This window comes from Rhinoderma darwinii, chromosome 4 (genome assembly GCF_050947455.1).
Source record: "Rhinoderma darwinii isolate aRhiDar2 chromosome 4, aRhiDar2.hap1, whole genome shotgun sequence".
Taxonomy (NCBI): Eukaryota; Metazoa; Chordata; class Amphibia; order Anura; family Rhinodermatidae; genus Rhinoderma; species Rhinoderma darwinii.
The window spans coordinates 123,959,678-124,203,263 of record NC_134690.1 but is presented as its reverse complement, the minus strand read 5'-3'; the positions used below and the strand labels follow the sequence as shown (position 1 = coordinate 124,203,263).

At 43.7% G+C, this 243,586-nt stretch overlaps 1 protein-coding gene across 1 annotated transcript; it reads right to left on the bottom strand.

Moving 5' to 3' along the window:
- Window positions 1-6,852: 6,852 nt before the first annotated feature.
- Window positions 6,853-167,762, bottom strand: LEKR1 (leucine, glutamate and lysine rich 1). Its single transcript, XM_075863652.1, has 9 exons — window positions 167,659-167,762; window positions 155,962-156,010; window positions 154,777-154,857; window positions 141,395-141,609; window positions 105,771-105,890; window positions 88,651-88,826; window positions 79,624-79,809; window positions 65,604-65,685; window positions 6,853-6,934 (listed from the first exon to the last, which is right to left on the bottom strand). Exons 1-9 carry the CDS (start codon window positions 167,760-167,762, stop codon window positions 6,853-6,855), a joined length of 1,095 nt encoding a protein of 364 aa, XP_075719767.1.
- Window positions 167,763-243,586: the final 75,824 nt, after the last annotated feature.

Sequence of the window (243,586 nt, the reverse complement as noted above, 5' to 3'; positions counted from 1 at the left end):
ACATGACCATCCAGCCTGGACGTCATGTGTATTGAGAATCCTGACACTTCTGAATCTTTTCTCTGAGATTTCCAGCAAGAGATTACGAGTGGCTTGCTGCAATCTCACAGAAAAGATTCAGAAGTGTCAGGATTCTGAGTACACATGACGTCCAGGCTGGATTTCATGTGTATTCATTATCAGGACACTTGTGCAGGGGCATAGCTAGGGGGGGCAGGTGGGGCATGTGCCCCGGGCGCAGTTCAGAGGGGGGCGCCAGCGCCCCCTCCTCCTGCACTATAATTGTACCTGTGTCGCAAGGACACAGGTACAATTAGAAGCAATAAATGACCGGGCACGTTCCGTGCCCGGCCATTCAGCGCCTTTCCACGAATGAAGCGACAGGTACCTTTTGTACCAGTGACGCTTCCGTCGATGAAAGGCGCTGACTGACTGACAGGGAAAGTCATCCTGCCCAGCCAATCAGCACCTTTCATAGACGCTGTGTTCAACCCCCTGGAGACCTGTGCAGAAGAGAGCAGGTCTCCATGGCTGCCGGACGGCGTGGGAGCGGGATTAAGGTGAGTTTGAATATTTTTATTTTTTTATTTTTTTAATTGTAATAAAAGTGTGGCTGTATCTGCGGGGGGGACGACTTTGTCTACGGGGGGGGGGTGTCTATCTACAGGGGGGACTATATCTACAGGGGGACTATATCTACAGGGGGACCATATCTACAGGGGGTGGGCTATATACAGGGGGACTATATCTACAGGGGGACCATATCTACAGGGGGGCTATCTCTACAGGGGGGCTATCTCTACAGGGGGGCTATCTCTACATGGGGACTATATCTACAGGGGGACCATATCTACAGGGGGTGGGCTATATACAGGGGGACTATATCTACAGTGAGACCATATCTACTGGGGGACCATATCTACAGGGGTGGGCTATATACAGGGGGACTATATCTACAGGGGGCTATATCTACAGGGGGGCTAATATCTACAGGGGGACTATATCTACAGGGGGACTATATCTACAGGGGGACCATATCTACAGGGGTGGGCTATATACAGGGCTGGGCTATATACAGGGGGACTATATCTACAGGGGGTGGGCTATATACAGGGGGACTATATCTACAGGGGGACCATATCTACTGGGGGACCATATCTACTGGGGGACCATATCTACAGGGGTGGGCTATATACAGGGGGGCTATATCTACTGGGGGCTATATCTACAGGGGGGCTAATATCTACAGTGGGACTATATCTACAGGGGGACCATATCTACAGGGGTGGGCTATATACAGGGCTGGGCTATATACAGGGGGACTATATCTACAGGGGTGGGCTATATACAGGGGGACTATATCTACAGGGGGACCATATCTACAGGGGTGGGCTATATACAGGGGGACTATATCTACAGGGGGACCATATCTACAGGGGTGGGCTATATACAGGGCTGGGCTATATACAGGGCTGGGCTATATACAGGGGGACTATATCTACAGGGGGTGGGCTATATACAGGGGGACTATATACAGGGGGGCTATATCTACAGGGGGGGCTATATACTGGGGTGGGCTATCTATGGAGCACCATATACAGGGGTTCGCTATAGCTACAGGGGGGGGCTATATAGTATATAGCCCTCTGTAGATATAGCCCACCCCTGTATATGGTGCTCCATAGATAGCCCCCCTGTAGATATAGCCCCCTGTAGATATAGCCCCCCTGTATATAGCCCCCCTGTATATAGCCCCCCTGTATATAGCCCAGCCCTGTAGATATAGCCCACCCCTGTAGATATAGCCCACCCCTGTAGATATAGCCCAGCCCTGTATAAAGCCCAGCCCTGTATATAGCCCAGCCCTGTATATAGCCCAGCCTTGTAGATATAGCCCACCCCTGTAGATATGCCCCCCCTGTAGATATGGTCCCCCTGTAGATATAGCCCACCCCTGTATATAGTATCCCACAAATAGCTCCCCCTATAGTGCTCCGCAGATAGCCCACCCCTGTATATAGTGTTTCACAGATAGCCCACCCCTGTATATAGCCCCCTTGTACATAGTGTTTCACAGATAGCCCACCCCTGTATATAGCCCCCTTGTACATATAGTCCACCCCTGTATATAGTGCTCCACAGATAGCCCACCCCTGTATAATCTAGTGGAGCACTATATACAGGGGTGGACTATATGTACAAGGGGGCTATATACAGGGGTGGGCTATCTGTGAAACACTATATACAGGGGTGGACTATATGTGGAACACTATATACAGGGGTAGGCTATATCTACAGGGGGGCTATATACAGGGGTGGGCTATCTGTAGAGCACTATATACAGGGGTAGGCTATATCTACAGGGGGGCTATATACAAGGGTGGACTATATGTACAAGGGGCTATATACAGGGGTGGGCTATCTGTGAAACACTATATGCAGGGGTGGACTATATGTGGAGCACTATATACAGGGGTAGGCTATATCTACAGGGGGGCTATATACATGGTTGGGCTATACGTGGAGCACTATATACAGGGGTGGGCTATCTGTAGAGCACTATATACAGGGCTGGGCTATATCTACAGGGGGCTATATACAGAGGTGGGCTATCTGTAGAGCACTATAGGGGGAGTTATTTGTGGGGCACTATCTACAGGGGGCTCTATGGCAGGCACTATCTACAGGGGGCACAGTGTGTGTGTGTGTGTGTGTGTGTGTGTGGGACACGGTTGTATGGTGCTATTATAATTAGAGGTGCAGTGTATGGCGCTATTATATTTAGGGGTGTAGTGTGTGGTATAATGATAACTTTATATTTATTTATAGGTGCAGAAATGTTGGAAAAGTGAGAAGCTGAAGACATGTGAGCGGCAAACTGCAGAAATGGGCTGTGACCGGGAGAATTCATTATAGAGGTCTGGACCGGATGGAGAAAAATAACTAGAATCTGAGACGTCACCGGTGAGTCACTCAATGTAAATGTTTACTCTGCCTCTAATCAGTAATGTAGTCACTGTACGAACTGCAGTGAGATGATGGGTGGTGTTATTATAATATGATTTCTTTTTTGTGAAACAGCAACTCCCAGCATATCCTTATCATTGTTCGGGCCATGCTTGGAGCTGTAGTTTTACGCCGTACACACCTATACGGCAGGGGTTGCACTAAATTGAGCTGTATTTGTTCTGGGGCTGTATATATGTACCGAGCTTGGTTCTGGTGTTGTGTATAGAACCATATTGCTTGTAAAATGTAGAAATGTTTTTATGCTCGCGTTACATAAAAAGAAATGACACGTCGATTGGTAGAGAAAACAAACATGGCGAGGGGGAAGGAGATGTCGGGAAAGAGATTGGGGGGGCGCCATACTGAATCTTTGCCCCGGGTGCTGGAGAACCTAGTTACGCCTCTGCACTTGTGTATCTGGCTGCACATCGTTCTAGTAAGAACGCTGTGCTGCTTGTAAATGAATGGAGATGAGTGTATGATGCGGACTGGTCACTGATTGGTCAGCGTCATACACATAAACAAGCCCAGTTAAAAACACAATACACGCCCAGTTGGACATAACGAAATAAAAACGCCCAGTTGTCCATTTCAAAGCTCATTTGCATATATATATATAAAATAGCTCATAACTTGGCCAAAAATGAACGTTTTAAAAAAAAACTAAACGTTACTGTTATCTACATTGCAGCGCCGATCACATGCAATAGGAGATAGGGGTTAGAGAATCTGGTGACAGAGCCTCTTTAAATGTCACAAAATTTGTTTTTAAGATTTTAATATATATATTTTTTATATATATCTATATATATATATATATATATATATATACATATACATATACATACATACATACACACTGTATTGAAAAAACTAAAGTTGGATACAAAATGGCCAACTTAAAAATGGCCGCCATGGTCAACACCCAGCTTGAAAAGTGTCCCCCCTCCCATATACTAATGTGCCACAAACAGGAAGTTAATATCACCAACCATTCCCATTTTATTTAGGTGTATCCATATAAATGGCCCACCCTGTACATAATTGCTCATGGATATGGGCGTATTTTGGCCTCCTGCTGGGTGGTGTCCCGGGGAGTGGTTTGACATACTTGGCAAGCCTACTGCGGAGTAGAAAGGTGCCTCTGAGCCTTTAGGGAGACGGCTGGGGGTAAGTAGCAATACAGGGGGCAGTTAGGCGCCAAAGTTTTGGAGCTCCAAGGACTTCCCTTTCCTAGTAATGTTATTTATAAAGTTATGTTTTATGTTCATGTAAATTTGTTAATAAAATGGCTGCTGTGGCCGAAATTTTCCAACCCACTGTCTCGTGTGTCTCACTAGGGATGGGAGAGTGGCATGAAAGGGGGGGAAGGGCCATGAAGCAGAAAAGGGGGTGGACAGTATTGAAGGGGAGGTTAAGCAATAGGGTTCAAAAGGGGGTGAGCTCTGTAATCCCATGGTCAAGACATTCTTTGCTGTTGACTAGAATTATTTCTAGTTTCATATATTCTTTCTTCTTAGGGTATGCAATAATTCAAAGTGAGAATACCTCTGTAAAATGGCATACGACGCAGCATACAAAAAAAATTTCAGTCAGATTTTATATCAGGAAGCCCGTACACGTAGCAGATATGTGGTTGTAGTGTGCTGCAGGGCCAACCATGAAACAATGTTAAACTGTACAAGCCGATGGAACAATAACCGCGGCAATTTGTGTTAAAAAAACGTGTGTGATTGTAGCGCCGGTGATTATAGCGCTCAACTGTGCTCGCCGGCGCCTGCCTCCTCCGGGACGCTGGCAAGCTTTCAGTCATGCGATCAGGACAGGCCGGTAGAGTTTCCCCAGCCTATACCTGCACTTTCAGGACTATAATAGGAAGTCTGCCCAGTGTTCCAGTGCACAAGCAATGTTGTACTTCCAAGTATATCCTGCAAAGGTCCAGTATCCCGAGTCTAGTACCCAACGGACCAAATCTAGCTATCTGAGAGAACCTGCTTCCAGCTATCCCACACAGCCTGCTTCCGGCTATCCCACACAGCCTGCTTCTGGCTATCCCACACAACTAGTAATCCAGCACAGTCTGCTTCCACCTATCTCACACAGCCTGCTTCCGGCTATCTCACACAGCCTGCTTCCAGCTATCCCACACAGCCTGCTTCCGGCTATCCCACACAGCCTGCTTCCTGCTATCCCACACAGCCTGCTTCCAGCTATCCCACACAGCCTGCTTCTGGGTATCCTACATAGCCAGTAATTTGGCACAGTCTGCTTCCAGTAATCCGGCACAGCCTGCTTCCAATAATCCAGCACAGTCGGCTTCCAGTAATTCGGCACAGTCTGCTTCCAGTAATCCGGCACAATCTGCTTCCAGTAATCCGGCACAGTCTGCTTCCGGCTATCCGGCACAGCCTGCTTCCGGCTATCCGGCACAGCCTGCTTCCGGCTATCCGGCACAGCCTGCTTCCGGCTATCCGGCACAGCCTGCTTCCGGCTATCCCACACAGCCTGCTTCCGGCTATCCCACACAGCCTGCTTCCGGCTATCCCACACAACCAGTAATCCGGCACAGTCTGCTTCCACCTATCTCACACAGCCTGCTTCCGGCTATCTCACACAGCCTGCTTCCAGCTATCCCACACAGCCTGCTTCCGGCTATCCCAAACAGCCTGCTTCCTGCTATCCCACACAGCCTGTTTCCAGCTATCCCACACAGCCTGCTTCTGGGTATCCTACATAGCCAGTAATCCGACACAGTCTGCTTCCAGTAATCCAGCACAGCTGGCTTCCAGTAATCCGGCACAGTCGGCTTCCAGTAATCCATCACAGTCTGCTTCCAGTAATCCGGCACAGTCTGTTTCCGGCTATCCGGCACAGACTGCTTCCGGCTATCCGGCACAGCCTGCTTCCGGCTATCCGGCACAGCCTGCTTCCGGCTATCCAACACAGCCTGCTTCAGGCTATCCGGCACAGCCTGCTTCAGGCTATCCGGCACAGCCTGCTTCCGGCTATCCCACACAGCCTGCTTCCGACTCTCCCACACAGCCTGCTTCCGGCTCTCCCACACAGCCTGCTTCCGGCTCTCCCACACAGCCTGCTTCCGGCTCTCCCACACAGCCTGCTTCCGGTTATCCCACACAGCCTGCTTCCGGTTATCCCACACAGCCTGCTTTCGTCTATCCCACACAGTCTGCTTCCGGCTATCTCACACAGCCTGCTTCCGGCTATCCCACACAGCCTGCTTCCGGCTATCCCACGCTTCCAGCTCTCCCACACAGCCTGCTTCCGGCTATCCCACATAACCAGTAATACGGCACAGTCTGCTTCCAGCTATCTGACACTGCCTGCTTTCAGCTATCCATCACAGCCTGCTTCCAATAATCTGGCACAGTCTGCTTCCAGTAATCCGGCACAGTCTGCTTCCAGTAAAGTTCCAAGGTACCATCTGTCAGTGACTGTTAAGCTTCTGTTTGGCCAGCAGCTACTATGCCAATCTGGCGGAGTAGCCTAGAGGGTTCGCTCAACCCCCTGCTCGTGACAGCGATTTTGCAGCACGGCGCACTGCCTGCTGTGTGTATAGGCACCCTTTATTTGATAGAAAAGAACCTCAGTATGAATTAGTATTAAATTAGAGGTACAGTATGGGTCCATAGACTTCCATTGCCATACTATAAGTCTGTACAATTTAGAGCTTATACAGAGCCATAATACAGCCAGGTGCATGAGGCTTTAGTCTGTTGGTTTTAATTGAATATTTATGTATATGACTGTTAATATTGAGATGACTTGTATTCAGGTTTTGAGCTCCGTTTTTTTCTAACATAAAATACATACATAGATCTATGATTACCTCATTATTATTGCTTCTTTATCAATTTCCATTCTCTGAAGTTTATTTTGGAGGTCATTTGCTTCTTTGGTTTTAATTCTATAATAAAAAGATAAGTGTAATGAATATCAATAAATCATATAGAGCTGTGGTTTTGCTTCAGCAGCCGATCCATTCAGATATTGCGGTCGAGGTGCGGTTAAAACTGCATTAAAAAAACTGCACCCGAACACTGCATCTGTTTTTATCGTGATTTGGTGCGTTTTTCAATCTGGCTGGGCTAAAGAAAATGCAACTGCATAGAAAAATTCACCAAATTGCGGTACAAACGCATGCGGTTTTTCGATGCGGTGAAAGTCATGTGGTTTTTCGTGGTGGTTTTAACAGCCCCTGAACTCCAACATCTGAACACATATATATGTAGTATATCCTACTAGAAAGAGAGTCAGCACTACCAAATAAATGAAACAGTGATCCTGTTTAATTCCACATGCAACGTTTCAGCTCAGTGTGAGCCTTCCTCAAGCATAACAGTCTAAGGCCTAATTCACACGACCGTGTTTAGTCCGTGATATATGGTTCACATGTCGGCCGCATTTCCCGGACTGAACACAGTTCAGGAAGCCGGGCTCCTAGCATCATAGTTATGTATGATGCTGTGAGTCACTGACTCTCCGTGGGACTACTGTCCTGTACTGAAAACATGTTTCAGTACAGGACAGTATTCCCGCGGGGAGACAGGGACACCTAGCGTCATACATAACTATGATGCTAGGAGCCCGGCTCCCTGAACTGTGTTTGATCTGGGAAATGTGGCCGACATGCGGACTGTATATCACGGACAAAACACGTTTGTGTGAATTGGGCCTAACAATGTGATCAAATATATACTAGTCCTTTTCAATTAATTAGAATATCATCAAAAAGTTAATTTCAGTAATTCAATTCAAAAAGTGAAACTCATATTACATAGATTTATTACACAGAGAGTGATCTATTTCCAGCAATTTTTTGTTTTAATGTTGATGATTAAGGCTAAAAGTTCATGAAAAGCCAAAATTGAGTGTCCAAAATTAGAATATTATATAAGCCCAATTTCAAAAATGATTTTTAAAACCGAAATGTTGGCCTACTGAAAAGTATGTACAGTATATGCACTCAATACTTGGTCGGGGCTCCTTTTGCATGAATTCCTGCATCAATGCGGTGTGGCATGGAGGCGATCAGCCTGTGGCACTGCTGAGGTGTTATGGAAGGCCAGGTTGCTTTGATAGAGGGCTTCAACTCGTCTGCAATGTTGGGTCTGGTGTCTCTCATCTTCCTCTTTACAATACCCTATAGATTCTCTATGGAGTTTAGGTCAGGCGAGTTTGCTGGCCAATCAAGCATGGTGATACTGTGGTTATTAAACCAGGTATTGGTACTTTTGGCAGTGTAGGCAGGTGCCAAGTCCTGCTGGAAAATTAAATCACTGTCTCCATAAAGCTTCTCAGCAGAGGGAAGCATGAAGTGCTCTAAAATTTCCTGCTAGACGGCTGCGTTGACTCTGGACTTGATATAACACAGTGGACCAACACAAGCAGATGACATGACTCCCCAAACCATCACTGACTGTGGAAACCTCACACTGGACCGCTTGCAACTTGGATTGACGCCTCTCCACTCTTCCTCCAGACTCTGGGACCTTGATTTCCAAATGAAATGCAAAATTTACTTTCATATGAAAACAGGACTTTGGACCACTGAGCAACAGACCAGTGCTTTTTCTCCTTAGCCCAGGTAAGACGCTTCGGACGTTGTCTCGAGGAATACGACAGTTGTAGCCCATGTCCTGGATATGTCTGTGTGTGGTGGCTCTTGAAGCGCTGACTTCAGCCACAGTCCACTTCTTGTGAATTTCTCCCAGATCCTTGAATGGCCTTTTCTTGACAAACCTTTCAAGGCTCCAGTTATCCCTGTTGCTTGTGCACCTTTGTACCACACTTTTTCCTCCCTCCCAACTTTCCATTAATATGCTTGGATACAGCACTCTGTGAATAGCCAGCTTCTTTAGCAATGTCCTTTTGTGGCTTACCTTCCTTGTTGAGGGTGTCGATGACTGTCTTCTGGACAACTGTCAAATCAGCAGTCTTCCCCATGACTGTGTAGCCTACTGAACCAGACTGTTGGACCATTTAAAGGCTTAGGAAACCTTTGCAGGTGTTTTGTGTTGATTGGCTGATGAGAGTGCGACACCATGAGTCTACAATCTCCAACTTTTACCCAATATTCTAACTTTCTGAGACTAAATTTGGGGTTTTCATTAACTGTTAGCCATAATCTTCAATATTAAAAGAAAAAAAAATGCTGGAAATAGATCACTCTGTGTGTAATTAATCTATATAATATATGAGTTTCACTTTTTGAATTGAATTACTGAAATAAATTCACTTTTTGATGATATTCTAATTCATTGAGAAGGACCTGTAAATAGGGCAATCAATAAGATTGTCAACATACATGAACAAATGTGAATATTATATCAACAGGGGTATACAACATACACAAATTAAAATAAATTTACTTCACCATCACTGAGAGGCTGTCAGCGTCCTATACTACCTATTGCGCATGTCCACTTATCCTAATATGCTTAATCTCGCGCTGCTGAATATATCAGGCACCATTTTTGAAAAGAGCACAATCTCTGCCATATCTCAGATAGGGTATACAAACCCATCACAGATAGGCAAATTCCGACCAATGGGTCGTATCCCAAAGAGGTCGGCAGCCATGTTAGGACACCTCAGCCATAATATAAACAACATACTCCATCTTGGTGCACCCCAAATTATAGTGGGGATATACATCAAGACGGGACATATATTCAACTTGTCAATAATGTCTAAGATACTACAACCATCAGGGGATGAATCCCAATGTAATTTGGTTTATTTAAAGCATATATTTAATAAATCAAACGGGCATGTAATGTGGTCATATTATATGATCCACAGCACAAATATATGGAATATACCAAACTCCCCTCACCATCGTATACCGTAAATTACAGCTTTAAGATGGGATATGCAGTGCATTACCAAAGTGAAGTCCCAATACAATCAGGCACTATCAAAGGAATGACATTTGATTACATCTAGGGGGATATATATCGCATGAAATAAATGCTCATACATTATATTTAGTATATACATGATCTCCAGAACAAATAAATGCCAAAAATTTACAGAATATGACTAATCAACATTTGGCTGGATATTTAAGGTCCCAACTGTACAGTGCTGAAAAAGAAGACTTTTTTTTCAGGAAATGAATATATGGACATCCAAGGTACTATATAGGTACCTCCAGCCGATCCCAGAGAAGAAACTCGAGGACATAATTATGTAAAGAGAGAAGAAAGGCATTTTTAGAAATAATGGTAAAATTAGCTATAGATTTATGAGGCTCTGTCACCAGATTCTCTAACCCCTATCTCCTATTGCATGTGATCGGCGCTGCAATGTAGATAACAGTAACGTTTTTTGTTTTTTTTTAAACGTTCATTTTTGGCCAAGTTATGAGCTATTTTATATTTATGCAAATGTACTTTGAAATGGACAACTGGGCGTTTTTATTTCGTTATGTCCAACTGGGCGTGTATTGTGTTTTTAACTGGGCATGTTTATGTGTATGACGCTGACCAATCCGTGACCAGTCAGCATCATACACTCATCTCCATTCATTTACAAGCAGCACAGCGTTCTTACTAGAACGATGTGCAGCCACATACACAAGTGTCCTGATAATGAATACACATGAAATCCAGCCTGGACGTCATGTGTACTCAGAATCCTGACACTTCTGAATCTTTTCTGTGAGATTGCAGCAAGAGAAACGAAATCTCGCGAGATTACGGAGCTAAACGAGATTTTGTTTCTCTTGCGAGTCAGAAGTGTCAGGATTCTCAGTACACATGACGTCCAGGCTGGATGGTCATGTGTATTCATTATCAGGACACTAGATTAACGTTAATCAAGTGTCCTGATAATGAATACACATGACCATCCAGCCTGGACGTCATGTGTATTGAGAATCCTGACACTTCTGAATCTTTTCTCTGAGATTTCCAGCAAGAGATTACGAGTGGCTTGCTGCAATCTCACAGAAAAGATTCAGAAGTGTCAGGATTCTGAGTACACATGACGTCCAGGCTGGATTTCATGTGTATTCATTATCAGGACACTTGTGCAGGGGCATAGCTAGGGGGGGCAGGTGGGGCATGTGCCCCGGGCGCAGTTCAGAGGGGGGCGCCAGCGCCCCCTCCTCCTGCACTATAATTGTACCTGTGTCGCAAGGACACAGGTACAATTAGAAGCAATAAATGACCGGGCACGTTCCGTGCCCGGCCATTCAGCGCCTTTCCACGAATGAAGCGACAGGTACCTTTTGTACCAGTGACGCTTCCGTCGATGAAAGGCGCTGACTGACTGACAGGGAAAGTCATCCTGCCCAGCCAATCAGCACCTTTCATAGACGCTGTGTTCAACCCCCTGGAGACCTGTGCAGAAGAGAGCAGGTCTCCATGGCTGCCGGACGGCGTGGGAGCGGGATTAAGGTGAGTTTGAATATTTTTATTTTTTTATTTTTTTAATTGTAATAAAAGTGTGGCTGTATCTGCGGGGGGGACGACTTTGTCTACGGGGGGGGGGGTGTCTATCTACAGGGGGGACTATATCTACAGGGGGACTATATCTACAGGGGGACCATATCTACAGGGGGTGGGCTATATACAGGGGGACTATATCTACAGGGGGACCATATCTACAGGGGGGCTATCTCTACAGGGGGGCTATCTCTACAGGGGGGCTATCTCTACATGGGGACTATATCTACAGGGGGACCATATCTACAGGGGGTGGGCTATATACAGGGGGACTATATCTACAGTGAGACCATATCTACTGGGGGACCATATCTACAGGGGTGGGCTATATACAGGGGGACTATATCTACAGGGGGCTATATCTACAGGGGGGCTAATATCTACAGGGGGACTATATCTACAGGGGGACTATATCTACAGGGGGACCATATCTACAGGGGTGGGCTATATACAGGGCTGGGCTATATACAGGGGGACTATATCTACAGGGGGTGGGCTATATACAGGGGGACTATATCTACAGGGGGACCATATCTACTGGGGGACCATATCTACTGGGGGACCATATCTACAGGGGTGGGCTATATACAGGGGGGCTATATCTACTGGGGGCTATATCTACAGGGGGGCTAATATCTACAGTGGGACTATATCTACAGGGGGACCATATCTACAGGGGTGGGCTATATACAGGGCTGGGCTATATACAGGGGGACTATATCTACAGGGGTGGGCTATATACAGGGGGACTATATCTACAGGGGGACCATATCTACAGGGGTGGGCTATATACAGGGGGACTATATCTACAGGGGGACCATATCTACAGGGGTGGGCTATATACAGGGCTGGGCTATATACAGGGCTGGGCTATATACAGGGGGACTATATCTACAGGGGGTGGGCTATATACAGGGGGACTATATACAGGGGGGCTATATCTACAGGGGGGGCTATATACTGGGGTGGGCTATCTATGGAGCACCATATACAGGGGTTCGCTATAGCTACAGGGGGGGGCTATATAGTATATAGCCCTCTGTAGATATAGCCCACCCCTGTATATGGTGCTCCATAGATAGCCCCCCTGTAGATATAGCCCCCTGTAGATATAGCCCCCCTGTATATAGCCCCCCTGTATATAGCCCCCCTGTATATAGCCCAGCCCTGTAGATATAGCCCACCCCTGTAGATATAGCCCACCCCTGTAGATATAGCCCAGCCCTGTATAAAGCCCAGCCCTGTATATAGCCCAGCCCTGTATATAGCCCAGCCTTGTAGATATAGCCCACCCCTGTAGATATGCCCCCCCTGTAGATATGGTCCCCCTGTAGATATAGCCCACCCCTGTATATAGTATCCCACAAATAGCTCCCCCTATAGTGCTCCGCAGATAGCCCACCCCTGTATATAGTGTTTCACAGATAGCCCACCCCTGTATATAGCCCCCTTGTACATAGTGTTTCACAGATAGCCCACCCCTGTATATAGCCCCCTTGTACATATAGTCCACCCCTGTATATAGTGCTCCACAGATAGCCCACCCCTGTATAATCTAGTGGAGCACTATATACAGGGGTGGACTATATGTACAAGGGGGCTATATACAGGGGTGGGCTATCTGTGAAACACTATATACAGGGGTGGACTATATGTGGAACACTATATACAGGGGTAGGCTATATCTACAGGGGGGCTATATACAGGGGTGGGCTATCTGTAGAGCACTATATACAGGGGTAGGCTATATCTACAGGGGGGCTATATACAAGGGTGGACTATATGTACAAGGGGCTATATACAGGGGTGGGCTATCTGTGAAACACTATATGCAGGGGTGGACTATATGTGGAGCACTATATACAGGGGTAGGCTATATCTACAGGGGGGCTATATACATGGTTGGGCTATACGTGGAGCACTATATACAGGGGTGGGCTATCTGTAGAGCACTATATACAGGGCTGGGCTATATCTACAGGGGGCTATATACAGAGGTGGGCTATCTGTAGAGCACTATAGGGGGAGTTATTTGTGGGGCACTATCTACAGGGGGCTCTATGGCAGGCACTATCTACAGGGGGCACAGTGTGTGTGTGTGTGTGTGTGTGTGTGTGGGACACGGTTGTATGGTGCTATTATAATTAGAGGTGCAGTGTATGGCGCTATTATATTTAGGGGTGTAGTGTGTGGTATAATGATAACTTTATATTTATTTATAGGTGCAGAAATGTTGGAAAAGTGAGAAGCTGAAGACATGTGAGCGGCAAACTGCAGAAATGGGCTGTGACCGGGAGAATTCATTATAGAGGTCTGGACCGGATGGAGAAAAATAACTAGAATCTGAGACGTCACCGGTGAGTCACTCAATGTAAATGTTTACTCTGCCTCTAATCAGTAATGTAGTCACTGTACGAACTGCAGTGAGATGATGGGTGGTGTTATTATAATATGATTTCTTTTTTGTGAAACAGCAACTCCCAGCATATCCTTATCATTGTTCGGGCCATGCTTGGAGCTGTAGTTTTACGCCGTACACACCTATACGGCAGGGGTTGCACTAAATTGAGCTGTATTTGTTCTGGGGCTGTATATATGTACCGAGCTTGGTTCTGGTGTTGTGTATAGAACCATATTGCTTGTAAAATGTAGAAATGTTTTTATGCTCGCGTTACATAAAAAGAAATGACACGTCGATTGGTAGAGAAAACAAACATGGCGAGGGGGAAGGAGATGTCGGGAAAGAGATTGGGGGGGCGCCATACTGAATCTTTGCCCCGGGTGCTGGAGAACCTAGTTACGCCTCTGCACTTGTGTATCTGGCTGCACATCGTTCTAGTAAGAACGCTGTGCTGCTTGTAAATGAATGGAGATGAGTGTATGATGCGGACTGGTCACTGATTGGTCAGCGTCATACACATAAACAAGCCCAGTTAAAAACACAATACACGCCCAGTTGGACATAACGAAATAAAAACGCCCAGTTGTCCATTTCAAAGCTCATTTGCATATATATATATAAAATAGCTCATAACTTGGCCAAAAATGAACGTTTTAAAAAAAAAACTAAACGTTACTGTTATCTACATTGCAGCGCCGATCACATGCAATAGGAGATAGGGGTTAGAGAATCTGGTGACAGAGCCTCTTTAAATGTCACAAAATTTGTTTTTAAGATTTTAATATATATATTTTTTATATATATCTATATATATATATATATATATATATATATACATATACATATACATACATACATACACACTGTTAGGCCCCATGCACACAACCGTGACCGTAATCATGGTCTGTGATTACGAGCACGGCCGGCCGCGGACAGTCATCTGCATTTGCGGACCATGCTTCCTTTATAAAGTATGGGACATGGTCCGTAAAATAGAAAAGAAGGACATTTCCTATTTTTTTACAGAAGGTCTCTACGGCGCGAACACTTTCCCGTAAATATACGGGAAGGTGTCCGTCGGCCATAGAAATGAATGGGTCTGTAATTACGGACCTAATCTACCGTCATGTGCATGCTGCATTACTGTTTTCAAACCCAGAGGGGGTCACATAAGCAAAATCCAGAAGGGAAAGGGCAAGTAGTCACATCAAAAGACACAGTGTAACTCACCTTGAGAAACTAGGTGAAATTTCAAAATCCACATTTAGACCTCAGGGAGATCTAACTTGAAGATCCATTCTAATTCCACACGTTTTAAATTTTGGGATTCTATCACCTCCATGTCTATGACACGGTACATGATCAACAATGACAATTTTGAAATCATTTTCCCCATGACCAATCTCTACAAAATGTTTAGATAATAGCACATCAATTTTCTTTCTGTGCATTTTAGACTTAGGCTGAGTTCACATGCGGCAAATATGCTGTGTAAAAGCATGCATCGTATCCGCCCTGTGCGCTGCAGGACATTCCGGGCGAAAAACCGCACCAGACTGTGGTGCAGTTTTCACCAGGAATGTCCACTGCAGAAAACTGCAGCATTCAGCCCGCTAGTAGGCCGGCCTACTGGGATGATATGTCATCCAGGAGGCCGGCCCTCTAACGTCATCCAGGCCGCCCTCCTGGTATGACATTTCATCCCATGTGACGGCCGCTACAGCCCGTTATTGGCTGCAGCGGTCACATGGGATGAAACATTATCCATGGAGGAAGAAACACTGACTTCTGGGTAAGTATAAGATTTTTTTGTGTGTTGCATTTTTTTGTGGCGGTATTGCTGTGAACCCGCCACAAAAAAAATGCAACAACTGCTACTTGTTGCGGGTTTTACCTCCCCATTGAATTAAATGGGCAAAACCCGGAACAAATAAGCAAAGTTTACGCAAATACAATTGACATGCTGTGGAATAAAATTCCGCACCGCATGTAAATTTCTGAGCAGTATTTCCGCTCAGTATTTATGCTTTGTGTCGATGATATTTGTTCGATCTCATCCACTTTGCTGCTACTGTATTATGCTGCAGATTTTCCGCAACTAATTCCGTTGCGGAAAATCCGCATTATTTACGTAACGTGTGAACTGACCATTATGGTTATTGATATGTGATCTACACTCCAAAAAGGTTTCACCCACATATAGTAGCTTACATGGTCACTGTATAATATAAATTATGTGGTCAGATACACAGGTCAAATAGTGTTTCATTTTATGCACCGTACCATTAGTCTGGTGAATAAGTACTTCACCCCTAACCATTTTTCTGCGATTTCTGCACCCCAAACATGGGTAACAACCTTGTTTTCTGGGGGCGAGATAGGTCTGATGGGTTTTAATTGAAGGACCAACATCAGCATGAACCAAACGGTCCCTAAGATTTTGGGGCCATGCATATTGGTATAGAGAATTCTGGAATATCATGTACTCCTCAAGAACCCCCATTCTTTCCTAATTATTTATGCAATCTCATTACTCATGTGGGAATAGGTTGAGACCAATGCCAATCTATGTGATATGGTATACGTCTTCTTTTTCCCTAGGAAACTCTTCAACTTTCAATCCTTTTTGATCTAACAACCTTTTAGGATAACCACGCTGTTTAATTTTGTTTGCCATATCATTTAATCTTTTGCCAAGTATTGAAGGGTCTTGCACAATTCTTTTTACCCTCAACATTTGGCTGAGAGGAAGGCATGCAATCATGGAGCTGGGGTGACAACTTTCAAACCGCAATAAAATATTGCGGTCCGTTGGTTTGTTGTACAAATCAGTACATAATTTCTTATAGTCACATCATATGTCATCACATGATTTGTCAAATGCTGAAATATCAGCTTTGAATAAAGGCCTATCCTTTAGTCCTACCACTAGCATGGACTGGTTCCAATTTGAATTGGACTTATATGATTTCTTTCAGATTCAAAGTTTTTTTTGCTGATAAAATGTGGAGTCTAATTATGAAAAAAGTAGTTAACTCTTAAAGAGATCATGTTAAATGCTGTTTTCCATTAGTCACCCTTGCGTATACGGATCAGGTTATAGGCCCCGCATAGATCTAGCTTAGTTAAAACCTTGGCTCCACGAATCCTATCAAAGAGCTCAGAGATAAGTGGGAAGAGGTACTTTTTGACCGTGAGTTGGCTTAACCCACGGTAATCAATGGACGGTCGGAGTGACCCTTTTTTCTCCACGAAGAAGAATCCGGATCCGGCTGGTGAAGTAGACTTCCTGAAGAACCAACTCTCCAGGTTCTCCTTGACATATTCCGATGTGGCCTGGGTTACAGGCAAGGAGAGCTGGTAGAACCGTCCCTGAGGGAGAGAGGCTTCAGGGAGCAACCCGATAGGACAGTCATATGGGCGATGGGGAGGAAGGACCTCTGCCTCCTTCTTGCTGAAGACATCCACGTAGCTGGCATACTGTGGAGGCAGTCCAGAGAGTGACTGAGGCAGTGGAGAAAAAACGAGACGAACCTGAGGCAGGCAGCAGTGCAGACATCCGGGTACCCATTAGAGGACCTCTCCGAAATTCCAATCAAGGATTGGAGCGTGTTGGCGAAGCCATGGCAATCCCAGCAGGATTGCTTTGCTCAGGACATAGAAAGCTATCAGCTCTGAATGAAGGACTCCTATCTTTAGTCTCAGTGGTTTGGTGATAGACAGGATAGGGTCAGGCCGAGATTGTCTATTGACTGAAGCGACCGCCAGAGGTTTCCCTAGGGGACCTGTGGCCAAGTGGAGACAACCAACTAAATTCTGCTGCATATAATTCGCAGCCCCTCCGGAATCCAGATAAGTAGGGACAGAGTGTGAAGCTTCACCGGAGAAGATGGTCACAGGGATAGAAAGTCTGGAAAAGAAATTAGAAGTCAACGTCGATTTTCCCCATAGGGTTGTCTCTCCTATCAACCCTAGGAGCTAGAGTTTTCGCAACTTCTGTAGGCATTGATGCACGAAATGAACGTCTGCGCTGCCGCTCCAGGTTGGACAGTCTGAGTCTGTCCACTTGCATAGGCTTCTCTGGGGTACAAGAGCAGAAGGAAGAAGGGGTCTTTAAAATATAGGTGCCAGTCGAAAAGACCTCCTCTCCCGGCAAATTGCCTGGGTGCGTTCTTGGATCCGCAAATTGATACGGGCTGCCAGGAGTGTCAAGTCATCCAAGGTGGATGGGAGCTCACGAGCCGCCAGCTCATCTTTTATGAGAGGCTAGTCCCTGCCAGAAAGTTGCCACCAAGGCCTCGTTAGTTCAAGCCAGTTCCACTGCCAATGTACGGAAATGGAAGCCATACTAACCTGCCATTGATTCCCCTTGGGAGACGGTCAGCAATAAGGCAGCTGCAGACGACGTTCGGCCCGGTTCCTCAAAAACTGTACAGAAAGTCTCCAAGAACAGGTGCAAATTAGAAGACTCTGGACCTTCTCGTTCCGAGATAGGGTTCGCCCATGCCAGGGCCTTGCAGAGAGGAAAGAAACAATAAAGGTGACCTTGGCCTCATCAGAGGAGAAGAGATGGGCATGTAATTTAAAGTGAATCTTGCACTGATTAATAAGGCCTCTGCAGGTCTTAGCATCCCTGTCGTAACGAGGAGGTAGGTGCCATGAAATTATGGACCCAGAACAGGCAGTTGGGTCGAGATGAGGTGGAGTAGGAGAAGCAGCCATGGGTGGAAGATACAAATAGTCAACAATGGAGTTGGCAGCCTGTAGGAACTGATCCTGCCATGCACGGAGATCACGCATGTCAGCTTGATTTAACTGGGCCGCCGATTTGGGTTGACCAGCGGGGTCCATGGCCTGAGCGTGCTGTCACAGCTATGAGGTATGTGGACCCACTAGGCCGCAACTAGTCAATGAGAGTCTTTAGAACAAGAGTACCTGGATAGAAGCTTAGGCAGCCACTTGACGTGGCAGACACTTGGCATGGCAGACACTTGGCACAGATGATGAACTTGATTCCGATACAAGACTTTGCACTGGAAGAAACACAGTTACGGGATACGAGATACAGAATATGGGAACACAGAATACAACTAAGGGACAATTTTCAATAACGAACATGGGCAGAAACAACAATGCTCAGGCAAGGAGGGAGAGGTCAGAGTCCTATTTAAAGTTCAGGGTACATAGGGCTTGGTTTGGGAAAATTATACTGGCCCTTTAAGGCTGGGAACGAGCCCGCGCGTGCACCCTACAGAAATCAGTTCGGAGATCCAGCCGCATGTCCCGGCGTCTCCGGGGAGGGAGATGCCGGCAAGAAGAGAGAGTCCAGAGGTCGCGGCTGCCGGTGAGTAGAACGTGCACGACAAGTACTTACCACGATATTACAGAATTCTCTATACCACCACGTCTATCGTACGCCCCAAAATCTAAGGGACCGTTTGGTTCATGCTGATAACCCATCAGACCTATCTCGCCGCTGGAAAAAAAGGTTGTTACCTATGTTTGGGGTGCAGAAATTGAAGAAATATGGTTAGGAGTGAAGTATTTACTCACCCGACTAATGGTACAGTGCATAAAATTAAACACTATTTGACATGTGTATCTGACCACATTATTTATATTATACTGTGCCCATGTAAGCTACTATATGTTGGTGAAACATCTTTAGAGTGTAGATCACATATTAATAATCATAAGTCCATAATACACACAGAGAAAATTGATTTGCCCTTACCTAATGTTGTGCCCGCGGGCGCTGACCACCGACATGTCCTACTTACTGGCAGCCGCGACCGCAGGACACTTTCTTCATGCCGACGTCTCCCTCCCCAGAGACGCCGGGACACACGGCTGCAGCTCCCCTCTGTATCCTGTAGGGCCTCCAAAGTTCACCAGCCAATCCCTTTGCACCCTGGACTTTAAAAAGGGCTCTGCCCTTCCTCTGCGTTATCTAGTGTCGGAGTGGATAGTGTCTAAGGTGCCAAGTGTCATCTGTGCCAAAGTGTTTACTACGCCACATGTCTGTTACATCCACTGTGTGCCACGCTGAGCATTTGCCAAATCATCTATCCAGCTACTCTTGTCCTAGAGACTTTTATTGACTTTTGTTTGGCCACCACGGCGGAGAGACCTAGTGGGTCCACATACCCCGTAGCCATGACACCTACACATTTTGTAGAGATTGGTCATGGGGAAAATAATGTCAAACTTTTCATTGCTGATCATGTACCGCGTCCTAGACAAGGAGGTGATAGAATCCCAAAATGTAAAAAAAACTTCAAGTTAGATCTCCTTGAGGTCTAAATGTGGATTTAAGAATTTCCCCTTAGTTTTTCAAGATGAGTCACACTGTGGCTTTGATGTGACTACTTGCTCTTTCCCTGCTGGATTTTGCTTATGGGACCTCCTCTGGGTTTGAAAACAGTAAGGCCTAATTCACACGGTCCGCATGTCGGCCACATTTCCCAGACTGAAGACAGTGCAGGGAACCGGGCTCCGAGCATCATAGTTACCTATGATGCTAGGTGTTCCTGCTTCCCCGCGGAACTACTGTCCCGTGCTGAAAACATGATTACAGTACAGGACAGCTTTCCCGCAGCGAGGCAAGGACTCCTGGCATCATACATAACTATAATGCTAGTAGCATTCCTCCCTGCACTGTGTTCGGTCCGGGAAATACTGCTGAAATGCGGACCGTATATCACGAACCCAACACAGCTGTGTGAAATTTAATCTATAGCGAATTTTACCATTATTTCTAAAAATGTCTTTCTACTCTCCTTAGAGAATTATGACCAAGTTTCTTCTCTGGGATCGGCTGGAGGTACCTATATACTGCCTTGGATGTTCATATATTAATTTCCTGAAAAAAGTCTTCTTTTTCAGCACTGTACAGTTGGGACGTTAAATATCCAGCCATATGTTGATTATTCATATTCTGTCAATTTTCTGCATTATTTGTTCTGGAGATCATGTATATACTAAATGTAATGTATAAGCATTTCTTTAATGCAATATATATCCCCCTAGATGTATTCAAATTTAATTCCTTTGATAGTACCTGATTATATTGTGACTTCACTTTGGTAATGCACTGCATATCCCATCTTAAAGCTGTGATTTACGGTATACGATGGTGAGGGGAGTTTGGTATATTCCATATATTTGTGTTGTGGATCATATAATATGACCACATTACGTGCCCGTTTGATTTATTATATATATGAATTAACTAAACTAAATTACATTGGGATTCATCCCCTGATGGTTTTAGTATCTTAGACATTATTGACTAGTTGAAGATATGTCCCGTCTTGATGTATATCCCCACTATAATTTGGGGTGCACCAAGATGGAGTATGTTGTTTATATTATGGTTGAGCTGTCCTAACATGGCTGCCGACCTCTTTGGGATCCGTCAAATTGGTCGAGATTTGCCTATCTGGGATGGGTTTGTATACCCTATCTGAGATATGGCAGAGATTTTGCTCTTTTCTAAAATGGCACCTGATATATTCAGCAGCGCAACTGCGCATGCGGGACATTAAGCAAATTATGATAAGTGGAGATGCGCAATAGGTAGTAATTTGTGGATTTGTAATTGTGAAACATATATATTTGATCACATTGTTACACTGTTATTCTTGAGAAAGGCTCACGCTGAGCTGAAACGTTGCATGTGGAATTAAACAGAATCACTATTTCACTTATTTGTTAGGCTGGGTTCACACGACCTATTTTCAGACGTAAACCAGGCGTTTTATGCCTCGATTTACATCTGAAAATACGGCTCCAATACGTCGGCAAACATCTGCCCATTCATTTGAATGGGTCTTACGACGTACTGCGCCGACGACCTGTCATTTACGCGTCGCTGTCAAACGACGACGCGTAAAAAAGACGGCTCGTCAAAAGAAGTGCAGGACACTTCTTGAGATGTAATTTTAGCCGTTTTTCATTGATTCCAATGAAGAACAGCTCCAAATTACGGCCGTAATTGACGCCTCGCAAAACACGAGTACATGCAATTACGTCTGAAATTATCGAGCTGTTTTCTCCTGAAAACAGCTCTGTAATTTCAGACGTAAATGCAGTTATCGTGTGCACATACCCTTAGTGCTGCCTCAATCTCTCTTTCTATTTACATTGAAGGGTCATTGGACAGCGACCCAAGAGGCGTGCACCCACCTAATTTGCCTGTCTGGTACTGCTGATCTTCGTCTATATATTGTAGTATATCCTAAATGCTTCCATGGTATCTTTGGCCTTAAATGGGTTAACCGAGATTTAAAAATTGATGGCGTATCCTTAGGATAAGCCATCTAAATTAGATCGGTGGGTGTCCGACTTTTGGGAACCCCCAACGATGAGCTGTTTGAAGGGGCCACAGCCTCTTCATTATTTACATCGGTTTAATTTCTGTTCATACTTGCACACACCATTACTTTCATAGTGGCTGGGCAAGGTATTGCAGCATTGTCCCATTCAATAGCAAACGTGGAATTTGATATGCAAGGTTTCTGTTTCATGAGCCTCTGTCAAGTAAAACATTTTTACTGCAGTCCTGACCTAGTTTGGAGGTACAATTATCATGATTGATGGAGCTTGTCCCTGTGACAGAATGAGGGGAATTTAAACAACTTTTCGACGCCAGTTTTAATAAATTCCCCCCATTTTTTTTTATATCCATATGCAGTAAGCTCCTTCTAGCAGTGGCCTTGGGCTGCTGTAATTTTTCTGTTTATGTGTACAGCAGGAGAGAGCCAGACACACATCAGAACACACACCACTAATGAAATATTAAAGGGCTTTACAAAATCGCCAACAAGCAGATACGCCCTGAAGTGCCTCCGCTCCAGCCCTGAGATCCCGTTCTCCGCTGCTCTGGTCCCAGAAGCTCCTGCATCAGTCACGAGCCATTCATTGGTCAAGTGCCAATGCAGTTAATCGCTGGCCTCGGCAGTCACATACCGTTTATGACAGCATCGTCGCTGAGGCCAGAGGTGAACAGCACGTGACCACTGCAGGAACTTTCACAATTGGAGGGGTGGACAATGGGAGACGGGGCACTTTAGGGGATGAGTGTGTCTGCTGTTTTTTTTATTTTATGCTATCCCCTGCCTGGCTGCCAATTTTAAAAAGTACTGGATACTGAATAATTACCACTGTATATCACCCTTGCCTATCATCCAGCGGAAAATAACTTTGGGGAATTGCGCTCTGTTAATCACCTGATCTCCGCCAATCAGCATCACAGGTTTGTTTCTTTTTGTAATGCCCTTTGGCAGTTGTCAGAGTTTTTTTTCACAATGCTCCTCCCAAATGTACATATCAGCTAGATGCCCAGGATAGTATACAGCCTCCCCCAACCCTGGACAGATGAGCTATAATATGGGAGATCAATAATTTAGACACATTAATTTAACCCTTTGTGTCTCATGACAAAGGTGCTTTAAGTGGTAAGATTAATGATTTTTCTTAATACTACATATTTTCCATTAGTAAATAATGCTGCATATGCAACTGACATCTATTGGACCTTATGGAATACCTTATTCATGTTCTAACACTAGTCTACATATTTGTAATATGGAGAATGATAAAACGTAATGGAAGCGGATATTGCTCTTGTATAAAAAGAAGCATATTTATATCACTCTCACGATCAAGGTAAGTAGAACATTTCACACAGTTGAACACAGCTGCAAAATGACCCAGATATGCTGATGCCGTTACAATGAATAAGGACATTACCAAGGAAGATTTATAAAGGCTATTGCACATGATCATATTATTAGAAACATAAATAATTTCTTCTTATTGGGCCAGGTGGGGAAATGTGGAAGGGGATTTTCAATATTCAAGTCCTTTGACATGTGCTTTCTTATGTTGGGAACACTTAGATGATTGTGGAACAGCTGTCGTCTTAGGCTGGATTCACATGAGGTCATTACGTCCGTAATTGACAGACGTATTTCGGCCGCAAGTCCTGGACCGAACACACTGCAGGGAGCCGGGCTCCTAGCATCATAGTTATGTACGATGCTAGGAGTCCCTGCCTCTCTGCAGGACAACTGTCCCGTACTGTAATCATGTTTTCAGTACGGGATAGTTGTCCGGCAGCGAGGCAGGGACTCCTAGCATTGTACATAAGTATGATGCTAGGAGCCCGGCTCCCTGCAGTGTCAATTACGGACGTAATGACCTCGTGTGAATCCAGCCTTACTGTTTTATCTACTCCCATAGTGGCTATAGTGGGCATGGGTATTATCCATTGTCTACTCTTGTATACCGCTATTATCAGTTGGTAGCAATATACCTTGTGTGGACTTTAGAAATGAAGAAAAAACACATGGCGCCACATAGTGCAATTATCCGGAGGTCAAAAAACAGACAATAGATGCTAAGGTGATTTGCACTCACCTAGTTGGGTTATGCTGACCAGGCATAACACTGTTGGAGGGTGTGGAACGATCTCCAGGGAGCACACTGCTATGGAGATCCGAAGTCAGGAGACACACCCAAGGTGTGTCCAGCCAAGTGCGATCTGTAGCTGCTGCCAAGGTCCAAGGGCCGGTGAACGTGAATTCACCGTCAGATTTGAAAGTAAAGGATAGAAAAAAAGGGGACCGATGCAAGGCGCTGCTAATATCAATAAGGATGTTTAATAACGATGGGAAAGTGGTAGGCTACGCGTTTTGACGCAGGAATTGTGTCTTCATCAGGCCATGAACATACACAAAAGAACATCTCATATATATATATACACATGTCAGTAATCAAAAACCGACCAATCACCAGGAGGAAATAGGGAGGGGACACAGGGAGTTTGCTACAAGGAATAGAACAAAAAGCCGATATAAGAACAAACACGTATGATTGAAGAAATATGCGTCAATTAGACAAAAGAGCAATATGATAGTTAAATTTAACATATAGGAAAAAGTAACAGAACATAATAATATAATCCCAATTTATAAGATATATAAAATGTTTGATATACAAGCCGTATTGATGACAACAAAAAGCCGGCAATTAGGATTAGCGGTGAGTTAAAATACTATATAATTCTCAAAAGGGCAGAAAAATTTCTAAGTCTATAAAAAACGAAAATAACATTTAATAATTAAATCTAACGATACTGAATAAAAATTGCGATAATATAACTATGCATAAATTCATAGGAGACCAGAATACTAATCACCGCAAAGAAGGAAAGATCAGTGGCGTCTTCGTAGTCATAACAACACCACTATTATGCTGATACATCGGTACGCGAGTACCATGTTAGATGAGTAAAACGATTTATATAAAATACAAATTAAGCAAAGTATCAATATGCCTACATAAAAAAATGTTTTCGAAAGAACGTCACGAATTATTGACTCGAAAATCGTAAAAGGCGATCAAGCATTTAAAACTAGAATAAAATCTATATTCAATGGAACATCAGAACCAATAAAAAAATATGTATGTATAAAACTATAATTCATAATAAAAAATTCCAAGCCAGTCTAATAAAAACAATTACTATAATACTCTCGTAAACCAAAGGAAGGATGACATCTAAGATGATCTGATGCCATAATTACACATTAATTATATGTTGTATTAATATTAATAATATGTTATATCAATAACAATAATACCATTAATAACACAAATTTTCAACCCAAAATATGAAGCAATATATATATTACAGGGAATATGGACGATATCACTGCAATGACAAAAGGAACAATTATATAACAGAACATCTGTTTATGAGAAATACGCCTGATGTTAGAATAAAATATAATATAATAAACCTATATTGGATATGTGACTTTTTTTGTAAGTTTTTTTGTATCTACGAGGGCAATTACTGGTTATATGTATATACGGGAGACAAAACTATTTACGAATCAGAGCTAATCTAAAGAGGACTCACTAATATCATTCAAACCTTCAGGGTGAAGTGTACACAATTTGTAGATCCAATAATTCTCACGCTGTTTTAAACATAAGAATCTATTAGTATAGTCTGCAGGTATTTGCTCAATGGGAGTAATGCTTATACAGTCGAAATTGCAATTATGTCTATATAGGCAATGTCGGGATACACTATGTTTAGAAAAACCTCTGCTAACATTAGACCTATGATTATTGATCCTTTTACGTAGGGTTTGGGTAGTACGTCCTATATACTGTAATTTACAAGTGCATTGTAGCAGATAAACTACATATTCACTGCCACAATTTAGTAAACTTTTTATGCCAAATGATTCTGATGTTGCTATAGACGTAAAATTGGTGACCTTATGTGTAATGTTGGAACAGCACATACACCTGGGCAAACCACAACGAAATGAGCCTAATATTGATGGCTGTAGCCTTGAGATGCATAGATTTCCTTGGTTTTGCAATTTACTTGGGGCCAATAAATTTTTAAGAGTCTTGGACCTTCTAAAAGTGACCTTAGGTAAAGGGGGGAGTAACCCCTTAAGTACCGGATCGTTACAAAGGATATGCCAATGTTTACACAGAATTGACCTAATCGATTTACTCCCAGCATTAAAGGTTGTAATAAAATTATATTTATAATCAAAATGATCAACTTTCTTATCCACTACTTTTACACATTCTTCTTGAGTCATTTCTGTTGCTCTGGATTGTGCTCCTTCAATAAGACTAATCGGGAAATGTTTCTCCCTAAATCTTTTCCTTAAAATCAAACATTCATTTTTAAAAAAACGCGTAGCCTACCACTTTCCCATCGTTATTAAACATCCTTATTGATATTAGCAGCGCCTTGCATCGGTCCCCTTTTTTTCTATCCTTTACTTGTGTGGACTTTGCTACCTATATTTATAGGTGTATAATTCTGCTATATGCACTATTGGAGCGTGGTCTGGTCAAATTTTTGGATGATTGACTCTGCTGTCATGGTCTATTCCATCTGACCCTGCTGTTTGTATTTCTGTGTATGACATATCCCATTCTCTTTTCATTATATGCTATTTTCGATTATATCCAATAAAGTATTTTGTTTGCATCTTTGTATATTATTTTAGTATACTATTTTTCTTAGGGCTATGTCCCTTTATGGTTCATTTTTAGGTTGTTTACTGTTTTATCTACTCCAACAGATGCACTCAACATTAAGTAGACATCGGGGCTATTTTGCAAATGCAAGGGTTGCCATTTACTCATGATTCTCTTAAAGGGGTTGTCCCAGAATGGACAATTATCACCTATCCACAGGATAGGTGATAATTTTCTGATCACAGGGTCCCCACCAGTAGAACCCCAACTATTGTTAGAACGGGGGTCCCAAACCCTCAGATCATCATTATCACTGTATCCACTGCAGTGAAGAGCTTGAATGGGGGTGGTGGTTGAGCATGTGTCCGTTGCTCCATTCGATGTCGATGGGACTTACAGAAACAGATGAGTGCTGTACTTGCCTTTTTCTGTTATGCCCATAGATTTTGAATGAAGCGGTACCTATCCCCTGGGGATAGGTGATAATTATTGATTCTGGGAATACCCCATTAAATACTACGGGGAAGGCATGTTTACACTGGAATTATACTTCTTATATTATATTACTGAAAATGTGCAAGCACAGACTTGGGTTAAGGTAAGGTTGAAAGAACAAATCTTCATAAGCTATTTTTTTTATTTTTATTATTGTTCCAATACATCTAAAATGAAAAGTAGAACACCTTTGCAAATAGTCTTTATTCATTAAACCTGTGTCTCCATGGTTACAGACCACACATAAACCCGGTGCAGCTTGATCATATTTCCTTTCAGCCTCTTCCAAATTTATGTTAGTAAGAAGTAGGTGAGAGATGGTAGTAAATAGGACTTCAGAATCAGACTGCACAGGGTTTTTTGTTGTCTGTTACCATCGGGACACATAAGTCTGCATAGGACATGTAGACACAAAAAGATAGTAGAATTTTCATTAGAACTATTTGCAAAGGTGCTTGATTTGTTTTATTAGATGAATTGGAACAATAAAAAAACATTTTTAGGTAGGATGTGGTAATAGATTCAGTAAAGGAATAAAACAAATGGGCAATGTCCAAGAAGCAGAAGGCAGATGTCTGGAAGAAACAAACATCAGAGTTTTCTTGGGATCACGCAGTTGGTTTAAAGTGAATCGGTCATCAGAAAATGGCCTATTGTTTAAATCAAGTTTTTATGTTAAACCTTTTTTTTAAGATGTTTTTATTTTTTATGTCATTATCTATATAAAAGACGAATCCTAAAATCTTGCAATTTTCACTCTGGCCACTGAGCCTCACAATAGGCTGACACTTCCTGTTCTGTAGAGATCACTTCCTAGCATCTCATTATAATCCCAGGTAGGATTACAATGAAAGTTAACACCTCTATGTAGATAACACAGGATCCACCATAGGCGATAGGTGATGGACACAGCTTCCCTCCTTTCCCTTCCTGCACAATGACCTCTGCACAGGTCACAGAGCATGCCTAGAAAAAAATCTCCAATAGAAGTCAATTGGTCCCCATCTGTTCACAGGTTCCTGTGGTCCATGTGGCTGCTGTAAAGTATATCTATAAATGCTGCTAACCGCAGCTCGGGCAAGATGGCTGCCCCCATAATCATGTACACAAAATAGAATAAAACAATCTACAATCAAAAAATAAAAACAGATTAGAAAAAAATATTATATATTTCACTATCTGGTTTTAATTCGGCACAAAAAAAATTCTATATAGGTGATACATTTCCTTAAAAGCATACTAACCAAATAATGACATGTTCATAGATTGTTACAGTTATTAGATTAACAAAGCGTAAAATTAACCCCTTTCATGACTGCCATATGGCTATATATGTTCCAACTGCAGATGCCCCGTGCAGTTGTCATGTATATAAATGTTGGCAGCCTGGAACAGGGTTTAATGAGTGCAGTACTGCTTTATTGTAAGCAGCACTGCACTCATGTCTGCCGGGGCTTTGAGAGCCCCCGAATACACCCCCCTGTAGATAGCGCAAAACCTCCTGTATATAGCGCCACCTAAGCTCCCTCTAGGAGCGGAATCCCCTCCTAGAGGGTGCCCACGATGTCTCTACATCCCCCCATTGATAGTGCCACCCCCCTGCATAAAGTGTCACCCCTCCTGTAGATAGCACCCCCCCCTGCGGATAGCGTCATGCCCCTGAAGATATCACCCCCCCTGTATATAGCATCACCCCCCTGTAGATAGTGCCACTTAAGCTCCACCTAGGAGCGGAATCCCCAGTCAGATCGCTGGACAGTGACGTCAGGGGCTCCCTCTAGGAGCGGAATCCCCGGCCAGAAACAATCTGGCTGGGGATTCCGTTCCTAGGGGGACCCCCTGACGTCTCTGTCCATATATGGACAGAGACATCAGGGGCTCCATCTAGGAGCGTAATCCCCGGCCAGAGCGCTCAGACCGGGGATCCCTCTCCTGGTGGGAACTTAGGTGGCGCTATCCACAGGGATGGGGGGTCTGGTGCTATCTGCCGGAAAATGTGGTACTATTTCCAGGGGGAGGTGCTATGTGCAGGGGGAGGAGCTGACTACAGGGGAATGGAGTTAACTACATGGGGTGGCGCTATCTACAGGGGCTGGTGCTATCTACATGGGGTGCTATATACAGGGGGTGTGGAACTATCTACATGGGCACTGTGGCACAATATGGACACTACCTACAGGGGACAATGCTGTCCTTTCTCCATGGGCACTTTGTGTGGCACTGTGAGCACTATCTACAGTGGGAACTGTGGCACTATGTGGGCACTTTCTACAGTGGGAACTGTAGCACTATGTGGGCACTGGCACTTCCTACAGTGGGCTATGTGGAACTATCTACAGGGATATTGCGGCGCTACCTACATGGGCACTGTGGTGTTTTCAGGTGGCTGGCTCAAAAAAAAACCCTAACTAATAAAATTCATCCATTTTTTTAATGAGCATGAAAAACGGATGGCAAATGGCGTTTTAAAAACGGTCATACGGCCAGGAAACGGATTCAAATTTTGAAAAACTGACAGTTGATCCGTTGTTAACTGTTTTTTTTTTCAAGTCATGTGAATATAGCCTTTTAGCCACACACAACGGAATTGCTGCAGAAAATTTCTGCAGCAATTCTGTTGAAAGTCAAAGGCTTTGCGATGCGGCAAAAACGTACCATTTCCTGCATTTTTTTGTGGCAGAAAATAGTTCTTAAATTGCTGCGTTTTTCCAAATGTTAGGAGATGGAGACATCTCCTATGAAAAACGCAGCAATTCTGCACACTTTCTGTAGCAGGAATTGACAAGCTGCGGTCCGAAAAATACACACCGCAGGTAAATTTCGGCTCGTAAATTTTACGCGGCGTGTGGATGAGATTTGTTAAATCTCATTCACTATGCTGCTACTGTATTCTGCTGTGTTTTATCCGGGCGGAAAAACCGCAGCATTTCCATTATGTGTGGACGAGCCTAATTGTTACAGAGCTGCAACAGTATATATATATATATATATATATATATATATATATATATATATATATATGAAAAATTTGACCTGGACACATGGGCATCAATGACGCTTGGTCATGAAAGGGTTAATGTCTGAGCATATTGGGCTTCAGCAATGTCTGATTAAAATGTAAAACGTCTCATCTCTACAAAGGTATTTGTATAAGGTCTCTTTCACACTGCAGTATTTTGGTCAGTATTTTGCATGTGTAATTGGAAGCCAAAAACAGGAGTGGGCCCAAAACACGGAAGAAGTACAAATCTTTTCATTATACTTCTTCTCTGTGTCAGTTCCACTTATGGTTTTGGCTTCCAAATACTGATGCAAAATACTGATTAAATACTGCCGTGTATTTTGCATTATTAGAGAAACTGCTACATCTGAATAGAACTTGCACAAATTCATCAGATATATGAAACTGAAAAATTATTTTCTGTCACTGAAATTTCTGCAACAAAATCTGGCGCGTGTGAATCCACCCTATTTGTTGTCAGCCCATGTCTTCATATTCTGATACAAGAAAATCTATGAATGTCTTTGCCTTGATCTCAGCTGAGAAGTGGATACAATTGTAAGCAGACAATGCTCTGTGAGTAAGGGCCTGTTCACATCAGCGTCGACCTTCCGTTCTTGGGTTTCGTTAGACTTTTCCGTCGGAGGAACCCATGAACAGAAAGGCAAATGGAAACCATTTGCAACAGAACCATTACCAAAATAAATTGTAATGCAAACAGAAGCTATGGTTTCGTTTTCCTTTCCGTTCATGGGTTCCTTTAACGGAAAGGTCTAACAGAACCCATGAACGGAAGGGTGATGGTGATGTGAACACAACAGCCATTGCAGCGAATCAGATAGATTTGGGCCTCCTTCACACACTTTTGTTCTGAATTTTAAAACGTATGTAAAAACGCCATGAATTTCAGGCGTTTTTTACATGCGTTTTTAGTGGTGTTTTTTATTTCGTGTAATTTTGTACAGGTCCTTTTCCTGCCATTTTTTATGTTCTATAAAGAAGCCTATGGAGAAAACTCCAGAAAAAAACACTATACTTGCTGCGTTTTTATAAAAACAAAACGCAACAATAACGACAAAAAGCAAAATGCTATGTAACTAGGCTCTTACATCATATTTCAGTATAGACGAACTATCTGGCCGCAGCACTTTTAAAAGAAAAAGTTCAAAATTACATAAAAAATGCCACTGAAAACATGTGAAAACGACTTGCACAGATTATGTTTAGCTCACAGAGCATTGCCTAGACTGAATACAATTATATCTACTTCTTTTTTTTAAACTCGTTTTATTGAAAATAAACTGTCAGAGTCAAACCATCACATACATCAGGATAACATTATACAATCATTAGTACATACATCAGAAGAATCGATACATACAGATAAGAATACTCGCAGGTACACATGGCGTTAGACCGTGGTACGCAGACCACGTATGCATAGTACAAATCGAACAAAACATTCTAATAAAACTTTTAATCCAGTACTGTAATGACGGGGGTAGGGAAACGGACAAGTGAGCCCTAATCTACTCGCCACTCTGTCCCTGCCTACTTGCAACGACCCGCCCTAGGCGACGGGGTACAACTGGGCGGCGGTCCCTACGCTCAGTAAGTGCACGAGACAAACAGACAAGGGAACACAAAGCAAAGGGAAAGGGGCAGTTGCCCATGGCAACACCGTGAGCAACAAGAGTGGTGAACGAGCCGAGTCAAACCAGGAGTGCACGAGGTACCAAACGCAGAGCAGGAGAGTAGTCAGTAAGCCAGGGTCAGTATGGAGCAGGATCAAATAGTTAGAAGCTGAGCTGGGCCAGGAAACCACACGAGAAGAATCACAAGCAAAGGAGGAACAGGAAAGGCAGATATAAATAGACAGAGGGCGGGAGCTAGCTCTGTCTGTCCAGGCTGCGATAGGCTCTCCCACTCCTAAGCCTGCCATCCTGAGTGGTGGAAGATGGAGTCAGTCTCAGAGACATAGACTCAGGTGCAGACTGATTACCTATGGGAGTATACACAGAAGTTGTGCCTGGCAGATCCTTTACAGTACCCCCCTTTTATGGACCTGGTTTATTGGGGAAACGAAGGTGGAACTTCCTGACCAATACCCCAGCGTGAACATCCCGGGCGGGTACCCAAGTCCTCTCCTCAGGCCCGTATCCTCTCCAATGGACCAGGTACTGGAGGGAGCCTTGGACCATCTTGCTGTCCACAATCTTGGCCACCTCGAATTCCACCCCCTCAGGGGTGAGAACGGGAACAGGAGGTTTCCTCGAGGGAGCCAAGGACAGGGAGCAGCGTTTAAAGAGGGAGGCATGAAACACGTCGTGTATTCGAAAAGATGGGGGCAACTCCAGTCAGAAGGAGACAGGATTGAGGACTTCAATGACCTTATACGGCCCAATAAACCGGGGAGCAAACTTCTTGGATGGGACCTTAAAGCGCAAGTTCCTAGACGATAACCACACCAGATCCCCGACCATAAACAAGGGGTTAGCAGAACGTCTTCTATCAGCCTGAGTTTTTTGTACGCTCTGGGACGCCTCTAGGTTCTTCTGAACCTGGGCCCAGACTGTGCACAGTTCCCGATGAACGACCTCTACCTTGGGATTGTTGGAACTACCAGGTGAAACGGAGGAGAACCGTGGATTAAACCCAAAATTACAGAAAAAGGGGGAGACCCCTGACGAGTTACTGACCCGGTTATTAAGGGAAAATTCGGCGAGGGGAATGAATGAGACCCAATCATATTGACAGTCAGAGATAAAACACCTTAAATATTGTTCTAGAGATTGATTAGTCCTCTCAGTTTGGCCATTAATTTCAGGATGGAAGGCAGAGGAGAAGGACAGATCAATCTCCAACTTTTTACAGAAGGCTCTCCAAAACAATGAAACAAATTGTACCCCTCTGTCCGAAACAATATTGACAGGGACCCCATGGAGACGCAGGATGTGTTTGACAAACAAGGTAGCTAACGTCTTGGCGTTGGGTAGTTTCTTGAGGGGCACAAAGTGGCACATCTTACTGAAGCGGTCTACTACCACCCACACCACCGACTTGCCTTGAGATGGAGGCAAATCGGTGATAAAATCCATGGAGATATGGGTCCAAGGTCTCTGGGGAATGGGCAAAGAACGTAGTAAGCCCGCTGGTCGGGACCTGGGAGTCTTGGACCTAGCACAAACCTCACAAGCGGCGACGTAGGCCTTAACGTCTTTAGGCAACCCAGGCCACCAATAGTTTCTTGCAATGAGGTGTTTGGTACCCAGGATGCCTGGGTGACCTGATAGTGCGGAGTCATGATTTTCCCTAAATACCCTTAGCCGGTATTGCAGGGGAACAAACAGCTTGTCCTCAGGAAGGTTCCCGGGAGCTGAACCTTGATCAGCCGCAATTTCAGAGACTAAATCAGAATCAATAGAAGAAATGATTATACCAGGAGGCAAAATACAAGCAAGATCTTCCTCCGAAGGAGGGCTGGCCATGAAGCTACGCGACAGTGCATCGACCTTAATATTTTTAGACCCAGCCCTATAGGTAACCAAAAAGTTTAATCTGGTAAAAAATAGCGCCCATCGAGCTTGTCTCGGGTTTAGCCTCCGGGCAGATTCTAGGAAAACCAGATTCTTGTGGTCGGTAAGGACCGTTACCTGGTGCCTAGCCCCCTCCAGGAAGTGGCGCCGCTCTTCAAATGCCCATTTAATGGCTAAGAGTTCGCGGTTGCCAATATCATAGTTACTCTCGGTGGGCGAAAACTTCCTGGAGAAGTAGGCACAGGGACGGAGATGGGTGAGGGACCTGGTACCCTGGGACAAGACAGCCCCCACTCCCACCTCGGATGCGTCAACTTCCACGATAAAGGGCTCTATTTGGTTGGGCTGAACCATCACCGGGGCCGAGATAATGCACTTCTTAAGGACCTCAAAAGCCTGGACAGCCTCAGGAGGCCAGTGGAGGAGATCAGCACCTTTGCGAGTGAGGTCCGTAAGAGGCTTAGCGATGACCGAGAAGTTAGCAATAAATCTCCTGTAATAATTAGCGAACCCCAAAAAACACTGTAACGCCTTCAGGGAGGCAGGTTGGACCCATTCCGCCACAGCCTGGACCTTGGCGGGGTCCATGCGGAATTCATGAAGAGTGAGGATTTGACTCAAAAATGGTATCTCCTGTACCCCAAACACACATTTTTCGGTTTTCGCAAACAGTTTGTTTTCCCGAAGGACCTGGAGCACCTTCCTGACATGCTCAATGTGGGAGGACCAGTCCTTGGAAAACACCAGTATGTCATCAAGGTACACTACAAGAAATACCCCCAGGTAATCTCTCAAAATCTCATTTATGAAATTCTGGAAGACCGCAGGAGCATTACACAACCCAAAGGGCATGACGAGGTATTCGAAATGACCTTCGGGCGTGTTAAACGCAGTCTTCCACTCATCCCCCTCTTTGATGCGGATAAGGTTATACGCCCCCCGTAGATAAAACTTAGAGAACCATTGGGCCCCCTGAACCTGATTAAAGAGATCAGGAATCAAAGGAAGGGGATACTGGTTCCTTACAGTGACCTTATTCAAGTTACGGTAGTCAATGCATGGCCTAAGACCACCATCCTTCTTTCTTACGAAGAAGAAGCCAGCACCTACCGGAGAAGTAGAGGGGCGAATGTAACCCTTGGCCAGGCATTCCTGGATATACTCTCTCATAGCTTCACGTTCGGGACAAGAAAGATTAAATATCCTACCCTTAGGAAGCTTAGCTCCTGGTACCAATTCGATAGCGCAATCGTATTATCTATGAGGAGGTAACACTTCGGAGGCTTCCTTAGAGAAAACATCAGCAAAGTCCTGAACAAACTCAGGTAGCATGTTCACCTCCTCAGGGGGAGAAATAGAATTAACAGAAAAACATGACGTCAAGCATTCATTACCCCATTTGGTAAGCTCCCCAGTATTCCAGTCAAACGTGGGGTTATGCAACTGCAACCAGGGAAGGCCTACAACCAAATCGGACGATAATCCCTGCATCAACAGTACAGAGCACTGCTCCAAATGCATGGAGCCAAAAAGGAGTTCGAAAACAGGGGTATGCTGTGTAAAATAACCATTAGCAAGAGGAGTGGAGTCGATACCCACTACCGGGACAGGTTTAGGCAAATCAATCAAAGGCATAGCTAGAGACATAGCAAATTCCACAGACATGATATTAGCAGAAGACCCTGAATCCACGAAGGCACTGCCGGTAGCAGACCTACCACCAAAAGAGACCTGAAAGGGAAGCAAGATTTTATTACGTTTCATATTTACGGGAAATACCTGTGCGCCCAAGTGACCTCCCCGATGATCACTTAGGCGCGGAAGTTTTCCGGCTGCTTATTCTTACGCCTAGGACAGGTGTTCACTTGATGCTTGTCATCCCCACAATAGAAGCAGAGACCATTCTTCCTGCGGAACTCTCTACGTTGTCGGGGGGACACGGAGGCCCCGAGTTGCATAGGTACCTCCGAGTCTTCCGTGGAAGAGCGAAGCAACGGGACCTCGGGAGGCATCATGGGGGAGTCAGAGGGGAAAACACAAAAACATTCAAGCTGTCGTTCCCTGAGACGTCGGTCAAGTCGTACCGCTAAAGCCATAACCTGGTCTAGGGAGTCAGAAGAGGGATAGCTAACTAGCAGGTCTTTCAGGGCGTTCGACAGACCCAACCTAAACTGGCACCTTAAGGCAGGGTCATTCCACCGAGAAGCTACACACCACTTCCTAAAGTCAGAACAATACTCCTCAACAGGTCTCTTACCCTGACGTAAGGTCATCAGCTGACTCTCGGCAAAGGCAGTCCTGTCAGTCTCGTCATAAATGAGTCCGAGAGCAGAAAAGAAACGATCAACGGAGGAAAGTTCAGGGGCGTCAGGAGCCAAGGAGAAGGCCCACTCTTGGGGCCCTTCCTGGAGCCGGGAGATAATTATACCCACCCGCTGGCTCTCAGAACCTGAGGAATGAGGCTTTAAGCGAAAGTAGAGCCTACAACTCTCCCGAAAGGAGAGAAAAATCCTCCGGTCCCCTGAGAACCGGTCAGGCAACTTGAGGTGGGGTTCAAGAGGTGAGGTGAGGGGCACTACCATGGTAGCGTCAGGCTGGTTGACCCTCTGAGCCAGGGCCTGGACCTGTAGGGAGAGACCCTGCATTTGCTGGGCCAGGGTCTCAAGGGGGTCCATAGTAGTGTCAGGGAGCAGGGTAGACTAGGTATATGGGCTTGTGATTATGTAATGACGGGGGTAGGGAAACGGACAAGTGAGCCCTAATCTACCCACCACTCTCTCCCTGCCTACTTGCAACGACCCGCCCTAGGCGACGGGGTACAACAGGGCGGCGGTCCCTACGCTCAGTAAGTGCACGAGACAAACAGACAAGGGAACACAAAGCAAAGGGAAAGGGGCAGTTGCCCATGGCAACACCGTGAGCAACAAGAGTGGTGAACGAGCCGAGTCAAACGAGGAGTGCACGAGGTAACAAACGCAGAGCAGGAGAGTAGTCAGTAAGCCAGGGTCAGTATGGAGCAGGATCAAATAGTTAGAAGCTGAGCTGGGCCAGGAAACCACACGAGAAGAATCACAAGCAAAGGAGGAACAAGAAAGGCAGGTATAAATAGACAGAGGGCGGGAGCTAGCTCCGTCTGGCCAGGCTGCGATAGGCTCTCCCACTCCTAAGCCTGCCATCCTGAGTGGTGGAAGATGGAGTCAGTCTCAGAGAACGACTCAGGTGCAGACTGATTACCTATGGGAGTATACACAGAAGTTGTGCCTGTCAGATCCTTTACAAGTACAGCACGAAAACAGTAATAACGTGCCCACATTTCAATATTCTGCAATAACGCACCAACCATCTCGTACAGCAAAGAAAAGAGCACATGGATGTTCCATCCACCCGAGTCCCTTACCCACTTCCACCCCCAGCTTGAATCAGAGCAGCAGATAACCCTTGGACTGTACAGTGAGTGAGATTCGATGAGCACCAGCCACCCCAGATCAGATCGAATTTAGCCGGCTTCCCCCGGTGTTTATACACTATTTTTTCAAATGGAAGTATGTCATTGACCAATTTACGCCATTGCGCTACTGTCGGTGCCCTATCCGCCATCCATCTCATGGCCACCGCCTTCCTTGCCATAAATAGTGATTCTCTGAGGAAAGTCCTCTCATATATTGACCACTGCTCCTCAGAAAGCAGTCCCAGCAAACACACCTCCGGCCTGCAAGGTATCGTCTTTCCGAGCACTGCCGTCAATAATGCAACCACCTCCTTCCAAAAGCTAAGGGTCCAGTGGCAACCCCACATCAAGTTAATAAAATCAGCCCGTTCCTCTCCACACCTATGACATTGTGAGGATGCCATCCTTCCCATACGATGTAACCTTACGGGCGTTAAATAACATTGGTGGATGATGAACAGTTGCACTAGTTTATTGCTTGCAGCTGGTGAAAGCAGCAAGTGGGATCCCTGAGCCTCCCTCCAGTCCTCCGCCGTAAGTTGTGGAATAAGTGCTCGCCACCTATCCTCAGCCACAAGGGGCTCCGTTTGCAATTTAGCATCCAGTAGAAAGGAATACATTTGAAACACGACTCCACGCGTGAACGGAGTGCTCAACCTCACCACCAGGTCATAACTAGAGTACGTCGCGGAGTTCAGTGGGAATTGTGCTAATAGAGCATGATGAAGCTGTATGTGTAATGATGGGGGTAGGGAAACAGACAAGTGAGCCCTAATCTACCCGCCACTTAGTCCCTGCCTACTTGCAACGACCCGCCATAGGCGACGGGGTACAACTGGGCGACGGTCCCTACGCTCAGTATGTGCACGACAGACAAACAGACAAGGGTACACAAAGCTAAGGGAAATGGGGCAGTTGCCCACGGCAACACCGTGAGCAACAAGAGTGGTGTACGAGGTACCAAACGCAGAGCAGGAGAGTAGTGAACAAGCCGAGTCAAACCAGGAGTGTACGAGGTACCAAACGCAGAGCAGGAGAGTAGTGAACAAGCCGAGTCAAACCAGGAGTGTACGAGGTACCAAACGCAGAGCAGGAGAGTAGTCAGTAAGCCAGGGTCAGTATGAAGCAGGGTCAAATAGTTCAGAAGCTGCAGCAGGGCCAGGAAACCAAATGAGAAGAATCACAAGCAAGGAGGAACAGGAAAGGCAGGTATAAATAGACAGAGGGCGGGAGCTAGCTCCGTCTGGCCAAGCCGTGATAGGTTCTTCCACTCCTAAGCCTGCCATCCTGAGTGGTGGAAGATGGAGTCAGTCTCACAGACAGAGAAGCAGGTGCAGACTGATTACCTATGGGCGTTGACACAGAAGCTGTGCCTGGCAGATCCTTTACAGTATGCAATATAATTCATCCCCCGGTGGTATATTGAAAGCTGCACGAATCTCACTCACCGTCATGACAGACCCTTCCTCCGTCAGCAGTTGTGATAGAGTATCTACTTCTCTAGAGGACCAATAATTTTTCCCCACCAACCCATGCAGATGGGAAAAACTAGGATTATCCCACAGCGGTCTCTTCGCCACCACCCCCACAAACCCCAGTAGATCTTTAGCCTGTTGCCAGACTCGTCTGGCCAACTTATGGAAGGGTAACAGAGAGCGGTGTCTAAAATCATGCGGGTCCAATACCGGCCACAGGGTTTTCAAGCCCAGCACCCGAGCTAGATGACACTCAGTATAGTCGTTAGGGGGGGGGGAGACCCAAGAAGCCAAGTACCTGAGCTGACCCGCCAGATAATATAAAAAAACATCCGGTAACGCAGCCCTGGCCTCATCTTTAGGTCTCTGTAGAATCGAAAGCTTGAGTTTAGATCTCCCCCCCCCCCCCCCATACAAACGGCGCGAACAGCGAGTTTATTATTTTAAAGAAACTTTTAGGCACAAATACATCCATGTGTTCCAGCACATACAGAAACTTCGGCAAGACTATCTTCTTTAATAGATTAACGCGTCCTGCCACTGACAAAGGCAGACCTTTCCACACCTGTATTTTATCCCTTAAGTAAGTGACCAGGGGCGCTACATTTAACCCGTACGATCTAGAGCTATCCCTAGCAATATTAATCCCCAGGTATTTGAACTCTGGATTTACTGGCAGACCACAGAACGGAGTGCCCCATTCACAGTCATCCTGCCTCAAAGGCATCAGATACGATTTGGACCAGTTAATCAGCAACCCGGAATACCTCCCAAAATCGTTAATAAGGGAAATGGCCCTAGGAAGAGTGGCATTGGAGTTCGCCATAAACAGCGCCATGTCATCCGCATACAACCCTATCCGGTCCTCTCTGGCCCCTATTCTAATCCCCATATATGCGGGATCCCGCCTGATATTAATAGCCAGTGGTTCAATGGCCAATGCGAAGAGAAGTGGCGAAAGTGGACACCCCTGCCTCGTGCCCCTATGGAGGCCAAAGGAAGGGGACAGGGCCCCATTCACCAACACCTGCGCTCGTGGGGATTTATACAACAAGGAGACCCATTTAATGAATCCGTCCCCAAACCCAAATCTTCGCAGCACTGCCAGGAAATAAGGCCATTCTACCGAGTCAAAAGCCTTTGCCGCATCCAGAGATGCCAAAGCCCAATCCTGCTGTTCCCCCCATCCAATCTGTGTCACCACCTGCACCCGTCTTATATTCTCCGAGGTGGACTTGCCCGGTATAAAGCCACACTGATCTGAATGGATGATCTCCGTTATTACCTTTCATAACCTATTAGCTAGCATCTTGGTCAAGATTTTGTAATCTACTGTCAGCAATGAAATAGGTCTATATGAACCACATTCATCTGCGTTTTTGCCTGGTTTCAGCAACACAATTATGGTGGCATCACACATGGATTCCGGAAGAGCAGAGCTCCCATAGCTATGCTCAAACAGGGCCAGCAATTGGGGGGCCAGCAGCTCCCCATACTGTAAATAAACCTCAAGGTCTGAGGCCTTCCCCTTAGACATAGACGCCATCCCCCCCAAAATCTCGTCCACGGTAAACGGAGCATCTAGCATTGCCACCTGCTCGGCTGTCAAGGTAGGAAACGATATTCCATCCAAATACAGCTCCAGCTCATCCAGCCCATAATCAACCTTTGAAGAATACAGCTGATCGTAAAAGTGTGTGAATTGCGCAAGAATATCCCCCGGGGAGGTGCAGATTCTATCGCCAGGCCCCAGTATACCCATCACCGGGGGGATCTAGAACTGTTCCGAACCATATGAGCAAGAATTTTACCCCATTGATTGCCCAATGCAAAGTGAGATTGTTTACTAAAGAAGAGACTACGAGAAGTCTTATCCCTCAAGACCTGTAAATACTGTCTACCCAAATCCAGCCAGGCATTCCGGTTAGCTGGTGAGGGATCCTGAACGAATACCCCTTCCGCCTGTGAACATTTACATGCTAAGTCCTCCTCCTGAAGGGCAGAAGCACGTTTTACATATGATATGGAGGATCGGAGACATCCCCTCAAATAGGCCTTGAGGGTATCCCACACCAGCGAACGATTCTCCATCTGAGCATGCGCTTCTATAAAAATTGATAGCTGATCCGGTATACGATCATTTTGCTGAATGAGCTGAAGCCAAAACGGATGAATTTTACCCACTCCCCTTCTGCCTGCCTGTGGCCTTTTCAATGTCAGTAAGATTGGGCTGTGATCCGAGATCCCCCTCGGTAAGTGATCTACAGAGTCTACCTCCTGGAAAACAGCAGGCGAGCCAAAGATATAATCAATTCTGGACAGCACATTGTATTGTGGGGTGTGGCATGCATACTCTCTAATCCCTTTGTGTGTCGCTCTCCACAGATCAATCCAGCCCATCTCATTTACAAGGAGACCTAACTGAGAGAGGCCTCCAGGACCTCTACCCCCGTTCCCCTGAAAGCGATCTATACCAGGGTCCATAACCAAGTTAAAATCCCCCATCATGATCACCCGGGCACCCGGGTAGGATGACACAAATCGGACGGCCTCCTGAAGTATTGCCAAGGAGGCTGGTGGAGGATTGTACACCCCCAAGATCACATAGGGACATTCATCAATAACCGCATGTAGAAAAATGTACCGCCCCTCAGGGTCCATGTTGGATTGTAACAATTTCCAACGGAGCTCAACATGCACTAATATAGCCACCCCCCTAGAATACGATGTGTGGGAGGCATGTCCCACCCACTGCACCCAGGGCTTACTCAAACTCTTCACAGTATCAGGTGTCATGTGTGTTTCCTGTAGACACGTTAAATGAGGACGCTGTCGCCGCACAGCAGCGAATATCATATGCCGCTTTTCAGGAGACCCCATTCCCCGGACATTCCAGGACATTAACCGTAATCCTGCCATTTCGTACTGTTAACACATATTGGAGAGCCATAGCCCAGAATCTTACCCACGAGCTCTTGAGTGACAACTGTCCCGAACCCGTCTGCGATTCCCACTATGTCCCATAGGTGTACAACATTTATGCTAATTTCTGCAGCAATGTGAGTTGACTCATTATCCTTCACAACAAAACCAAGAACATACATTGCTCAATGGGAGCAAACCTTTGTAGCCAATAATCTAGGGGGTAGTTTCTACGGCTAGCGTATTTCTGCCGCAAACACACTACATATGTAAGTATAGCGTCTTCCCTCCCGACCAGCATCCCATCCACCAAATATTATAAAAACATATTAAAACCTGACTCGCATTAAATGCCCCGCATACCTCTTATTCAGAGCATATAAGGAAGAGATTATAAGGACTAAACTTCCCAGAACATATCACGGACCTTATGCCCCACATAGCAGCTTGTAGATAACATGGTACAACATCGCATCATTATCGTATAAGGATACTTTCAACCGGAACATCTGCAATGCAAACAATATGGGTTATCCATGAGTTCCATATATCGGCAATAATCTCCCAGCCTGCACAACCACAGCGATCAGCGTCGAGGAGAGCGCCTGTGCTTTCTCGTAAGCCATTCATCCGCCTCAGTTGGATCCGTAAAAAATATGGCTCGATCTCCATCCACAACCCGCAATCTAGCCGGATAGGCCATCGAATACGGAATCTGCAAATCCCGAAGTCGGCGCTTAATAGGGACCTATGACGCCCTCTGTCGCTGCAAATCAGGAGAAAAATCCGGATAAATGGACACAGAGGCATTTTCAAATCGAATCCCTCCGGCCTTCCGAGCTTCCAGCAGAACCGTGTCCCGGTCTTTACAATTCAACATCCGAGCAAGCAGGGGTCTTGGGGGAGCACCCGGAACTGGTAGTCGTGCTGGGACCCTGTGCGCCCTTTCCACCGCATACGCCAACGAGAAGGAGGCAGCTGGAAAGATCTCCCTCAGCCATTTTCCACGAATTCCCCAGGCCTCTGCCCCTCCGCCCTCTCCGGCAATCCCACAATGCGGAGATTATTGCGGCGCGATCTGTTTTCTAAATCGTCGGCTTTCTGGCGCCACAGATCAACTTTACGGTGCAGATCCTGAATAGCCGCAGGCATGTTAGCAGTAAGGTCTTCCAAGGTTGAAATCCTGCCCTCTGCCTCCGTACATTTTGCAGGTCCTGCCTCAGTAGGCCCACGTCCACTCTCACCTCATCGATCTGTTACGCGTCTCCAGGATGGCTGTCAGCAGCTTATCCGAGGCCTCCTGCAGCGTGATCCCCGCATCCTGCACCGAAGGAGCAGGGGTTGATGCCACAGCCGCAGCCTGCGGCGCAGAGCTCCCGCCGGCGCCATCTTGGATCACCACGCGGGCATATGATTTCAGCTTTTCAGCCGCGTCCATCACTTTAGGCGGGCTCATCTTTTTCCTGGAAGATGTCCTTCCCTTCCGACGCAGCAGCTAAGGAATTTTTGCTGATTTCAGGGATTACAGCACCGTCAGGAGGATGTTAGACAGGATGCCGGCCCGGAGCTATCGCCACACGCGTCCTCTCACATCAGCCGCTGGCCACGCCCCCTTGTATCTACTTCTTAGCTGAGAGAAGAACTATGTATGTACAGGTTTGTAGCCTCTGAATGTAAACAAGTGTTTTCATTCACTGACAGCAAATAAATATTTTGAAAATTATGAGGAATTGTACTACAAAGTATATTAGAAAGTTGTACAACTTTTCATTATACAGTGATTAAGCATTATTTACATAAACCCAGGAAAAAAACTTTTTAAGCATAGGATTTTCTTTTTTTTAGCACTACATTCAGTGCTTTTTTTTTTACCCGTTAATATGTCGGACACCATGACGGAAGCCGTCTGACCTCATTGAATGTAACGAGGGTCCCCAAGCGCCGGTAGTTTACGTTGTAAGGTGAATTGATCAAAGCATTGTGGCTTCCGTTATGAACAGTGAGTGTGAACATAGCCTTAACCAGATTTATTTTTTCCCAACTTTTTCTCTACGGTTACTATGTAATTGCGTAACCATGTTGCCATATAAATTATTGAACTAAAAAAATAAAACCATATTGCTATTTATCCTGTCATACTAATTTCAAGTAAAGACGCCCATACACTTTAGAAAGCTGTTGTCCGAATGAGCGCTTTTCCTTCTGACTCCATATATATGAACACTTCGCTCGGCAGAGTGTGAATGTGTTTTCAATGAACAAGGGATGCGACATTTTGAAATCCATCTTTCTAACCCCGTTGGGAGAGAATAGGGACTACCCCATACACATTAGATCGTCTGCCAATTCCTTCTGAAATCGGCGGGTTTGACTTTTATCTAATGTATATAGGATTTTACCTACTTATCAAGAAAATACACTGAGGGGGTCATTGTACTGAATCTGTAGATGATAAACATTATTGTTTAGTCTAACAAATACCTCCAGTTATCTTGAAAGGCACATTATCATTAGAAGACATGCACGAATGCTTCCAGTGGTTTTTACACGGGTAGTTACAGGAAAGATACACATTATAATAGATGGCCCTTGTGAGAATACTGGGACTAGAAATAATATATTACAGAATAAGTCATTACTGACTAAATATGTGACTCAGAACTACGGTATACTATGACTGATGGTGGCATCATAAGACTACACATAGAAAACGTTTATTCCTCACATGTACGTATCATTGTGAGCTAAAGCCCAAATAAGTATAAGTCACAAACACACTAGTACTCATTCATAAAGATGCAGCTTCTGCGCAGGAAGAATGAACTGATATCTAATAGAAAACAGTGTCAGCGATGATTTCATCTACTAAATCTGTGCATGAGCCACATATTCCTGAATGTCTACCAGTACTCTATAGTAGAACTCAGAAATAGTTGTGTTTCCCCTACAAATGACTAAATTCATAGCGGTAACTGCAGAAGTAGTCAAAAGATATTAGTCATGGGCACAATAGAGTCTTATGTGTGCTATGTGGAATCCTCGACACTGGATTTATAAATGATAAAGACCGGTTTCAAACACGAGGCAGATTTACTAAAAGACTGGTGTTTCATATGCCAGGCTAAGGCTTCTGCCCACTTCAGTCTTTTCATTCAGGGTGCTAGCCGTTTTTCTGACGGCTAGCACCCTGACCCATTAATTTCAATGGGGCCATGAACACTTCAATTTTTTTGACGGTGCCGTTGCTCCGTTCCGACACAAGTAGAGCATGTTCTACTTTGGTCCGAGATTCTGTGACCGTGAGGCCGATGCAAGTCAATGGGGCCGTCAAAAAAACTGAAGGCACACGGAAGGCATCCGTGTGCCATCCGTGTGTGACAGTGCCGTTGCCTAGCAACGGCCGGGGGGGCAGAAGTACATTAGAAATATTACACTAAACGGCAGCCACTTCTCTCTATCCAGCACTGATAGAGAGAAGAGGCTGCAGATAAAAATAAAATAAAAAGCAGTTCATACGTACCCCGGTCGTTGTCTTGGTGACGAGTCCCTCTTCTTCTTTCAGTCCGACCTTCCTGTATGACGCGGCAGTCCATGTGGCCACTGCAGCCTGTGATTGGCTGCAGAGGCGGTCACATGGGATGAAGTGTCATCCCAGGAGGCCGGCCTTCTGACGTCATACAGTCCGGTATCTGTTATGACTTTTATTCCATGTGACAGCCACTGCAGCCTGTGATTGGCTGCAGCGGTGACATGGGATGAAACGTCATCCCAGGAGGCCGGACAGTAGGAAAAAGCAGGGAGTTCTGAGTAAGTATGCTGCAGCAAAATGTTGTTAAAAGGATGTAGTAAAATATGAGAATGCCTACATACAAAGGAGGAATATATAAAAAGCTTTACGCCAGTTTTTTTAGAATTAGTCGCAAATGTTTTTATTTTTACTTCTCACGCCACATAAAATTGTCACAATAGCTAAAGGGACATACATTTACTCATAAACACACACAAAGCATGGCCACTTACTGAAACAGGAGAGGTTAAAACACCACAGAGGTGTAGAGACTTGCAAGACGGTGAGGACCCGTGACGTGGGTTGCGGGCTTCTGTACTTTGGACAAAATATCAACCAATACCTCATGTTCATCATGTATACTTTTTCAGGATGCAGCCAGGCCTTGTAAGGGCACGGCCAGACGTGGCGGAATTGCTGTGGAATTCCGTGGGGGACAGTCCGCAGTGGAATTCTCGAGCGGCCGTTTTTTACATTTGTTTCAATACATTTTTAGGCAAGTTAGCTCAGACATTGCGGAAAACTCCGCTGCGGACCATAGGCTGCGGTGCAGAATTTTCCCTCCGCAGCATGCAGTGACTGTTGCGGAGAAGAAGCGGAATTTCACTGCGGATTTCAGCCTTTGCAATGCAAAAACTGAAATCTGTGGCAAGTCCGCTGTCTTTTCTGCAACGTCTGAATTACCTCTCAAATATGCAAATGTTCCTGCAGATTCGTTGCGTAATTGCCCCAAATCTGCACCAACATTTGCAGCGGAAAATCTCAGCCCCATGTGAACACGCCCTTAATGTTGGGGGCGAATGGTATGTCAGCGCTTGTTGTAGTGCACCTGATATGTGCTGGGCAGCCAGCCCGCCTGATGGAATACAATGGGCTGTAAGCCAGCATGGAGCACTACACACCACCGTGCGACTGGCACATTTATAGAAGCCTTATGTGTGTGCCATGTTTATACTAGGCAGCCACCCACCTCATGGATAGGAGGCGTGTGAGTGGCTGTTTTATCTGTGCAATCCCCCTCTATATAGCAATTGTGGCCTGTCTGCATCCTGCTAGGAGGTGGTGTTTTAACCTGCTCCTGGTTCAGTAAGTGGCCATGCTTTGTGTGTGTATTTGAGTACATTTATGTCTCTCGCCACTTAGCAAAAGTGGTGATAAAAGGGGTCAGGGTTTAGTGGGAGGGGTGAATCCTCCACTGACCGACAGATTTACCATAACCAACATCAGAAACTCACATAAGTTATGGCGCAATTCTACACCTGCTCATAACATAACTGACAAGCCAGTCTTAATATATTCCCCCCACAGCATTTAAGTTTGTGGCATTTTTGCAGTCAGTGGCACTTTTATAGAAATGCAGTATGCTCTAGGTACAGTATGGCCGTGTTCACACGGGGCGAATACGCTGCGTAAAAGCACGCAGTGTATCCACCCTGTGCGCCGCAGGGAATTCTGGGCAAAAAAGCGTACCAAACTGGTGCAGTTTTTCGCCCGGAATGTCCGCTGTGGAAAACTGCTATCAGGACATCATCCGGGCCGGCCTACTGGGATGATGTTTCATCCACTGACGCTACAGCCTGTGATTGGCTGCAGTGGCGGTCACACGGGATGAAGAATCATCCCAGGAGGCCGACTTGGAGGAAGAAACACAGACTCCTAGGTAAGTATAGTAGTTTTTTTTATTCAGTTGCGTTTTTTTTTTATCACTGCGAACCCGCCGAAAAAAACGCAACAACTGCTATTTGTTGCGTGTTTTACCTCCCCATTGAATTCAATGGGGAAAAGCCGCAGCAAATATGCAGCGATTAAGCAAATACAATTGACCATGCTGCGGAATAAAATTCCGTGCCGCAGGTACATTTCTGAGCGTTTTTTCCACTCAGTATTTACGCAGCATGTGGATGAGATTTTTTCTATCTTATCCACTTTGCTGCTACTGTATTCTGCTGTGTTTTTTCCGTCTGCAATTCCGGACGGAAAAAATGCAGCAATTCTTTTACGTGTGGACAAGTCCTATGGCATTTATTCTCAATGGGCTTTTTAACATAACTCCAAAAACGAATGTACAAAATGATACAAATAAAAAAAATTACACAAAATGCGCAATGTAAAAATACGCCCCCAAAAAAAATCCTCTCTGCTGGTGTTTTTTTACTTGCGCTTTCAAACTCAGGACAAAAACCTTGTGTGAAAGAGGCCAAAGAGCTCTGAGAATTCAGGATGAGGTCATGTCATGGTATTTTCTGTGGTTTCGCAAAAACTGCTATTTAAATGCAACATGTGATCACAACCTTACAAAAAATGACACTATTGAAGCAATTAGAAATTTTCCCAAACTTTTCAACATGTCAAATTTTGTTTAATTTCTTACACTTAGGGATAGTTCGCACAGAGTTCTCTGGCGCTGTTTTTGACACGGAAACCGTGCCAAAAGACGGCCAAAATCGTCTACCATTGATTTCAAAGGGAGGCATAGGTCTTTTTTTCTCCCGAGCGGAAAAAAACAGTCGCAGGAAGAAAAAGCGTCATTCTGTTTTTTCTCGTCATTCCGTCTCTGACCTCCCATTGAAATCAATGGGAGGCAGAGAAAGTGTTTTTCTGTAAAAAAAACTCAGTGTGAACATACCCTAAGATAAACTTAGCAAATAATTATTGGATAGTTCAGCATTAGACCATTAAAAAAAAAAAATAGACTATCCAAAAAGATACCCCTGATTTAGGAGGGAATGCTCTTCAGGGTATATTCACACACATTTCAGTCTTGTTTTTATACTAGTAATCAAATACAGTCACCAGATGTTAGCAGTGAGTGAATGGGAAAATAAGATTTTCCATACTACCACAGATTTTTTTACTAACCAAATTTTTTTCTGGAATTTTTCCAGAGCCTGGTGCATTTTAAGGGTACAACGTATTTAGGGCGGATACACTGCGTCAACCTGCGCAGCGTATCCACCCTGAACAGCGCAGGGAATGCCGTCCGAAATCCCGCACCATACTTGGGCATAAATTCCGCTGCATTATCGCACATAGTTACCCCCTCCCTTCTCTGACACTGCTCCATGCCAACCTGGATGATGTTGCAGGCCATGTGACGGCTGCAGCCTGTGATTGGCTGCAGCGGTCATATGGCCTGCAACGTCATCCAGGGAGGCTGGACTGGAGAATAAGCAGGGAACTCTGGGTAAGTATAACTATAGATTTTTTTCTTACTTGCGATTCAGAATCGCTGTGATTCTGCTGCAAATATCGCAACACACGCCACTTTGTTGCGGGTTTAAGCACCCCATTGAATTCAACTGGAAAACCCACAACAGAAGAGCTGCGATTCCGCAGCATTAATTGACGTTCCGCAGGTCAATTTATGTTTACTTTTTTCGGCTGTATTTTTCCGCAGTGTGGGGACGAGATTTGTTGAAATCTCACCCACACTGCTGCTACTGTAATACACTGCGGATTTTCAGCAATTAATCCGTTGTGGAAAATCTGCAGTGTTTACGCTGCGTGTGTTCCTACCCTAAAAATTTAGAATGCAAAAGCTTTTGCATATGAACGAAATGAACAAGAACATTTCCTGGAACTGCTTCATTTTTATTTTTTTTGTTGGGGGATCAGTAGCGGTGTACTTTTCAAATGCCCCACTAATACCCCAGCTCCCTAAACGTGTATTCACATGGTGCGGTTTTACTGCGTTATTTACATGCGGCAGAAAAAAGCTCTGAAAAAAAACGAATGTGTTGTTACTGCGGTTTCCAATCGAACTGTGGCAAATTGCGGTAAAAATACATGCATTTTGAGTGCGGCTTTAAAATAAAAGCGGCAAAACCGCACCGTGCGAAAACACCCTTGTATGTAAACCCAGATTCCAGTATTTTCTTTATATACATCTTAATGTATTATAATGTATCACTATAAAACAATCCTCACTTTTTTGACTGCTAAGCTTAGTGTAGGTCTGTCTGTAGCTAAGACCAGATAACAAGCGGAGAAAGTCGTGGCGAGAAATGCAAGTAATTAGCAGCTCGTGCTCAATTATTCATTCTTCCCTGTGGAACAAATTAGCGTACACCTTTCCGAACATTTTGTTCACTTTTGTTTAGTTCCACCAAGAGATTTTCCACATAGACCCGCAAGGGGTTAAACAGGGTGATGTACCTGGAACAAAGAACTAACAAATACTGGTTTTAATCACTTGTTGACCAGGAAAGGAATGACAGCACACATGGGAAGAGGCATGCAAATAACTACATGGCAGAGGCCTGCTGTAGAGCCAGATCCACTGTCTATCTCCAGTCAGTTACCATGGTGAGGTCCATATATTTATACTAACAACGTCTGCTGATCCTATAGAGTGTCGTCTGGGGCCGCAGAACAATATAACCAGTATATAAGATTTATTTCTCTAGGCAATTCTCATAATACTATATTATGGCTGAGTTGTAACATTCACCTTAATGATGCTTCGGTGCTGTACTCAGCGAGCAGATGAGAACCATTACAGAATATGGCTTAATTTCCCCCATCTTGAAATATTTATGCAAAAGGTTTTAGTGGCAGAAATAAAAGCAACGTGTTTCCACAAATTCCTGCTTGTTATCACCTAGCCATGAAATGTATGAACGTTCCAAACACACGGTAGGTTAGTGGCATTTCTAAACTCTATATATGAAATCACATTTTAATATACTTATTACAAATATACTGTGAAAATGTCTAAAAAAAAATAAGACAATATAAGAACCTGAAGTGTCATGTTCAGTTATTTCTGAGTAAGGCTAGGTTGCCATCACGTTTATTTGGCCTAGGTTTGACCTATACGTCGGGAAAGCCTCCATCACCCATAGGCTATATTGGTATAACCGTTTTTATGATGTAGCCGTTAAACGGATATCATTATAGCCTATGGTTGACAGATGCCACTGTTAGGCATTCATTTAACACATCCGTCACCCAGAGACTATAATGGTATCCATTTAAAGGATACGCCAAGAACTCTCATTAATGACCTGTGGGTGATGGTTTGCACTACTTGGCATCCGTTTAACGCATCTGTCACCTATAGGCCTCTATTTAACGGATACGTCACGAAAGTTATTGAAAAGATCATGTGTTTAAAGAATGCCTGTAACAGATGCCATACAGTGGCAAACCGTCACCCATAGGCAGGGCCGGCTCCAGGTTTATGTGGGCCCTTGGGCGACACAGACTTAGTAGGCACCTTTGCGGGGAAACTCACGGCGGCAGTAAAATGGCAGAAAACTTCACTTTGTGCCCCCATATAGACATTAGGCCCTGTTTATACCCCCATATAGGGGTTTAGGCCCTGTTTATACCCCCATATAGAAGTTAGGCCATGGTTTGTACCCCCATAAATTTAGTGCCCTCTGTAGATCGTGCCACACAGCCCCCCTCCCAGGTAGTGCCACACAGCCACCATACCAGGTAGTGCCACACAGCCCCCCTCCCTGGTAGTGCCACACAGCCCCCCTCCCTGGTAGTGCTACACAGCCACCCTCCCTGGTAGTGCCACACAGCCACCCTCCCTGGCAGTGCCATACAGCCACCCTCCCTGTAGGTAGCGTCTTTGGGGTTCCCTCTAGGAGTGACATCCCCAGCCAGAGCATTGCCGACGCTCTGGCTGGGGATTCCGCTTCAGGTGGAGCCCCTGACTTCACTGTCCATATATAGACAGAGCCATAGTCCCGGGCAGAGCACTACTAGCACTCTGCCTGGGACCAGGGGCGTAGCTAAAGGCTCATGAGCCCTGGTGCAAGAATTCAGCTTGGGCTCCACAACACCACCAGACCCCTGTGCACGCCTATGACCAGCTGCCTTGCCCGACAAACCCCATAAATGCTCTCACAGTATAATGCCCCCCCATAGCTGCCCCCACAGTATAATGCCACCACACAGTATAATGCCCCCCATAGCTGCCCCCACACAGTATAATGCCCCCCATAGCTGCCCTCCACACAGTATAATGCCCCCCATATCTAACCACCACAGTATAATGCTCTCCATAGCTACCCCCACACAGTATAATACCCCCCCATAGCTGACTACCACAGTATAATGCCCACCATAGCTGCCCCATACAGCATAATGCCCCCCATACAGTATAATACCCTCCATAGCTGCCACATACAGTATAATGCCCCCGTACAGTATAATGCCCTCCATAGCTGCCACATACAGTATAATGCCCCCATAGCTGTCCCATACAGTATAATGCCACATGCAGTATAATGCCCCCATACAGTAAAATGCCCTCTCAGCAGCTACCATATGATCCCCCCATCCTCTCATACCCAGTATAATGCCCCCATATTTATGTACCTAATAGAAAAATAATAACATAATTACTTACCTATCCCCGTACCCAAGACGGGTGGAGGAGGTCCTTCTCCTCCTCCACACTGTGAGTGACTCGGCACAAACGGGCGTGATGACGTCACTTCATAGCACCTGCCTGCACTGAGCCGCTCGCGGCACAGTAAATGCTGGAGCAAGGCTCCAACATTAAACCCAACTGAACGCGGATGCAGATTTAGTTGGTACCGGGTCCAGCACGGTCAGCACTGTGTGGCGACGGGGGCCCTGCGGGCACCACAGGCTTAGGGGCCCGGTCGCAGTTGCGACCCGATGGCTACGCCACTGCCTGGGACACTGCTCTGCTCCTGTTCAACACTGTCCATATATGGACAGAGATGTCAGGGGCTTCCCCACAGACGGAGTGCCAGGAGCAGAGCTGCTTCTAGCGCTCTGCCTGGGCCACTTTATTTCCTCCTTACATCACTGTCCATATATAGACAGTGATGCTGTGACGAAGGCAGCGTCAGCACTCGGCGGCCGAGTGGGCCCCCCCCCCCCAAGTGTAGTGGGCCCCGGCACTTGCCCGGGTTCTGACGCCGGCCCTGCCCACAGGCTACCATGTTAGAAAGTAATAATATAGAACATGTAGTCAACTATGCTATTCCATACCTTTTTATTTGTGGTATAATAACGTATACCGGCCAGACGGAACAGGGCCTTTTTGAAAGCTGGGTGACCATCAATATCGCTGCCATTACAGATGCTGTACTCGTTGTTACACAGATTCCTTATTCTGGGTGCATACCACATTTGGCGATTAACATTTTGAAAGGTCACGCTGAACGTATGGCCAGTCGTATACTCAGGGTATTTTTTTTTTTATACAGTTGTTTTAAAATGGTAAACAACTATGCTTTTTTAAACAGTTGGAGATGCGAGAACCCAACGTATACTGACCAAACGTATGCTATAAGGACACTCTTCTGGCATGTATTTTACTTTTAAAGACTATAAGCTCGTCAGCGGATATGTCAGAAGATTTTCCTGGCATATAAGTCAAACGTGCACCACAGACATGGTGTGAATACAGTCAGATTCACCATTCAGGATTCTGTCTAGTTATGCAACAAGTAATGTATATCTGACTAGCTAGACATACTGCCATTTAGGTATTTGAAAAAGCTAAAGCAGATAGAAACGGCAGCAAATAACAATGGGGTTCTTATTATGGGGGATTTTAACTATCCTGCCATTAATTGGGACATAGAGGCCGCTGGATGTGCTAAAAGCTGTAAGTTTTTATACACAATTCAAGACAATTATTTCGCTCAGTTGGTTGATAAACCAACCAGAGGGAATAATGTGCTAGATCTGGTTTTATCTAATAGACCAGACACAATATCAGATGTGGAGGTCCGGGAGCACATGGGCAATAGTGACCACAATATGGTAAGTTTGAATATAATTTTCAATAAAACAATATGAAGGGGAGCAACAAAAACCTGGAATTTTAGGAAAGCAAAATTCAATCGACTGAGGGAAGAACTTAGTCTTGTTGACTGGGATCATGTAATGGTAAATAGCAGTGACGGATTATCATATGGGCGATACGGGCGGCCGTCCGGGGCCCGAGGCTCGCAGGGGGCCCATGGCAGCCCGAACCGCACATCAACATGTAAACCTATTCAGCGCGCTAGCGCTGCTAACTTCCGAAGATGGGGAGGAGCAGGGAATTGGCCGGGATCCAGGGGTAGGACACGCCTCCCTGACAGTGCGGACGCCGCCATTGAGTAACAGAACAGCGACGGACGGCTGTTCTGTTACTCCAAAGCTGCAAGAGAAGAGCCGGGCGGGCGGTCACCGGCGCTTAGGTTAGTTGACTTATCATGCCCAACTGGTTCCTGACCGCTGGCTGTATTTTTACGGCCAGCGGTCAGGGTCCTTAAAACCCGAGCCATAGACTTTCTACGGCTCGGGTTTTAACTTGCTGCCCGCGCGATCGGGCAGCTGAATGTCGGGTCTCCGGCTGTCAGTGACTGCCGGGGACCCTGAGGAGAAGATAGAAGCAGCTTTCGCTGCTTCTGTCTTCTCTGATGTCTTTTTACACAGCGCTCAATGAACGCTGTGTAAAGGAACAGAGACAGCAACAGCGGTGCTGTCTCTATTCCTCCCGGTGATCATGTGACTGGTCACATGATCGCCGGTTGCCGTTAGTGGCAGGCTACTGCTGGGTCTAACTAGACCCAGCACAGCCCTATTAGTGACAATCGTCACTATGAGAGGGCTGATTTCCCCTGTAACTGGGGCTGCTGTGCAGCTCCAGTTACAGTGGAAAAACATGGTGTAAAAGAAAGAAAAAAAATATATAAAGTTCCCCAAAGGTCTTTGACCTTTGGGGGACAGACCATAGTAATAAAAAAAGAATAAAGTAAAGTGCAAAAAAAAATGTAAATAATAAATACACATAAAATACCCACCCCAAAAAAAAAACGTTCCCCCCCCCGCCAATCATTGTTGTAACGCTAGCGCTGACCCAATTACCCTAATATAGACATGTAATATATTAAAATTTACGGTAGACAATGACGATCACAAATAAAAGGTCTATTTTAGGGTAAAACTATGTTATTACCAAAAAAAATAGCTGAAACGTAAAAAAGCTTATTTTTTTACTATTATTTTCAAACTTTATGAATAAAAATTCTAAAATAGCAAAAAAGGTGTGTATAAAAACGATAAAAAACTAAACCTGCATTGTCTACGGAAAAAACGTTGCAAAAATGACGGCGGTTTTATTTTTTTTTAATAAAAATGTGTGTTTGGTGCAACTTTGTAATTACGTTTTATTAAAAAATATTTTCGCTTTTTGAGATACAGCTGCTTTGTATCCTGTATCCGTCAGGTCAGCAGGACTGACGGGATCAGTGAAACGGGCCCTGCGCTAAATTATAATCTTAGATGTGATAGATTTGAGGTGGATCCTGCGTGTCACTGATCCTGTCAGTCCTGCTGACCTGACGGATACAGGATACAAAGCAGCTGTATCTCAAAAAGTAAAAACATTTTTTAATAAAATCAATCAATCACACTGATACACACACATACTATATATATATATATATATATATATATATATATATAATTATAATATAAAGTTTTTAAATGTGTACATAACCTTGTGGCACTATATACAAGGGGGAGCGCTGTGAGGCACTATATACAAGGGGGAGCGCTGTGTGGCACTATATACAAGAGTGAGCGCTGTGAGGTACTATATACAAGGGGGAGCGCTGTGAGGCACTATATACAAGGGGGAGCGCTGTGTGGCACTATATACAAGGGGGAGCGCTGTGTGGCACTATATACAAGGGGGAGCGCTGTGTGGCACTATATACAAGGGGGGGGCTGTGTAGTGCTATCCACAGTGGTATGTGTGTGGCGCTCTTTATAGGGGGGGCTTTTTGGTGCTATTTACAAGAGGGGGAGGGCTGTGTGGCGCTCCCTACAGGGGGGCTGTATGGCACTATCTATAGGGGGCTGTGTGTAACGCTCTCTACGAGGGGGATGTGTGATATATAGAGGGGGCTGTGTATGGCGATATCTATGGGGGTGTGTAATATCTACAGGGGCTGTGTGTGGCACTATGTACAGGGGGCTGTGTGTATGTGGCGTTTTACAGTGTGTGGTATTATATTCAGGCGCGCAGTGTTTGGTGCTATTATATTTAGGGGTACAGTATGTGGCACCATAATAAGTTTATTTTCGTTTATAGGTGTGGAAATGTTGGAAAAGTGAGGAGACGTCTGAGTGGCAAATTCTGCAGAAATGAGTCATGGCCGGGAGAAGTCGTCATGAGCGCTGGACCGGATGGAGAAGAAAAGAGAAAAAAAACTACTAGAATCTGAGACGTCGTCACCTGTGAGTCACTAGATTTATAGAGAATCTGTCACCTCTCCTGACATGTTTATTATAGGAAATCCTTGTATTTCACAAAAAGTCTTTCTGCAGTCCAGGACTGATAGACAATTCCCCTTGTCAGGAGGTTGTGTCCCTGCACAGTATGATACTGTCAGTATGTAGGGACACCGCGCTGTGACAAGGGAAATCGTAACACTGTTAATGCTTGCCCAAAAAGGTAGTGTTAAAAATAGTTACGACGCGGCAGGGCGGCGGTGAGGAAGGGGGGCCCAAGTTTGGATAACAGCTCAGGGCTCATGGTCTACTTAATCCGCCACTGGTAAATAAGAATACTGAAGGTAAATGGAGAATTTTCAAAGATATATTACATAAATCATGTAGTAAGTTTATACCCTCTGGTAACAAAATGTCTAGAAATAAAAAGGAGACCAATATGGATGAATAGGGAATAACTAAATATAATAAGACAAAAACAAAAAGCATTCAAAACATTGAAGGCTGACGGCTCGGCAAAAGAATACCAGACTTACAAAGATCTCAATAGAAAATCTAAAAATGGAATCAAGTTAGCAAAGTTATCTACAGAAAAACAAATTGCTAACGACATTAAAATGAATCCCACAATTTTTTTATAAATATATTAATGCCAAAAAGAAAAAAATCTGATAATATTGGACCTCTTAAAGATAACCATGGTAATATAATTGTAGAGGACAAAGGGAGGGCTGAGATATTAAACACATACTTTTCCTCTGTGTTTACTGATGAGCTCCCAGTGCCAGATATTCAGGGGGACAGTGATAAAGCCCCCCCCCCCCAATATTACCTACTTAACAGCTGCGCCTGAGAAAATTAAATATTGATAAAGCCCCCTGGCCCAGACGGCATAAATCCATGGGTATTACAGGGGTTTTCTATGTTCTGACAACTGATGACCTATCCACCAAATAGGTCATCAGTATATGATCGTTGCGGGTCTGACACCCCGACCTCACACCAATCAGCTGATCCAGCTGCCTCCGGGCACCAGATGTTTTGAACGGTATGCAGTAGTTGGAGCCTGAAGCAGATGGCTCCGACCACTGCATAGTGGCCGTTCAGCAGAACTGCGGCTCTGCTCCTATTCACTTGACCGCTGCAGCTCGACCACTATTTAACAGGCGCCATCTGCTGCCGGCAATATTGTCGGATGCAGCAGGGTCCGGATTTTGTACCTGCACCGATCATATATTGATGACATATCCAATGGAAAACCCCTTTAAGAGAATTGAGCTCCTTAATGGACAGACCATTGTATTTCATCTTCTTAGACTTGCCACAGGATTGGAGGACGGTTGATGTACCATTATTTAAGAAGGGTAAGAAGGTGGAACCAAGTAACTATCATTCAGTAAGTTTGATATCGGTGGTATGTAAAATATTTGAGGGTATTCTTAGGGCATGACCACACGTGGCGGATTTCCTCCGCAACTGTCCGCATCAATGCCGCACAGAATCTGCGTTGCAGATTCTGCTGCGGATCTGCACAAAATGTGCAGAAAATTGATGTGGACTAGCTGCTGCGGACTGCGGGAAAAGTGCTTCCCTTCTCCCTATTCAGTGCAAGATAGAGAGAAGGGACAGCACTTTCCCTAGTGAAAGTAAACGATTTTCATACTTACCGGCCGTTGTCTTGGTGACGCGTCCCTCTTTCGGCATCCAGCCCGACCTCCCTGGATGACGCGCCAGTCCATGTGACCGCTGCAGCCTGTGCTTGGCCTGTGATTGGCTGCAGCCGTCACTTAGACTGAAACGTCATCCTGGGAGGCCGGACTGGAGACAGAAGCAGGGAGTTCTCGGTAAGTATGAACTTATATTTTTTTGACAGGTTGCTCTATATTGTGATCGGTAGTCACTGTCCAGGGTGCAGAAACAGTTACTGCCGATCGCTTAACTCTTTCAGCACCCTGGACAGTGACTATTTACAGACGTCTCCTAGCAACGCTCCCGTCATTACGGGAGCCCCATTGACTTCCTCAGTCTGGCTGTAGACCTAGAAATACATAGGTCCAGCCAGAATGAAGAAATGTCATGTTAAAAAAGCAAGACGCATCCGCAGCACACATAACATGTGCATGACAGCTGCGGACTTCATTGCGGAAATTAGAATCTCCATTGAAGTCAATGGAGAAATTCCGCCATGAGTCCGCCACTGCTCCGCAACAGACAGAGCATGCTGCGGACACCAAATTCCGCTCCGCAGCCTATGCTCCGCAGCGGAATTGTACGCATCGTCTAAACGAACACTGCTAAATTAAAGTGAAAGTCAATGGACAAACGGCTCCGCTGCGGATTAACGCTGCGGAGTGTCCGCAGCGGAATTTAAGTGAAATTCCGCCACGTGTGAACCCAGCCTAAGAGATGGACTGCAAAAATATATAGCAGAGAAAAGTCTAATTACTGATAACCAGCATGGATTCATGACAAAAACAGGTCGTGCTTAACCAACATGCTCGGTTTCTATGAGGTGGTAAGTGCAAATCTGGATGTTGGTCATGCGGCTGATGTGATTTACTTGGATTTAGCAAAATAATTTAATACTGTTCCACACAACAGTCTTGTTCTGAAGCTACAGACACAGGGACTTGGGGCCCATGTATGCACATGGGTAAAGAATTGGTTAATGGACAGAAAACAATGAGTCAATACAAATGGTACTTACTCAAAATGGGCTACCAGGAGGCCTACAGCAATATTAAAGGAGCTGCATAACTTTCTGGCAGGTACCTTGTTTTGTAGTGCATGTGAAAACAATCTCCCGTATTCTTCATATGTCTGGGCTCTGGGGTAGGGTGGCAGGACGGAAGCTAAAAAAGAAAAACATCCAAGCCCAGCTATGTTTTACAAAGACCTACATCAAGTCTGCCAAAAGCATGTGGGAAAATGTGTTACGGGCTGATGAGACCAAGGTTGAACTTTTTTGCCATAACTCCAAAAGTTTTGTTTGGCGCAAAGTCAATACTGCACATCACCAAAAGAACACCATACCCACAGTAAAGCATGGTGGAGGCAGCATTATGCTTTGGGGCCGTTTTTCTGCAGCTGGAACTGGGGCTTTAGTCAAGGTGGAGGGAATTATGAACAGTTCCAAATATCAGTCAATATTGGCACAAAACCTGCATGCTTCTGCTAAAAAGCTGAAGATTAATTTCACCTTTCAGCACGACGCATACCTCCAAGTCAACAAAAGAATGGCTTCACCAGAAGAAGATCAAAGTTTCGGAATGGCCCAGCCAGAGCCCAGACCTGAATCCCATTCAAAATATGCGGGGGGACCTGAAGAGGGCTGTACACAGGAGATGCCCTCGCAATCTGACAGATTTGGAGTGCTTTTGCAAGGAAGAGTGGGCAACAATTGCCAAGTCAAGATGTGCCATGATGATAGACTTCTACCCAAAAAAACTGAATGCTGCCATAAAGTCAAAGGGTAATACAACAAAGTATTAGTTTAAGGGTGTGCATATTTATGCAACCATATTATTTTTGTTCCTTATTTTTATTTTTTCGCCCTAAGGCCCTGATCACACTGAGTTTTTTTGCCGCAGAAACTGCGGCAAGAAACAGCTGAAATTGCCTCCCATTGATTTCAATGGAAGGTGGAGGCGTTTTTTTTCCCCTTGAGCATAAAAAAGCGCTTGCGGGAAAAAGAAGCAAGATGCCCTATATTGAGGCGTTTTCCGCCTTAAAAACCCCATTGAAATCAATGGGATACGGAAAAAAACGCAGTGGTTTGCCGCAACGTTTATTTTACGCTTTTTATTTTATGCGTTTTATGGCAAAAACAGCTCGCTGTTTTTCCTTTGCCTATTGAAGAAAGAAGTATAAAAATGGCCTAAAAAAGTCATGGCAAAAACTCCTGTGGTGCAAAACCCCTTAAAAAAAACGGAGCTGTTTTGTCCAGGCAGAATTTTCTGCCTGCAAAAAAACTCCGTGTGAACAGGGCCTTAAAGATTTCAGTTTGTTTTTCAATACAATTGTACAGATTATAGGTGACATTAAGGCTATGTTCACACGAGGGCGTCCGTAACGGCTGAAATTACAGGGATGTTTCAGCCTGAAAACATCCCCGTAATTTCAGCCGTAACGGCATGTGCAGGCGCTTGAACGCCACGTCCATTATGGACATAATTGGCACTGCTATTCATTGGAGTCAATGAATAACGGCTCCAATTACGGCCAAAGAAGTGACAGGTCACTTCTTTGACGCGGGCGTCTATTTACACGCCGTCATTTGACAGCGGCGCGTAAATTACGCCTCGTGTGAACAGACAAACGTCTGCCCATTGCTTTCAATGGGCAGATGTTTGTCAGCGCTATTGAGGCGCTATTTTCGGACGTATTTCGGGGCAAAAACGCCCGAATTACGTCCGTAATTAGTGCGTGTGAACATACCCTAAAGGTGGAAAAAGTTCTGAAATGATTCATCTTGGACTGATTTTGTAACACGACAAAAACCTGGCATTTTAACAGGGGTGTGTAGACTTTTTATATCCACTGTACCTTTTCTTTCTGTAACTGTAGACCTTGTCGTAAGCCTCTTATAAAGTATCCCCAGATAACCCTAAGAAATAACAGGTTTGGAATCTATTACTGAGAATGCTTTTTCTTACTGTGTTTTTTCTCTCCTGCAATTTAGAAAACCAATACATTCAAGAAATTATCCGTGATTTCCCTGCAATGCCCCCGGTGATCTTCATCAAGTGAGTTTTGTCTTCTGGAGACCATATGAGTAGCGCTTCTCCAGAATGTCCTGGATTGTGTTCACGGATTCAGGCCTCCCAGTTTTTGTAATAGATAAATCATATTTAAAATAAAATGCCTTCAATCTAACATAGGGACATCCATTTTTTCCAGATAATAGTTCTATCAATTAACTGCAAATTAATCTGGAATCTCAGAAAACCAGAATCAGAAGACTGAGCAGCGATAACCAACCAGGAGACTGGTCAAATGAAAATGATAAAAGCATATTTCATCTTAGCCAGAATTCACACAGCATTGGCAGTTCGATCCCATTTGATGGAAAGAATAGTGTAGCATGCAGCTTTGTGGCCAAAACAACGGATTACATTACGAATCCCAACAGACCTCATTATAAGTCAATTGGGTCCGTCGGGCACGTTGGGATCTGTCATACAACTGATCCAGCATATCGTTTGGTTTCTTTTATGAAAAGAAGCCACAACGTAGACTTCAGCCGGGTCTTTGATGCTGGGAGAGCATGGTGTGTTGTTGTTTGGCATAGCAAGCAGGGTAGCCCGCTCTATGAATTATCAAGGCGTCACAAATAGGCTTCTACCTGGCTATACACGTTGTGCCTCATGACGTACACAATATCCCTCCATGTTTCACTCACTTGCACCCCATTATCCATTTATTTCTATTGAGGTACTTCACTCATTACTGCCCCCTATATTTCACTTATAGTATTACACTTGCACACACACTATTCATTTATTATTTCTTACTACACATCCCATGCACCACACACCACACACCACACACCACTCCCCTCAAGACTAGTGGGAGTGGCTATTATTATTTAAAGCACCTGCTCGCCCTTTCATCAGCATTTCTGGCCTGGCTGTGTCCATTTGTAAGTATGGCCTTTTTCGGTGTTTTTGTATATGTCCCTGTGTTTTTATCGGTTCTGTTTGTACATCAGGAACGTTCTGTTCCAGTTTAGGAGTTAGGGACTCGCAAGTCTGGGGATCCTTGTCGTGGATTGCGAGCTTGCGTCCTTTTGGCCAAAATGATTACCAATACCCCAGGTATTTTTCATTATTATGTATATTCGCTTCTCTTGGACACAGCCGGGTCTTTGATGCTGGGAGAGCATGGTGTGTTGTTGTTTGGCATAGCAAGCAGGGTAGCCCGCTCTATGAATTATCAAGGCGTCACAAATAGGCTTCTACCTGGCTATACACATTGTGCCTCATTACGTACACACTATCCCTCCATGTTTCACTCACTTGCACCCCATTATCCATTTATTTCTATTGAGGCACTTCACTCATTACTGCCCCCTATATTTCACTTATAGTATTACACTTGCACACACACTATTCATTTATTATTTCTTACTACACATCCCATGCACCACACACCACACACCACTCCCCTCAAGACTAGTGGGAGTGGCTATTATTATTTAAAGCACCTGCTCGCCCTTTCATCAGCATTTCTGGCCTGGCTGTGTCCATTTGTAAGTATGGCCTTTTTCGGTGTTAACGTAGATGTGAATAAAGGCTTTTCACTGTATTGTGTAGGTTCATTTTCTTTATAGATAACATTCTATAATCAACTATTATTATTTTTATATAACGCAAAAATAATATCATGATATCATTTTTATTACACTATAAGATTGTATTATTATTTTTAAATATCAAAAATATAACTTAATATTTTACACATTTGTTTAAAACAAGTGAATTCATGACAAATGTAAATGTAAGGCTGGGTTCCCATGTAGAGTAAATGCTGCAGAATTTCCACAACGGAATTCTGTGCGTAAAATGCATTCCGATATTTAGAAAGTCTCCTGCCCACGCTGCGGAAAAAACCACAGCATAAACGTTAATCAATTGACCTGTGGTGCGGAATATAAATCCGCAGCATGTCAATTTATACTGCATTTTCATTGCTTTTCTGTGGTGGGTTTTTCCCATTGAATTCAATGGGTATGCAAAACCCGCAACAGAAAGCCAAGTGTTGCAAGTCTTTTGCGGAATAGCTGCGATTCCACCGCAAAAGTTGCAACTCGGGAAAAATAAAAAATCATACATACCCAGAACTCTCTCCTTCCTGCAGTCCAGCCTCCTGGGATGAGGTTTCATCCCATGTGACTGCTGCAGCCAATCACAGGCTGCAGCATCACATGGCCTGCAATGCCATCTTAGGAGGCCAGACTACGCAAAGAAAAGAGGGAAGGGGTGTCACGATCATGGGGTATGTGGACCCACTAGGCTGTTTTGCCGTAGCGGAGAGGCAGCTGGCCAAGTCACAGTCTATGACAAGTTCGTAGCACAAGGGTAGCTGAAATAGTCCAGATGGTGGCAGGGGCTCTGGCACGGATGGTAGTAGGTGCAGCAGGTTGCGCCAGACGTGGCGGATGACAACAGGTGCAGTAGGTTGCGCCAGACGTGGCGGATGACAACGGGTGTAGCCGGACACGACTCCAAAAACAGGCTCAGGGACAATAACACAACACGGGTTACAGGATACAATAGCAGGGCATGGGAAACAACGGGAGCAGGATAACACTAACAGACCAAAGACTAACATGGGATAAACTAACAACGCTCAGGCAAGGATCAGAAGGACAGGGCCCTTTTTATAGTTCAGGGTGATCTGGGAATAATGAATTAATTATTTACATATGCGTGCGCGTTATCACTACGGGCCAGAGCAGGCGAATGTGCTAACGCCTCTGGGGAGGAAGACGCCGGCAGGAGGAGGAAGATCTGCGGGAGGCAGGTAAGTGAAGGTCGCAGTCCATGACCGCAGTCCATGTTTTTTTTTCTCCCAGCACCGCTTTCCGCATCAGAAATTCTGTTTGCAAACCCACACCATTTTTCGGATGGAATGTACTGCGGGTTCCAGGTCGTATACGCTGCACAGTTTTTACGCAGCGTATCAGACCCGTGGGAACCCGGCCTAATAAACAAAGGACTTCTCTACACCAATCATTCCTGTTCTCTTCTAGGCTGTTATGACTACTGCATATCCAGTCTTGACTGCCTTTACTGTACATTTTGTTGTTATATCAAGTATTAAATGTTTCTAAATGTAATTATACATAATATATAATAAAACAGTGTAATAAGAAATCAGCCGAGTTGCCAGTAGAAACCAGAATCCAACTGTAGGTATTTCCAAGATGCTTTTTCACAGTAAATGGAAGTTAATAACACCATCCCAAAAGGAACTTCCAAGCCAATGCACACCCTCAATTAACACTTTGGGGTGGATTCAACCCGTAAGTAATAGCATCTTGACAGATTCCAAGGCAGATATTCTTATTAGTTCCAAAGACTGTCGTACTCACCTTTGATCTAGTATGTGTTTGAAGCACTGATAATAATTGTAGATCGTTTTATATATTGTCTATTTGAGCACTGGAAGTTTGTTTTTTTTACATTAAAAAAAAACATCATCAAATAAGTTTGCTTGTTGTGTACATTAATTCCCCAAAAGTCCTGCTAGCGATGATTCAGTATGTGGGCAAGTATACTCTTAATCTGTATGCAATGCTTCAGCTATCCTCAAGGGCATAGGGGAATAAAATCTGCTGTATTAGTGCGTAAATTCTCTCTAGCATCCTGGGAAGTGAACTTATTGCCTTTCATTAAAAAGTTATCAGAATCCAGTGATTAAAGAACGTCCATGAGAGAATGTAATTTTATCAGCATTCAGAATAAGGCGTTGCTATGCTTTCAAAATATTTGCAGGTTGTCATGCATTCAATCTTATTCTTGTGGACTTGAAAGACAAGCCTACTGAGAAAGGCACAAGGAAAACACTTTGCAAGCATCTTTGGAAAGCTCAGCATATTGTGAAAAGTTGATGCTCGCACTAATATGTGATCCCAAGCAATTCTCGCTGCCAGTATACACTTTCACTTGGAGATAAAGACAGTGCACCCGAAAAATGACTTAAAGAGGTTCTGTCACCACATTATAAGTGGCCTATCTTGTACATGATGTGATCGGCGCTGTAATGTAGATTACAGCAGTGTTTTTTATTTAGAAAAACGATCATTTTTGACGGAGTTATGACCTATATTAGCTTTATGCTAATGAGTTTCTCAATGGACAACTGGGCGTGTTTTACTATATGGCCAAGTGGGCGTTGTGGAGAGAAGTGTATGACGCTGACCAATCAGTGACCAATCAGCGTCATACACTTCTCCCCATTCATTCATACAGCAGATAGCGATATAGCTATATATTACACGGACGTGTACGTTTTGCGCGCACAAAAGGTCCGTGTGTCATCAGCATATGGTGCGTGGCTGCGTGAAATTCGCGCAGCCGGCATCATGATGACACTCTGGTTTTATGTTTACAAACAGAAAAGCACGTGGTGCTTTTCTGTTTTCATTCATTGTGTTTACTACTGTTGCGCGAATCACGTGCGGCACCCAGAAGTGCCTCTGTGTGCCAAGCACAATTTGCACGCACCCATTGACTTCAATGGGTGCGTGCAGCGTGAAACACGGGCAAATATAGGACATGTCATGAGTTTCACGCAGCGCACATACGATGCGTGAAATTCACTCAAAGTCTGAACGGCCCCATTCATTAACATAGGTCCGTGCGACGTGCGTAAAAATCACGCGCATAGCGCGAACGTATAACACATTTGTGTGAATAAGGCCTTACACACACATTTATGATTGGTATTTGAATCTCTTTTAAAGTATTGGTACTATATGCTTTTTAATGTGGTGTTAGTGGCCCTTTAAGACATCTGAATGATGTTCTATTAGTATCGTAGTAAGAGAAGGCTCGTCTAGTAAGTCCCTACTGTATTATACGTAGGAAGGGTTAAGTGACAAAGTGTATTTGAAACATTCCCTAAGTAACCGTTGCAGACCTTTGTCAATGTCATCTGCTATTCCTTTCACAAGCAACGGATATCTCTGAGTCCGCTGCAACATATTATTAAGGGGGTCGTCCCTCTTCTGTCACAAACAGAGGAGCGGGTGTGTTAAATTGTCATATAATGTGTTTGTTTAGGAATAGAAAGCAAAGCCGCTTACATGGAAATATCCTCGTGGTGCTGCATTTCTTTAGTTACATTATGGAAATCCATTCTTACTGTTTCCAACTGTTGTTGTAAATCTGGAGAAAAGAAAACCGTTATAATTAATGGCTTGTATTCTATAATTACACAATCACATTACAAATTGCTTTTACTTCAAGAAAAAGGAAAAAAAACAACAAAAAAAACCCGGACTGTTTTACTAGTGATAGTTAAGGGCTTATGCCAAGTAAGCAGCACCTTCCGGGAGCTAAAATATTCTGCCTGGCATGTCTAGAGCTGAGCCCGATATCCACTAGAATAATGTTTTGTAGCATTCTATCCCTCTGAAGATTACAGCAGACAGAATAGTGATTACTGAAGACGATGTTCTGCATTTCCACGGAAATGTTATGCCATTCTTTTAGGACTGCACAAAAACTATATATTACACCAATTACCTTAGCGATTATATTAACCATAATCCATATCTAAACTGACGTCTATATTCATGCTACTTGTTTGTTTATCATTACTTACCTCCACGTACCTGGCACATGACGGGCGCTAATTATGAGTCATGCCAATACAATCTAAGTTTTCTGATATAGTGCACCTGTCCAGGCAGCCATATCAAGATGTGCCTCATGAAAGGGAACACATCGCATTACCATCCAACGTCCTATCCTTTTACAACCACTATGTATATAATATATATATATTTGTCATAGATAGTTTAACCGCTTAGATGCTCAGGTCAATAACGACCGCTGCATCTAAGCCGTTAGACTGAGGGAAGGTCCCTCTGTCATCCCTGATAAGAGGCCTCTCTGTCACATGGTTGTCATGGCATCCTGGGGGCCTAATGAAGGCTTCCAGGTCTGCCATCTTGTTCCTCCTATTAAGCTTAGAGGTAGGGCTTCATAGAAGAAGGACGATAAAAGTAAAATTGCATGCTCAAACACTTTTTTTTTACAAATATTTTTAGAGGGTAAAAGAAAAAAAAACAATAAAAACTTGGTATTGCTGCATTGTCAGTTTTACTGCTCGGTGAATGCCGTGGAAACGAAACACAAAAAAAATGGCGAAATTACTGCTTAATTTTTTTCTATTTCACCCCATTTTATTTTTAAATTTACCAGTACATTATATGGTACATTAAATGGTGCCATTATAAACTACAAGTCGTCCTGCTAAAAAAAAAAAAAGGCCTTGTACGGCTATGTTGATGGAAGAAAAAAAAAAGAGTTATGGCTTTTGGAAAGCCGTGATTAAAAAATTAAGGAGAAACTAAAGCATGGCTTTGGCGGCAAAGTGTTAAATGGTTCCCCATCAAGCGCATGAGGCAACTCTCTGACGAGGAGCAAATCACTGCAGTCAACGGAAAACTCTGTAATAGAAAATAGTAAATCTCCGCTAATAAAGGGACTTATGGACAGGGGTTGTCTTGAGTTGACAACCACCCTAAAAATTCTTGACCATCAAACAACCCTGGATTACAGGAGGATTACTTTAACTCTGACTATTTTTATGGATTCTGGACCATGTTCCTATGCAGAAAAATTGCTTTAATCTGGCATTTAATGGGCCATAAATTCTGATAGAACTGCAAAATGATCTGTAATCTCCCCAGATCAGAGGTAGAAGTCTGAGCAGAAATAATTAATAATGAAACTCCTATGTTAAGAAAACAAGGTGATAGGACCATCACTATGTTAGCATTATAGTTTGGGCTATCTTCCTGAACGTTCTCTACCTTTAGGCTAGGGTTCCACTACGACTTATAGGCAACCAAATGTCGGCGTGGTCTTCAAGTAAATATGAGACACTTTTCTATGACTGTCCAATATTTCAGAATGATTGAAAATCTGTCACCTATATGGTACCATCAATGCTGGATTAAACGACCCTCCTCCGGTCTTGCGACAACATTTTAAATATGCCGGGGTATATGGAATAATATTACCTGGTGCCCTCCAATTGCGCCCCCCTGCTAAGAATCCGCCGTTTTGGGGTCCGCTTTGTGTTCTTCCAACATGGCTGCCACGCTTCACTACGAGTCCGAGACACTTCCACTGTTCTCGGATTGGCCAGGGCTGTTCATGTGAGCAGTTCTTGCCAATCCGAGAACAAAGGGAGTGTCTTAGTTTGTGTAGCGCCGTGGCAATTTTGGGACCATACAGAGGGGACCCCAAAGCGGCGGATCCACGGCAGAAAGGTGCAACTGGAGGTCACCAGGTGATATAACTCCATATACACCAGCACATTTATAATTTTGTCCAAGTACCGGAAGGTCGCTTTGAAGGAATTTTATTGCACAAGCTATAGGAGACATTTTATGTGTTTCTGGTAGTCAAATATACTTTAGGTCTGTGAGATAACATTGTTCTTGCAGTAGCCAAGTATGCAATGCAGATCTCTTTATTTTCTAATCTTTACTGTATTATGCATAGAGTAGGCTTCTAATAATCCTTTCTCTCCACACATCATAACCAAACCACAAAATTGACTACATAATTCTAAATTTATGTTTTCAAGCTACTCATATGACTGAACTGGAATTGAATGTCGGGTTTAAAGCCCATATCTTCATAGATTTACCTTGTGTACCCCCTATATACGTATTCCAATTTATCCACACATATAATATACACTCAGAAATCACAATATCTTTTTCCCTCATGGACATATTTATATGCTGTATATATGGCTGCTGCTTGGATAGATCACAATACATCCCAGTTGAAAAGGCTGCGTTGTCTGCCAAGTACTAGTGATATACTGCTTGAAGCCATTGTTTTTAATAAATTATTACAAATATGTGAATGTAATATAGTGTTACTCATAGGGACCATATATCGTTAGACCTATTGTGAAGTCAAGAAGGAATTTGGGTGGAAAATGAATTAAGCCACCGGCGTTCTTCAGTGGGAAATACATAAAAAGGCATTGTTCTTGAAACACCAGTCAACATTACATTCATATCACTCACAGGTCCTGAAATACACACAAAATACCTTTAGAAAATAATGGAGAAAAAAATCCTGCTCCTGATGTGATAAGAAACACGTGCAAATATTCAGATAATGAAATTCTCATTCAAAGGGCTTTTTCTCATAAGAAAGATTACAGACAAATGATTAGAGTGTGGAAAGCCTAAATGAGATGACGGCCTTTCTTTACATGAAAGCATCTGCTGAAAAGATATTTGAAAGTCATCTGTTTTTCAGTACATTGTGCAAACAGATCAGTAATTCAAAAGCTTTCGTGAAAATGTGGAACAGAATGCTTGTCATGTTTTGTAAAGCCAGAATGGCCCCACGTAAGGACAGACTAGACCCTGATAGGGACAGTGCCGGTCTGGGCTCCAACGTTACAAACAAAATTGCCATTTCTGACTCTGCAATCATCAGACGTGTATTCTGCTGGAATACACATTTTATTAAGAGACGGTTCCTTAATCGTCATCCTATGCAGGCAAACAGATGTCTTCTTAAGCTTTAACTTTGTCATGCATCCTTTTTCTTTTTATTTTCCTGTATTAAAAAGAAATTATTTGAAGGAAGTGATGAAAAGTTGTTCTTGGCTGTTACACAAGTTGTGGCCAAAGCTGCAGTAAACGTTAACTTGAACAAATGTTGCTGTATTCTAACCTTCTGGAGAAGGGGAGTATACAGACGGCCGGACTGTTTCTGCTTATCTGGGTGTGGGCACAATATGATCTGCTCATGAGAATCAAACATAGCAATTTAATTGCCCAACTGGGAGTGTATACTAGAGAGGAACTGGAAGTCCCCCACAGGCTTCAGATTGTAGATGGATACCACCGTCAATAGTATGGCCAGATATGGGCGAAGCAGTCAAGCCTGGTGCATTGAAGAACGGAGTCCTGGGTTCCATTCCAACCAAGGGCAACATCTGCATTGAGATTGTATGTTCTCCCTGTGTTTGCATGGGATTTCTTCCACATACCCAAAAACCTATACTGATATTTTTATTGTCTTTCTATGAAATTGACCCGTGTGTGTGTGTTTGTCTGCGATAGGGAAGTTAAGGTGGCCATATACATTAGATAAATGTTGCCCGAATTCACCAACAATCTAATGTGTAAGTGGCCCCTGACCCTTCGCCAACGGCAGATGTTGGGGGAGAAAAGGATCTTGCAGTTAGATTTCAACATGCACAATCCTTTTGTTCTGAACGGAGATAAGCCACTGCAAGAGGTGTCCGGCAGCGGATTACTCCACTCTCACCCTACAGAATACATGCATGATCGGCCGAGAGTGTATGTGTACAGGGGGGATCGAGGAATAGCTGTCTGCTGAATGATCGTATGGCAGACAGCTATTTAATGTGTATACCCACCGTTAGATGTTAGTGGGGGACAACCTGGGAATGATGTGAGTAATGACATAGCCTCACAATGTTGCAGAATAGGTTGCACTATATAAGCAACAGGAAATACATAAAATGTAATTCTCATGACAGATAGGTCAGTTAGAAAACGGAGCGTGCCTTCAACATTGCACGCTTTATACCTACGTAGCCAAGATTGAGTTGTTTTAGACTACACAGCTATTGAAAATTTGCTTTGTGTAAATGCAGCTTGAAAAACAAAAGCAAAAATTTTTTTAGGACCCCAAACCACTGCACAAATGTAGGCACATGATCAATACTAAAGTAAAGTAAATAAGGTGATATAAATATAGATAAATGGTTGTACAATGGGGAAAAAAAAATAGCGAAAGGCAGCATGAGAAAAAAAGAGGTAAAATAACTGAAGCCAGGAAATCGGAAGCAGAAAGATTAGTAATGAGACAAACCAAAATATGACAGAAAATGAAGTACATTCATTAGCAGTTATTAATACCATAGAGACTTTTTCATATAAGCCCCTTAAAAAACACACAACTGTTACAGGAGACTCTTGTAGATAAAGAAGCAGCCGTATTCTATGACCATTGCCATGTGAAGAAGAAAGTATTCAGTTCTGCCACAATTTCATGAACGGAAGCATTCTCTTTGTGAAAGAAGAGCTACAGCAATGTTCATCCTGAGCTTCTGGTTCATGAATATAATGCTGGAAATAGGCTTCGTTTACCATGGCGGAAACCGGGCGGTAAACATTAAAGTCAATAGGTTCCATCGGGCACCGATGGTGTCCGTCATGCAGCTGATCCGGTGCTTCCGGTACTTTCGTTGCTCTGCTCCTATGACGGAGAAGAGAACAGAAATACCGAAAGCAGATGTGAACAAGGCCTTACTCTAACAAAGCAGTTAGAGACAGGGAGCAGGAGAAAGATGGGTAGGGAATAATGTAACTGTATAACATTGTAGGTTTATAGGTAATTCCCTGTCTGTGAAAAGCTGGATAACAGCCTCTTTAAACACTGTAATTGAAAACATTATGGGAGGTCACATGTGGAAGTTTAGGCTCTGTTAAAGGTAACTTGGTACTGACTTGAAGAATTTTATGAATTTTTTTTTATTGAATGTATTTTTAGTTAAATCACATATTTGCAGTAGGTTTTAATTAAAGTGAATCTGTCATAATTATGCTGCCTTGTCTGAGGACAGCAAATAGGAGAGACTGACATGCTGATTTCAGCAGTTTGTCACTTATAAGGTAATGTGCCGTAGTTTCTAAGAATTTAGTAGTAACACTTCCAGGGTGCGGCCAGCGCTGCAAGCTTGAGTCCAAGAATATTCATATATTCATGCTGCCCCTGCCACCCAGCCGCTGATTGACACTTTCTCCCTATGAGGTTCACACGGCTTATTTTCAGCCTCTAAACGGCTAGAAAATCGGTAGCAGAACGCCTCTAAACATCTGCCCATTGATTTCAATGGGAAAAACGGCATTCTATTCCGACGGCTGTTTTTTTATGCGGCCGTTTTGAAAAATGGCCGCGTTAAAAAAGGCCCACGAAAAAAAAGTGGATGTCACTTCTTGAGCCATTTTTGGAGCTGTTTTTTATTGACTATATAGAAACAGCTCCAAAAACGGCCATAAAAACACGTAGCGCAAATCGCGGGTTGCTAAAAAAACAGCTGAAAATCAGGAGCTGTTTTCCCTTGAAAACATCTCCATATTTTCAGATGTTTTTTAGTAAGCGTGTGCGCATACCCTTAGTGTGCATAGGGAGAAAAGTGTCAATCAGGGGGAGGCAAAGGCAATCCGAATATATACTTGAACTCAAGCTTGCAGTTGTAACAATGTGCCGCAAGTATAAGTACTAAATGCTCAGAAACTACGGCACATTACCTAATAAGTGACAGACCCCTGAAATCAGCGTGTCTGTCACTTTTTTTTATGCGGTGCTCAGCACATCAAAATAAATATGTGACAGACCTGCTTTAAAAATGAACCATTTTTACCCCTTCACAGATTGCGAGATCGGATCCTACTTACTCGGAGGCGTGCTGGAGGGGATGTGGGTGCAGGGGTTCATATTTCCACATGTGGTGGCAATGCCCTGAAGTCCACTCATTTTGGGTTAAGGTATTTAAAATGATTTCCCAAGTGTCTTCCTGCATTGTTAAACCAAATCCGGCTATGGCCTTGTGTTTTCTTGAAATGTCAGAGATCCCAGCGGCGTCTGGGACAGTGTCTAGTCACATTATTGTAGCGGCCCGTTTGTTGATTGCTAGGTCATGGAAATGTAGTGACATCATTCCCATTCCTGAACTTGTCAATCTAGTGAATGTTTCCTTTACGATGGAACGTATGTATGCGCTGCGAACACACCGGTTGCCTAAAATTCTAAAGCTCTGGGAGCCATGGCATTCCCGAGCTCTAACTCGGGAGCTTCTATATGTCCCATAGTTTGATCCCGTTAAAAGCAGACACTTGGGATTTCATCGGGGATCTAGGGACTCCGCGGCAGGGAAATGACTGGCCAAGCCCCGACGCTCAGATACTTGGGCACGAGTAATACTGGCCGGCATCATGCTTTTCTACCTCATCCACAGGCATGTAGCGAGGCTAACACATGCTTAGATCTGGATGGACAATGTTTGTTGTTCTTCTTGTTTTTTCTTGTTTTATTTGCTTAATTATATTTTTCTTTTCTATGAGTAATTCACTGATATGCACTGCAACTGCCCGGGTTTTATGTGACAAGAATTGTTCATTGTGAATAACATGTGTGTTATGTATACATTTCGTCACTGATAACCTGATTGGAGATATATTGCCGTATTTACTATTTTTGTATTACCTGAAAACATTAATAAAAATTCAATGTTGAAAAAAAAAAATGAACCATTTTTGTTCTGCAGCCTGCAGGTATTCCAATACATAGCAGGCTGCAGAATGACATTCACTGAAATTCGACAGTTGATCAACTTTTATTTTATCATACTTCAGCTTACATCAGCGTTCAGGAGATCACAGGAGCCACTGGAGATTAAGCCCAGCAGAGAGCCCAGCCCGTTGGTTGGATTTCCCAATGAATGGAATGTATTGGAATACATGCAAGGGGCAGAATGAGAATGGTTCATAATTTTTAATAAAAACCTATTCTAAAAATTATTTTTAGCCAAAAATACATGCAATAAAATAAACCCCAAAAAATGCCCCAGAGGTGTCTATAGCTATAAGCTATAAACACCTTCACAACTTTATTTTCGCTTTATCTAATTAATCTAATATAAAAAAAATCAAGCAACTTTGCACATAGGCTTGATTAACTGCTTAAGAACCATCCACTGAATATATACACGGCATAGGTTTAAGCTTGCCACCCGAGCGATTGGGCAGTTGAATGCCGTGTGCCCGGTAGTCAGCGACTGCCAGGGACCCTGGAGAGAAGACAGAAGACAGAAGTGGTTTTCCTCGCTTTTGTCTGGTCTGTTCTCATGTACACAGCACTCAATGAGCACTGTGTATAGGATAGAGGCAGCTGCAGCTTTTGGTCCCATGATCGCCAGGATGCCGGTAGAATAAGACTGTGCTGTGTCTAACTAGACCCAGAAGACTCCTTAGGCTGGATTCACACGAACGCAGCGTTTTTTGCGCGCGTTGCAGTTCCGTGTGGCATCAGTGAATGGTGCGTGCCTGCGTGATTTTCGCGCATATGGCATCGTTATGACACTCTGTTTTTATGTTTACAAACATAAAAGCAGGAGGTGCTTTTATTTTTTCATTCATTTATTTTAAAACTGTAGCGTGAATCACGCGTGGCACACGGAAGTGCTTCCGTGTGCCGTGCGCGATTTTCACGCACCCATTGACTTCAATGGGTGCGTGCTGCGCGAAAAACGGCCAAGTATAGGACATGTCGTGAGTGTTACGCAGCGGACACATGCTGCGTGAAAATCACGGACAATCTGAACATCTACATTGCCTAACATATGTCCGTGCGACGCGCGTGAAAATACGTTCGTGTGAATAAGGCATTATAGTGACAATGGTCACAATAACAGTGTCAATTCCCTCTCTAACTGGGGCTGCGGTGCAAAGCATAGTTTTAAAAAAATAATAAAAATTAAATAATAATGTCCCCTAAATGGTCTAGTCTGACCTTTGAGGGACAGGCTAAAATAAATAAAAAAAAGGAAAAAGAAGAAATAATAAAATAAAAATTACATATAGAATGGCACAAAAAAAAAACACTCCCCCCACCAATCATTGCCGTAATGCTAGCCCTGACCCAGTCACCCTAAAATAGTCATGTAATGTCAAAATGTACAGTAGACAACAACTATCACAAATAAAAAGTCTATTTTAGGGTAACGCTTTATTATTACCAGAAAAAATATGCTAAAAAGTAAAAGCATATTTTCTTACTATTTTTATCAAACTATAAGCCTAAAAATAGCACAAATTGTGTATACAAATCATATGAAAAAAAAAACGGCAAAATTCGCGTTGCTAGCCCAACCTGTAAAAAAGTTATAGCAGTTTAAATAGCGCATGCTAAAAATGTCTAAACGGTTTTATGTCTAAAGCTCCTATGCAGACCTACACTATGTGGACAAAAGTATTGGGACACACCTCTTAATCATTAAATTTAAGTTTCATTCAGTCCCATTGCCACAAGTGTATATAATCAAGCACCTCGACATGCAGTCAGCCTTTACAAACATTTGTGAAAGAATGGGTCATTCTAAGGCCTCATGCACACTTCCGTTGGCCGTTGTACGGCCGTTAATGACGGACCCGTGAAACATGGACCGCACACGGATGCCTTCCGTGCGCGGTCCGTTGTTTCACAGACCAAATCAATGAAAAGGCCAAGACTGTCGCGTCAAAAACAGACAGAAGTAGGGCCTGTCCTATTTTTGTCAGAATATCCACACGGTTCCGTTAAAACAACAGAAGCGTGCATGGCCCCATTGAAATGAATGTGTCAGGGTGCTATCCGTTAAAAAAAAAGGATAGCGCCCTGTAGAAAATAACTGAAGTGGGCATGAGGCCTATAGAGCTGATTGAATTAGAGCATGGTGCTGTAATAGGATGCCACCTTTGCAACAATTCAGTTTGTGAAATGTCCTCCCTCCTAGATTCCACTATCAACTGTGAGTGGTATTATTGCAAAGTGAAAGCGTTTAGAAACCACAGCAACTTAGCCACGAAGTGGAAAATCACTTAAAGTTACAGAGAGGATTCGCCGAGACGCATATTGCAGAAAAGTCTATAACGCTCTGATGACTCAATGACTGAGTTCCAACCCTCCTCTGGCATTAACATCCACAAAAAACTGTGCCCTGGGAGCTTCATAGCATGGGTTTCCATGGACGAGCAGCTTCATGCAAGCCTTACATCACCAAGCACAATGCCTAACGTCGGATGGCCTAGGCCCCTTACTTCCAGTGAAGAGAAATCTTAATGCTTCAGAATACCAAGACATTTTGGACATTGTATGCTTCCGACTTCGTGGGAACAATTTGGGGAAGGCCCTTATCTGTTCCAGAATGGCTGTGCCCCAGTGCACAAAGCAAGGTGCATAAAGGCATGGTAGGGTGAGTTTGTTGTGGAAGAACTTGATTGAGCCACACAGAGTCTGGACCTCAACCCCATTGAACACCTTTAGAATGAACTAGAACGTAGATCCAGGCTCTCCCGCTCAATATCAGCGTCTGACTTCACAAATGCTCTTCTGGATGATTAGACAAAAATCCCCACAGACACTCCAAAATCTTGCAGAAAGCCTTCCCAGAAGAGTGGAAGCTGTTTTAGTCGCAAAAGGGGGTATCAACTCTATATTAATGCCTATGTATTAAGAAAGGGATATCATAAAATCTCCTGTAGGTGTAATGTGCAGGTGTCCAAATACTTTTGTCCATATAGTGTATGTGTCTTCATGGTAACAGACTACAAACAATCCCTGTGTACTCTGACCCTGTAGTCATACTTTCTACTAGCAGTCCGCTACTTCTTGCTCATCTGTACTGTGCAGAATGTACAGTATATTACCAAGAAATAGAGGACAGAATGACTGTAGGATCAGACTACACATGGGGTTTTTATAGTCTGTTGCCATGGAGATTGATATGTCTGCATAGAAGCTGTAAACACATAATAGAAGGAAATTTTTAATCAATATAATTTGAAAATGTACTTAGTTTTGTATTTCAGATCGATTAAAAAATAATAATTGGCTGTAAAGATGTGCATAGCCCTTAAAGGAACAATGTCATCACAAATAATTTTTTTATATGTTAAAGATGTTAGTGCTTTATTAAAAACGTTTATATTCATTTGTGTGTTTGTGTTTTACTTTTTCTTATTTTTACACTTTTTCTTCCCTATGGGGGCTGCCATTTTTTGTTCCATTTCTGTCTGTGTCGATTAACGACACATACAGACATGGAATACGGCAGCCACAGTCCCATAGGGACTGCGAACGGCTCCCGTCCCATTGAATTCAGTGTACGGCGTCTGTGTGGGAACTGCGCATGCGCCGCTCCCACACAGTCCAATTCGAAATTGGCGCCGTCCGGCGCCATTTTCCTGTGGACCGGAAGTCGCGGCCGGACAGTAATATTACTACTTCCGGTCGCGGCTTCCGGGTTTGTGCACTTGGACCAGCGGCAGCAAACGGAGCGGACGGGCCGGAGGGAGCCGCGGCGGCAGGAGCAGGTAAGAGATTTCAATGTATGTTCGTGTTTGTGTGTGTTTACTACTGTATGTAAACCTACTACACTGTGTGTTAGCTCAAAAAATGGCGACACACAGTGTAGGAGGTTACACCGTTCAAACCCCTCGTTTATCCCGGCACTAGCCAGGATAAAGGAGGGGGGGATGCTGAGAGCTCACTAGAGCGAGGGCTTTTAACCCAATGTTGCAATGCTGCAATTTTGGGAATAGCTCCATCTAGTGACCAAAAATGGGTAGTATTATAAATTAGAATTAATTTATAATATTTCCTGACTATTTCCTGACTCGTGAAAAAAATAAAAAAAATTTGAACAATGTTTAATCACCCACACACTAAATGTTTAATTTTTTAAAAAAAAACATGTTTTTCTGGCAACACATTCCCTTTAATGTAAAAGACTTTGCATAGGAGGGCAACTCATGGACTTATATTTCAAGGTCATTCTCCTATGTTAAAAGGCTGTTTAAAAGAGGTCATACCTTCCTGTAAAAATACTATATTTAAGGTAACAAAGAAATGCATGCAGAGATAGTAGCAACTGCTTAAACATGCCAAGGGTATATACTATTTATACAGTGTGTCATCCCTCTACTGACTTTAGCAGAACATATAACCCTTAAATTGTGACTTGAGGTACAGAAACCACAGCTGCTCAACCACAAAATGAAAAAGAACTCATGACATCAGTCTGTTTACACTTCCAGAAGACATGTAAGCCATCCTGAAACACTAAACCACATGGCACATATGGGAAGATGAGAGCTTTAGAAAACTGACTGAACTGCACAGAAATCATTTGAATAACTGTGTAATCCTGAAGCTTTTATGGGAAACAGACAGACCCAGGTCCTTCCCTTTTAAGGAATGTTTAACAATTATAGAATACTTCTCTTTAGTGCTTTCTGATTCCGATACAAAATACAATGTAATTCTTATTTCCTGACTACCATGGATTTCAATTATGGTAACAATAAACAAAAGAGACGGTTTCTGTGAATGCTACACAAAGAGCATTTCTTGAAGTCATCTTTATCTGACATATAAAATGACAACCTAAATGTGGATCAAATAAAAATAACTTTTGCAACACTCACAAATAAGTAATAAGTAATCACAGTCACATAACAATGGAAAGCATAAGATTTCTAAAACCATATGTCCTGTAAGTACCCTCATACACAGAGTTTTTGGCTTTGTTAATATCGGAGACAAATTATTCCATCTATGGCTACTTGCATCTTATTATGTCCGGGGCCCTGGACCGTCGTTTCTACTCACCCCCTGACGGGCGCGGCCATGGACTTGCGAGTGCTGGCCGTCATCTCCTTCCTAACAGACGCCAGCACTCACTTCCGCTCCGCTCTGCAGTGTCCCGCACATGTAAAATATTGTTAATTAGCCTTAATCACTATGGACTATAAAAAGGTCTCTGCCCTTTCACTCCATGCCTGAGCATTCTTTGTATTCCTATGTTAGTCTTGCAAATGGTCCCTTAGTCGTATCCTGTTTCCAGTGTTCCCATGCCCTGCTACCTGTATCCCATGCTGTCTTTGATCCTGTGCCCTCTATAGTGTTCGAGTCACGTTGTGCCGTCTGCTACGCCTGCTGTCTTACACTGCGTCTGAAGTGATATCTGCTACGCCTGATACCTCCTGCCACGTTTTGCATCACCTGCCGTCAAAGTACCATCTGTGCCTAAGCCTCCGCTACTGTCTGGACTATTTCAGGTACCCTTGTGCTTGGACTTTGTATAGACTTGATACACTGTTGTTTGGCCAGCTGCTACTTCGCTACGGCGGTGCGGCCTAGTGGGTCCACATACCCACAGATCGTGACACATCTCAGATCAAATTGTTGGATCTTAATGGAGATTTCCACCTTAAAATAAGAGCTTTTACTGCTTGTATCAAGTATTTGACATGACAGAAATTTGCATCAGTGGCGGTCCATGTGATGGGACCCACTGATCTCTAGTCCAATGTATATGGGGGCAGACCAACTGTCTCCTAACGTCTGCTGTATGGGGACACAGGGACAGTGTGGTAAATGCTGCCAAAGATGTCTGGCAGCAGATTATGTCCCTCTCCCTACCGAAATAAGCATGTACGCCTGAATAATCCATACATGCATATTTATGGGGGAGTTGGGGTGACCAAACTAGTCTTCAATCGACAGCCATCTTATGTATATGGCAAACATAAGAGGTAGGGATAGATTAATCATGACTAGTATGATCACGCCCATAAGCATGGATGGTAATGTTGATCACCCAACTAAGTGGGTGACAAAACGTGTCAATGGAGTGGAAAGTAAGGGTCCTTTTACATCGGCCAATATAGGAATTGACATTGGCCATATAGGAATTGAATGGTCATAACAACAAGCGGCGTTGATCGTCGCTTGTTTTCTCCTTTCACAAGGAGCTATGATCAGTAATGTGTGGAGACGAGCGATCGTTACTATGATCGCTGGTTCCAATGCATTACCATCATGTTGACAGCAAATCTCCCTGTTGATCAACAGGGAGATTTGTAACAACGATAATATTTTCTGCTGCATAAACAATACAATTAGCTGATGAATAAGCGTTTCCTCGTTCAACGGCTGATCGTTGCCCTGTTTATACATATAAACACTCGTTTGTCCGTTCATTGGCCCGTGTAAAAGCACACCACTGATAATTTAAGGAGCCATCACTGACTTGTGTGAAAAGGCAGCAAGGGCCTATGAGTTCGCTCGGTATCTGGGCCCTCAGGCTCAGCTCGATTACCCAATACCTCCAATTCCACTGCTTCTAGAAGGAGCAGCCTTTACAAAATGACCCGCCAGTGTCTGCTGTGAAAGCAATGGTTGTCCACTTAGTGATCTTAGTGGAAGCAGAATTTAGGAGTACAGTCTGCAGAACTATAATTTAGTTAAAGAGCATTATCGTACCTAAAAATTGCCTTTCCAACTCATGACATTTGTTTTTCAATTCAGTTTCCTTCTCCTGTGACTTTTGAAGCTGCTTTGATGTTAATGTGACAGATTCGGCAACTGCCTGGAAATTTTTTACTTGACTTTGGAGGGAAACACTTTCTAACTGAAATTCTTTGAGTCGTCCATGAAGACTAATCATTTCTGTGGAGGAACATACAATAAAAACAACATTAGAGGTGAGCCGAAGTGTAGATTTATTATTTAATGAATACATTGCTGGCAATTCTAGGTTATAAAGAAAATAATGTGCTAAAAATGTCAATTCCTATATTTTTACAAGTACATCATATTTTTTAGCATTACTGAGAAGCTGCAAAGAAACGTAGCAATATTCTCAAACACCACACAAAAATAGTAAGTGAACATGTCAGCTCTATAAATACTACAGTGAGATAGCTGTATTCTTTCACTAACAAGCAGCTTAGAGGGAACATAAAAATGTCATTTTCTGTAAAATGTCCTTGGCAAACAGGGAGTGTTCTGATTATTCAGGACTTCTCAGTATGGCTGCAGGGCGCGGTATATCCCTTTTAATAAGGACAGCTGGATAAAAACATTGCATGGCAACAGTGTACTGGATTATCTAAAGGTTACGCCACACTCTTGCGCTGGGCCATCAGAAAAATAAATATTCAAAGATGCCCTTTGGTTATGCAATACTTGAATGAAGTCCTTCTGCATTTTTAAAGGACTGTGTGGATATTGGTCAGTGGTATGTTATGAATACAAAATCAGGGTTTTGTACATTCATGATGTGCAAATGACTTTAAAAATATTCTTTAAAATGAGTCTACAGAAAGCCAGAAATACACTTTGTGTATAAAGAACCAGGGAAGAATACAAACCAAGAAAAAGTAATGCAGCTACGACAGTACAGTCATTACTCAGTGATATATGAATACAATCATACAGCAACTTAGTATTCATTTCCATATCCTAATATCAGGAACTGCTGAATGAGTACATTGAGGCTAGGGACACCATCCCATTCACGTACTACAACTTGAACCCTAGTGCTTAATCGCACAAATAGAGCGGGTTCAGATGATACAGCCCTTTAATTAAGATGTTGATAGTACCACAAAAAAGATGACAGAAATGGAGTTTGTTTAGATTGGAAAGATGAAACTTTGGGACTGACCTACTTGCTATGTATAAAAATATCAACGGTCAATAAAAAGATCTGTCTAATACTCAGGCATTCAATACGTTTAATTCACTACATTAATTTAAAGGTGTTTTTATGTTCTTGAAAAACATAATTGTTACCTGCATTGGCTTGTTGCATAAGGGTAATAGAACAAGAAGTGATTGAATCTTGCCAAGAATCAAAAATAATTTTCCACTTACATTAGTACAAATTGTTAGGTCTTTTGTTTTGCATTTCTTTGGATCAACACTGCAATACTAGAGGTTGAACTTGTTTTTTTTTCAATTCAAACAGCTTACCAAAAACATATTTTTAAAGTGGTATTCCCATTTAGGACATTTATGGCATATCCATGGGATATGCTATATATATCTGATAGATGCGGGTCCCAGCTTTGAGACCAGCGCCTATCTCCCTGTCCCACACATGATGATGATATCAGGCGTGGCAGATGACACCAGACGTGGTATAAGACAGCAGGCGTGACAGGTGGCACAACATGACTCCAACACTCTAAGGCACAGGATCAAATACAGCACGGGATACAGTATACAGGTAGCAGGGCACGGGAACAGGATAACACTAAGGGACCATTTGCTAAGACTAACATGGGTATACACAACAATGCTCAGGCAAGGAGTGAAAGGGCAGAGCCCTTTTTATAGTCCAGGGTGACGTTACAGTATCCCCCCTCTTACGCCCCCTCTTCTTGGGACCAGAGCGAGAAAGGAATCTCTTAATGAGGGTAAGGGCATTGAGGTACTCTTTTGGCTCCCAGGACCTCTCCTCTGGACCAAACCCTTTCCAATCCACCAAATAAAAAGTCCTTCCTTCTACTTTCTTGGAGTCCAGAATCTCCTTAACCTCGAACACATCGGAAGAACCGCTGAGAGCAACTGCAGCACTAGGAGTTTTAGTGTAGCGGTTCAGGACCATAGGCTTCAGGAGGGACACATCAAAGGAGTTTGGGATCTTGAGGGTAGGAGACAGCCGAAGCTTATAGAAGACAGGGTTAATTTGTTGCAAAATCTCAAAAGGTTTGAGGAACCTGGGAGCAAATTTGTGCGAAGGCACCTTCAGACGGATATTCCTTAAAGACAGCCAGACTTTGGTACCCAGAAGATACCGAGGAGGCTCTCTTCTCCTAGTATCTGCTTTTCACTTCATGCGATCGACAGCCAGCAGAATAGAGGACCCGGTTTGCTGCCAGATCTGTATAAAGTCCCCAAATGCTGAGTCAGCTGCAGGTACCTGGGATGTAGCCGAAACAGGAAGAGGGATTTGTGGATGTTGGTCGTAGACAATGAAGAACGGTGTGGAAGCAGTGAACTCACTTGTGTGGTTGCTGTATGAGTACTCGGCCCACGGAAGAAGCTCTACCCAGTCATCATGCTGCATGGAGATGAAGTGGCGAAGATAATTCTCCATGATTTGGTTAATCCTCTCGACTTGGTCATTGGACTGGAGATAGTAGGCTGAGGAAAAGTCCAATTTCACATCTAGGAGTTTATAGAGGCCTCTCCAGACTTTTGAGGTGAACTGAACCCCCCGATCAGACACGATGTGAAGGGGCAAGGCATGCAAGTGGAAGATGTGCTGGATTAGATTAGCCAGTCGAGGAGCAGAAGGTAGGCTGGTCAGCGGAATAAAATGTGCCATCTTCGAGAACCAGTCCACCACCACCCAGGCCGTATTGCATAATGCTGAGGGAGGAAGATCTTTTACAAAGTCCATTGCTATATGCTGCCAGGGAGCGTTGGGTACAGGCAGAGGCTGGAGGAGACCGGCAAGCTTGGAGTGAACAACTTTGTTGGAAGCACACACAGTGCAGGAAGTCCACAATATCTTTGGGCAGCGTGGGCCACCAGAAATGATGAGCAATCAGATCTAGAGTCTTACGAACACCCGCGTGTCCAGACAGTTTGGAGCTGGGTCTCCAGCAAAGGATTCTCCTCCTGTCTGCTAACCGCACAAAAGTCCTCCCCGGAGGGATGTCTCTAACTTGCAGGGGATTAGCAAAAATAATGCAGGACGGGTCTATGATACATTGAGGGGAGTCCACAGTGTCTTCTGTTTCAAACGACCTGGATAGGGCATCGGCCCTCAGATTTTTGTCAGCGGGACAGTAGTGGAGCACAAATTGGAACCGGGTGAAGAACAGCGACCACCTGGCTTGACGGGGGTTCAGCCGTTAAGCCGACTGAAGATAGGTGAGGTTCTTGTGGTCGGTGTATATCAGGATGGGCTGCGCCCTCTAGTAGAGGACGCCACTCCTCCAGAGCCAATTTGATGGCCAGTAACTCCCGACCCCCAATAGAGTAATTGCGCTCTGCGGGAGAAAAAAGTCTAAAGTAATAGCCACATACTACTACCTTTCCTTTGAAGCTTCTCTGGAACAGAAGTGAACTTGCACCAACAGAGGAAGCATCCACCTCCAACGAGAACTATCAAGACACGTCAGGGTGATGGAGGATTGAGGCTGAAGTGAAGGCACTCTTAAGGCTAATTAAATGCAGATTCTGCCTCCGGAGTCCACACATTGGCGTTTATACCTTTCTTGGTAAGGGTTGAGATGGGAGCCGTCAGTGAAGAGAAGTTTGGGATAAACTGCCGGTAGAAGTTGGCGAATCCCCAAAAACGCTAGCCAAACAACAGTCCTAGTACAAGAGTACCTTTGATCGTGCAGACAGTAGCAGAGGCTTAGGCACAGATGAACTTGAAGGCAGAGGACGCCACACGTGGCGGATGATATCAGGCGTGGCAGAGGACACCAGACGTGGTGTAAGACAGCAGGCATGACAGGAGGCACAACCCGACCTCAACGCTCTAAGGCACAGGAACAAATACAGCACGGGATACAGGAAGCAGGGCACGGGAATAGGATAACACTAAAGGACCATTTGTAAGACTAACATGGGTATACTCAACAACGCTCAGGCAAGGAGTGAAAGGGCAAAGCCCTTTTTATTGTCCAGGGTGATCATGGGCTAATTGGTGATATTTCACATGTGAGTGCGCTGGTCCTTTAAGGCCGGGTGCAAACGCGTGCACCCTATGGGACACAGCAGAGCTGAGTGGTGGCATCTGCTTGGTAGGTGATGCCGGGCAGCATTCACAAGTCCATGGCCATAAATTGGAACGGCGGTCCGCGGCCGTGGACATTACACAGGACTTACATCTATCAGACACTTATAGCATTTCCCGTGGTATGCCATTAATGTCTTATATAGGAGTATGCCTTTAATAAACGAAGAACTTACCGATATATATTTATATGTATAGAGACAGACACCGATAGAGACAATAGTATTAGGTAGAAAGCTCTTGATCATTAGAAGTACGTTATTGCTTTCAATACATGGTGCAAGGTCAATAGGCCAGCATGTCAAACAAGTCATAAAGATGACCCCATTTGTGGCAAGCTTAAGATATTTTTGAATTCTTTAAATAATATTTTAATTATGCGAGTACTTAATATGACTATAGTGCTGAGAAGACATCTTGGAATTTCAGTAATGGAACTAGAAATAAATGATGACATCACACAACTATATTATATGAAGTTACCATGTTTATTACCTGGCAGGACATTTAGGAAGTTAGAAATAAATGTAACATTGTGAAATCTACAGATACAAATAATTTTATTATACATTCTCTTAACTATACCAATACACCAAACCTCGTGAAGGGGTTTCTGGGACTAAAAGATTTATGGCCTATCCTTAGGATTGGTGGAGCTCCAACCGCTCTTTCCCTCAGGAGTTTACGCTACTACTTTGTTAATGTGAACTTTTGTGATTTTAAACATTCACATCTTTTTTTACATGTGCCTATGGTTGTATACATCAACTATTTTTCCTAGTGTACAAATTTTTTTAGGCTAATTTCACACATAGCGGACTTGCTGTGTCAAATTCCTGAAACAAATCCCCAGGCGGTCTCTGCACACCTGCCCGCGAGTAATGATGTATCCTCACATGTAACAGCTGCGGTCTGTGATTGGCTTCAGCGGTCACGTGTCAACATGATACGTCATCACTGGAGGCCAAGTGTAAAGCGAATTATTACAACGGGAGCGCCAGAGAACATAAGCATAGTGGTTTTTCTTTTAAATGTATCTGGAGATGAAGACATTGTTGCGGATCTGCAGCAACATCTGCTACAATAGGATTTACTTGTAAATTTCTTCTTCCCATTGAATTCAATGGAGGAAAATCCGCAACAAATCCGTGCACTTTCCGCAGTAGAAATTTACATACTTCGGATGTAAGAAGGTCAATTTTTGTGCAGAAAATTTCAGAGCAGTGTTCAAATTTTATCACTTTTTTGCTACTGTATTACGCTGTGGATTTTCTGTCTGCAAATCCGGATGGAAAATCTGCAGAAAATCCTCTACGTATGAACGTAGCGGATTTACTATACTGTTACTATAGTTACTATTTACTCACTGTTACTATAGTTATTTGTATTCTACATAAGAGATAGTAATGATAAAATATTTACAGATTTGCCCATCAGCCAGTATGAGATGAAACATCAGTTGTTCTTATCAGAAGAACATCCTAGCATGTTTGTTTGGTAAAGGCACAGGAAGGTACTTTAAAAGGAGATAACCTTGTAAAAGATAAAAAAACAAACTAAACTAATCAGCAATACAGTAAATCAAAGGTAAATATTTGGTCAGCACTATGGGAAATACATTGCAGTTAACTCCATTCTAGATCTGATTTCCTAATCTCTACCTTTCAAGTTAATGATTTAAACCTTCCAATTTATGATATTATTTGTGTACTGTAATGAGAGAACATGTCATCTTGTTAACAAAATAAAATAAAAATGAGCCTTTATTTTAACACCGGATTCAAAATATTCAGAGCTCATTGTTTTCTACAGTTCAGTTATGGTTTTATTCTGAACGCAGTTGTGATTCGCCTTCAGAACATAGAACTTAGTTGCTTGCATCAGGAGTAAATGACCCAATATAAGAAAAGCTCCTAATAACAAACAATGGTCAATTTTACAGAAAATTGATTGGCTTGCATTTGTAATAGGTTATTGTTTTTCTTTTTCTTTTTTTAAATCTCTGCTCATTTTGGGCTTAGGAGTCCAGTGGGCATTTCTACTCAGTGATTTGACAGCTATCCATGCATGCACACTTATGCACTGATTGAGACCGCCCACTGGACTCCTAAGCCTTGAATGATCTGAGGTATAAATGAATAAACTACAAGTTATACTGAATCTTTTCCCACAAATATATATATATATTTTTATTTTTTTATATATTTTTTTTTCAATCTGCTCAGCTCCTCCTGCTCTATGACATGTTGCCCACAGATAAGACTGCATTTTCTACATGACAGGTACCCTTTAATGTAAACCTGTCAACAGGTCAGGTTCCCTTAAAGATTATCTATTAATGTTGAACTAGTGAGTTCAAATACACCCTATAAAAAACCCTACAAAAAGCCAACAGCTACAATATTGTTTGTCATATATGCCGTTCCCATCTAGGAGCGATTTCAGCCATTTAAAGGGACAAGAGAAGTCTGGAAAAGATGGGAGTCATGGATAAGGTAGGCTCATTTCTTCGGACTTTAGTGAAATATATTTTATTTGAAAGTCTAGCTTTGAAGTCATAGTACAGACTCGCCAAATTAAAGCAAACTTGTTCTGGTGACAGTTTGCTATAACTCCTGCACTCAGATTATGTTTTGATTCCAGAATAAACACCAAAAAATTCGTTTTACATTAATTCTGTACTGTAGCAGGCTCATCCGCTTTTCATTTCTCATCTTGTTCATATCTTATGTATCACGACTTTACATACCATGATAGCTGGGAGAGAATATGACTAACTAAAAACACGGAAGAAAAGAGATCCAGACAGCTCATCCAAAAAGGAACTGATTTTTCTCACCCATGCGACGTTTCAGCTCCTCAGAGCCTTTCTCGTGCTTGAGAAAGGCTCTGAGGAGCTGAAATATTGCATGGGTGAATAAAATCAGTTCCTTTTTGGGTGTGCTGCCTGGATCTCTTTTCTTTCTTGTTTTTGGGACGGTCGGATCCAGTCCTGTTGGGCTTTGCACTCCTATTTTTTGCTAAACTATTCTGGTCCTGTTATTCCTTGTTTGAGATTAACTAAAAACATTGACGCTCACAAATTTGCATATAAACACAATTATTGTCTGACATGACTAAAAGGTCACTGAGAATTTACGGGGATGGAAAACACTTAAATGGGTTATCCTACCAGGACAACATCTGTCCATATGACATATTAGGGCATATGGACATTAAAGATGGGAAGCCGTGCTCAGGACCACCTGGAGTGCCCACTTTAGATTGCTCAGCATATTACATGGTCAACCATTCGTCTGAATTGGTGCCATGTATTATTAAATTTCCCCTGCACTGGAAATGTGCAGCTATCCGCAGCTTGCTCCATTAATAGCCGCTGAAAACCGGGGTTTTCAGATGATGGACCAGCAGCACGTAACCATCTATATCTGAACACAGCTTATTATTATTATTATTATTAAAGGGGTTTTCCCACAAATACCATTTATGACATATCGATTTGAAATGCTATAAACACAGAGAGCATGGGTACTCTGCTCCCCTTGGAAACTTGGCCATACAAATGCTTTATTTTTCCTTTGAAGTCTCTCTCTTAGTGTATCTCTCTCCCTCAGTCCCTCTCTCTCAGTCCCTCTCTCTCTGTCCCTCTCTCTCCCTGTCTCCCTCTCTCAATCAATATGAGGAATACCCCTTTAACAGTTTGCATAACACCATCAAATTCTGTACTGCTTTACAATGCAGTAAATATTACGACTGCATTGACAAGACTACCCATATGTTTATAGTCATGCCTCATTCACACAATTACATTGATGAAAACATGTCATGACCCACATCAATGAATTCTCTATATTGTAAGCAATTAGTAGTAACATTTTTACACCTATTTTAAGTAATCACACATTCGCTCCTTGACATAATATCTTCATAGGTCTATATGTCCATCAAAGGGCATTAAGATACTACAAGTTATGAAAAAATATTGGTGAAAGGTGGACCATAATGGGAGTAGTTCTCTTTCTCAGCAGGATTGGGGTGATAGAGATAAATAATTAGCTAAAAGGGGGGTGTCTGGATGATCTATGGAATGTACCCATCTGCTCATTGTCTTTTACAAAACATACCTACATAGGACATATAGGTTTCCATATATGTTTTACTTCATAAACATATGAAATGTGAACTGATATTAAGAATGACTCATTACCAGAGGAGTAAGAAACGACATAGAAGGCATGTATAAAGCTGGCCTTACACATCTCATGAAAGTCTGAATGCAGATTTATTAATACTGGTGCACCATATGAACGATGCACCAGCCTCTCACCCCGGAAATAATAGAGCTCCCACACAGGAAACCAACAGACCGTGAAGAAAGACATTTTTGATAAAAGAACCATTATATTTACTACATATACATCCTACATATCAATACCTCATTGATATTTGATAGCATTATCAATAATTGTTTTTTTAATCATTCAACTACATTAAAGGGGTTATCCAAATTGGAGAACACCTTTTCAAAAGCAAGCAGGAAACCCCCCATGATTGGCGGATATTGCCAGGGGAAGATGTGGGCCCTCCACACATTTGCCCTGCAGGGGTGGACCCAGGAAAATGTAGTATTATACGCGCCCATTCACATATTGGGTGTATACCATAATAAGTCAATTGTATTGCTACGTTCCATAAAATGTGAGCCTTTATCAGTAAGTAATTCCCTTCATATAGTAAGATAGACTAACCTGCTGTAAGACTTCTTGATGTTTCTTCAATTTGGCTAGCAATGTCTCTTCTGAGAATATTCCACTCTTCTACAATGGCTTGGACATCATTTTTTATAGTGCTTTGTTCTGAATGAAGAAATCTCAACAATGATAGGCTTTTCCTTAAAAGTGTCTCCTGCTTGGCAGCTTTCTCCCTGTGAATAAGACAATATGTGTTCAGTACTGTTCAAGTTTTACATGTCAGGCACACATGTCCAAATGTTGAGCTTTTGAGGTTCCATCACGTACACACAAGCTGCAAATGCAACTTGGATATCCATGGCGGTTTCCATTTTTAACCACTGAATTGTACAGCTACATTTGTCTTGTTTCATAATCTAGATTATAATTGTAAAATCTAGAAACAATTGTAGGGCATAGTTAAAACGCTGCAGCGAATAGTTGCCAGAGTGCTTAGGTGTGTGCGACCTGTGCGGTGGCACAGGGCGCATCAGCTTCCCCGTGATAAAGGGGGCTCCTGAAGCTTGTGACCATTACAAATTGTAATATTAATTGTATAGCACTAGTCTTCAGACATTGTATAGTACGGTTATCAGATTACTTTATGTATGAAGCAGTTATTTAGACACTGTATATTGTGTGTCACTGCTACTTAGGCACCCTACAGAATATTTTGGCAGTGTATGGCGGCACAGTATAGCATTTAGTCATTTAGGAAACTGTGTGGAAGTGTTATTTAGGTATCCTACTATATGGTGCTTATACTTAGGCACTGTTTGGTATAGTTAGTTTTACATATATACATATAGTATATACCAGTAATTGGACTTTGCAGTTCAATAGTATTAGGCTCTGTTCACATCTGTGTCCGTTTGGAGCCTCTGTCTCAGATTCCGTCAGGTTTGATGGGAAGAATAGTACTGCATGCATCGCTATGCTTGCCATCAAAATGACAGACACTGCGACAGAACACGAAGAACCCATAGGTATCTGACTGTTGTATGATGGATCCTTCATTACTATGTGGTTTCCATTATAAACAGAAACCTTGGCGCAGAGCAGATGTGAACAAAGCCGAACAAAATTCAAAGAATAAAAAAACACAACTCAAAATATACTTTATTAAAGAAGACATCACTGAATGAATGCTTTTGTTTTTATTTTTATGTATCTTGGAATCAATGGGACCTTTTTAAGTCAGAATGATCTGATAATTTACCTGCTATGGGCTTTTATGAAATCAGATTTCCTCTCACTGCCCTGAAGTCAGTCAGCACCTCAGTAGAGGAGTCATTGTCAGCAGTCTGTATTTTGTGAATGGGCTACTCACATGGCTGACTGATGAGCACTTTAACAGCCTTTGTAGAGAAGTAGCACAGAACTTAACTTCTCTGCATATCTGCCCGACCCATTATCAAAATTACTTCCAGTATAAGGCTAAATTGTATGTTTTTAGATTTATTTATTTTTTTGTTTAAAAACTCCCATTGAGAGACATGAGTGTTTATCTAGAAAAAAACAAAAACCGTATGTTGAAGACACAACAAAAACGCACAATGTGAATTCAGTGTTAGGGCTTATTCAGACGAACAGGATATACGTCCATGCAACGTGCGTGATTTTCACGCGCGTCGCACGGACCTATATTAGTCTGTGGGGCCGTGCAGACAGTTGCGTGATTTTTACGCAGCGTGAGTCCGCAGTGAAAAACTCACGACATGTCCGTTCTTTGTGCGTATTTCGCGCATCACGCACCCATTGAAGTCAATGCGTGCGTGAAAATCACGCATGCCACACGGAAGCACTTCCGTGGGACGAGCGTGATTCGCGCAACAGCTGTCAAACTATGAATGTAAACAGAAAAGCACCACGTGCTTTGCGGTTTACAAACATCTAAACGGAGTGTCATAATGATGGCGGCTGCGCGAAAATCACGCAGCTGTGCATCATACGGGGATGCCACACGGAGTTGTTTTTTTAGGCACTTTTTAAACCCAAAACCAGGTGTGGCTCAAAAAGGGAGATAAAGAATAAAGGACAGATACTACTTCTCATTTGAATCCATTCCTGGTTTTGGCTTCAAAAACTGCATAAAAAACCCTGAAAAAAACCTGTCCACAAACAGCATGTATGAATACTCCCTAACAGTATACTAGTGAAAAGTTCTTCACTGCTGTATTTGCATCGAGGATAGCAGAAAGTGAATTATCCTTGGCTTGTTGTCAATGTCGCTGGTGGGTGCCAACTAAAAATCCTCTCCATCATGTTGTTGCGGCTTACGCCCTCATACACCAGTCTTGTAGGTGTGAACTACATATGACAGGATACATGCTACTATAAGATGATTGTAAAACTTTCCATAACATTTTTCCTAAACCCATCTTAGTAGCGGTTGACACAGTGCCAATCCACAGAGAGCAAAAAAAATAAAAAATACTTTAACCTATTTAAAAAAAGAATCCCTTTATAATCGTTCATGCCATCTATGGGGAAATACATAAATACATGCAAATTGCACGGACACTATAGAACAATATCTAACTCTATGGCAACCATGGATCAGATATAATGACTCCTGCATTCTCCAACACATTCATATAGACTGTATATTATTTCATGCTCAGCTATAAGCTTAAGCTATAAGAAACTATCGTTTGGGTCACCCACTCAACACCCACACAACATATGCCAAGTTCAGTTACTATAATTTACAGTATGATTGAATTCTATGTCCACGTAGAGCCCCTGCGGAGGAAATTTTATGTGCCTGTTTACTATTCTTTTATATATGCAATCTTCCAATAAAAAAAATTTGGAAGCGAAATGCTTTTATGTCTATCATATTGTCTTGTGACGTCAAAGAATTCCATCAATGAGCACCTTGTACTGGGAACTGACCATTAGAGATAAGAGAGAGAAATGCTTTCATGTTATCCTTATTCTGCATCAAGCAAAGCCAAACCACAGCAATGTGTGGCTTATAATGCCATTATACACAATGTAGTTTTGTTTTTCATGGGTTCAAATCATTGAAAGAAATAACACGTTTTACATGCAATTCTGCAAACTACAGAACAGCAGAAAGTGTGTGTCATGTGGCAGGAAGCCAAGCATTTCATACAGCATGTGGCCTCCAGATGAAATCCGCTTTAACATACTTCATCCCAGTCTGGTTTCGACAGAAGTCCTTATCTCTATTTCATGTCAAGCTTTTGAGCACTCACTACAGTCTACCACTCCTTTATTTATGGAAATATGTTGTGTGTGCTGATATGAGGTTCACCATCAAAAACACATGGAAGCTGCGGCCTGATGAATGCAGATCGTCTGTGTGATCTTTGTGGGAGAGGAAAGAAAAAGCGCTCAGTGCGTTACATAAGAGAAAGTCCACCTTTATAGGAAATTCACTACATCAAAGTATCTGTAGACAAAACAAGAAAGATATCTGATAAAAAAGATTCACTGGATAAAAACCTATGACAAAATAATAACAATAATAATAAAAATAATAATAATAATAATATAATTACTGCCAGATTTTCTATGCAGGGATATGAAACGGTGCATGTATACAGAATAATTACCACGGCAGAGCTGTCACTTCTATTCTGACAGTCCGGGAGACTGAGAAATATTACTGCCGGGGATTAAAAATACCCCTCTGAGCGAGAGGGATGTCACTACTGTTCTAGCGCAAGTCAGATAAAACAAACAGGGCAAAGGGGTCAGAAAATAGATTCCAGGCTAATAAAAGTCAATGCTATTGCTTGGTCATTCAATATAATTCATATTATTAATGCTGGATATTTTATCAGAAAGCGTGGTAAATGATTCCGCTGATAAAAAAAAAAAAAGACTATTTAATCAAAGCATCATAAGGACTTTTTATGTAGATTTTGAAATGTCAGCGGTTTTTGACACTTTTTTAGTCGTTTTTTGCCGTGTTTTTTTAATGCATTTTTTCAAGTAGCACTCCCACAAAATGTTCATTCTCTGGCCTGTTGGAAAGGCACATTATGTAAGTTGAGGTGAAGGTAATTTTCTTACCGGTGGCTGTATTTGTGAGTTATCCACTCCCTTCTTGTCCTCCGCTGTGTCATGTGACCAGCAATAGGACTCTCCAACTGCCACAGCGCCTCATGTGTGGACAGGAAGTCAGTTTCTCCATTCATTCCTATAAGACTCACATCGAGGCCTATTGATGGTCACATGACACAGCTGAGGACAACAAGGGAGTGGATAACTCACAAATACAGCCACCGGTAAGAAGATTACCTTCACCACAACTTACATAATGTGCCTTTCCATCGGGCCAGATAATAAAACATTTTGTGGGAGTGCTGCTTTAAGCTCTCCATCAGTGGTATCTAACTGGTATTCTCCAGCGGAGTCATCAGTGTAAAATTGTATGATATTTCCTAAAAAACTCACAAATACAGCCACCGGTAAGAAGATTACGTTCACCATAATTTACATAATGTGCCTTTCCAACGGGCTAGATTATACGAAACCTAGTGAGAGTGCTCCTTTAATCAATGAATTGCATGAATTGCCCAAACCGCTGGCAGTGTTTAATAAAAAAAAAAGCGTAAAAAAAAAAGCTTCAAACGCCTTTTCTACCTCCCATTGATTTCAATGAAGGTGCAGAGGCAGAAACCTTTCCAAGACAGGGAATGTTGCTTTATTTTCCCCCGAGCGGGCAAAAATCACCCAGGAAAAAATGCCTCTGCCTCCCATTGAAATCAATTGGGAGAGATTTGGGGTTTTTTTTGGTGCTGAAAATCAGCATTAAAAAACTGAAGAGTGCACTTGGTGTAGAGCGGTGTTCACAAGTCTCTGTTTTACCATAAAACCAAAAACTGTGGTGATACCACAATGTATGAACACAGCCTATGAAACTGCTGAGCAAAGTTAAAAGGAAAAAATAAATAAATATATATATATATATATATATATATATACACACACACACACACACACACACACACACACACACACGTGTGTATATATATACTAGTCCTTCTCAATAAATTCGAATATCATCAAAAAGTTTATTTATTTCAGTAATTCAATCAAAAAGTAGAACCTATTTCCAGCATTTTTTTTTCTTTTAATGTCGAGGATCATGGCTAACAGTTAGTGAAAACCCAAAATGTAATCACTCAGAAAATTAGAATATTCTGTAAAAGTTGAAGATTGTAGACTCATGGTGTCACACTCTAATCAGCTAATAACACAAAACACCTGCGAAGGTTTCCTAAGCCTTTAAATGGTCCAACAGTCTGGTTCAGTAGGCTACACAGTCATGGGGAAGACTGCTGATTTGACAGTTGTCCAGAAGACAGTCATTGACACCCTCCACAAGGAGAGTAGCCACAAAAGGACATTGCTAAAGAAGCTGGCTGTTTACAGAGTGCTGTATCCAAGCATATTAATGGAAATCTGAGAGGAAGGAAAAAGTGTTGGAGAAAAAGGTGCACAAGCAACAGGGATAACTGCAGCCTTGAAAGGATTGTCAAGAAAAGGCCATTAAAGAATCTGGGGGAAATTCACAAGGATTGGACTGCGGCTGGTGTCAGTGCTTCAAGAGCCACCACACACAGACATATCCAGGACATGGGCTACAACTGTCACATTCCTTAGGACAACGTCAGAAGTGTCTTACCTGGACCTAGGACCAAAACCACTGGTCTGTTGCTCAGTGGTCCAAAGTCCTGTTTTCAGATGAAAGTAAATTTTGCATTTCATTTGGAAATCTCGGTCCCAGAGTCTGGAGGAAGAGTGGAGAGGCGTCAATGCAAGTTGCAAGCGGTCCAGTGTGAAGTTTCCACAGTCCGTGATGGTTTGGGGAGCCATGTCATGTGCTGGTGTTGGTCCACTATGTCATATCAAGTCCAGAGTCAGCGCAGGCGTTTAGCAGGAAATTTTAGAGCACTTCATGCTTCCCTCGGCTGACAAGCTTTATGGAGATGCTGATTTCATTTTCCAGCAGGACTTGGCACCTGCCCACACTGCCAAATGTACCAATACCTGGTTTAATAACCCCAGTATCACTGCGCTTGATTGGCCAGCAAACTCACCTGACCTAAACTCCATAGAGAATCTATGGGGTATTGTCAAGAGGAAGATGAGGGACACCAGATCCAACAATGCAGATGAGCTGAAGGCCAATATCAAAGCAACCTGGGCTTCCATAACACCTCAGCAGTGCCACAGGCTGATCACCTCCATGCCACGCAGCATTGATACAGTAATTCATGCAAAAGGAGCCCAGACCAAGTATTGAGTGCATATACTGGACATACTTTTCAGTAGGCCTACATTTCTGTATTCAAAATCATTTTTGAAATTGGGCTTATTTAATATTCTAATTTTCTGGGGGACTAAATTTTGGCTTTTCATTAACTGTTACCATAATCATCAACATTAAAAGAAAATAATGCTGGAAATTGATCACTCTGTGTGTAATGAATCTATGTAACATATGAGTTCTACTTTTTTAATTTAATTACTGAAATAAATTAACTTTTTGATGATATTCTAATTCATATATATATATATTTTTTTTTAAAGGATTTGGGCACTTAGGGTGCCTGTACACGTAGTGGCTGTGCCACATAGCCAAAGAGCGCACAGGTTTACAGAGAATTGCTGCAGTTTTGCAATGTGTTTTTTTGGCTGCGTGTCTTGTATAGGTAAATCACATGGTTTCAACATTCAAAGTGGTTTGAATGTGCATGTATCATAATGGCATCAGGGCCACTACGTGTAGGGGCAGCCTAATATATGGGTCATTTATTAAATTGCTTAAAGTATGGACAAATAAGCAGTATCACATGATTTAGGATGTATTCATATGGTGCGGAATAATGTGGCAGAGAGATGCACTATTAGAAAAAAAAAAACACCGACAAAGGCCATACTTGCAAATGGACACAGCCAGGCCAGAAATGCTGATGAAAGGGCGAGCAGGTGCTTTAAATAATAATAGCCACTCCCACTAGTCTTGAGGGGAGTGGTGTGTGGTGCATGGGATGTGTAGTAAGAAATAATAAATGAATAGTGTGTGTGCAAGTGTAATACTATAAGTGAAATATAGGGGGCAGTAATAAATGAAGTGCCTCAATAGAAATAAATGGATAATGGGGTGCAAGTGAGTGAAACATGGAGGGATAGTGTGTACGTCATGAGGCACAACGTGTATAGCCAGGTAGAAGCCTATTTGTGACGCCTTGATAATTCATAGAGCGGGCTACCCTGCTTGCTATGCCAAACAACAACACACCATGCTCTCCCAGCATCAAAGACCCGGCTGAAGTCTACTTGTGGCTTCTTTTCATGAGATGCACTATTAGGCCTCCTTCACACAAAGACAATTTCTGCCAATTTAAACTACACCAACAAATTTTTTTTTCTTAAACGCTAGCTGTATTAAAATATAACGTGCGTTTTTTATGGCATTTTTCATTAAGGGCGGTTTAGCACACAGCGTTTTTGCTGCATTTTCCTGTGGTGTTTTTCAAGCTATTTTTTGCTGCCATTTTGTTATGCAGTTTTAAGTGAGACCAGATGTTACATTAAAGTCTATAGTAAAATATGAAATTCACTACACAACTGTGTTCTGGAATGCAGCGTTTTTGAGGCAATTTTGTATTAAGTGGTGTCTTTTTCCAAATGCAGCGTGCTCTGAGTATTGCGTTTTTTCCCAGCCGTTTTTCCCATAGGCTTCACTTACAGGACTTCAAAACGACAGAAAAAAAGCATGTACAAAATGACACCAAATTAAAAACGCCACAAAAAAAGTTTTTTTTTTGTGCAGTTTAGTTGCCAGTGGGAAGGAAGCCGTTTGAATTTAGAAGACTCTGGAAAAGACGCCTGAAAAAAATGCCATACCCAGAGCATGCTGTTTTTTTTGGAAGAAAACCCCACTGACCACAAAATGGCCTCAAAAAACGCCACAAACTAAAACGTAGTTGTGTGTAGTGCATTTGATATTTTACTAAAGACTTTAATGCAACATGTTCCTAAAAAACATGTAAAAAAACACCATTAAAAACGCCTCAAAAAACGCATAAAATGCAGCAAAACACTGTGTGAATCCAGTCTTACCGCACCACACCAAAACTGCATACTGTTGTTGCGGTGTAAAAAAATGTGATTACTGTAATTCAGTTCTTCTAGAGGAAATCCCAATAAGAACAAAAACTCTACTGGGATCCATTCCCATTTTTCCAAAAAGGAAAAGGAAGAATTATGCTTTCAAATGCCAGTGTAAATGCCCATTAACTGCTTTATTTGCACAGTATAATTTTCATACTTGTTTTATGTGTACATTAGTTTACCTTAAATAGAGTATATATACACCTTTACGAATTATCATGTTACTGGTTACAATGGTCTCTAGAAGCCCAATACGTTAAAGGAATTGCTTAAAAATGTGGCATTCACGATTCCTAAGTAGACAAGGTCACTTGAGATGGCCTGCTAAGTAATCAGAATAGACGACCTGATGTGTATAGTACATGCGGGCATTTCTAATGAGCTGTGATAATAGCAATAACAGAAAAGAGTGCAGGATACTGATACTTCGAGACGACTATCTGCCATTTAGAAAGGCGCGAGAGTTGTTTGGATGTGAGCATGCACGATAATCGCTTAGAGAGGCTCTGTCACCAAATTATAAGTGCTCTATCTCCTACATAATCTGATCGGCGCTGTAATGTAGATAACAGAAGTGTTTTTTATTTTGAAAAACAATAATTTTTGAGCAAGTTATGAGCTATTTTAGATTTATGCTAATTAGTTTCTTAATGACCAACTGGGTGTGTTTTTACTTTTTACTAACTGGGCGTTGTACAGAGGAGTGTATGAGGCTGACCAATCATTGACCAATCAGCGTCATACACTTCTCACTGTTCCAGCCCATTGTTACAGTGTGAATGTGTAGTGAAAGAAGCTGGGCTGGAACGATAAGAAGTGTATGACGCTGATTGGTCACTGATTGGTCAGCGTCATACACTCCTCTGTACAACGCCCAGTTGTCTATTAAAAAACTAATTAGAATAAATCTAAAATTGCTCATAACTTGCTCAAAAATGATCGTTTTTCAAAATAAAAACCACTGCTGTTATCTACATTACAGCGCCGATCAGATTATGTTGGAGATAGGGCACATATAATGTGGTGACAGAGCATCTTTAACTTCAATTGGTGAAGCGACTGAATGACTATCAATAAAACGCTCATTGATTGTGTGAAAATTATTAAAGAGGAGTACTCTCCCAATTCTCTTCTACAGGTGCGAATGCAGTGAACGACATTTGATTAAGTGATCAAACGATTAATTTAGAACGATTAATGCGTGCCTCTAATCCATGTTAGGTTGCGAACAGCAACTGTAACGGCGATCGCTAATACGAATATGTGCTCGTGTAGATGGGCCTTTAAGCTGGCTATACACAAGAGAAAAAAGTAATCTGAACCCGCTGCTATCGCCAGGATCGGGTAACTGTACTCTGACGGACGGAAAGAGGACAGTCAGGGGAAAGAGGGATCGGGCACAATGGTTTTGGGCATGGCTGATCTTTTAATAAGCTGCTGCCAAAAGCGTCTGGCAGAGGCTTACTCCTCCTTTCACCATTGAATTAATCATGCACTCTCTGCAGAGCTGAGTGTGCATCATTATAGTGGAGTTAGCAGCCCAAGTGTTTTGGTATGACCAACCTTACATATTATTGTTCAGTTATCAGTTCCAAATTAAAATACCGCCATACAGTTATGGTGCTGTTTATCGCCCTTTTGAATTTCCAACAGAATTGGGAAAGAGAAATCATCCTGTCTGATCTATGTTTCCACCAGCAGCAGCCCTCAAGTGAGGGTCTATCTGACCACATCTCTGTGTTATGACTTTATATTTATAGGAATGGAATAGATCAGGGGTCGGCAACCTCCGGCACCCGTGCCACAGCTGGCACGTGGGGCCTTGATCTCTGGCATGCTCTCCCCATGTCCAGCGCCGTTGTATGCTGTGGCGATGAACACAGGGAGAGACAGGGGCAGAGCGGAGAGACACAGGGGTAGAGCGGAGAGATACAGGGGCAGAGCGGATCTTCGTTAGGACGGCACACGGGGTACTTCATCTTTGATTTTTAGATTTCTTTTTAACGACACACCATACAAAAAAGGTTGCCGATCCCTGGAATAGATCATTCTCTATGGCACTGACACGTACAATACCACTTTATTACTGCATCGCTCATTAGCTACAAGAATGTACTAAGCATTGTCAGTAAAGTGCTTGTTTTGACTTACTTAATAATATTTAACATTATACTGATAGTAAGATTTGCTGTAACATCCATGAATAAATGTAAACAAACAGAACAGTCCTGGTAGCTGCAATGCCTGACATGGCTCTCCGGACAGAATTTCTACTGAATATATACCACAATGTGAGAGCCAAAACATATAAATGTCAGTGTTTTTCTGTAGCTATCATGCTGAAGGCCTTGTACACAAGCGTATATCTAGTTATTTGACCGTTAATCCTGGTGTCTCAGAGTGCACTATTGAGGCGCTACATTTTTATTTAAAGATTATAATGTCCCTTCTTAAAATTAATGTAAACCCTAAGAGGAGCAGCTTACATTGCTTGGGTTAGCATGCATGCATGAATGTGGGCTGTCATGTGGCCATTTTTAAACTTGCCTTATCCTTTTGTATTATTCTTAGTAGGCATGAATGTTCAGGGGTGTGAATATGTGAGTAATGCACACGCAGTTTACAGATAAGTAGAGAGCAGTGCAGTGGCGTAACTACCGCTATAGCAGCAGTAGCGACTGCTACGAGGCCCGCAGCATGAGGGGGCCCGTGCCACCCGCCAACACGGGCACCCCCATGGCTGGAGGCTCCGCTAGCAGCTGCTATGGCTGCTACAGCGCGACGCCACTGACGGGGTTGTTCCTACAAAAGACATGCATCCCCTATCCACAGGATAGGGGATACATGTGATAAGGAGAACGGGGGACCGAAAGTCCCCCCGAAGTTCTCCATAACAAACCTCGGACTTCCGGGGTCTCTCTGCAGCTCCATAGAAATTACTTTAGCATCGGTTGCGCTTGTGTGCATGCGTGACCAGTGCTCCTTTATTGAACTGCGCAGACGCCGGAAGTCCGAAGTTTTTCATGGAGAACTTCAGGGGACTTTCGGTCCCCTGTTCTCCTTATCGCTGCCAGCGATCACACATGTATCCCCTATCCTGTGGATAGGGGATACATCTCTTTTGTAGGACAAACTATAGGCCGTTTTTTTTTTTTGGGGGGGGGCTATATGGCGATATCTACAGGGGGGGTCTGTATGGCGTTATCTACAGGGGGGGGTCTGTATGGCGTTATATACAGGGGGGTCTGTATGGCATTATCTACAGGGGGGGTTTGTATGGCGTTATCTACAGGGGGCTGTGTACGGCGCTATCTACATGGGGCAGTGTATGATGCTATCTATAGGGGGGGCGCTGTGTGGTGGAATCTATAGAGAGACACTATCTACAAGGGGGGGTTGTGTGATACCCAGCAGAGAGGGGGGCCCCAGTCAAAAGTTTGCTATGGGGCCCAGTCTTTCCTCGTTACGCCCCTGGAGCAATGTATGCTTGAATACTCTGCTGTGTGAACGGAGCTTGTATGGCAGAATAAGGCCCAGGCATCCCATGTGCCTCCATATAGCACCATAATACCAAGGTATTCTCCCCTAAAATAATTACTTCTAGGGGAGAATGCATCTGTAATATGGAATCTGATGGAACATGCCTATCAGATTCGTATGCCTATGAAAGTACAGTATGGACTTCTAGACTTCTATGGGGAAGTACACTTAGTCAAAGACCCATTAGATCTAAACGGAAATTTGATCATAAAGACAGTGGCTACAATAAAAGGAGAATTAACAGGCCTGGTGAGTCATCAGATCGGAACCCCAAGGTAATTAATCTATCAGAACATATATTCTCTAAAACTGACATAAATGTACTAAGTAGAGGTCTGACTTTCTCACCAACTGCACCATTTGATGCATTCACAGCAATAAAAGATCTGAACCTGTTCGCCAGAACTTTGATGTTCAAGAGATGGCATTACAAAGAAGAGGATCAGATCTTTAAAACTGTTGAGGAAAAGACTACTTTAAGAGACCTAGAAATACTTATGGGCGAACAAGATGACACACAGGTAAGAGCCATTCCTGATTGTATTAAAAGAAAATCTGAAAAATTTCCACCTCTATTCTTATGTCCAGCAATTGACACATTTGTAAAAACAGTGTCTAAAGAATTTGACAAAATATCGAAAACCTTGGTCAACGATAATCTATCTAAAAATGAAAGAGAAAGTCTTCATAGACTAAAAAATCTTAGAGATGTCATTTATAAGCCCGCCGATAAGGGGGGAAACATTGTTGTATGGCCGAGGACAATGTACGAAAATGAAGCGAATCGTCAGTTAAGAGACAAAAAATGTTATAAAAAACTAACATTCAATCCTACTTCTTCTTATAGTGAACAACTGGTTAAAATTCTAAAACAGGCGATGGATGATGGAGTTGTGATCAAAAATCTATACGATGCACTTATTGTTCCAATACCTGTAGTAGCGACACTTTACCTTTTGCCAAAAGTCCACAAAAATATAAAGACCCCACCAGGAAGACCGATCATCTCTGGCCAAGGTAATTTCACAGAGAATATCTGTAAATTTCTAGATCACCATCTTAAGCCTTTAGCGGAATGTTTACCCTCCTATATTAGGGACTCATTAGATCTCCTACAAAAATTGGAATGCACCCATCTAGATGCTGATATGTGGTTAGTCACCTGCGACGTTGAATCGCTCTATACCAGTATCAGATACAGTGATGGGGTCAAAGCCACCAATTTTTTCTTAAGTATGAGCAATTTGGAGGAAGGTTTTGTTCAATTGCTTAGTACACTATTGGACTTTGTCCTGACACACAATGTGTTTACGTTTAATGGGTCATTCTACCTACAGCTCCAGGGAACAGCGATGGGGGCAGCCTGTGCACCCTCGTATGCCAATCTTTTCCTGGGGCTGTGGGAGAGAAACCTATTCCTGTCAGATCATGGTACGTCAATGAACCGGGTCATCTTCTGGGCCCGCTTCATCGACGATATCTTCATGATCTGGCAGGGTACTTCTGAGCAATTGCAACAATTTATGGCAGAATTGAATCTGAATGATCAGAATATTAAGCTTACATATAAATGTGACAAAAAACAAGTAGATTTTTTGGACATCCAAATCCAATGTGATGAGAATGGTGATGTCCAAACTGATCTATTCAGGAAAGAAACATCTGTGAATTCTCTTCTACACGCTACCTCTGCACATCCGAAACAAACGATTGCTGTTATTCCCACAGGCCAATTTCTTAGATTAAAACGTACTTGTTCAAGAAAAGAAGATTTTATAAAACAAGCTAAGGATCTAGAACATAGATTTATGGATCGGGGCTATAGCAATCGATGTATCAGGAAAGCGAAAAAAAGAGCTCAAGAAACGGAGAGAAACAAACTCCTACAACCAGCGGTTCGAGAAAACAAAATCAATGAGGTGAGATTCATCACGCCATATCATTCCCGTTGGGAAGAGATGAAGGGCCATTTAAATAGATATTAGGCGATTTTGAAAGCCGATCCGATACTTAACAAAATATTGCCTAAATTCCCTTCTGTAACTTACCGTCGTGCTAAAAATTTGAAAGACCATTTGGTCTGCAGTTTTTATACCCCAGTTCCACAAGGAAGAAAATTCTTTGGAACTAAAGGCCCAAAATGGGGTTGTTCCCCCTGCGGAGACTGTATTTCATGTCCCAATGTTGAATGTGCAGTAGAGTTTATGGACTCCGAAAGAAACAAAACGTTTAAAATCATGTGGCACATTACATGTGCGACACGAGGCGTGATATATTATGCAATTTGTCCTTGCAATAAAATCTATATAGGACTGACTACACGGGAATTTCGAACAAGAGTCCGTGAACATGTACGGGACATTGAATCCGCAAAGGAGGTTTATGATGTTGATAAAATAGAAAAATTAAAAACGATTCCACGTCATTTTAAACAGCATCATAACTGTAATTCCAGGCTACTGAAGGTGCGAGGAATAGATCATGTGGAAATGAATATAAGAGGTGGAGATCTGATGAAGAAATTATTAAGGTTGGAAAGCAAATGGATCTGGACTTTGAGGACAATGCAGCGGAGAGGCTTAAACGAATCGCACGGGTACGCTTCGTTTCTCTGATCACTGTGTATGTGTTTGTGTGGCATCATTTTTTAATTTAATTTTGTAATGTAATAATATACTTTTGTGATTTTAACATACGTTCTTTCTTCTTCCTAGTTCATCAGACATAGACGTTCATGAATACCATCGATATTTAGAGATACATCAATTTTGCAATAAAAGAAACTATATCAAAATGATATGCTATACTGATCTTTATAGATAAGTTCTTACAACTACCTACTTGCTGATCCCCATGGTAATATATATATGACAGTGGAAAATAATGAAACGCACAGAATTTTAATGAATAATTTTTAAACACAATGGATTTTTTGTACTATTGCACTTTAGTAAATTAATTTAATATATATTTCTGTATTTTTATATTGGCACTCTTTTGTTATATATTTTTTGATATTCTTTCACATGACTATATGTGCATATGACATATGTACGCATATATTCCTATATAATTCTTTATCAATTACTTTTGTAATCACTTTGCACATAATATACTACCATGGTGATGTAGATCAACACATGTGTTTCACATATGTGTATGAATAGCACTTATATATATATATGTCTATATTTTCTTATAATATATAGTATTTATTTATTCACAATGTCACATATATATATTTTGTATGCACATTACACTTTATGCGAACATGGATTGTTTCCATATCTATTTATTACTATCTTGTGTACCATATATAGAAACTTTTGTTTAAATATAAAGTAATGTGTTTTATATTTTAATATAATTCATTTTTTTAATGTTCTGTGCCGAGTATCTAAAGGATCTTCCTTATGTCAAACAAACTTTTTAGTTATACATAATCACGGTAGGGGATATATGTACATGTATCGAACATGGGATTTCCTGTAAATTCTGTGGAATTCCTCTCTATATATATATCAGATTTGGTAGATTCATTGTATACTAGAGAAAACATGCCTCAATCAAGTGCGCATGCGCTTGCGTCCCTAGCAACTCACCACGAGTCGGCATCTTGATGTGCACGTGACGAGACGCTGCTGTGATATCATCACGCGGCGCACTCATCACGTATCACATGATGCCCACACCATGTGATGATTGTCTATCGACAAATGCGGACATGACGCCAACAGTTGATTGAGGTAAATATCTGGTGCATTACTCTCACTTGGCCAATTGGTTTCTGATTGGCCTCTATGTAAGATAAATAGGAAGGATATACTTGTATTTGCCACCCCCAGACGAAGGCGGAAGCCGAAACGCGTTGGGGCTGGTCGCCATTCCTTGAGTCTCAGCCACATGGGTTAGTACTCTGTTACCTATTGTTCGATGTTCCTGTTGCTCTGGATACATATATACAATTTGCACTTAGCATTCACATATGTATGAGGAATTTTTTGATATAACACTCTTCATTGGTTCTTTTGAAACTTAATCTTAGTGTACGCTATAAACATCCTTCCTATGTATTCCTAAACAGCACAACACATTATTCTTAGCCAGTGTACTTAACTACATTTATACTATGCAATATGCATTTGTTTTGAGGTATATTCCAACAAGCTCATATTCACATGATTTCATTTTTTTGAACATTTGACTCTTGTTTGGCGGCCATTCTTTTATTTGTGATTCATTTTTAGAAACATATATTTGTAACCAGTATAATATTGTTGTGTAATAAAAAGATTATATATATTTTTTTGACTTATAAACTCCATGGTTCTTTCTTGTTTGGTTTAATATACAATAGGAGTACAGTCGTGTTACAAGGGAGGATGTATCTTGCTAGATGATGCAGTATGTATGCCCTGTTTATAGGATTTATTCTATGGTGGTTGTACGGAGTTGTAATACAGCCATGTGCAGGAAAAGTGGGAGACTGAATGACTAAAGACAAGATTGCACAGCCTCTATAATAGCTATAGTTTCAACTTCTTGTCTCCAGATACATAAGAAAGAGCAGCTCTGTAGCACAAACTTCATCTAACAAGTGAAATACTGTGCAAACTCCGAGAAGAGAAACAGTCATGAGTTAATGGGCGAGGAGGTGCATTATATGTAAATAAGTATAAAATTGATCGTTGTAGCTCAGGGAACTGAAACTTACGGAGGTTCACGTAGTCGGTCACTTTTTTGTTCAGCGAAAGTCTGAAAATCATTGCTGAATGGGGTTTTACCATAACAATACCGTTCTGCTAGATAATAAATGACACTTGTGGGTAATTGAGAACAGAAACAGATACGCAGTGAATTTTGACGTTTACCCTAAAGCCTAGCTATAAAATTTCAGGCTGCATGGAAAGCATTATGTGCATTAAATTGTGTATATTCTATTTTTATTATGTAGAAACTATCATGTATTCTCAGTCACTCGGCTATTCTCCTTGGCTTATCTATATATACAGTATATACAGCATGCTCATTTCATTAATACTCTTTTCTTCCTAAAGAGCCAGACGATAATTATTAAATCTGCTTTCTATATTAAATGTTGTGCACATTATATGCGTGTAAGAGGTTCTTTAAACTATGATCAAACACAATCCCGTAGACGCAGGTCAAGAGTTTTCAACTTGAAATGAACTCTGGAACTTTAGTCACTTTTCTACAGATTAATGGTAAAGCTTTGCCCTTATAACCGTAGAGATTGCTATGACAACAGTGATTATTATCTATGGGGTGGCAAGCTAAAAATACATTCAGTCTTCCCACATTATTGGTACATTTTATGGCCTGTGTCTGCCATGAGGACCTTCAGTGTAGACACTCACATGCTGAAAAGACCCTGTAATTTATGTCACGCTACACAGCCCGGTCATGAGATTTCTTACCCCAACAGCAGCTTGTGGTCTTGTGCCGTTCTTACTGCCTGTTGACAAGTTGTAAGCTCAGTTGTCAAAACCTGAAGTTCATCTTCCTTTTCTTTCAGTTGTAACAATGCAATCTGCAGTCTAGAACAAAATGCAATTTATTTGTGGTTGTTGTTAAGATTTAAAAAAAATGATACATATTATATTCAGTTAGTTTTAATTCTCATATATGTAAAAGAGGTTCGTGGTTTCGGCAAATAAAAAAGCTTTGATACACTGTACTGTGACTAGTTGCACACCTGTGTGAGCATCACATCACAAGGACAGCTTTTTGCCTTTGTATACAAACCATTAATTTTCCCATTCACTGATAGCAAGCAGAGATCTTGAAAATGGTGAGGAATTGAAACACAAAGGGGGGAATTTATTGAGACTGATGTTTTGTATGCCAGTATGAATCTGAAGTACGCTGGAGTAAGATGCACCTGATTTATTAAGAGGAGCAACTTAATAAATTATGCGCAACTCTGGCTGTCCATGCGGCAGAAAGTTAAATCTATATGGCAGATATGAGCTGGCAAAGATTTGCGCTACAATTTCCGCCTTATTTTGGTGTAAATTTTAGTAAATTTGTCGGACCGTAAGTGGCCTAGCCCCTTCTGCTAAGCCCCGTTTCCTTTTTAAAGTGCTAGAGACGGAGAAGAAATCAAAAAGTTGCTCGATTTTTGCACAATTTACGACTTTTCTACATCAGAAAACTGGCGTAGACTGGTAATTAATTAATCCCAAAAGTATATTAGAAGGTTGAAGAACTTTTATTACACAATAATTAAAGTGAAGGTCCCCCTTTGAACACTTTTTTTTTTATTGTTCAAATTAATCTAAAATGAAGCAACTTTGTAAATAGTCTTAATTAAAAATCTAATATCGGTTTGTGCCTACAGCTCATGTGAAGACGTGTAATTGACTACAAACATACCATGTGTAGTTTGAACCTGCAGTCATATTGCGATCCGTCTTACTCCCATTTCTTGCTAACAAACAAGCGGGGACAGATGCTAAGAAATATAACTGCAGGTCTGGACTACACATGGTGTGTTTGTAGTCTGTTACCATGGAGATACATAGGTCTCCACAGGAGGTTGCAAAGGTGGACCTTCCCTTTAACCTTTATTTATTTGCCAAAAAACTTTAAGATCTGCTAGATCTGTATTTTTGGATCTGTACATTAGGGAATTGTATTATTGCGTTATGCTATGTATTATACTATAGTGTTCCATTCAATATTCTCCTTTTTCTCTAATATGAGAACTGCAATAGTTAAATTGCTGTGACTTAATCTATTCTAGGGTCGCTCCCAAGTCGGAAAATACTAAGACACTAGAGTGTTCAGAAGTCTGTAAGGCTAAATATTCCTCTAGAATCAGGGTTCATCACACATGTATTGCAATTACTTCTGCATTTAATCAAACCGCAAAAAGACAAAAAAGCTATAAAAAATACAAAAAAAACAACAAATGATTTGATTTCATTATGTAGTATACAATAGTACATAATCCATACAACTATCCAATTGAGCGATGCTTCCATGGAAAAACGATGCAATGGGTATTATTCTATACTCTGATATAAAGTCTTCTGTGTTACAGAAAATATCTTCAGAGAATAAGCAAATGAAAAATAAACCACTGCACAAAGTAACGACACTTCGAGTACTTTATTCATATTGGTTGGATCATGTGGCTTCCCAGCTGTTGCTGTGTTATATCAGTTATCAATCTGCAACAGCTGGAAAGCTACAGGTTACCAGAATAATTGGCTTTACTTTTGCCATTTTCTCAATCCCTAGATTAAAAGAACATTTCCTCCTCAAAAAATAAAAATCTAATAAAAAAAAGTCACCAGTAAATAAAAGTCTGGGACCCATCCTCTTCTGTTAAGTCGTTTAAGTACCTCTCTTTCTCATGTGGTGGCGGGTATGTGTCAAGTGTGGTTGGGGGGGGGGGGGGCACAATTTTTTTTGTATTGCAACCTATAGGCAAGTTTATTCATTTTCTATAAGCAGTGAATTAACCCAATTTTATTGTAAATCCAATGCATATGAAACAAAAAATAAAGCAACTTTGCAAATAGTCATGCCTACAGTTCCTGTACAGACCTATGTGTCTCCATGGTAACAGACTACAAAAAAAAAACAACCCTGTATAGTCTGATCCTGCAGTGATATTGCTATCCATGTGTCCCCTACTTCTTGCTAACTTACCAAATGGTTTTTAGTAAGAAGTAGGGGACAAAATGTAATGAAGTAGAACTGACACATCAAACTACACAAGGCTTCTTTGTAGTCTTTTATTATTAAGACAAATAGGTTTGCATAGGAGCGTTAAGAATATTTGCAAAGTTGTTTAATCTTCATTTTAGATGTATTGGAACAAGTGATTGCAAAGGTAGAAAACTCTTTAAGGGCCCTTATTTAGGGCACATTCACACGTGGCGGAATTGCTGACAGTCCACAGTGGAATTCTGCAGCAGCCGTTTTTTACATTTCTTTCTATACATTTTTAGGAAACTTAGTTCAGACGTTGCAGAAAATAACTGTGCGGAAATTAGGCTGCGGTGCAGAATTTACCCTCCGCAGCATGCTCATTATGTTGCGGAGAAGCAAAGGAATTTCACTGCGGATTTCAGCCTTTGCAATGCAAAAACTGAAATCTGTGGCAAGTCCGCTGTGATATCTGCAACATCTGATTTACCTGTCAAATGTGCAAATGTTGGTTCAGATTCGTTGTGTAATTGCCCCAAATCTGCACCATTTGCAGCAGAAAAATTCTGCCACGTTTGAACATGGCCTTAGGCTCCCAGACAACCTCTGTAAGGCTTCGTTCACATTTGTGTCAGGGCTCCATTTAGACGTTCCGTCAGAGCTTCCCGTCCCTTACTGAAACAAACGGAAACCACAGGTTTCCGTATGCATCACCATTGATTTCAATGGTGACGGATCCGGTGCAAATGGTTTCCGTTTGTCTCAGTTGTGCAAGGGTTCCGTCGTCGTAGACTACGGTATTTATTCCGTCAAAACGACAGAACACTTCCACAACTGAGACAAACGGAAACCATTTGCACCAGATCCGTCAGATGCAAACGGAAACCTATGGTTTTGTTTGTTTCAGTCAGTGCTCCGCTCTGACGGGAAGCTCCGACGGAACATCGGAACGGAAACCTGACGCAAATTTGAATGAAGCCTTAGAAACAAGCAGCTTTATTTATTTTGACAGTTCTGTTTTCAATATATATAATCAATAGTCGGTTCTCTGCCTCTTTGCTACTGAACACTCATCCTCTGTTCCACATCCACTACTAAAGGGGTCCAACATATTCAGCTATTACTTCAACTGCAGAGAACGGGAGAATACAGAAAATATACCATTGAAGTCTAGAGGCTGAAGTCCAATGCTGATATCCCATTTATTTACACAATGCCTTCAACTGGAGGTTTACGCACGCCTAACAATGTAGGCCAAAGTGGACAGGTAATAACAAAAGGATGCCGTGTCATTCCTATGTAATTAACATTATGGCAGGGATAATGTATGACTGCTCGGAAGTCAGAGCAATGTGTTGCAATGGTTTGCAAGGCCCTCTGGCTCTGGCAATATCAATATGCTTTCCATTGGGCATGCCACAAATATTTCAAAGGCTTCTTAGTACTCAAAAGCACATGACTGAGTGGTAGGAATTACCTTAATAAAATCAGTCTTAACATTATGCCTTAATTTGTGGAATAGAATCTAAACATGCCATACATATTTTCCTGCCCAGTAAGAGTGATTTCAAACAGCAAATTGATCATTCCCAACTGAACACAGACTGGTGAAATAAGTCTGAGCAGGAGATATTATCAATAAAAAGATGAATAAATAAAAAAGGCGAAACATACGAGAGGAATGTGTGGCTTCGCAACAGAAGCATCGAGGGTATATTCACGTTTTGCAAATTTGTTGCAGAAATGTCTGCAAATGTTCCATACATATAAATCGGGTTTGTAAAAATGAATGCACATTCTGCAGAAACAAGCCCATTCACATGTATGGAACGGATGTTTAGATGCAGAAAATTCGGCAAAAAATCTGCCAAATGTGAACATACCTTTAAAGGAGATGTCTGAGATTTAGATGGGCCAGAAACCATACTGATCAAAATTTGGGCAGTCCTTGGTGGTTTTGTGAATACAATAGACCTCAATGTCTGTATACCTATAGGGCAGTAATGTCACGTGGTCACCTAGACCAATTGTAGACAATGGACGTTATGTCACTATGCATCAAACATCACAGCAGCCTGAAGTGATGGTAGGCCTTGGAAGCCTTGAATCTTATCCTGAATGGCAAATTGCCCAATTGTAAAGCTCTGCAGAATATGTTGGGTCTTTATAAATAAAGATTGTTATAGGAGAATTCGGCTGAGGGCAGGCACTTAACCATGAACAAATGGGGCCTGGGGCAGGCGAGAACCAGTTCCTCAGTGGTGAGGTCATAGGGGCAGGCACTTTATTTATATTAAGTTATTTTTTGTCCAACTTTTTAATGTTGTATTTCATAGTGCTGTGCAGCCATAGGTTTGTCACAAAGCCTTTGTTATATGTCTATTAGATGCTCTTTGAGTAACAATTGTCACAATCTTATAACACTATAATTTCCTATGAAGAAGATTAGAATCCCATCAATGCAACTTGCCCACGTAGCTAGCTCCTGTAGAAAAAATATAATAGTACTGCATACAACGTTCAAGGTGATACAATCTCAGTCAGTGCTGCAAAAAAACAAAAACCTGTACGGCGGCTCATGCAGTAATGTCATATATAGTTACATAGTTAGTAGTACGGCTGAAAAAAGACACATGTCCATCAAGTTCAACCAAGGGACGGAAAAGTGAAGGTAAAGATTTCTACACATAGGAGCTAATATTTTTTTCTTCTAGGAAATTATCTAAGCCATTTTTAAAGCCATCTACTGTCCCTGGGGTGACCAGCTCCTGCGGTAGGCTATTCTATAGATTCACAGTTCTCACAGTAAAGAAGGGTTGAACCTTTTTTTCTCCAGACGGAGGGAGTGTCCCCTTGTTTTTTGAGGGGGTTTTACATGGAACAGGATTTCACAATATTTTTTGTATGTGCCATTCATATATTTATATAAGTTAATCATGTCCCCCCTTAGTCGTCTCTTTTCAAGGCTAAATAGGTTTAATTCTTTTAATCTTTCCTCATAACTTAGATTCTCCATGCCCCTTATTAGCTTCGTTGCTCTTCTTTGTATTTTTTCCAACTCCAGGGCATCCTTTCTATGAACTGGAGCCCAGAACTGAACTGCATATTCTAGATGAGGCCTTACTAATGCTTTGTAAAGTGGTAATATTACATCCCTGTTCCGCGAGTCCATGCCTCTTTTAATACACGACAATATCTTGCTGGCCTTTGAAGCAGCTGATTGACATTGCATGCTGTTATTTAGTTTATGATTTACAAGTACACCCAGATCCTTCTCAACAAGTGAATCCCCCAGTGTAGCTCCCCCTAGGACACATGATGCATGCAGGTTGTTGATACCCAGATACATAACTTTACATTTATCTACATTAAACTTCGTTTGCCAACTGGATGCCCAAACACTTTAAATCTGCTTGCAATTCACGGACATCTTCAATAGACTGAACTATATTACATAGCTTGGTGTCATCTTAAAAAATAGAAATTGTGCTATTAATCCCATCCTCTATATCATTAATAAATAAGTTAAATAATAGTGGTCCCAGCACTGAACCCTGGGGTACACCACTTATAACCGGGGACCATTCAGAGTAGGAATCATTGACCACAACTCTCTGGATATGATCCTTGAGGCAATTCTCAATCCAATTACAAATTATACTATCTAAACCTATAGTCCTTAATTTACCCATTAGACGTCTATGAGGGACAGTGTCAAATGCCTTTGCAAAGTCCAAAAACACAATATCCACTGCGGCCCCTCTGTCTAGGCTTCTGCTCAAATCTTCATAAAAACAAATCATGTTAGTTTGACAACTTCTGTCCTTAGTAAAACCGTGCTGGCTGTCACTTATAGTACTATTTTTTGTCACATAATCCTGTATATAGTCCCTCAATAGCCCCTCAAACATTTTCCCCATGATGGATGTTAAGCTTACTGGTCTATAATTATCCGGGGAAGACCTAGAGCCCTTTTTGAAAATAGGCACCATATTTGCCCTGCGCCAGTCTCTTGGCACTATACCAGTCACTAGAGAATCTCTGAATATTACGAAAAGGGGGACAGAAATAACTGAACTAAGCTCTTTAAGAACTCTAGGGTGTAACCCATCTGGTCCCGGGGCCTTGTGCACATTTATTTTATTTAATTTAGCTTGGACCATATCTACATTCATCCAATTCAGTATATCAACTGATATATTAACAGCACTGGCACCGGCTATATCAGCCACTCTTTCTTCTGTTGTATATACAGAGCTAAAGAAACCATTTAGTAATTCTGCCTTCGATTGATCCCCTGTGACCAACTCCCTATTACCACTATCTAGGGGTCCCACATATTCAGACCTTGGCTCTTTTGCATTTATATACTTGAAGATTTTTTGGGGATTTGTTTTACTATCCTTGGCCACCTGACTTTCATTTTGTAATTTTTTTAATTACATTTTTACAGATTTTATTACTCTCTTTATAATTTAAAAAGGTTACAGATGTACCCTCAGATTTGTATTTCTTAAATGCTTTTTTTTTGTCATGTATTGCCCTTTTTACGTCATGTATTGCCCTTTTTACAGAAGGTGTAAGCCATGTGGGGTTTAATTTTAGTCATTAATACTTGTTACCTATAGGAATAAATGTTGCACTATAATTACCCAAAGTAGATTTGAAAATCTCCCATTTATCATTTGTCCCATTATTTAACATTGGTTCTTCCCAGTCTATATCTTGAACTGCAGCTCTCATCCTGGGGAAATTGGCTTTCTTAAAATTAAGTGTTTTTGCCCTCCCAGCCTGTGTAAAATGTAACTATATTGTAATCACTGTTACTGAGGTTTTCACGAACATTGACATTCCCAACAAGCTCTGCATTATTAGAAATGACCAGATCCAACAGAGCTTCACCTCTAGTCGGGTCTTCCACAAACTGGCCCAATATAATGGTAATATATTATAATACAGAACCATACAGGCTCTATGTTCCATATAGTTTCTCTGTGAGGCACCGTATTCCCCCTAGACCATCTCTGTAATATGGCATGAGATGGAACAGGCCATGATTTTTTTCCCTGTTTGCAAAACAGCTATCCTCCACAAGGAAGAAAACTACCTCTCTACAGCCACCTATAGGTGGCTAACCTCGTGTTTATACAGAATCCGTGGGATAAATCTCCCATGAGTCGCCATATAACAGGAAGGGGTACAACATGTGCCCATGTCAGGCTATGGTTGCAAAATTAGGAATTCATCTGGTATGTGCAAGAGGCCTTAGCGTGAAGATTTTTAATTTAAGAGGTTGTCTTATAATGGATTTTACTTTCATGTGTATGCCCTGTCAACAAGCATGCTTGGCTGTTTCTGTATCTCCTATTCATGCCTAAGGTGCAGTAACTGGCCATGTATAACCAACTTTCCAGCAAAAAATTGGAACCAGGGTCCCCTTGTTCTCAAAAATGGTGAAGACCCAGTGTTTGTACCCGCAACACTCCCAATTTTATAGTCGGTTTCACTTATAGGCCATTAAAATGAGAAATGTAATCCATAATCGGAAAAGTATTCCACAAAACAATCGTACTAATTAAAAAATATAAAACCCAGTTGAACTTGGAACTGTCTGTTAAACGTCATACAAGCAATGAATTGGTTGAGTTGCTTACTTAGTGGATATTAAATCAGATACTCAATAATTAATTCACTTTACTGGAACAGAACCCCCAGTGCCAATGTTGACAGGCAAAAAATGTAGAGTATTTTCCTTTAGTCACACCTTACTCACTTGGTTCAATTGGGCACATTACTAAATTGTCAAATGTTTTCTATCAAAAAGTTTAATTTTCACAGTATATTGGAAAGTGATGACTGTGTTTAAAACACTTTTCTGCACATACCATGATGTACCCTGGCACAGCTATGTAAAATAATGAACAAAACCAAAACACTATGTTCTCTTTTTGTGCCTCTTTGTTCAGAACTTACGACTGGTGAAAACTGCAGGAAGCTGCATAGACCTAAAACGGCCACAAAGACCTCTGTTATCTGAAGTTCCTTCCAAGTCAGACGTTTAAGAAGGTGGAACAGGTACAATACAGTCAGTACCGGGAAATGTAATTACAAAATGTGCACCACAACCCATTGAAATAGGCAAAATAAGTGTTATTTAGGAAAAAAGTAACAGCTAGTTTCAGGAAGAACCACGCTAACCTCTGAGAGACTGCATTTTTATCTATAATGTTTGTTTTTATGCCAACATAAATGGGTACTAGGATAAACATTGAGACACAAAGCTTTTTCTTCTTCCCTTTTTAAGTTCCTGTTTATGAACTAGTTACCTGATCATGAATTTTACAGTAAAATCACTTGTGCATTAATAGATTTTTATTTATGTGAACTTTATTGCATTCCTTAAATAAGCATTAAAATAGAAAAACTTATAAAAGTATAGCTTATAAGAAGAACTACCTATGTATGTAATTATATCTGGGGGTTTTCATAACTGGAGATACATGTGATAAAGTACTGATCATGATGGGTAAGTATTTTCCAGACTTCCATACTCTTTAGTAATCCTATTCAGGGGTGGGAACAAGGGGTTGGTGGAATAAGTGGCCACCTAGAGTGCCATTGCAATTACTGGATAAAACCCCCCCCCCACAAAAAACAATGCTCTGCTTTGAGAGGGAATCTGTCAACAGTTTTGACGCCTCAAAACTGATGATGGAGTGATATAGGGAGGGAGCGCATTGTAAACATATCTTTTGTTATGCAAAATGCAAGACCGAGAAAACAATGTTTCATTCCCCCGATGCCAAGGTCGAACATGCCATTGAAGTGGGCAGTTAATGTGGAAGTGTTCCTTGGCTCTTCTCACTGCACGCTGCCAGTCCCACCCCTCTGGTCTAAGAGACGGCAGTAGAGGTCTCCTGATTGGCTGCTACAGCCGTTAATCAGGGCAAAGAGTGGTACTTGCGAGCACCATATGGTTGGATTCAAATGTCGGGTTTTCGGTGATGCAGTTTGCATGACCGAGACAAGAGGTTTGTTTACAATGCCCTCCCCCTTCCCTATATAGCTCTGTTAGCAGTTTTGAGGCAAAATTGCTGACAGATTCCCTTTATGTTGCCAGGGTACAATGTGTGCTTCCCTTTAATGTATTTGTAAGTTCACACAGACTTTTTATTTACAGCGCAGGTCTGTAGAGTGGCTTTTATTTCTTTAATGACAGACAATTCTTCAAATAAAAAAGATTATGTTTTAAAGTATTTCTCTGTATTCACATAACAGTTCAGTTAATCTCTTTTAGATACATGAGGTCCACTGCTTATGGTGACAAACAAAGAATTACCACAACAGTCTAATTTTAGGTGGACAGAACATTGGAAGCTTTGCACCCCACACACAGCCACACAATGGGTCAGCCATATGTGAAAGAAGTCATGTGAAAACTTAAGTTAACTTTCCATCTTTTTGTTACGCCGCTGGTGGTGCTCAAGAACGCAACACCAAACAAATGCTATCACATGGGTGAAGCACACATCAACACTGACCGAAAACAAAAGGCACAAGTAAAGGGCCTTTTACACCGGCCAATGAGCGGCCGGTGCAGCAAGCGCCGATCAACGACACATCGTTGATCGGCGCTCGTTTGCTCCTGTAACACAGAGCTATGGATGGGGACGAGCGGTCGTTACTCTGATCGCTCGTCCCCATCCATTATTATGTCGGCAGCGCGTCTCCCTGTTTACTCGTTCATCTGCTGATCGTTCCCTTGTTTACACAGGGCAATTATCGGAAACGAGGCTTATATGAACGCTCGTCTGCACGATAATCGTCCTGTGTAAAACCCCCTTAACTCACCAGTGGACAAGCGGAACAGAACACCGAAGGTGGTAGAAGATGGAAACAATGCATAAATGGAGTGTATGGCAGATGAATAGCATGCGAGCAGTTAACAGACAATTAGACAAGAATTTACAGCACTAACTGATCCTAACAGAATACTATCCCACAGCAGGGCAAGGCAACAGATTGGCAGAGGACCAACAGGTCCCACAGTACAAACAAACACATAGACAAGGAACAAAGTCACAAATAAGAATCTGGAAAGCCTTAGCACATGCCATAAACAGTATAACCAGCACCTGAGTCAACCAGGCCAGAAGTATGTATAGGCCTAAGAAAAGTACTCCAACCTAATCAATCAGGCAAAGCTAAATGAGGACCAAATCCAGATTCAGACCAAAAGCATTGCCTAGCAACACCCAAACACAAAGATAACATAAATCATTGATTAGCTGCAGTCCTGCTGCTAATCGTAACATTTTTAAAGAAGCACTCCCATAAAAAATATTATTCTCTGGGCCATTGGAAAGGCACATTATGTAAGTTGAGGTGAAGGTAATTTTCTTACCGGTGGCTGTATTTGTGAGTTATCCACTCCCTTCTGGTCCTCCGCTGTGTCATGTGACCAGCAATAGGACTCTCCAACTGCCACAGTGTCTCATGTGTGGACAGGAAGTCAGTTTCTCCATTCATTCCTATAAGACTCACATCGAAGATGTAATATAAATGACTAGAGTAACTGACTTCCTGTCACACATGGACAGTTGCAGTTGGAGAGTCCTATTGCTGGTAATATGCATGTATTATTTCAATGACTGAAGGGAAAATTGGTTAGGAAATACAAAAGGGTTTATTACGGTATTGTCAGTGAAGTCAGTCAGGTGAGAATAAACAGCTGTAACTCAGTAAGTACCAGGAAATGATGGTGAGGGGGTTCACCTCGTGACTCTATGAACTCTCATAAACTTTGTGTCACCTTATGAAACCTGCCACGTGGTGCTCTGGGTAAATAAGACATCAAGCAGCAGCCATAGACAAACACTACAGAGCTGCCCCTGACTGAATCCTAGGTGAGGGTTTCAGTTGGTAAGTTGTACATGTTATGGCTTGTTGAATAAAGCTGTTGTAATAATGCCTTCTGGGTACGGTTTAGTTTACGGCACTATGATAAAATTAAAATGGAGCTTTGATTTGGATCCTGCATTAAAGGGGTTGTCTCAAGATTAAAAGTTATCTCGTAACCACAGGTTACGGTGGAGGTCTGAACACTGGGACCCCCACCAATCACGAGAACAGAGGTCCTGTTCATCTAAATGAAGCGAGCGGCAGGTAGCACATGTGCACTGCCGCTCCATTCGCTTTCTATGGGAATGCCGGAGATTAGTGGCAGATTAAGAAGACCGTGGGCCCTGGGCTGTTACCCAAACTTGGGCCCCCCTTCTCCACCGCCACCCTGCCGCGCCGTAACTATTGTTAACACTACATTTTTGCACAAGCATTAACAAATGGGTGTTACAATTCCCCTTTCACAGGGCTGTGTCCCTACATACTGACAGTATCACACTGTGCAGGGACACATCCTCCTGACAAGGGGAATGGTAACACAATTTTTTTCTATCAGTCCTGGACTGCACAAAGACGTTATGTGGAATATAAGGATTCTCTACAAATCCAGTGACTCAGGTGACGACGTCTCAGATACTAGTAGTTTTTTTTCCCTCTTTTCTTCTCCATCCGGTCCAGAGCTCATGACGACTTCTCCTGGCCATGACCCATTTCTGCACCCCTGAAATATAATATCACCATGCACTGCGCCCCTGAATATAATTGTGTCACACACTGTAAAGTAAAGCACCACATACACAGTGCCCCCTGTAGATAGCGCCAACCCTCCATGTAGGCAGCGCCACACACACACCTCCTGTAGATAGCGCCACACACATACACACACACACACACACACACCTGTAGATAGCACCACACACACAACCCCCTGTAGAGAGCTCCACACACACACCCCCTGTAGATAGCGCCAAACACTCCCCTGTAGATAGCGCCACACACACACACACACACCTGTAGATAGTGCCACACACACAACCCCCTGTAGAGAGCGCCACACACACAACCCCCTGTAAAGAGCGTCGCACAGCCCCCTATAGATAGAGCCACGCAGTCTGTGATTGGCTGCAGTGGTCACATGGGGTGAAACGTCATCCCAGGAGGCCAGCCCGGACCAAGAAACTGAATTCTGGGCAAATATAAGATTTTTATTTTTTCTAAATTGCGTTTTTACATAACATCTGCTATCTGTTGCGGGTTTTACCTCCCCATTGAATTAAATGGGGAAAACCCGAAACAAATGAGCAGCGTTTACGCAAATACAATTGAGATGCTGCGGAATAAAAAACCGCACCGCAGGTTAATTTCTGAGCTTTTTTTCCCCACTTATCATTTACATAGTTACATAGTTACGCAGCGTGTGATGAGAATTGTTCACATCTAATCTACTCTGCTGCTACTGTATTATGGCTTATCCACACTTAACGGAATTGCTGCGTATTTTCCGCCCGGAAAATACGCAGAATACAGTAGTGGCAAAGTGAGTGAGATTTAACAAATCTCATCCAGACGCTGCGTAAAATTTCCGACCAGACATTGTGTCCTGCGGTGCGTATTTCTCGTACTGCAGCATGTCAATTCCTGCTGTGGAAAGTGGACTGAATTGCTGCGTTTTTCAGAGGAGACGCCACCATCCCCCAACATTAAGAAAAACGCAGCAAAGTACGCACCATTTTCTGCAGCGGAATTTCTGCTAGTTTCTGCGGAATTGCTGCAGAAATATATATATATATATATCTATATATATATATATATATATATATATATATATATGCACACACTATATGTACACACATACACACACACACACACACACACACACACACACACACACTACACCGTGTTCCAAATTATTATGCACATTGGATTTAAGTGTCATAAACATTTAATTATTAGTTTTTCAATTAAACTCATGGATGGTATTGTGTCTAAGGGTATGTTCACACGGCCAAATTTCAGACGTATACGAGGCGTATTTTGCCTCGTTTTACGTCTGGAAATACGTCTCAAATACGTCGTCAAACATCTGCCCATTACTTTCTATGGGTAGAACGCTGTATTGACCACACGACGCGTAATTTTACGCGTCGTACGGCAATTACGACGCGTAAAATTACGCCTCGTAAAAAGAAGTGCAGGACACTTCTTTGGACGTTTTTGGAGCTGGTTTCTCATAGACTCCAATGATAACAGCTCCAAAAACGGACGTAAAAAACGCCGCGAAAACGCGAAAATGCGAGTTGGTAAAAAAACGTCTGAAAAGCAGGGTCTGTTTTCCCTTGAAAACAGCTCTGGATTTTCAGACGTTTTTGTTGACTACGTGTGAACATACCCTAAGAGCTCTTTGGGTCATTGTAATCAATCTCAGACACCTGTGATAATTAGTTTGCCAGGTGTGAATCTTAACGAACCCGTCTGTGCTCTGAATCAGCCACAAATCTTTTCACAGTACGATGATCACGCTTAAGTTTTCTTGAAATATCCAATGTTTTCATACCTTGTCCAAGGTATTGCACTATTTCACGCTTTTCGGCAGCAGAGAGTTCCTTTTTCTTTCCAATATTGCTTGAAACCTGTGGCCTTATAATGTGGAATGTCCTTCTTAAGTAGTTTTCCTTTGATTGGGCACACCTGGCAAACGAATTATCACAGGTGTCTGAGATTGATTACAGTGATCCAAAGAGCCCTAAGACACAATACCATCCATGAGTTTTATTGAAAAACTAATAATTAAATGTTTATGACACTTAAATCCAATGTGCATAATAATTTGGAACACGGTGTAAGTATCCATTGCCACTGATCTGAATTGTTCGTACGTATACGTGGTGCCAAGATTTTTTCCAAACTAGACCTGCGTGTGGCTTACAACCCAATCCGGATTTGCCGGGGTGACGAATGGAAGACTGCATTTAACACCCCTTACAGACACTATGAATATCTAGTAATGCCCTTTAGCCTGTGTAATGCTCCCGCGGTCTTCCAGGAGTTTGTTAATGACATTTTCCGTGACCTCCTCTATGTTTGTGTTGTGGTCTATCTTGATGACATCTTAATTTTTTCTCCAGATCCTATGACGCATCAGAGACATGTCCATCAAATTTTGCTCCGCTTAAGGGAGAATCGTCCGTACGCCAATTTGGAGAAGTGCGTGTTTGAAAAGAATGCTCTACCCTTCCTGGGCTACATTGTCTCAAATAGAGGTCTCAAGATGGACCCTGAAAAGGTAAAGTCTGTCCTGGAATGGCCACGTCCTCAAGGCTTGAGGGCCATACAGCGCTTTCTGGGATTCGCCAATTTTTATAGACAGTTTATTCCAATCTTCTCCTCACTGACTGTAAAGGATCTGCCAGGCACAGCTTCTTTATCAACGCCCATAGATAATCAGTCTGCACCTGCTTCTAGGTCTGTGAGACTGACTCCATCTTCCACCACTCAGGATGGCAGGCTTAGGAGTGGGAGAGCCTATCACAGCCTGGCCAGACGGAGCTAGCTCCCGCCCTCTGTCTATTTATACCTGCCTTTCCTGTTCCTCCTTGCTTGTGATTCTTCTCTGTTGGTTTCCTGGCCCTGCTGCAGCTTCTTGTACTATTTGTCCCTGCTTCGTATTGACCCTGGCTTGCTGACTACTCTCCTGCTCTGCGTTTGGTACCTCGTGCTCTCCTGGTTTGACTCGGCTTGTTCACTACTCTCCTGCTCTGCGTTTGGCACCTCGTACTCTCCTGGTTTGACTCGGCTCGTTTACTACTCTTGTTGATCACGGTGTTGCCGTGGGCAACTGCCCCGTTTCCCTTAGGTTCTGTGTTCCCTTGTCTGTTTGTCTGTCGTGCACTTATTGAGTGTAGGGACCGTCGCCCAGTTGTACCCCGTCGCCTAGGGCGGTTCGTTGCAAGTAGGCAGGGACTGAGTGGCGGGTAGATTAGGGCTCACTTGTCTGTTTCCCTACCCCCATCATTACACTGACATCTCCTATCTTTTAACCTCACTCCTGAGGCAGAATCCGCATTCACTAGCCTGAAGAGCGCCTTCACGTCAGCCTCTATCCTCCATCATCGAGATGTTTCCCTACAGTTTTCGTTGGAGGTGGACGCATCCTCTGTCGGTGCTGGTGCACTCCTGTTCCAGAGAGATTCCAAGGGCAAATCAATGGTATGTGGTTACTTCTCTAAACTCTTCTCTTCCGCAGAACGCAACTACTTGATTGGGGATCGGGAGTTACTGGCCATCAAATTGGCCCTGGAGGAGTGGAAACATCTACTAGAGGGCGCAGCTCATCCCATCCTGATTTTTACGGACCACAAGAACCTCACCTATCTTCAGACGGCCCAACGGCTGAACCCTCGTCAGGCCAGGTGGTCACTGTTCTTTACCAGGTTCCAGTTTGAGCTCCATTATCTCATGGCCGACAAGAATGTGAGGGCCGATGCCTTGTCCAGATCTTTCGAGACAGAAGACACCATGGAGATTCCACAGAACATTATTGATCTGTCTTGCATTGTCTCTGTCAATCCCCTGCAAGTTGGGGACATTCCTCCAGGGAGGACTTTTGTGTGCCTGGCTGACAGAGGGAGAATCCTCTGCTGAAGACACTCCTCTAGACTGGCAGGTCACACGGGTACTCGTAAGACCCAGGATCTGATTGCCCGGCATTTCTGGTGCCCCATGCTGCCCAAGGACATTATGGACTTTGCTTCTTCCTGCTCAGTGTGTTCCGGTAACAAGGTCGCTCACTCCAGACCTGCTGGCCTGCTCCAGCCATTGCCTGTGCCCGATGCTCCCTGGCAGCGTATAGCTATGGACTTTATTACTGACCTACCTCTCTCTGCTAGACGCAGTGCTGTCTGGGTAGTGGTGGATCGATTTTCTAAGATGGCCCACTTCGTTCTTCTGACCGGACTTCCTTCTGCTCAACTGGCCAAGCTTTTCATCCAACGCATCTTCCGCCTGCACGTCTTGCCACAGCATATTGTGTTTGATCGGGGGGTTCAGTTCACCTCGAAGTTCTGGAGAGCCCTCTGCGGACTCCTAGGTGTAAAGTTGGACTTTTCCTCGGCCCACCATCCTCAGTCCAATGGTCAGGTCGAGAGGATCAATTAGATCTTGAGAACTACTTACGCCACTTCATCTCCAAGCAGCATGATGACTGGGTGCAGTTGCTCCAATGGGCTGAATTCTCCTACAATAATCACACCAACGAGTCCACACAGAAGACACCATTCTTTATTGTCTATGGCCAACACCCCCGAATTCCTCTCCCGGTGCCTGATACGTCCGAGGTGCCAGCTGCTGACACTGCTTTTAGGGACTTTCTGCAGATCTGGCAGCAGACTCGATCCTCCATCCTGCTGGCAGTCGACCGCATGAAATGGAAGGCGGACACAAGGAGAAGAGAACCTCAGTTTCTTCCAGGCACGAAGGTCTGGCTGTTCTCCAGGAATATTCGTTTGAGGGTACCATCATACAAATTTGCTCCCAGGTTCCTCGGACCCTTCGAGATCCTGCAGCAGATCAACCCTGTCACCTACAAGCTTCGGCTACCTTCAAGATCCCAGACTCCTTCCATGTCTCTCTCCTGAAACTGGTGGTTCTGAACTGCTTTACCAAGACTCCTAGCCCTGCAGTTGTCTCCAGCGGCCCTTCAGACACCTTCGAGGTTAAGGAGATCTTGGATACCAAGAAAGTGAGAGGAAAGACTTTTTATTTGGTGGATTGGAGGGGGTTTGGTCCTGAAGAGCGGTCATGGGAGCCAGAGGAGAACCTCAATGCTCCTACCCTTCTGAAGAAATTCCTCTATCGCTCTTGCCCCAAAAAGAGGGGGCGTAAGAGGGGGGATACTGTAGCAACCATGGCCATGGGCCGTCCGGTTTACTTACCTCCCAACACCCGCAGCCATGGATCTGTGAGCGCTGGTCCCCATCTCCTTCCTAGGAGACGCCAGCGCTCACTTCCACTCTGGTCCGCTGTGTACCGTAGGGTGCACGCGCGCACGCACGCTCGTGCCCGCTCTTAAAGGGCCAGCCCGCGCACATGAAAACAATCATCATCCTCATCAACTCACATGATTTCCTGGACTATAAGAAGGCCTCTGCCCTTCTGATCCTTGCCTGATCATTGTTTCTCATATCCTAGTTTGTCTAAGCAAATGGTCTCCTAGTGTTTTCCAGTTCCAGTGTTCCCTGTTCCTGTATCCCGTGCTATCCTGGTCAAGTGCCGTGCTGTGCTGTAGTCGTGCTGTGCTGTATCTACGCCTGTCCTGCTGCTCCACGCCTGACGTCTACCCGCTGCCTAGTCCCAGCTGAGCCTGCCTTGCTACTGTCCGAGCTGCCACAGGTACCTTATACGAAATGTGGACTGTGATCTGCGCCCTGTTGGCCAGCTGCCATACTGCCAAGGCGGTACTACCCAGTGGGTCCACGAACCCAATGTGACACCTATCCTGTGGTTAAGAAATAACTTTTAATCTTGCGATAACCCCTTTAAGAGCAATTCCTACTATAATATTAAAGTAATAGCTTCCATAACAAGAATGAGCATACCAATAATAACCCGGCTGTGGGGAGATCATACCCATCGCCGCTTCCCTGCATGCACTGTCGAGAGGTTATAGAAATTAGTCTCTAAAAGGGTCAGAGGGAATTGCAATGTGCTTAGAGGCTGCTGCAAAAATGGAAACAAAATATTTGATCAGAATTTTTTACAGGAATCTCATATTTAATTTGAAGATTATAGTGTAACGCCAGCGGTTGCTGGTCCCCACTGCCAGGTTTCGTACCTGACCTGCCAGCAGCCTGGTCTTGTTATGTTGCGTGGCTGCCGGAGTCTTCTGTCTGCCTCTCCTCCTGCTCGCAGCTGTGTCCTCCCTAGTGCGAATGTGCTCTGGCCGCCTCTTAAGGGCCAGCGTGTGCACATGATAAAATTCCCCATTGAATCCCTGATTGCTCCTAGACTAAATAAGGCACCTCCTCAGTTCACCTGGTGCCTGAGCAACTTTGGTGCAACCTAGTTGTGTCCTGCAAAGGTTCCAGTCCGCACCTGCTATCTGTTATCAACCTGTATCCAGCTATCCGTTACCAGCTGGTGTCCAGCTATCCGATACCAGCCTGCATCCAGCTATCTGCTATCAGTCTGCATTCAGCTACTTGTTGCCAGTCTGCATCCTCCTACCAGTCCGTATGCTGTTACCCGCCATCAGCCTGCATCCCTTTGTCTACTGCCAGTCTGTGTCCAACTACTTGAGATGAGCTTTGAGGCTTCCTGCCTATTACGAACTATGTCTTCTGATCCTCACCCATCTGCCAAGGTATCATCTGCCAGTGCCTGTACCCTTGGTGTGCTACAAGGTTGTATCCTGGTCTTCTGGGCCAGCCGCTACTAACAACGGGACTACCTCAAGAGGTAGTCACCTGGTAGTGTACTTGCAGATCCCCGTACAGGCCTTAAAGGGTGAAGCCCGGTGAGGCTACTTAGAGAACGCCCTTAGAGGTGGCCCTAAGTCAAACCGGTTGTCACGAGGCGAGTCAGTGGACCCACTAGGCCGTACCGCCGTAGCGGGGAGGCAGCTGGCCAAACAATAGGAAACCCCAGCAATACAATGTCCCGCTCAAGGGTACCTTGGTAGTCCAGACAGTGGCCGCAGCTCTGGCACAGATGGAGAAGTGCGCAGCAGGTAACCCCCAGAAGTGGCGGATGACAGCAGGTGGCGAGTTCCTCCGGATGTGGCAGATGACACAGGACGTGGCGGATTCCTCCGGACGTGGCAGACGACAGCAGGTGAAGTAGACATGACTCCAACACTGGTAGGCACAGAAACAAGAACAGTACGGGATACAGGAACAGGTAACAAGGCACGGGTAACAACTGGAACGGGAAACACTAAGGGACCATTTGCAAGACAGACTGGGATAAACTAACAACACTCAGGCAAGGATCAGAAGGCCTGGGGCCTTCTTATAGACCAGGAAATCATGGCAGTTCATGATGATGACGATTTCTTTTGTGCACGCGGCCCGGCCTTAAAGGGCCAGTGCACGCACAAAGGAAATAGTCATCATCATCAACTGCCATGACTGCCCCAACGGGACACAGCAGAACGGAGCGGAAGTGAGTGCTGGCATCTCCTAGGAAGGAGATGGGGACCAGCGCTCATGGATCCATAGCTGCGGGTGTTGGGAGGTGAGTAAAGCTGACGGCCCGTGACCATGGACGCTACAGTATCCCCCCTCTTACGCCCGCTCTTCTTGAGGCCAGAACAGGAGAGGAACTTTTTAATAAGAGCAGGAGCACTGAGTTTCTCTTTTGGCTCTCAGGACCTCTCCTCAGGACCAAACCCTCTCCAGTCCACCAAATAGAAAGTCCTTCCTCCTACCCTTTTTGCAGTCCAGGATCTCCCTTACTTCGAATGCATCAGAAGGACTGCTGGGAGCAATTGTGGAACTAGAAGTCTTGCTAAAGCGGTTCAGGACTACTGGTTTCAGGAAGGACACATGAAAGGAGTTGGGGATTCTGAAGGTAGGAGGCAGTCGCAGCTTATAGGAGACAGGGTTGATTTGTTGCAGAATTTCGAAAGGACCAAGGAACCTGGGAGCAAACTTGTATGAGGGTAACTTCAAAAGAATGTTCCCGAGAGGGCATCCAGACTTTGGTACCCGGAAAATACTGAGGCGGCTCTCTTCTCCTTGTATCTGCTTTTCCTTCATGTGATCGACTTCCAGCAAAATAGAGGACCGGGTCTGTTGCCAGATTTGCAGGAAGTCCCCATATGCAGACTCAGCAGCGGGTACTTGAGATGTGGTCGACACTGGAAGAGGGACTCTAGGATGTTGACCGTATACAATGTGAAATGGAGTGGAAGTGGTGGACTCACTTGGTTTCAACTGTGCTTTTATTGAAAATTTTCAAAATATACATATGGCTTAGAGATGCATGGAAGGCCATGCAGTTCACATGACAAAACAGTAAATTTCAATAGACAAACAAGACATCAGGGAAAAGACACAGGGGATAAAGGGGGGGAGGGATAGTCGGAGCTCAACCAACAACCTAATCTTGGGATACCCGTAGCCAGTACTTGTCTCACGGGTCCCACACCACTTTGAACCTATCCAGTTCATTGTCAATAGAGGCGTCATATATTCTATTGTACGTATTTCCCTGATTCTAGTTACTAAGTCGATGTGAGAGGGAGGGGTTGTCTGTCTCCATTTCCAGGCTATCAACGTCTTAGCGGCAGTAAGAAAGTGTCGAAAGAGTCGGGCTAATGATTTCCCCAAAGACCTATGGGGGACATTCAGGAGGTAATGAAGAGGGTCTAGAGGAATATCCTGCTGCAACACCGCCAATGCCAAATTCCTAACCTCCAACCAATACTGTTGTACCAACGAACAGCTCCAGAAAATATGGAACAGGTCCCCTCTCTGATTTCTATATCGCCAGCAATCCGACGGAATACCCGGATTGAAGCTATGCAGAAAGGCAGGGGTATGGTACCAAAACATAAGAATTTTATATTGGTTTTCTTCATATGCAGTGCAGATGGAGGTTTTAGCTGCTTGCGACCAGATAATCTGCCATAATGAGAGAGGGATAGATTTATTCAGCAAGGACTCCCACTTCAACATGTACCTATACCCAGGCGGAGGGGAACCCTCCGGGGATAGCAGTATTGCATAAATGGCGGAAATAAGCCCCCTAGTGGTGGTAGCATACCGACATAACCTTTCGAAGCTTGTAGGTGTAGTGACCCGTGTAGATCTGAAAGTTTGCTGCATGTAATGTCTGATCTGAAGATAGTGAAAAAATGCAGAGGAGGGGACATTATGATGTTTTTGAAAGTATGAGAACGGGTGAAGCTCTAACTTGTGGGGGTCAACCATGTCAGCCAAGTGAAATACCTCAATTCCCGCCCACAATCGGACCATTCTGGGGGTAGTGCCGCCCGGAATAGTGGGAGTGTAGAGTACTGAAGTCAAGGGCGGGCAACCCGACGCCAAATGAAAGCGTTTTTTACAGGTTTCCCACACCTCTTTTTGAAATCTCATGGGACCCAATAGAGATGCAGACGGCATTACCAGTGGGTCGCCCCATAATAAGGAGTTTGGGTGAACCGGGGCCATCCATAGCTTCTCTATTTTGGTCCACTTGTTGTAAGCCCTTAAAGACACCCAACTGGGTATGCGACGGAGGTGTGCCGCCCAGTAGTATTTCACCACATCAGGGACTGATAGCCCACCCGCAGATCGACCAGATAATAAGACTGATTTCGGAATTCGATGTCTGCCGAAGTGCCATATGAACCTGAGGATGGAAGACTGCATGGCCCGCAATTCCCTCATAGGTACCGCTACTGGCAGAGTCTCAAAGAAGAACAGTAATTTAGGGAGCAAGGTCATTTTGACCGCCGCTATGCGCCCAAAAAATGACATGGGAAGAGGATCCCACCTGGCCATTAGCTGACGTAATTCCACAAACAGAGAGGGGAAATTAGCCTTGTAAGCCGACGTATAGGAGGGAGTGAGTTGAACTCCTAAGTAGGTCAGGGAGGTTTCCTTCCAGTTGTAGGTGTAGTTATGTTTGAGGAGCAGGAGCTCCTGGTGTGGGACATTAAGAGGGAGCGCTTCTGTTTTAGATGTATTAGTTTTATACCCTGATAGCCTCCCATACCTACGGAGAACAGTAGTAAGGTTAGGAAGGGAGGTATGAGGTTTAGTGATAGTCAGGAGGACGTCATCTGCAAACAAGGAGACCTTGAATTCTTTACCCTGTATCTGGACCCCCGCTATATCGATGGATTTCCGAATTTGAGCTGCTAAGGGTTCAATGCAGAGCACAAATAAAAGAGGGGACAGGGGACACCCCTGACGCGTACCATTCCAGATTTGAAACGGAGGGGAGGTGGAGTGTGGGAGTTTAATTGCCGCTGTCGGGTTGGAGTAGAGACCACGCAGCGCCATCAAGAAAGGGCCCGAAATCCCAAATGAATTTAGAGTTTCAAACATAAATGGCCATCCCAAGCGATGAAACGCCTTCTCTGCATCTAGGCTAAGAAGGATCGCCAATTCCTTTTGCTTGTGGAGGGCATCAATGAAATCTAGGGTCCTTCGTGTGTTGTCTCCTCCTTGTCTGAGAGGCACAAAGCCCACTTGGTCCTTGTGGATCAAAGAAGGGAGCCAGACATTGAGTCTATTAGCTAAAAGACAAGTGAAATATTTTAGATCAGAATTCAGAAGAGCTATGGGTCTGTAATTGGAGCATTCTGCGTGGTCCTTACCCGGTTTAGGGATCAGCGTAATGTGAGAATGCAGAAATGTTTGAGGGATGGGAGAACCCTGCAGGAATTAATTAAATAACGAAGCCATCCGTGGAACCAAGATCTCCGCAAAGGTCTTATAATACCCATATGTAAAGCCATCTGGTCCAGGAGCCTTACCACTAGGGAGGTCCTTCAATATATCAGATAATTCCTCCGCAGAGATCGGGGCATTCAAGGATGAAAGCTCCTCATCTTTCAGTCTAGGGAGAGTGCAGGAAGAGAGATAGGCTTGTAGCGTTTCCCTCCGACGGGCTGGGTCAGGTGGTAAGGTAGTCGGTAAGTGGTATAAGGATTTATAATAGTCATGGAAGAGTGAGGCTATTGTATCTGGATGATGCTGGAAAATGCCTGTGTTGTCCCGAACCGCCTGTGGAGTTCGAGCAGTCGCCTGGTCCCGCAATAGCCTGGCCAGAAGCGAGTGCGCCTTATTACCTTTATCATAATATTTCCTTTTCGTATATAGTAGTGACTTTTCTACCCCCTTCATAGCTAAATCCTTGAGTTGTGCTCTAGCCTCTATCAGTTTCCGTAGCGTCGGGACCGCCGGTTTAATCCCCATTTCCCTCTCCAGTTTAGCAATTGTCCGATGTAGAGCCACCCGCTTGGCCCTAGAGTCTCTTTTCAATCTAGATCCCATTACTATGCATTGCCCCCTCATCACTGCCTTATGCGCCTCCCAAAGAGTGGATATAGACGGAACTGATCCCTCATTAAGAGCATAAAATTCCCGCATATGTCCGGCCAGGCTGTCCCTAAGAGCAGGGGACTTAATCAAAGTTTCGTTTAAGCGCCAATGACATACTCTCGTGTTTGGTTTCCCGATTTGCAAGGTCACAGAGACTGGCGCATGATCCGACCAAGAAATGGGGTCTATATCCGCCCCCTGGAGCGAACGGAGGGCAGGGACATTACCAAAGAATGAATCTAAGCGCGTGTGAGTGTTGTGCGTATGGGAGAAGAAGGTATAGGACCTATCGCCTGGATGATCCACTCGCCACAAGTCATAGAGCTGGTGCTCCCTAATTAGTTGCCTAAAACGTGTAGAAAGTCCTGCAAGGGTGGGTGTCGGGGTAGCGTGTGTAAGAGAAACCCTGTCCATGGACGTGGAGAACGGGACATTAAAATCTCCTCCCACCAGCCATGCACCCCTAGGAAGCTTTTGGAGCCTGGAGAGGAGTCTACGTAGGAATGGAATCTGCGCGGTATTAGGGGAGTAGGTGGACTCACTTGTGTGGTTGTTGCATGAGAACTCGGCCCATGGAAGAAGCTGTACCCAGTTATCGTGCTGTGAAGAGATGAAGTGGCTGAGAAAATTCTCCAAGATCTGGTTGATCCTCTCGACTTGCCCATTGGACAAGGGGTGATATAAGCTGAGGGAAAGTCCAATCTCACATCCAGGAGTTTACAAAGGGCTCTCCAGAACTTCGAAGTAAACTGAAAGACCCGGTCGGACACAATGTGAAGAGGCAAGCCATGCAAGCGAAAGATGTGTAGAATGAAGAGACTTGCCAGTCGAGGAGCAGAAGGTAGGCCGGTCAGCGGGATAAAATGTCCCATCTTAGAGAACCGGTCCACTACCAGCCAGACGGTGTTGCATCCTGCTGAGGGGGGAAGGTCTGTGATAAAGTCCATAGCAATGTGCTGCCAGGGGGCATTGGGCACAGGCAGAGGTTGAAGCAGGCCGGCAGGCTTGGAGTGAGTATCTTTATTAGAAGCACACACCGTGCAAGAAGAGACAAAGTCCAGAACATCTTTAGGTAGCATTGGCCACCAGAAGTGACGAGCAATTAAGTCTCGGCTTTTACGGACACCAGCGTGCCCAGCCAGTTTAGAACTGTGTCCCCAGCGGAGAATTCTTCTCCTGTCTGCCAACCGAACAAAAGTCCTCCCCGGAGGGATGTCTCTAACCTGCAGAGGATTAGCAGTGATGATGCAGGATGGGTCTATGATAACCTGAAAGGTCTCCACAGTGTCTTCCGTCTCAAACGATCTGGACAGGGCATCGGCCCTCACACTCTTGTCCGCGGGACGGTAGTGGAGCACAAACTGGAAACGGGTGAAGAACAGCGACCACCTGGCTTGACGGGGATTCAGTCGTTGAGCAGACTGAAAGTAGGTAAGGTTCTTGTGGTCGGTGAAGATCAGGATGGGGTGAGAAGCGCCCTCTAGAAGATGTCTCCACTCCTCCAGAGCCAATTTGATGGCCAGTAGCTCCCGATCTCCAATAGAGTAATTGCGCTCAACAGAAGAAAAAAGTCTAGAATAGTAGCCACATACTACTGCCTTTCCTTTGGAGCTACTCTGGAACAGAAGTGCACCTGCACCCACAGAGGAAGCGTCCACTTCCAGTGAGAACTGCCGAGATACATCAGAATGATGGAGGATCGAAGCTGAAGTGAAGGCTTTCTTGAGGTTAATGAATGCGGACTCTGCCTCTGGAGTCCACACCTTGGCGTTCACACGCTTCTTGGTAAGGGTAGAGATGGGAGCCGTCAGAGAAGAGAAGTTTGGAATAAACTGCCGGTAGAAATTGGAGAATCCCCGGAACTGCTGTATGGCCCTTAAACCTTGAGGACATGGCCACTCCAGGACAGCTTTCACTTTCTCAGGATCCATCTTGAGACCTTGATCCTAGAAGATGTAGCCGAGGAAGGGCAGAGAACTCTTCTCAAAAACGCACTTAAATGATTCTCCCTTAATCGTAGTAGAACCTGACGGACATGCCTCCGATGAGTCGTCGGATCTGGGGAGAAAATCAAAATATCATCGAGATAAACAACAACACAGACATAGAGGAGATCTCGGAAGATATCATTAAGAAACTCCTGAAACATTGCGGGAGCGTTACACAGTCCGAAGGGCATCACTAGGTATTCGTAGTGCTCGTCCCGGGTGTTAAATGCCGTCTTCCATTCATCACCCCGGCGAATCCGGACTAGATTATAAGCACCCTGTAGGTCTAGCTTAGAAAATTTTTTGGCTCCTCGTATGCGATCAAACAGCTCAGATATAAGTGGCAACGGGTATTTGTTCTTGACCGTGATCTGGTTGAGACCACGGTAGTCAATGCTCAATGCAGGGTCGGAGGAATCCATCCTTCCATCCAGGCCGGGGAGAAAGACTTTCTTTTGAAACCCCTCTCCAGATTCTCCTTGATATAGGCCGACATGGATAGAGACTCTGGAAAGGAGAGAGGATATACTCGACCACAGGGGAGAGAGGCATTAGGAACCAGTTCAATGGGACAGTCATAAGTCCGATGTGAAGGCAGCGTCTCAGCCTCCCTTTTGCTGAAAACATCTGCATACTGAGTAAACTGGGGAGGCAGTCCCACCAATGACTGTGGCAGAGGAGGCTTGACAGGATGGATCTGCAACAGACAACGACCAAGGCATTTGGAGCCCCATTGGAGAACCTCTCCAGAATTCCAGTCCAGGACTGGGGCATGTAGTCGAAGCCAAGGCAGGCCCAGCAGAACAGGATTGATGGCCTTGGGCAAAACAAGGAAAGAAATTAGTTCAAAATGAAGGACTCCAACCTGGAGCTTCAACGGCTTGTTTTTTAGAAACGATGGGATCAAGCAGAGGCAGTCCATTAACAGCCAAAGACGTCTCTAGGGGAACTGTGGGCAACTGAAGATGATCCACTAGCTCTTTCTGGATGAAGTTTGCAGCAGAACCAGAGTCAAGATAGGCAGAAACTTGACGCATCCTCTCGCCGGATACTAGGGTCACAGGAATAGTCAACTTGGAACAGAATACTTTATTAGGTACCGTTCCACCTAGAGTTGTCTCTCCAACCAATCCTAGGCAATAGGGTCTCTCTGGCCTCTTGGGACACAGACACACAATATGGCCTCTGAGGCTGCAATACAAACAAAGTCCAGAAGTGCGTCTGCGTTGTTTCTCCTGGGTAGACAATTTGACATAGTTACTCTGCATAGGATCCTCTGGTGGGACGACTGAGGAGGACTGCTGGAAAGTAGAATCCAGCCTAGGAAGTTCTCTCTTCCGGAGAACCTCTTGGGAACGCTCCCGGACCCTCATGTCGACCCGGGAGGCGAGTAGGATAAGATCGTCCAGGGTAGATGGCAGATTGCGAGCAGCCAGCTTGTCCTTAATCCCTGAAGACAGTCCCTGCCAGAATGTGGCCACCAAAGCCTCGTTGTTCCAGGTCAATTCAGCAGCCAGGATACGGAACTGAATGGCATACTCACCAACGGAGAGGTCTCCCTGGTGTAGGGTCAGCAAGGATGCAGCAGCCGAAGAAACTTTCCCAGGTTCCTCAAAGATCGAGCGGAAGGTCTGTAAGAAGCACTGCAAATTACGGGTCTCTGGTCCCTGATGTTCCCACAGAGGATTAGCCCATGCCAGGGCTTTGCCAGTAAGGAGAAAGATGATGAAGGCGATCCTGACGTCATCCGAAGAGAAGGACCTGGCATGTAGTCTGAAGTGGATCAGGCATTGATTCAAAAATCCCCTGCAGGACCTCGGGTCTCCGTCATAGCATGGAGCTAACGGCAGGAAGCACAAGGGATCGGTACCGGTACAGACAGGAAGCGTAGCAGAAGGAACAGCAGGAATGGGTGCGGTGACGACTGTGGTAGGAACAAGTAGCCGATGGGCAATGGCGTTCACTGACAAGAGGAGTTGGTCTTGTCGCGACTGGAGATCCTCCATCTCGGCCAGCATGGCTTGTGTCGTCAAGGTCTCAGGTTGACCAGCGGGGTCCATGGCCTGAGCGTACTGTCACAAGGCGGGTCAGTGGACCCACTAGGCCGTACCGCCGTAGCGGGGAGGCAGCTGGCCAAACAACAGGAAACCCCAGCAATACAATGTCCCACACAAGGGTACCTGGGTAGTCCAGACAGTGGCCGCAGCTCTTGCACAGATGGAGAAGTGCGCAGCAGGTAACGCGAGACGTGGCAGATGACAGCAGGTGCCGCAGGTTGCGCCAGACGTGGCGAGTTCCTCCGGACGTGGCAGATGACACAGGACGTGGCTGATTCCTCCGGACGTGGCAGACGACAGCAGGTGCGGTAGACACTACTCCAACACTGGCACAGGAACAAGAACAGTACGGGATACAGGAACAGGTAACAAGGCACGGGTAACAACTGGAACGGGAAACACTAAGGGACCATTTGCAAGACAGACTGGGATAAAACTAACAACCCTCAGGCAAGGATCAGAAGGCCTGGGGCCTTCTTATAGACCAGGAAAGAATGGCAGTTGATGATGATGACGATTTCCCTATGGGACACAGCAGAACGGAACGGAAGTGAGCGCTGGCGTCTCCTAGGAAGGGGATGGGGACCAGCGATCACGTATCCATGGCTGCGGGCGTCGGGAGGTGAGTAAACCTGACGGCCCGTGACCATGGATGCTACACGGTCGAGTAGCGCAGTCGATCCACAGCCCGCTGGTCATAACATATAGTAGAAGTGAACTGTAACTGTATATAATTAAGATTTAAAGGGGTTATCCCATCTAAGACATTTAAGGCATATTGACGGGATATCCCGTCTTGTCTGGTGAGGAGGCCGCCGCATCCAGGCGGAGAATGAAAAGGAGAGATGGCTGTTCATGTGCACAGCTTTCTCCATTGATTCCTATGGGAGGTTCTGGATCCAGCCGGCGGACGGATCTGTCAGACATTTATGGCATATCCCGTAGATACCATAAATGTCTTTGATCACAATAACCCTATTCAGTTTAGTATTGCTGTTCAACCCACCCTCTGCTACCTGCTAGCCCAGGCTCTGCTAGATTGATGATGTTTCTTGGCATAGTATAGCATGGACGCATCTCTCCCGCCATATTTATCAACACGGCATGCCACGTTGCAAAAAAGGAGAGACTGACACTGCTCAGACGGTGTGCCAGCATTAATAAATCTCCACCAAAGTGATTCTACACTTCTTTTATTTTGCATTAACAGTCACAATACTATATCATATGTGTGTTTATTTAATGTAAAAGGAGTTGTGGACCAAACCTTTGCATGAAAAATGCTATAGCCGGTTATCCTTAAAAATATAGATATCATATGCCTTTGAGTCATCACCTCTAGCAAATGTATCGTGACCTAGACTGTCTTTTACTGTAATGCCAACAAGGGCATAAAACACTTCAGGACAGCTATCAATTTCTATCTTCCAGCAACCAACTATTGTTTACATGCAAGGAAGAGTCCTGTGGGAAAATTCCTATCTCATATAAAGTGGAAAGCTCTCCACGTACCTTGAGTGGTGTCATGCCAAGCATAGCGTGTCACTGCCATTTCACAGGAGATAGTGATGCTCTGCTAACTGAGGCATGGCAATCAAACAGCAAACCACTCTCTCAAGCTTCAGGCCAGATAGGTGTGCTTTCTACATCTGGGTCCTTATTTGTAAGATTTTTGGCAGGAATTTTTTTTCTTTGTATTTTAGCTCATGCACAGGGTTTAAAATACCAATAAATAAAAGGCCAAGAAATGTTTTGTACTCATAATCATTCTCGTATACTTCAGCTGTCATCATCAGTCAATATATTTATTTACCTATCACTGAGAATATTAAAACTGAAAAATAATCTGAAGTCTTTTTATTCAGCCATTTCTAAGGTATCTTTCTCTCCTACATAGGTAACAGATGCTATATTTCCAAATATAATAACTTATGGCAGCTGTTATTGTCCATAGGGTAATGTAATGACCATCAGAGATTAACCCATCTTTCCACAGATCCAGAAGGGCATATAAATCGTCACTGTAACAAACCCCTGCTCCAGTTATTCTACTTCTACAACTCTGTTTCAGCTTTCACTGTAGCTCTAGCATTCTATTCATCACCAAGCCAATTATGATGTAAAAATGTGATTTGTATAGACTGAGGCATAAGGACAAGATGTTTATTTGTGTTATCATGGCACAGAAAGTTGCTTTCTTTGTAACTGGCGTTAAGGCCATGTTCACACTGCACATTTTTAGGAAATCCACAGCAGAAATCTGCAGTTGAAACTTGGTGGATTTCCCAGCAATAAAGAACATGCGGTTGATTTTAAATACGCTCTCATTTTTCCTAAACATGAGAACGGGTATAAAATACTTCATTCACATGCATTGCTGGCGGAATGCTAGAGGATTCGGTCAGGATTTAGGCATGGTATAGCCTAAATCCTGATAGAATATTCAACGTGTGAACATGGCCATAAAATGCACAATAGTTTGTACATTTGGTGGCATTTTCACCAGTACAGATCTGTGTGCTTTTTCATGTGGACTATTTATTTTTCTATCTACTATGCACTTAGCTCTCAGTGGTACGATAGAACAGGTATAAGCATAAGCCTGGGTTCACACGAGCATGTTACGTCCGTAATGACGGAACGTATTTCGTCCGCAAGTACCGGACCGAACACACTGCACGGAGCCGGGCTCCTAGCATCATAGTTATGTACGACGCTAGGAGTCCCTGCCTCTCCGTGGAACTACTGTCCTGTACTGAAAACATGATTACAGTACGGGACAGTTGTCCGGCAGCGAGGCAGGGACTCCTAGCGTCATACATAACTATGATGCTAGGAGCCCGGCTCCCTGCAGTGTGTTCGCTCTGGGACTTGCGGCCGAAATAAGTTCCATCCATTACGGATGTAACATGCTCGTGTGAACCCAGCCTTAAAGAGACACACACAGACCGGCTCCCCCACCGTACACCAAGTAGAAAACTGTCAAATGTACATATGCTACTCTATTATCTTCACTGGATCTGAGAAATCATAAACAACAAAATATACTTAAAGAGGCTCTGTCACCAGATTTTGCAACCCCTATCTCCTATTGCAGCAGATCGGCGCTGCAATGTAGATAAGAGTAACGTTTTTTGTTTTTTTTAAACGAGCATTTTTGGCCAAGTTATGACCATTTTTATATTTATGCAAATTAGGCTTTCTAAAGTACAACTGGGCGTGTTTACAGTAAAAGTACAACTGGGCGTGTATTGTGTGTGTACATCTGTGCGTTTTTACAGGTTTTACTAGCTGGGCGTTGTGAATGGGAGTGTATGATGCTGACGAATCAGCATCATCCACTTCTCTTCACAACGCCCAGCTTCTGGCAGTGCAGACACACAGCGTGTTCTCGAGAGATCACGCTGTGTCGTCACTCACTTCCTGCCCCAGGTCCTGCATCGTGTCGGACGAGCGAGGACACATCGGCACCAGAGGCTACATTTGATTCTGCAGCAGCATCGGCGTTTGCAGGTAAGTCGATGTAGCTACTTAACTGCAAACGCTGATGCTGCTGCAGAATCAACTGTAGCCTCTTGTGCCGATGTGTCCTCGCTCGTCCGACACGATGCAGGACCTGGGGCAGGAAGTGAGTGACGACACAGCGTGATCTCTCGAGAACACGCTGTGTCTGCACTGCCAGAAGCTGGGGGTTGTGAAGAGAAGTGGATGATGCCGATTCGTCAGCATCATACACTTCTATTCACAACGCCAAGCTAGTAAAAGAAGTAAAAACGCCCAGATGTACACACACAATACACGCCCAGTTGTACTTTTACTTTAAACACACCCAGTTGTACTTTAGAAAGCCTCATTTGCATAAATATAAAAATGGTCATAACTTGGCCAAAAATGCTCGTTTTTGAAAAAACAAAACGTTACTCTTATCTACATTGCAGCGCCGATCTGCTGCAATAGCAGATTGGGGTTGCAAAATCTGGTGACAGAGCCTCTTTAAGTTATATAATATGCTAAAAATGAAAGTGAAGCATAAACATTTATAAAATAGAGAGAATACATGGCTGTATGCTTGATTTTATGCACCTGTTAGCAATGGGTGTCACATTCTAAAATGTTGAACAGCACCCCACTAAGTAGTATTTAGGAAAATAGGGTTAACACGTCTCAAAATGTTCATTTGTGTTTTGCCGTGTGCTGATGTCTAAGCTCTGATGTAAGTTCATGTGATCACTTAATAATTGGCACCACCTTGTCAAGTCATATTAGTCACGTCTCCACGGACAAAGTTCACAATTACGTTCCGTTCCATTTCTTTTAGTGTATCATCTATTTTTCCATTCTGGCAAGAATTAAACACCAGTCTCTATGACTTGACCCAAGCTTCAATGGTATTATTGAAAAATTATATTACAAAGTTAGCTATTAATATCTATACATTCTTATTATCCTGTGGCGTTACTAAGGAACGTACATGGAAGAGCCGCTGTTCTATATTTTTAGTACATATCTTTATTTAAAAGTAACATGCGTAGGATGGCAAGAGTGCAAACTATTGAATCAAAGTGGAATTAAAGGGTTATTACCATTTTAAACATTTATGGCATATCCACAGGACATAAAAATAAAAAAGATCAGCAGCACAAACAGTTTCAGACTTCCATAAAGCAGTCACATGGTTCAGGTCCAATGAACCTATTACGACAAAAAACCTGAAAATACCGCAGCACTCCAGTGAAAATAAATTAACGTTTTTATCACTTAAAAACCTTTGACATAGTTTTTTTTTTGTTTTTGTTTTTTTCCATTAAACTGTGCATCAGTGTGATTGGTGCAACTTTCTAAATACATTTTATTAAAAATTATTTTTACTTTTTGAGATACAGCTGCTTTTGTATTCTGTATGTACTGAATCTTGTCCACGGGACTGGCGGGTTCAGTGTCAGTGGGTCATGCATGTCTCTGACACACAGGATCGAGCTGTTACCGATCACATCTAAATTCATAACTTAGATGTGTTCGATAACAAGTGGATCCCAATGACACTAAAGCCGTCAGACCCGCGGACCTGACGGATTCAGGTCTTAGCGAACGATACAGCTGCTCTGTATACAGGATACAACGCAACTGTAACGCAAAAAGTAAAAATAATTTTTAATAAAATGTATTTAGGAAGTTGCACCAAGCACCAAATAAAATAAAAAAAGATGTCAAATGTGTACATAGCCTTTAATAGCATGTATGCAACGTTTCAACCTCTCAAGGTTTTTATCAAGCAGGATATCCACATAAGAATATGCACAAGATATGCCATAAATGTCTGATAGATGCGGGTCCCAACTGGCGGCCGATTCCAGGCGGGGACGCGTGTCTCTCTCCATTATGTTCTATTGGACTTACAGTAACAGTCGAGCATGCGCTGCTCGGCTGTTTCCGTAACTCCCATAGAACAGAATGGATAGAGCCGCGTACATGCATGACCACCTCTCCACATAGTCCCCACCAGGAATCGGCGGCCGTCTCACCAGGTTGGATGGGGGTTGGGTGACCCCTGTTCTCGATATAGGTGCAGGTCCCAGAGCTGGGACACACATCTATCAGACATTTATGGCATATATTGTGAATATGCCATAAATGTCTGAGATAGGAGTAACCATTTAACTGGGTAATCTGGGAATTGCTAGCTAAATAACAGACCGGATATTCCTCCCAGAATTAAGAACGTTTCTTTTCAATATCAGATACAAGAATAAATTAAGGAAGAGCAATTGAACCCGTTTCAACTGGACACAGCCCCAACTGGTAACCCCCAGTTGTCAATTTATTCATTAATTTGTAGGAGAAATAACAGTAACGTCACAACGTAGAGTTAAAAAAAAAGATACTTCAAAATTGTTATTTCATGGGCAATACAAGTATTTACTAAAAGAGACACGTCAGAAGAGCTGACAGATCCTCTTTAAATAAACTTAACCGCAGCCACCTGGATAACTACAACATCTTATCACTCATATTCTGCGATCTAATGTAATGTCAATCGGGATGATAAATACAGTAGATCGTTAGCTTCTACTGATGGAGGAAATATGGATAGGAAAGCATAGTTAATATTTTCCCCACCTTCCCCCACTCTACCAAAATAACATCTAGTCAAGCAAATAGAAGCCTGAGGCAATATACTTGTGCTGCAACTAATGTGTATGGCCGCTGTAAAGTATACCCTTATAAAGTATTTCTCATTAAAATCAATGGCCCGATGTTTGGAGGTGTTCAGCCCCTCTATTTTCAGCCATTTTTCGGGGGGTTTACGGCTTACTGAATTTTATACACCTGTGGCAATGGGACTGAGTGAAGAACCTGAAATCAATGATTAACACCTCATGCACATGACCGTTGTGCCACTCGAGCCGTTTTTGACAGCATCCGAGTGGCACCCGATAGTCTTCACGGACCCATTAACTTTAGCGGGTGAATCGGATCCGTGAAAAATGGTCCGAGTCTCCGATCCGAGTTAAGATAGAACATGTCCTATCTTTCATCGGATCACTGACGGGACGGCACGCACGGTCGTGTGCATGAGGCGTAACTATAAGACAAAGAGGTGGGGGGAGGAGGGTAATGCAGCTGCAGCTTCTCAGTTACTGTTTGGGTATGTGCACACACAAAATCATAAACGTCTGAAAATACGGAGCTGTTTTCAAGGGAAAACAGCTTCTGATTTTCAGCCGTTTTTTTTGCAACTCGCGTTTTTCGCTGTGTTTTTTACGGCTGTTTATGGAGCTGTTTTTCTATAGAGTCAATGAAAAACGGCTCCAAAAATGGCTCAAGAAGTGATATGCACCTCTTTTTCGCGGGCGTCTTTTTACAAGGCCACTTTGAAAAACGGCCGCGTAAAAAACTCCCCGTCGGAACAGAACGCCGCACGGGCAGATGTTTGGAGGCGTTCTGCTTCCTATTTTTCAAAAGTTTTTGGCCCGAAAATAGCTCGTGTGAACATACCCTTTCAGTGAAACAAAACAAGGATAAGATTATAGCGGGAGCAGCAGGGAGGATACATCTCATTGTCTCAGAGCACACAGCACAGGTCCATGATCACATCGATGATAGCTCACCCACTCAGCAAGCATAGAGAGAGAACATGTAAATTTACAGAAACCATAAGAGGGAAATGAAAAGACCTAAAATATGCAGGTTAGGCACATTTCTGGCCGTAGTACATCTAATAAACATCTAAAACTGCCTAAGGAGTGAACGTGATTTTTTTCTCTGGAATGACAGTTACGCTTTAAGTGTGGAAACTTGTACTAAGAGAATGTAGAATGGAATAAAATGTCACAGTGCATTAGTTGAGACCTGTTTCTATTGAAGTAACTTTTAGTAAGCCGTTTCATAAACCAGATCATACAGTACTACTGCACATGATGGCTACATTTAACATTACTTACAGAAGACTAAATACCCATCAATAAAGCAATACTGATGTAATGACAGGGATAGGGAAACAGACAAGTGAGCCCTAATCTACCCGCCACTCAGTCCATGCCTACTTGCAACGACCCGCCCTAGGCGACGGGGTACAACTGGGCGACGGTCCCTACACTCAGTAAGTGCACGACAGACAACCAGACAAGGAAACACAGAACAAAGGGAAACGGGGCAGTTGCCCACGGCAACACCGTGAGCAACAAGAGTAGTAAACGAGCCGAGTCAAACCAGGAGAGTACGAAGTGCCAAACGCAGAGCAGGAGAGTAGTGAACAAGCCGAGTCAAACCAGGAGAGTATGAGGTACCAAACGCAGAGCAGAAGAGTATTCAGTAAGCCAGGGTCATATGAAGCAGGGTCAAATAGTACAGAAGCTGCAGCAGGGCCAGGAAACCAACAGAGAAGAATCACAAGCAAGGAGGAACAGGAAAGGCAGGTATAAATAGACAGAGGGCGGGAGCTAGCTCCGTCTGGCCAGACTGTGATAGGCTCTCCCACTCCTAAGCCTGCCATCCTGAGTGGTGGAAGATGGAGTCATTCTCACAGACATAGAAGCAGGTGCAGACTGATTACCTATGGGCGTGGATACAGAAGCTGTGCCTGGCAGATCCTTAACAACTGAACTAGTGTTTAATTTCCTCTGCCATGTTCGTGGCACGGTGCCACACAAGATCCAGTGACCTTTCCTATAGACGCACAGCAGGATAGCTCATTCTGATTTTAGACTATATGTTAGCCTAGAAGGGATGGGTGGTTAAAACATTTAAATGAACCAAACAACTTGCATTCAGCTGTAAGCTCCAACTAACACAGTCAGCTTTTGGCATATTTTTCCCACATTTCTGCTTTGAACTACATTAATAAATGTGTTAAAATTAAATATAAAAATGAATAGCATGTTCTGACCTTTCTGTTTTGGACTTGCTATCATTCTTGCTTTGTTCATGCTCTTGGCGGAGGCAGTGAAGTTCTTCTTGAAGGCGTTTCTCCCGCTCGACACTTCCCTGGTAAAAATTCAGCTCTTTCTCCAGTGCGTTTACTTTGTCTTCTAGAAGCTTGAATTCATGGAGTATCAGGTAACTGACACCGCAATATTTGCAAACCGTTTCATCACGAGGCATCTGAAAAAAGGGAACACCAATACATTGTCATAGTAGGCCTCGGTAATGTACCAAAGAAAACAAGGTCCTGGAAGACTGAGGGCCATACAATTACTTTAATTTACAATGTGAGGTCTCCTCTGCTTGTGCCCTATTTTAAGACAGTAAAACTATAAGACATTTTTGGTAAACCGTAAAATAAGGAGCACAGTTTTACAATAATATTTCCATCACCCCAGTAAAGACTCAAAGCTGAGATGGGCTAATAGGGCAAGTTAGGACATAGGCCACATCCAAACTACACCCTTGGGGCACAGCCAGACGTGGCGGAATTGCTGTGGAATTCCGCTGCGAACAGTGCGCAGTGGAATTCTCCAGTGGCCATTTTTTACAGTTGTTTCAATACATTTTTAGGCAAGTTAGTTCAGACATTGCGGAAAACTCAGCTGCGGACCATAGTCTGCGGTGCAGAATTTTCCCTTCGCAGCATGCACTGTCTGTTGCGGAGAAGAAGCGGAATTTCACTGCAGATTTCAGCCTTTGCAATGCAAAATCTGAAATTCGTGGCAAGTCCGCTGTGTTTTCTGTCACGTCTGAATTACCTGTCAAATATGCAAATGTTGGTGCAGATTCGTTACGTAATTTCCACAAATCTGCACCAACATTTGCAGCGGAAACACTCTGCCACATCTGGCCTTAGAGGAGATTTATTAAGAATGGCGTTTCATACACCAGTCTTAAAATAAATAAAGCTGGAGTAAAATGCACCTAATTTATTAAAAGACTCATGCCTCTTAATAAATTAGGTCGTCCGTGCTCCAAAAAGTGGAATCTACACCAGCCACGAGCTAGTGCAAATGTGTCAAAATTTACGCAATTTTGTGTAAATTATATTACATATGTTTGGCTTTGGGTTGCCCCGCCCCCCTGAACTTTTTAGAAAAGTGGGGTGAGCGGCGAAAATGGCACAAAAGTCGCAATTTTTACCACAAATTTCTACTTTCCCCCATAGTCTTAAAGTTTTGTTTCCACCAATGCTGTTGGTGGAAATGCAGATTAAAGTTTGAGCCTCCTATAAGATGGTAGCCCAGTGTTGGAAAGCTTCTTCCTCTTCTCAATCAGAACCAATAAATAAGTAGATTTCTCTATATATTCACTATTACTGCATCATATTAAATATAAATATCTTCACATTGTATCTGACCATACTGTAATAACACTCCAGTCACCTGTCTGCTCACTGCTGTCATCTACTGATCGCTGCTCCAGAACCTATCACCCCCTGCAGCGGCCTCCTAAATTTAAACAGATACGAAACCCATTTTTTTTTACGCATACCGTTCAACATTCATCTAAAATTGCCATGATAACTATATTGTGCAATTTGGATACCAAAAATAGGTCTATGTTTTTTACTTATCACAGTTTATTAACCTTTCCTGAAACATACATGTATGGGATTATGCGGGGTGTAATTAAAGGGGCAACAGGGTAAAAATTTGCAGTGGTAGATAAGATGTTATAAGTGCCATGATACATATTTTGGCTAAGGTCATTACTCCGGTGCCTGAGCAATAAAATCCACTACATTATTGATAAATATGCCCCATTGTTTCAAAAAGGGAAAATCAATTCACATCAAAATTTTGAAGAAGCATTTAGAAATCCATCACGATGCGGCTAGACTTCGTCCACATATCGCCACAAAGAAGCGAGAGGGTGCCACCCCGTCCTGGAGAACTTCCTACAGGATTTTAACACTGCATGTGAAGACAACTTTAACTACCTGGCATATCCTCCCACTTTACCTTGCAAAACACTTCTACTTCAAACATACTTTAGTTGTCTTGCATGCACAAAATGTAAAAACTGCACTGAAAAACTCACGATTAGGTGCGGCTTTTACATGCGCATTTCCAGCGCATTACTTCGGATTTGGTGCATATTTTCTGCAGCAAATGACGCAACGTATGCATGTAGCTTACTGTAAGATTATATTGCATTCTATGGCGTGTCTTCCATGCTGAAGACTTAAGCCTAGGTAGCAGAGCAGGACACGATGTCTCCTACTGTACAGCAGCCCGCAGCATGCGCCATAGCCGATCCATACTGCAGCATGCGCTATAGCCGATCCATACTGCAGCATGCGCTATAGCCGATCCATACTGCAGCAGCATGAAAAAACTATTATTTATAAGTCCTGCACGTTAATCGTTTTTCTTACATTACTGGAGGTACATTAACTTTATTTTCTTAATGACAATTCAGGCAGTGAAAACTGCAAGAATAAAGCCTTTCCTTCAAGTTACTATTAAATTGAGCAGACATTATAGTCAATTTATTGATAACTGTTTTTTTTCAGCAAACATTACATTTATCGAAGAATCCTCTATTTAGGGCAAATAAAGAATTGCAGATGTTTGGAATTCTAGAAATTTCAACCCACATCTGTAGCTCTTCCCAGAGGTGTGACTGACTTCTAGGGCCTTATGGTAAAGCTCATCCTGCAATAGCTAAATAAGATTAATGTGAAAATTGTACCAGCTAATCCATCAAAGACAGTTCTGTGGCTTCCTGTTTCTTCCCTATACAGTTGTTGCATAGCTTAGTATAATGAGGATCGTTGTCCTGCTGCATGACGAAATTTGCACCAATCAAGCGTTGACGTCAGAGGATGGCATGAGGTTATAAAACATGGAGGTAACCGTTTTAGGTTTTATTCCTTGCACTCCCCCCGCGTACTTTTCCAGCATCCTTTCAATTGCTTTACACTTCACATTTCTGTTTCTGCAGACTGATTTACTTTTCCTTTCGTTCGGTAGTGAACCTCGGCTTTTCAAATTCCAGTTGTATCCTGGTTAGATCCAGTTTGCTCTCTCGAGAAAGTATGGAGATCTCCAGTTTCTTGGCAATAGCCTTCATCTGACACAAGGTATAGCCTTCATTTGGCAAAGGAACAAAAGACTGACGTATTGTTGAGAAAGCTGCTTCTTTTTCAAACCAGCTTAATTTTAGGAAAAACTGTTGACTTGCTTTATCGAAAAAAATAAAGCGGAAATGCTGCGGATTTTCTGTGTGGATTTTTCCACACAGAAATTGATCTGAGGTGCAGATTTTAAAATCTGCAGAATGTAAATTTCTGTGGATTTTCACCACAGTTTTTACCCCTTTCGACGTAGAGGGGTGAAATACGCATGTTACATAAGTGGATTTTGCTGCGGATGCACCGCAATTCTGCGGAAAAAGCTGCATGTCTAACAGGTGGTTTGCGGCAAATTATTTTTCTGCTTGTTCACCTAACCTAACAAATTTCAGCGGTGAAAATGAAATTTTTTAATTGTTTCTCAAATAATTCATTCCCATTTAAATAGTTTTAATTATGGATCAACCATAGGGTAGCGGCACAGAGCCTGTTGGGATCTATTCACACATTGCGGTCATATCTTTTTGCGGTGATTTCACAAAATCATGGCAAAACCATGCTACAATGCACAACATGTGAATAGACCCTGTTACACATGAAAATTTAGCTGAGGACTGTAATAATAAAAATTACCAATTAGGATTTAAATCCTATTATTATGCATGGACCAAAGGCCAGTGCACACGACTGTGTTTCGTGATAAAACTGCAGCATATGAATAGAGCCTATGACTTCGTACAATGGAGCCATAAGCACTCAGTGTGCACATGACATAATTGTGTAAATCAAACAGAAAAAAACTCTGTATACCTTCACGTGAAATCAGAGGCATATGAAGGTACAGCATGGCCCTGTAGACTTCTATGGATACCTTAAACGGCCATGTACTACTCGCAGCTTGTACGGAGCGGTAATACATTCGCCATTAGGACACTGCAGTCATGGCTACTAAAAATGGTGCTTTGGACTTATATATGAATTATAAACTACAGATCAGTCATTTAAAGCTATAATAGTCATTTTCAACTTTAGTAACATGTGAACAACATTTTAAAATTTATGTAACGGTGCTTTAATTTAAAAAAATATCAATTCCTTCATGTGAATACCTCACTTGGAAGCTGGAAGCATTTTGTCAGGCAGCTGATATTTCTTCTATCCTATCCCTGTATAGATATTTTACAATGCCTGTGGTCGCTGGGATGATCCTGACATTAAAGAGATATATTTCTACCATTTATTTTACCGTTGTTAATGGAAAATACAAAATGTACCGAGGAAAGATGGATATATAATCTCCTTTTCCGAAACTTAAAAAAAAAGAAGAATTTCTGCAGGTTCCAACATGAAAATCATTGTTGATTTTATTAAAAATAAGGGACAACATGAGCTGTTATGAGGGGTTATCATTAGAGGAACACTCTGTTCGTGCACTGCCACTTTTCTCAAATAAGAACACTTCTACTGAACTGTCCGTTCCAGAATATTTAATCCTCCGTACCAGTCCAAAAGCTAAAATTAAGGTTAACACTATGTGGTCTTTTTATGAAAAAGTTCTGTATTTTCTTTATCGCAGTAGCCCGTAAATCTCTCTCCAATATAATGCAGATTTTAAGCAAATTTTATAGGGACCATTATAATAAATCCCCTAAAATTGGAAAACGTCTTATAATAGCCATCTTCCACAAATTCTTTTCATATTTCATGCAGACATTTCTGAGTTAATTTGGTCTCCTCCATAGGTAACAGATACTGGATGACAACATAATAGCAATTACAGAACCTATAAAGGTGGTCAATCGATGTCCCATAGACAATGTAAAGGGAATTAAATCTACAGCGACCTGTAGATACAAAACACTCCCTCCGTTCTACGATCCGCCATGTGTGTCAATCGGCACTATAGTTCTGGCATTCTATTCGTGAAACAGAAGGATCAAGATGTACAGTTATATAGTTCCTGCCCAATGTTTAAAACAATGAGGCAATTGAATTGCAAGAGGGTAAAAATTTATATATAACTTTAAAAGACCGTGACATAATGTTGAGTTTACTGTAATCTAAAGGGTATATTCATACTTGGCAGAATTGTTGCAGAAAAAATATACGTCTGCGCGGATTTCTGCGAGCCCCATTCAGATGTATGGGACAGTCGAAGAAATTTCTGCAACAAATCTGATGCATGTGAACATATCCTAACTGCAAACTGTGATGCCTTGTTGAATAACCCAGAGCACATTCCGTTTTGATGCAGTTTCTGGTGGAGTTTTTTTTTAAGCCAGAGTCAGTAGTGGATACATTAGAGAGGAGAAGTGTTTTTCTTTCTTTTATACTTTTCCTGCTTTTTGTATCCATTCCTGTTTTTTGCTTAACCCCTTAAGGACGCAGCCTAGTTTGGGCCTTAAGGCTCAGAGCCCATTTTTCAAATCTGACATATTTCACTTTATGCAATCGAATTTTATATTGTTCTTTTTTAATAATAAAATCGTTGAAAATATACCCTGACGATTTTGTGAAGATACCAGTACAATCCACACCTGAGCGCCCGTTCAGAGGAGCAGCTTTTTCTTCCTAATCTGCATTACTTTATGTGGTAATAACGTCGGAATGCTTAAACCTACCCAAGCGATTCTGAGATTGTTTTCTCGTGACACATTGGGCTTCATGTTCGTGGTAAAATTTGGTCGATATATTCAGTGTTTATTGGTGAAAAATTGCAAAATTTAGAGAAAATTTTGAAAAAATTGCATTTTTCAGAATTTAAATGCATCTGCTTGTAAAACAGACGGTTATACCACCCAAAATAGTTACTAGTTCACATTTCCCATATGTCTACTTTAGATTGGCATCGTTTTTTGAACATTATTTTATTTTTCTTGGACGTTACAAGGCTTAGAACCTAAACAGCAATTTCTCATATTTTTAAGAAAATTTCAAAAGCCTTTTTTTTAAGGTACCTCTTGAGTTCTGAAGTGGCTTTGAGGGGCCTATGTATTAGAAACCCTGATAAAACACCCAATTTTAAAAACTAGACCCCTCAAAGTATTCAAAACAGCATTTAGAAAGTTTTTTAACCCTTCAGGCATTTCACAGGAATTAAAGCAAAGTGGAGGTGAAATTTGCAAATTTCATTTTTCTTGCTGAATTTCAATTTTATTAATTTTTTGTTTCTGTAACGCAGAAGGTTTTACCAGAGAAACACTACTAAATATGTATTGTCCAGATTCTGCAGTTTTTAGAAATGTCCCACATGTGGCTCTACTGCGCTCGTGGAATAAAACACAAGCCCTAGAAGCAAAGAAGCACCAAGTGCATTTTGAGTCCTCTTTTTTTATTAGAATATATTTTAGGCAGCATGCCAGGTTTGAAGAGGTGTTGAGGTGCCAAAACAGTAGGAATCACCCAATAGTGACCCCATTTTGGAAACTACACCCCTCAAGGAATTGATTTATGGTTGTTGTTACCATTTTGACCGCACAGTTTTTTCACAGCACGTATTTGAATTGGGCTGTGAAATGAAAAAAATGTCATTTTTTCCAATAAAATGTCATCTGTGATCAAAATTTCTTATTTTCACAGGAAACAAAATACCCCATTTTGTTGCCCAATTTGTCCTTAGTGTGGCAATACCCAATTTGTGGTGATAAACTGCCGTTTGGGCCCATGGGAGGGCTCAGAAGGGAAGGAGTGCTGTGTGTTCTTTGGAGTACAGATTTTGCTGGTTTGGTTTTCGGGTACCATGTCGCATTTGCAGAGCCGCAGAGGTATCAAAGCAATGGAAACCCACCAGTAGTGACCCCATTTTGGAAACTACACCCCTCAAGGAATTCTTTTATGGTTGTTGTTAGCATTTTAACCGCACAGTTTTTTCACAGCACCTATTTCAATTGGGCTGTGACATTAAAAAATTACATTTTTTCCAATAAAATGTAATTTTTTATCAAAATTTCTTATTTTCACCAGAAATAAAATACTCCATTTTGTTGCCCAATTTGTCCTGAGTGCGGAAATACCCCATTTGTGGTGATAAACTGCTGTTTGGGCCCATGGGAGGGCTCAGAAGGAAAGGAGCGCTATTTGTTCTTTAGAGTCCAGATTTTGCTGGATTGGTTTTCGGGTGCCATGTCGCATTTGCAGAGCTCCAGAGGTATCAAAGCAATAGAAACCAACCACAAATGACCCCATTTTGGAAACTACACCCCTCAAGGAATTCATTTATGGGTGTTGTGACCATTTTGACCCCATAGTTTTTTCACAGAACTTATTTGAATTGGGCTGGGAATGAAAACAAAATTATTTTTTTCAAATAATATGTAGTTTTGGCTGAAAATTTCTTATTTTCACAAGAAACAAAATACCCCATTTTCTTGCCCAATTTGTCCTGAGTGCGGCAATACCCCATTTGTGGTGATAAACTGCCGTTTGGGCCCATGGGAGGGCTTAGAAGGAAAGGACCACCATTTGGCCTACTGGGGATTTTCTAGTGCAAAGTCATGTATGCAGAAGCACCTGAGGTACCAGTACAGTTGAAACCCGCAAGAAGTGACCCCGTTTTAAAAACTACACCCTTAAGGCATTCATCTAGAGGTGTAGTGAGCATTTTGACCGGAGACCTACACCCCATAAACTGTAATGTGGGTTCTCCCGGGTATGGCAATACCCTACATGTGGCTGTTATCAGCTGCCTGGGCACACAGCAGGGCTCAGAGGGGAAAGACGAGGGGGGATAAGCTGTGCGGAGTGCATCAGGGTAAGTAAAATTGGGGTAAATTATAAACCAAGGGATGTATGATAAATTTTAAAACACTCTTTCATACAGAGCTCTGGTTATTCGGGAAACGTGTCACATTGATATATTGTGTCATCCCTTATCGTCCTGTTATAGCAGACTTTGCACCTCTTTTGACTTTTTCCCTTCTTGCCAGTTTGGGGAACTTCTCCTGGAAAGTGTTGCCGCCCTGGTACGATGCGTGTGGCCCCGCTTCCAGAAGTACTGGGTGCCCCCCCTTCTTGGTACCTAAAGATTAGGTTCTTGATAATCACCTCTTGAAATTCCAGGAAAGTTCCCGTCTGGCCTGCACATCGACGTAGCACGTACGCATTGTACAATGCCATCTGTATGATGTGCCCGGCCAGCTTCTTATACCACACCGCATGGCTCTGTAGGGCTTCAGGATTTGATCTGACAAGTCCATCCCTCCCATGTACCTATTGTAGTCCAGGATTTCAGTCTAGTTTGGGGGTGGCCTTTCCTTCATATATCCTAAACCTGTAGGTATACCCTGATGCACTCTCGCACAGCTTATACATCTTCACGCCATACCTTGCCCTCTTACCCATCAGGTACTCGCGGAATTGAACACTCCCTTTAAAATGTACCAGGGACTCATCAATAGAAATACACTTCTCGGGGGTGTATGCTTGGGAAAACTGGGCACTGAAACGGTCTAATAGGGGTCTCCGTTTATACAAACGGCCAAAACTGGGGTCATCTCGGGGTGGGCATGGCTCATTATCAGTATAATGTAAGAAGCGAAGTATTGCCTAATTTATTTATTTTTTTAGGTTACAGTTCAGTTCTGAAGTTGCTTTGAGGGGCCCATATATTAGAAACCCCTATAAAACACCCCATTTTAGAAACTAGACCCTTCAAAGTATTCACAACAGCATTTAGAAAGTTTATGAACCCTTTAGGTGTTTCACAGAAATTTAGAGCAAAGTAGAGGTGAAATTTAAATATTTTTTTTGTCAGAAAATCCTTTTTATATCATTTTTTTTTATAACACAAAAGGATTTATCAGAGAAACGCAACTCAATACTTATTGCCCGGATTCTGCAGTTTTGAGAAATATCCCACATGTGGCCCTCGGGCGGTAATGGACTGAAGCACCGGCCTCCGAAGCAAAGGAGCACCTAGTGGATTTTGAGGCCTCTTTTTTATTATGTCCGGTTTGAAGAGGTCTTGTGGTGCCAAAACAGTTGAAAACCCGCAAAAGTGACCCCAATTTGGAAACTAGACCCCTTGAGGAATGCATTGTAGTTTTCTTGGGGTGCATGCAGCTTTTTGATCAGTTTTTATTCTATTTTTAGGTGGCGTGGTGACTAAAAAATAGCAATTCTACTATTGTTTTTTATTCTATTTTTTTTACAGCGTTCACCGTGCGCTATAAATGACATATTCACTTTATTCTGCGGGGCGATACGATTACGGCAATAATACATATTTTTATGTCTTATGGCGTTTGCACAATAAAATACGTTTTGTAAACAATCATTCACTTTTTGTGTTACCTTATTCTAAGAGCCAGAACTTTTTTATTTTTCAATCAATAAAGCCGTGCAAGGACTTATTTTTTGCGTAACGAACTGTAGTTTCGATCAGTACCATTTTTAGGTACATGCGACTTTTTGATCTCTTTTTATTCCATTTTTTGGGAGGTGAAGTGACCAAACAATTGTGATTTTGGTACGGTTTATTATTATTTTCTTTTACAACGTTCACCATGCGGGATAAATAACGAAATAATTTTGTAGTTCAGGCCGTTACGGACGCGGCGATACCAATTATGTATAGTTTATTTGTTTGTTTATATATTTTTATTAATAATAAATGACTGATAAGGTAAAAAGGGGGTTTTTTACTTTTAATACTTTTTAAACTTTTTTTTTCTTATTTTTACACATCTTTTTTTAACTTTTTTTTAACTTTATTACTTTGTCCCACTAGGGGACTTGAGGTCAGGAGGCCCTGATCGCTATTCTAATACACTGCACTACATGCGTAGTGCAGTGTATTAGAACTGTCAGCTACTCACTGACAGCAAGCATAGTGGGTCCTGACGTTGTCAGAACCCACTAGGCTTCCGTCTATGGCATAGCCGGACGCCATTGTTTGGTGTTCGGTTGCCATAGTCACCATCGCCGGCCGCTATCGTGTAGCAGGCCGGCGATGGCAGCTTAACCCCTAAAAAGCCGCGATCTCTATAGAACGCGGCTTTTAAGGGGTTAATCAGCGGGGACACAGCGATCAGTCCCCGCTGTAGGAGCTGTGACAGCTGCTGTACGAGACAACAGCTGTCACAGCTCCTGTATGTGTCGGGAGGACGGCCGAAACGGCCGTTACTCCCGAGACGTACTATTAGGTCATGGAGCGCGAACGATACAGCTGCCATGACCTAAGGGTATGTTCACACGTAGTCAACAAAAACGTCTGAAAATCCAGAGCTGTTTTCAAGGGAAAACAGACCCTGCTTTTCAGACGTTTTTTTACCAACTCGCATTTTTCGCGGCGTTTTCGCGGCGTTTTTTACGTCCGTTTTTGGAGCTGTTTTCATTGGAGTCTATGAGAAAACAGCTCCAAAAACGTCCAAAGAAGTGTCCTGCACTTCTTTTGACGAGGCTGTATTTTTACGCGTCGTCGTTTGGCAGCTGTCAAACGACGACGCGTAAATAACAGGTCGTCTGCACAGTACGTCGGCAAACCCATTCAAATGAATGGGCAGATGTTTGCCGACGTATTGGAGCCGTATTTTCAGACGTAAAACGAGGCATAATACGCCTCGTATACGTCTGAAATTTGGCCGTGTGAACATACCCTCATAGTACGTCCAGGAGCGAGAAGGGGTTAAAGAACTTAATCAAAAACTGCATCAAAACGGAATGTGTCAATCCAGGCTTAGGCCAGGATCACACACACAGTTTTGATGAAGTTTTTGGCTCTGTTTTTTTTGTCAAAGTCAGAAGTGGATCAAAAATGAACGAAAGGTATAAAGATAAGACTCATGTGTCTCCTTTCTTTTGTGTTCACTCCTGTGTTTGGCTCAAAATACTGAGCCAAAAACTGCACCAAAACGATGTGTGTGATCCTGGCCTAAGGCTTGATTCACACGAACGTGATAAACGTCCGTGGGACGGCCGTTGAAACAGCGGCCGTCCCACGGACCTATGTAATTCAATGTGGCTGTTCACACAGCTGTTGTTTCAACGGACCGTGTGAAGGGTCCGTGGGAAAATAGGCCATGTCCTATCTTTTCACGCATCACGTATCCCTCCATAGACTCTCAACTATGGTGGATGCGTGACATCGCGTCCCGCAGCGCTGGGCACGGATGCACCTCGGACGTGAAAAACTGCAGTTTTGCACGTCCGAGATGCGCAGCCTTCGTGTGAATCAGGCCATAGGCCTTATTCAAAAGAATGTGTGCGTTTTGCGTGCGCAAAAAATGCTGCGTTTTTTGCGCGTTGCAGTTCCGTGTGTCATAAGTGTTTGCTGCGTGGCTGCGTGATTTTCACGCATATGACATCCTTATGACACGCGTTTTTGATGTTTAGGAAAATAAATTAAGGAAGTGCTTTTATTTTTTCCTTCATTTCTTTATCTACTGTTGCGCAAATCACACGCGACACACGGAAGTGCTTCCGTGTGCTGCGTTGTGATTTCCATGCACCCATTGACTTCAATGGGTGCGTGGTGCGCGAAAAACGCCCAAGTATAGGACATGTCGTGCGTTTTACGCAGCGGACACACGCTGCGTGAAAATCACGGAATGTCTGAACGGCCCCATTGACTAACATAGGTCCGTCCGTGATTTTCACGCGCGTATCACGGACGTTAAACACGCTCGTGTGAATAAGGCGCCTTAGGGTGTATTCACACAAGGTAGATTTAAAAAAAAAAAAATCTGCGACTAAAAAAAATACCTTCCATACATCTGAATGGGGTTGTTTCTGAAGCAAGTGCATGGATTTCTGAAAGTTCCATTCAAATGAATGGAACAGTTGCAGAAATTTCTGCAACAAATCTGCTATGTGTGAATATATCCTTAGTCTTTTCACATATTTTAGTGTCAACCTTTAGTTGATATTTCGGGGTTTCCTCAGGAAAGGTTTGTGTTTTATTTAATTAAACCTCTTGTAAAATAACAAATTTCCACAAACATACATTGTTTTCAACCATATTAGACGTCTTCATGGATTAATGAACCTTTCTGTAAAAACAGGGTCCCAAACATCTCCTTTCAGATTACATAGTCTTGCTACATCGAAATATTCCTCATTCTACTCTAAGGCCACGTTTAGACGTGGCGGAATTGCTGTTGAATTCCGCCGCGGACAGTCCGCAGTGGAATTCTGCAGCAGCTGTTTTTACATTTGTTTCTATACATCTTTAGGAAAGTTAGTTCAGGCGTTGCAGAAAATAACTGCGGAATTTAGGCTGCGGTGCAGATTTTTCCCTCCGCAGCATTCTCTTTCCATTGCGGAGAAGAAGCGGAATTTCACTGCAGATTTCAGCCTTTGCAATGCAAAAACTGAAATCTGTGGCAAGTCCGCTGTGATATCTGCAACGTCTGAATTACCTGTCAAATATGCAAATGTTGGTGCAGATTCGTTGCGTAATTCCCCCGAATCTGCACCAACATTTGCAGCGGAAAAATTCCGCCACGTCTGAACATGGCCTAGCAGTGAATGTTCTGTGCTTTCAAATATTGCCGTATTTTACACAAATTACTCAGAAAGGCAATGACTCTCAGAGACAGAACACTTCATCATGAACGTAAAGGCGGATTCATGTCTACCAGCAGGGCATTGGACCACGTGTTCTTCCAAGATGGACTAATGGACTGAATTGAATGCAAATTAAAAATGTTCTTTTTTTCTACCTTTTGTAGACAGCGATTAAATGCACTGTGTTTATTGCATTAGTATTATTCAAGTTGTCGGAAAAACTGAACAAAATGCACTGAAGACTCCTTAAATGATAATAAATGTAAGTCTGACATAAAGCAGGATCACTAAATTGGCTGTTTTCCAAACGGTCTCAGATTATTAGATAACAACGAGAACTGATAGAATCAGACTCGCCGATTTGCTATTTGCTTGCACACTATGAGCTACTTAGGCTCTGAAATCAGCTTCTCCAGGATGCAGAGAACGTTTCAGTCAATCCAGCAGCACTTTATTAACAAGAAATCCTCTATTTCAACCATTTGTTACAAGTACATGTAAATATCATCATTGGCCCTCTAAGCTGAGCAACATAAAAAGAGTTAAAAGTTTATTTTAACGAGCATCGCCCTGTTCGGTTGGGTCCGCAGGATTTTTTCCTGACCAACTGTAAAATTTGCAGATCATTCGGCTTAACACAAACCATAACTAAAAGGTACGTTTGTATTTATGGCAGAACGGAGTTTGTGGATGTAGCAGTGCTGAGTGTATGTGTAAGCGCTGTATAGCACAGAGAATTATATTTTGGTTTCATGTTTTACCATCTGAATCTCGTCTGGTAACGGATGCATTGGGACATGCTTTTCCATGACCTCAGGCTCTTCTGTCCGTGAATGAGAAAGCTGGAGGTAGAAGAAAGAGAACCAATCATTTCTAAGGAATATAGTGCCCCCATATTATACACCAACTACAGTAAGAGACCAAATATGTTCAGTATATAACCAGCAAAGTAAAGATTTTCAAGGTAAAACATACTAGCGTCTCCTAAGGTTTTAAGCACTTTTGGATCGAGAAATATGAAGGAAGAAATTACACTTTTCCTTCCTCCTGGATCTACTAAGATTAAAATAAACTATGATTAAAAATGAACAGAATATGGAAATACAATCCTGACTAATAGTGGAAAAATGATAAAAGAGAAAATTATCAGTTCTGATTCTTTCTACTTATTGATCAACTAAAACTGTCAAACATTGACTATCTAGTTGCATAAATCTTACAGTTTTGATGTGGCTTTCCGGTTGTTGTGAAACTACAACTCCCAGCATACAGTTTCACAACAGCTAGTAAAAAGTTAGGTAAACTAACAGAGACAAAACTTATGGCAGCCGTTATTTTTGCTGACTCCATATAAGTTACTATCCAGATATAATATAAACCGCTGGTATTTTCTCAGTGAGAAACATTGAAATGCATCTATAAAGTGCTCTGGTAGAAATCTATTGCGTAATGTCCGTCAGAGGCCTTTATACAGCTCAGTGTGAATGAACAATCCCCATGGTTACTGCTGACATTGACAGAATGCCAATGTCCCCTTGCACTTTGCGAAAATCAATTTATATGGTCACGCTCCAACCGGACTTACTCATAGAACTGGCAAGTAAAGGAGACAAAGACGGACGTCTATTTGTGTTACCGGTTAGAAAAATAAAAAGTAATCCAGTATTGTACTGAACACACTATATAACTTTCCAATACATACCACAGTGTTCAAGGTTTTCTCAAAGGTGTGCGAGACTGGTGATATTTTATCGCAATAATAGGATTAATCTCTTCCACATGTACCTGAATAATGCTGTGCTTCTGGTATTGTTATGTTTTCCCTTTCCAACATTTTTATTAGATTTTAAGATGCCAGGTGTACAATGTATATAAAAATTGTATAGCCAAATATTATAAGGTAACGAGCACATTATTATTTTTTTTTTATATGACTATGCACTTACAATTGCGGCACGGCAACGGCCCAGATGACGGCAAAGTGACCAGTTTTTCCTGCAAAATAAGGTTGTCACACTTTGCTGTCTTTCCCTATTAATGACATACAGTAGGTACAGATAGTACTGCCTCCCTCTCTTTCTCCCTTGTGTAGGTACATATAGTAATAACTCCATGTAAAGATGTGCTTACAGATAGTACTGCCTCCCTCTCTTTCCTCCTTGTGTAGGTACATATAGTAATAACTCCATGTAAAGATGTGCGTACAGATAGTACTGCCTCCCTCTCTCTCTCCCGGTAAAGATGTAGGTACCGATTATATTTCCTCCCTGTAATGATGCAGACATAGAAAGTACTTTCGTCCTGCCTCTCCCTGTAATTTTGTACATACAGATAGTACTTTCTCCCTGATGTAGGTACGGATGGTTCCTACTCCCTGCTTCTCGCAGTAATATTATAGGTACAGAGAGTCCTGCATTTCTGTAAATGATGTAGGGACAGATAGCATATTTGCCTGTTCTGCAAACATAAATTATGTTACGTTGTTTTAAAATGGGTTGTTTTTGGTCATTTTGTGGGCTTAAATGTCCCATGATTTGGGATTCAGATTGTTAGGATTTGTACCCAGAGACTCCTGTAGCCCAGGCACCAGCTCTTCTCATTGAGCAATCTGAAACGTTTGACAGCTCCACTGCTGAATTGTTGTCCAGGTTCTCTTGATTCCTGTCTTTGGATTTCTTGCCTTGATTGGAATCACTCTTTTGGCTTGATATAAGGGTAAGGCCACACGGTGCGTCGTTGACGCGGTTTTGTTGTTGAAAACCGCATGCGGTCAACTGCATGCGCTTTTTGTCTCTGTAATGCTACAGTTGTGTTGCGTTTTGAAAGGAAACAATTGATGGACATAGTTTTCACCCGTGTTGAAGTTTGTTAGGTGCTTCCTGTATATAGTTGATTACAAGGCATTACAGAATTGTTAGCAAAAACGCAAGCAGTTCAGCAACAACTTTGTCAGCGCGGTCATTAACTGCATGCGGTCGGACATTATGAAGATGCAGTTAACTGAACAAAAACACCTTGTAATAGCAGCAGTCTGTTCATAACAAACATTTCACAATTGACTTCTATTGAAAAATGACTTTCTGCAGTTTAAAACTGCAACATAAACGCACCGTGACTGCACCGTGTGGCCTTACCCTAAAAGTGTGGCACTTCCTCCTTGCTAGACTATTAGGGTAAGGCCACACGGTGCATCGTTGAAGTGGTTTTGTTGCGTTTGAAAACCGCAAGCGGTCAACTGCATGCGTTTATTCAGGGGCGTAGCTAGGGGGGCAGGCGGGGCATGTGCCCCGGGCGCAACTTAGTGGGGGGCGCCAGCGCCACCTCCTCCTGCATTATAATTGTACCTGTGTCTATAGGACACAGGTACAATTAGAAGCAATGAATGGCCGGGTACGTTCCGTGCTCGGCCATTCAGCTCTTTTGTACAAGTGAAGCGGTATCGCGCTTCCGTCGCTGAAAGGCGCTGACTGACAGGGAAAGTCATTCTGCCCAGCCAATCAGCGCCTTTCATAGATGCTTCGTTAAACCCCCAGGAGACCTGCGCAGAAGAGAGCAGGTCTCCATTGCTGCCGGCCGGCGTGGGAGCGGGATTAAGGTGAGTTTGAATAGTTTGTTATTTTATTGTAATAAAAAAGTGTGCGGCTTTATCTACAGGGGGCTTTATCTGCAAGGGGGGCTTTATCTACGGGGGGGGCTTTATCTACGGGGGGGGGCTTTATCTGCAGGGGGCTATCTATGGAGCACCAGATACAGGGGTGGGCTATATATACAGGGGGGCTATATATAGGGGTGGGCTATCCATGGAGCACTATATACAGGGGTGGGCTATCTATGGAGCACTATATACAGGGGTGGGCTATATCTAAAGGGGGGCTATATACAGGGGTGGGCTATCTATGGAGCACAATATACAGGGGTGGGCTATATATAGAGGTGGGCTATCTGTGGAGCACAATATACAGGCGTGGGCTATATCTACAGGGGGCTATAAACAGAGGTGGGCTATCTGTGGAGCACTATAGGGGGAGCTATTTGTGGGACACTATATACAGGGGTGGGCTATATCTACAGGGGGCTATATACAGGGGTGGACTATATGTGGAGCACTATATACAGGGGTGGGCTATATCTACAGGGGGGCTATATACAGAGGTGGGCTATCTGTGGAGCACTATAGGGGGAGCTATTTGTGGGACACTATATACAGGGGTGGGCTATATGGGGGCACTATCTATGGGGGCACTATCTACAGGGGGCTCTATGGCAGGCACTATCTACAGGGGGCACAGTGTGTGTGTGGGACACGGTGTATGGTGCTATTATAATTAGAGGTGCAGTGTATGGTGCTATTATATTTAGGGGCGTAGTGCGTGGTATAATGAGAACTTTATCTTTATTTATAGGTGTAGAAATGTTGGAAAAGTGAGAAGCTGAAGACATGTGAGCGGCAAACTGCAGAAATGGGCTGTGACCGGGAGAAGTCATCATAGAGGTCTGGACCGGATGGAGAAAAAGAACTAGAATCTGAGACGTCCCCGGAGAGTCACTTAATGTAAATGTTTATTCTGCCTCTAATCAGTAATGTAGTCACTGTATGATCTGCAGTGAGATGATGGGTGGTTTGATTATGATATGATTTATTTTTTGTGAAACAGCATCTCCCAGCATATCCTTATCATTGTTCGGGCCATGCTGGGAGCTGTAGTTTTACGCCGTACATACCTATACGGCAGGGGTTGCACTAAATTGAGCTATATTTGTGCTGGTGTTGTATTTATGTACTGAGATTGGTTCTGGTGCTGTATACATGTACTGAGCTTGGTTCTGGTGTTGTGTATAGAAATATATGGCTTGTAAAATGTACAAATGTTTTTATGCTCGAGTTACATAAAAATAAATGTGGAAAAGAAATGACACGTCATTGATTGGTAGAGAAAACAAACACGACAAGGGGGAAGGAGATGTCGGGAAAGAGGTTGGGGGGGGGGGGGGCAAACTGAATCTTTGCACCGGGTGCTGGAGAACCTAGCTACACCTCTGGTTTATTGTCGCTGTAAGGGCACGTTCAGACGTGGCAGAGTTTTTTCGTTGGAAATGTTGGTGCAGATTTGGGGCAATTACGCAACGAATCTGCAATAACATTTGCAAATTTAACAGGTAATTCAGACGTTGCAGAAAAAACAGCGGACTTGTCACAGATTTCAATTTTTGCATTGCAAAGGCTGAAATACGCAGTGAAATTCCGCTTCTTCTCCGCAACAGACAGTGCATGCTGCGGAAGGAAAATTCTGCACCGCAGCCTATGGTCCGCAGCGGAGTTTTCCGCAACGTCTGAACTAACTTGCCTAAAAATGTATTGAAACAAATTCTACAGGAATTCCGCCAAGTCTGAACCTGCCCTAATGCTGCAGTTCTGTTGCGTTTTTAAAGGAAATAATTGATAGACATAGTTTTCACCCGTGTTGAAGTTTGTTAGGTGCTTCCTGTATTTAGTTCATTACAATGCATTGCAGAACTGTTAGCAAAAACGCAAACAGTTCAGCCACAACTTTGTCACCGCGGTCATTAACTGCATGCGGTCGGACACTATGAAGATGCAGTTAACTGCACAAAAAATACATTGTAATATAATAGCAGCAGTCTGTCCATAACAATTTCACCATTGACTTCTATTGAAAAATGACTTGCTGCGGTTTAAAAACGCAACATAAACGCACCGTGACTGCACCGTGTGGCCTTACCCGTAAGCTTCCTGCCTGAACTCTAGTTCCTTGCTGCCTCTCTACAAACTGTTGCTGCTCATTTGTGTACCAAACTTGAATTGCTTCCTAACCATGTCTCTGCCTCACACTACAACCTTTTTCCGCTTATCGGTGTACCGAATTTGGACTGGTTCCAAACCACGTCCCGGCCTCACGCTACAACCTGTTGCTGCTTATCTGTGTTCTGAACCTGAACTGTTACGTGACTATTCTTGCTATTATCACACTCCTTCCTGACCATTTCAGCCACTGGATTCCAAATCTGCTACAGACCTTGACACAAATCTTGGTAAGTATGTGATACTACTTCCGCATGTTCTTCTGAGCTGGTCCTGTTACCGTTCCCCATTATATATAATAATTACTCTCAATCATAAGTTTCTATGTCTCTCCCTGTAGTATTGTAGGTACAGATTGTACTCCCTGTAAATTATGTAGGTACAGAAAATACTGTCTCCCTGTCTCGCTCTAGTTATGTAGGCCAGGGGCGTAGCTAGGGGGGGCAAGCGGGGCATGTGCCCCGGGCGCAGTTCAGAGGGGGGCGCCAGCGCCCCCTCCTCCTGCACTATAATTGTACCTGTGTCGCAAGGAAACAGGTACAATTAGAAGCAATGAATGACCGGACACGTTCCGTGCCCGGACATTCAGCGCCTCTCCACCAATGAAGCGACGTGACGCTTCCGTCGATGAAAGGCGCTGACTGACTAGCAGGGAAAGTCATCCTGCCCAGCCAATCAGCGCCTTTCATAGACGCTGTGTTCAACCCCCTGGAGACCTGCGCAGAAGAGAGCAGGTCTCCATGGCTGCCGGACGGCGTGGGAGCGGGATTAAGGTGAGTTTGAATTTTTTTTTTAATTGTAATAGACGTGTGGCTGTATCTGCGGGGGGACTATATCTACACGGGGGACTTTATCTACGGGGGGTGTCTATCTACAGGGGGACTATATCTACAGGGCTGGGCTATATACAGAGGGACTATATCTACAGGGCTGGGCTATATACAGGGGGACTATATCTACAGGGCTGGGCTATATACAGGGGGACTATATCTACAGGGGGGCTATATCTACAGGGGTGGGCTATATACAGGGGGACTATATCTGCTGGGCTATATACAGGGGGACTATATCTACAGGGGGGCTATATACAGGGGGACTATATCTACAGGGGCGCTATATACAGGGGGACTATATCTACAGGGGTGGGCTATATACAGGGGGACTATATCTGCTGGGATATACAGGGGGACCATATCTACAGGGGGGCTATATACAGGGGGACTATATCTACAGGGCTGGGCTATATACAGGGGGACTATATCTGCTGGGCTATATACAGGGGGACTATATCTACAGGGGGGCTATATACAGGGGGACTATATCTACAGGGGGCTATATACTGGAGTGGGCTGTCTATAGAGCACCATATACAGGGGTGGGCTATATAGTATATAGCCCCCTGTAGATATAGCCCACCCTTGTATATGGTGCTCCATAGATAGCCCACCCCAGTATATAGCCCCCCCTGTAGATATAGTCGCCCTGTATATAGCTCAGCCCTGTAGATATAGCCCCCTGTAGATATATTCCCCCTGTATATAGCCCACCCTTGTATATAGCCCCCCTATCTATAGCCCACCCCTGTAGATATAGCCCCCCTGTGTATAGCCCACCCCTGTATATAGCCCCCCTCTGTAGATATAGCCCCCTGTGTATAGCCCACCCCTGTAGATATAGCCCCACTGTGTATATCCCAGCCCTGTAGATATGGTCCCCCTGTAGATATGGTCCCCCTGTAGATAGCCCACCCCTGTATATAGTCCCCCTGTAGATATAGTCCCCCTGTAGATATAGCCCACCCCTGTATATAGTCCCCCTGTAGATATAGCCCACCTTTGTATATAGTATCCCACAAATAGCTCCCCCTATAGTGCTCCACAGAAAGCCCACCCCTGTATATAGCCCCCTTGTACATATAGTCCACCCCTGTATATAGTGCTCCACAGATAGCCCACCCTTGTATATAGTATATACAGGGGTGGGCTATCTGTGGAGCACTATATACAGGTGTGGACTATCTAGTGGAGCACTATATACAGGGGTGGACTATATGTACAAGGGGGGGCTATATACAGGGGTGGGCTATCTGTGAAACACTATATACAGGGGTGGACTATATGTGGAGCACTATATACAGGGGTGGACTATATCTACAGGGGGGCTACATACATGGTTGGGCTATCTGTAGAGCTCTATATACAGGGGTGGGCTATATCTACAGGGGGCTATAAACAGGGGTGGTCTATATGGGGGCACTATCTACAGGGGCTCTATGGCAGGCACTATCTACAGGGGGCTCTATGGCAGGCACTATCTACAGGGGGCTCTATGGCAGGCACTATCTACAGGGGGCACAGTGTGTGTGTGTGGGACACGGTGTATGGTGCTATTATAATTAGAGGTGCAGTGTATGGCACTATTATATTTAGGGGTGTAGTGTGTGGTATAATGATAACTTTATATTTATTTATAGGTGCAGAAATGTTGGAAAAGTGAGAAGCTGAAGACATGTGAGCGGCAAACTGCAGAAATGGACCGGGAGAAGTCATCATAGAGGTCTGGACCAAATGGAGAAAAAGAACTAGAATCTGAGACGTCACCGGTGAGTCACTTAATGTAAATGTTTATTCTGCCTCTAATCAGCACTGTAGTCACTTTATGATCTGCAGCGAGATGATGGGTGGTATGATTATGATAGGATTTATTTTTTGTGAAACGGCATCTCCCAGCATATCCTTACCATTGTTCGGGCCATGCTGGGAGCTGTAGTTTTACGCCGTACAAACCTATACGTCAGGGGTTGCACTAAATTGAGCTGTATTTGTTCTGGGGCTGTATATATGTACCGAGCTTGGTTCTGATGTTGTGTATAGAACCACATTGCTTGTGAAATGTACAAATAATTTTATGCTCGCGTTATATAAAAAGAAATGACACGTCGATTGGTAGAGAAAACAAACACGGCGAGGGGGAAGGAGATGTCGGGAAAGAGGTTGGGGGGGGGGGGCGCCAAACTGAATCTTTGCCCCGGGTGCTGGAGAACCTAGCTACGCCTCTGTGTAGGCACAGATAGTACTGCCCCCCTCTGTAATTATGTAGTTACAGATAGTACTGCCTTCCTCGCTCTCTGTAATGATGTAGGTACAAATATTACTGCCTCACTCTCCCTCTATTGATGTAAGTACAGATAGTATTTCCTCCCTGTATATGTTTTCGGTACAGATAGTACTTCCTCTGACACAGCAAACGATGGGTATGATCCAGCGCAGGGAAAAAATGAATCGAAATTCCGGATGAGTTAAAATGGAAACTGGTTCCGATTTTATTGATATGGAGTAAAAAACGCAGGGAGAGCTAACTCCCGCAGAGGAAAGGTGGATAAATTATATAGATTTATTTTTCAGCCATGATTAAGGACGAGGAGATCGTCTGAAACGCGTAGGCTCCACACACCTATCTTCTCTCCAGTCATCCACCTTTCCTCTGCGGGAGTTAGCTCTCCCTCCATATCAATAAAATCGGAACCAGTTTCCATTTTAACTCATCCGGAATTTCGATTCATTTTTTCCCTGCGCTGGATCATACCCATCGTTTGCTGTGTCTCTACCGACGTGTGCCGACACGAGGATCCTGGCGCAACAGGCATTAAACACATTTTTTGCCACAAGGTGAGCTGGAGGTTCCCTCCAATCTTTTTTCAGTACTTCCTCTGAGTAATGATCTATGTACAGATAGTACTGCATGCTTCTATCTCACTTTAATAATGTAAGTATATATAGTACTTCCTCCGACAACTTGCATCGAAGCGGGTATATCCCCTTACTCAAAATTCTTCTGAAAAGGACATGCAGGTATCGTTTTAAATGTAGCGCTCTAACCAGTGCTCAATCAGTGGCTTATATACAATCGGCATGGCAGAGTGTTTTTGCCTTTTTGAAGGACTGTAAGGCCGGGTTCAAACATAGCGGAAATACTGCAGCTTTTCCGCAATAGATTTCATGGTGGTAAATCTGCAGCATATTACAGTAGCAGCAAAGTGGATGAGATTTGAACAAAAAAACGCAGAAAAAAAAAGGTTCACAAATTTTTAAAATCCGCAGCCTGTCGATTTATGCTGCGATTCCGCCGCGAAAATCACAACTCAGAAAAAAAAAGTCTATACTTACCATGATCAAAATGCTCCTGTGTCCAGCCAATCACAGGCTGCAGCAGTCACATGGGATAAAACATCATCCCAAGAAATCTGGCTGCAGGACGTCAGAGGGACATGTCGCGATGGCTACGGGTAAATATAGAGTTTTTGTATTTTTACGTGCTGTTTTCTGCAGCGGACATTCCAGCCATTTGGACAGAATTCTCTGCGGGCTCCAGGCACATACGCTGTGTACCTTTACGCAGCGTATCCGCCCTGTGTGAACATACCCTCAAAGTGATGTGGAGCACCCCTGAATTCTGACTCAGGTGGCAACTGCCCTTCTGTAGCTGGATGAAGACATTTACAGTATAAAAGAAAGCTACACTTAATGCATTTTACTATTGGACGTTGACCATTGGACGTTTGAACTTGCGGAGGGGGTACACTTTAATACAGGGATGCAATGTTCGCTATAAAGTGCGCGGCCGTGCACCTTCCACGGCCTCCCCGCTCACTGAACTTTAAAGCCCGCGCACTGTCAGTGCGGCGGGCGGAAGTTTCTCAATCTCCTCCCTCACTCACCTTCACGGAGCGGCCACCCAATGAGAACTCCCGGAAGGTGAGAGAGGGAGGAGATAGCCCAGAGTATCAGAGACGGCATGCAGGCCATCCGCTGACAAGTGCGGTCGGTGCCAGGAGTGGACTAATAGAGTCACCTGACATTAGGTCAGGGGACTGAACTGGTCCAGTCCTGTGCCGTCACCGACCCCAGACAAAAGTGATCCAATCTTCACCGCATGACCACCTCCTCCTCCTCCTGACGGTGAGTCGTGTCAGGCAGAGCGGAGAGTTGTAGCGGTAGGCTACCGCTCTCTGCTCTGTTTGCACTAAGTACAAGAGAAGGGGGAGGCTGTGTGGCGCCCCTTACAAGCGAATGGGGGGACTATCTAGAAGGGGGCTGTGTGTGGCTATCTACAAGGGGGGCTGTGTGTAGCTATCTATAAGGAGGGCTGTGTTTGGCTATCTACAAGAGGGGGCTGTGTGTGGCTATATACAAGGGAGGGGGCTGTGTGGCAGTATATACGCGGGTCTGTGTGGCAGGAAATATACGGGTCTGTGTAGCAGTATATACAATGGGGGGCTGTGTGGCAGTATATACAAGGGGGGCTGTGTGGCAGTATATATACGGGGGTTTGTGTGGCAGTATATACGGGGGTCTGTGTGGCAGTATATACAAGGCGGGCTGTGTGGCAGTATATACAAGGGGGGCTGTGTGGCATTAGAGGATTTTAGACATTTTTTTTTTTTAGATGTTTAGACTTTTTTAGATACAGCTTCTATGTATCCTGTCACCAAAGCCGTCAGTCCCGCTGACCTGACAGATTTGTGTTTGAGCGCAAGATCTCAAAAAGCTTCTATCTCAAAAAAAAGTTAACAAAATTAAGGAAAAACAATTAAAAAGTTGTCTAAAGTCTTCTAGTATGTTTTTTATAAAGAAAAAATTGCTCAAAGGTTTACATAGCCTTTAATAAAAAGATTGCTACAAAAATAAAGCACACTTTGGCTTTATTCATATAACACATGTATGTTGTGGCTACATGTTGTGGTGTGTGTAACACATGCTGTATTTTTTTTAATATAAATACCCTAAATAACACTGCATTATTCTAATGTGAGAGAGAAATACTTTAAATAGCATAGAAGACATCTGGCAGGGTTCCCACATGACAATAGAATTTTCCCATGAATAATAGGAAAAAAGGAGGCCACAGGAGGCCAGCAATTTTGTGGTTAATTCTTTTCCTTCCTTCCTCTTTGCAAGCTAAAAGCCTACGTACCTAAGAAGACGCAGCAGGGAGAGGAGCACTACTGTATAGTAGACTTGTCATGTTTCAGAACTGCATGCAGGAAACTGAAGCTAATGAGAGATAATGCCAACAATGCCAATTTAACCCAACACTGGAACAAACTACCACATTTTATTCACCAGGCAAACTCCAATAGAAATAATTAGCGGAATTAAGGGCACGGCCAGAAATGGCACAGTTTTTCCGCTGCAAATGTTGGTGCAGATTTGGGGCAATTACGCAACAAATCTGCACCAACATTTGCATATTTGACAGGTAATTCAGACGTTGCAGATATCACAGCGGACTTGCCACAGATTTCAGTTTTTGCATGGCAAAGGCTGAAATCCGCAGTGAAATTCCGCTTCTTCTCCGCAACAGTCGGTGCATGCTGTGGAGGGAAAATTCTGCACCGCAGCTTATGGTCCGCAGCGGAGTTTTCCGCAACGTCTGAACTAACTTGCCTAAAAATGTATTGAAACAACTGTAAAAACCGTCCGCTGGAGAATTCCACTGCGGACTGTCCCCCACGGAATTCCACAGCAATTCCGCCACGTGTGGCCGTGCCCTTATAGTCACACCACATTTTCCATTCATTGCTATTAATGTACAATTCACGTGGAAAAAGTCCTGCAACCAACACTATGAGGTCCAGGTCATGCAACCTGCTGGCCTTTAGGACCGCAAGGCTTCAAAACGTATGCAATACATTTTCCTGATGATTTAAAAATACAAAAACAGCTCAATTGGAAGAGACACACTACTTTTCGTAGAGTTAGCCCATCACTGGTTGTATCATTGGAAAAATTTTTATGACTATGACCATCTTTACATTACCCCGGATTAGAGGGGTTTCCCATCACCAGTTGTATAACATGTAAACTGGATAAGCATTGTGGTCTGAAATTTCATGGTCTGACTACTTGGATCAGCAATGATCCCAATGACATGGGTACTCAGCCTGTTACTCAACAGAGAAGGGGCTGCACATGCGTCGGATCTCTATGTTATGTCGATTGAGCCGGTACTACGGGACTCATGGTCCCTACGGTTCCATATTACGGAGCTGTGGGCAATCATGAGCTGCTATATGGTACCTTTGTTCACCATATTCTCCCAATACCTCCGTAATACAGCATGCAATGGAGCATGCCACACAATTAAATCAGAGGCGTACAGTGGTACAGTATGGGCCCACAAATTTCTATTGGTGCCATACTACAGATCTGTAATACAGTCATCAATGAAAGATACAGAGACAGGTGCGTTAACGCTGGGCTGTTTAGATAATAAAGCCTCTCTGCTCTCATGTGGCCACTTTGCTGCTGGGTCCTGTCATCTCCGTTCTTCGGATCGGTAGAAGTGCCAGCAGTTGATATGCCATAATGATTGTGGTGGGGCGTAACAACTTCTTTAAAGGACATGTCCCAAAAAAGTATTATATGAGCTGGTCCTGTTCCCGTTCTCCATTATATTTAATACTTGTTCTCACTCATAACCCCCCATACAGCATCGCCACTGAGGGTCCGGGGTTGTGATAGTCTTGTTCTCGGTGTTGAGAACCTCACATGTCCCTTATAATGTGTCTGACATGACACCAATGACTTTTTTGAGACAATCCCTTGGTAACATTTGTGCGTTTATAAAACAAGTAAAATAAGCCACAGTATCCCCATACACGCAGTCCTTATGTCTATACAGCATTTAGCCCACTTCTATGCTTGTCTATCGGGCCGTTACCCTGCCTGTGCCCACTGTAATAGTGACCGTACAGTATGTGATGCAGCCATGTGATGCTCGGTATATTGCATCGTGTATAATGTCTGACGTATACACATACCGGGACCGGCAGCGGACACTACCCGGAAAAGCCTGACGAGGAGCCGTGTGACCTGCAGCGATCCCATGTGTCATTAGCAGAGACCGAGCGTCTCCCGTAGTCATGGTAACGCCTTCTAACTCTAACTCAACGAGGGTGAGGGGGGAGGTGTGTAACGTAAGGCAGCGTGACTTGGTTGGCGGAAGTGACTTTGTGGTTGGCAGCTAGTGATTCGCAAGGATACATTGAGGATTGCTGCTCTGTGCAGCTGGAAATGTATTACAGTTAACACTACAGCTATATATTTATTGCCCTAAGGCTATCTGTATCAAACACTTCTCTAACATGTCTTGCTTCATTCATTTGAAACTACGGTCTTCAACTAGAAATGTATTTGTATTTGCCACTTTCTCCTCCCATACAATATAATGGCCATTTAAAATTATCAAAAGTGGTGGGAAATCTCGGTGAATTAGTTGCAGTTCTGTGCACGGAGCCATATGGCGACACTCAGAGTACTTACGGTTCCACGTTACGGAGCTGTAGCCACTCTGTGCCACTGTATGGTCCTTCTGTACAGCGTCGTATAATCTAAAAAGCAACGTTACAAGGGGAAATTACTTTCATAATAGGGCGCCCGATGGAGCCACGAGTTTTTTCACATGAAATCTGTGAGAAAAATAAAGTATGGACTAGTTATGAAAACTGTCTAACAGAAAAAAGTGTATGTTGCCCATGACAACCAATCACAGCACAGCTTTAATTTTCTTATAAGTTGCTATAGGCAACAAATACGGTTTTTCTCACTTTTCATAACTCATCCCCTATATCTCTGTATAAAATTGGAGGTACAGTATGAGCTCTTTTGTTTCTATGGTTGCCGTATTACAGATCTGTACAACACAGATTCATAAGGCTCTGTTCCAATCTTGTTTGAACAATGTCATAGGCCCCCATTCATCCAACAAAGGCCAAAAGAGAGTCCTTTTGGCCTCTGTCGGGGTGGTATGACAATGTTTTGTAAATTATCTAGTAAAGTGCAGCAGATTGCTCTGTTCTATAGTGGCCCACCTAAAAAAATCATATACCGTGCGGTATGTTTTCTTAACATTAGAGCCAATGGGCGATGTAGTCTATACAGTGACATACGTCAGGGAATACACCCAACGTATACCTCCGAGGTGTGAACAGAGCCGAATATGCTCGTGTGCATGAGCTCTGCTCTAATAACCTTGGTTTCACTACATCACGGTAGTTTTAGATGCGCTGTATCATGCGGATTCCGATGTAGCCCTAGTTCTGAGGTTGCGGACGCACCGCGGTCTTCATATAGATGCGAGAGGTTTAAAATTGACTGCAGGTAAAGGCACTTTTCTTAGCTATGAAAGTGCTTTTACCTGCAGTTAAATTGCCTGCTGGCCTACATGTTGGAGCAGTTTTGTCCACTTTGTGGGCGCACCTCGGCTGCGGTGCATTCACAACATGAGAACCCGGCCTGAGAGTATATTTCGATGTGGTTTTCATAATTGCAGCAAAATGTAGTGTTTTTTTAGTGATTACGTAAATTCCGGCAATAATAACACGTCAAAAGCGCAAAACGAACAACACCTGTATATATACCCTTAGGGTATGTTCACACGGCCTATTTACGGACGTAATTCGGGCGTTTTTGCCCCGAATTACGTCTGAAAATAGCGCCTCAATAGCGCTGACAAACATCTGCCCATTGAAAGCAATGGGCAGACGTTTGTCTGTTCACACGAGGCGTATATTTACGCGCCGCTGTCAAATGACGGCGCGTAAATAGACGCCCGCGTAGAAGAAGTGACCTGTCACTTCTTTGGCCGTATTTGGAGCCGCTATTCATTGACTCCAATGAATAGCAGCGCTAATTACGGCCGTAATTGACGCGGCGTTCAAGCGCCTGCACATGCCGGTACGGCTGAATTTACGGGGATGTTTTCAGGCTGAAACATCCCCGTAATTTCAGCCGTTACGGACCCCCGCCGTGTGAACATACCCTTATTGTAAGACCACTCGGGCGGTATAGGCTAAAACTGCTTCGACATGCAACGTTACTCTGAATTGGCATGTTTTTCAAATTGATTGTTACGGGCGACTCGGTTTACCTGCAAAACCTTGTGGCCATTAACAGATCATTTTAAAACCTCTCAAATTTGCAGTAAAACTGCATGTCAGCGTTGTTTTCAGCCTGGTGGCTGCTACGTGTTTCCTTTCCCCTTCAGGAGGTTCTAGAAAAATAATTTTTTTGCACATTTGCGTATTTCGTAGACTTTATTAGGGGTGATTACTGCTGTGGGACCATTTTTATCCATTAAGACTAGGAACACACACAGTGTAAACACTGCGGATTTTCCAAAACTGATTAATTGCGTAAAATCTGCAGCAGCGTGGGTGAGATGTGAACAAATCTCGTCCCCACACTGCGGAAAATTGCCGCCGAAAAAAGCGCACATAAATTGACCTGCGGTGCTGTTTCTTCAACCGCAGCATGTGAATTAATGCTCCGGAATTGCAGCTCTTCTGTTGCGGGTTTTCCCATTGAATTCAATGGGGTGCTTAAACCCGCAACAAAGTGGTGTGTGTTGCGATATTTGCAGCAGAATCACAGTGATTTTGCCGCAAAAATCGCAAGTAAGAAAAAAGTCTAGAAAGTCTAAGAAAAAGTTAGTCTTAGGCCTGACTTACAGGAACGCTGCGCATCTCGGACATGACAAACTGCAGTTTTTCACGTCTGAGGTACATCCGTGCTCTGCACTGCAGGACGCGATGTCACGCATCCCCCATAGTTGAGAGTCTATGGAGGGATGCGTGATGCGCGAAAAGAACAGACATGTCCTATTTTCGCACAGACCCTTCACGCGGTCCATTGAAACAACGGCTGTGTGAACAGCCACATTGAATTACATAGGTCCGCGGGACGGCCGCTGTTTCAACGGCCGTCCCACGGACATTTAACACGCTCGTGTAAATAAGCCCTTACCCAGAGTTTCCTGCTTATTCTCCAGTCCAGCCTCCCTGGATGACGTTGCAGGCCATGTGACCGCTGCAGCCAATCACAGGCTGCAGCAGTCACATGGCCTGCAACGTCATCCAGGGCGGCTGGAGCGGACGGCAGAGGAGGTATGTGCGATAATTTACGCAGCATAATTTACGGCTGAAAAAAACGCATCGCAGTGTGGTGCGGGATTTCGGACGGCATTCCCTTCGTTGTTCAGGGCGTATACGCTATGCAGACTGACGCAGTGTATCTGCCCTGAATACGCCGTGTGTGACGTACCTTCAAGGGGTTTTCCAGTACCATAAAATTGATGGTCTGACGATCAGCTGTTGACGGGGCTGTAGCGCTTGTATGAGTGCTGCTTGCCCTTCATTTCTAATTTCTCACTGTAAATCGTTGACACACTTGTAGCAGTGGTTCACAGTATTACAGCCTTCTACCAAGTGAATAGGAGAAGGCTGTAATACTGTGAGCCGCCGCCATAAGGCTATGTTCACACATAGAGTTAAAAACGTCTCAAAATACAAAGTTGTTTTCAAGGGAAAACAGTCCCTGATTTTCAGACGTTTTCTGAGCAACTCGCGTTTTTCGCTGCGTTTTTGGAGCTGTTTTCATTGGAGTCTATGAGAAAACGGCTCCAAAAACGTCCCAAGAAGTGTCCTGCACTTCCTTTGACGAGGCTGTAATTTTACGAGCCGTCTTTTGACAGCGACGCGTAAAATGACAGGTCGTTGGCACAGAACATCGTAAAGCCCATTGAAAGCAATGGGCAGATGTTTGCCGACGTATTGGAGCCGTTTTTTCAGACGTAATTCGAGGCGTAAAACGCCTCCATTACGTCTGAAAATAGGTTGTGTGAACCCAGCCTAAGGGTGGATTTACACGAACGTGATTTACGTCCGTGCAACCCGCGTGATTTTCACGCGGGTCGCACGGACCTATGCAAGTCTATGGGGAGGTGCAGACTGTCCGTGATTTTTGCGCAGCGTGAGTCCTCTGCGTAAAACTCACGACAGGTTCTATAATTCAGCGTTTTTCGCGCATCACGCACCCATTGAAGTCAATGGGTGCGTGAAAATCACGCGCACCACACAGAAGCACTTCCGTGGGACGCGCGTTATTCGCGCAACGCGCGTTATTCGCGCAACAGCAGTAAAAAAATGAATGTAAACAGAAAAGCACCACGTACTTTTCGGTTTACAAACATCCAAACAGAGTGTCATTAAAGATGGCGGCTGCGTGAAAAGCACGCAGCCGCGCACCATATGAACATGACACACGGAGCTGTCAAGTGCCTTTTGCGCACATAAAATGCAGCGTTTATTGCGTGCGCAAAACACACACGCTCGTGTGAATCTGCCCTCAGTGTGTAGACGATTCACAGTGAGCAAGTAGAAATGAAGGGGAAGCAGCGCTCGAGCCAGTGCTGCGACCATTTAAAAACAGCTGATCGGCGGGGGTGCCGGGAGTCGAACCCTGACCGATCACATATTGAGGATAGGCCATCAATTTTATGGGACTGGAAAACCCCTTTAATGGATGCCTGATGTTTATGCGTTTCTGTTCTTATCAATAGCCTGTTTAGTGTTATGTGAAATAAAGTTTATGATATTAGTGATATTATGACATTTGCTTCTTCCTTTATCATAAATAAGAAGTCCCCTCCAACAGCACAGGGATAAGAATTCACTCGCTGGATAGTTCTGTAGAGGAGTGTGGGGCATGGATGCATTGAAAAGGAATTCTGTTTCTTTCTGGTGGAGAGTTCCTTGAAATTCCTTGAGTGTCTCCACTGAATAGAGTAATAAAAGCTGCACACCTGCTCTAACACATACAAAAAGGAATGCTAGTACAGCAAGCAACAGAGAGGAAAGCGCAATAGAGCAGATGTATATGGAGGACGTAGTGCAATGCAATTACAAATTCCCAGCGTCTTTATTTCTAAGGCTCAGCAGGAAGAGGTGAACTCTCAGCTATGAATAAGGCAATATACTGTATGTATTCTGGTACTTGGAATTAAAGGGGTTCTCCAGGATATATGCTCGTTGGGCTACGCTGTGTCTGTAAGGGCAGATACAGACGAACGTTGTGTTTTTGCGCGCGCAAACAACGCAGCGTTTTCGCGCGCAAAAACCATTTGACAGCTGCGTGTGTCATCCGTGTATGATGCGCGGCTGCGTGATTTTCGCGCAGCCGCCATCATAGAGATGAGGCTAGTCGACGCCCGTCACTGTCCAAGGTGCTGAAAGAGCTAACTCTTTCAGCACCCTCGACAGTGAATGCCGAACACAATATCGAAAAACCTGTTGAAAAAAAAGAAAAAGTTCGTACTTACCGAGAACTTCCCGGCCGTTGCCCTGGTGACGCGTCCTTGGTGACGCGTCCTTGGTGACGCGCCTCTCGACATCGGGCCCCACCTCCCTGGATGACGCGCCAGTCCATGTGACCGCTGCAGCCTGTGCTTGGCCTGTGATTGGCTGGAGCTGTCACTTGGACTGAATTGTCATCCCGGGAGGTCAGACTGGAGGAAGACGCCGGGAGTTATCGGTAAGTCAGAACTTCGTTTTTTTTTTACAGGTTCATGTTTATTGGGATCGGTAGTCACTGTCCATGGTGCTGAAACAGTTTAACTCTTTCAGCACCATGGACAGTGACTATCTCCTGACGTCGCGTACCGATAATTTTTTTGCCGGGTTCGGCCAAAACGAGTTCGGCCGAACCCGGTGAAGTTCGGTTCGCTTGTCCGGCTTCGCTCATCGCAAAGACACTTCGTTTGGATGTTCAGGAACAGAAAAGCACGTGGTGCTTTTCTGTTTACATTCATCCTTTTGACAGCTGGTGCGCTGTTTCAGTCGGTTCGCGCGGAAGTGCTTCCGTGCAACCTGAGTGGTTTTCACGCACAATTGAATTCAATGGGTGCGTGATGCGCGAAATACGCAGAGTTATTGAACCTGTCGCGCTTTTTGCGCAGCAGACAAACGCTGCGCAAAAAGCACGGACTGTCTGTACTGCCCCATAGACTTGTATTGGTCCATGCGTGCCACGTGAAAAACACGCGGCCCGCACGGACCGAATACACGCTCGTGTGAATCCCCCCTAACTCTCATTCTCTTCTATGGGGGATAAGGAAACAGCGAAGCTCAGCAAGCTCGAGTGTTTCCTAAATTCTGTGCACGGATGCAGTGGCCAGCAGCAGTCTCACCAGGTGGGACAGGATACTAGAGGTGGGACTCGCATCCATGAAACATTTAAAGGGGTTGTCCAGTCCCAAAAAACGTATGGCCTATCGATAGCGGATCGGTTGGAGTCCGACTCCCGAGCTGATTTGAAAGGGCCACAGCGCTCATACAAATGCCGCTTCCCCCTCATTTACTTTATTGCTCACACCGTGAATCGCCGACACACTTGTAGCGGCGATTCACAGTACATGTATTACAGCCTTCTCCGTTTTTGGCGTAGGCAGGTTTGGAACACTAAACCCCAGATATATAACACGTTTCCTTTAAAATGAACCATGATTTATAATAAAGCACTTCATATCATGCCACTTACATTATGTTCATTCGCTTCATTAAACATTCGTTTCCTTTCAGAGAAGTTTAGAAGTGGAGACCGAATGTGAGCTCTGTTATCCAGGAATCCATATTTAGTATAGAGGAAAAATTGGGTCTCGTCAGGGAGGAGCCGGGTGTCTGTATAAGGGCTGATTCAGACGAACGTGATATACGTCCGTGCAACGCGTGTGATTTTCACGCGCCTCGCACGGACCTATATTAGTTTATGGGGCAGTGCAGACTGTCAGTGATTTTTGCGCAGCGTGAGTGCGCAGCGTAAAACTCATGACAGGTCCGTTCTTTGTGCGTATTTCGCGCATCACGCACCCATAGTACATAACTATGATGCTAGGAGCCCGGCTCCCTGCAGTGTGTTCGGTCCGGGACTTGCGGACGAAATACGTTCCGTCCTTTACGGACGTAACATGCTCGTGTGAACCCAGCCTTATATCTTTCGTTCCTTTTGGATCCACTTTTGACCTTGGCTCAAAAAACTGCATCAAAACTGTGTGTGATTCTGGCCTAATAGAATCAATAAATGTCAGGGAAGAATAAACGTGTAGAATTATGATGTGCGCTCATATTAGGCGCCACACCTTTACTTCATACTGCATATGTCACGCTTCTAGATGTCATGTGTCAGCTTTTTATGATTGCTATTGTGAGTTGCACTCTCTGTGCCCTCATCCACTCATTTATTACAGATGTGATAACCGGCCACGTGTCTTCATGGTTTCAAGCTGTTGTCTTGTGCAATTAATGAGGTTACGGCAGAGGCCATTGCCAGGATTATGGGCTATTGTTTTGACGTCAAATCGTATTGCTGTTAAGACTTTGTGACATCTCTGCTTATTTTTAATGAGATTGCAAAACGCGTAATCTTTTGAAGGTTTGAAGTGTATTCCTCGCTGAACTTCCTTTAATTGGAGCAGAATGTCTCTCCGCTGTTGCTTGGTCTGCTTGGACAGAGATGTACCCTTTCAAGTTAGCCAATTGAATTGATAAAGAGAATCCTTCCCTGCTCTCTAATGCAGACTGGAATGCTGGTCAGACATCAGGAGAAATAATCCACAACGCTATGATGCTCTTATGGTAGTGGACAGACAAAAAAGCAGTGAAAGTATCACAAAGCATACACACCTAGGCTGGGTTCACACGGGGTGGACACGCTGCGCAAAAGCACGAAGCTTATCCGCCCTGTGCACCAGAGGGAATTCCGGGCGAAAACCACATCAAACTGTGGTGCAGTTTTTCGAACAGAATGTCCGTTGTGGAAAACTGCAGCACTCAGGCCTAGTTCACACTGAGTTTTTTTGGCGCTGGTTTTGATATTGAAACCGCACCAAAATAATCCGCCATTGATTTCAATGAGAGGCGGAGGCGGTTTTTACCACGAGCGGAAAAAAGCGACATGCTCTATCTTCAAGCATTTCCGTCTCTGACTTCCCACTGGCAACAATGTGAAGCAGAGTGAGCGGGTTTTCACTGAGTTTTTTGTCCATGGCGCTCAACGGCCGCGGCCAAAAAAAATGCGGCAAAGAGAGTGCAGGCAGGTCAAAACCTGCCTCAAAAGTCCTGAAGGACTTTTGAGGCAGATTTTTCTGGCTGCAAAAAAACTCGGGCTCATAGACTTCTATTGGCCACGGGTACCTTCCCGTTTTCTTACGGGAAGGTGCCCGTGCCGTTAAAAAGATAGAACATGTCCTATTTCAGGCCATAATAACGGCACGGACAGTCCATAGAAGTCTATGGAGCTCCCGTAATGACGGGTGGCTACATGTGTGCACCCGTCATTACGGCAGCGTTGCTAAGCGACGTCAGTAAATAGTCACTGTCCAGGGAGCTGAAAGAGTTAACTGATCGGCAGTAACTCTTTCAGCACCCTGGACAGTGACTACCGATCAGAATAAAGAGCAACCTGTAAAAAATAAAAATAAAAGACGTTCATACTTACCGACAACTTCCTGCTTCCTCCAGTCCGGTCTCCCGGCCGTTGCCTTGGTGACGCGTCCCTCTCAACATCCGGCCCGACGTCCTGGCCGTCCCTGGATGACGTTTCAGCCCATGTGACCGCTGCAGCCAATCACAGGTCAATCACAGGCTGCAGCGGTCACATGGACTGCCGCGTCATCCAGGGATGTCGGGCTGGATGTGAAGAGAGGGACGCGTCACCAAGACAACGGCCGGGTAAGTATGAATTTCTTTAACTTTTATTACAGAAAGGGCTGTCCCTTCTCTCTATCCTGCACTGATAGAGAGAAGGGGCTGCCGATTAGTGCAGTGCTATTTTGCCGCCAAAAACGTGCCCGTAAATACGGGTGGAATACGGGTGACACCGGACCCATATTTACGGGCACGGGTCCGTAAATACTGGTGCAAAACGGGTCGAATACGTGTGACACCGGACCCGTATTTACGCCAGTATTTACGGGTGGGAAAAAATACGGTCGTGTGCATGAGGCCTAAGGCTCAGTATTTACGCAGCTTGTGTAAGAAATTTGTTTTATCTCATCCACTTTGCTGCTACTGTATTTGCAGCGGATTTTCCGCAACTAATTCCGTTGCGGAAAAGCCGCAGTATTTACGCTCCGTGTGAAGTGACCCCTACAGTGCAAAACATTAAAGGTGACAGAAATAAACAATATTGATACAGTTATGCATTAGAATCAATATAGAGATCAATAAGACAACATAACATGTAGCTACTGCAATCAGGGTCAGAAGCTTTTGGGGCTGCTTCTTCTTCAAAAACCGTGACGTCAGTGTGAACAAAGCCCTCAATAAAAAATAAAATAAATGTTTTATGTTTATGGTTGCATTCCCTGACTTTACTTCATTGCAAAAACATTTTTTCTTTCAAGATTTTGCAATATCATAAGTTGATTTTAGAGCAAAGCTTAGGGTATAATTAGGGAACTTGTATATCTTCACATTTATATTTATTATTCTGGTCGTACAAGTATTCCAGAGTAGTTCAAACTCGCAGTGTAAAAAGTGTCCAGATTCATGTGCGATACTCGGGTGAACACAGTAATCTCATATCCAGATGGTGCAAAACATGTACCGCATGGAAACCAGAGATTGCTGCACATTATTAAATCTGCAGAATACTCATTCTGTTCTAGAAGTTCACACGCAGTGGTTTCAGACGTAATTTGGGCGTTTTACGCCTCGAATTACGCCCCTAATACGCCTACAAACATCTGCCCATTGCTTTCAATGGGACTTACGATGTTGTTCCCACGAGCCTTTATTTTACGCGTCGCTGTCAAAATATGGCGTGTAAAATGACGGCTCGTCAAAAGTGCAGGACACTTCTTGGGACATTTTTGGAGGCGTTTTTCATTGAATCCATTGAAAAACAGCTCCAAAAACAGCCGTAAAAAACGAAGCGAAAAATGTGAGTTGTTAAAAAAAGTCTGAAAATCCGGAGCGGTTTTCGCCTGAAAACAGCTCCGTATTTTTAGAAGTTTTTTGCGCACTTCGTGTGAACATACCCTAACTCTGCTACGTGTTATCCAGGTTAATAAAATTGATCGCCTATCCTTAGGACAGGCCATCAATATTAGATCAGTGTGGGTCCAACTCCCGTCAACCCACGACCATCAGCTGAGAGAACGGAGATCAGCGGAGAGAAACCGGAGAACCATGCAAACAATGAAAACGAGCACCGCACACCTTCAAACAGTATAAGGATAAACCGTGCTTTTGCGGACGCAATTCATCCGCACTTTTGCAGATAAATTCCTTTCTATGGCCCCATGCACACGACCGTGGTTTACACGGATCCGTTCGGGAACCACAAATCCGGACCGCAAAAACTCAGGACATGTAATTTTACAGTCCGGATTTGTGCATTCCCCAATACAGGTGAATTGTTGTGCATTTGCGAGTCCTGATGACACACGGATGCACTGCAGCGGACCGCAAAACCAATGTGGTCGTGTTTAGGAGGCCTTAAAGAGGCTCTGTCACCAGATTATCAAATCCCTATCTCCTATTGCATGTGATCGGCGCTGCAATGTTGATAACAGCAAAGTTTTTTGTTTTTTTTTAAAACGATCATTTTTGGCCAAGTTATGAGCAATTTTATATTTATGCAAATGAGCTTTTCAATGGACAACTGGGCGTGTATGAATTTTAATGGCTTTTTTTTGTGTTTTAGGTAGCGTTTTTTTTTATTAAGTGTCATTGTGTATTGGCATTTTTTGAAGTCCTATAGAAAAGCCTATGGAAAAAAAAACCACCATATCTACAGCGTGTTGCGTTTTGAAAAAAACACCACAGGCCCTCAAAACGCTAGAAAAAACCCACCACAAACCAAAATGCTGTGTATGAGACTTTTATATTTAATATAGATTTTAAAGTAATTATCTGGCCGCGGCACAAAGTGATACTAAAAAACGCCACCTAAAAAGCATGTAAAAAAAGCCATAAAACGACTCCTGAATATAATGGCGGTTTTTCTAGGAAGAAAAAAAGCGTGAGAAGACCTAATACTGCACGATATGAACAGACCCGCCACAGTGTGTGGTGTGACATTTGTATATCATAAAGGACACATTTCCAATCTTGACACAATGAACCACAGACCATAAATGTCACGCAGCACAAACATCTGCTGGATTGCACGCTCTTGGGCTCAAAGCCAAAACCATTCTTCCATATGAGGTGCCTGTGATCAGAATGAGCATCTTCCTATCTACATCTAGTACTACAGCCGCCATCTGTACAACTACAACTCCCAGCATGTCCTGACAGACTGCTGCCTCCGCTCTCCCTACACCTGGAGGACCGCACTGGACTGATCACTGCCCCATTATGTCGTGCCCACTGTCCGTGCATGCAGCTCAGCGGCCGCCCTGCACACACGCATTGCGTGACTAGCGGCTCACTAAACGCCCGGGCACCACCCTCCAGTCACCTGCTGCCGGGCCCTGCCCTCCCCCCCAGCACAGGAAAAACGGCTCAAAGGGCAGCGATAGAGCCGCACGATATGTGCACGCAGTGTGGAGCCTGGTAGCAGCTGTAGCACGCAACTGCGTGTGAAGCGCACAGCCCCGGCTCTCCTCATACTGCTGCGTGTGAAGCGCACAGCCCCGGCTCTCCTCATACTGCTGCGTGTGAAGCGCACAGCCCCGGCTCTCCTCATACTGCTGCGTGTGGCTTCTCGGATATCCGACCTCAGCAACATCCCATTACTCAACTCTCCTCACACAGCCCCTGCACCGCCATTATCTCCTCGGCCTCACACGCAACCCTGACCGCTGCTTTCTTTATTACCTCTGTTGATTTCAGTGGCTTCATTTATCTATCATAAACTATTGATAACCGTCAGGTACAGAGCAGCTGCATATACCGCTGCTCTGTACATGAACGGAAGCCATATGTACTACGCTACATAATGTGAGTTTACACTGCGGAGAGATACAATACAAGAACGCCACGTGTGAGCGCACCCTATAGGTATATCCTATTTATAAGGCATGCTTGTGGTGGGGTAACCCCTGGATTCACACACACAGTGTTTTGCTGCATTGTTTTAGGCTATGTTCACACAGAGTTTTTGGCAGGCGGAATTTCTGCCTCAAAATTCAATTTGGAAGTTTGAGGCAGATTTTCCTCTCCCTGCACGCCGATTTTCGCGGCCATTGAGAGCCGCGAAATACGCTTTCTCTGCCTCCCATTGAAGTCAATGGGAGGTCAGAAGCGGAAACGCTCGAAGATAGAGCATGTCGCTTCTTTCTCATGTGAGGCGGTTTTACCGCTCGCGGGAGAATACTGCCCCCGCCTCCCATTGAAATCAACGGGAGGCATTTTCGGGCCGTTTTTCACTCAGTGTGAACATAGCCGTAGAGTTTTTAACAGCGTATTTTGATGAGTTTTTAGCGTGGCCAGACGTTACATTAAAGTCAAGGGCGCTACAGGCAACTGTGTTTTGGTTTGTGCCATTTTTTAGTTAATTTTGTGGCCAATGTTAAGCAGAATGCTCTGTGTATGGTGTTTTTTTCAGGCGGTTTTCCCATAGGCTTCTCTATAGGACTTAAAAAACACCAAAAAAAATGCATATACTAAATGAAAAACGTCACCAAAAAGCCAGAAAAAGGCGTATTTGTTATATTTCAATTACGCTGGTGTTTTTAGAAGCGGTTTTTGATGCAGTTTAAATTTCCAGAAAAATTCTGTGTGTGAAGGAGACCTAAAGCTGTCCGTACACATGAGATAAAAGTGGTTCTATTTTAGCAGAAACGGCCGCAATCTATTGTGTATGAGAGTCTCTCCCGGCAGATCTCAAGGGGGAAAAAGGATCGGGTATGTTAGATTTCAACATGCCTTATCTTTTGTTCCTGCGGAAGATATGCTGCTGCCTGAGAGGTGCAGCAGCAGCTGATTCCCTTCTCATTGTAAGGGTATGTTCACACGCACTGTTTTCAGATGTAATTCGGGCGTTTTACACCTCGAATTACGCCTGAAAAAAACAAAACCCCTAATACAAACATCTGCCCATTGCTTTCAATGGGAATTACAATGTTCTGTTCCCACGAGCCTTTATTTTACGCGTCGCTGTCAAAATACGGCGCGTAAAATGACGGCTGGTCAAAAGAAGTGCAGGACACTTCTTGGGATGTTTTTGGTGGCGTTTTTCATTGACTCATTGAAAAACAGCTCCAAAAACAACAAAAAAATGCAGCGAAAAATGCGAGTTGCTACAAAAACGTCTGAAAATCAGGAGCTGTTTTCGCCTGAACACAGCTCCGTATTTTCAGATGTTTTTGGTCACTACGTGTGAACATTCCCTAAAAGCTTGCATGCTCGGCCTATGGTGGCGTCAGGTAGGAATAGCTGACAGCAGATTGAGCAGTTGGTGTCCAGTTATCTAAAGTTTATGTCCTGCTTAAAGGAGTTGTCCAGGTTGGGGGCTGGTTTTTTATACTGATGACCTATCCACAGGATAGGTCATCAGTATGTAATCGGTGGGGGTCCGACACCCAGACCCTGCACCGATCAGCTGCCTCCGGGGTCTATGCAAGGTTCGGTGACAAAATCAGAAGGTTCCGACCACTTTATAGCGGCCGTGCTGCAGTAATGCAGGTTTGCTCATACTCAAGTGACTAGGCGCAGAGCTGCAGTAACCCAGCAGGGCCTCTATACAGTGGTCGGAGCCTTCCAGCAGCAGTCTGCCACTAACGGCACACGGAGATCATGTGACCAGTCACATGAACACCGGGAGCAATAGAGGCAGCGGCGCGTTCATTGAGCGCTGTGTACAAGTGATCAGAGAAGACAGAAGCAGCGAAAGCTGCTTCTATCCTCTCCTCAGGGTCCCCGGCAGTCACTGACAGCCGGAGACCCGACATTCAGCTGCCCGATCGCTCGGGCAGCAAGTTAAAACCTGCACCGTAAAAAGTCTATGGCGCGGGTTTTAAGGACCCTGACCGCTGGCCGTAAAAACACAGCCAACGGTCGGGAACCAGTTAAAGCGTAACTAAATGTTCGACAAACTTCTGACATGTCATAGTGACATGTTCAAAGTTTTGATTGTTGGGGGTCCGAGCACTGAGTTCCCCACCAATCGCTAAAATGAAGCGGCAGAAGCGCTCCTGTAAGCCCTCAGCCGCTTCGTTTCTGTTGGGGCTTTTCCGGAAATCAATGTATCGGAGCACAGGCTTAAAGAGGCTCTGTCACCAGATTTTGCAACCCCTATCTGCTATTGCAGCAGATCGGCGCTGCAATGTAGATTACAGTAACGTTTTTATTTTTAAAAAACGAGCATTTTTGGCCAAGTTATGACCATTTTTGTATTTATGCAAATGAGGCTTGCAAAAGTCCAAGTGGGCGTGTTTAAAGTAAAAGTCCAACTGGGCGTGTATTATGTGCGTACATCGGGGCGTGTTTACTACTTTTACTAGCTGGGCGCTCTGATGAGAAGTATCATCCACTTCTCTTCAGAACGCCCAGCTTCTGGCAGTGCAGACACAGCGTGTTCTCGAGAGATCACGTTGTGTCGTCACTCACTTCCTGCCCCAGGTCCTGCATCGTGTCGGACAAGCGAGGACACATCGGCACCAGAGGCTACAGATGATTCTGCAGCAGCATCGGCGTTTGCAGGTAAGTCGATGTAGCTACTTACCTGCAAACGCTGATGCTGCTGCAGAATCAACTGTAGCCTCTGGTGCCGATGTGGCCGACACGATGCAGGACCTGGGGCAGGAAGTGAGTGACGTCACAGCGTGATCGCTCGAGAACACGCTGTGTGTCTGCACTGCCAGAAGCTAGGCGTTGTGAAGAGAAGTGGATGATACTTCTCGTCAGAACGCCCAGCTAGTAAAAGTAGTAAAAACGCCCCGATGTACGCACATAATACACGCCCACTTGGACTTTTGCAAGCCTCATTTGCATAAATACAAAAATGGTCATAACTTGGCCAAAAATGCTCGTTTTTTAAAAATAAAAACGTTACTGTAATCTACATTGCAGCGCCTATCTGCTGCAATAGCAGATAGGGGTTGCAAAATCTGGTGACAGAGCCTCTTTAACCCGTTAGTGACCGGCCCATAGACTTTTTACGTTGCGGCATCGGAATAAGTAAACGGAGCAGGGAGCTGTCAAATCTCCCTGCTCTCAGCTGCCAGAGGTAGCTGAGGGCATCCCTGCTCTGCCGGGTGAGATCGATATTAGTATCGATCTCACCCGTTTAACCCCTCAGATGCGGTGCTCAATAGGGAGCACCGCATCTGAGTGGTTTTGGAGAGAGGGATGGAGCTCTCTCTCTCTCCCACCGACACCCGGCGATAAGATCGCCAAGTGTCTGTGTCTCCCATGGCAGCTGGGGGCCTAATAAAGGCCCCCAGGTCTGCCTGTAAGGGTATGTTCACACACACTAATTCCGGACGTAATTCGGGCGTTTTTGACCCGAATTATGTCCGAAAAATGCGCCGTCAAATGCGCCGTCCCAAAAATTCGCCGTCAAAAGACGGCACGTAAATAGACGCCCGCGTCAAAGAAGTGACCTGTCACTTCTTGGGGCGTAATTGGAGCCATTATTCATTGACTCCAATGAAAAGCAGCGCCAATTACGTCCGTTCAAGCGCCTGCACATGCCGTTACGGCTAAAATTAGGAGAAAACATCCCCGTAATTTCAGCCGTTACGGACGCTGTCGTGTGAACATACCCTAATGAATGCCTGCTAGATCATGCTAGCAGATGCCTGTCCGTTTTAAACGGACAGGCAGTAATACACTGCAATACAATGGTATTGCAGTGTATTATAATAGCGATCAGAGGATCGCATAGTGAAGTCCCCTAGTGGGACTAGTAAAAAAGTTTAAAAAAAAGTTTAATAAAGTTAATTAAAAAAAAAATTTGAAAAAAAAGGGAAAAACCCACTTACAAACTGCTTCACTATTAAAAAAACAAAATAAAGTTAAAAAGTTACACATATTTGGTATCGCCGCGTCCGTAACGACCCTGACTATAAAGCTATTGCATTACTTAACCCACACGGTGAACGGCGTAAAAAATTAAATAAAAAACGACAGAAAAATTGCTGTTTTCTGTGAATCCTGACTTTAAAAAAATGTGATTAAAAAGTGATCAAAAAGTCGCATCTACTTCAAAATGGTACCAATAAAAACTACAAGTCGTCCCGCAAAAAAAAAATCCCTCATACAACTGCATCGGCGAAAAAATAAAAACGTTACGGCTCTTCAAATATGGAGACACAAAAACAAATAATGTCGAAAAACAAGCGTTTTTACTGTGTAAAAGTAGTAAAACATACAAAAACTATACAAATTTGGTATCGTTGCAATCGTAACAACCCGCTGAATAAAGTTATTGTGTTATTTATACCACACGGTAAACGGCGTAGATTTAGGACGCAAAAAAGAGTGGCGAAATTTCAGATTTTTTTCTATCCCCCCCCGAAAAAAGTTAATAAAAGTTAATCAATAAATAATATGTACTCAAAATGGAGCTATTAAAAAATACAAATTGTCCCGCAAAAAACAAGACCTTATACAGCTATGTCGACGCAAAAATAAAAAAGTTATAGCTCTAGGAATGCGACGATGGAAAAACGTAAAAAATAGCCTGGTCATTAAGGTCTAAAATAGGCTGGTCATTAAGGGGTTAATAGAAAGTCTATGAGCCCGTACTCTGATACATCGGCTTTTTGGAAAAAGCAGAACAGAAATGAAGCGGCTGAGCGGTCACATGAGCGCTTCTGCCACTTCGATAAATTGATAGATTTTTACTGCTCAGACGGTTGTAGATGTAAAGTCTGAAGTGTCCATTCAGGGTTTTCCGTTCCCCCAGCTTGCATGCAATGAAAACGATCCAAATTTCCACCGGTGTGTACATCTCGCTGGTACCTGTGGTTCCACACAGTAATGCAACAGCTTGCTGTGCAAATCCTCGTACTTGATGGTCTATATCTCCAACAAGGAAGAAAGAGGAGATAGTGCACTACCTTTGGGAAATTACAACTCCACGTGTTTATTCCATACTTACAAAACAGACATAGATTAAAAGCATAAGACAATCTCGCCAAATAATGCAAACCGACCCTGGGTTTCACCCTTCCGGCTTCCTCTGGGACATCACTTCAATTTAGCGATTGGTGGGATCTCTGCTCGGACCACCACCAATCAGAACTTCTGACATGTCACTCTGACATGTCAGAAGTTTGTCGAACGTTTAGTTACCCTTTAATATTTTTTTTTGTGTACATTAAAAAAACCTTATTTAACTGCTTTTTACAAGTCCCCCTTGGGGACTTGAATTGGCGATCATTGGATCGCTTGCATGATATACTGCAATAATAATGCATTGCAGTCTATTGCTATACTGACACCATATAACCATGTGCATGGAGACTAAAGTCCCATGCACACGACCGTGCCCGTAATCACGGTCCGTGATTACAGGCACGGACGGTTTTGGACAGTCATCCGCATTTGCGGACCATGCTCCCATTATAAAGTATCGGAGCACGGTGCGTAAAATTAAAAAATAAGACATGTCCTATTTTTTACGGAGGCTTTCTACAGCACATACATATACGGGAAGGTGTCCGTCCACCATAGAAATGAATGGGTCTGTAATTACGGACAAAATCTACGGTCATGTGTATGGGGCCTAAGGCTTTCTTCACATTTAGATTTTTTTCCCTGCCATTTTAAACTGCATTAAAAAAAAAACGCATTTTAAAAAGCCAGTTTTTATTTTTAATTTAGTCTATTTAGAAAGTTGCTTCATTTTGCATTTAGTAAGCAAATGAAGTATAAAGAGAAAAATTGGTGCAGTTGTCCATAGCCTTTAATATTTTGGTGTCCAGTAATACAACAGGTAAGGTAGGAGGTGAGTCGTGTATCTGTAAAATACGGTAGAGAAGATTTAAAGAAGTGGAGGAGGATTTGAGGGGCAGATCAATTTATAGCTGGTGTTTCCATAGAGTGAGCCCTTACATTTACACTGAGAATAACACGAATATCAGGGGCGGACATACCGCATGTGCAGCCGGTGCAGCTGCACAAGGGCCCCGCGTGGGAAGGGGGCCCGTTCCTCTGCTGGCCGACTCAGTTCTCAGCTGCGCGATGCTGAGGACTGAGACAGAGGCCCGTGGACCACTGGCGTAGCTATAGGGGTCGCAGCGGTCGCAATTGCGACCGGGCCCCGAAGCCAGGGGGGCCCACGGCCCCCCGCACCACATCAATAAAAAGTTACTATAGTAACTCGGGCCGCGGGCCCCTGTTACTATAGTAACATACTTTACTTACCTTCCTGGTTCCGGATCGCAGCGGAGGTCCTGACGTCAGGCGCTGTGCGCAGCACATGACGTCACAGCGCTATGCGCCGCGCACAGCATCGAGACGACAGAACTCCCGCCGCGGCCGAAGAGGAAGGTAAGATAGCCCTGACTGGCGGGGTCCGACTCCTGGGACCCGCCAATCAGCTGTTTTGAAGGGGCCGCAGCACTCGTACGAGAGCTGCTCCCCTTCATTCCTGTCACTTCATTCCGGTCACACTGTGAATCGGTTTCGGCGATTCACAGTGTGGGCGAGTAGTGAAATGAAGGGGAAGCAGCTCTCGTACGAGTGCTGCGGCCCCTTCAAAACAGCTGATTTGCGGGTCCCGGGCGACACATCAGCTATTGATGGCCTATCCTGAGGATAGGCCATCAATGTTTAGGGACTGCACAACCCCTAAGCCTACGATGTAGCAGGCTTAGGGGGCCCATGAGACAGGATCACAGATTGTGTGATGCTGTCTGCTGGGCCCTGTATCTAAGCCAATCACATGGTAGGCTTAGATACATGGCCCATGCGTGATCCTGTCTGCTGGGCCCTGTATCTAAGCCTACCACACTGTAGGTTTAGATACAGGGCCCCAGCACACAGTAATCTTATACTGTATAAGATTACTGTCTGCTGGACCCTGTATCTAAGCCTACCTTGTGGTAGGCTTAGATACAGGGTCCCACAGACAGTATCACACATGGGCCCTGTATCTAAGCCTTAGGGTATGTGCACAGACACTAATTACGTCCGTAAGTGACGGATGTATTTCGGCCGCAAGTACCGGACCGAACACACTGCAGGGAGCCGGGCTCCTAGCGTCGTACTTATGTACGACGCTAGGAGTCCCTGCCTCGCTGTGGGACAACTGTCCTGTACTGTAATCATGTTTTCAGTACCGGACAGTTGTCCGGCAGCGAGGCAGGGACTCCTAGCGTCGTACATAACTATGATGCTAGGAGCCCGGCTCCCTGCAGTGTGTTCGGTCCGGTACTTGCGGCCGAAATACGTCCGTCAATTCCGGACGTAATTAGTGTGTGTGCACATACCCTAACACATGTGTTACTAATCATTTTTTGTGTGTTTTCTTACAGGTTCGGTCGTTGGACTACGGCGGATTCCAGGACTACTTCGATGACAGCTTTTTTTTTTATTAATAAAATGGTTAATGAGGGTTGTGTTTTTTTTTTTTATTTCAATAAAATATTTTTTCTATGTCTTTGTGGTTTTTTTTAAACTATATTACTACCGCCTTAGTAATGGCCGCCGGCTGATTGACAGCATCCATTGCTAAGGCAGGGCTTAGTGTTAGCAGGTACAGAGGCTAACACTAACCCCCATTATTACCCCGTTACCCACCACCACCAGGGGTGCTGGGAAGAGCCGGGTACCATCCAGTACTTGACCATCTGTAGTGATGGTCGGCCACTGGGGTGGCCGCAGGCTGGTATTATCAGGAGGGGAAAGGCCAGATACAGTGGCCCTTCCTACCCTGGTGATGCTAGGCTGCTGCTGCTTTATTGTATCTGGCTGGTTATGAAAATGGGGGGGACGCCACGTCATTTAAAAAATAATTGGAAAGAACGATGTCGGGTCCCCCCCAATTTTCATAACCAGCCAGATACAACACAGCAGCAGCAGGCAGCATTACAAGGGTGGGAAGGGCCACTGTTTTTGGCCTTCCCCAGCCTAATACTACCAGCCTGCGGCCACCCCGGTGCCTGCCCGTCACTACAGCTGGTCGGGTACTGGTTTGTACCCGGCTCTTCCCAGTACCCCTGGTGGCGGTGGGTACCGGGGTAATAATGGGGGTTAGTGTAGACTCTGCACCGGCTAACATTAAGCCTCGCCTTAGTAATGGAGGTTGTCAATCAGCCAGCGGCCATTACTAAGGCGGTGATAATAAAGTTTAAAAAGATACAAGCACATAGAAATTTTTTTTATTGAAATAAAAACACAACCCTCATTAACCATTTTATTGAGAATAAAAAAAACGCCGTCATTGAAGTCCTCGTATCCGAAGTCCAACAACCGAACCTGTAAAAAAAACACAAACACACAAAAATAATCAGTAACACATAAAGAAGCAAAATTATTATTCTTACCTTTCCTGGGTCCAGCGCTGGAGCCGCAATGTCAGCGAGCTGGGCCCTGTATCTAATCCTATCATGTGTGATACAGTCTGCTGAGCTGTGTATCTAATCCAATCATGTATGATACTGTGCTGGGCCCTATATCTAATCCGATCATGTGTGATACTGTCTGCTGAGCCACTGTATCTAATCCTATCATGTGTGATACTGTCTGCTGAGCCACTGTATCTAATCCTATAATGTGTGGTACTGTCTGCTGAGCCACTGTATCTAATCCTATCATGTGTGATACTGTCTGCTGAGCCACTGTATCTAATCCTATCATGTGTGGTACTGTCTGCTGAGCCACTGTATCTAATCCTATCATGTGTGGTACTGTCTGCTGAGCCACTGTATCTAATCCTATCATGTGTGATACTGTCTGCTGGGCCACTGTATCTAATCCTATCATGTGTGATACTGTCTGCTGAGCTGTGTATCTAATCCTATCATGTGTGATACTGCCTTCTGAGCCACTGTATCTAATCCTATCATGTGTGATACTGTCTGCTCAGCCACTGTATCTAATCCTATCCATAGTTTATAGGGTCGTAGTGCTATAGATATGCTATGCTGTCTCCTATACACACACTTTTTTTTGGGGCGGACACATATGTATTGGGGCTATTTCCCGGACATTTTAAGCCCTGAGGGTATGTTCACACGGCAGCGTCTGTTACGGCTGAAATTACGGTGCTGTTTTCAGGAGAAAACAGCACCGTAATTTCAGCCGTAATGGCATGTGCAGGCGTCTTTTGCTGCGTCCACTACGGAAGTAATTGAAGCTGGTTTTCCATGGAGTCCATGGAAAACGGCTCCATTTACATCTGAAGAAGTGACAGGCAGTTTTTTACGCGCCGCCTTTCGACAGCGGCGCGTAAAAAAAAATGACCATCGGCACAGAACATCGTAAGACCCATTCAAATGAATGGGCAGATGTTTTCCGACGCTTTTGAGCCGCATTTTCGGATGTAATTCAATGCTAAAACGCCCAAATTACGTCCGTAAATAGTGTGTGTGTGAACCCAGCCTTAGTGACGCCCCGGCTGCTAGTGCTGCATTGTTGGGTCACTTAGGAGACCCAGCGATGCAGCTGAAAGCGGACCGTCGGCCATGAGAAGTTTGCGGGGTGGGGGGGGGGGGGGCCCTGGCACATTATCTGCACAGGGGCCTTTTGCAGTCTGTGTCCGCCACTGACGAATATATTCCTTTCAGGCCTATAAATAGTTTGTGAATGTAGCAATTAGCAAGGCTCTCAGAATACTGTTGAAATGTTTCGTGCTGCAGGAACGCTGGCACTGCATATGTGAACCCTGAAGATCTGTCAACGAGAAGACACAGTAAATCACGATCAGGATTCACGCAGCTTCATTCAGATTCAATAGTCAGTGACATCACACCAAGGATCGGGCTGTGTATAGTCCCCCGTCCCCCCCATAGGCAGTTAGGAAGGCTTTTGACTACCAAAATTGCTCATTGTTGCACAAAAAAGGTTATAAAAAGGGTAATGTGTGTCTCCGGTCAGGATCCTGGTAACTGGCTGCTGCATTTATAAAAGAAAAAAATGTGGATCTGCAATAAATATCAGATGTTGCAAATTTTTTCGGTGGAAAAGCTGCGATTCTGCCGCAAAAGTCACAACTCAGATATTAATATATATATATATATATATATATATATATATATATAAGTCTATACTTACCCAAATCTCTCTGCTCCTGCGTCCAGCCTGACCTCCAGAGATGACGTTTCATCCCATGTGACTGATGCAGTTAATCACAGGCTGCAGCGGTCACATGGGATGAAACGTCATCCCAGGAGGTCAGAGGGATGCGTCACCATGACAACGGGCAAGTATGGACTTTTTTGGTGCAGTTTATCAGCCGGAATTCCCTGCGGCATCCATGGTGGATACGCTGTGTACTTTTATGCAGCGTATCCGCCCTGTGTGAATATACCCTCAATGTCTCCATTTTTGTGTATGGGACCACTTTGTAATTTGGCTATAAAGAAATAGATTCTAAATATGGACCCCATTTCCACTGTGACCTTATGGCATAGTATTAGCTTTAGTCCTCATGTACATAGCAGAGGCGTTTATATGGTGCCGCAATATGGTGCTTGTATGCCAATGTATTACAGGGATGTTTTCTAGAAGCATTGTTCCGTATACATTTACTCTGTATATTGGTAGTTATGTAATTTTGCATCTGATGAGCGTGCCATGATACGGAATGAAACAAAATCCGAAAAAAAACCTGGTATGCCCCTGTTTTTTGTATTGAGCCTTACTGCTTGTATATACTAACCCTGTGGATCAGTTAACATGACTGTATTGAGGTATGTTCACACAGGGTGGATTTACCTCGGAAAACTCCCAAACATCTAAATTTGGTGCCGATTTTTGTCCGGATTTGCCGCTGTGTAAAGCAGAGCAGATTAAAAAAAGTTTATACCTACCTCCCTGGCATTGCCATAGCGATGCCTGCTCCCCTTGTCTCGGCTTTGTGCAGCCTGTGATTGGCTGCAGAAGTCACATGGGATGAAATGTCATTCCAGGAGCCCAGCTGCACAGAGAACCGCTGGGGGAACAGACATCATCTCTATGGCATCGCCAGGGGAGGCGAATATGGGCTGTTTTTTAATTTTAAATAGGAAATTGCTACATTTCCAATTTGATGCAGATTTTCTCTTCTCCATTGAACACAATAGGGAATATCTGTAACAAAAAATGCAACGATTCCGCAACATGAATTGACGCTCTGAAATCTGCACCGCAGGTCTATTTATGCACGGTTTTCTGCCGCATGTGGATGAGATTTGTTAAAATTTTATCCACTTTGCTTCTACTGTAATTCACTGCGGACAGAATCTCCGCAGTAAATCCGCCCTGTGTGAACATTGATCTGTGTTTTATTTAGCTATTTTTTGCAGAGAACTTTTCCTCAAAAATGTTAGCCTAAGGGGGGATTCACACGAACGTGATTTGGCAGCGTGTAGGCCGCGTGGTTTTCGCGCGGCACGCAATGCCCTATAGAAGTCTATGGGGCCGTACACACAGTCCGTGTATTTTGCGCAGCGTTTGTTCGCTGCGCAAAATACGCGACAGGTTCAATAACTCTGTGTATTTCACGCATCACGCACCCATTGAAGTCAATGGGTGCGTGAAAACCAGGCAGGTCGCACGGAAGCACTTCCGTGCGAACAGACTGAAACAGCGCACGAGCTGTCAAAAGGATGAATGGAAACAGAAAAGCACCACGTGCTTTTCTGTTTCCAAGCATCCAAACGGAGTGTCTTTGCGAGGAGCGAACCCCGACAACCGAAGCTAACTTCACCGTGTTCGGCCAAACTCGTTTTGGCCGAACCCGGCAAAAAAAATTCCGGTCCGCGACGTCGGGAGACATTCACTGTGCATGGTGCTGAAAGAGTTAAACTGTTTCAGCACCATGGACAGTGACTTGCGATCCCAAAATACATTAACCTGTAAAAAAAAACGAAGTTCTAACTTACCGATTACTCCTGTCTCCTTCCTGCAGTCCGACCTCCCGGGATGACACTTCAGTTCAAGTGACAGCTCCAGCCAATCACAGGCCAAGCACAGGCTGCAGCCAATCACAGGCTGCAGCGGTCACTTGGACTGCCGCGTCATCCAGGGAGGTGGGGCCCGATGTCAAGAGAGGCGCGTCACCAAGGACGCGTCACCAAGGACGCGTCACCAAGGCAACGGCCGGGAAGTTCTCGGTAAGTAGGAACTTTATCTTTTTTTTTACAGGTTTTTCGCTGTTGTGTTCGGCATTCACTGTCGAGGGTGCTGAAAGATTTAGCTCTTTCAGCACCTTGGACAGTGACGGGCGTCGACAAGCCTCATCTCTATGATGCCGGCTGCGCGAAAATCACGCAGCCGCGCATCAGACACGCATGACACACGCAGCTGTCAAATGGTTTTTGCGCTCGCAAAACGCTGCGTTGTTTGCGCGCGCAAAAACGCAACGTTCGTGTGAATCTGCCCTAAAGATCAGGCGCACGTAAACTCATTAATTAATAGATAATGTACAGATTTTAAAGTTTACTTTGTTACGTATAAAAAGGTTTAATCCACAAACATTCAATGAAATGATAATAAATCAAATAGAACAATCTGTACTTTAACAGTAAAATCCCCTGGAACTTATAAAGCAGGAAAAAGTATCAGATCTCAATTAAACTGTAAATCACTTTCTTATGTGCTCACGAGTGTGATGACTAATGTGTATGACTTCAGGTCAGGTGATCAGCAGAAAAGTAGTCATAAGGTGTGTGCGCGCGCGCCAATGGCTGGGGAGCAAGAGAGATCAGATCATCACAACTCGGCTGATGGCTATGTCCAAAGGTTTTATTATTTGTACATTATAGAGAGACTTCACATAAAGGCCTGTCTTAAAGAGGCTCTGTCACCAGATTTTGCAACCCCTATCTGCTATTGCAGCAGATAGGCGCTGCAATGTAGATTACAGTAACGTTTTTATTTTTAAAAAACGAGCATTTTTGGCCAAGTTATGACCATTTTTGTAGTTATGCAAATGAGGCTTGCAAAAGTCCAAGTGGGTGTGTTTAAAAGTAAAAGTCCAAGTGGGCGTGTATTATGTGCGTACATCGGGGCGCGTTTACTACTTTTACTAGCTGGGCGCTCTGATGAGAAGTATCATCCACTTCTCTTCAGAACGCCCAGCTTCTGGCAGTGCAGACACAGCGTGTTCTCGAGAGATCACGCTGTGTCGTCACTCACAGGTCCTGCATCGTGTCGGCACCAGAGGCTACAGTTGATTCTGCATCAGCGTTTGCAGGTAAGCAGCTACATCGACTTACCTGCAAACGCTGATGCTGCTGCACAATCATCTGTAGCCTCTGGTGCCGATGTGTCCTCGCTCGTCTGACACGATGCAGGACCTGTGAGTGACGTCACAGATCTGCACTGCCAGAAGCTGGGCGTTGTGAAGAGAAGTGGATGATAATTCTCATCAGAACGCCCAGCTAGTAAAAGTAGTAAACACGCCCCGATGTACGCACATAATACACGCCCAGTTGTACTTTTACTTTTAAACACGCCCAGTTGTACTTTTGCAAGCCTCATTTGCATAAATCCAAAAATGGTCATAACTTGGCCAAAAATGCTCGTTTTTTAAAAATAAAAACGTTACTGTAATCTACATTTCAGCGCCGATCTGCTGCAATAGCAGATAGGGGTTGCAAAATCTGGTGACAGAGCCTCTTTAACCCCTTAAGGACACGGCCAATTTTAGCCTTGAGGACAGAGCAATTTTTTTTACATTTCCCTCTTTGCATCCCGACGCTCATAACTCTTTTATTTTTTGTACGACGTAGTTGTATGAGACTTTGTTATTTGCGGCACGAGTTGTACTTTATGTACGTACCATTTTTTTGTACAAATACATTATCGTTTAATTTCTATAAATTTTTAATTAGATTAAAATGCAGAAAAAAAGCAGTTGTGCAGCAGTTTTAATATTTTTTTTTTTACACCATACACTGATCATAATAAATAATGTTATACATTTGTTATACAGGTTGTTACGGTCGTGGCGATACCAAATATGTCTTTATTATTTCATGTTTTGGGACTTATATTTTAAAAAGTTTATTTATTATAAAAAATGTGTGTTTCTGTGTATTTTATTTACTTTTTATTTATTTATTTACCATTATTTTTTTTTTACATTCATGTAACTTTTTTTTTTAATCCCATAAAGGGATTTATCATTTTGATTTTGATTTTGTAACTGTAATGTACTGGCATAGATCTATATGCCAGTACATTAGCCTGTTACTGATCGTACACAGGCAGTTGTTAGGGCATACCTCAGTATGCCCTAACAACAGGAAATATGTTCAGACAGCCCTGGGGTCCTTCACTGGACCCTGGGCTGTCTGGCCATATGAGTTATGGGCTTTGATCGCGTCACAGTTATTTTCTGTGACGCGATCAATGTGCAGTCCCCTCTCCTTGAACGCCGCGATCAGCTGTCATCACGGCGTTCAAAGGGTTAACAGCGGAGAGAAGATGTTTCTCTCCTCTCCGCTGTCAGAGCGGGGCCGTGGCTGTGTATTACAGCCGTTGCCCCGCTCTCGATCGCACACACAGAGACGGCAGAGACTGCTGTCACACAGGACGAGTATGCTCGTCCTAATGCGCGAAGTGCTCGCGGCTCAGGACGAGCATACTCGTCCTGTGTCGGCAACCAGTTAAAGGATGGATGTGTGGTGTGTTATTTTTTATAGAAAGCCTGTGATTGGCTGCAGCAGTCACATAGGATAAAAAGTTATCCCAGGAGGCCGGCCTGGACAAAGAAGTATAGAGAATTTTTTTTTTTAACTGCTGTTTTCCACAGCAGACATTCCGCCTGAAAAACTGTGTTTTGTTCAAATCTCGTCCACTCTGCTGCTTCTGTATTAGGGCTGATTCAGACGTGCATGGCATTTTGCCTGCGCAAAAGCCACTTACCTGCTCCGTGAGGCAGCATCATATGATGCGCGGCTGTGTGCTTTTCGCGCAGCCGCCATCATTATGACACGCCATTCGGATGTTTGTAAACAGACTGCTTAGGCTTAGCCTTAGGCTGGGTTCAAACGACCTATTTTCAGGCGTAAACTAGGCGTATTATGCCTCGATTTACGCCTGAAAATAGGGCTACAATACGTCGACAAACATCTGCCCATTCATTTGAATGGGTTTGCCGACGTACTGTGCCGACGACCAGTAATTTACGCGTCGTCGTTTAACAGCTGTCAAACGACAACGCGTAAAATGACTGCCTCGTCAGAAGAAGTGCAGGGCACTTATATACATTATATGCAGGGCACTTCTTTGCAACGTAATTTGAGCCGTTCTTCATTGCATTCAATGAAGAGCAGCTCAAGATTACGAGCGTCAAAGACGCCTCACATAATACGAGGAGGAGCTTTTACGTCTGAAACGAGGCAGCTGTTTTCTCCTGAAAACAGTCTGTCTTTTCAGACGTAAAAGCCACTTCTCGTGTGAACATACCCTAAGGGTATGTTAACACGCTTAACAAAAAACGTCTGAAAATACAGAGCTGTTTTCAAGTGAAAACAGCCCCTGATTTTGAGACATTTTTTGAGAAACTCACGTTTTTCGCTGCGTTTTAGCTGCCTTTTTTACGGCCGTTTTTGGAGCTGTTTTCATTGGAGTCTATGAGAAAACGGCTCCAAAAACGTCCCAAGAAGTGTCTTGCACTTCTTTTGACGAGGCTGTAATTTTACGAACCGTCTTTTGACAGCGACGCGTAAAATGACAGGTCGCCGGCACAGTACATCGTAAAGCCCATTGAAAGTAATGGGCAGATGTTTGCCGACGTATTGGAGGCGTTTTTTCAGACGTAATTCGAGGCGTAAAACGCCTTCATTACGTCTGAAAATAGGTCGTGTGAACCCAGCCTAAGGGTATGTTCACACGGCAGCGTCCGTAACGGCTGAAATTACGGGGATGTTTTCAGGAGAAAACATCCCCGTAATTTCAGCCGTAACGGCATGTGCAGGCGCTTGAACGCCGCGTTCATTACGGACGTAATTGGCGCTGCTTTTCATTGGAGTCAATGAATAACGGCTCCAATTACTCCCCAAGAAGTGACAGGTCACTTCTTTGACGCTGGCGTCTATTTACACGCTGTCATTTGACAGCGTCGCATAAATATACACGCCTCGTGTGAACAGACAAACGTCTGCCCATTGCTTTCAATGGGCAGCTGTTTGTCAACGCTTTCAAGCCGCATTTTTCGGACGTAATTCGGGGCAAAAACGCCCGAATTACGTCCGTAATTAGTGTGTGTGAACATACCCAAAGGGTATATGCACACACACAATAAAAAACGTCTGAAAATACAAAGCTGTTTTCAAGGGAAAACTGCTCCTTATTTTCAGATGTTTTTTAATCAAAGTTGTGTTTTTCGCTGCGTTTTTAACGGCTGTTTTTCTATAGAGTCTGTGAAAAACGGCCCCAAAAACGGCCGTGTAAAAAAATGCCCCGTCAGAACAGAACGTTGTTTTTCACATTCAAATCAATGGGCATGTTTGTAGGCGTTCTGCTTCCGATTTTTCGGGATGTCTACTGCCCCGAAAACCGGTTGAAAACACTGTGTGGACATACCCTCAGGCCTCGTTTACACGAGCGTGATATACGTCCGTGCGACGCGCGTGCTTTTTCACGCGTGTTGTACGGACCTATGTAAGTCTATGGGGGCATGCAGACAGTCCATGAGTTTTGCTCAGCGTGAGTCCGCTGAAAAAAACTCACGACATGTCCTATATTTGTGCGCTGTTCGCGCATCACGCACCCATTGAAGTCAATGGGTGCGTGAAAACCACGCAGGTCGCACGGAAGCACTTCCGTGCGAACAGCGTGATTCGCGCAACAGCTGTCAAACTCTGAATGTAAACAGAAAAGCCACACGTGCTTTTCTGTTTACAAACATCCAAACAGAGTGTCATAATGATGGCGGCTGCGAGAAAATCTCGCAGCCGCGCATCATACACTGATGACACACGGAGCTGTTAAGTGCCTTTTGCGCACGCAAAACGCCGCGTTTTTTTGCGTGCGCAAAACGCACACGCTCGTGTAAACCAGGCCTCACCATTATGCTAAAAGGCAGAGATGCAAAAACTAAAAGATGTAGCTGGTCATTAAGGCTATGTTCACACTGAGTTTTTTGCAAGCGGAATTTCTGCCTCAAAATTCTGTTTGGAAGTTTGAGGCAGATTTTCCCCTCCCTGCATGCCGATTTTCGCGGGCATAAAACACCGCAAAATACGCTTTCTCTGCCTCCCATTGATGTCAATGGGAGGTCAGAGGCGTAAATGCCCGCAGATAGGACATGTCCCTTCTTTCTCCCGCGAGACGGTTTTAACGCTCGCGGGGAAAAAACGCCTCCGCCTCCAATTGAAATCAATAAGAGGCATTTTCGGGCAGTTTTTGACGAGTTTTGCGGCGCGGTTTCCATGTCAAAAAACTCATCAAAAATACTCTGTGTGGACATAGCCGGCTATGTAAACCTTTGAACGCTTTTGTTTTTAATAAAACAATGTATCCTGGGAACACAGATAGCTGTATCTAGCGCTCAAAGATAAATCTCTCAGGTCAGCGGGACTGATGCCTTCCTGTGTGTCTCTGACTTGTATCGATCTCTAAGGCCATGTTCAGACGTGGCGGAATTTTTCAGCTGAAAATATTGCTGCAAATTCCTTGCGAATTTGCAGATAGCACAGCAGACTTGCTGCAGATTTCAGCCTTTGCAATGCAAATGCTGAAATCCGCAGTGAAATTCCTCTGCTTCCCTGCAACATAATGAGCATGCTGCGGAGGGAAAATTCTGCACCGCAGCCTAAATTCCGTAAAGTTATTTTCCGCAACATTTGAACTAAGTTTTCTAAAAATGTATAGAGACAAATGTAAAAAAACAGCTGCTGCCAGAATTCCACTGCGGACTGTCCACAGCGGAATTCAACAGCAATTCCGCCACGTCTGAATGTGCCCTAAAAGTCCATTAAAAAAAAAAATACAATAAAAAACCGTTACAAAGTTGTTTAAAATACCCAATAACATCAATGTGTTCCTTTGGGCGCCATTGGTGCCCATCATGTGACGTATCCGACACTGCCGTTATTTTAGTTTATCTTTTCCTATGTCGGAACAGAAAACAGAATGGACAATGCAGATGTGAATGGATCCTAAAGAAGCTCTGTCTGCAGCATAACAGAGCAGTTACCCATTGATAACTGCCGCAGATAGTCTCTCATTTAGACAGAGCCTTGAGATCTCTCGATAACCAGCGATATCTCAGGTTTTCACGCTATATACTGATATACTGCCGTGGGTGGTTGTGGCCGGACCCGTCGTTTTGCTTGAAGCACTAGCGTAGTCGACTGCCTTAGGCCCCATGCACACGTCCGTAGATTCACGTAATTACAGACCCATTCATTTGTATGGCTGACGGACACACTCCTGTATATTTATTGGAAAGTGTCTGGGCCGTAGAAAGTTTCCTTAAAAAATAGGACATGTCCTATTTTTATTTTATTTTACGGATCGTGCTCCCATACTTTATAATGGGAGCACAGTCCACAAATGTAATGCCTGCGGTTGCCTGTACCCGTAATCATGGACTGTTATTACGAGTACGGTCGTGTACATGTACTTTTATCTATGGCCCATATACAGGAAGTATGTGATCTCCACCATTTACCTACATAAATTGGTTGTCACATTTTAGAATTTATGTAATATCCACAGAGGGACCCTCACCCACCCCGCTCTGCAATCCAAAGTGGCCGCATCCAGAAGGTTTATAGGGGTTACAGAAACTGCTGAGCCAGCTTGAATTTTTACTAAAATTGCTATTGTTTTATATATATATATATATATATATATATATATATGTGTATAAAACTGACATCAAAATGGGGAGAGATACTATATATATGTATATATATATATATATATATATATATATATATATATATATATATATATATATATAATAAAAAAAACTGATTCCAAATTGAGCCTGGCCCTTAGGGGGTTAAACAATTAATGTGTACGTGTAGAAAATCATAACCAATTTGTGTACAGATGATTAACGTATTCAGAATTCCATAGTTACCATTTCTGCCAGTGCGTGGCATAAGCTCAATGATTGACTGTAATGTAAGGGTTAATTGCTGGAGCCATCTGGAATGCACTATATATAGTGCAGAGGGGAAGCGATCCTCCTGCACCTTGCCCTGCCAGCTGCTGATGAGATGCGTAGCACAGGGCAGGCGGGTAACACGCTCTTCCCATGTACAATCTGAGCACAAGGTGTCGTGACAATCGTCTCTGAGACCTGCCTAAATAAGCTCGTGTGGAGCGGAGCAGTCACGCTACAGGGAAATGATGTGACTGGGAGGGATTCTGTGCCAATTACACATCCCCACGCTGCACACTCTCCACCGGGAACGCGCGTGATGCAGGAGAAGGGGGCATCAGTCGCATGCGTGGGAGACGCGTGTTGTGAAAGCCTAGTGACCTATGCCGAGCCCACCTACTCATGTACTGATGCTGCTAATCATGCTGAAGTTGGTTTCCTATTCAGAAAGTTTCTTATTCATGTTTGAAAAAGAAACCAAATTCACTGTTTTTTCCTACAAAAAACGCGGCGTTTTGCGTGCGCAAACGGCACTTAACAGCTCCGTGTGTCGTGATGACATAGGATGCGCGGCTGCGTGATTTTCGCGCAGCCGCCATCATGATGACACTCTGTTTGGATGTTTGTAAACAGAAAAGCACATGGTGCTTTTCTGTTTCCAAACATACTTTTGACTACTGTTGCGCGAATCACGCGCGTCCCACCGAAGTGTTTCCGTATGGTGCGCGTGATTTTCACTCACCCAATGAAGTCAATGCGTGATGCGTGAAAAACGCAGAAATACAGGACATGTCGTGAGTTTTACGCAGCAAATGCTGCGCAAAAATCACTGACAATCTGCACTGCCCCATAGACTAATATAGGTCCGTGCGTGGCGCGTGTAAAACACGTGCGTTGCACGGACGTATTACACGTTCATGTAAATCCGCCCTAATGGTCTGATATAATTAAAGAGAACAGAATATTTAAATCAAAATAATATTAAGGCGCACGTCCTACAATAAGCAAATATTTCAGCAACCTGAGACAAAGCTGCATTGGGCACAAGCAGGGGCAGGGGCGTAGCTAGGGGGGGCAGGCAGGGCACGTGCCCCGGGCGCAACTTAGAGGAGGGCGCCAGCGCCACCTCCTCCTGCACTATAATTGTACCTGTGTCTATAGGACACAGGTACAATTAGAAGCAATGAATGACTGGGCACGTTCAGTGCCTTTCCACGAGTGAAGCGACTGGTACTTTTTGTACCAGTGAAGCTTTCGTCGATGAAAGGCGCTGATTGACAGGGAAAGTCATCCTGCCCAACCAATCCGCGCCTTTCATAGACGCTGCGTTCAACCCCCAGGAGACCTGTGCAGAAGAGAGCAGGTCTCCATGGCTGCCGGACGGCGTGGGAACGGGATTAAGGTGAGTTTGAATAGTTTTGTTTTTTTTTAAATTGTAATAAAAGTGTGTAGCATTATCTATGGGGGGACTTTGTCTACACAGGGGGGGGGGGCTTTATCTACACGGGGGGGGGCTTTATCTACACGGGGGGGCTTTATCTACGGGGGGACTTTGTCTACGGGGGGGGGGGGACTTTGTCTACACGGGGGGGGGCTTTATCTATAAGGGGGACTTTATCTGCAGGGGGGACTTTATCTACACGGGGGGCTTTATCTACGGAGGGGGGACTTTGTCTACACGGGGGGGGGGCTTTATCTACAGGGGGCTATATACTGGGATGGGCTATCTATGGGGCACCATATACAGGGGTGGGCTATTGCTACAGGGGGGGCTATATAGTATATAGCCCACTCCTGTATATAATCCCCCTGTAGATATAGCCCACCCCTGTAGATATAGCCCACCCCTGTATATATTCCCCCTGTAGATATAGCCCACCCCTGTATATAGTATCCCACAAATAGCTCCCCCTATAGTGCTCCACAGAAAGCCCACCCCTGTATATAGCCCCCCTGTACATATAGTCCACCCCTGTATATATTGCTCCACAGATAGCCCACCTGTAAAGGATCTGCCAGGCACAGCTTCGGGGTTAACGCCCATAGATAATCAGTCTGCACCTGCTTCTATGTCTGTGAGACTGACTCCATCTTCCACCACTCAGGGTGGCAGGCTTAGGAGTGGGAGAACCACACAGCCTGGCCAGACGGAGCTAGCTCCCGCCCTCTGTCTATTTATACCTGCCTTTCCTGTTCCTCCTTTGCTTGTGATTCTTCTCGTGTGGTTTCCTGGCCGTGCTGCAGCTTCTTGTACCATTGTCCTTGCTTCATATTGACCCCGGCTTGCTGACTACTCTCCTGCTCTGCGTTTGGTACCTCGTACTCTCCTGGTTTGACTCGGCTTGTTCTCTTCTCTTGTTGCTCACGGTGTTGCCGTGGGCAACTGCCCCTTTCTCCCCCTAGCTCTGTGTACCCTTGTCTGTTTGTCTGTCGTGCACTTATTGAGCGTAGGGACCATCGCCCAGTTGTACCCCGTCGCCTAGGGCGGGTCGTTGCAAGTAGGCAGGTACTGAGTGGCGGGTAGATTAGGGCTCACTTGTCTGTCTCCCCACCCCCGTCATTACACCACCCCTGTATATAGTATATACAGGGGTGGGATATCTATGGAGCACTATATACAGGGGTGGACTATATGTACAGGGGGGCTATATACAGGGGTGGGCTATCTGTGAAACACTATATACAGGGGTGGACTATATGTGGAGCACTATATACAGGGATGGGCTATATCTACAGGGGGGCTACATCCAGGGTTGGGCTATCTGTGGAGCACTATATACAGGGGTAGGCTATATCTACAGGGGGGCTATATACAGGGATGGGCTATATCTACATGGGGGCTATATACAGGGGTGGGCTATCTGTGGAGCACTATATACAGGGGTGGGCTATATCTACAGGGGGCTATATACAGGGTTGGGCTATCTGTAGAGCACTATAGGGGGAGTTATTTGTGGGACACTATATACAGGGGTGGGCTATATAGGGGCACTATCTACAGGGGGCTCTATGGCGGGCACTATCTACAGGGGGCACAGTGTGTGTGTGTGTGTGTGTGTGTGTGTGTGGTACACGGTGTATGGTGCTATTATAAGTAGAGGTACAGTGTATGGCGCTAGTATATTTAGGGGCGTAGTGTGTGGTATAATGAGAACTTTATATTTAATTATAGGTGCAGAAATGTTGGAAAAGTGAGAAGCTGAAGACATCTGAGCGGCAAACTGCAGAAATGGTCTGTGACCGGATGGTCATCATAGAGGTCTGGACCGGATGGAGAAAAAGAACTAGAATCTGAGACGTCACCGGTGAGTCAGCTAATGAAAATGTTAATTCTGCCTCTAATCAGTAATGTAGTCACTGTATGATCTGCAGCGAGATGATGGGTTGTATGATTGATAGGATTTATTTTTGTGAAACAGCATCTCCCAGCATATCCTTATCATTGTTCGGGCCATGCTGGGAGCTGTAGTTTTACACCGTACATACCTATACGGAAGGGGTTGCACTAAATTGAGCTGTATTTGTGCTGGTGCTGTATATATGTACTGAGCTTGGTTCTTGGGGCTGTATTTATCTACTGAGCTTGGTTCTGGTGTTGTGTATAGAACCAGATTGCTTGTTAAATGTACAAATGTTTTTATGCTCGCGTTACATAAAAAGAAATGTGGAAAAGAAATGACACATCGATTGGTAGAGAAAACAAACACGGTGAGGGGGAAGGAGATGTCGGGAAAGAGGTTGGGGGGGGGGGCACCAAACTGAATCTTTGCCCCGGGTGCTGGAGAACCTAGCTACGTCTCTGAGCAGGGGCGTAGCTAAAGGCTCATGGGCCCCGATGCAAAAGTTCTTATTGGGCCCCCCCCTCCCCCCGCAAAGCTCAGCAGACAGTATCACACATGATGGGATTAGATACAGTAGTTCAGCAGACAGTATCACACATGATGGGATTGGATACAGTGGCTGAGCAGACAGTATCACATATGATGGGATTGGATACAGTGGCTGAGCAGACAGTATCACATATGATAGGATTGGATACAGTGGCTCAGCAGACAGTATCACACATGATGGGATTAGATATAGGGCCCAGTTCGCTGACATTGCGGCTCCAGCGCTGGACCCAGGAAAGGTAAGAATAATAATTTTGCTTCTTTGTGTTACTAATTATTTTTGTGTTTTTTTACAAGTTCGGTCGTTGGACTACTTCGGATTCGAGGAACTTCTTCAATGACAGTGTTTTTTATTCTCAATAAAATGGTTAATGGGGTTGTGTTTTTTATTTCAATAAAATATTTTTTCTATGTGCTTGTATTTTTTTAAACTTTATTATTACCGCCTTATTAACTCCTTCCCGACCGCCCACTGTCTTTTGACGTCAGGCGGTGCAGGTGCTTAGTCTACAGAGACGTCTTTTGGCGTCGCTGTAGATCAGGCTGATGAGTGCTCGTGTGAGCGCTCATCCTCTAAGCAGGAGCTGTAACTAACAGCTCCTGATCCTAGAGCAGCCCCCTGGACACAGCTGGGGTCGGAAAACATTCGGACCCCAGCTGTTTAACCCTTTGATTACCACGGTCCGTGACCGCGGCATGATCAAAGGGAATTCCCCTCTTTGATTGCATCACCGGGATTCCGGTGATGTGATCAAACACCAGGGAATCCCTCTGCAGTCAGCCTGGAGACCTACAAAGGACCCCAGGGCTGTCTGTTCCGTTTGCCTGCTGTTCGGGCACACTATGTGCTGCCCGATCAGCAGCCTTTGTCATAGTGACACAGTGTAATGTATTAGCATACAGGAGTATGCTAATACATTACAAGTAAAAATAAAAAAAAAGTTATAAATAAAGTTATCCCTTGATGGGATTAACAAAAAAAATAAAATTAAAAGAGTCATTATTTTGCATAAAATAAATTTTATTGCCCCTACACTAAATAAAAACAAAAAACCTACACATATTAGGTATCTAGACGACCGCAATAACCTGAAGAATTAATCTAATGGGTTATTTAGCGTGAATCGTGAACGGGATAAAAAATAAACAAGAAAAACTATGCCGAGAATCGCTTTTTCCTTTATTAACGCCGTCCAAAAATTTTTTTTTACCCGCAATCTGTGGAGAAAAAAAATACTATTTCTCTCGCATAAAACAAGGCCTCATACAGACACGTCAATGAAAAATTAAAAAAGTTATGGCTGCTGAAAGGCAGAGGCAAAAACAGAAAAATTGAGCTGGTCATTAAGGTGTTTTTAGGCCCAGTCACTAAGGGGTTAATAGCTGCTGTCTGATTGACAACCTCCATTACTAAGGTGGAGTAGCTAACACTAACCCCCATTAGAACCCCGGTACCCACTGCCACCAGGGGTACTGGGAAGAGCGGGGTACGAACGAGTACCCGACCACCTGTAGTGACGTCCGGCATCGGGGCGGCCGCAGGCTGGTAGTATTAGGCTGGGGAAGGCCAAAAATAGTGGCCCCTACCACCCTGGTAATGCTGCCTGCTGCTGCTGTGTTGTATCTGGCTGGTTATGAAAATTGGGGGGGACCCCACATCGTTCTTTCCAATTATTTTTTATTTTATTTTTTTTAAATGACGTGGGGTCCCCCCCATTTTTCATAACCAGCCAGATACAATAAAGCAGCAGCAGGCAGCATTACCAGGATGGGAAGGGCCACTGTTTCTGGCCTTTCCCAGCCTAATACTGCCAGCCTGTTGCCGCCCCATTGCCCGATCATCACTACAGATGATCAAGTACTGGACCGTACCCGGCTCTTCCCACCAACCCTGGTGGCGGTGGGTACCGGGGTAATAATGGGGGTTAGTGTTAGCCTCTGCACCGGCTAGCACTTAGCCCCGCCTTAGCAATGGACGCTGTTAATCTGACGGCGGTCATTACTAAGGCGGTAGTAATATAGTTTAAAAGCAAACACAAAGACATAGAAAAAATATTTTATTGATAATAAAAAAAAGCTGTCATCGAAGTAGTCCTAGAATCCGACGTAGTCCAACCACCGAACCTGTAAGAAAACACACAAAAAATTATTAGTAACACATGTGTTAGGCTTAGATACAGGGCCCATGTGTGATACTGTCTGTGGGACCCTGTATATAAGCCTACCACAAGGTAGGCTTAGATACAGGGTCCAGCAGACAGTAATCTTATACAGTATAAGATTACTGTGTGCTGGGGCCCTGTATCTAAGGCTACCATGTGATTGGCTTATATACAGGGCCCATCAGACAGGATCACACATGGGCCAAGTATCTAAGCCTACCATGTGATTGGCTTAGATCTAGGGCCCAGCAGACAGCATCACACAATCTGTGATCCTGTCTCATGGGCTCTCTAAGCCTGCTACATCGTAGGCTTAAAGGGGTTGTCCAGTCCCTAAACATTGCTGGCCTATGCTCAGGATAGGCCATCAATAGCTGATGTGTCGGGGTCCGTCTCCCGGGAGCACGCCAATCAGCTGTTTTGAAGGGGCCGCAGCACTCGTACGAGAGCTGCTTCCCCTTCATTTCACTTACTCGCTCACACTGTGAAGCGCGGACACCGATTCACAGTGTGAGCAAGTGACCGGAATGAAGTGACCGGAATGAAGGGGAAGCAGCTCTCGTACGAGTTCTGCGGCCCCTTCAAAACATCTGATTGGCGGTGTTCGACTCCCGGGAGCCGGCCAATCAGCTTCAGAAGACAGGGATATTAATCTTACCCTCCTCTTCAGCCGCAGCAGACGTCCTTACTCTATCCGGGATCACGATGTTGTGCGCTGCGCATAGCGTTGTGACGTCATGCGCTGCGCACAGCGTTGTGAAGTCAGGACCTCTGCTGCGCTCCGGAGCCAGGAAGGTAAGTACTGTCAGTTACTATAGTAACGGGCCCGCGGCGTGGGTGTGGGTGTGGGGGGCCACGGGCCCCCCTGGCTTCTGGCCTGGTCGCAATTGCGACCGCTGCGACCCCTATAGCTACGCCACTGGGCACAAGTCTGTATAGCAATTCAGAATTTAAAAGGGTTAATTTCAGCTTGTATTAAACAAAGGAAAGTCCCCTGTATAGAATTCAGTTAAAGGGGTTTATTAGTCCCTAAAAATTGATGGCCTATCCTCAGGATAGGCCATCAATAGCTGATGGGTTGGGGTTTGACTCCCGGGACCCCCGCAGATCAGCTGTTTTTAAGGGGGTGCAGTGCCCATAAATTTTTAGGGACTGGGAAAACCCCTTTAAATCCAGCCTGACCGAAATTGTTTCTGAATGTAAAACCGACATCAAAATGGGGAGAGATACAATTTTGACCGTTTAAATAAGTGTATGGTGTTTTCAAAGGATTAAATGAAGTTGGATCACTATAAATACGCTGGCAGGAGGAACCTGCAGAGAATACTGTTAAATCCACACAGGCCATAGTGGTTTTAAATGCCTCACCCATTTATGACCACCAATATACCTTTTTTTTGGCAGTAACTGAGGGGGTCTTAGTCTAGGCCGCTGCCTTTTTCACAACAGCCGAGCTCCTGCTCTAACGGCCTGGATCAGAGTAACCTCCAATCAACACCTTAGATGCTGCAGTCAATAGTGTCCGCGGCACCTAAAAGGTTTACAGGGGGATGGGGTGGGGATCTCTCTCTGTTTAGCCTTTTCCAGACGAGCGTTTTTTACATCCGTATATCAAAAAAAAAATTTGTCTGTAATACGGAGCTAATGTTAATTAATGGGGCAATTCACATGGGCGTATACACTACGCAAATATTTTTTAAAAACACATCATGCACTACTAATTAATCCGCATTGCGGAAGGAAAACGCCTATTAAAGTCCATGGAGAGTGATCCCTATTTCGTCTGTATGTGATCTGTATTGGATCCTTTTTTTTAAAGTAACTGTCTAATGTAATTCAATTATCTCCCTAGAAAAGTGCCCATCAGTAGTATGGATCTGTAATATTGATGCAATACTAATGACCTGTTGCAATACCATACATAATACATATTACGGCTCTGTATTACAGAAGTTTACAAATACGCTTGTCTGATAGAGGACTTACGAGAACCTTTCATAGAATAAAGTTTAATCTAGCCTTACCCATACTGCTACTGGGTGTGAAAACTGTCATTAGAGTGGGCAGAGAATCAATTTTTGAACACTTGGATATGTAACTGGTGTTTTCAAAAGATTAAATTAAGAAGCCACTGAGTTCTCTATACACGGGAAAATTCTAATGAATTCAGCCGTCCCTATTGAGGATCTGGGTGGAAATCTGACATCAAATTAGGCAATAAGGTAATTTTTGTTATTTGAATTTGCCGCAGTTATTTTCAAATAGTTAAGGTTCTAATGTAGGACCTATATGTCTCACAGATGCAAAGGCTTTGGTGGGCCACACAGTAGCCAGTAGTTATTGTACAAACATCTAGTCACAGAACCAACTGGTCAAAAAAGTTAAAAATAACATTTTATTTTTATCTCTATCTTTAGAATAAAAAAAGTTATTATTTTAAGGGGGTGGTAGTTGTGATAAAGTAGCAAACAACTCACCCGTATGTACCCTAACAAGTCACCTGTCCTAATTGGAGCACCACCCCTACTCAAGGGACCAGCCCAAACTCGAACCTAACCCTAGATGCCTACTGACAGTTTAAAGAATAGGAGAGGTGGGGTATAACCACACAGTGAGAACAGAAAAATAGGATACACAAACAACAAAAAAACTGAAAACCAGGACTTAGATTGCACCACAATTCACTTATCCTAATATAGACCAAGGTCACAAAAGGACAGACCTTAAATATGTACGTGATAGTATATTGACCTATGCTGTCCAAAAAATATTATCCAATGCTGCAGAAAGATACCGCAAAAACAACTGCAAAGTTCCAGGTTTCCGACGCGTTTCCTTTGATAGATGGCAGATTCGTCAGGAAACCAAACTAGAAACAATAAAAATTACAACCAGGATGGCTGGTGTAACTTGAAAAGAGTATGTATTGAATAGATTAACTACAAAAAATATAGACAAAAACACATATAATAACAAAGGTCTGTTACATTTATTCACTCATGATCCCTGCCAAAGCGGCAAGACAGACATGTACAAGACAGCCATGTGGTAAGCCTGTCCAGATTCGCAGGGCGAATCCTATGTTGATATCCCATGAAGATACATGTGGAAGTCCTCCACTGGGGATAGATATAGTAGTGTTAATGTTAAGCTGAAGGTTAATACCAATCTGCCATCTTTTAAACTAACCCTGCACAACCCTAAAGAAACCCTTCTGATGACAACAGAGTGTGTTTGTATGGCAACCAATCGACGTCAGGGTACAGTAAAACATATAACATAGAGTGATGATATGCCACCTTGTATAGGGAACTCAAAGTAGTCATAGAACTGTCAAATTACTGCATAAAAACTCTGCATATGATAGACTTAGATGTGTCCAGCCCGCTTTATGCTATTGACAGAGCTGTATCATTACGGCAGTCCTGACGGCGAACACTGGGTGTCCGAGACAATTACGCATGCGCTCCTCCCACTCTCCGACGATAGCTGCGAAGTCATGGCAAACAGGATGACAAACAGTGGCCATCCGAGCTAATTGCGCATGCGGCAAGTTCCATAGATGAATGACTAATTCATTAAGTATGCCAGTTGGGTGTCTAGAGTGAAGGAGATAATTTGACAGAAATAAATTAAACATCAAATAAATGTTGACTAATTATCAAAAAAACGGGGTGAAGCACAAGGAATAATTTTAGACTCGGGATACAGAGTTTTGAGGAGATCTTTTGAAGTATCCACCTACACGTATCTCAATAGCCCTTTCTCTGCTTGTATCCAACCACCTCTACCACTTTGAATGCAACACCGTAATTCCCTTTGAGTCTTACCGACATAGGACAATGGACAAGTATATACAATAGGCAGACAACCCCTGTTGTTTTGCAATTCGCAAAGTCTTGACAAGTATAAATCTCTCCAGTCATTGTACTTTCAAAGGTTTTTGATGTTGCAAGATGTTGACAGGATATACAGCCACCACATCGATAAGTACCAATAACCCTTCGTTCAAGCCATGTTCCCTGTGGTTGCGGTGCCACATAATGACTATGGACAAGTCGATCGCCCAGATGCATTTGTGGGATCTATTTTAATTTTTGTCCTAAAAGTAGACCGTATATTCAGAATTTCGGAAGCCGCAGAGTCAAAAGTGCCCACTATATCAGGTTATAAAATGAACGTTCTAAAAAGCCAATTACATTTTTTGACGGACTCACTGACGAAACCAGCATTACACACGACAGTGGAGATAGCCAGATCTTATTTAACTTATCTGGGAAATAAAATAGGTAAATTGCCCTCATCACTGTACAAGCTCAACGATTTACCCCTGATAGAGAAAATCCTCAAGGAGTTACATAGATGGTCGTCTTTACCATTCTCTTTTATTGGGAGAGCTGCTCTCCTAAAGATGATGAAACATCTAGATGGTCAAAGACTACAGTCTGCATTTCTACAGTTTTTATGGCAGAAGAAAAGACTAAGGATTGCATACAAGAAATTGTCCTTCCCTAAATGTGATGGTGGTATACAATTACCAATTGTGCGATATTATAATCTAGCGGCATTTTGCAGGCACATAAGAGATTTTAGAAGGATGGGAGAAAGTAAGGAAAGCAATGGTGAATGAACAGTGGTGCGAGAAGCACTTCCGCCTTATGCAGCGTACGCTTTTGACTTATCATATAGAGATGCACCAGCACACTATTTACGTAGTTGTCCTAAATGCAACTTAAATAAACCCAACCTCTTACATGGAATGTGGCATTGTCCACAAAGAGCGGAGTTTTGGAAAAATTCTTTCAAATTTATTGAAGATACCTGGGATGTGGCGCTTCGAGCCAATCCACTACATACCTTTACATCCACTACATACCTTTAGATTATGATATCGGTGGCTCGCCTTTATTAGCTAAAAAAGTGATCCATATAGCCCTATTGGTTATCAAAAAGTATATTTTCCGCCACTGGATACAGAACTCTGTTCCAGAGCTTTCCGAAGTACTTCGTACTCTCAAAACATTGGTAATGTATGATAAAATTGGCATAGACCAACACAAAGAAAAATCCACAGAGAATTTGTTTAACCCCTTAATACCGAAGGTGTTTTAAACCTTAGTGACCAGAGCAATTTTCGCAGTTTTGCTATTCACAGATGTAACGCAATATAAGTCTGTATGTGTTTTATGTATCGATGTGAATTTTGCACTGTTTTCTTGGGACCTGTAGTGATTCCTTTTTGTGGTATATATGTATAAGTAACATTTTTGCTACTTTTTTTATAGCCGTGGATAGACAGAAAAAATTTAGATTTTTCATCATTTAAAATGTAACAGTTTGAAAATAAAAGTAATTGTATCACACAAATGTATTGAAATATATTTGTTTATTTATCCTGATCATAAGGACACCTGACTTGGAGGTGTAGTTTATATTTTTTTTGACCAGAAATATAGTATAAAACACAAGTGCCCCTTTTTAGAATTGCACACTAAAATGTCTTAATTTCATTTTTTAAACCATGATATTAATGTATGGGTAATGGACTTGAAGTCCAATAAATAATGGTAAAAAAAAACGTGTTCTACAAACTAGACACTCTAAAGTCTATTTCTAGAGGTGCAATTTCTGTTTTAACCCTTCACACTTTTTACATAATTTGTCCAAACTTGGGCCAAAAAAATGTAAATTGCATTTTTTTTTACAAAAGTGTCACTTTTCTTAAGCCATTTCGAAACCCCATATGACATATTGGTAAAAGTGACACCTTTCCACATTCTGCTATTTCTCCCGTGTACGGTGATACCAAATATGTGTGTCTAATCTATTATATGGACCCGTTATATTATATGCCTGCACGCCGTTTTCCTCAGCGATTTTTAACTAAGTTTTTGGCCGTGGCCATTGAGCGCTGCGGGCAAAAAACGCAGCGAAATACGCATCTTCTGCCTCCCATTGATGTCAATCGGAGGTCAGAAGCGTAAACGCCCGAAGATAGGGCATGTCCCTTCTTTTTCCCGCAAGCCAGTTTTTCCGCTCGCAGGAAAAAACGCCTCCGCCTTCCATTGAAATCAATGGGAGGCATTTTCGGCCGTTTTTTGCACATTTTCCGACGTGGTTTCCGCGTATAACTCCGTGTGAACTGGCCCTAATTGTTCATTTACAAATATTATGATGTTACAAGTAAAAAAATAACAAATTTTTGGGGAGTCTGAACACATATGTTTCTCAATGTGAAATTTTTGCTTTTCTTATCGAAAATGCCTTTTTCTGATATGTAACATACAATTACTGATGTACAATCTTTATTTTCGTCTATGTTTCCATCTCTGAATAAAAATTATTTATAATAAAAAAAAAAGTGCCCACTATTCTTGTCACTTCACTCGGTGCCATTGGATAAGATGTCAATAGATCTCTTCTATTCTAAGTCTAAGCAAAATTGTATGTATCCATCAGGACTTTTTGCCTAAATCTATACCTCAACTTGTCCGACTCTTGTTTACAAGCCCTTATTGAGAAGCAGTTCCTATGCATACGCAGGTACTGTCCTTTTGGGATACCTCATTTCAGTGGGATAGGATGGTGACTTTTCCACTGTAGGAGGCTATTATCCGCTGCGGGCTTCCTGAAGGCAGTTTTATCGAGTGCACCTGCTCGATTGCGTCTGATCAGTACATCCAGAAAACAAAGATAATTTCTATTTAGTTCATATGTGAACTGTAGGCTTATATTGAAGAAGGGAGCACGCACGCGCACACACACACACACACAAAAACACACACACACACACACACAGCAGTGTGGGACAACCCCTTTAAAGAGACTCTGTACTCTCCAAAACTAAACTACAGTAACCCATAAATAGCTTGAAAGACGCTGATTCTGAACTGGCAATTATCTTTCCACTCACTTGCACTGCCCCCCTAGAAGTCCGCAAACTATGCCAATACATAGAGAGGACTACTAAGATCGCAATATAATGCAGAGGACTTCTAGGACTCGTCATCAGTAGGCAGCACACGGCCTGTTTGCGGGCTTACGGCGGGAAAATGCAAGTGAGTAGAAAGATAGAAATTACAGATTGGGAATCGGCGTCTTTTAAGCTGTTTACTGATTACAGTACTTTAGGGGCGTTTCCGAGGTGACACATTTCCTTTAACTAAATGAGTATTAACTCCTGCAATTTAGATTATCTTTTAATACCAGTAAATTGGAAATAGATTCCACCATTACAAACATTTATCCTACCCTGAAGGTTCCATGTTTAGCTAATGCAAAAAAAATAAAAATCTATACCGTTTTAATTGTCTGTTTGGGAGAAAAATGTCAGGTCTATACAATTGGATATGTTTCAATTTGCACGCATATATAGTGGAAATTAAAAGAAAACTTTGTCAGGGAGGTATGAAATTCCCTACCAAATCTCCCCACTGGTCACATCCATGAATATAATCCCTAGTACTTGGGAGCAGTGGTCATCTTGCTCTCTCTCCGATTCTGTACTGGCACTGCTGATGGTGCATATAAAGTACCAGCACTTGCAGTGCATATGGGTGACAGAGGAAGATCGCCACAAGAGCAGTGTGTCCTTCCTGTCTTTCCCATAAACCTCGGCTGGCCTAACTATACAATGGTCCCAAACCTATTTGGGTTTCTGCTGTGCAAAGTCCAGTTTCCCTAATTAATAATATCATTGTGAAAATCAGTGTTTTGCTGGAGTTTCCCTTTAATATAGCTGTATAACCCTAAGTTATGTTAAAAGAGTTAGAATGGAGCATGACTGCAAGATCAGACTACACAGGGTCTGTTTGTAGTCTGTAACTATGAAGACACACTGTTCTGAATAGGAGCTGTAGACAAAAAAATTAAACAAACAAGGCTTTTTGCAAAGCTTCTTTATTTTTTTAAATTATTTTAGAAATATTGAAGCAAAAAAAAAAAGAAGGTTACAAATGTGTACATATCCTTTAAGGTACATCACTATTCCTAACCACGGCAAGGAGCTCTGCTTTTAAAAAAAAAACTTGAATGAGAGGAGGCTGTAATACTTTGCGGTTTTGACCTAGCTACTGTTTAAAGAGAAATGTCATTAAAAAAAAGAGCTTTAGCAGGTTTCTGATCATGGTAGGGCACATGCAGCCATCACCTGAATTGCTCTATATGCTTTGGCTGAGTGGCATAGTCTGTGCAGATCTGCTGTAGCATAACAATGTAAGAATAACATCTGAACTTGTTACTATTCAGAGTGTTGGCAACAGAATGTACTTGATTCATAAATATGCTTTCCTATTTCTTGTTTCCAATTATTCTTTACCTGGCATGAAGCAGCTAGGGTTTATTTCAGGGCTTTCTAACTAATTTAACAAAAGCCTGAAAATAGCTAGTAGTACAATAGTAGCAAGCATGGAGCGTAGCAGCAGTTGTCAAAAATAGCATTATACGTGAGCCTAGGAAAGGCTTTCTGCTAGGACAATACCTTTATTATATGGACTTAAGCTGTACTGTAGCTAATAATTTGGAGGAGTGTTGGGGTGGAGGGAATATTGTACTGCTGTTTTTAAATAGCATGTAGTGAAAAATAGGTAATAGATGGATTTTACAGCCAGCATTCATATGACCAGTTCTGGTATCACATGTAAAAAGCTTCATTTTTGAGCCACGCAAACATATAAGAAGATTTTATTATATAATGCAGCACCCGGTAGTTCTCTTTTATATGGCCAAAACAGTTAAACATAACCTAACCCACATCTTTGTGTCACTAATAAAGGCTAAAATGCGCATGAACTGTACACCGCGTTCCAAATTATTATGCAAATGTTATTTTTCACTGATTTTCCTAAATAGTCGATGCAAATGACAGTCAGTATAATCTTCAAGCCATCAACCGTTGGAGTATAATGCAAATTTTATTGAACAAATCTAATGATAACAGATTTTTTTTTAGAAGTAAAAAACTCAAAATGCACTGTTTCAAATTGTTATGCACAACAGAGATCAAAACATTTTAAAGGTTGTGAAGAGAACTAAAATGGTAATTTGTTGAATTTGCAGCATCAGGAGGTCATATTTACAGAAATCAAAAGCTCTTTCAATCAAAAAAAACTTAACAGGCCAAGTTACATGTTAACATAGGACCCCTTCTTTGATATCACCTTCACAATTCTTGCATCCATTGAATTTGTGAGTATTTGGACAGTTTCTGCTTGAATATCTTTGCAGGATGTCAGAATAGCCTCCCAGAGCTTCTGTTTTGATGTGAACTGCCTCCCACCCTCATAGATATTTTGCTTGAGGATGCTCCAAAGATTCTCAATAAGGTTGAGGTCAGGGGAACATGGGGGCCACACCATGAGTTTCTCTCCTTTTATGCCCATAGCAGCCAATGACACAGAGGTATTCTTTGCAGCATGAGATGGTGCATTGTCATGCATGAAGATAATTTTGCTACGGAAGGCACGGTTCGTCTTTTTGTACCACGGAAGAAAGTGGTCAGTCATAAACCCTACGTACTTTGCAGAGGTCATTTTCACACCGTCAGGGACCCTAAAGGGGCCTACCAGCTCTCTCCCCATGATTCCAGCCCAAAACATGACTCCGCCACCTCCTTGCTGACGTCGCAGCCTTGTTGGGACATGGTGGCCATTCACCAACCATCCACTACTCCATCCATCTGGACCATCCAGGGTTGCACGACACTCATCAGTAAACAACACGGTTTGAAAATTAGTCTTCATCTATTTCTGAGCCCACTGCAACCGTTTCTGCTTGTGAGCATTGTTTAGGGGTGGCCGAATAATAGCTTTATGCACACTTGCAAACCTCTGGAGGATCCCACACCTTGAGGTTCGCGGGACTCCAGAGGCACCAGCGGCTTCAAATACCTGTTTGCTGCTTTGCAATGGCATTTTAGCAGCTGCTCTCCTAATCCTATTAATTTGTCTGGCAGAAACCTTCCTCATTATGCCTTTATCTGAACGAACCCGTCTGTGCTCTGAATCAGCCACAGATCTTTTCACAGTACGATGATCACGCTTAAGTTTTCTTGAAATATCCAATGTTTTCATACCTAGTGCAATACCTTGGACAATTTCACGCTTTTTGGCAGCAGAGAGATCCTTTTTCTTTCCCATATTGCTTGAAACCTGTGGCCTGCTTAATAATGTGGAACGTCCTTCTTAAGTAGTTTTCCTTTAATTGGGCACACCTGGCAAACTAATTATCACAGGTGTCTGAGATTGATTACAATGATCCAAAGAGCCCTAAGACACAATACCATCCATGAGTTTAATTGAAAAACGAATAATTAAATGTTTATGACACTTAAATCCAATGTGCATAATAATTTGGAACACGGTGTAGTTGTGCATCTCAATTTAGTTCTTCTAATGGAGGCAGACCGCAAGACTGCTATGTGCCTTGTGGGTACACATTGAGATGACATTCAGCACCCAACCTAATGATTATATTGATGCACATCTCTTCATATTCTTTTTCCACCTGACATTGGCCACTGCTGCACAGGAAGCTCACCCATTAACAGTGGCATAGAAAATCATAAGCCTCTGCAGTCCAATAAGTCAGCCGCTGTCTGTGTGAGTCAGGGCCTCTTTACAGCAAGAGGTAAAATGATGTCCTCATAGTGCCCCTCCATACAGTATCATGCCCCATAGTGCCCCACATATTATAATGCCCCCATAGTGGCAGTCATACAGTATAATGCCCTATAGTCCCCCAACACATTATAATGCCCCATAGTGCCTTCTCATGCAGAATAATGCCCCCATAGTACCCCTCATACAGTATCCTCTTCCCATAGTGCCCCCACATAGTACCATGGCCCAAAAACAGTATCATGCCCCTATAGTGCCCCCCACACTGTATCATGCCCCTATAGTGCTTCCACACAGTATAATGTCCCCATAGTGCCCCTCACACAGTATAATGCCCCCCACGCAGTATAATGCCCACACAGTGCCTCTCCACATAGTATAATGCCCATAAAGAAAGGAGGTCAAGTACACTCAAAATATTGAATGATAGAAAAACTTCTTTATTAGCGAAAACACAGAAAAACAAGACAATTAAAACATGAGTCATACAGTGTAAAATTGGCGTCAGCCCATGTGGTGTACATATATTAATGATAGAACATAATGTAAAGAATCAATAGCAATAATCCGGGATTAAATACTGTTGTTGAAAAACAGTCTTAAATGCATGTGGCTATATGTAACAACACATAAATGAATGGTATAGGAAGCTATGTTTAACATAGCCTTTTTTAGTTGCTATTTTTATATACATATATAGTCATTACCTTGTTAACTACCCTCCTTTGGGATCTTTTTCTCATGTTTTGAAGGCATTTAGAAATACAGTTATCTGTCGGAGACGTATACATTGGGGTTACTGGAAGTCATGGATTCTTGGAGATGAAGATATTAATATATACGTGTTTGACTTATTTTGTTAATGGGTGGGGAGGGTTATTGTATATGTGCAGTTCTTTAATTGGTCTTTATTGTTACTAAATTATGTATACACATGTATACATATGTGTGTATTGAATGGATCTAATATATTGTAGTGTATTGTATGTATGTATTCTTTAGTGTTATGTGTATGTGTGTATGATAATGGATATTAGTCCGCACTGGTCCATACTATATTACATGCACAATGTTTTTCTAATATATAGATGCTTTGATATTTTTGTACCGATTTATACTAATTAATATGTATTTTTGTATTCTTTGTATATATATATATATATATATATATTTATCTATGTATGTCTGTGCATATATATATTTATTTATTAGTGATATATTCACATTCACGGATATTTCTTTCCCTATGCATTTATATGTACACACAGTATATATTTTATTAGTATATTATATTTCTTTGTGATGTTTAATATATAGATCTTTGTGTCCTGCCTGTATATTTTGTATTTATATGTGTGTGTATATATGTATATTCATATCTTTATTATTAATTTTTTCTATTTATGATTTATATATACATGAGTATTGGTGAACATGCACCTGCATTGATATAAAATCTGTGTATACATTATTTTCTTATTTTATTTATTTATTTATATAACTGTATAATGTATTGTATATAATGTATTGTATATATATATTTATTCTTTACATACACATATGTAACAACTTCATATTTTCTTTATTTTGTTCACATATAATATTCAATATGTCTCTCATATTTTCACCAACATATTCATTCACTCACTATTTACACCGTTATGAATTTATTGCCTCACTTATGTATAGAGCTGTATAACATATTGTATATTGCTTATATATATACATACATAACACTTCTTTCATTTTTCAACACATTTTCTCACATCCTCATTTATTCATTTATTTATTTATTCACTTTTCCTCGGTCCCCTTCTTTATTTAAATTTTACATTTTTGAGTTATCATGGACCGTCTTTCATGTCACATTGCATATATTTGTGCTTCTCTTCTTTTCTTCTCTTTTTTTCACATCCTTCTCCTCTTTTCGTCGTTGTTTTTGTTTTTCTTTCCTTTGTGCCTTTGTCTTCGCTTTTTCTTCTTTTGTTTTTTGTCTACTTACCTGCATATAGGTCATATCTGCATCCATTAGCAACAACTAACGTTTCCAAGTCTTTTAAATGTACTTACATATCCCTATCGTTAATGCTATCAGCACTTCTAGTTTACATCTCCCCTCTGAGTAGTATTTGGGTGGCAGAGGTGTGCGCTGGCGGGGGGTGGGGGAGTGGCTCACTCACTCTCGGCCGAGTCTCCAATCCAGGTTGGACGTGGGCGGCGCTGTCAGACAGCGTCCGCGCACTTCCGCCTGGATGACGCGGTACCGGAAGTGGGGAGTAGCCATCTTGCTACCCCCGGCCTGTCGCCGAGGACCTCTGATATCACCCACACTGACACCAATTACGGCCTAATTATACTTGTATTTAAGGGAGGGTGCCGCCGGGAAGACGCCACCCCCGGACGAAGGCATCAGCCGAAACGCGCGTCGGGACTGGCGTCTCCCCCATGTTGGTCATATGAATCCGGGTACGTAATACTACACTCCTGTTCTTGTGTCTGGCTATATTTGTTTGGCACTAGGATCTAGATTATCCATCTTTTCACCTGTATTTGCCTCATTATACTACTGTGTGCTACCAATTATATTTACAGTTTACATGTTTCAGCACCAATGTATGGTGTATCTTAGATGTAAATTACTCCATTTATGGTTACTTTTACCACATCTTCACTTACACTGTTCATAACTCTTACATACCAGGCAATGGTGGTTTCAACTTAAAATCTAATACTTGCTTCCTATACCATTCATTTATGTGTTGTTACATATAGCCACATGCATTTAAGACTGTTTTTCAACAACAGTATTTAATCCCGGATTATTGCTATTGATTCTTTACATTATGTTCTATCATTAATATATGTACACCACATGGACTGACGCCAATTTTACACTGTATGACTCATGTTTTAATTGTCTTGTTTTTCTGTGTTTTCGCTAATAAAGAAGTTTTTCTATCATTCAATATTTTGAGTGTACTTGACCTCCTTTCTTTATAGGTTTCTTAGTAATGCTATGGTCAGAGTACCAGGTCATATTGGGTTATATTTGTGTTCTCCTCATTTTATAGTTACAGCTATTTGTGTTTCGTCAATGCTTATAGACACATAGAGACATATATTTTTGGAGTTCACAATAAAACTGCTCGTGTACATGTTGGTTATCTATAGTATAATGCCCCCATAGTGCCCCCTTACATGTTATCCTACCCGCATAGTGAGCCTACACAGTATCATGCCCCCAGAGTGTCCCCACACAGTATATTGGTCCTATAGCCCTCTTTCCTCTGCAGGTCTCCTCCGGTCTGTTCTGTGTGTCACGCAGGAAGGTATGGTGACATCACTGCATTGCGCCTGTCCGCGCCACAGTGTGAATAGTGGAGCACTTAGCTGACAACTCCCTGTCCACCATTGTATTCCCAGCACCGCGTTCCATTGAATAGCCACAGATCCTGCCAACAGCCGCATCCGGTTGGACTCTATACCATCAGGCCTACAGAATAGCGGTGCATGGAACAGACGGCTCCCTGCACCGCCATAGTATTTAACTGCACCCGTGTCCTTAGGACAAATTAACATTACCATAAATAAAATGTTTTTTTTAAATACTTTGTAGAGAATCCTTTGTAGGCAATGACTGCCTGAAGTCTGGAACCCATGGACATCACCAAACGCTGGGTTTCCTCCTTTGCGATGCTTTGCCAGGCCTTTGCTGCAGCTGTCTTCAGTTGTTGTTTGTTTGTGGGTCTTTCAGCCTTAAGTTTTGTCTTAAGCAAGTGAAATGCATGCTCGATCTGGTGATTGACTTGGCCATTGCACAATATTCCACTTCTTTGCCTTAAACTCCTGGGTTGCTCTCGCAGTATGTTTTGGGTCATTGTCCATCTGTACTGTGAAGCGACGTCCTATAAACCTTGCTGCATTTGGTGGAATCTGAGCAGAAAGTATATCCCTGAACACTTCAGAATTCATCCGGCGGCTTCTGTCTTCAGTCACATCATCAATGAACACTAGTGACCCAGTGACTTTGGCAGCCATGCATGCCCATGCCATCACAATGCCTCCATCATGTTTTACAGAGGATGTGGTGTGCTTTGCATCATGAGCCGTTCCAAGCCTTCTCCATACTTTTTTCCTCCCATCATTCTTGTACAGGTTGAGCTTAGTTTCATCTGTCCAAAGAATGCTGTTCCAGAACTGGGTTTTAGATGTTTTTTGGCAAAGTCTAATCTGGCCTTTCTATTTTTGAGGCTGATTAATGGTTTGCATCTTGTGGTGAACCCTCTGTATTTTCTCTCATGAAGTCTTCTCTTTATGGTAGACTTAGATACTGATACACCTACTTCCAGGTGAGTGTTCTTCGCTTGGGTAGATGTTGTGAAGGGTTTTTTCTTCAACATGGAAAAGATTCTGCGATCACCCACCACTGTTGTCTTCCGTGGAGGTCCAGGCCTTTTGGAGTTCACGAGATCACCAGTGCGCTCTTTTTTTTTTTCTTTCAAGAATTTACCAAACTGTTGATTTGGCCACTCCTAACATATGTGCTATCTCTCTGATGGATTTCTTAATTTTTTTTCAGCCTAACAATGGTCTGTTTCACTTGCATTGAGAGCTCCTTTGACCTCATGTTGTGGGTTCATGGCAACAGCCTCCACATGCCACACCTGGAATCCACTCCAGACCTTTTACCTGCTTAATTGATGATGGATTAACGAGGGAATTGGCCATGTAGCCCATTAAATAGATTTTGAGATAATTGTCCAATTACCTTTGGTCCCTTGAAAAAGAGGCATATACATATTAAAGAGCTGTAATTCCTAAACTCTTCCTCATATTAGGATGTGAATACCCTCAAATTAAAGCTGAGAGTCTGCACTTTAAGCCCATATTAATTATATAACTGTATATTCAATATGTTTTGGTAAACCGCTAAAATGCCAAAACTTGTCACTGTCCAAATAATTCTGTATCTAACTGTATAAAGCAATGGAATCTATTTCAAAATAGATCTGTCATATTTATCATGGATCCTTTAAAAATGGAAGCCATGACACCAGTGTGGGTAGAGGCTAACTTTGCAAACAGCTCTAGAGGTTATTTAACCCCTTGGTGACATACATTTACATATATCACAGCTGACGCTGCAGCAGCTGGAATCTGAGATAACTCTGAAGTGGTTAGACAGAGGGAGGGGGTTCCCCATTGGCGCCCCTGCGACGTGATCGTGGGGGTGCCGATGGGTTTCCATAGTAGCCTGGGGCCTAAACAATGCCCTTAAGTTTGCCATCTGTGTATGCCTATTATGCCCAGAAGCCCTGGTGACAGAAAAATAAAAAGGTTATGGCTCTCAAAATTACAACACAAAAATGATTCGTTATCAAAAGTGCTTTTATGTGCAAGAGTAGTTAAGCATAAAAAAAGCTATATAAATTTGATATTTCCGTAAACGTACTGACACACAAAATACTGTTATGTCATTTACAGTATACTGCACAGTGAATACTGTAAAAACAAAGGCCAAAAATCAATGACAAAATTACTGTTTTTCCAATTCCCCTTCAAAAAAATATTAAAAGGGTTTAAATACATTATACATACGCCAAAAAGGTGCCAGTATAAAAGTCCCACAAAAAAGAAGGAATGAAACGTCGAAGGAAACATTATGACTGTTTTCTCAAGGCCCAAAATAGCTGAGTTATTAAGTGGTTAAATGCTGCAGAGAGTAAATTGTGCATTGTATACCACAGCAGGTAATGAATAGTGAGCAGTACATGAAGCTGGAGAATGTGCAGTTTCCTCCCCACCTTCCTTTATAAAACATTTGTCTCATCGGTTCTCTTTCATCTGCCTCTTCTCTGTGAGTCGTGATAAAAAACTGATTGATTCCTCATGATTTCTAAGGTTTAACCTGACGTGCCACACTGTGACCAATGTGATAGGTGTAATATAATGGGACTGATGAGACAATGTGCTAATGTGCTGACTGAATAGCCTGAAGCATTACAGCACAGCACGAGCAACAGAAATAGCCACTGCTAAATGCAATCATAAATCATTTGGGGTATTGACGACTACACGTACAGCATCAGTATAAAAAAATATGGCACTTAGTCTCATAGCTCCCTGCTATTAGTAGCCTTAGTGACCAGTGTGTCTAGAAAAGGATACACAGATATATGTAGACAGCATTTGAAACAATTTATGTATATATGACTTTATAGCAGCAGAATGTAGCTACAAAACATAACATGTACAAAAATGTGCACTTGTATAGTTTATTAGTGCTTGTCAATTGGATACATTATAGAATACCACTCTCTTTGATATCCATGTGCCCTAATAGGGCTTATGGAAAGTGTGGTTTTATTGAGACAATTCCTTTATCACAGGCTTTATTAGACTTAAAAGCTCTAGAATAGCAGCGTCACAAATAAGAAGGCCGAATGATACTTATGACATTTACCTTCTCAAGTCCGATCTGTTCTGAACTTATAGGGGACACACTATTTAAAAATAAAAAAATGGAATAAATGAAAAACAAAACCCTGGGCCCCACACCTTAGGCCCTATTCACACAAGAGGGATTCTCGCTGTGTGACGGCCGCTGTAGGAACAATAGACTCCAAATGGGACTATTCACGCGGCCAACTTTTTGACGGCCCGGTAAAGCGTTCTACCGGCTGCACGGCTCCCATAGAAGTCTATGGGGCCGAGTAAAGCACAGCTGCCACTTGGATTTGATCAGAGTGACGGCCGTGCTTTCTGCCACTCGTTTGCTCTCTTCTCCTCACAGTGCGAAGTGCATGTGAGGAGGAGGAGATTTTTTGCTCACTGCAGGAGCGAAATCCCTAATTCCAGGCCACAGCGTTGCCGAAGCTGTGGCCGGGAATTCCGCTCCTGGAGAATTCCCTGACTTCACGATCCATATATGGACAGTGACTTTTCCTGAAGCGGAATCCCCAGTCACAGCCATCCCTGACATGGCTATGGCCAGTGATTCCACTCCAGGAGAAGTCACTGTCCATATATGGACAGTGAAGTCCCGGACTTCTCCTGGAGCGGTCTCCTACAGTAGCCCTATCTAGGGGGGTTTCATCTATGGGGGACGGGCATCTACAGGGGTGCTATGTGCAAGGGGGCTGTGTGGTACCTACAGGGCGGCTGTGTGGTTCTACCTAGAGGGGGCAGTGTGGCACAACTTACAGAGGGGCTGTGGCAGTATCTACAGGGGGTTGTGTGGCATTACCTACACAGAGAAATTTGTGTAAAAAAAATTGACAAATGAAAAAAACGACAAGGGAAAAAAACGGCCATTAAAAATGGAAAACACGGCCCGAAACGGAACGGATGCAAAATAGCCGAGAAAAACTGACCATAACGGCCGTTTTAATCGGCCGACACTCGGACCGTGTTGTGTGGATAGAGCCTTTGGGTACATTCACACGATAGTGAAAAACGTCCGTGCGACGGATGTTTTTTGAACGTCCGTCCCACGGCCATTTTCAGAACAGTTATGTTCTATAGGTGTATTAACACGGCCATTTTTTTAGCGGCCCGTCAAAAAATAGGACGTCCTATCTTTGGCCGTTTTCACGGCCAGACGTCCCACCTTTGAAGTCAGTGGATCCGTTTTTAACGGCCGTCAATACATGCAACAACCGTTAAAAATGGATCTGTGACATTGGGATTCAAGAGGCAAGGGAATTATTGGTTCTCTTGCTGGTATCGGCAGCGCGATGACGTTGAATGCCCTACATGCTCACCGATGCAGCGCCGTCTTCTACACCTGAAGAAGACGGCGCTGCATCGGTGAGTGTGTCATCGCGTTGCCTTCGCAAAACCCGTGAAGACTAGAGACCACACCTGAAGAAGAAGGTGCTGCATCAGTGAGTGTGTAGGGCTGTGGGTGATCATCCACAGAGTGGCTGTGTGGCATCTACATCGGGGCTGTGTGGCATCATCTTCAGGGAGGCTGTGTGGCATCATCTACAGGGAGGCTGTGTGGCATCATCTACAGGGAGGCTGTGTGGCATCATCTACAGGGAGGCTGTGTGGCATCGCCTAGAGGGGGGCTGTGTGGAATCACCTACAGGGGGGCTGTGTGGCATCATCTACAGCGGGGCTGTGTGGCATCATCTACAGGGGGGCTGTGTGGCATCTACAAGGGTGCTGTGTGGCATCATCTGCAGGGGGGCTGTGTGGCATCATCTACAGGGGGCTGTGTGGCATCATCTACAGGGGGACTGTGTGGCCTCATCTATACCGAGGCTGTAAATCGTGTCTAGGTGAACATGTGACCTTCCTTTGGGTGTTTTCAGGGTGATGGGACAAAAAAAGCCTGACCAATGAAATTCATCAGTTTTTTTTAACAGCCATGAAAAAAAGATGCTAAACGGATGTCAAACGGCCATTAAAAATGGACAGACGGACTGGAAATGGATGAAAATTTAGAGACACACTAATGCAAAATCGCCATGAAAAACTGACAGTTAATACGTTTTTTTAATGCCCATTTTTTTTCATTGTCGTGTGAATGTTAAACCATTTAAGTAACCCTATACAAAATAGTTTTAGTTTTCAAATGACCACCAAGGCTACATTCACACGAGTGAAAAAAATGGCAATTAAAAACTGATCAACTGTCAGTTTTCCATGGCCGTTTTGCATCAATGTGTCTCCAAATTTTCATCTCTTTCCAGTCCGTCTGACCCCTTTTAATGGCCGTATCTCATCTGTTTGCCATTAGTTTCTTATGGCCTTTAAAAAAACAAAATGAATGGATTTAATTTGTCCGGTGTTTTTTAATCCCAGCCCCCTGAAAATAACACCGTGCCCATGTAGATAGTGCCACAGTGCCCATGTAGATAGTGCCACAGTGCCCATGTAGATAGTGCCACAGTACCCACTGTAGATAGTGCCCACATAGTGCCACAGTGCCCACTGTAGATAATGCGATAGTGCCCACATATAAAGTACCGAAGTGCCCACATATAAAGTGCTAGTGCCCACATAGATAGTTCCACAGTGCCCATGTAGATAATGCCACACACACAGTGTCCCCTGTAGTTAGTGCCACAGTGCCCAGCCCATTTAGATAGTGCCTCACCCCCTCAAAAATAATGCCACCACCCCCTGTAGATAGAGCCATACACCCGACCCTGTACATAATGCTACCCCCTCTGTAGATCGCGCCATTGGGGTTCCCTCTAGGAGCGGAATCCCCAGCCAGAGGATCGGCCACTCTGTGGCCGGGGATTCCACTCCAGGAGGAGACCCTGACATCACGTCGTGTGAATGTAGCCTTAATAATCAATCTGCCCTATCTGTCATGAAATTAAGAAGCAAAACAGAAGAGGCCGTACTGAAAGAAGAAAAAAGGAATAAGGGAAGGCCTCCATGACTAAAATAGATGGGAGGGACACAGAGTTGGCTGGCCTATGAGAGGAAAGGGGGGGGGGGACAGCAGGAGGGCTTGAGTGAGAAGGGGTGGGGATTGAAGGGGATGTACCTGTTTCCTGTTTGTGCTCTCCCTCTCTTCGCCAGGACACAGAAGCAGGAACATGTTTGTTACCCCTGCTGCGTCTGATGAGGAGGCTATGGAGCTGTTGCGGGCCGCGGCAGCCTCTCAGGGTCCTGGATGGCTCGGAGCACGAGTGGCGACGCTGCTGCAGGGACAATCGGGCGCTCCGGTCCAGGAGCGAGCAGAGTCGGCTGGAGCAAGCGGGGAGCGCTCTGTCATGCCGGTGGTCGCGGGGCTGCTGGAGCAGGCCGAGGTACAGGACCGGCGTACCAGGGGGTCGGGCAGGAGAAGAGGAGAGCCCGTTTCCCCCATGACTCAGGCCAGGGCTGGCACTCCCGGCGTGACGCGCAGCACGAGGCGCTCGCGCCCGCCCGCAAGGCTGAGTCCTGAAGACATCCCGTGGGCGCGGCGGCGCAAGAGGAGCCCATCAGTGGACCCTGCAGGCCAGACCCCAGGGCGGCCTGCTGCTGCTCTTTCGTCTGGTCCTGGGAGGAATCCCAAAACGCGGCAGCGCCCGGCGGCAGCGGCGAGGAGGACGCGGCCTTCACTTCCGGTCACATCCTCTCCTTCTTCAGCACGTGGCGGAAGGGCAACGGCGACCCTGCATGGTGATGTGCCAGCCAGAGGGTCGGCTCATGGTGTCGTCGAGGTGGAAACGACCAGAGGTCGCAGGATGAGGTCGGTGGTTGGAGTGCCAGGGACGGAACAGCTTGGAGCTGGTTCAGCGGGACGGATGAGGCATGAACTGGACCTCGGCCAATTGGATGATGCGATGTCACCCCCCCTTTACTCAGACGAAAATCGGAATTCCCCGTGCACACATTGCCAATGCGGACAGCGCCAGAGGGAGTCCGGAGCATTGGAGGACGGTGAGCGGCGGGCCTCTCCACGTGGACATGGGGGTCCGGCTGACGGGTTCACAGCCCCTGGGCAGCCTGGTGAGTTGACACCTACGTTACCATTTCCAGCTTTATTGATGTCGGGTATCGGTGTAGAGGGTGTCGAGGCGGTGGGCGTCGCGGCGGAGTCGGGGGTCCCGTCGCTACAGGCGGGTGCGGGGAATAGTTTGGCGGAGTTAGTGGGATGTTTAAAAGTGTTAGTGGGGCGGCTAGGTGGTTCCCCTTCCCAAGAATCGTCAGGTGTGGCGCCGGCCGCGGTGTGGGGGGGCAGTGTTGGAAGTGCTCCGGTTCGTCAAAACGGTGGGGGGTTGAATGCCGGGGCAGCGGTGGCAGTGGCGGCGGCGGTTCAAACAGACTCGCCAAAGGAGGTTGATAGGGTGCGTCTTGATGATCGTGCGCGCGGGGAGGTTTATGTTTGTTATGAGGGCCCGTTAGGGGCGCATTTAAAGCAGGAGGTAAAGGAAAGGATTTGGAAGGACGAGTATGTGGAGATTTTTTCCTTGCTTCCGCTGGAGAAGTTTAATTTAGATAAAGTGAAGCGGGATGAAACAAAAAAGGATGAGGAAGAAAAGAGACGGTACAGGTTGATTCCAAAAACGTTCGTCAATTGGATGCAGGCTTTTGCAATTTTGGCGAGCGTTATTGGGGAAAAGGCGCCAGATAATTGTTCCGGCTTGTTTTGTTATTTGGATGCGGTGGGGGAGGCGCATCGGGTTTATGGGGGCCAGGCCTGGCTTCGTTACGATGAGCAGTTTCGGCAGAGGAAAGCGGTGCGGCCGAATATACGGTGGGACCATAAGGACATAGCCTTATGGTTGAAAGTGACGGCACTTTATAAGCAGGGGCAGTCCTTTCCCGGGAGCGGGAATGCAGCAGGAACTTCCGGCGGGGGTAGTCAGGCCTCAGGTTCAAAATTTGGGACGTGTTGGCAGTTCAATGAGGGGCAGTGCAAATTTGGAGCGACGTGTAAATTCAAGCATGCGTGTTCACATTGCAGCGGGCAGTCACATGGAGCGTCTAAATGTTTTAAGAAGGGTAAACGACAAGGGGGAGCCAGCGGTGCGTCTGGTTATGGGGGAGACTCCGGTGAAACTCATAAAGATGGCCCCCTTTCTAAGTAGGTACCCCAATAAGGAGGGGGCGCGGTTGATTAGTTTAGGTTTTGGTTACGGTTTCGTTATTCCGCCCCCTTTGCATGAGGTCCCTTTCACGCAGCGCAACCTTAAGTCGGCATATCAGCATGCGGGGGTAGTCTCGGAAAAAATCCGGAAGGAGATTGATCTGGGCAGAATGGCGGGCCCCTTTAGCACGATCCCAGTTCCAGGTTTGGTGGTGTCACCGTTAGGGGTGGTTCCAAAACGAGAAGGTAACAAATTCCGGCTTATTCAGCATTTGTCCTTCCCGAAGGGGGCGTCGGTTAACGATGGCATTGACCAGGATCTCTGTTCTGTGGTCTACACGTCGTTTGATGCGGCGGTAGCGTTGGTACGTGGTTACGGAAGAGGGGCTCTGATGGAAAAAACTGATATTCAAGCGGCGTTTCGTTTGTTGCCGGTTCATCCGGACAGCCAGAGGTTGTTGGGATGTTATTGGGAAGGGGATTATTACATTGATCGATGCCTTCCCATGGGTTGTTCGTTGTCGTGCGGTGTTTAGTTCTTTTTTGGAATGGGTAGTCAGGGAGGTCGCGGGGGTGGAATCAGTTATTCACTATCTCGACGATTTTTTGTGCGTTGGCCCGTCGTGTTCGGGGGTTTGCGCAAATTTGTTGGAGACGGTCAATTGGGTGTCAAGGGAGTTCGGTGTACCCTTGGCTGTGGAAAAAACTGAGGGTCCGGTGACGACCATTTGTTTTTTGGGAATTACTATCGACTCCGTAGCAATGGAGTGCAGATTGCCGGAGGATAAGTTGGGGGATTTGCGGTTGGTAGTGGAGCGAGCGTGTCGGATTAGGAAAATTACGCTACGTGAATTGCAGTCCTTATTGGGGAAGTTGAATTTTGCCTGCCGCATCATGCCGATGGGCAGGGTTTTTTTGTCGGCGGTTGGCAGCGGCGACGGCGGGGGTTCGGGAACCCCATCATTTCATTCGTCTGGCTGCAGAGCACAGGGAAGATTTACAGGTCTGGCTCCATTTTCTGGCACAGTATAATGGGCGCTCTCTTTGGATGTCCCGGGCGTTAGATAGCTTCGATTTGGAATTGTTCACTGACGCGTCTGGGGCGGTGGGGTTCGGGGCGTTCTTTAAAGGTCAATGGTGCGCGGGAAAATGGCCGGTTGCATGGGTGGAGGCGGGACTGACGCGTAACTTGGCCCTACTCGAACTGTTTCCCATCGTGGTGGCGGTCACCATTTGGGGAGACAGGTTCCGGGACAAGAAAGTGCGTTTTCATTGCGACAATTTGGGGGTGGTGATGGCTATAAATAATACTTCGGCGTCGTCCCCTCCAGTGGTTCGCTTGTTGCGTCAGTTGGTGCTTTCCTGTTTGAGTTTAAATGCATGGGTGGTGGCGGTGCATGTTCCCGGGGTAGAGAATTGTATTGCTGATGCGCTTTCTCGCTCGCAGTGGGATCGTTTCCGGCAGCTGGTCCCGGACGCGGAGTTAACAGGGGTGGACTGTCCCAGTCATCTGTGGGAGCTGGTATCCAGGCGGCAGGTGCATTGATTAAACGTTCACTGGCCAGTGCGACGTGGTCGTCGTATGCGGCTGGATGGAGGCAATGGGAGGAGTGGGTGAGATCTTTGGGAGATGTGTGCTCGGATGATGATAGGATGGTGGCCTTGCTGTTTGGGTTGGGGGATGCGTTCGCCCGGGGTTGCACGGTCGCTAAGGTTAATCGCTTCGTGGCGGCCATTGCTTTCGGTTGTAAGTTACGGGGGTTGGCGGATATCACGAAGCGGTTTTTGGTGGGCCAGGCATTGAAAGGGCTGAGACGGGGTGTAGTGGTGAGGGATAAGAGGCGTCCCGTGTCATTTCAATTGTTGTGTTCCCTGGAGGTGGTGGTGCGGCAGGTGTGTCGTTCAGAGTATGAGAGCAAGCTTTTCCGGTTGGCTTTTGCGTTAGCCTTTTTTGGTGCTTTTCGGGTAGGGGAATTGGTTTCCCCCAGTTCGGTGAGAGCGGGGAGCTTGTTGCAGGATAATGTTGATTTGTATGAAGACAGGGTGGAGATAGTGTTGCGAAGGTCCAAAACGGACCAAGGAGGGGCAGGACGTCGAGTGGTTTTGCTGGCGGTCCCAAAGAATCCGGTTTGTCCAGTGTTGTGTGTCAAGGAGTACTTGGCGGGTTTAGATCTCTCAGACGGGCCGTTGCTGCGGCACGAGGATGGCTCGTTTCTGTCGCGGTATCAGTTTATTTCGGTTTTCAGAAAGTGTCTGGTGGCTAGCGGGGTGCAGGCAGAGCAATACTCGTCTCATTCTTTCCGTATAGGGGCAGCGACGGAGGCGGTGAGATGGGGTTTAGATGATGCAGGCGTGCAGCGGATAGGGCGTTGGGAGTCGGCGCGTTTCCGTTCTTATGTGCGCTTGAACATGTTGTGATATCTTGATGTATAGCATGTTCCGGGTGCGTGCGTTTCCGCCTGAGTATTAATGGTACGCGGCAGCAAGAGGTGGTGCGTGTATGTTCTTCATTTGTTTTGCAGGCCGTGACTCATGCATGGTGTGGATTATGGGACATTCTTTTGTGTACTGGGGTGCCCTTCGCGCGGATGTACGGCCGGACGGTCGACAGCTCAGGATTCCGCGGGACGCGGCGGTTGTGAGGTGGATGGGTATACGGGGAATGACATGGAACAGGGTATTGCCCGAGTTTCACAATTTTGTACTGCTTGACAGGGCGCCGGAGGTACTGGTGTTGCATGTGGGAGGCAACGATTTGGGTATACGCCCTTTCCGGGAGTTGGTACGGGACGTCAAGCATGATTTGCTCTGCTTATGGGCAACTTATCCTAAATTGGTGACGGTGTGGTCTGAGATGGTCCCTAGGAAGAACTGGCGGATGGCCCGTTCTGTGGGAAAAATTAACAAGGCTCGCATTAAGGCTAATAGGGCCATATCGAGCTTCGTGACGCGTAATGGTGGGGTTGCGGTGCGCCACTGGGATCTGGAGGCTGGGACAGGCAGCTACTGGAGAGAGGACGGTGTGCACCTCAATGAGGTGGGGATGGATATGTGGAGTCTGGCTTTGACCGATGGAATTGAGCGAGCGGTGGGAGTGTGGAGGAGCTCGCAGGCGTGAGGTGGTCAAGGCCTGTTTCGCTTTGGCGGGGGGGAGTCCTTGAAGTAGGTCGTAAAAAGTGGTGGGGGGGAATGCATCACGGGATGCACCCCCAATTTGTCGGCTTCTTAGGGTGTTACCCCTTTTGAAAGCTGGGTTATATATATTTATATATATATGGTGGTCATCTGCAAAAAGGTAATTTGGTGCTCCTGGGCCGGGTTACGGCTGGGGGTAAGGTATTTGTGGGCAGATGGCCAAAATTAAGTATCGGTGGCTTCAAGGACTTGCCCCTGTCATTCTGGTTGGTTTATAATGTTATGACCCTGATAGGGTCGCAGTGGGTTATTTGTTGTTATGATGTATCCCCTTTTTTGGGGATTCAAAAATTATGGTATTTAAAGTTATTGTTATTTAAATAATAAACGGCTGCTGTGGCCATTAAAATCCAACTCTGTTTCAGTGTCTGCTTTGGGAGGGTAGATTTACATAAGGGGAGAAGCGACTCGACTTATTTGAGTCAAGAAGAGGCCGTACTGAAAGAAGAAAAAAGGAATAAGGGAAGGCCTCCATGACTAAAATAGATGGGAGGGACACAGAGTTGGCTGGCCTATGAGAGGAAAGGGGGGGGGGGACAGCAGGAGGGCTTGAGTGAGAAGGGGTGGGGATTGAAGGGGATGTACCTGTTTCCTGTTTGTGCTCTCCCTCTCTTCGCCAGGACACAGAAGCAGGAACATGTTCCCGCCCGCCCGCCCTGATGTGGATCGGTTGACCGCGGCAAAAGGTTGCTGCGGATGGTGGTTCTTCTCGTCAAAGTTTATTTGCTTATTGACATTTGTCTTTGGGGAGGTTAAATTTTGTCATTGCAGCTGCGGGGGGGAGTCCTTGAAGTAGGTCGTAAAAAGTGGTGGGGGGGAATGCATCACGGGATGCACCCCCAATTTGTCGGCTTCTTAGGGTGTTACCCCTTTTGAAAGCTGGGTTATATATATTTATATATATATGGTGGTCATCTGCAAAAAGGTAATTTGGTGCTCCTGGGCCGGGTTACGGCTGGGGGTAAGGTATTTGTGGGCAGATGGCCAAAATTAAGTATCGGTGGCTTCAAGGACTTGCCCCTGTCATTTTTTGGGGATTCAAAAATTATGGTATTTAAAGTTATTGTTATTTAAATAATAAACGGCTGCTGTGGCCATTAAAATCCAACTCTGTTTCAGTGTCTGCTTTGGGAGGGTAGATTTACATAAGGGGAGAAGCGACTCGACTTATTTGAGTCATGACTTGGAATAAAAAAGCTGTTTAACATGCACATAGTTGAAATTGCTATACCTTGCTTGGTCATTGAGACTAAAATTATTTAAGTGTTAAGAGTGTTCTAATATTTACAGATCATAACTCCATACTGTTCAAAGGGGAAGACCGGAAGTATGTAAAATTCTTTGGAAATTATGCAGTTCTTGGAATCAGAGCCATGAATTTTATATTTACCATTACATTTCCTGTATAATCTTGGTTCATTCTAAGTAAATGCAATAATGTACTAATGTATTCATTTTGTGCACCATTTGCAGCATTTAGTGGATTCAGTGTTCCCAGATTAGATAGAAATATAAATTTAATGACCAGTCATGTCCCTATATGTATCTATTCATAAAATAAATAAAAAATATTAAGAATAACGGCCATTTCATTCATGCTATGCTGAGGGTAGAAAAACAATTACATAACTATACAATACAGTAAATTGACTCCAAAATGTGGATGGTTGTGAGAGTTGCATGTCAGATATAATGAAAGTTAGCAAGTATTTAATTTACTTATATTCCTGTCTGTATAATAAATATAATGTGTAATAATATAACATATTAATATTATAATTTGCATCATAATATATTAATATGCTCCATTTTCACATTTTGTACTTTGTAGGTGTTCATAAGAAATAGACTGCTTGTGGTCAGTCTTAGGACGCTCTAGACCTAGTTGCAAGCTGTACGGTCTGTCCTTGCTCTCGGGTGCCTAGTACACAAAGGATTGATCCAATAACCCAGACATTCTTGACTTCTAAAGAAAAAGGCAACAAAGCAATCACTAACATACCACTAGACGGACATAAGTGCGGAAAACATTCGACTTCCATCTTCCCAAGTGCTTAATGCTGCCGTCATCCAGTCCCGTTTCTGCTGCCGGTGTTGCTCAAATACTAAATAAATGTGATTTTATCCTTTTCCAACCCAGCTGTAACTGCCGCTCTTTTAAGTACATGGCAAAACAGATACCTCTACAATGCACTCCCATCCTTATGTAATAACACCAAGCACTGTACGGCATTTAGATGCAGGAAAAATATTGGTCCCACTACATTATAGCAGATTAGCTAAACTGTCAGGATTTGGTCGACAAGCGTGTTTCCAACTGTTATTAGCAGGACTGTGAATTTATTGCTGATTTTTTATGTTATGTATTATATTGTTTATTATATTTTTATACTCTTTCACTTCCCCAGGGTTTGATTGAATGGACTTTTAAGTAATGGACTATAAATTGATTGTTGCTTTGTTACTTAGCGGATCTCAAAATTAAGAATTATGAAAAAAAAAAGAAGGAAACTCCACATTGCATTGCATAATTTATTTCAATCTAGCAAGGGGTTAAAGGAATTAAGGACATACCAGGTTGTGGATGTTTTTAAAGGGTTTGTCTCATGAGAGACTTCACCTTTCACTGCCGCATAGAAATTACATTGGTGTAATTTAATATATTTCATGAATGTGTTGGCTCAGAGAGCTGACAAATTGGCTCCTTGTCTTCTATATTATGTTCACAATTTGTCTTCATAGGCATTTAAGGTAAATTGAGAGCACTCAATGTTCTACATAAGTGTTTCAAAGTATTCCGAAGTCAAGTACTCCAGACTCAAATAAAATGACATCAAAGTACCCTAAGGCTATGATCATAAAATGTGCTGCACCTCTTAAAAGCACTGCGATGAGAACAGTGTGGATACCACTGGAGATATAGCTTGGAGCCCCATGGGATTCACATACATCATGTTGATAATCTAGACTCTACACTCTGAAGACAGAATCAAGATACTAAGCTGTGTTCATATGGTTTGGGTGTCAAAATGGCAAAGCTGTTTGGCAGCAGCTATTGGCTTTAAATCTGGAAACTATTAGGGTTAGTCCACATGGAGTGTTTTGGTGCTGATTTTGATGCAGAAACAGCGCCAAAATCGCCCCCCAATGATTTCAGTAGGAAGCAGAGGCGGGTTTTTTTCAGGCGGCTTTTGGCTTCTGGCGGGGAAACAAAACGGCATGTCCTTTTCTGCCGCGGTTTCCGCCTCTGACCTCCCATTGAATCAATGGGAAGCAGAAAAAACCGGCGGCGCTCGTTTCCGAGCATTTTTTGCTGCGTTATCTGCCTGAAGACCTTGCATTAGCTTCAATGCCCGCGGGCGAAAAACGCAGAGAAAAAGCTCAGGCAGTTCAAAATCTGCCGCAATTCCTGAAGGAATTCTTAGGCAGATTTTTTTCTGCCTGCACAAACTCTGTGTGAACAGTGTTAGGAATCACCAGTTGAGCAATTCTCATGGTGGAAGTTTATGGAATTGCTATGTGAGCGATTCCCCAAAGGCTGCTGGAGACTGTCAGGAATGAGCGTGCAAAAAAATCTGCAACCCCAAATCCGTCACAACTCTGATCAAGAGACTCTAAGGCTACTCTATGGTTTTTGCCAGAGCCCACCACAACACAGGTTGAACTTTGCATTATAGAACCCAGGTTGCTTTAATAGTGTCTGAGCCATGATTAAGAGCACAGCCAGTGCTTGAAACGCGTAGGCTTCATTTTGTGCCATTTCAACCACCTTGTTACCCTCCTGGTGTTTTCCATTACTTTGTTTAATTATCCGTGTGATTATTTTTCCAATAAAGTGGGAACGGAGTTTCCCCCACCTATACTACACATCGCTGGATCATTTCTCTTTTTTACTATTGCTTTAACAGAGTTCAGTGTTTGATAAGAGGTGCAATGCAGGCAATACCAGAGCAGATAACAAGACAGCCAGAGGGTAAACAGAAAGTCCAAATCACAAAGCTAGTGGATATCAGGGATTGCAGAGGTCAAAACCAGCCGGGAGCAGAAAGTCAAAATCAGTAAACAATGGGTAATCCAGAGACAAGCCGAAGTTTAGTTCCAAAAAGTGCAAATAGTCAAAAGGTACAGGATTTAGTCAGTAGCTTGATCAAACACATGGAAACAAGGAAAATCACAAGCAAAGAAAACACAACCAACCCAGATTTAAATACTCGACCCTTAAATCTGATAGGAAGAAAGACAGAGAAGTGGAATAGGCTCAGCAACTAAAACCAGAAGCGCCCAGAAGCTAGACTAGTAGTCATGGTAATCTTAAAGGGACAAACGTTTCCTAACAAACAGGGCCTAAGTGAAGCAGAATAAGGTAGCGAGGACACCACCAGTATTTCCAATTTGTATGCAGAGCTGTCTACAGAGGATAGTACGTTCCCTGAATCAAATGTAAATATATCATAGACAGCAGAATCTAGTAGAAAAAAGTCTTTATCGTGCCAACAGTCTCCACATAAATACTTTGTTTCGACCCTACATATTGGGTTTATGCCAAGAAGAAAAACATGGGCAAAAAAGTCCAATTGAATAGTGTAGCGCATCTTCCAAATTATACTTGTAAGATATTTGGCAAATATGGCAATATTTATATAGTATGTAAAATAATTGTAAAATCTATTAAGGCAGGGAACAATGACAATGAATAAGAAGTCTCTGTACATAACCACATAATATGACAATATTATACTAAAATATCTGTCTTCTTGGGGCCATGAGAGCTATTTGGCTATAAAATATTTTAGATGATCAAATTAGATTATCACAGAAAAGTAAGAAAAATACTACTGCAGGAAAACAAATCACGGAATGAAAATGAGCTTGCAGGCCGAAATGAAATAATCCAACCTAACACTATTATTTAATTTCACAAAGCTTTCTAATATACTATAGGCTCCTATTTTCTTGCCTTGTGAGATACTAAATTATTGGAATTGCTCATTTATAATTTTCCAGATAAAAAGGAGTTTACAGTTTATAAATACAATAATAAAGCTGGCCATATAAGATTTTAGGGGGACCAAAGGCCGATTTAGACCATTTTCCCATGTCTCCTCCCTTTTTTATGACCTGAAAGAGCACAACAGATATCTGGAAAAGTTGATCTGCTATATTCGATTTTTCAGTCCTTGTCGGGTTGCAGTTGCTGGCATACTTGGAAAGTTGTGAATGGCAAACAGATTTGCACAACATGCTCAAATTGATTGTGTTATGACTTTGTTAATAGAAGACCAGCCCAGGTCACAGAGTAGTGATTTATTGTTTTAAGGTCTTATGCACAGAGGATGTACGGGGAGTCGAGATCTGCCTGAAATACTCCGTACATAAGCATTTGATGGAGCAGGCTACGATTTTTGTTCTGTCATATTTGTTAAGGAATCTGACAGAAAAAACCTCTGTATGTGTTCGCATTAAATCTTAGGCATATTGAGGTAGTTAATGTAATGAGGCCTAACTTAGATAATGTTGTGATCCAGAATGATAACATTCACTGGCCAACCGTGGGAGAGAAGTAATTTTGAAGGCGTTCATCTAAAATCTTTAGTCCAGATTAACGGAAAAGTACAGCCGGTATGCTTAGAGATTTATATTCATGAAAACAAAAATAGTCTTAATTCACACCTTAAAGAATGAGAGAATTAGGCGGCATATCCACCGAATATGTCATAAATGTCTGATAGATGCGGGACCCGCACCTATCTTGAGAATGGGAAAACCTACCGACCCCGGTTCTCACCTGGTGGAGTGAAGCGTGAAAAAAGAGGACATGTTTTATTTTCTCACTAACCCTTCACACGGTCCGTTGAAATAATGGCCGTGTGAACGGCCATATTGAATTATATAGGTCCGTGTGACGGCCGTTGTTTTAACGGCCGTATATTTCGTTCGTGTGAATTAGGCCTTAGTGCAAGTATATCACACAAGAAAAATAAACAGTGTAAACATGTTTACGAGCAATATCATGGTGGAGAGGCCAATGAATGCAGGAACAACCGAGCCCCTAGCCCTCTAGGTTCAAAGTACGTTAAGCTTAGCTATGAATGGAGTGACATCCAATATGTTATAGATGCCTATCCGCAGAGTCATATAACAGTTTGCTGTTCTTCGCTGTCTCTATATTTCAAGAAAGAAAAAATATAGAAGAAAAAAAAAAGGGTAGGTGGAGGTTGCAACGGGAGGGGCATGTAAAGACCAGGGGTTGTGGACCCGCTTGGCTACTCCACCAGTGAGAGTAGCGGCTGGCAGCAGATAACAGGACACAGGCAGGTAGCTGGTCACAGGCAGGTAGCAAGTAGCTGGACACTAGTGGACAGCAGGTAACTGGATACAGGCTGGTAGTGGATTACTAGATGCAGGCTGGTAGTGGATTACTGGATGTAGGCTGGTAGTGGATAGCAAAAGCAGACAGGATACAGGCTGGTAACAGACCACTAAATACAGGCTGAAAACTGATAGCTATAGCAGCCAGGACACAGGCTGGTAACGGACAACTGGATATAGGCTGATAACTGGTAGCAATAACAGACAGGATCAGGTGCATACATGAACCTTCGCTGGATAACTTTAGGTTGTTCCAATATTGCTCAGACAGGGTGTGTCCTGTGAAGCAGACTAATATACCTAGTAATTGACAGGGATAGGCTGGGGAAGGATTTGGGTGTTTTCGCTGGCCCTATAAGATGTAGGAATTAAGCGTGCGCGCGCGCCCGCCCTATGGGCAGATCCAGCTATACCAGCGGCAGAAGGGAGTGCACGGCAGTGTGGAGATCCAGGAGCCGTACAGCGTGTACCAAAGGTAACTTGGCAGCTGTGCTTGCTGAGAGAGGTAGTACGCCATAGAGCGCAGAGCGCCGGCGTTACAAGGAGACAGGCAAGGAATAGTGTCCTCAAAATAGTGGTGTTTCTACCGCTAGTCTTGTCCATGGATAACGCTTTTAACTTTTTCTATATAAAGTGGTTTTGTGGTGTTGCATTTCTTCATAACGCATCTGTTTTAGAAACTATCCTACTATTCTAACTTTACATCACATAAATACATCTGTCCTAGAAAATTACCTATGTAAGATAAAACTCATTCTGAATCCCTGAAATGATATTAAGAGAGCAGGATTTTGACTTACATCTGTTCAGCGCTGTGTACTATAACAAACACCTACACAGCTCTCAGTAATTGTTTAAAAAGCTGTGCCTACAGAGAACATAATTAAAGAGTATTGGAAATGTTTTCCATTCCTTTCATTTAGCTGAGCATGAGAAGATATGATATGGGAAGGCAGGTGGCTTGTCAAAATTCAATCTTGATGTATCCCAGAGCCGGGAAATGTGATTGGAGATTATACAATTGTAAGACAAGTGTGCTTTTAATATTGTAGATGCACAATGTGCAGTGATGAAGCAATTGAACTGAGCAAAAAGTTTCATACAATGCTGAAGTGAAGAGATCTCAGCTGTCAGACAGATGAATATATGGAAAAGACAAAGTGAATGTTCACTAATTCATTTTCTTCCATTAGCATCTATGAAGTCTCTGCAGACAAAAGTTGTTAGCTACTAAAAAGAGCAAATGTTCAGTAAGCCTAAGGGTATGTGCACACGACCTCTTTTCAGACGTAATGGAGGCGTTTTACGCCTCGAATTACGCCTGAAAAGACGGCTCCAATACGTCGGCAAACATCTGCCCATTGCTTGCAATGGGTCTTACGATGTTCTGTGCAAACGAGCTGTCATTTTACACGTCGCTGTCAAAAGACGTCGCGTAAAATTACACCCGCAGTAAAGAAGTGCAGGACACTTCTTGGGACGTATTTGGAGCCGTTTTTCATTGACTCCAATGAAAACCAGCTCCTATTCCGTTCGTAAAAGACGCCGCGAAAAACGCGTTCACTTGTAAAAACGTCTGAAATTCAGGAGCTGTTTTCGCCTGAAAACAGCTCCGTAATTTCAGACGTATTTGGTGTTGTCGTGTGAACATACCCTTAGTCTCCAGCTTTAGTAAACATATCAAAATCTAGATCCTGTTACTTGGGTAGGTATTTTCACATGACATAAATGTCTGTCCCAACAGTTAAGATTCCCATGATCCTAAGAATCAGTGACTGGCTGGCAAATTTTAACCTGGAGGGCAAGAACACAGAACTGGCCCATGAGTATGCTGTTTACTTCGGCCTGCCATATAAAAGTTGCAGAGGTAAGACAGTGGCTGGTGGTTTTGCTTTAATGTTTTGATTGCACACGCATGTGCATTCCCATATACATGATTCATTTAGAGCAGGGGTCAGCAACCTATGGCTGGAGCATGTTTGCCTGCCACACTGGGTCCTGAGCCACACAATGCTGTCCTGCCTAAACATAGCCAAGGCAAGGGAGCAGTGTTTGGCCTGGATTTAGACGCCAGTCTCCTGTACCCAGTGCTATTCTATGAACATCGGCTGTCGGCACACCGTACAAAAAAGGTTGCTGACCCCTGATTTAGAGGGAGCAGGAACTAAAACATTTGGTTGCTGATCTTGTGATTGCAGTGATAACAAATCCCCCTTACTATATATTATATACAGGCTGGAAACCCCACTCATCCACTACTATATATTGAAGAGGCTCTGTCACCAGATTATAAGTGCCCTATCTCCTACATAATCTGATCAGCGCTGTAATGTAGATAACAGCAGTGGTTTTTATTTTGAAAAACTATCATTTTTGAGCAAGTTATGAACAATTTTCGATTTATGCTAATTAGTTTCTTAATAGAGAACTGGGCATTTTTTAAAATTTTTACCAACTGGGCGTTGTAAAGCGAAATGTATGACGCTGACCAATCAGCGTCATACACTTCTCTTCACTCATGTTTAGCTGTACTCACAGCACAACGTGATCTCGCGAGATCACGCTGAGCTGTCACTTACTCCCACGTTTATGTCATTCACAGCGTGATCTCGCGAGATCACGCTGTGCTGTGAGTAAGTCCCACAGACATTTTACCGAAGTGTCGGGAGTGTGAATAGACATCGCTTCCTGGCTGGAGGCGATGTCTATTCACTCTCAAGACACTTCGGTAAAGTTAATGTGGGAGTAAGTGACAGCACAGTTAAACATGAATGAAGAGAAGTGTATGACGCTGATTGGTCACTGATTGGTCAGCGTCATACACTTCTCTTTACAATGCCTAGTTGGTAAAAAGATAAAAAACGCCCAGTTGTCTATTAAGAAACTAATTAGTATAAATCTAAAATTGTTCACAACTTGCTAAAAAATTATTGTTTTTCAAAATTAAAACCACTGTTGTAGGGCACTTATAATCTGGTGACAGAGCCTCTTTAAATGCAGGCTTGAGACCCCTCCTCCCTCCTACTATATTTTACATGCAAAATAGATACAGCGCTTACCCATTACTATATATTATATGCAGTCTAGAGACTTCCCTGGGCAAAATTAAAAGTGGCTCCTTACATTGACAAGGGCCAAATTGGGATTTCTAGATGACTGGATCAGAGTATTTTCAAAATGGCAAGTTTTGTGGGGTGCTCCCTGTTTGCAGTGGTTAGTACAGGGGCAGATCCATGATTAAAATTCTAGGGGTGGATAGGTAATAAAACAGGCCCCTCGCCACTCCCTTAACCCCTTAACGACATGTCACGTACTGGTACGTGGCAGCCATTAAGGGGAAGTATGGATCGGGCTCACGGGCTGAGCTCGTTCCATACACAGTGGGTGACGGTTGTGTTATACAGCCGACACCTCACTGCAATGGGCAGAATCAAAGATCACTTTAATTCCACCCGTTTAACACATTAAATTTTGCGGTCAAGTGCGACCGCGGCATTCAAATTGTTAGAATCAGGAGGGCGCCCCATCAAACACGCCATCGCTGTACTCAGGGCTTCCAAGGAGACTGTCAGAATTACGATATACTGCAATACATTAGTATTGCAGGATATCATGCAAGCGTTCCAACGATTGCTGCTTCAAGTCTCCTAGGGAGACTAATAAAAAAAATTACAACACAGTTAACTAAAGATTTTTATAATGTTCCAAAAAAAAATATATAAAAAGTTCAAAAAACCCCCCTTTTCCCATTTTTTCCCTAAAGCAATGTTAAAAAAAATAAAAGTTAACATAACTGGTATCGCCACGTCCGTAAAAGTCCAAACTATCACAATATAGTTTTATTTAACCCACTTAGTGAACGACGTAAAATAAATGATATATATAAAACATGCAAATTGCTGTTTTTTGGTCACCTTAGCTCTCCAACCTTAGCTCTCCAAAAAAAAAGTAATAAAAAGTGATCAAAAAGTCACATGTATCCCAAAATGATATCCCAAAATGATATCGGTAAAAAATACAGCTCGCCCCGCAAAATTTAAGCCCTCACACCTCTAAACTGATGGAAAAATAAAAAAAGTTATGGCTCTCAGAATTTGGCGACACAAAACATTTGTTTTTAATAGTTTTATTTTTTTAAAAGTGGTAAAACATATAACCAAACATATAAATTTGGTATCGCCGCAATCGTATCAACCTGTAGAATAAGTTGAATATGTAGTTTTTGCTGCCTGATGGACGCCGTAAAGACAAAACCCCCCAAAATATGGCGTAATCGCTGTTTTTTGCCCATTTCACCCCACAAATATTTTTTTTTCAGATTCCCAGTACATTATTCGGTACAATAAATGGTGACATGAAAAACTACAACTTTTCCTGAAAAAACCAAGACCTCATATGGCTATGTCGACGAGGAAATAGAAAAGTTATGGCATTTGGAAGGCGGGGAGGAAAACACGAAAATGAAAAACTCAAATTGGCCTGGTCTTTAAGGGGTTAAATATGTAAAGCATACCATCAACACAAGGAGGAAAATAAAAGTAGAAATAGAAACACCTAATCACAAAGTCAGGGACAAGTGTACGCTACCACTATACACATACTAATGTAAACAATATCACCATTATACAGTGACCAGATACCATGTCTACAATAATCTCTGCAGACTATTCTCACGCTGCAGACTATACATGAATATGCATGACTCAAATAAGTCGAGTCGCTTCTCCCCTTATGTAAATCTACCCTCCCAAAGCAGACACTGAAACAGAGTTGGATTTTAATGGCCACAGCAGCCGTTTATTATTTAAATAACAATAACTTTAAATACCATAATTTTTGAATCCCCAAAAAAGGGCATACATCATAACAACAAATAACCCACTGCGACCCTATCAGGGTCATAACATTATAAACCAACCAGAATGACAGGGGCAAGTCCTTGAAGCCACCGATACTTAATTTTGGCCATCTGCCCACAAATACCTTACCCCCAGCCGTAACCCGGCCCAGGAGCACCAAATTACCTTTTTGCAGATGACCACCATATATATATAAATATATATAACCCAGCTTTCAAAAGGGGTAACACCCTAAGAAGCCGACAAATTGGGGGTGCATCCCGTGATGCATTCCCCCCCACCACTTTTTACGACCTACTTCAAGGACTCCCCCCCGCCAAAGCGAAACAGGCCTTGACCACCTCACGCCTGCGAGCTCCTCCACACTCCCACCGCTCGCTCAATTCCATCGGTCAAAGCCAGACTCCACATATCCATCCCCACCTCATTGAGGTGCACACCGTCCTCTCTCCAGTAGCTGCCTGTCCCAGCCTCCAGATCCCAGTGGCGCACCGCAACCCCACCATTACGCGTCACGAAGCTCGATATGGCCCTATTAGCCTTAATGCGAGCCTTGTTAATTTTTCCCACAGAACGGGCCATCCGCCAGTTCTTCCTAGGGACCATCTCAGACCACACCGTCACCAATTTAGGATAAGTTGCCCATAAGCAGAGCAAATCATGCTTGACGTCCCGTACCAACTCCCGGAAAGGGCGTATACCCAAATCGTTGCCTCCCACATGCAACACCAGTACCTCCGGCGCCCTGTCAAGCAGTACAAAATTGTGAAACTCGGGCAATACCCTGTTCCATGTCATTCCCCGTATACCCATCCACCTCACAACCGCCGCGTCCCGCGGAATCCTGAGCTGTCGACCGTCCGGCCGTACATCCGCGCGAAGGGCACCCCAGTACACAAAAGAATGTCCCATAATCCACACCATGCATGAGTCACGGCCTGCAAAACAAATGAAGAACATACACGCACCACCTCTTGCTGCCGCGTACCATTAATACTCAGGCGGAAACGCACGCACCCGGAACATGCTATACATCAATATATCACAACATGTTCAAGCGCACATAAGAACGGAAACGCGCCGACTCCCAACGCCCTATCCGCTGCACGCCTGCATCATCTAAACCCCATCTCACCGCCTCCGTCGCTGCCCCTATACGGAAAGAATGAGACGAGTATTGCTCTGCCTGCACCCCGCTAGCCACCAGACACTTTCTGAAAACCGAAATAAACTGATACCGCGACAGAAACGAGCCATCCTCGTGCCGCAGCAACGGCCCGTCTGAGAGATCTAAACCCGCCAAGTACTCCTTGACACACAACACTGGACAAACCGGATTCTTTGGGACCGCCAGCAAAACCACTCGACGTCCTGCCCCTCCTTGGTCCGTTTTGGACCTTCGCAACACTATCTCCACCCTGTCTTCATACAAATCGACATTATCCTGCAACAAGCCCCCCGCTCTCACCGAACTGGGGGAAACCAATTCCCCTACCCGAAAAGCTCCAAAAAAGGCTAACGCAAAAGCCAACCGGAAAAGCTTGCTCTCATACTCTGAACGACACACCTGCCGCACCACCACCTCCAGGGAACACAACAATTGAAATGACACGGGACGCCTCTTATCCCTCACCACTACACCCCGTCTCAGCCCTTTCAATGCCTGGCCCACCAAAAACCGCTTCGTGATATCTGCCAACCCCCGTAACTTACAACCGAAAGCAATGGCCGCCACGAAGCGATTAACCTTAGCGACCGTGCAACCCCGGGCGAACGCATCCCCCAACCAAAACAGCAAGGCCACCATCCTATCATCATCCGAGCACACATCTCCCAAAGATCTCACCCACTCCTCCCATTGCCTCCATCCAGCCGCATACGACGACCACGTCGCACTGGCCAGTGAACGTTTAATCAATGCACCTGCCGCCTGGATACCAGCTCCCACAGATGACTGGGACAGTCCACCCCTGTTAACTCCGCGTCCGGGACCAGCTGCCGGAAACGATCCCACTGCGAGCGAGAAAGCGCGTCAGCAATACAATTCTCTACCCCGGGAACATGCACCGCCACCACCCATGCATTTAAACTCAAACAGGAAAGCACCAACTGACG

What these genes read in the sequence shown, in the direction of transcription:
- LEKR1 (XM_075863652.1), bottom strand. Translation starts at nt 167,762, where the DNA reads ATGACTACGGGAGACGCTCGGTCTCTGCTAATGACACATGGGATCGCT. An exon ending in AGTGTCCGCTGCCGGTCCCG is followed by an intron (nt 156,011 to 167,658) that starts GTATGTGTATAC and finishes CTTATTTTGCAG; the next exon opens with GAAAAACTGGTCACTTTGCC. An exon ending in AGCAAGTCCAAAACAGAAAG is followed by an intron (nt 105,891 to 141,394) that starts GTCAGAACATGC and finishes ATTTTGTTCTAG; the next exon opens with ACTGCAGATTGCATTGTTAC.